At 52.8% G+C, this 273,131-nt stretch overlaps 18 protein-coding genes across 34 annotated transcripts; 5 read left to right on the top strand and 13 right to left on the bottom strand.

Moving 5' to 3' along the window:
- Positions 1 to 5,643: 5,643 nt before the first annotated feature.
- Positions 5,644 to 24,467, bottom strand: TFEB (transcription factor EB). Of its 3 annotated transcripts, none has more exons than XM_074564391.1 (9): positions 24,136 to 24,467; positions 11,074 to 11,318; positions 10,736 to 10,990; positions 10,566 to 10,646; positions 9,753 to 9,873; positions 9,520 to 9,576; positions 8,984 to 9,059; positions 8,664 to 8,811; positions 5,644 to 8,327 (listed from the first exon to the last, which is right to left on the bottom strand). In XM_074564391.1, the coding sequence occupies exons 2-9, from the start codon at positions 11,266 to 11,268 to the stop codon at positions 7,887 to 7,889; spliced, it is 1,374 nt and encodes a 457-aa protein (XP_074420492.1). In that variant the 5' UTR covers positions 11,269 to 11,318; positions 24,136 to 24,467; the 3' UTR covers positions 5,644 to 7,886. The 3 variants fall into 3 exon arrangements, with proteins under 3 accessions (XP_074420492.1, XP_074420493.1, XP_074420494.1); XM_074564392.1 differs by lacking the exon at positions 24,136 to 24,467 and adding an exon at positions 18,970 to 19,369; XM_074564393.1 differs by lacking the exon at positions 24,136 to 24,467 and adding an exon at positions 15,689 to 16,753.
- Positions 24,468 to 26,253: 1,786 nt separating this feature from the next.
- Positions 26,254 to 31,600, bottom strand: LOC141733700 (pepsin B-like). 5 transcript variants are annotated; one of them, XM_074564454.1, is made up of 10 exons: positions 31,531 to 31,600; positions 30,423 to 30,853; positions 29,379 to 29,529; positions 28,824 to 28,941; positions 28,433 to 28,551; positions 27,641 to 27,840; positions 27,354 to 27,476; positions 27,129 to 27,273; positions 26,800 to 26,898; positions 26,254 to 26,525 (listed from the first exon to the last, which is right to left on the bottom strand). In XM_074564454.1, the coding sequence occupies exons 3-10, from the start codon at positions 29,502 to 29,504 to the stop codon at positions 26,373 to 26,375; spliced, it is 1,083 nt and encodes a 360-aa protein (XP_074420555.1). In that variant the 5' UTR covers positions 29,505 to 29,529; positions 30,423 to 30,853; positions 31,531 to 31,600; the 3' UTR covers positions 26,254 to 26,372. The 5 variants fall into 5 exon arrangements, with proteins under 5 accessions (XP_074420555.1, XP_074420554.1, XP_074420552.1 ...); XM_074564453.1 differs by having other exon boundaries at positions 31,357 to 31,563; XM_074564451.1 differs by lacking the exon at positions 31,531 to 31,600 and adding an exon at positions 31,249 to 31,463.
- Positions 31,601 to 33,345: 1,745 nt separating this feature from the next.
- LOC141733608 (pepsin B-like) lies at positions 33,346 to 36,982 on the bottom strand. The gene is made up of 9 exons (XM_074564189.1): positions 36,915 to 36,982; positions 36,409 to 36,562; positions 35,873 to 35,990; positions 35,253 to 35,371; positions 34,685 to 34,884; positions 34,409 to 34,531; positions 34,037 to 34,181; positions 33,685 to 33,783; positions 33,346 to 33,498 (listed from the first exon to the last, which is right to left on the bottom strand). The coding sequence occupies exons 1-9, from the start codon at positions 36,968 to 36,970 to the stop codon at positions 33,346 to 33,348; spliced, it is 1,167 nt and encodes a 388-aa protein (XP_074420290.1). The 5' UTR covers positions 36,971 to 36,982.
- An 8,438-nt stretch (positions 36,983 to 45,420) lies between these two features.
- On the bottom strand, positions 45,421 to 55,826 carry FRS3 (fibroblast growth factor receptor substrate 3). Of its 2 annotated transcripts, XM_074564295.1 has the most exons (8): positions 55,687 to 55,826; positions 54,576 to 54,700; positions 53,024 to 53,158; positions 52,729 to 52,817; positions 51,999 to 52,185; positions 49,828 to 49,989; positions 49,102 to 49,259; positions 45,421 to 48,302 (listed from the first exon to the last, which is right to left on the bottom strand). In XM_074564295.1, the coding sequence occupies exons 4-8, from the start codon at positions 52,792 to 52,794 to the stop codon at positions 47,376 to 47,378; spliced, it is 1,500 nt and encodes a 499-aa protein (XP_074420396.1). In that variant the 5' UTR covers positions 52,795 to 52,817; positions 53,024 to 53,158; positions 54,576 to 54,700; positions 55,687 to 55,826; the 3' UTR covers positions 45,421 to 47,375. The 2 variants fall into 2 exon arrangements, with proteins under 2 accessions (XP_074420396.1, XP_074420397.1); XM_074564296.1 differs by lacking the exon at positions 54,576 to 54,700 and having other exon boundaries at positions 55,687 to 55,821.
- PRICKLE4 (prickle planar cell polarity protein 4) lies at positions 55,620 to 66,930 on the top strand. The gene is made up of 9 exons (XM_074564713.1): positions 55,620 to 55,909; positions 58,833 to 58,965; positions 63,256 to 63,408; positions 63,658 to 63,765; positions 63,846 to 63,983; positions 64,094 to 64,294; positions 64,928 to 65,114; positions 65,283 to 65,600; positions 65,848 to 66,930. Exons 1-9 carry the CDS (start codon positions 55,620 to 55,622, stop codon positions 66,333 to 66,335), a joined length of 2,016 nt encoding a protein of 671 aa, XP_074420814.1. The 3' UTR covers positions 66,336 to 66,930.
- A 195-nt stretch (positions 66,931 to 67,125) lies between these two features.
- LOC141733554 (uncharacterized) lies at positions 67,126 to 86,310 on the bottom strand. 6 transcript variants are annotated; one of them, XM_074564067.1, is made up of 14 exons: positions 86,228 to 86,310; positions 71,921 to 72,028; positions 71,543 to 71,656; positions 71,170 to 71,331; positions 70,920 to 71,081; positions 70,661 to 70,752; positions 70,334 to 70,467; positions 70,061 to 70,203; positions 69,814 to 69,945; positions 69,408 to 69,524; positions 69,065 to 69,280; positions 68,769 to 68,927; positions 68,039 to 68,146; positions 67,126 to 67,695 (listed from the first exon to the last, which is right to left on the bottom strand). In XM_074564067.1, the coding sequence occupies exons 2-14, from the start codon at positions 71,960 to 71,962 to the stop codon at positions 67,513 to 67,515; spliced, it is 1,764 nt and encodes a 587-aa protein (XP_074420168.1). In that variant the 5' UTR covers positions 71,963 to 72,028; positions 86,228 to 86,310; the 3' UTR covers positions 67,126 to 67,512. The 6 variants fall into 6 exon arrangements, with proteins under 6 accessions (XP_074420168.1, XP_074420166.1, XP_074420167.1 ...); XM_074564065.1 differs by having other exon boundaries at positions 70,058 to 70,203; XM_074564066.1 differs by lacking the exon at positions 86,228 to 86,310 and adding an exon at positions 75,120 to 75,681.
- On the top strand, positions 77,965 to 79,404 carry TOMM6 (translocase of outer mitochondrial membrane 6). The gene is made up of 3 exons (XM_074564070.1): positions 77,965 to 78,123; positions 78,218 to 78,319; positions 79,084 to 79,404. The coding sequence occupies exons 1-2, from the start codon at positions 78,011 to 78,013 to the stop codon at positions 78,312 to 78,314; spliced, it is 210 nt and encodes a 69-aa protein (XP_074420171.1). The 5' UTR covers positions 77,965 to 78,010; the 3' UTR covers positions 78,315 to 78,319; positions 79,084 to 79,404.
- On the bottom strand, positions 84,985 to 113,112 carry USP49 (ubiquitin specific peptidase 49). Of its 3 annotated transcripts, XR_012584334.1 has the most exons (8): positions 113,036 to 113,112; positions 95,764 to 95,908; positions 93,438 to 94,848; positions 91,464 to 91,668; positions 89,463 to 89,571; positions 88,812 to 89,017; positions 87,471 to 88,047; positions 85,579 to 86,862 (listed from the first exon to the last, which is right to left on the bottom strand). XR_012584334.1 is itself a non-coding variant. In XM_074564063.1 (7 exons), exons 3-7 carry the CDS (start codon positions 94,818 to 94,820, stop codon positions 87,857 to 87,859), a joined length of 2,094 nt encoding a protein of 697 aa, XP_074420164.1. In that variant the 5' UTR covers positions 94,821 to 94,848; positions 95,764 to 95,908; positions 113,036 to 113,088; the 3' UTR covers positions 84,985 to 87,856. The 3 variants fall into 3 exon arrangements, 2 of the variants coding, with proteins under 2 accessions (XP_074420164.1, XP_074420163.1); XM_074564063.1 differs by having other exon boundaries at positions 84,985 to 88,047; positions 113,036 to 113,088; XM_074564062.1 differs by lacking the exons at positions 85,579 to 86,862; positions 113,036 to 113,112 and having other exon boundaries at positions 87,866 to 88,047; positions 88,963 to 89,017; positions 95,764 to 95,892.
- Positions 113,113 to 117,765: 4,653 nt separating this feature from the next.
- On the bottom strand, positions 117,766 to 121,864 carry MED20 (mediator complex subunit 20). Its single transcript, XM_074564341.1, has 4 exons — positions 121,807 to 121,864; positions 121,568 to 121,722; positions 120,124 to 120,377; positions 117,766 to 118,422 (listed from the first exon to the last, which is right to left on the bottom strand). The coding sequence occupies exons 1-4, from the start codon at positions 121,818 to 121,820 to the stop codon at positions 118,207 to 118,209; spliced, it is 639 nt and encodes a 212-aa protein (XP_074420442.1). The 5' UTR covers positions 121,821 to 121,864; the 3' UTR covers positions 117,766 to 118,206.
- Positions 121,865 to 121,889: 25 nt separating this feature from the next.
- Positions 121,890 to 125,002, top strand: BYSL (bystin like). Its single transcript, XM_074564340.1, has 7 exons — positions 121,890 to 122,223; positions 122,310 to 122,490; positions 122,581 to 122,719; positions 123,071 to 123,204; positions 123,331 to 123,491; positions 124,013 to 124,115; positions 124,356 to 125,002. The coding sequence occupies exons 1-7, from the start codon at positions 121,962 to 121,964 to the stop codon at positions 124,780 to 124,782; spliced, it is 1,407 nt and encodes a 468-aa protein (XP_074420441.1). The 5' UTR covers positions 121,890 to 121,961; the 3' UTR covers positions 124,783 to 125,002.
- A 1,689-nt stretch (positions 125,003 to 126,691) lies between these two features.
- CCND3 (cyclin D3) lies at positions 126,692 to 174,212 on the bottom strand. 3 transcript variants are annotated; one of them, XM_074564196.1, is made up of 5 exons: positions 174,037 to 174,212; positions 140,381 to 140,596; positions 132,101 to 132,260; positions 131,361 to 131,503; positions 126,692 to 128,534 (listed from the first exon to the last, which is right to left on the bottom strand). In XM_074564196.1, exons 1-5 carry the CDS (start codon positions 174,043 to 174,045, stop codon positions 128,373 to 128,375), a joined length of 690 nt encoding a protein of 229 aa, XP_074420297.1. In that variant the 5' UTR covers positions 174,046 to 174,212; the 3' UTR covers positions 126,692 to 128,372. The 3 variants fall into 3 exon arrangements, with proteins under 3 accessions (XP_074420297.1, XP_074420298.1, XP_074420296.1); XM_074564197.1 differs by lacking the exon at positions 174,037 to 174,212 and adding an exon at positions 173,092 to 173,298; XM_074564195.1 differs by lacking the exon at positions 174,037 to 174,212 and adding an exon at positions 142,367 to 143,083.
- On the top strand, positions 174,044 to 180,448 carry TAF8 (TATA-box binding protein associated factor 8). The gene is made up of 8 exons (XM_074564194.1): positions 174,044 to 174,103; positions 174,491 to 174,647; positions 175,888 to 175,986; positions 176,288 to 176,350; positions 176,800 to 176,924; positions 177,241 to 177,388; positions 178,141 to 178,283; positions 178,764 to 180,448. Exons 1-8 carry the CDS (start codon positions 174,044 to 174,046, stop codon positions 178,905 to 178,907), a joined length of 939 nt encoding a protein of 312 aa, XP_074420295.1. The 3' UTR covers positions 178,908 to 180,448.
- Positions 180,449 to 182,158: 1,710 nt separating this feature from the next.
- CIMAP3 (ciliary microtubule associated protein 3) lies at positions 182,159 to 184,896 on the bottom strand. The gene is made up of 6 exons (XM_074564080.1): positions 184,851 to 184,896; positions 184,349 to 184,491; positions 183,915 to 184,013; positions 183,172 to 183,305; positions 182,771 to 182,897; positions 182,159 to 182,350 (listed from the first exon to the last, which is right to left on the bottom strand). The coding sequence occupies exons 1-6, from the start codon at positions 184,873 to 184,875 to the stop codon at positions 182,282 to 182,284; spliced, it is 597 nt and encodes a 198-aa protein (XP_074420181.1). The 5' UTR covers positions 184,876 to 184,896; the 3' UTR covers positions 182,159 to 182,281.
- A 434-nt stretch (positions 184,897 to 185,330) lies between these two features.
- Positions 185,331 to 190,007, bottom strand: LOC141733580 (acidic mammalian chitinase-like). The gene is made up of 11 exons (XM_074564130.1): positions 189,975 to 190,007; positions 189,320 to 189,349; positions 188,406 to 188,607; positions 187,997 to 188,053; positions 187,726 to 187,891; positions 187,476 to 187,600; positions 186,869 to 186,992; positions 186,558 to 186,743; positions 186,285 to 186,404; positions 186,044 to 186,185; positions 185,331 to 185,689 (listed from the first exon to the last, which is right to left on the bottom strand). The coding sequence occupies exons 1-11, from the start codon at positions 189,997 to 189,999 to the stop codon at positions 185,439 to 185,441; spliced, it is 1,428 nt and encodes a 475-aa protein (XP_074420231.1). The 5' UTR covers positions 190,000 to 190,007; the 3' UTR covers positions 185,331 to 185,438.
- A 3,200-nt stretch (positions 190,008 to 193,207) lies between these two features.
- On the bottom strand, positions 193,208 to 197,599 carry LOC141733589 (acidic mammalian chitinase-like). Its single transcript, XM_074564155.1, has 11 exons — positions 197,515 to 197,599; positions 196,860 to 196,889; positions 195,946 to 196,147; positions 195,591 to 195,647; positions 195,320 to 195,485; positions 195,070 to 195,194; positions 194,488 to 194,596; positions 194,211 to 194,396; positions 193,938 to 194,057; positions 193,697 to 193,838; positions 193,208 to 193,536 (listed from the first exon to the last, which is right to left on the bottom strand). Exons 1-11 carry the CDS (start codon positions 197,537 to 197,539, stop codon positions 193,520 to 193,522), a joined length of 1,179 nt encoding a protein of 392 aa, XP_074420256.1. The 5' UTR covers positions 197,540 to 197,599; the 3' UTR covers positions 193,208 to 193,519.
- A 3,232-nt stretch (positions 197,600 to 200,831) lies between these two features.
- LOC141733579 (acidic mammalian chitinase-like) lies at positions 200,832 to 205,083 on the bottom strand. The gene is made up of 11 exons (XM_074564129.1): positions 205,059 to 205,083; positions 204,400 to 204,429; positions 203,486 to 203,687; positions 203,131 to 203,187; positions 202,860 to 203,025; positions 202,610 to 202,734; positions 202,028 to 202,136; positions 201,751 to 201,936; positions 201,478 to 201,597; positions 201,237 to 201,378; positions 200,832 to 201,076 (listed from the first exon to the last, which is right to left on the bottom strand). Exons 1-11 carry the CDS (start codon positions 205,081 to 205,083, stop codon positions 201,060 to 201,062), a joined length of 1,179 nt encoding a protein of 392 aa, XP_074420230.1. The 3' UTR covers positions 200,832 to 201,059.
- Positions 205,084 to 230,006: 24,923 nt separating this feature from the next.
- On the top strand, positions 230,007 to 234,507 carry BTG2 (BTG anti-proliferation factor 2). The gene is made up of 2 exons (XM_074564349.1): positions 230,007 to 230,230; positions 231,275 to 234,507. Exons 1-2 carry the CDS (start codon positions 230,074 to 230,076, stop codon positions 231,613 to 231,615), a joined length of 498 nt encoding a protein of 165 aa, XP_074420450.1. The 5' UTR covers positions 230,007 to 230,073; the 3' UTR covers positions 231,616 to 234,507.
- A 10,809-nt stretch (positions 234,508 to 245,316) lies between these two features.
- FMOD (fibromodulin) lies at positions 245,317 to 252,379 on the bottom strand. The gene is made up of 3 exons (XM_074564547.1): positions 252,028 to 252,379; positions 248,714 to 249,724; positions 245,317 to 246,641 (listed from the first exon to the last, which is right to left on the bottom strand). The coding sequence occupies exons 2-3, from the start codon at positions 249,702 to 249,704 to the stop codon at positions 246,490 to 246,492; spliced, it is 1,143 nt and encodes a 380-aa protein (XP_074420648.1). The 5' UTR covers positions 249,705 to 249,724; positions 252,028 to 252,379; the 3' UTR covers positions 245,317 to 246,489.
- Positions 252,380 to 273,131: the final 20,752 nt, after the last annotated feature.

The raw sequence follows: 273,131 nt of genomic DNA on the forward strand, positions 1-273,131 counted from the left end.
CTCGCTCACTGACTTCCCCCAGCCTCTCCGAAGACAGATCGTTCCCTTAATCACTCTGGAAAAGAACCCCAAGCCGATATAATATTATAATTAATTAATTCACTAAAAAGGTATTAAATTTCTTTTCCCCCCTGTGGATATTATCTGAATTCATTGACCTTTAGAAAAATCACCCTCTAATTGTAACCAGGTTCAAGTGCATTTCCAGCCTGTCCCTTTTACATTAATAATATCTTCCAGGACTCCACTATGCTGCTTAAATATTGTATAAATTTCACTGCCCCCTCAAAAAAGGAGAGAGAGAAAGGCATGAAATGAAAACTATGAGCTGATTAAACCAGCTCTGGAGCGTGGGGGAAGAGGTAGAAGGACTCCGCGGTGGCCTGGGAGATGGACAAACCCACGGCGGGACCCTGAAGGGGCTCGGGATGAGGAATCCCACATCCCCGAGGTCCCTGCGGTCCCTGGCTCCTAGCTGGGAGGAAAGTCTTGGGATTCCAGGACCAGGATGCGGGGTTTCTCCCAGGCAGAGCATCCTTGGGAAAGCAGATGGCCGAGCACCCTGGGGCGCAGCGTGGTGGGAGACGGGGTCACTTTGGGGTGTCCGTGTGGCACAACAAGCACAAGAGGACTAGGTTTCCAGAGGAGTTTCTAAACTCCGAGAGAAACGGGGCACTGCTTTGTGCCTCCCTGGGGTCCCAGCACCTCCATGAGCCCCAGGACCGCTGCTCCCTGCGTTTCTGCTGCTGCAGCCGCTGCTCTTTTCATTCCCGGTGCCTGCGGTCCCCTTTTCTGGTTGCAGGGACAGAGCTCCGCCGCTCTGATCTCAGCACGACCACGCTCAAACAACAAGCCAGCCAGCAATTGCTCCAGCATCCGGCACTGTAAATTCAGCGTCAGGCATGGAAAAATCCAGCTGGGCGGCTGCTGTCAAGTCTACTGGGTATCCTGGGCCAAAGCTCCCTCTGGCACAAGTCCCAGCCCTGCCAGGGCCAGCGGAGCGGGGCCGTTTGGCTCCAGCGGAGACTTGGGGGTGCAAATTCCCAGAGGTGGGTAGAGACCCACCACTCAGGGGGGCAGAGCTCAGCCTCTCCCAGCACCCCGGTTTGTCTCAGCCACATCCGACACGCGGGGCCGTGCTCAGCCAGCCGGGAGCTGGGGGTTTGCTCCACGAGGCTCAAGTTTGGGAATTTCCATCCCACGGGGAAGGGGCTGCTCCGGCATCACTGCTCTGTGTGATCTGCCACCAGCACCTCAGGAGCTCAGCTGCAAGGACCAGGTCACCTCCCCGTGTCAGCCTTTGCATCCTCATCTGGGTGGTGGGGAAACTGGGATATGGACCTCCCCCATGTCCTTCTCCATGAGGTTTTCTACCTGCACCTTATTTTCCTCTTCTCAGGGCTTTTTTCCAGCACATCTCTACCCCTCTTCACAACCAGCAAGCCACCGTCCTCCAGCCCCAGCTCTCCTAGCCCTTTGGTTTATGGCACACACTCCTGCCGAGGCCCCAGGAATCCCAACAGCCATTAAACTGTCTGCAAAGGCCTCCAAGAGTCCAAAGGGCTCCCCAACCCCACGGCTTTAAAAAGCTGCTGACGGAAAAACAACAGGCCAAATGCATCCAGGGAGTAACCCTTCCGAGCCAGGGACTCACCCAGGGACCAACCTAGCCCCTTCTCTTTGGAAGCAATTTCTGGAGAGGCATCAGAGATTTTTCCAGTCTCCCCCTCTTTATTACATGCAAAGATTCACTTGCAAAGATCTGCTTCGGTCTCTCGAAGCCAAGGCGGCCGTGCTGCCTATTCCCCCACCTGAAAAAGCCATCCCTTCATCCTGACCTCATCCCAACCGTTGCCACAACAACCCCCCGGTGACGTCACTGGCGGAGGATTAGGGCTTCAGGTGGGGAAGGAGCAGCAGGAGTAGCCGAAGTGCTCAAACCACAGAAGGAGCCCGGCGAGAGCCAGAAAGGAAATGAAGGGAGATGGGGGGAGAAGGAAAACTCAGCAACAGTCCAGCACAGAGACAGGGGATGGCTTCCAGATTGCAGGTCGGGTCGGTCCCACACCGGGGATGCCACGGAGCCGTGCAGGGATTCCTTGGGCCCAGAGAGCCCAGGGTTTGGGGCGGAGCACGAGAAGCCCCTTGAGCCATCTCTTGCTGCCTCTGCATTGCTGCTTCTGCTCTGGCCCCCGGGGAAGGGCTGCCTTGCTCAGGTGAGCATCTCGCTCCAGAGGTGCTGAGGGCTGAGTTGGCTTCTGCTCGTTCCTTCTTGCGTCAGGATCAAGCCCATCTTCTCTTTTATTTAAGGTTTTTTACCTTCCCCAAGAAAACTTTTTGTAGAAAACTCTCTGGGACTTGAGAAACAACTTGCCAACAGCATTTGTGAGGGGCGTTGGAGACGTCTCTACAGCGGTAACTAAAGGACAGTGCTGGGGAAGTCACAGCTCTCTCTACACAGATCTCTGTTTTCAGGCAAGTCCAGTTTGACAATAAAACAAGAAAATCAAACCCAGCCCCAACACCTTTCTCACGGAGCAGTCCAGAGGGATACGGCTGCATCCTCCCGGAGACCGTGGTACCCACGGCCCAGCCTGCTGGCACTGCACATCAGAGGGTTTCCACCCTGTCCCAGCTGGGTGCCTGCCCCATGCTTGTCACCCCCAGCTCGCACAGCGCCTGCCTGCAGCCCCTCTGCTCTCCTCCGGCCCACTTCACCCCCAGCATCTTCCAGAGGGCCTCCCTTCCCCAGCTTTTACTGGCACTTTGTGCATAAGGAGATCAAAACCTGGCTTGTCGGAGGTGCTGAGTGCAGGGCCCGTGGATGCTCAGCACCTCTCCCTGCCACCCGGCTTGTTTTTCACCCTCCTGTGTTTGCCAAAGCCAACTGAAAGAGGGAGACGGGGCAGTGGCCCTGGCGAGGGGATGCTGCCAGCGGGCTGAGGGCACAAGCAGGAGATGCTCTTGCTCGCAGAGGGCATCAGCCCCAGTACAAGGCTCTGAGTTACAGTTGGACTCGATGATCTTAAAGGTCTTTTCCACCCTAAATGATTCCACGAGCTCTCAGGGACCGGCAAACCCCAGCGTCAGCTACTGGGGAGAGCTGCGCTTTGCACGGGGTGGTTCCTCCCTCCCGAAGCCGGAGCCCAAAGCGGCAGCGATGCCCTGGGCACCGCGACCGGGTCCCCTCCGCTCCCTGCCGGCCAGTCCCGGGCACCGGCAGCGGCACTACCGGGGGATGCGCATCCTCGGCCGGGCCACCGGCTCCCCCCGCCGCAGCCCCGGCTTCTCCGGCAACCGTCTGGCTCTCTCTTGTGGCTGCTCAGCCCCGCTGCAGCCTGGCTGCTCCCGCCCCGCAGCCCAAACCCGCCGGCAGCCCGCGGGGACAGGGGGGTGTCCCCCGGGTGTCCCCCCCGCGCAGGACACGCGTGGCTCACGCCTCCGCCCGACCCCCGGCTCTCACCCTCCCGCCTCCCACCCCGTCCCCCCCCCCCCCCAAAAAAAAAAAGCCACAACGTCGCGTGGGGCAGCGGGAAAAAGTGCCACAGGCTGCGCGAGACCAGCGGTGCCACCGAGGGATTATGTCATGGGTGGGGGGGACAGAGGGAAGGACCTCCCCCCCCCCCCCCGCCCGGGGTGCAGCACCTGAAATTCCCCCAGTGCGATGGCAAAGGGGCTGCGCCAGCAGCAGCGGTGACCTGCTGCCCGGTCCCCATCCTGCTGCACCATCCCTCCATCCCTGCCAGCAGAGCCCGGCCACAGCTCATCACACCCACCACGGCCACAGCCAACACTCCCTCCTTTTTATATCCCACTTGGAGCCTTGACACCGATTTTTTTTTTTTTTTTTCCGTGGGTGGCTCACAGACTGTAATTAAGAGCCCTTCTCTCCCGCCTGCCCCGGCTCCCGTCTCCAGCAGCTGCTGTTTAAGCGAAGGAAACCCCCTTTCGTCCTCGCTCTCCTTTATTTTTTTTTTTTTTTTTCCTCCCTTCTGAACATAAAGGGATGACAGTGCTCCAAGCCAGGGTCTTTTGCATTTCTGAGTTGGTTCTGTTAATTGGAAGGAGGGTTAAGAATCTGCAAGGTCGTTTCAATCTACATCTGACCTTCAGAGTAATCCTCTATGCCAACACCAGAGCATGTCATTAAAATGAGGCCCTCTACCATATCCCGGCATCCCTTTATTCTCTCCTTGTGCACATTAATTGCTCATAAGTTGATTTGATCTCCCTATTCTGCAAGAAGTAAATTGCCCTCTTATTTCGCCATTTTCATCCTGTTTTCTTAATTAGGCCCTTAAAAATCTCTAGGGCCTCAGCCGGGCCGCAGGCCTCATCCTGGGAATAAATTTTGATCTCAGCCTGATAAAGAGTGAGCAAACCCGGAGATTGAACAATGTCATTCTCCCCCCGCCCTCCCCTCCGTGCTATTCTCTTGACATGAAAAGGCTATCAGTTTTTCTCTGTGTTAATATAGGAAATAATTCACACTTCAGGCGTTGTTCTCTATTTAGTGTTCACACTCCCCAGATAAATCAAATCAGGAATTTTTTTTTTTTTTTAAAGTGTCTGAAACTACTTACTCTTTCTCTCCCCCCGGCCTCCTCGCTCTCTTTTTTCCCCTCCTTCTTCTTTTAATAAAGTTTCCAAGATTAGCCCCTGTGATTTTCCATCCTGGGAAGTCTATTTTAAGGTGGATTTTATCTTCCCCCCCCCCCCCCCCATGTGTCTGTTTAACACCATCACGGAGGGGAGCAAGGGGCAGCAGGAACCTGGCATGTGGCTCCACACAGTGGAAAGCACAGAGAGAGTCTGGAAACGTGGCATGCGATGAGTTTTGCCAGGCAGGGTCTCAGCCAGGAGACTTTGCAAGCCTATTTTTGCCCTTTCTTAAACTGGGCAGGAGGGTCCCCAGCCTGCAGCAGGTTCGCAATCAGGAGGTGGGAATACTCTGGGGTACAAGGGGTCTGGGCACCCAGAAAGGTTTTGCAGCACCCAGGGGTGATGCTAAGCCAGTCCCAGCAGCGAGGAGGGGACAGAAAAGCCCCCCCCAACAGCCCCACGCCCGTTCCAGGTGCCACCCAACAGGTAGGAAACACACCTGAGCTCCTGGGACGGCTCCACCATCGCTCTCACCCAGCACAGATCAGGACGGCCACCGCAAACCCACCCCACTCCTGCCACCGTGCTCAGCCCCAGGGACACAGCTCCTTCTAGCTCTGCTCTCCGGGGCCTTGCGACTATTATTAATTAAGGGGCCAAGCCTGGTTCCAATTAAGCAATCAGCAGATGGGTCAGCACCTCACAAGTCCCAGCTGTGCACAGCACCAGCAGCTGTGGACCTCCCCGAAGCACCTGGCTGTGGGGCTGGCACTCCTCCGGAGGGACCCCAAAAACCCCAAACCACCCTGGGACCGGCTGAATGGGGTGCTTCTCCCCTTCTACTGCACCAGGCTTTCCTGCAAAAAAAAAAAACCAAAAAACCCAGCTCCCCAAATCCAGGGCAGCCCCCCTGCAAGATGGGGATGCTGCCACATCCCAGCCTTCGAGCATCACTGGGGGAAAGCGGCTCTGGGTGCTTTCAGTGCCCTGACCCTCCCTCCTCCGGCATGAGAAGAAACAGCCCACGCTGCAACTCTCCGGCATGTTGTAAATAAATATATTTTAATGATTCTTCTTCCATTCCAGTTCATTCTTTTATACATTTATTTATAAAACAGTAGTAAAATTTTTTAATCAGAGCACAGTGCATTAAAAATAGAAAAGAAAAATAAAACAAACAAAAACCCCAAAAGATTAAAAAAATAATAATAATAATAATAATAATAATAATCCACAACTGGTTACTCGCGGCTGGGGGAGACGCCACGTCTCGCGCTGAGCAGCGGACGGTGCTCTGCCTGCTGGTGCCAGGAGCAGGGCAGAGGGTCGCGCACCCCAGCCAGCCCCGCGCGTGTCGTGTACCACCAGCGAGGGCCCAGCGCAACCACCATACGGTCACGATAATCCCAAGCGACCCAGGATTTCACATGCCCGCCCTGAAGCGCCCCCGGAGACCCTCCGGTGTCTGCAGCCCCACAGATCACCCACGTCTATAGGCACTCAGCACAGCGTATGGGGTGCTGCCGCCCTGCCGGGGGGGATTATTCTCTTTACAGGCACTAACGGCAGTGCATGAAGGATGCCAAGGCCTCCCGTGAACGCGCAGCCCCAAACCCACACAGCCCCGCGCCCCGATGCCCCCTCTGCTGCCCTCCCTGCACCCCTGTGGGGCAGTGGCCAGACCCTGCCCTGTCCCGATGCTCCAGGACATCCCGTGTCCTCCCTCCTCCTTTCCCCCGCTCTCCTCCCCACCTTCTGCACTTCCCCGCACCCTCACATCCCACAGGCACCTCTCCGGGGGGGGCACCGGGGCTGTCCCCCACCTCGCAACCCCCAATCCAGCCGCGATGGAGCATGTTTGTCCCTCCTTGGCTGGGCTTTCCCCTGGCGGTCCCAACCCTGTGACATCCCCCATCCTTGGTCCAGGATGGGGTCCACCCAGTGACACCCCCATCCCTGCGCAGGCTCCCAGCCACCTCGCCACAGCTTCCACGGCCCGGGGGAGAGCGATGCTGTGCTATAGCGCGGGATCGCAAAGGGGTCTCCTCTCCCCAGCCTTGCCTCCTCTCCCTGATAAAATCCGTACGGTATTTTCCCTGTGAACAGCGTCCCCCTCCCCTGCCCAGCTCCCTCCCCACCACCAGCCGGGCTGAGGAGGCAGGAGGCGGTGCAGAGCCCAAAGCAGCTCCCCATCACCGAGCCACCCCGGCTGGGGAACGAGCTGGTGACACCGGGAAGAGAAATAAACCCCGCGAGCCAAGGGCAGAGAGCGGCAGCTCAGGTTTGGCATCGGTACAAACCATCTCCTGGTCCCCAGCCTGGACCTCCACGCCCAGATGTGGGGCAAGACATCCGCTTTCAACGAGTATCCCCAAAAAAAAGCGTAAAGACCCTTTATCTTTCCACCTGAAGAGCTGAGGGTTGGCGTTACGGGGCAGAGGCACCTCTGCGGGGATGTCTCGAGGGAGGCTGAAGGTCACCCAGCACCATGAAGCCCTTGTCCAGAGGCCAGCGATGTTTTGGAGGTGCTGCCAAACCCCGAGGGGATGTCCCCCCGCAAGGGCAGGGTCACAGCAGGGGGTTGACTGAGCATCAAACACCCCGTCCTGGCCGTTTTGGAAGCCCTCAACCTTGACCCAAATTCGTAGCCTTGGACCCAGCTCCCTCAGACAACATCCCCCATGCCCCGTGAATTAACTCGCTCCAATTAACACCTCCTGCCCTGCGACACAGAGAGGCAGTGGGTGCTCCGAGGAAGGAGGAACCGTGAAGGAATTGGCACCGTGAAGCATCCGCAGGGCTGGGAGGCCACCGCTGGGGAAGACTCCTTGGGAACATGGAGTCCCGGAGCGGGGCAGCAAGGAGGCAGCAAGCCAGACAAAAAGCTCTGAGCATCGGCCCTCTCCTCCCAGGGACCTGAAGGCTCCCGCTCGCTCCGGCTCCGAGCCAGCACCCTGGGGATGGGCTTCGGTCCGGGAGGGTTTCGCTGAAAGGCAAAGCAACCGAGAACACGCTCCCGGGCTGGGGAACCTGCAGTCAGGCCAACGCCACAGCAAGCCAAGAAGTTCCGTTCCAGCTCCTGGCAAAAAAAAAAAGCTTGCGAAAGACACGGCGGTACCCGGCGAGCCTTGATCCGAGACCCCCCGTTGCATAGAGAAAAGGTACTCCTATGTAGATTCAAGTGCGCAGCAGGACGGGCTCCTCCCGTGAGAAGAGCGCCCTGTAACTTCACTAACCAAACTTGAAGGTCCAGTCCTTGACCCCAGCGTCGGAGCAGCTCCTCGTCACAGCATGTCTGCATCCTCCATGCTGAAGCTGCTCCGGCGACTGCTGGCCTTGGAGGCCTCCGGGGACATGGCCGAGAACAAGGGGTCAGAGGCCAGGGGCAGCATGGTGTCCTGCATCAGCATCAAGTCCAGCTCCTTCTTGGATAGGGATGGGAAGGAAGCACTGTGGCCGGGCTCCAGGCTGTCCGGGAAGCCCCGGGAGCCGTCATCGAAGCTCAGGCTGTGGGTAAAGTCCAGCTGGTGGTAGGGAGACTGGGGTGGTGGAGGCAGCGCCGCCTGCGGCTGCGATTCAGGGTCCGGAGGTGGCAGCAGTGGCTCCAGCGTCCCCTCGTCACTGCCGGCTTCTTGCTTGACCACCTGCTGAGCCAGCTCGGCTACGTTGACACCCGAGGGCGAGGAGGTGGGCAGCCCGTGGACACGCGCCTGCATCTCCAGCTCCTGCCAACAGAGCACAGGAGGTCTTTGGTGGGGACGTCGCGCATGGGGACACGGCACATGGGCATCCACGGAGGTGGCAGGGACAGAGGGACCAAGAAGCTCACAGCGAAGGAGCCCATGGAAGAGGCGAAGGATGGAAAACGGTGACCCAACAGGTCAACAACACTCGCTGTGGTGACCTGAACCTCAGATGTCCAGTTTGTCCGATGACTTTCCTGGTGACTCGACAGCCATGAGAGGGAGGAGAGCCCCTGCCCGTCCCCTCCACGGGACAGGAGCGAGCTGGTCGTGGGGCTGGAGTAGAGCGGAGGGAGGGAAGAGCACAGGGAAGCTCACCTGGATGCGGAGCAGCAGCTGCTTATTTGTCATCTCCAGACGCCGCGAGTGATTCTCCAGGTCTCGTGACCTCTGCAAGTCCTTCTGCATCCTCTTGATGTAGTCCACAGACGCCTTCAGGATTGTCCCTTTGTTCCAGCGCACGTCCCTGCGGTGCAGGATGGAAAAAGAGATTGCCACCTGCATGCCACCAACGTGTCCCCTCAGCCCTGCTCCACCAAAAAGCCCCTCTGCAAGCATCGCTGGCCCCATGGCCGAGCGTCGAGCAAACCCACAAGACCCACAGGTACCCCAGCCCCACGGAAACCACTGATACGTACAGGTCGTTGGCCTTGGGGATCAGCATCCCCAACTCCTTGATGCGGTCGTTGATGTTAAACCTTCGCCGTCTCTCGACTGCAGGGTGAGAAGAGAGGGAAGGAGGTGAGGAAGCAGCTGGAGCAGCTCCATGTCCCACAGCCCCCACCGGCCACGCTGCTGCTCCCGGCTCGTGGGGCTGGGAGCCACCGTCATGCCCCGGACAGATCCTCCGGAGTCGGGGAGCTCAGGATGAGAAACCTCTAGGGACAACGGTTTGGCACCTTGCTCTCATCCATCCCCCCGGCTGGTCTGACCTTCCCCCAGCGCTAACGAGAAGGACAACAGGGTCTCTCCTGCACCGCAGGCATTTTGCAGAGCTGGGAAAGTGGGAGCCATGGCAGGGGGCTGGGGGGGTATTTCCTGAGGATGAGGTGAGAGGGGAAGGGGGACCCGGCTTGGAAAGAGGGGGAACGAGGATGAAGAGTGATGGGGAAAGCGCTGCAGGGGTGGGAGAGGGAAAAGCATGCAACCCATGGGCAGCCATCACCAAACTCACTCAGGTTGTGATTGTCTTTCTTCTGGCGCTCTTTTGCCAGGGCTCGGCTCTCGGCATCTGCAACGGAGACCCACAACGTCACCCAGACGGGATGAGGCTTCATCTCGCCCCACGAGCATCCCAAGCTGGTGTCGGAGCACCCCAGCATCCCCCAGAGCCGCCCTCCCCACCCGCGGGGACAGGGCAGCCCCGGCCAGCTTTGGTACTCGCCGTCACCGGGGCCGGGGACATACCTGTCAGCTCTCTCTTCTGGGTGAGGTCGGCAGGGCAGGAGCTGCTGGTGACACCTACGAGAGAGGCCGTCACCTGGGGGTCCCCGCTATAGACATTCATGTGACTGCTGGACATCGGCAGCTGAAAACCAGAGGGACAGGCGGGTTAGCTCCATCCGGGGCCAGGGGACCGGGGCTCAAGCCCAGCTGCTTGGCCTCTGGGATGCGCGCGCGTAGCCCAGGCAGGTGTAATTGTCTTCCCGGGCCCTTAAACCAGCTATAATCAGAGCAGCAAAGAAAACAGGACTTCAAAGGGCGCAGCTGATCCCCTCCCACGGCCAGCATCTAAAATAGGGCAGATGAATCACATCCGAGAAGGGCTCGGCAGGATGAATCCCACTGGGAGGCACAAGCTGCCGTATGGATCCGACCCGGGCGACGGTGCCGCTCTGAGCAAGCTTCTGGCTGGGAAACCTCTCCCGGCATCAACGTCCCCCCACGTTGCAGCGGACCCTTGGTCCCTCCCCACACCCCTCTCTCGTCTCTCCGGCTTTTTATAAGGGCTCCCAACTGTCATTAAAGAGGAAAAGAAGCTGAAGAACTGGCTCTTGCAGTTGCAAATGGGAGATCTCGCTGCCTCCCTCTCCCAGCCCCAGGGACACCCGTCCCAGGGATGAGGCTGGGTTGGGCTGGCACCTGGGCATCGCTGCAGGGATGTGGCAGGACACGTCCCCTCTGTGCCACCTCTGTCCCTGCAAGCATGGGGCTGCGGGACCCCCAGGCCACCCTCCCTCCCAGGCTCTGACCTCTTCCAAACGCGCATCAGAGACTCACTGTGTTGGGCATGTGGACTTCGGGGTTCATATAGCCCAAAACGTCATCCAGGCGCATGATGTCATCAATGACCTCATCAAACTGAAAGGGAAAGGCGTAAGATGCCAGTGGGTTTCTTTGCCCTTTCCAGCACCTTTGCCACCCCCGGCAGCCCGGTGGCACCTCCTCACCTCCCGCTCGGGGTTGGAGCCGATGTTGAGCATGGCCATGGGGCTGTTGGGCGCACTGTTGCCCGCCGAGGAGGACATGACATGGCCGGGTCGGACACCGGGGGACGCGGCGGGTGGTGGCTTGGGAGAGTGGCTGACAGGGCTGACATGGGCAGCAAACTTGTTCCCGTAGGTTTCGGAGAGATAAGCCTGAACCTTCTTGTCCCGTGACTTCTGGAGGTGGTATGTGGTGGGGTTCTCCAGGTAGGACTGAACCTGCGAGGCGACAAACCATCAGGGATCTCCCATACCCCTCTGTCCCCGGGGAAGGGGGGGACACCACCCGCCCGGCACTGTACCTTGAGGACCTCTCCGGGCACGGGTGGTGGGGACTGGTAGTGGACGGGGGTGTTGATGGCCGGGGTGGAGGCCACCGGCATCCGCTGCTGCTGCATGTAGTTCATCATCATCTGCTGCTGCATGCGCTCCCTCTCCGCCTCCTGCTGCGCTTGCTGCTTCATCAGCTCCATCCGCAGGCCGATGCGGGACGCCATGGTGCACCAGTGGGGGGGGACACGGGCGCCCGCCGGGCACGGAGGTGACCCTGAGAAGAGGACACGGCACATCAGCAACAGGGAAACTGAGGCACAGGGAGGGAGCAGACATCCCAGAGCAGCTGTACCAGGACGATCGCCCTAACGCCAGATGGACGGGTCTGCCCTCCTGCCGCGACTCCCTGCCATGCCACTGCTCTCCCTGGGGACAGCCAGGACACCCCAGGGAGGGGACAGGGTGGGCAGGGAGTAGCCGGGACCCCCGTGCCCAGCGCGCTTGGACTCACGTACCGCTGGGTTCAGCTGGAGCGTGCTTTGAGCCACCAACTTCCGAAACACCGGAGCAAAGCCAGAAGGACCAGGAAAAAAAAACAGAGCCCCAGAGCGGAGCGAAAGGGAAAGAGAAAGCAAGGGAAGAGCAGGAAGAAAAGGCCGGCGGGTGCCAGGAGCCGGAGGCAGGGTTTAACCCTCAGCCCGGCTTCTCCGAAACCGGCGCAGGAAGAACAACACGGCTTCTGTGCGGGGCCGGCACGCGAGCGCGGAGGCGGGGGGAGGCGTGCGAGGCCCCCGCACCGCACAGACCGGCCCTTGTTCCCCCGTACAAAGGGGACGGCGGCCCGTGGAGGGGGGGAGAGGATGCCGGGGCGAGGGGAGATGCCCTACCCGGACTCTGCGGGGCCACGATGATGGTTTTCCATGGGGCTGGTTTCCCACGCGGGGCTGGGCTGGGGATGCGGGAGATGTTTACAGGATGGGGGTCTGGATCACAGCATCCTCAGGGCAGGAGGGAAAGCGGAGCACAGGAGCCAAAGCAAACGCTGCCAGGGGAACAGACAGGAGCCAAACACTGGGGGTTTGCTCTGCGGCGGCGTAACCAGACAAATCTGGAGGGTTTTGCTATTTAAATACAATGTGTAATTGCAGACAAAGGGGCCACGGTGGATACAACGCACCAGGGTTTCGGCGAGGCATGATACACAGTGCCACGCAATATCCTAAGGGGGAAATTAAATCAAGCCAGCATGGACAGAAATACGATTACATGGATCAAGAGCCAGCTATTGAACGGCAAGAGGAAGGTAATTAATTAGACATGGTGGCCCATCTAAAGGGGGATGGGAGAAGAGGAGCCTGGGACAGTTATCAATCGGAGCTTCGTTAAGACAGCTGTCACAAACGGCCTCAGAAGAGGGCACAGGGGGACAACACTTGAGAGAAGCAACAGCAGAGCCCCGGAAAGGGACTCAGTGACACCGGGGACAGCCTGCAGCAGATGAAACAGGGCCGAAGGGGGATAAACCGCAGCCGATGCACACGGGGGATGTAATAACCCCAAATCTTCAGGGCAGGGTGAGAGGGAAAGCCTCCAGAGCTGTGAGGAGATGGGATGGGGGTTGGATTAGATGATCTCCAGAAGTCCCTTCCGACCCTACCAATTCTGTGATTCTGTGATGAGCCGCCGCGGCGTGGAGGAACCGGCCGTGCTTGGCGAGCCCAGCTCATGCCACAGGGACAGGGTGAGGCACCAGGGCACCAGGAGACAGAGGTTTTTGAGGAGCTTCAAGCACCGGGGGAGAGCGGGAAAAGAGATCTCAAGCCGTGCACGGGAAACTCTGCGGTCAGCCCCCGTGTTTGCCAGGGGGATCCGGGCTCTTCTTAGGAAGGGCAGCCGGTACGTGGGGGATGGAGGGTGTCACGTGAAGCGTGCCGAGGCATAGTCACCCATGGCACGGCACCCGCTCACCCACGCCAACCCTGGTCCCACCGCCCTGCCTGGCTCCAGGACCCCCCCGGCTGCTCCCTTATAGAAAACAGGGGTGGGGGGAGCCGAAAGCGCTGCCCTCTCCCCCGGGAAACTCCAGAGAAGGGGAGCTGCCGAGGGCAAGGATGGGGAAGGGTGGCCAGAGCCGGGCCCGATATGGAGAGAGGGGAAATTAGGTCAGGTTTAAAATAACCCGCTTGGTTCTGCTTGGCTTCCCCCCCGCCCCCCGAAACGCCGGGCGGCTTCTGCTTTCGGTCTGAGTCAGCCCCAGCGGGTGGGAGGGAGGAAGCTGGAGGTGGGAAAGGATGGGGACCCAACCGGTATCACGGAGCAGGTACCCCATCCCAGGGGAACGCATTCCACCCCGCCACCCCTTGGCGCAGGGCGGGCAGAAATAAAGCACGCAGAACAGCAGCTCCATCCGGGATGCCTGTTATTCCTGGGAAGGTGAAAGGTGTTGGCATCCTGGGATGCTAACTGGGATGTTCGCGTGCCGGGTAAAGCACACCCAGGGGCTTTCCCGCTGAGCCGGAGCCGTTCCCATGCCAGGGGCAGCCCCAGCCTGGTCCCTGCCTGGAGGGGACCCTGGGGAGGGTCCATCCCGGTGCTCGGGCAGTGGTTTGCCCGGCTCGGAGCTGGCAGCGTGGCCGGCCAGGGCATACCCAGGCATTGGGTTTCCCATCGGATGCTGCCAGGGCACCTGCTGGGTCAACGTCCCCATCGGTCACGGAAAGGGAAGAGCAGGGGAGGGGAGGGGGGAAGGCAGTGGGAGGCCCCGGGTGGGCGATGGAGCCACGGGAAGGCGATGGGGAGGGAGAAGAGGGGCTGAAGGGCAGGAAGGCAGGAGGAAGCAGGGAAAGGGTGGACGGCCCCAGCAGCTCTCCACACCCTGACTCCACCTTTCCTGTCCGGAGAGTGGGGACTGGCAGCAGGGGGGACAACAGGGTGGCTTTTCCATGCCTGGAACAGCTCTCAACCCCCTGCCCATCGCCGACCATCGGCAGGAGAAGCCGTGGAGCCGGGCTGATCCTGACCCTGTCTGCAGCCCCCAGCTCCATGGCGGGGTCCAAAGCACAAGCCAGGAACACAGGGAAAAGGGATGGATTTCTCAAAGGAAACTCCGAAAACCCCGCACCCCTGCCTCCTTCGGGTGGGGGGAAAAAAGTTAATCCCACTTCATTGCAGGACCACATCCTAAAGCCAGAGCAGGTCCTGGAGTGAAAACCACCCCCCCGGGTGCTGGGGGGCTCCATCAGCGCCTGGGGCTCCACCACCACACACCAGACCCACCGCCGGGACAACGCGCGGGGCCGGAGCCAGGGAATTAATCTCCCTTCGAAATATCTCCGCTGCTATTTAGCGACGCGGTTATTTCTGGACCTTTCTTGCTTTTCCTCTGGGGGTGTTATTTTCAACAAGAGCCCAACGTGCCCTCCCCACAGCAGGGTGGCACTCGGGGGTGGAGGATCCCCGGTGGCACCCAGAGCTGCCCTGACACCAGCTCATCGTGTCCCCCCCCCCCCCGCAGGACTTTGCATGGCCCTGAGCTGTCCCCTGTCCCCGCGGGGCCCTGCGGCACTGCAGCCCAGGCTGCCGACGGAGTTTGGAAAGTGTATTTTCTGCAGCGACACCAGGTCCTGCTCCGCAACACACGGGGCTGGGCTGACACAGGACCCGCCACGGAGAGCCAGCGTTGGGCACCCAGTGCCACCCCGAAGGGACAAAACAGCCGGAGCCACACCGCCATCCCCGCACCCATGCGGCACCCCACCGCCGCCTCGCTGCGCCCAGGTGTGGGTTAGAAATAAAAGCTGCCCTGAAGCAGTTTCCAGAATTAGCCCCTGCGAAATACGGGATCGCGTTACCCTCCCTGCGCGGCCCACGGCGGGGAAGCGGCACCCCGCGCCACCCGTCCTGCCAGCAACCTACGGGCACACGCACACACATACAGAGCAAGTGCAACACAAATCCTGCTGCCCTGCGTTGAGGACCTGTCCACCTGCCCACCCCCTCGAAAGCTGGAGGGAAAAGAGGGGAGCGATGCCCCGCTCGGCCCCAGAAACGGAGCTGAGAACCCCCAAACTCATCGCACCAAGGAGCCGCCCGCCCTCTGTGTTTATTTCCCGGGCGATTGTGGCCGTTTATGAGCGGAAAAATCAATCAGCGGCTTGAGCCGGGAGCGGGGACCCCCCCAGGGAAGGAGGGTAGCCGGGGTGGGGGCCGTGCCACCCGCCGCTCCGGGCTGCTTCATTGATAACCAAGAGGGCAGCAAAAAGGAAAAAGAGAAGAAAGAAGTGAAAACAGCTCTGCTTCTTGCTACTGGCAGCAAGCACCCGCCGAGCCTTCCTTCCTTGTTTTTCATTTTCAAATACCACTGGGGGGGGGGGGGGAGGTGAGACGTGGGGGCGGCGAGCAAGGGACCCCCAAAATATCCCAGCCCGGGCAGGGCAAAGCACCCAAAGCCGTTTTGGGGCAAGCAATGGCCAGCTGGGTCCCGCAGCCGGGAGCCCAGCGGAGTTTGGCTCTCTGGACCGGACGGCACCGAGCTGCCAGCCCGCCAGGCACCCGCAAAGCCCCCCCATGGGTGCCCGCAGCCCGGGGACGGGCTCCGCTGCCACCCCGTTGTGCGGGGAAAGGGGACGACGGGACTGGGGTTACCTGGGCACGGGACGGTGGGGCCGGGGGGGCTTCTGGGTGCCAGAGCCTGTGGGTCGCAGCTCCTCCGTGCTCCTCGCTGAGGCCAGCCCGGCTCCTGCGCCGGCCCCGCGTTTCCTCATTTTCAGGACTTTGCTTTTAATGCAGCAGAGGCCGCGCAGGGTGCAGGCGGGGTGGTTGGGGGGGCGGAGGGGGGGGAAGTTGCAAAAAAAACCTCCAAACCTGCTTGTTTTTCTCACTGCAGCGCAAGAGTTAGCAATTGAGCTGAGAAAAAGAAATAGATGCTGCCGGCAGACTCTCCGGGCTGCCCGAGCCCCGGCTGGGTCTGCCCCATGGCGTCCCCCCGGGAGCTGCCGGCAGCGCTGCCTGCGGTGACATCCCTGCCTGCAAATACACAGAGGGACAAAAGCTGTCCCTCTGTCCCTCCGGGTAAGGTGGCACGCAGGGATCCCTCGCCCTCCCTACGGCTGGAGTGGGCGCACAACAAGCACCAACATTACACAGCTGGATCCGTCCCCGCACGCTGCCGGGCAGCACACGGGGTCCCTCCGGCACCCACAGCCGGTGCCCGCTGGGACGGCGATGCCAGTGCTGACCAGCACCAACCAGGATGGCGATGGCAAAGCCAGGGGATGACAAGGATGCCTGTGTGATGCCCCACGCCGCTGGCACAGTGCTGGGGACCCCCCTTACCCCCCTCATTGTGCAAACCCACTTTTTACCATCACCCCTTTGCACCCATGCTGGATGTGCCACTGTCCCAGCAGGTCACTCCCCCAGGCTGGGCCAGCGAGCCGCTGCTGTGCCACCCCACCAGCAATGCGGCTGGCACCCATCCGCTCCTGGCCAGCTGGGACTGGTCCCTCGGGGCACTCGCCCTGACTTGGCAAGGCCACTGCAGGGGTGATTTATGCCATGCCAGCGTACCCGTGGTGTCAGGGGTCTGGTAACGACACCGGCACCCAAGCGAGGAAGGACCCCTTCATCTTCATCAGCACGCTGAGGACCACGGTGCCCAGTTGGCAGCCCCAGAAAGGGGCAGTGGGACAGGGTCTGATCTGGGGTTGCAGGATGGGATTTCTCACCTTTAGGGTGGCCAAACGCTGGCAGCGGAGCAACCTCCATCCTTGGAGACCCTGATCTAAGCCCAACGTTGGCCATGCTTGTGCCAAACCACAGGTTCCAGAGGTCCCATCCAGCCTATGCCCCTCTGGGATGAGGATGGGGTGGTGGGAAAGGGGCAGGGGGGGACCCATTTCCAACCCCAGAGAGCAACAGTGCCCTCCCCATCACCCACCCGTGATGGGTCGGGCAGGAGACGGGTCGGGCAGGTGGATGGTCAGAGCCACCCCAGCCCCGTCCAGAGGCACCTTCCCCGCGCGGCGAGCACGCAGCCCTGAAAGGGAGAAGGAGAAGGCGGAGGGACTTGGCAAATAAAAGCCGGGGTCAGTTGACAACATCAGGCAGAGACTGAGTCACCGGGACTGTTTTTAGCCCCGGCATCCCAGAAACGTGGACCACGGCGTTGTTACCAGGCGCTTGGGTCAGAGGCCGAATGTTTTCCCTTCCATGCGTTAAATACCGCCCCTGGAAGTAGCCCAGGTATCCAGCACAGTAAAAACATTAACGTTTTCCTGTATGACGGCAGGACCCTGGCTAAAGTGGTCCCCAAACTGCCCAGGTAAGCTTGCCTCGCCAGGGAGGTGTCAGGGACCCGGCGGAGGGAAAAGCATCAGTCCCTGGGTACCAAGAGCCCGGGCTGAGTGTCCTTTGTCACAGTGTCACCCCCAGGGCAGAATAAATGGGGTGCCTAAAAAAGCACCCCTGGTTCTGGCGGTGCCAAGGGATATCCATAAGAGCCCACTTGTGCGTGGCAGCCTTCTGCAACGCCTCTCCCTCACCCCAACAAGCCACTTCCTCACCCCAAAAAGCCCCTTTGCCCAGCGTGGCACAGCTCGGAGACGGCACACACGCCATCACCTCAGCTGGGCACGGCCGGTGGAGGATGGCACCCACGGGCCAGATCCGGGTGCAGCCCCAGGAGAAGGGCTGGGGGAGGGGTGGGGGGACCATCGGGACCCCACCACGGTGGGGCTGAACCCAGCTCCACGATGGCTCCAAACCGGAGCAAAAGCCCTTCCCGCAGGGTGGTTGGCACGGATGCAGGAGCCCTGATTGAAACATCACTGTCCGACTGACCGCCCGGGGAATTCACAGCCCGCCAGCGCAAACAGCCCGAGCCGACAAGTTCCTGCCCTCCCCTCCCACCCCCCCACCCCCACCCCGCAATTAAAAATAAAAGTGTTAACAGGCAGAAGGACGTTCCTGGGGCGAGGACGAGCCAACGGCAGTGCGGGGAGCGGGGACGCGCGGCGGCCGCAGCCCGGCACCACACGGGGCTGAGTGATTAATCAGCCCCGTATCGCGCCCGCCTTTCAGCGGGGAGGCGAGGAGAGGCGCGGGGTGACCTTGGAGGGGCCTCGGCCGCGCCGGCGGGGAAGGGCGCGCGGCCGCACCGTGTCCCCCTCACCTCGGCAAAGGTCACGCTCCTAAGTGCACCGGAGAGAGCCAGGAGCGCACAACCCTGCGGCCAAAGAGCAAACCCCGTCCTGCTCCAACGCGAGACGACGCCAAACAACTCGTGTGTTGGAGTTTGGTTTGTTTTTTTTTTTTTTTTTTCAAATAACCGCATAAATGAGCACTAAGGGGAACGGGCAGGATGGCACCACCCCTTGCCCCCAGCTTGGCTGCAGCAGGACAGATGCAACGCACCACAGCACCGGGATTTAGAGGCATCGCATGACCCAAAATCCTAGAAATCAGCCCGGAAAGTGGGGACGGCTCAGCAAAACCAGCCCTTGAGGTCCATGTGCCCCAAGTTCACGGTGCCACTTGCCGCCTGCACAGCTCTTCGCTGCGGAAGGTGCGAGGTGACAGCCCCACGTCCCCCCCGGTGCCGCCCCCATCCCTCCTCCCTCCCTCCCTCCATGGCCCCGTGCTGCTGGAAGGAGGTAATATTTATAAATACGCCGTGTCCAGCCCCCAGCGCCCGGCCAGGAGGCTTCTCAGAGGTGGATTTCATGTAACCGTACCGCAGCCAGCAGCCCCAGCGCCGCAGACACCCCATCCATGGGAGCCGCAGCTGTTCCCCGTCCCCAGGAATAAACAAGTTGGGGACAGCCTGTGACTTGTCCTCCCAAACAGCCCCAGGACTCTCCCCACCAGCGTCCCGGCCCCAGCAGCACCTCTCACGCCCGAGGGAGCGCCCAGCCTTCACCGCTTACCCGCAGAGGAGAGGTTTCTCCTCTCCCCTCCTCTCCCCCCGGCTCAGCCCAGCGCTTTCCTGCTCCGTGAAGGTCAAACTTGGCTCTCGGGAGCCCCCGCTGCCAATCCAGCCCCTGTCCTGGCACCGTGCCGGTGCAACCGGGTCAGGTCCTCGCTACGGGTGCTGCCGCCTCCCTGGCACGGGTTATGCCGGTTTGACCATGAAGGAGCCCAGAGGCATCTTCCCACCAGGCTGGGTTTTCTCCAGGCATGATCTTCGCCTGTCCCGAGCCTGGAGCAGGTCCCTGAGGAGCGGGGACGGGGCTGAGCATGGCACCCACCCTGCTGCAGATAAGGCTGAGCCCGCTGGCACCCAACCTCCTCTCCTCCTGCGGGATTTGCAAGCCAGGAGTGGGGAAACACTCCCTGTGTGCCGGGATCCCGCTCCACCAGCCTGACCCGGCTGCAGCTCCCTCCTCATTTCCCCCTAAAAATTCCCCACCCCATGTGATTCCCTCAAAATCTCAAGGAAACAGCCAGACCTGCTGCCATTCCTTGTCCCTGAGGCTCCAAAAAGTCCCCTGCCCGTCCCCAAGCTCATTGCCAGCCATTGCCACCAAGATGTCCCAGCCTGGACTCTGCACCAGGGAGCACCCGCAGCCCCTCCGATGCGGCGCGGGGGGTTCTGAAGGTGCCCAGGTCGGGTCCCCCCTTGGCCCTGCTGATTTTGGCACCTGGGTGCTACGGCAGCAGCTGCGCAAACTGTGCCGGAGGTTCAGCCGCGCGCTGAAAGGAGAATTTACAGCCGAAGTGGAGTCCCTGGATAACGCTGAGCTGGGGCGCGGCGATGGGAAACCTTCGGCTTCGCAACTGTTTAGATGAGAAGTAAATCACTTTCACTAATAGCGTGCATGAATGGGAAGGAAAAAGAGGGATGTAACCGGCAGGGAAGGAATGTTGCCTGGGCGTTTCAGGTTTAGCTGGAAAGAAAGTTGCTCCGATTTAACTAAAGGAGGGGATTTAAGCAGAGGGCAGGGTGTGGGGAGTTGAATGCACTTGTAGGAAGGGTGACAAAACCCTGGGGGCAATTCTTAGAAGAGTCTTTAAAAATAAGATGGCACAGCCGCCTTGCAAAGCCTGGGTACCTGCAGTACCTGGGGGGCTGGGGTGGGATGGGAAAGACCTTGAACCCTCCCCAGGCGACCCCGTCCAGGCCAACACACCCACCATCGCTGCAGATCCCCTGGGCAACCGCAGCGTCCACCTCCACACTCCCGCTCCCAGCCCCAAAATGCACCTACCCCCCCAAAACCCCTCCCGAACCGCCCGCTGCGCCTCCAGAAATGAAGCATCCCCCGTTTCCCAGGGTGCTGCCAAGCTCTGCCTCCATCCTACGGACCTACAGCACAACACAAGCTCCCAGTGGCCAGGATTCGGCCCCATGCCATCCTCCTGGGACACATTTTACCACCCTACCCCCCCGCCACAACACACCAAGTGCTTCTGGCGAGGTCCTTGCAGGCAGCCCCGCTCACCCGTCGCTCGGGGCTCGGCCCTCGCATGCTCTTCCTCTGCCTGCAGGGAAATTTTGTGGTTTCTTTACTCTTTTTTTCTTTTTTTTTTTTTTTCTCCCAATTTAATATTTATAGCTTTGCTCCGCTGGCTGTTTGTTCAGCAGAGAGCAAGGGGGAAGACGGTTGGAGAAGGGACGGCTTCTTCAAAGGCAGCCGCCAGCATCGGCTGGACAGGACCAGAGCTGGCATCGGTGCCGGGATCGCGCCCGTCGCTCCCGGTTTTCTCAGCAATGTGCCACCCCCAGCCAACACCTGGGTCTACTGGGAAAGCGAGGAGCAGGAACTGAAGCTCATCCTAGGGCTCGACCTCCTGCATCCCTGGCCTGACCGCCCTACGTGCGTGCAAATCCGCCTGGAAAACCCAAGTGCCGACCCTGCGGCGGGGCAGGACCTTGCAACGCATACGGGGAACCATCGGGGCTCTTCTGGGCATACCAGTGGTGGGGGGGAAAAGATGAGCACGTATTTCCTGCCTGCGAGCTCACGAAGAGATCACCCTTTTCATCCCTCCAAGCGTTGTACCGCCAGTGCCATCCCCTGCTTCAGCTGCGAGGGTGACAATGATGGCAGCTCACCCCGGGAATTACGGGCTGGCGGGGGATGCTCCCCGGCCGCCTCCGCACCGGGACTGCACCATGGCTCGGCAAAGCCCGAGCTGCTGCCTCCCCCGGCCTTGCGGAGGTGATGCCACCGCAGAAAGGCCACCACGGGATGCCCTCCACCCCACACGTCACCCCTCCGAGCAGCCTCTGCTCTTTTACGGGGCTGCGAAGCCTCCAGCGCTGGCTCCCGCGGCTGCGAAACGCTCCGCAGATGTCCCACAGCAAACAGAGGGTCGGGGAAGGTGTCACAAAAAGGCTGCCACCAGCCAACGCCGGCTGCAGCCACGGGATGCCACGATGCTGTCGCGGGGATGTGCCAGCGGCACGGTGTCACTACCAGGCTGCAGGACCCACACTGGGGACACCACACCGGGGACACCGCTGTGCTGGGCTGACCCTGGAATGTTTCCCCCCGACTCCCAGCCCGGTTCCTGTTTGACCAGGGAACGGGATAACCCCACATAGGGCAGTTTGGAAACGGCTCCCTTTCAGCAGGCGCAGCTCAAAGTCCCCCCCCTGCAAAAAACCCCAAACCACAAAGTCCAGCTGTCCCCAGGGACGGAGCCCAGCGGTGACGGGGATGTGCCATGCCCAGCGCAGGGAGAGCTCCATCCCTCCCCACCATCCATCCGCACCCCCCCGGGAAAGGAAGGAGAAACATGGATGCCGGGCTGAGATCCCACGGTGCCATCGCAACATCCAGACCCCAGCACACCCCCCCCCCCCCAGCACCGGGAGAGACCCAGGGAGCCAGAAGGACATTTCTACCCTGGGAACATGTGCTTTTGGCAGGGGGGGCACCCCCGGTGTGGCCTCCCCAGCCCCATTTCCCTGCAGCGGCTGTTCCTCCCCCCACAGGGCTGCGCTGCTCGGGCTTCAGGGCCACCCCACCCTCAGCCCTGGAAATGTCCGTCGTCCCCCCCTCGCCGTGCTCCGATGATTCATCACTTTGTCGCTGCGCACACAGGGCTCTTCCCTTTCCCCGCACCGCCGAAAACCAGCGAACGGGGAAACCTCGTCACGGCAAAGGCGGTAGCGGGGACGGGGAGGGCCGGGGCGGGGAGGGGGGGGACACCAGGAACACACGTGCTGTAAACTCGGCGCTGCGGAGTGTGGAAAAAGAAATAAAGACCTGGCTGGAATCACGACCTCCATCCCAAACACCCGGATGCTGGAGTCGCCCTGTTGCAGCCAGCCCCACCCTGGAGCGGTTTCCTACTGATAAGGGTGGGAGGCAAAGCCAGCATCCCTCGGGGGGGGTAAAGCCAGCATCCTTCGGGGGGGTAAAGCCAGCATCCTTCGGGGGGGGTAAAGCCAGCATCCTTCAGGGGGACAAAGCCAGCATCCTTCGGGGGGACAAAGCCAGCATCCTTCGGGGGGACAAAGCCAGCATCCTTCGGGGGGAAGCAAAGCCAGCATCCTTCGGGGGGAAGCAAAGCCAGCATCCCTCTAGGAGGGAAAACCAGCATCCCCTGGGGGGGCAAAGCCAGCACTTCTTTGGGGGGTCAAAGCCAGCACCCCTCAGAAAACACACCAGCTCCCCTCCACTCAGCGCAGGGTCAGCACATGCCGCTCGCAGGCCCCCTCGGCACCCACCCCTGTAGCCGAAATCTGGTGGTTTCTCAACTCCAGCAGCCCAATTCGCAAACCCCCAGCGGCCCTGGCACGGTTTTCCCCGCCGGAGCCCCCTGCAGCAGGTAGCCACAGGCTGAGCTGCCACCGGCACCCGCAGCAGGGAGAAACCGGCCCCGCTCCCTCCTCCAGCCAGCGGAGCAGCCGTGCATGAAGCCGAGCAAACACTGTAGGGGAAACTAAAAGGGGGGCGAGGGGGGGGGGAAGAAAATAAATAAATCCCCCAAACTCCACACCTTCCCTGTCTGCTCAACTCTCTGCCGTTATATAAAAAAACCCCATAAATAAATCACAAACTCCCCCACGGGCCGGGAACGCGCAGAAGCGCTGCAATTCCTGGAAACAGGCCCTGCTTGTCCCCGGACTTGCATGGGCTTATTTATTTATATTAGAAGAGCACAACAATAACCACCATATTTTCTCTCTTTTTCTCTCTCTTTCTCTCTCTTTTTTTTTTTTTTTTTAAAGGAAATTTCCCCATCATCTGACTCACTCAAGCTTTAAGAGGACATGGGCATGAGGGCTGGTGTAATCCTTCCTGCTTTGCAATTAATTCATGAATATCATTAATCGGCGGCGGCAGGTTAAGTGCAGCCCCCTCCTCCGCCCCCGCCAAACTCCTGCTGCCCCAGAGGACCGAGTTGCGGGGGGCAGGGGGGGGATCCCCTAAAAGCTGCGTGGCGTGTGGTACCCCCACTCTTCCCCTGCCTTTTGCAGACCCCAAAAGCAGCGCGGGGGGGGCGGCCGGCTGGCCGAGGGGGGGACCCACACTCCTGCCCCCTAGGATTTGCACCCTGTCCCACGGGGAAGGCTGCACGGAAACCCCCGTGCAAACCCAGCGCTCGGGGGGGCGGCACCGACGGCTGGAGCATCCGTGCCTCAGTTTCCCCACGCGTGGCGTAAAGGGTGCGGGAGAAACGGGAGGGTTACGCCGGTAAAGGCGACCCGGGGAAGTCCCCTCTGCCTCCCGGAGGGCTCGCAGCCCCCGGAACCCCCGGCCTTTCGGCGGGGGCTCCCGGCCAAGCTGCCGGAAGACCCCCGGACCCCCCCAGCCGGCGGCTCAAGCCCGGCAGCACCGGGAGCAACCGCAGCCCCGGCCCGGCTGGAGCCTCCTGTAAGCGGGGGCCGCTCCCGGGGCCGGAGGGGGACACGCGGGGGGGGGAATCATTATTATTTACACCAAAGGAGGAAAAACAAAAATAAGAAACAGCCCCGCTGCTGCGACTTCAAAGCGCCCCGGGATGGAGCAGGACAACTCCCCCCCGGCCGAGCTACGTCCCGAGAGGGCCCCGCTGCCCGGCTGGCTGCGCCCCCCCACTCCCGGTACCCCCCCGGTACCCCCGTACCCCCCCGGCACCCCCCGCCCCGCTGCACTCACCCGGCGGGGGGAGACGGAACGCCAAAGGTAACGAAGTGGTTCAGCTCGGCTCTGTCCGGCCCGGTTCGGCTCCGCTCGGCCCGGTTCGGCTCCGCTCGGCTCTGTCCGGCCCGGTTCGGCCCCGCTCGGCACCCACTCGTGTCGGTTCGGCTCAGCTCGGCCCCCGCTCGGCTCGGTTCGGCTCCACTCGTCCCGATTCGGCCCCGCTCGGCCCCCGTTCGTCTCGGTTCGGCCCGGCCCGGCCCGGCCCGGCCCCGCCGCTCCCGCGCCGAGGGAGGGCAGCAGTGCCCGCCCGCCCGCCGGCCCGGCCCGGCTCGGCGCGGCACGGCACGGCCCGCTCCGCTCCGCAGCACGCCGGGAGCTGTAGTCCGGAGCGGGGCTGGGCTACCCGCGCCTGCCGGGACTTGTAGTCCTCCGCCTCGGCCGCAGCAGGAGTTTGGGTTAAGGGGTTTCCACCCCCGGAGCGGGTCAGGACGGGGGTGCCGGGGAAGGAGGGGTGAAGGGGGGGCTGTGCCCGGGTCCCGCAGCTCCTTGCACCGGGATCGTGCAGCCCCTTGCACCAGGGTTATGTGGCTTCTTGCACTGGTCGGTGTACGGGTCTTCACACCGGGGTTTTACAGCTCCCTGCACCAGGATCGTGCAGGTCCTTGCACCAGGGACATAAACCATCCACCGGCATCATGCAGCTCCTTGCACAGGGATCATATAGCCCTTTGACCTGGATCATGCAGCTCCTTGCATGGGGGTCATGTGGCTCCTTCCTTGCACCGGGACCGTGCAGGTCCTTGCACAAGGGTTGTGCAGCTCAGAAAGGTCATACACCTTTCACCAGGACCATGCAGCTCCTTGCACAGGGATCATATAGCCCCTTGCACCAGGGTCGCACATCTCCTTGCACCAGGATTGTGTAGATCCTTGCACCGGGATCCTACAGCTCCTTGCACCAGAGTTTTACCCCCCCTTGCACTGGTGCCAGAGGCTCACTGTGCCCATGGAGGGCTGGCGGTGACCTGGAGATGTGCTGGGTGGTGGAGAGCAGGGCGCTTGTCCCCCTCCAGACAGGACCCTCGGGGTCAGGCCGCTGCCAGGTGAGGCTGTGCGGGGATCGCGGAGCTTTTTGTGTGAGATGAACTCTGCAGGGACTGGGGGTGGCGGCGGGAGGCAGCGGTGGGGACCCTGCCCAGCCCGAGGCAGCAAGCCAACTGCACCCCGAGTCCCCAGGGCTCAGTGTCACCCTGCCACCCAGCTGCCCGTGGCACCAGGACGGCATTTCCCTCTCTGTGGCTGGGAGCTCCCCGCTCCGCAGGACCCGCCGTGGCAGATTTGGCTGGAAACAGCAGATTTAACGGGTGGTCACATGCCCCAGCGGGGTGACTGTCATCTGACCGGCAGACGGGTGTCAGACAACGGGCCATGGGCCCTTCAGTGCTGCATCTCCTGTGCATCGCCCCATGCTGCACCTCGATGAGCAGCATCCTGGGTCTGGTCCAGGCACCTGGCGCTGGACCAGTCTGTCTGACACTGCATCCAGCAGCTCCTCTTGGAGGGGAATCCAGACACCCCAAGTTTTGGTGACATCCGCGTCCCAGGCACGCCACCCCCTTCCTTCTCATCATCCATCCTTCGAGGCTGCAACAATGAAGAGATTTACCCCTCGAGAACAAAACCAGGGCGTTTTCTGCAGCCTGAGTGTCCTTGCGTGACACTTTTTAATCCCTAATTTATTTGCAAATACGCGTGGGCAATTCCCCCAAACCTAATGAACTGAGAGCCGTTCACACGTAGCTCCTCGTCTCTGCACATCCTGCTCCAAACTGGTTTCTGAAGCCTCCAGTGATGGCTCCAGCTCAGCCCTGGGGTCCCCGAGCCTTGGCTAGCACATGGTGCAGCCTGAATTTCTCCCAGTCATCCCAGTTTCCCAGCCAGCCCCAGCAGGAATCCGGGTCCCGCTCAAAAAGGAGACCCCAAATTTGTCATCGCTGCAAACTCAAAGTGCTCCGTGCACAGCTGAAAGCCCAGGCAGCACCTGGAAACCTCCAGCATGAGCTCAGACTTTGGTGTTTTATTAAGAAGAGCTGTGCCAGATCATGCTCAGCCGCAGCCAGACGAGACACGAGGCAGATTTGCAGCCCTTTATTCACCACAGGAGAGTTGGAGACTATTCCTCTCCGTACAGGGGTCTGAGGGAGGATAAGGTTTTGCGGGGACAAATTATCCACGGGCGATGCTCAGCATCCCTAGGCTGACAAGGCAAAGCCAACTCTGTTGTTGGCCACGTCGAAGATGGAGTAATACTGCCGGAGGAAGATGTTGCCGAGGATCCAGAGTGGCTGGCCGCTGGCAGAGCCCACGTACGTGCTCTCGACCCCAACGGTGCAGACGCCGTCGATCTGTCGGGGGGAAAGAAGCAAATTTCAGCGCCGGTGAGGAGCATGGGGGATTTGTACTGCCCCTGCCTTCATGGCTGCTTTGGCTGGGAGCAGGATTAGACCCTCCTTACAGTCGCATACAGGCACGTAAAAAACCCCGTGAAACTGGGGGCTGGGCAATATGGCACTAAGGCTGCTGGAAACCTCTGTTTGAAAAGAACCTCTCATTTTTCTCCTGGGCAAAACTGCCCTGTGACGGTGAAAGGCGTGTTGGGAATAATAAAATCACACCTACGTTTAAGACATAGACAGAGGGAGGCAGCGGTAACTGGGCTCCGCTGATGGCAAAGTACAGGGTGGGCATGCTCGGCACGTCGCTGCAGTCGACGACAAACTGCAAAAGAAGCAAAGAGGGGCAGAGGGGTCAGGTTTAGCATGTTTGGAAGAATTATTGTTGGTTTACACCACTGCCAGGGGAGATGCAGCACTGCAGTGTTGTTTCAGGTGGGATGTTTTGCTCCAGAGGTGCCGGGAGCCCTCCATCGCTCCGCATTACCCCCCCCAGGTGCGTCCTCATCCCACGGCACCAGGCCCTCATGTGTGCGGGGCATCCTTCCCACCTACCCCGTAGTCATTCTCCTCTGCACCCAGCGCCTGCAGGAAGGCTGACATGAATTGTCCTGGGATGGTCAGCAGGAACGTCCCGGTGTCCACAATCCCATGACAGCCTTGGCTGCACCAGCCGGTGGCCGACGGCCCGATGGAGAACCTGGAGAGAGCGGAAGAAACAGCATCGGAAAAGGCTCCCTCTGTCCAAGACCCCTCTCCAAGCCACGGTGCAGCACTTACTTCTCGATCCCGATCTTCCAGTACAATTCCTCAACCACAGGAGCCCATAAAACCTCTCCGGAATATAGCTGGGGGTCAACCCCTCCGAGGATGACTTCCCCACCGTAATTATAGGTTGGGTTGCTGGAAAGACATGAAATTCAACCCCAAATCAGGCTGGCTGCTCAGCAGAAAGCGGTGTAGCATAGAGGTGTGCGGGGAGAACGTATGGATGGGGAGGGGATGAAGAAAAGGACGGATCCAGGCTGTGTCTGTGCGAGAGAGAGATCCGGCATCACGGGTCTCACCGCGAGTAATAGAAGCTGAAGATGGGTTCAGCGAGCTGGTTCTGCTGCAGCATGTTCTGCATCAGCGTGTTGAAACCGCCGACGGCAACGCCCGGGTAAGCCATGCCCAAAATCCCATCGAATTCCAGGTAGTAAAAGGGGCTGCTGGGCTCATCCAGGCTCAGACCGAACTCCTGGTTCCTGATGACAATGTTCTGGATCTAGAGGGCGAGGAAAGACACTGGGAGATGTCGGCATTTGGGACATTCCCCTTTGACATCAACACCCCAAGCGTGGAGTTTTTAGGGAGACTCAGGGATGGCCAGGAAGGTCATGAAGATAAATCTGCACTGAGAGGTGTTGAGCTCTTCCCCATCACAGATGGGGGCAGCCTGGCTCTTATTCTTTGTCCCATCACCCTTATTATTTCATAGAAATACCCACAAAATGGGTTTGCCTCAGTTACATTAAAATAAAAGCACATTTTCACTGCGTGCAAGTCTCACAACAGAACATTTCGTAGGTCCTGTAACGACGAAGCTCAGCCGTCGGTGTAAAAAGCAAACATTTAATGCCAGAGCAGCGATGAACAGCCCAGGGGACTTGGCCTGGGTTTATTTGCACATCCCAGTCCCTGAGTGAATTTATGCTGACACGCCATAAACCCTACATGGGCGATCCAGGCACTAATATCCAAAATAAGAAGGTACTTTCAGCTACCCCCTAAATTTTTAACGGAATTGGACTGATCACAACCGCAGTCCCTTCTTACCCCGATGGCAGCAACGCACCAGCACATCATAAGGCACTTACTGTCACCGTGTCATACCCTAACAGCACCGACAGGTCACCGAACCCGTAGCTCAGGGTGTAGGTCACACCGATGTCCGAGAAGGTGGAGGACAGGCTGGGGTTGAACCTGGCATGATTCCCTGCACGGAGAGAAGGTCACAGCCCCCGGGTCACACCCTGCCCTGGGTTCAGCATCCCCGTCCCCACACGGGGAGAAATCCCCAGCAAGGGGCTTCCCAGGGAAGGGGCCATCCAAAACCAGCCCCACCGGTGTCACCGAGCCGAGAGCAAACACCAAACCCCCCGTCGGCTCTCACTGATTTCCCTGCTATAGCTGCGGCCCACAGCGTGCGAGGGATGCCGAGATGGGGGAGAAACCCCGGCCCCGTCGTGTCCCCCGGGGGATGCTCACCGCAGGCTGGCGTCTGGCAGTAGGTGGAGGGCACCCACAGGTTGGCAGAGCCGGTGTCGAAGAGCACCAGGAAATTTTGCGGGGGGGTCCCGATGCTGATCTCCCCGAAGTAGAAGGACTGTGAACAAGAGCGTGGGAGGATTTCTCTTTCTGCCTGTTTTTTTCTGAGCGAGAGTTTTCAGCTCTCTGCCCTCTGCTAGCTGAGAAACCCGAACTGCTACGAGCTTGTAGGAAGGGCTCGCAGTCCTCGAGAGCACCCAGGGCAGCTAAAGCACAGAAGGGGGCAATGATTTGCCTACGACATAACACAGCAAGGCCAGGAGTAGTAGATCTGCCCTGTAACCATCAAACCCTGCTTTTTCCGAGAAGGGAAATTAATTCTGGATAAGACGTGCTGCCTCCTGCCTTCGTCTCCCAACATCACCCGGCCCTCAGAGCCGGGCTATAAAACCAGCAGAACTGCCCATGCCCGCAGGCAGCCAGGAAAGGAGGAGGGCATCCCCAAAAACCGGAGCCAGGTGGCTCGGTTGAGGAAGAAAAAGTTTTAATACTTACATCCAGGTAGTTCGTTAGCGGTTCGTAAGCCACAGCGTTACCGAGCTGGTATTTCCTACCAGGGTCCCCTTTGAGGTCCTTCAGGAAACCCTCCGGCATTCCCTTCTCTCTCATCACCTCCCGCATGGACCTGCCTTTCCTCAGGGGGATCCTGCGCGGGATGGAGATGGCAGCGAGATGCTGAGTGGCCGGGTGGCCCCATCCGTCCCTCCATCCCCATTTGCTGAGAGCAATCCCCGCTCCACGGCCGGACCCTGCACCCTCACGCTCACCCTGGCCCTGGCACTCACCTCAGCATCCCCTCCCCGAGCCAGGGGCAGAGCAGGGCCAGCACCAGCCACCGCATGGCCCCGGGTGCTGGTGGCTCCATGGCAGCTCCGGCACCAGCTCGGGCAGGGCAGGGTGTATATAACCAGGAGCCGTGCCCAGCCCCTCGCTCCAGACACCCCTGGCCTCTATCTCTGCACCCACCCAACACCAACGCTTGCGGTGCGTTTATCACTGCAGCCGCCCGGATTTTCCCTCTTTACCCGGCTGTTCAGGCGCTCACAGATTGGCCCCGCACCTCTGATACCCAGACCAAATATGTGACATCTGATAAAATGCCAAATCCTGTTGTTATCAGGAGGTTAAAAGTGTTTTCTCTTGCCTTCAGCACCAGTTTGATCATTCCAGAAAACAAAGGCAAAACACACCCTTTATAGCAAACGGAAATTCATGATGCTGGCGTTCCTCTTTTGGCCCATCCAGGCAGCCAAGGAAGTGCCATGGGGCTGCAGTATTTCTTCCATCCCAGCCTACAGACTGTTACATCCAATTCCTTCAACACGGCTAGCACGAAACAGCGGCGGTGGTTTTCAGCCCTGCTCCAAACCTCCTGGGAACCAGCACATCCCCCCCAAAACCTCTGTCTTTCCAGGCATTTGTCCTTCTGTCACTCTGCCCTTCGCTGCCCTCCAGCTCTGCGAATACCCCCAGGGAAGCTGCGATGGGGGCTGGAAGCTGCTGGGTACAGCAGCCCTGAAAGGTGTAACAGGCCTTTACCTGCCTGGTCGCAGCCGCTCAACCGTCTCCAAAAGACACTTGGATTTGCTGGAGTTTATTATCCGTGTCAGTTAGGCTCAGGTCACACGTCTGGTGCTGTCTCCCATATGCTTTGGGTGATGCTCTCACAGCCAGGCAGGAAAAATCCAGGGGAGTGTGTATTTAGGCATTCATTTCCAGGGGATTTTTAGTCCCAGGAGACCCTTTCCTCCTCCTGGGAAGGTGCTACCAGTCCCTGCCGGGTCACTGGGGACCCATCCTGGCATCTGGTGGCCGGAGGATGCTGCTCAGCCTCGCGCTCCGAAGCCTGGGCACTCATGGCCTGCAGAAACTCTGCCACTTGCTGCCGGGGAGCGGTGACGGTCCCCACGTCCCCATCAGCCTGGCAGCCTCATCTGCGCCGGCCTGTGGGCTCATCTCCTGTGGAAAACCTGAGGAGAGAAACATGGGGTTGTTTTTCCATGCAAAGCTCTCGGCAGCATGCATGTTTTTCCATGCAAAGCCCCAGCTGGACCAAAAGCTCGCGGCTGCCCAGAGCCCTCTGCCTGGGGGACGCGGCGCTGGGCTTTAACCACGTCCTTTAACACCTATTGCTTCGAGCACCCGCCACACGCTGCCGTTCTGTTCCCATTTTGCAGGGACCAAGACCAAAAATCCTTGTCCGGATCTGAATGTCCCCACGGGTGTCACCAATACACGCAGCCCAGGGAGGAGGCAGAAGCGGGACAAGCGCCGCTCTCCCCGGGGTCGGGCAGGAGCGTCCCCGCTGTCCTTTGCTGTAGGGCACTTGCAGACACCCCACTCCCCGCTGGCACTGGGGACAGACCCCAGCAGAGCCTCGGTGCTCCCATCCGAGCTTTGAGCCAGTGGCAACTCAGGAAACATCCCCCCCCCGGCGCCCCTTTCCTCCTCCATCGCATTCCGATGGATCTGCCTTTGCTTGGCCGAATCCTGCAGGAAGCAAAGGGAAGAGCAAAGGGCAGCAGGGACACGGTCAGCCGTCACTTGTCCCTTCCTGCCACCGCTGCTGCCAGAGCAGCTTCGGCTCTGGGAAACCTCCCCATTTTATAGGGGAGGAGGAATGCCCTTCCCCGCGATCCGCGCCTGCCTCCTCTCCCTCTCGCTGCACTCAGCCTGTGTCAATATTTTGACACAAAGCACAGAGGAGTTTGTGTCCTTTCTCTGCTGAAATGACAGAGCTATTAATACATCTGATAATGAGCTCCAGTGATAAGGAGCTTCTAAGAAACAAGTCTGGATCCCGGGAAATAGCGGTGTTACCCGAGCCTCCCCCGGCAAAGGTGTTCCCCGTCCCCTTTGGCCACAGACCAGAATTCCCGATACTCCGGCTGTTGTTTCACCTGACTGAATAGCCCCACTTCGGGATTTAGGGGTCATTTGGATGTCATGGCTGACCTAATCTGGCCTCATATTCCCGCTTTAAGTATGGAATTCCCGTATTGCTCTGCGGGAATTGGAGGAATTCCCACTTCCTTTGTGGGAATCAGAGGGCTTTGTTACACCTTATCCAGCTGCAAGGAAGGTTAGTGGGTGGCTTCCCGCACGCACCTCTGACGAGGTTTCCCGGTGCCCAGCGAGAGGGACGGAGCTGGGGACCGACCGTCCCCGTGGCTTTACCCTTGGCCGGTCAGAGCAGCCCTGCAAGTACCAGCAGCAGCAGGAGACAGGACAGAGTGTCCCTGCGGTCACTCCAAGGTCACCGCAGACTGCAAGCAAAGCAATGTCCACCGCCACCAGCTAACTCTGTGTTTGCCTGGGTCGGTGCTGGTGACCATCTCCCCAGGGCGACTGGAGGAGGGTGAAGCTGTTCCGCCCCATTAGGGGCTCCACGGCATTTCCAGACACGCACCAGTGCCTGATGGCCCAGAGCAGAACTGGCTTTTTGGGGAATCCCTCGGGGAACTCCTGTCTCCGGGGCTGTGGTTGGTGTTTAAGACCAACCCCAGCCACCTTTTGGTGTCCAGACGCCTCGCACCGCAGCCTGGGGCATGGTACTTCTCCCCTGCAAAGCAAAGCCCTTGCAGGAATCAGGCTCAGGACACTCGTTCCGGGCTTGGCCCTCCTTGAGGACAAGGAAGACAGAGGCGGGGTGCAGCCAGAGCCAGGATTTGGGGGATGGCAGCTGCCTGCTTTCCAACACACAAGGTCTGCAACGCCCCGCTGAGTCCACAAGCCCCGCAGAGGGGATGGGGCTGGGCTGTGGGACATCCTTCTCTAGGTGACCCTGCTCTGGCAGGGGGGTTGGACTAGATGATCTCCAGAGGTCCCTTCCAACCCTACCATTCTGTGATCCTCATACCCAAGGGATGGGCTGAACCATCTGGAGGACCTACCCCGGGCACCAGCGTGGGGAAGGACCGGTGGCTCCCGTCCCTGCGCTCATCGGGCCGTGAGCTGAGCTGCAGCTCGTGCCTTCTGTGATTATCAGAGCCACCCCCAAGATCAATAATTCACTATAGATAAAGGCTGAGGCTCAGTCCCACAGCCCTTCGGAGCCGAGAGCATGTCACACCCCTTTGCAAGAAACATAAATACGTCAATTTTAGATTTGAAGCAGCCCAGGGGCAGCTTCCCCACCGCTTCCACTGTGCTGACTCTGTGGAAATCTGCCTGGCAGTTCATCACGGCGCTTACCTTGCTGGAGAAAGAGTATCTGAGACACACAACCCATCAGTCTGCGCTCAGTCATCGCTCGGCAAACTCAGAAGGTCAGAGACGGTGTGGGATGTTGGGGTTTATTGGTAACAGGAGACTGTGAAAACACACTTACACAGAAATCCCGGAGGGACAGGGAGCCATGCAGGCACGTAAAGGAACATAAAGGTCCATAGGAACCCCCCAGCAGCGCTGGTTTAAGGTGCGTTTGGCCAGGAGAGGGGCTGGATTCCGCTGCTCCGCTCCTCTACGCCGACGGGGCGAAGCCGACACGGTTGTTAGCCATGTCAAAGACGGTGTAATACTCCTTGAGGAAGACATCACCCAAGATCCAGAGCGGCTGCCCGTTCTGGGAAGGCAGGTAGGTGGCCTCAATCCCCAGAGTGCAGTAGCCGTTGTCCTGTAAGAGGGGAATAACCGGGAGTCAGAGCCTCAAACAAGCAGCAGGACCCTGCCGGCTGGGCTGCAGGGCGGTGGGATCTGCCCACACGGGTAGGAAGAGCGTGTTGGTACTTGTCAAGAAGCACCGGGTCCTTTCCTGGCCCTCAAGGACTCAGCAGGACTCAGCTGCTCAGCTAATACATACGTTCAAGACGTAGGCAGAGGGGTAGAGCGGGAGCTGAACTCCCTTGATGACGAAGGTGATGGTGGGCATGTTGTGGATCTCATTGCAGTCAACTGCATACTGCGGAGAGAGGGTGAAGAGGGGGTTATGGCTGGAACATCACCCACCGAGAGAGGAGAGATACCCCCGTATGCAGGGGTAACAGACACTTTATCCCCTGGCAGTCACCTCGTCCCTCCCTGATGTGCCTGCAGCTCCATGTTCTGCAGATGCCACGTGAGTTTTGTGGGACCTGGTCAAGCCTGTGGCTTCTGGCTCCCTTAGGAGCCTCCCCGCTGCTCCGTACCACCCCCAGAGCATCCCCTGCACTTACACCGTAGCTGGTCAGCTGGGCCCCCACGGCCTGAAGGAAGCTGTCTATGTACTCCTGGGGCATCGTCAGCAGGAACGTCCCCGTGTCCACGATGGCCTGGCAGCCCTGTTTGCACCAGCCCGTCACTGACTGCCCGATAGCAAACCTGGGTGGAAAACCAGGAGAAGGACGTTACTTTAAGCATCCACCGGCAACTAACCCTGTCTCGGCTGGATCGTTAAGTCTGGGATGCTCTGAAACGCAGTGTCTAACCCCCGCCTTGAGCCCGCGCCTTCTGCAGTAGCTGCAGCTTCATCTGGAGGCCGGCTCTACCACCCTGGTCCCAGGAGCTGCCCGGGTGGATGATGCCCGTCAGGTACAAACACAACTCACTCGTTAAGCGCCACCTGCCAGTAAAGCTCCTGGGTCACCGGTGCCCACACAATGTCCCCGTGGAAGAGCCGAGTGTCGATGCCTCCAAAAATGAGCTCTCCCCCGTAGTTGTAGGTGGGTTGGCTGCAAAAACACAGAATTTCAGCAGCAGAGGTTGGTAAATCAGTGCAATACGCATGGGCTAGCGAGGGACAAATTCACAGGGGACCAGCACGGGGACAGGCAGGGGGACACCGCTGCACGTGGGACGTGCAGAGGACCCCCGCAGATTTTTACCGAGAGAAGTAGAAGCTGAAGATGGGCTGGGTGAGCTGGTCCTGCTGCAGCATGCCCTGCAGTGCGGTGGGCGTCCCTCCCACCGCCAGCGAGGGGTAGGCCATTCCCAGGATCCCATCGAAGTCGGCATAGTAGAAAGGCTGGGTTGGCTCGTTCTTGCTGAGCCCGAACTCCTGTTTTCTGACCGTGATGGTCTGGATCTGGAGGGGGAAGGGACGCCAGGTCAGCCTGCACCCTTAGGCAAACCCAAGCAGCCATCGGATGGGATGACTGATGCTCTGAAAGCCCAACGAGCAACACTGCAAGGTCACAGCTGGTGAAAACATCTGCAGGCAGCTGGGAAAATCAGCAGGAATTGAGTTAAAACAAATAAAAACCCAGCTGGGTAACTGACGGTGGCAATAACCACTTTATATTGGTTCTGCCCATCCCAGGCCCTGGTTTTCCCAAGTCTTGTCTACATGAGTTCTGCCCTTAAGCTGTCCCCCAGGCTCCTTCCCTGGGGGCACCCAGCTGGTGTTGGGGACACAGCGCCCAGGAAGACAGGGAGGGCATGGGGCGCGCTCACCCTCAGCGTGTCGTAGCCCAGCACCACCGTGAGCGTGCCGCTGCCGTAGGAGATGTTGTAGGACCGGCCGTTGGAGATGAAGGTGGAGGACTCGCTGGGCTTGAACTTCGCGTGGTTGTCTGTGGGCGAGAGAAGAGGGCAAAGCTCCTGGGCACGCACTTGCCTGGCGACAGTGGGATTTCACCACCGGATGCTCTGCCGGGATAACGCCTGGGAAAGCGGCTTCCCCGGCAGGGAGCAACTTATGAAGAGTGGATCGGGCTGTTCCTCTGCCTCATGGTTATCTCTAAGGCAGGGTTTTGCATCCCAGTTTTGTCTGAAACCCTCTCAAGGGAACAGCCATTGCGATCACAACCACAGCAGCCCCCCAGCACGAGCAAAGCCGGCAGCAGTTAAATCCCCATCACTCTCCCATCGGCAGTGAGCTACATCGGATGAGCTGTGCCGGGGAGCGGGACATCAGCGCTGTGACTTGTAGTTTTGCTCTTCCCTCTGCCCAGCCACAAAAGGTCAGGCATAAGCATCGTGATTTCTGCGCTCTGGGGACACCCACGATGGCCGTAGCGGTTGGGCCATCTTCGTTAGCCAGGCTCCTAAGGGCATCTCCCAAGGCAACTCACAGCACGCCGGCGTCTGGCAGTAGGTGGAGGGCACCCACAGGTTGGAGGAACCGGTGTCGAAAAGCACCAAGAAGTTTTGCGGCGGGGACCCGATGCTGATCTCCCCGAAGTAGGAGGACTGCAGGTGAGAGATGGGGTGTCTCCGTTGGCCACAGGGTCAGGGACAGAGCAGGCTTTCGCCTCCCAGCCCCACGCCGGCGTCCCAGCGTTTTGCAGGGGGTCGGGAACGCCAGGCTCACGCTCGCGAATAACAAAGTAGGCAGGAGTGAACTCTCGCCCTGATTTTTCTCCCGAAAGATGTTATATTAAATATTTATTTTGTTATGCCTTTCATTACATATAGAAAAGCATCACTTTTCACGGCTGGAGGAAAACTTTTTCTAAAGTCTACAATAGAAGCTTAAAAAAGAGTGGGGAGAAAGCAATCTCTCACTCCTGGAGTCTCAGGGGTGAACAGATCCGGCAGCTGGGAAGGAGGAGGGACAGGGGAGCGTGGCGTATGGACAGGCAGCGGGAGGGGAAGCTGGGGAACTCACATCCAGGTGGTTGGTTATCGGCTCATACACCACATAGTCCTCACTGAACTGGTATTTCTTGGCAGGATCATATTTAACTTTCTTCAAGTAGTCGTCTAGCACTCCGGCCTCCCTCATTTTCTGCCGTATAGACTTGGCTTTCTTCAGTTTGATTCTGCACAGAGGAGGGAAAAAAAAAAAACCAAACCAACAAATACAGCAGAAATCAGGAGGAGATTTGGGCGTTTTCAAATTATTAGTTCTCTGGGGTCCTTTGAACCCAGCCACGATGGGAGCCCTCTGCTCAGCTGCCTCGCGTGTCCCCAGGGGCTGCCCTCCCAGCGAGGGATGCAGCCTGGGCTGGGACCACGACGGTCCGTGGAGATGCAGAAGGCTGGAGTCACACCTGGTTAGACTTGGTCGGCATCCTCGGGGACACAGGGCAGCCCGGGTTACAACTGCAGCCAGGCTCCGTTATCTACCCTCTCCCGACTCTTTCCGCCCAGCGGCTGCTGCAGGACACCCACCTCACCAGCCCCTCCGAGAGCTGGAGACACACCAGGGCCAGGATGAACCACTTCATGGTGCAGCAGTTGTCCACCGGTCCACACACACCTCCTCAGAGACCGCAGCAGACAGGCTGAGCTGCTTGGATTCCCCGTTTTTATACCGGGAAGCAGTGACTCCCCCTTATCTGCTAACCTCCGTTTTCCATTACCACCACGCGCACCCCCGGCTTCAAGGGTTTCTTTGTATTTTGGGCCACGAGGATTTTGAGGAGTTTGTGTCCTTAAGCGAGGCGCTCAGGTGAGAATCGAGCAGCACACGTCTTCGATAGCAAGATCAAAGTGTTACCATCCGATAAGGGGCCAGCTCTTATCACAGCAAAGAGAGGAGTGACCCAAACGTCACCGTGGTGGGGCGTTATCTGTGTTCGTCAAAACCTGTTCAAACCTTTTCCCAAAACAAAGGCGCTCGCGGCTCTTGGCGCAGGATGGAAACGCGTCGGACTTTTGTCGGCCGTTCTTCCGCCCGCCTGCAGGGACCTTCTGGCGTGGAGGAGGGATGGCTGCTGGCGTTGAGGCTTTTCCAGGGGACAGTGCAGAGAGCTGGAGCCGGTAGCTCTGCTCCCCCCGTCCCGGGGGCTCAGGGAGACCATGAGGTTTCTTCTGCTTTCTCGTAGGTGGTTTCCAGCACCGTTCTGCTTTCTGGTCTGTCCTTCTCCGCTTCTTCATCTGGTCTGTCCTTCTCCACCACTTCATCAGCCTCCCAGTCTTTCACCATCCTCTCCTCCAGGTACAGCTCGTTTCCACATGTCACACACCCCAGTCCTGCTTCTGCTTTCATACTCTTTTGGACAGAATCACAGAATGGTTCGGGTTCGAAGGGACCTCAAAGATCATCTAGTTCCAATCCCCCTGCCCTGGGCAGGGACACCTCCCACCAGCCCAGGTTGCTCCAAGCCCCGTCCAACCTGGCCTTGAACCCCTCCAGGGATGGGGCAGCCACAGCTTCTCTGGGCAACCTGGGCCAGGGGCTCACCGCCCTCACAGCAAAGAATTTCTTCCCCAGATCTCATCTAAATCTCCCCTCTTTCAGCGTAAAACCCTTCCCCATCATCCCATGGCTCCCCTCCCTGATCCTGAGTCCCTCCCCAGCTTTCCTGGAGCCCCTTTAGGGACTGGAAGGGGCTGGAAGGTCTCCCCGGAGCCTTCTCTTCTCCAGGCTGAACCCCCCCAGCTCCCTCAGCCTGTCCCCACAGCAGAGGGGCTCCAGCCCTCATCACATATTTTTCCTTTCTTTTTTTTTTTTTTTTTTTTGTAAATTTTGTGGAGCAAGTAATTCCCTTTCCATCCTGCATTAAAAGGCAGGTGCTGTGCCTCCCTGCATGGGGGAGGTTTAACCCACCCGTGGAGGAAGCTCTCGGGGTTTAACCCATCCACTGGGGAAATTTCTCATTCGCTTTTTTTTTTTTTTTTTTTTTGTGGAAAAAAAAAAAAAAAAAAAAGAGAACCACAAACACAGACCTCCCAAAACAGCCAACAAACACCCAAACATTTTCGGTACAACCAAAATATTTTCTAGCAAATGGACCAAAATGTTTTCGGTCATAACCTAAATATTTTCCAGCAAACAGATCAAAATATTTTTGGTTATAAGCTAAATATTTTCTAGCAAAGGGACCAAAATATTTTCAGTTATAACCTAAATATATTCTAGACCTCCTCTGGCCCTGTTTGAATCCTGGCTGGGCGCAGCCTGGCTCTTCACAGCGGGGGAATCGCTCTCTCCATCACCCGCCGATAGCCCGGCGTCGCTATCGCTGCGCTCATCCCGTGTCAATGCTCTGCACAGATTTTATTCCCTGGGGAGCACCGGGGAGTATGTGTCCTTTGCTGGATATTGAGACTATAATAAAGCAATTATCTTGTTTGCTAGCAGGATTGATAGAAAGATCAACTTATTAAGATTGGATAAAAAAGCAAATTCTGGCTGAAAGCAAAGAGCAGTTATCAAAACGTCAATATACCGAGTGTTATCTGCAGGTCCCCACGGGGACTCAGCCCTGCCAAAAGACAAAGGAATAAGGTGCCCTCTACAGCACACACAAACACATTCTACTTTTGCCACTTCTTGACCCAAAGTTAGGCAGCACTCGTTTGCCGAGGCGTTTAGTCTAAGAGAAATGGAGGATTTAGGGTTTCTAACGCCAGAGATGCCGTGTCCCTGCGCAGGGCCAGCAGCACGCACCCACGCCGCTCCAAGGCAGGAGCTTCTCGTTGGGCATTTCCCCTCCTTCGCTTGCAGTGTCTTTTCTGGGTTGGTGCAAACAGCTCCAGCCCGGGGAATCCCATCTCTTCCAGATGAATTCCGATCCCCTTTGCATCCCAGGGCCGACTCCGCCACCTCTCCCGGGACATCGCAGCGGTGCAAAGCCAGCGAAGGAGCTGAGCCATGAGCAGCAGACGTCCCGGCCGCCCAGAGGACTGCAACAATTTCAACATGAGCCAACAAACCCTGGTAAACCATCAGCCACTGCAGAGGTGGGCACCTTCTCCCAAAAGCCGGTAGCTCTCGACAGAGCATTTCGCAGAACTAGAAACGGGCTCTAAAGTGGGATCCAGCCTCCCCTGTGACCCAAAGACCTCTCCTGCCTGCAGACACCACTCCCAGGGCCACCAGGGGACAGGAACCTTTCCAAAGACGTCGCCATCACCCTGTATTTCCTATAGGCTGCCAGAGGCTCCGCTTTACCCACGGCAATGGAGGAGAAGTGACAGGTCCCCACTCCAGGACTATTTACAACCCGCTTGCCCAGACTATTGCCATTTACCTCAAGAAATGGTAGCCTAGAACTTAATAAACATAAATATGGGACTGCCACGAGCTTCCCTTGTTCATGAAAGCCTGTTGCTCTCGCAAGCACCGTGTCAGCTGAAACCCTTCCTGAAGGTGCTGAATCCCATCAGAGTTAATGCTCTGCCCCTTGGTCATTTAAACAGTCTCACTCCGTGTGATTAATTCAAAATAGCTCTAGATACTTCTCCTGGAGCACCATCGCTCTCCGCTTGGGTTCTACCACCAGGAAAAGCTGCTGGTGGAGGAAGACCACAGGATGGCATGTGCGTGTCCAGAGCAGCTGTGTTTATGAACCGCACACAAGCACACGCATCCTTTACTCGGTGCCGCACGAGCTGCTTTTAGTGTTTTATTTCCAAAACAGAGATTATAGCACACAGGTGAACAGCTTCCAGCCACATTAAAATAAATATTCCTCTTTTCCTACGCGACCATGAGAAGGGGTCCTGAAATAAACAGCTAGGCTCAAGGTCTGACATTTAAATTCCCAAACCGGGGCAAGGATCAGCCACTTCATGGTGATCTACTCTTGCGAGCTGTTTCCGAAGAGACCTCCAGACCCCAAGCTGATGCTGGAGCTCTACACCCCCTCCTCATCCACCCCAAAATGGTCCCCATCTCCCTGCATCAGTGTCCATTCAGGCACCTGGTGTTTAGAAATGTGCCCACGGCAAGAGATTTTCCCACCGTGATAAGGACTATCCGGAAAACGCCAAGTCAAAGACCAATGGCAAATGCCATGCTGTTTTCAAGCTATTTTCAGCTTCTTCTTGATAGGGCTATCAAAGTTTTCCTGGAAAGAGAAATGCAAATTGTTTCCTTGTGTTTTCCTGGGATAGGATGGAAAGAACAACATGGGGTTATCATCAGTCGTGTTATCTCCCGTTTCCCTTCCAGTTCTTACCTCCAGCATTTCAGAAAGGCATGGAATGACCCTGAAGGAAAGAAAGGGCGAAGGCACACTCAATTAGGAAGTCACAAATGGCCCTATTAGCTGTTCTGAAGTTGATTCCTACCGGGGAAGAGTTTTCAGGGGGAATTTTATAAGCCAAGGAATTAAACTGTGCGTGTCACCACACGATTAGCTCTCATTTGCTGTAGAGTTTGGAAAAACAAGCAAATCAACTCTTTTGCACAGAGCGATGTCAGAGAACCCATGGGAAGACCCCGTGCCTAGAGCAGATCAGCACGACCAGGAGGAGTGAAGCCACATCTTCTTCAACATTGCCCAAAGCACCTCATTCCCACCAGCCCCCAAATTCCACCACTCCAAACTATTATCTTACATTACCCATGGTGGAAAGAGCACATCTTAAAGGGCAGGTACTGTAGAGAGCACGAATACTCTTGCTATGTTCGACCTACATCCAGAGCACATCAGTTTTCCAAGGCAACTTCATGATTTCCTGATGCTCATCTCAATGGAAATCTGGTTTGCACCCTCATGGTCAACTGCCAGCGGTGGCTCTGCCCCAAAGAGAGTCACCAGGAAAGAGTTGGTGGCTCCAGGGCTCAGCTCCTGTATCGCACGGGCCAGAGAACCTCATCCAAACCTTTCTGGGAGTTCAGCTTCCAGCTCAAATAAACAGCATGTGGAATTGTCCTGCAACGATGTCCCCGTGGGTCACCAGCCAACACAGAATGAAAGATGTCTGTCTCTGCATGCGCATTTCTCTTTTTCATTTATATTTTTAAACCTACTGCAGTGAGACTAGCCAGGTGGAAGGCAGCAACCAGGTGGAACACATAAGGACATAGACATTATTCCTTCAGGGGAGGGAGACCCGGAAAACAAAGGTTGCAAGAAGCCCAGCTTGAACTGCACAAGGACAACTGGTGATTGCTGGCCTGGCTTTCAATTTTAAATAAAGTTCACTTTGAAACGTGACAGTTATCTCTCTGCACCACACACAAAAGACAGGACCACCGGATAATCGTCATATTCCATTTATTCTGTATACATTCGTAGTGCACATTAATGTAAGACATGAGCACTCCTCGGGTCACATAGCGCTGCTGCTGTTCTTCACCTGGAAGGTTACACCCGGATGAGATGTAAAGAGGGACTAAATGGATAATCCATAGAAATAACCTGAAGAAGCAATTACACAGCAAGATCAACCCCTCTGGTCAGAGCAACCGAATCCCCGGTGGCCAAAGCCCCGAAGCACCTTTGTTTTTCTGCCACGACAGAAATGTTCAGTACCAAAGACACCAGAACAAGGAACAACAAGGAGAATCGCGCAGGAGGAGAGCTTGAGATCTCACGGATGCATCTGGGCCTTTCCACTGTAAAGTCACAGTCACTTATGGAAGAAAACCAAATTAGATCCTTTCTTTACAATGAGCCCTTTCCCTACCCTGGCCTGTAATTGCCAACTTCAAAGCTCTCAGGATTTCCACTAATGTATTCGCCTTTGGTCCTGCTCGGTAACAGGAATCTAAACCTGTTCTGCTACCTGTGTGCGGCATTTCGAGATGAGCCAAGTTTGGGGGAAAGACAAACTTCCCAGAGAGATTGAGACAGCAGCCCTCCCAGAAGCTGAATTTAGGCAACGCGTTCATTAACGATGACTCGTTAATGCTACTTCACAGTGAAGACACCCCCCGAGAGGGCTGAGCAGCATCACGCGGAGGGACAGAGGAAAGACGTTGGGAGAGAATGGCTGAGAGAACAGACAGCCGTAACACCAAGGCCTGGTTTGGTTTTTCTCCCAGAAAACAGCACGGCTTAGGTAATAAAAATAACAATTCTTCAATAACAACTAACACATTTGAGTCTCTTTGCAGAGATATTGATCCTTTAATCCTCACAATCCAGGCTCTCCCTCTAAGGCAGGTACAACCCCCACATACTCAAACCTCCTTCCCCAGGGGGAAAAGCAGGCACATAAAATGGGTTAAAAGAAAAAAACAAATCCAAAAAGTCTCCCACGATAAAAGACAACTGAGCGCCGGGAGAAGCTATATTCCTACCAACAGGTTCTCAGGAAAGGGAAAGGGAAAAGATGTATTTATGCATTCACCAGGGAAGAAATATCAAGGGAAGAGGTCTGATTGATTAACTCAAACCTCAAACAAGAACCACTTAGAAAGGTTAAGACAGTCAAATTCTCTGCGCATAGCGCACGGCTGCTTACCAGCTCATCCCCTGAACTTCAGTCTCACGAGCAGAGGAAGAAAACCAGCGGAGATGCACCACAGTTCCCAGCTACACAAACCTGCTCCGCAGCGAAGTACCGAAACCCACAGCTCAGCTCATGCTGCCACGTCTTCACCATTACCCCGGCCAGCTTCACTGTGCTGCCCCAACCTTCTCTTCAGAACCAAAGAAATTAAATTCTCAGCAAACACAACCGCTGACTGAACACAGCTCCTTTTCCCAAGTTATCAATTCACTGACAACACATTGAGGGGAACCATCTGCCTCGGCAGAACCGCACTTGGGAGAGCAAGAGATGCCACGGCTTTCAACTCAGCTTCAGGGGCCAACTCCAGAGCAGGTTTCAGGCATAGACGTGCTCACTCCTTCCCTCCTGGTCACCTGCGTGGCAACAGTTGGACGCACAGAGCCCTGGATGAATCCTTCTTAACTCAAAACCACATTTATGGATGCAGTGACGAAGGGTGAGGTAATTCTCCAGGGATGTGATCTTCGCCGCGGGGAATATGAAGGGATAGGAGGAGCCATTGGGTGTCCCTAGGGTAGCTGCCCATCCAAGTAAGCATGCACATAGATATTACTATGCATCCATTGGGAATGTCCAGCAAACCTGCATGGAAGGCTCTCACAAAACTCTGTAAGATCCGTCTTTACAAGGTGCCATAAACATACAACATATTGCAAAAAGATAGTTTTCAACCAAAAGGAAACCGTAATAAGGAAAGACTCCAGAGAGTTTTCAGTAGGGATCCCTCCTGCCCATCAGCCAAACCAAAAAAACTGAAGGAATGAGAAAATGCAAACTCGGATATCCTCATCTTTCAACCCAATACTGGTTTCTCCTCCGAAACCATTTCAAGCACGGCCACTAGAGGAAGCTGCGACACTGGCGAGCACCGTTTGGGCTGTAACACGGGGAGAAATCCAAAATAGTGACGTTTCTGCTCCCGGTGCCCTAAAAACTACTGTCTCGGTGTTCAAACACGACTCCAGTCTTTCCTTGCACTTTCGCACCACCTGAAAAATTGAATATTAAGACGTTCTCAAAGGGTCCTGGCTACTTAAGGCAGACGTCGCTCTTGCAAAGTTTTCCAGAAAAGCAATAAAGCGAGAAAATCACTGGGACACGAACCCAATGCGCACCCTGAAAGCCATAAACTACAACTGGTTTCCTGGCTGCCTGCACGGCGTTTCCCATTTAACTGCTTCAACATCAAACAAACCCACTGCAAACAATGAGCTGTGACCAGCTTTTCATTCCCAAAGCTTTCCAGGGAGCTTGTGATACTGCCGGAGCCAAGACTGCTGAGCCAGCAGCACCGCTCCCCGGCCCACAGCCACTGGGGAGGACACAACGGGACGAAAAGCAGAGGACGGTGAAGCAAGGCGCCCGCCAGATCACTGTGCACCCAAAGCAGCAGATGCAGCCAGCATCAGCTGTATGTTTTCTCATCTTTAAGATCAAGGAAATCCTTTTTATCCTTTTTTCGAATAGGTGCGGCATCCTCCACTATAAATGGGTACGGGATGCTGTCGGGGAACAGCGATAACGTCTCTGCTATGTGCGCACACAGCGATCTCCTTGTCACTGCTGCTTTCAGTGTCCTTAGGAGGTTGCAGAGCATCAGATTCGCCGAAGTGGAAAGGGAGGCACAAATCGGACAACCCAGTTTGTCTGGAGCACACGAAAGTCAGCAGTTCAAAAGCTCAAAGCCAGCTTTCCCACAGCAAAGCTAATTTAGAGCCACATAAATGGGATCGCAGCCGGGGCTTGCTGGGATCCCAGCCTTTCCGAGGGACCACCAGCACCACTGTGCTTTCCCCGCTCCCTGGAGCTCACAACACCTACGGACCCTCGCACCAGCCTTGTCCCACCCGGCGGAGACACGCAGTCGGGCTGGTGGCCACAGGGAGCACCCAAGAAGCAGCCCCAGGTCTCACCTGCTCTCTCCCAAGACACAAGCTGCCACCTGACGGCACCTTCCCTGGCATTTAACCAACCTGCAAACCTTCCGTGCAGGTGGGAAAGGGCCCTGACATCCTCCTCCAGAGAAACAGGAAACATTTCATCCTTTTTCCCCTTTCTAGGGGGAAGAGGGGAATAAGTATTTTGCATTTCTCAGCTCAGGCAGTGGAACGGCAGGGTCATACAGAGGTTCCCTGCCCTGTGCTGCCACATGGGAGCTGCTAGGGCTGTCCCGGAGGGTGACACTTACAGCTTAGAAACTCTTTATTTAAATAGTTTATTTAAAGCTTAACGCAGTTAACTTTTATATATATATATATATAAACAATTTTTTCTCTCACTTCCCTAAATGAAAGCTAGATTTAGGGGGATACATTACTTGTCTATTTTTTTTTTTCCTTCAAATAAAGTCATTTGGTACACATATAAAAATATATTACTTGGGTTTCCTTCCAGTTATGCATCACACAAGGGTTGGGGTGGAGAAAAGAATGGAAGACAAGCACAAGGACTTCTTAAAAAAAGACAAAAAAGGAAAAACCAGTGAATTTAAGCATGTGGTGGACTTTGAATTTATAGTGCAACAGCAGGCAAAGAAATCCATGTTGTGCCGACACAAGCACGGCATTACTCATACATTTATCACTTTTTGTGAACTGCATGGCACATGTCCTTGCTCCCAAAAGGGTCACATTTCAATATGACATTACAGCACCAACAATAAAAAGGCTGAACTTCAAAAATCTGGAAATCAAGTTTCTGGACCTCAGAAGCCGGGTGTAGCTGGACAATCGGGTTCTCTCCTCTTTCACGCCGGAGGCTCGCCGACTTCGACATCGGAAACATTAGGGACAAGGAGAACACACCGGGGTTTGGCAACGTTTCTGCAGGCAGCAGGATACCTCGCAGAGCACTGGATCTCTCAACTCCTATCCCAGGGAGGAAGATGAAGAATAGAGAGCAAAAAGGTGGGATTCCGGAGTAACCCAGAGCACTTCTGTCTCACTGAAACAGCTTGTAATGGCAAAGAGTAATCCAGGGAGGGATAAAGCTGCAGCGTGTCACCATGCGGAGAGGGGCGGTGGAACATCCTGCAAGGGAAGAGGAGCAGAGACCCTACGCAGGACCTCACACAGAGGCCTGACAGCTCCGCTTAGACTCAACCCTGGTATCAAGAGAAAAATCCACATCAAAGGCCACGAATTTACCCGAGAGCCGAAGTTTAGCCCTTCCAAGTCCATAGTTGTAGGAAACAAACTGTACATTCACTCAAAACACTGATCAAATATTTCTCATGGATCCAGCCAGGCACGTGGGTGTAGGCAACGACTTTGATACGACTCCAAGCTCGGCTGCCTGGCAGCTCTGCTCCCACTCCCACGTCTCCCGTACCATTTCCCACCCACCCTCTGACAGTCCCAGTTAAAAAAATTTTTGATTCGCAGCTGCTCTTTTCCCCAGCTGCAGCTCAGCAAAGCCACCAACCTCTTCCGAGATCTGTCCCCCAGACCGGAGGAGTGAGCCACAGCCAGTACACGTTTCATATTGGCACCGGTTTTGGCAATTACCACTGGGATGCAAAAGAACATTTAATAAATAAATAAGTAAACAAATAAATAAATCAACAGCACTTCTGAACAGCCACCAAAAAGAACCCTTAAAAATCAAAACAGGATACGGTACAATTGAAGTTTTCTATATCAAACCTCACATCTCTCTCATAGTTGCGGTCTTCCCCTCCTCTTTTCAAGCGGGGTCTCTTCAGGAAATAAGGTTTATGTGATCACAGTGTCCGTGCCCATGGCTGTCCGTCCTCCTCTATTAATTTCTAGGGTTGCCCAATTTAAATCAAATCTGAGAAAGGGACAGAAGTATAAAAAGCTTCTACAAGCTTCAAGAAAATAGGAGAAAGGAACAGGTTGAGGGGGGAAAGACCGCAGCATGAGTTCCTGCGTCATCAGGGATCAGCGAAACCCCAAGGCAAAATCCAACTTTGGAGTGGCCTGGCTGCAGGGCTTGCCTGGAGTCACAAGGCATGAAATCCATGGGAATGGGCTTGATTTGCAGTGGAGCTCCTAAAGCAACTCACTTTTGGAAACATGCCTCCACCGTGCTACTGCCCTGCCTCTGCAGCCAGGCTCTTGGCACTGCTGGCGGAGCTGCCAGGCGACCAGGAGAGCTAACGCGATCTGAGGCTGTATCCACACAGTGCCGGTACTCTTGCTGGCACCTTCTGCCCATTTCACCAGAAATTTAACCTTCAAACAGTGTCATCAAATATCCGAAATGGCTTTAAAAATGAACTACACAGGAGAGACGGAGAGGGGAAGACAGACAGACAGACTAGCCTTAACATCAGCTGTAGGAGCCACCCCATGACACCAGGTAACGGGGCAAACAGGGAAGCAGAAGGCAATGGCAAATGGAAGTCACACCGGGCAACACACTGAAGGGCAGGTATCGAAGCCATGACACAGTGCTTGCACTTCGCGTTCCCCCTTACAGAGGCAGGTCAGTGCTGTTATGTCGAGTTTTCCGCGAAGTCCCATCATCTCTCGGCAGGGCCCTTTGCAAACTGGACATGGCCGCTGTCTTTTTTAGGTCAATGACCGCGTAGGAGTCCGTCCGGCGGGCTTCGTGGGTGGCAGGAGGTGGGACACGGGGGACCGGTGGGTTCTGATGTCCCTTGCACGGCTCAGCCTCCAGCTCCACCTGGATGTAGTTGAGCTGCCGTGGCTGCTCCGGACAGGGCCGAGGGAAGTCGAAGCTGAAGACGCTGGGCATGCAGGCACGACGAGCCCTTGGCAGGAAGCCACTGCGCCGCTGGCTGCTGCCCCCATGCAGTGCGGTGTTCTCCGAGTTCATGTAGTTCTGCAGGGGATCTTCTTCACCAGCCTCGGAGTAACCGTTGGGGGAAGGTGTCAGCACATCCCCGGCGCCCGTGTCCTCCTCGCCCCGCCGGAGCGGCTGGCACTCCCACACCGGGGGCAGTGACGGCAAGTTCTCATAGTGCAGCAACGCCGTTCTGCGATGGGAGCAGCCAGATAGGCCTGTGTCCTCCCGAGTGAGTTTCAAGCGCCCGCCTCTGCAGAGAGAGGAGGTGCTGGGGGGCAGCAAGCCGTTGACGTTCTCATAGACGCACTGGGGTGAAGGGCATTCCTCCTCACACTCGTTGTTGTTGTTGTTGGGGGGGCAGAAGTGTGTCCTGCACTCCCGGTGGTGCCGACAGACGCGTCTGTAGTTGGGCGCGGGACCTAACACGAACTTAACCTCCCCTGGCTGTAGAAAGACCTGGGGATTGCGGTCTTCGAGGGAGCAGCTGTGGTTCCTATGGGGGAAAGGAGGGTGGACTTCAGGCAAGGAGTGCATACAATGTCGGCCCCTCAGCTCCTGATCACCATTGGCCGTGTTGACGTAGGTGTGGGACTGCAAGGAGAGAAGCAGAGGGACAGTGAAAGGAGAAGAGACAAGAGCAAAGCAGCTGTCAGCAGCTGAGAAACCAACAGGAACGGAAAAATTTTCAGTGGCTGATCAAGCAGGAGGAGACGAAAGAATTTCCGAAGTTGAAAAGATTTTGGGAAGCAAAACACAAAAGCCATTTCTGATTTGTAGGCTGAAGGAGAGAGAAAAAGGAGTCCAACTGCAGAAGATACACATCATCTATTTCACACTCGATGCACATGGCACAGAACAAAAAGCAAAGCTACTTGCAAAGTAGTTCCTCAAGCAGCTTACACTGGCGATATTGCAGTACTGACACCTACCTGGGCTTCTCTGGTAATCGTTGAGAAGCTGAATTTAGTAGGGAAAAGTCTTAAATTCTAAAACTGAGAACAAGGAGCTGAACATCAAAAAAAAAAAATTGTTTGAACTTGTGTATGCCGCTGAACATCAGTTTAGGGGTGGCAGCAATAGCTGACAGATAAGGCAACGTGACTTGGGCTCACAAGCTAAGTGCTGCTGTTAAATAATTGCCACGCAAATACTCGTAGATCAAGGAAGCCAACTCAGACAACCTTAATAGAGCATCTGTTCTAGTGAAGTGGCAGAGAGCAGAAGTCTCCAAGAGTAAAATGAAGCAAAAGAGAAAAAAAGGATGACAAGGTATGAGGATGCCCTGAGCCGTGCTGGAGTAAGAGAAACCTAGAACAGCACAGGACTGCTCGCAAAACAAGCTGCTTGGTCATTGCTTCCGAACAGCGGAATTCAGGACTTCCAGGTTTACCTGCTCGTCAGGCCCAATAAGGGCATGAGTAGAGTCTTCGCCCACAGAGGAATGCCTCAGGCTGCTCACGGAGGGGTGGCGGGCTGTGGAGTATGATAGGGTTTCTCCAGGGAAGCTGTGAAATCCGTTGGGAAATCCTGGGACAGTGTACCCCAGACCTGGGAGAGAATCAGGACAGAGACGTATTAGAGCCTTGGTTTGGTACAAAATAGGGTTGACTTCGTTTTCACAGTACACTGACCTCTTAACTGCACCGTGTATGTCAGAATCAGCCCGTCTGGGAAAGATCCCTATGATGAAGTAAGGATAAATACAAGGGCTAGGTCCGCTTATTTATGTCACTCCTAAAGGAGGCAGGAATTGAGCAAACACGAATTCTTCCAGATACGGTTTCCTCTAGGAACCGCCTGATCCTTGTAGGTGCGACTTAAAAAAGGCCACTTGGCAGCAGTCCAGATGAAAACCCACTGAAGGGTGACAACTCCGTTGACTATTTGAAGGGCTTTTTGTTGCTGTTCCCTTGGAAACAAAACAGCACATCGCAGACAAGTGGGGCCTTAAAATAAACACGCTGCATGGGGCACATGTGGACATAAATAAACAAGTCAGCAGCGAGGCAGCGCATGGGGGAGATCCATGGGCTGGAAAGGGCGGTTTCACCTGAGCAATCACAGATATTGTCCACGTCTCTGTGTTCCCCTGTTTCTCCCCAAGAAGGAGCCTTACTGTTGGGTGCCTGGGGGGTCCGGGAGAGCTCCCGCTCCGTGGGGTGACTGTTCCTGGTGATGACAACAGGCTCTTCCACTATGTTGATACTGTTACACTGCATCAGGTCCTGGAGGAGGTTAAAGATCTCCTCTGCTCTGGAACACTTGAAGGCAAAAATCCCTGCACGGCAATGAAGAGGAGGGTCAGAAAAGCAGGAAAGTGACCCTGCTTTAATAAGAGTACATGTAATTCCCAGCTCTAAATGAACAGGCAATTCTGATTTCTTTTGCTCTGTTTAACACAATCGACCCACAGCCAAAGGACAACAACCAAGAACTCTATGGATTATTGCATCGATAGAAATGCAATGCCATGACTGCCATCTGACCAAATGGTGCATTATCACAAGAAAAACAGTGAGCACCCCAGTTATCTTAAGACGATCAATCCCACACGAGCAGAGATGTGAAAGGGACAGGCTAACCGGTCTCGTTTCATCTCTAATCTTCTCTTTTAACTCACTTGGCACCCAGTCCAGTTCTCATTACCAGGGGAAAGTCTATCCATTGACTGCTGGAAGCTGAACTGGGCCCTGTGGAGCGCGCACAAGAACGTCATATTTCAAGAATTGTACAGAATTAAACCGTGTCTCCCCAAATGAGCAGCCCAAAGCAGAGCCGGTGTGTGCAGAGCTAACCAATCCCAAGCTGGCACGCACACACACACGCACAAAAGCCATAGCAACGAAAACGGCATGGCAACAACAGCAGCTACCCCAAAGAATAACGTTTTAAAAATTCTGGCCAAAAAAATAGCTATATCTGCGTTATATAAGGTGTGGAGCAGCACCAGGAAGGACTCCTCCAAATAAAATTAACTAAGCCGAATAAATCCTACAAGGAAGGGAGAAAACTCATCAAAACACATCACCCCCACTTCTGTCTGCTTCAAGACTGATGAGTAAGTATGTGTCTGCCCAAAATTTTGTAATATATGAAGAGCAAACGGCTCCGCTTTATCACCACTACCTGGACCTAAACAAAACCAAAACACATGCAGGGCAGAATTTTGATCACTGATCGGCATCCCGCAAGAGGCAAAACAGAAACTGAAGACAAGCAAATCCCATCGCTGGCAACTGATAAGCACATGACTCCAGGAGAGGAAAACCCCACTTACATAAATATTAAAAAGGAGCATACGGCACTACAGATTTGCGCAGTGCTTTACACAGACACCCAACAGCCATGCGGAGTCCTTCTGGATACGGAGGAGTTTACAAACACATTAATAGAACGAGGAAACAAACTTTTCTTTCCCAGAGATGCAGATGCCAAGAAAACGTTCAGCTTTTTAAAAGCAAGAGAGACAGACTGGTAAAGGAACTAACAGGCACCATTGTAATATCGGAGTCTATTCCCAGCGTCACTGATGACTTGGCATGTGCTCCTGGGTGACTCACTTCCCTTCTCTATGCACAGCAACCCCATGCATAAAATCAGTAAAACGTAAGACTCCTTTCCCTCTATGTTACAAAGCGCTGCCAGAGACAAAATGCAAAGCATTAAGTAGAACTTAGCACTAACCAAGGCAGAGAGAACACACCGACGAAAACAAAATGTACTCAGACAACTATTGCTACTGACGTGCATTTGGCAGCCCTGTGGAATAAGCGAACCCTAAGAGGGACCTGCAGAAAGGTGCAGGTGATGCCCTTTTGCTTTATCCCCGGATTTAAAAGATGCTTAACAAAGCTTCAGTCTTGCAAAAAAGCACTTTCTAGCTCCTAAGGAAAGAAGCCCAGCAATGCCTCCTACCACAGCTGTGCATCGTTTGGTACCAAAGCACAGAGCTGACAGCGTAACTATCATCCTCTCTGACATTAAACACACCCCGTCCAGTGCTCAAGGCTGCTTCACCAACTACCCCAGGTGCACCGATGCAGTAGCAAAATGAGTGCTAGATTTATGCCCAGGTCCTGAGCCACAGTGTTGTTCTCATTAGTGTTTTAATCAGGAGTATTAACTATACGTGCATGTACACTCTGGTATTCTGGGGGAACAGAGGCTGCAAAAGAACCTGTTGATTCATTAGATGCAGGAATTTGGGAAGATACAAGCATCAGCTCACTCTGGCTGCCTGGGAACAGAAACCTCTGTGTTCCTCACTCCAGAAACCTCCACACTCACCCTGCCCCGTCTGGCAACGACGACCGCTCTCGAAGGAGAAGAGGTTGGAGTCATAGCCATAGCGGCGCAAGCAGAGGTAGGGCCACCTGACAGCATCTCGCTTGTGAGTGTGCAAGATGAGCTCCGTCTGTGTCAGCTCCATAATCCCAGATCCCAGCTCGTTACCTTCATCATCCACGTTCGTTACCTGCAGAGGCCACAGAGCTCACATCAGAAAACTCAGAGCATTGGTATCACAAAAAAAGCCCACCCACGAAGATACTGTAATTCCTGTGGATTCCCCCTTCATTTACTGAGATGCCTTTTTCTCTGCTGAGAGCATGAATTCATCGCTGGCAGAAGGCGCCAAGCCGGCAGCCCTGGAGACTGTGTGCTTGGCAGTTCAGCTGATGTGTCTCAGCACAGACGCTGGAACGCAGCCCTGAGCAATAAAAGGCTTCTCTCCAGTTCCCCATTTCCTTGCTCAGGCTAAATCTCAGTGCAGAGGCAATTTCTACTGCAAATACAAACATATTTGCAGCAGAGGTTGCTTAAGGAAAGCGGGGAAAAAAACTAAAAACAAAACCAAAGCAAACCAGTAACACAATTACAAATCTCATCAAGTGAAAGACTTCTCTGCAAGAGCAGAGGTTTTCTTTCCTTTTGTGCCTGGAGTCCAACCCATGTTGGGCTTTGCTAGTAGTCGGTGCTGTCACAGACTCTCTGATGGGGATGACAGTGCAATACTTACCTTAAATTTGGTGGGATGGTTGTCTGGGATGTTGTCTCTGCACAGACAACTGCAGCAGCTCCCCATGACGTCAGGATAAGAGGTAATCCCTGGGGACAGGACACAAAACAGGGGACAATCATATTTTCAAACCAATTACTCCTGTCCTCTCCAAACAATCAGCAATTACAGCCTGTATCCACTTTGATCCCATTGCACGTGGCCCAGTGGGTTTGGACCTCAAATTCTTCAATGTGTTCCTTGATTAATGGACACCGTACAATATAAGGCTAATGAAAAAAACCAGCTTTCTTACCATTAGGCAATTGTTGGATTTTTTTGGAGGAGTGAGAAGAAATTCCCACTACTGTCCCTCTACCTCCTTCGGGACTTCATGGTAACCAGGTGTCAGAGTCACCTAAAACACAAGGGAAACGGTCCCATCTTCCACCTGAAAAAGAGAATACAATTAAACAAAGTTAAAAACCAGAGAAGATTAAAAAGCAGGAGGAGGAAGGGGGGTGTGTGACTGAAGTTCCCTTCAAACATCACAAGGAACGCAGGCGCATTATTTTTTTTTAAATCAACTACCTGCATTTAAAGGAATATAGAAAATAATTCTGCACAGATCACTCCTGTAATTTCTGTAAAAATAGACAGTCTACAGCTAAAACAAAACTAAAAGTAAGAGACATTTTACTTCTTGGGCTTGGGATCCTACACAGAAGCAGAGTTTATCAGAGCTCCTGTAGTGCAAATAAAACACACCAGTAATACTGAATGGCTGAGGGCAGCGAGGATACGAGGAATCACAGGCATCTGCTGCTTAGGAACGCGAAGGTACCTTCATTCCATGGAAGGTCCTCAAGGGTCAGAGAACCAGCACCCTTTAAAGCAAGTGAACACAACAGCTGTTCTACTTTGGACTAGGAAAAGTAACAAATGCCAGAAAACACAAAAACTCCACTATCTGACAACAGCGAGCAAGCGCAAGCACCAAGCAGGCAGGAGTTGCACGTGCCTAGTAGTGAGAAATACTGCTATCTTTGATGCGAACCTAAAGGGCTCCAACATCCACTCTAGGGCAGGGGATTCAGCAGCAGACAACACGAGAGGGTGCCATGTTTTATTTGGCAAGAACAGCTAACAATCTCTCCATCTGAGGCGTGACAGAATAAAGCCATATGGATAACAAGCCTGGCACTAAAGCAGTAAATAAAATGAAAAGGCTATTGGAAACCTCTCACTCTGCCATGCCAGAATCTGCCTCACCAGTCGCTCCAAATTAAACAATGAATCACGGAGTTGCATCTCGGTGCAAAACCACGTTGCACAGATGCCCTCAGGCTCCTTCACGGTGCAGAGAGAGGAGGAAGAGCCAGCGGTGAGCTGACCAAGGGGTCCCATTTTATTTTTTACATCAAAACAGAACATAAATCACCTTCCACTGCAATCCCACGCCTTAGCTTTGGCCCCTGCAGAATTCCCTACCACGTCCTAACCCTGCAAAATTCTACTGAAAAGGAAGGCTTCCTTTTGAGCAAGCTGAAGGAGCTCGGGCGCAAATCAAGTCGGCTGCTGCCTGATCTCCTGCACATACCCCTCACCCCTAACGGTAATAACGCTACACACTCCCTGTTCAACACCGCATCCTGATCGAGCCATCCTATTTGTCTTTCTAGACTCAGTATGGATTTACTCCCTGCTGACCTTACAGGCTTTAATCAATAATTTAGCAACAGATCCCTCTTTGCTTCATCTAATCTGGTCACTAGGGGCCTTGTCCTCTAGTGTCTCTGCCCTCCCGCTCCCATCTCATCAATTCCCTCGGTTAAAAAAAAAAACAAAACTTGTAGAAAACATGTTACCTTTGTCCCCTCTTTCTTCTTTATTCCTTTCTCCCGCTGGTGCTCCCTCCACCCGCTTCTGTCTAACCTGCAGGGGGTTAGGTTGAAGTGCTGTCACCTATCCTGAACAGCTATTATGGTCAGAACTGAACAAACAAGAAAAAAACCATTGTGAGATCCCTGAAAACTCCCGCGGGTTTCCCGCCACTCCTTGCTGTTGAATATTTTAGTGGCATCACTTTCATGCAGACACTGAGACTCTCAAGACTTTGGTCTTTACTCAGCGCTTTCGACACGCACCTTTCCGACATCAGTTTGCTAGTTTAGAGCTCTAACTAGTTGAACCAAACGCTCCAATAGTCCATGCAAGAGCACGTGCCTCCTAAGACCAGCAGCCCCATCCTCCCCCCCCAGTCCCTCCACCTCCCAGGACCCAAACCTAAATCCTCCTCAAACCTTCGCAGCCCTTCTTGGTCCTGTCTCCAGGCCACAGCTCACCCTTCCTAGGTCGTTCGCTCTCCTCCCAAACCCTCTTGTTCCCACAGAGGCTCCATCCGTACCCCCCAACCTGCAGAACACGCTTCATGCCTCCACGCTCCAAGCGATCCTTCTAAACCCGGCACTGAACACGGGGGACCACCCAAAGGACCAGGGCACCCTGACACCGCCGGGATCCACCCTGATGGCCCCGCACATGGACACCTTGCGTGGAAATGCACGTGGCCCCACACGAACCCACTCGTGACAGACAGCAACGGACCCACCGGACACCCCCCCACCACCACCAGCATGGGAGAGAGGAGAGGGGGTGCAGGGGGGCACTGCCGGGGGCAAGAGGGGCTGCGGGCAAGGAGAAGGGGATGGAGGGAGGAGGAAGGGGCTGCTGGCAGGGAGGAAGGGCTGGAGGGAGGAGGAAGGGGCCTGCACAACCCTTGGGGACGGGGGGCATGGGGAATGGCGGGGGGTAACGGGGAAGGGGACGCGAGGGGACACCGGGTAGTGCGGAGGGGGTGCGAGAGGACACCGGAGAGAGGGGACAAGGGGTCGGAAAGGAGGCAGGGGCCAATGCGGGCGGCCCCGGGCCGAGGCGCGGTGCCGGTGCTGAGGGAAGGCCCGGGCCGCGGGTCTGTACCTGAGGCGCTGCCCGGCTCCGCCGTCCGGGAACCGAGGCCCGGGCCCCCGCTACCGGCCGGCCCCCGGCCCGGCCCGTCCCCCGCCCGGCCTGCCGGGTCCGGGCTCGGGCTGGGGCTCGGGGACCGGGTGCGGGACGGGCCCCGCCAGCGCCGCGTCCCCCCAGCCCGGCCCGGGCCCGCCGGGAGCAGCGAGTTCGCCGGCCGCCGCCTAGAGCGTCGCGGGCTGGGAGGACTCGGACGGGCGGCAGCGCGGCCGCCAGGGGGCGCGCCGGGCCCGCGGCGCCGCGGCCGCCGGGGGCGTGGCCGGGGAGGGGGCGTGGCCGGGGAGGGGGCGTGGTTGGGGCGGGGCCATGGCGGGAGCGTAGGGGGCCAGGGGATGCACTGGGAGCGTTTGGGGGGCAGCGGGGGGGCCGGGGGTCCTGGGGCAGTGGGGGCTGAGGGGCAGGAGGTTCTATCGGGGGGGGTCAGTGGAGGGGGTTTGGGGGTGTCTGGGGGTGGGGGATGCTCTAGGGGGGTCATTGGAAGGGTATTTGGGGTTCCGGGTCACAAGCGGAGGGGGACTGGGGGGGTCTTGGGCAAGGGCATGTTCTAAGGGGATCATTGGAAAGGGATTGGGGGGGGGTCGGGTTGGGAGATGCTGTAGGGGGTTCAGCGTAGGGGGATTTGGGGGGGTCTGGGGCTGGGGGATGCTCTAGGGGGATCATTGGAAGGGGATTTGGGGGGGTAGGGTTGGGGGATGCTGTAGGGGGGTCAGTGAAGGAGGACTGGGGGTGTCTGCGGCATCACTGGAAGGGGATTGGGGGAGTCTGGGGCAAGGGGATGCTCTAGGGGGGTCAGTGGAGGGGGACTGGGGGGGTCTGAGGCAGGAGTAGGTGCTGGGGGGAGTCAGAGGAGGGTGATAGGGGAGGGGTCTGGGGCAGGGGAGGGTGCTGAGGGGTCAGTGGAGGGGGACTCTGCACCCAGCTGCCCCCATTCACAGCATCCCCGTGTACCGCCCACCCCAGTTCCACCGGTATCGGAGCACTAAAACAGCACAGTCACGGCAGCTCGGTGATGGGGTCCCGCAGGCGGATGCAGCCCCGGACCACCTCGATGGGTGCCCGAATGCTTGCGATGGGGCTGCGCAGGGTCCTGACTCAGCCCTGACACCCCTGAGCATGTGATGTGCTAATTAATAACACCCATGGGACGAAGCACGGCTTCCTGGCCAGGGACACACCGGGGGGCTGGCCTGCCCTGCCCGCAGGACAACAGGGAGGCCAGGAGGAGAGGCAGGCTGGGCTGCGGATTTTCCAATAGTCATTTTTACACTCGCAATTTTTACAATTGCAATCGCTCCGCGATTATTATCCCACCCGCGCTGTTACGGCACAGAGCTGTTGGACATCAGCCAGGGCTTCGGAGAGGCGATGGGGGCTACCGGCTCCTCGGCCATGACATGTGAGCGCTCCCTGTCCGCTCCAGCGCCCAGTTGTGTGTCTGCAGCCCTGCCTTTTCCACCGGGACGCTGCCGGCCGTTCGCTGGTTGCTCCGCCGTGTTTTGGCAGGCGGGAAGCTGGCGGGCCAGCGTCCTGCCCGTCACACGTGCACGCTCACCCAGCGCCCGTGGGGGACCTCGTGGCGTTTCCAAGGCGGCAGCTTTGGTGGGGGCTGGTCCCACCTCGGAAAAGCCCGAGTGACCCATCTGTCGAGTCTGAGTCCCTGTGCCCGGCTGGGCTCCTAACGAGGACTTTGCCCATTAATTTTTCTGCCATTCAGAGGGACGGGGGAGCGCAGGCAGCAGCCGCTTCACAGTCTGGGCTGGGAGCTGGCAGCGGAGAGGAGGGGGGGCCCAGTACCACCCGGTGGTACAAAGTCCATAGCAGCAAACGCATCAAGACAAAGCTGCGGAGACCAACCTCCCACCAAAGCCAAACAGCGGATTTACTTCCCCGGTGCAGATCTGAGACCTTAAAGGGTCCCTGGGGAGTTGCAGCGCTGATTCAACAGCCCGGAGGGGACCCCTCTGCGGGGACACGGAGAGCGGCAGCCTGTGGAGATGCTCGCCTGCCTCTCCTCCTTTTCCTCCTGCTTTTTTCCCTGCCCAGGTGATTTTGCAGAGATATAAACCACCAGTGAGCAGGGCAATAACCTGTGCACCAACACCCCCCTGCATGGCGTCTCCCAGCAGTGCCACCAGCTCTCCATGGAGCCTGGCCACCTCCTCTGACAAATTACCATCAATTTACAGATCTAAACTGCAGTCCTGACGCTGGTCTCAGGGACCTACATAACGCAGAAGACACCTGCATCCCTTGGGGCTCCCAACGGAGCCCCAAAACAAGACGCAACTCCTGGGCAGCGAGATGCCCCCATCACGTGGGCAGCAGAGGTCTGGTCCGGTCCCTGTAGATGTGGCTTTTTGGGAGGATGCTGTGTCTGCGCCCATCCCCAAAGTCACAGCAGCAGGCAGGAAAACCTTCTGGCATGTGAGAAATACACAGAAATACAACAAAGAGGCTTTGCCTTGTGTCAGAGACTCTGATAAATTTTACCCCGACTCTTGCTCGAGTGCAATTGCTGCAGTCAAAGATGGTTTAAATGACTTTTAGGAGACTCGTCAGGTGTTCAGGGCTTAGGAAAACTAGGACATCCTGACTTGCCTCTGGCTAACTCCTTTGTGAGAGCCCAGCCAAAGTTTCTCCACCTCTAAATTGGGGTGTAATGACACTTCCCCTCTTTCATGAAGCTTCGACTCTTTCTGATCTAGGTAGGAAAATAAATCACCGTGTGGCTCATAAAAGCCATCAAAACGGCAACCTGGGGTGAACTGAGCCGCAGATGGAGGGAAGGGCGCGGACACTCGGAAAATGAGAGGTAGGGAGAAAAACAGATGTCATCTAGAGCTCATTCCCCTGTAGGGTTAATGTACACCCCCCCCCTCCGCCATCCTTTGCTCTTCCCCTCCCTGCCTGCCGCTGGGAGTCCCTGCCATTGGCTGTCTCTGTAGGTTTAGGCTAAAAAGCCTGTAATTAGGACCCCGGCTGACACAGATCCAGTTTCCTGGGCAGGCAGATTAAAAAAAAAAAAAAAAAATAGAAAGAGAGAGGAAAAAAAAAAATGTTTCCCTGACTGAGCTTGGATGTTTTCCTTTCGCTTTGCAAAGTTTTCCCTGCCGAGCTTCCATTCCCTCGCCTCCTCCGGCGCGGGGCGGGACGGCGGCGGCCGGAGCGGGGCTGGAGCGGGCGGCGGAGCCCGGAGCGGCGGAGCCCCGATACCGGAGCGCGGGGAACGGGCAGGTACGTGAGGCTGGAAACCTTTCCTGGGGTCGGTTCTCCCAGCAACGTGCTGAGCTGGGGGAAGGAGACGCTTCGGAGCGGAGGGGGGGGGGGGGGGGGGGGTGGAGGGAGGGGGCGCACCGGGGAGTCCCGTCCGGGAATTGTTGGAAGGGGAAGGGGGGGCGAAGGCGGGGAGAGGGAGGGTGGTTTTGGCTGTTGTTCTCTGGGAGAAATAAACAGGGGGAAGCAGAATGGTATCGCTGCCCCCGCGGTCTTTGTTTTCGGGAAAACCATCCCCTGGGAGCAGGAGACAGCGTCTGCTCCGTCGTGCCGGACTCTGCCATCCCGGGCTGTGCGGCCACCTCCCGAGCAGGCAGGTGCACGGGCATGGGGCTGGCAGGGCCGCCCCACTCCCTCCACCAACGAGGGTCTCCGGGAAGGGGTGCTGACTCCGCCATCCCTCCTCCACCCAGGATTTGGCGGGAACGGGGCGTTTTTGGGGTTGGTGATGGTGCTTTCCACTGGAGGCACTGGGCCCCATCACACCCTGACGTGCCGGGATGAAATCCGGTGGCTGCGGGGGAAAAGGAGGGGTGGCAGGTCACGGTTTGTACCCACGGATGTACAAATGGCTGAATTATGGCAGGTTAATGGGTTACTGCTCCCTGTCGAGCTAGGGCAGCCGGCCACACGTGTGCTCTCAGGATGGGGGAAAACACACTAAGAAAAGCCCTTCGCAACACGCACATCCACCTGCGAGCAAACAGGCCACGGCGTTGGCCACGCTCCCCTGTGGTGACATGGAAGACATTGTGCCACATGGCACAGCAGGATGCTAAGACCCTCCCCAGTCATCTCGGGGGCTGTGTTGCCCCTGTCCCTGCTAGCCCACGGCATGGCTGCACCCAGCCAGCGGCCACCTCATGCCATCACAGGTCCAAAAGCCACCGCAGGCTCCTTCGTGAGACAGGCTCCAGCTTGGGCAGCATTGCAGGACGAGCTGCTCCGGCTCGCCTTGCCAGACCTCATCTTATCTCGCCCCAGAAGAGATGCATCTTTATTGCTCTGCATCTTTATTTCCACGTACCTTCATTGCAGCTGTGTTGACAGGAGCTCAAGCAAAAACAGGTTATCCTGTGGGTGAGGTGGTGAACAACAGAGCTAAGCCCCTGGAAGCTGCCAGTGCTTTTTGGGCGCTTGAAAAAGGGATCTGGTCTCTTTGGTGATGGCGAGCTGTTGTGGTTCCTCAGGGTTGTGGAGCTGGGGAGTGTTCGGTGCTTCTGAAAAACAGGCTGGAGGGGTCTGAAAGCAGGTCTCCTGTCATGGAGAACTGACTTCATAAAACCAAAGGCTGTAGCAGAGACGCAGATCAGCCCCTGGCTGCGCTGGGAACAGGGAGGCTGCGCTGAATGCGAATGGGCCGGGGTGGCTGCACTGCAAGTTAATGCGTGACCTTGGCAGGAGAGGGCTGGGAGCCCACACACGCTCCCACAGCCAGCTGGGGACGGGGGCTGCTCCTGGGGAGCCAAATAAGATCAATATTTCCATGAATGTTAGCCCCTCATACCCAGGGAGCTGCGACCGCTTCGCAAAGTGTTGTAGCTACTGTGGGAAACGTGCTCAGAGCTGCAAGGGGGATCCTTTGGGGCTACCGAGGCAGGCAGTGCCAGCATCGGGACCAGAGCCTGGGTGGCTGTCTGCAGCCATACTAGCACCAAAAGGCTGCGAGCGGGCAGGGGAGCACGGAGAGAGTTGCCCATCTTTCGGAGAGCTCAAGGGAAATGAGCAATCACAGTCTGGAGGAGCTCCCACGGGCAGGACGGGAGGCTTTTAAAGCAAAGGCAAATGACAGCCAGTGGCATTCAGCCTGCCCGACTGGTCCCTCGCACGTCCCTTCTCTGGGGACGCACCAGCAGCGCTCGGGTCTGCGCTGGCGGGGAGGAACGGCTCCCCAGAGCGCCCTCCTGGCACCTGGTCCAGGCTCTCCTGTCGCCATTTTTGAGGGCAGGGGCATTGGAGCATCCCTGTATCCCTTTTGCAGGCCAGCAGGGAAAGGCAATAGCAGGACTGCCTGGAGACGGTGAGGGAGGGCAGGAAGGAAGAGGGGACAGGGATGGGGAGCAGAGGAGACGGACCTGTTGGGGCTGCCTGGCTCCTTAGCATGGGAGGCGCATAACACTGTCACCGTCTGGGGCTAATTACAGGGACTTGTCTACAGCCCAGACGGCTGCCAGCCGGCATAATCACATCAAACCGGGCTGGGCTGGGCTCTCCAGCACAGCCCCATGGATTCACGGCAGCCCGGAGCCCTGCCCTCTCCACTCTCCCCCAGCATCACCCCAGTGGGCTCCCTGCCGATGGTCCTGGGACAAGGTGCCCTGTGCACCCTGCCGCGGAGCCAGGGCCACGCAGGCACCACCAGCTCTGCTGAGTCCGCAGAGCATCGGAGGGGTCTAATTAGAGCAAAGCCCTAACAGATTAGGCAAACGCAGCTTGGAGGCTTTAATAAGCCAAGCACAGCCCAGGACTGCCCCCCGCCTCCCATGGAGAGGGAAAAGCAGAGACGTGTTACCCAGACAAGGCAGCAGCAGGGCTGGGACCCATCACTGAGCCCACGGAGGTTCCCATTCAGCATCCCCAGGGACACACACGATCCTCCTGCGCAGCTGGAGAGCTGAGGCTGGTTACTGGCCTGACACCAGAGGTAGTGGTAGAGTGGTCCTTCACCAAGTCAGCAAGGCCAGGACCCTTTTTGGGCTGCAGATACACAGAAACGGGTCAGATGAGTTCACCCCTATGCAGGTCCCAGAGCTGAGCACAGCTTTAGAAATCCCTCTACAACCAGCTCCTTGCATTCTTCCTGGACTAACCCCAGGGCTGGCAGATCCCAAGCCCCCAGGAAGGAGCAAGCAGCCCTTTTGCTTTATCCCACTGATTAGCCAATCTGCAGCGTTAATCATTGACCCAGGTGCATGGAAGGGAAATCTCAGCTGCCCAGGCTGATCCCACCCGCTCCCAGCTCCAGAGCTGGCTGTGTGTGGGTGCAACGTCCCGGCACCCCAGGATGCTGTGGTGGAAGGAGCGCACTGGGAGCAGAGGCAGGGCTGGTCTGGGGGTGTCGAAGCTCTTTAGTGGGAGCCATGGGGTTGCGGCTGCTGGTGCTGCCCAGGACGGCCCTGACACCAGGGGCAGGGGGGGATAAACCAGACATGCAGAAATACCACCCCAGTGCGGAGGAGTGAACTGGTCCTCACAGTGGCAGTGATGCAGGAGGACCTAGGTGCGTGGCCTGGGGGTTTTACCAGCCCTCAACCCTCAGCCTGAGCCCCTGCCAAGCCGCTTGCTCTATAAAACACTTTCCAGAGCAGTTGATCAATCCACAGCGGGCACTGGGGTGCATCCAGGGGTGTCCTGGGGCTGTTTGGTTGCAGCACTGGGACTTGCCCCCAGAGCAGTGGCTCAGCTCCATCCCACCCGCATCCCACCCTCGCTCCCCAGGCAGGGGCAGGAAGCACGGGCAGAGGGCGTCGGGCTCTGGGCTGGCATCCAGGGAGCCCCAGGAGCCACCACATCGCCATCTCGCCTTTGTTTTGGAAAGCCAAGCCAGGAAGGAAGCGAGCGGTGAAAAGCGCCGCATGGGGAGGAGGGGACGGGACCGGACGGGTTTCCACCGCGTAACCATTAGCCAGGCGAGGTGGTGGCGGCTGGGCGAGCCGGCTGCCCAGGCAGGAACAGCCGCTCAGGGCAGAACAATAGCAGCCCGAGGGGAATAAATTATTTTCCACTGAATTGGGCTAGACCTCGGTCTCCTCCCCCTGCCCCGCTTGGGGACAGACCACTAGAGCAGGGATTAGCAAAGGACTGGCGGCATCCAGGGAAAATCTCCCACTGTGGGTGAGCGAACGGCCGGTGCTGTTTCCCAAAACCCATTCCGGCTTGAACACGGATACCCAGGGTCTTCCCTGTCCGGGTTCACCCCATCCCCATCCCATCAGCGCCTCCTGCTCGGCAGATAAAACTCCAGCCCTGCCAAGAACCCGTGTCCTCAGTGTGGGTTTGCAGAGAAAGGAGCAGCCCCCAAAAGCCCTTGGATTTCAGTGGTTCAGCCAAAGCTCTCGAGGTCGTGGTGCTGCTGAGCACCGTCCCTGTGGGACCTGCTGCGGGGTCGCTCCCCGGGACGAGGGGCTGCTTGTCCTGCTGCCACGTGGAGACATGTCCGCACTGGGCAGGTGGGATGATACGTGTCCTGGGGATGGACCCCTGCTCCCCGCCTCGCCGAGGGTCTCACCAGCTCTGCTCCTCTCTTCCCAGCTCATGTCCCTGCCGAGCCCCGCATGGCCCCAGCGAGACGAGCCTCCCCCCTGCGGCACCGCCACCGGCCTCCCGCCGGCCTCCTCCGACAGCGACTCCGGCTGTGCCCTGGAAGAGTACCCGGAGCCCCCCGCGGACCCCACTCCCCCCGAGGTGGGCAGCACCCCGACTCTGCCAGGGCTCCCTTTGCTCCCTGCTCTCCCCCAGCCCTTGCGGGTGCCATCCACGGGTGGTACCCGCCGCCCTGGGATGAAACACATGTTTTGGTTGGACTGGATGATCTGAAGGGTCCCTTCCAGCCTAGGCGATCCTATGATTCTATGATTTTAGCAGCCTCAAGCAAAGCAGCTTCATCCCCCTAAAAATCTGCTTGTGTTTCTCTCTCCCGCGCGACATGCCAAGGTCCCGGTGTGCTTTGGCACCCGCTCGCCCCAGCCTGCTTCTGCCGCCGACAGGATCCGACTCCGCGCCAGAGCCCTCCTGCAGCAGCTGCCCCCTCAGGACTGCGATGTAAGACGCCTATTTGCTGGGTGCTGCCCACCCTGGGCTTCGCCCACCGTGCTCCCCCTCACCTCCGCCTCCCCATGCAGGAGCGGTACTGCCCCGACCTCGCGGAGGAGGAGAGGAGGCAGCTACGTGTGTTCAGCGCCCAACGGAGACGGGAGGCGCTGGGACAGGGGCTGGCATGTCCCGTGCCAGGTCCCTGCCATGGCTGTCCCTGCAAGAAGGTGAGGCATCGCCCTCCCCCCCGCCGGCACTGGGCAGGACCTGTTCCCCAGCAGGGACCCGTCCCCAAAAGCCAGCCTGGCCCCAAACCCCGCGTCCCTCTGCCTTGCAGTGCGGCAGGAGGCTGAACAAAGGGGACCCGGGGATTTCGGCATCCCGGCTTGGCGACCAGTTCTGGCACCCGTCCTGCTTCTCCTGCCACCTCTGCCACCAGCCCCTGGTGGACCTCATCTACTTCCAGCAGGACGGGAGGATCTACTGCGGTCGGCATCATGCCGAGCTCTTCCGACCGCGCTGTGCCTCCTGCGACCAGGTGGGTGCCGGGCAGAGGAGGGGCTTTTACCTCCCTTTTGCTGTTGTTAAATTGCCCAGGGGCTGCAAACGCAGCAAGAGCCGCTGGTGGACAGGAGGAAAGGTTTGAAAGGCCGAGGGACTTGGGTCTTTTTAGTCTGGAAAAAAGATGACTGAGGGGGGATCTTATCAATGCTTACAAATACTTAAAGGGGGGGTGTCAGGAGGATGGGGCCAGGCTCTTCTCAGTGGTGCCCAGGGACAGGACAGGTAACGGGCACAAACTTGACCATGGGAAGTTCCATCTCAACATGAGGAGGGACTTCTTCACCCTGAGGGTGGCAGAGCCCTGGCACAGGCTGCCCAGAGAGGTGGGGGAGTCTCCATCTCTGGAGACATCCCAGCCCCGCCTGGACGCGTTCCTGTGCCACCTGCTCTGGGTGACCCTGCTCTGGCAGGGGGTTGGAGGGGATGATCTCCAGAGGGCCCTTCCAGCCCCACCATTCTGTGATTCCTCCCTGAGCCTTGCAGAGCGCCCCATGCCTGTGTTAAGACACAGGGGCTCTTTCTCTCTCCTCGGCACAGCACAGCATCCTCTGGGCTACGAGTTTTCTAGCTGGGTGCTTAGAGGATGGGTTCCTTTTCCCTGCTCCAGCTGATCTTCATGGAGGAGTGCATCGAGGCGGAGGGCCGGCGCTGGCACCTGGAGCATTTCTGCTGCCTGGAGTGCGACGTGCCCCTGCGCGGGCAGCGCTACGTGATGAGGAGCGGCCGGCCCTGCTGCCGCAGCTGCTTCGAGACCCTCTTCGCCGAGCCGTGCCAGGCCTGCGGGGACCCCATCGGTACGGCCCCCGTCGTCCCACCCCCCGCCCCCAAGCCCGGGGCAGGGTGCAGGCGGGACGTGGGCTGGGAGGGCTGCGGAGCCAGAGCCCCGCGGCTCGGTGCGGAGGACGGGTTTTGGCACACGGCGGTGGGAAGAGCCTCCCCGTTCACCCGCGGTTGCCCCTCAGGTGCTGACAGCGAGGAGGCCACCCACCAAGGGCTCCACTGGCATGCCCGAGCCGCCTGCTTCTGCTGCAGCCTCTGCCGAAAGCCGCTGCGTGGGCAGCCCCTCACTTCCCGCCGCGGCCGGCTCTTCTGCTCCGAGACCTGCAGCCTGGGACGGGATGCATCCTCCACCGCCTCCGACTCCTCCGACTCGGCTTTTGCCTCGGCCCCGTCCCCTGACTCGACGCCCCTCGCCCGAGCCGGCCCCGCCGGCAGGACCGCGCCGGGGACGGGCTGCAGCTCAGTGGCCAGAGGGTGCAGGCAGAGGGTGGAAGGGGCCGGTAGGGATCCTGCTGCTCTGCTTGCAACGTGGCGGGAGGGGAGGGGGAGCAAAACCAGACTCTGCTCAGCCCCTGGGTACTTCATGGGGTACATTGCATGGATGCAGCCCAAGGAGCCCCCAGCAGCGCTGGCAGCTGGGGTTTGGTTGGTACAAGCCTCCATTGCCCCCCGGGGCAGCACAACGGGCTGTGGCAGGGCAGGCTCAGCCTTCCCCTTCCTCACCCACCCTTGCTTTCCTTCTTCCAGAGGCGTTTCTGGATCAGGCCCCTGTGCATCCAGCGTTCAGGAGCCCGGAGGACCACGGAGCAGCCACTAAGGAGCGGAGCAGGGATGCTGTGCATGCAGGGATGCTGGGAGCACCAGCCGGCCACCCCTCTGGCCTCCAGCCCAGCACAGAGGGTCCCAATGGGCCTGGAGCCTTGGGCCACCCAGTTTCGGGGGGCCCTGACCCCCGAACACCCACAGGCAATGGAAACCCACACTTCCGAGCAGGCACGTCCCCTGCCCAACACAGCCCACAGCCGGAGGACGTCGACCTGCAGGACATCACGGAGGAGGATGACTCCTGGTGTCCCACCTGCTCTTCATCTTCGGACTCGGAGGAAGAGGGCTTCTTCTTCGGGAAGCCCATCCCCAAGCCCGGGATGAGCTCCCTGGGCAGGGAACCCCTGGGGAGGGCTGGGGGCAGGACGGTGAAGCCACGGGGCAACAGCAAGCACTGCAGTGTGTCCTAGCAGCGGGGACAGGGGGTCTTCGACTGGCACTGCCACCCTGCCAGCCCCTGCCGGGTCCTGCCAGCCTCTGCCATGGTCTCAACACTTTCCAAGTGCATTTTGGACACAGCCCAAGCATGGTGGGGAGAAGCCGCTGGGATCCTTCCCCCCGGCGGTTGCTGGCAAAGCACAGCCTGCAATTCCTGCTGGCCTTTCCCGCAATTAGGAACAGGTAAATCAGGTAGGGAGCAGAGAGCCGGCAGCCCGCACCAGGGCATGCTCTCTGACTCCCACCTCAGGCAAGGCGGCAGCCCCGGAGAGCAGCCGCACGCAGGGGAGGGCAACCGGGCGCTTAGGATAAGGGCAGCTGCCTGCATCGCCCCGCTGGGGACCCACAGGGACAGGAGGGCTGCTGGCCACCAGGGTCGGATCCTTCCCTGGGACACCTCCTTGAAGGATGAGCACTGTTGCCAGATGCTCTCCATCCCTGGTGACACCGTGTCCCCCTGCCACGGCGGGGAGGGGATGGGAGGGGACCGGGGGGCAGCTCTGCTGCTGCTGCTGCTGCTGACGAAGCTCCAATAAAGCTCAGCTGACGCCTGAACACAGGAGAGCCAACACATCTGCCCTGTTCCTCCCCACACCGGGGTCATGGCCACCAGAGGGGGGTGATCCCTGGGGGCAGCTGCTGCTCTCCGCTGTAGCTGGGGGTCCCCCATAGTGGATGTGGGATGGGGATCCACTGTGGGACCCCTCCCTGTGCATGCTGGCCCCAGGAGAGTGAGACCAGAGCGATGGCAGAGCAGGGGCTGCAAAGATCACGACTGGTTTATTTTTTGATTTGAAACCGAGAACAATCTCCGAGGTTTTGGGGCACATCCGTGTGAACCAGGAACGGAGTGAGGAGCCAGGGCAGAGGGGAGCTCCCCACAGCCGCTCTCCCTCCCACCACCCTCCAGTAAAACCAGCTCCCCCTTTTGCTGCACATACAGGTTTGGGCAGGGGTAAAACTATGCACCCCACTCCTCCTACTCCATCTCCAAGAGAGATGGTGGGACTGTGCCAACATGTCCATATCACCTCGATCTGAGGGCTCAGCACCATCACGAGCACCCTGATGTACCAGCACAGCCCCCCATCACCTTCCCCAACCCTGGCTGGCAAGAGGGGGTGTCTCTCTGCTCACGCTGGCTCCCCCTCAGCGGCTGAGGGTGGCCGAGTCGTAGCTGTTGATGAAGTCCTCCAGCTCCCGGAGGTGATGGATCCGGCCCTGACGGAGGTTGGCCCTCAGTGCCAGCCCCAGGGACGCCTCCATGGAGGGCTCCTTCTGCAGCAGCATCGTGGCCACCACCGCGATGGTCAGGCTGAACTGCTGGTACGACTGCAGGTGAATAGCATGGGGTCAGCATGGGGCACCCCAAAACCTCCCCACCAGCAGTATGCAGCCCTACAGGGATATTTTTTCCCCCAGGGCTGGTCCATGAACCCTCCCTGACAGCATCTGTGCCCTGCCAGAGCCCTTCTCGCCCACAAGCACCTTCCCCTGCAACCACCAGCACCAGGAGAGGTTTCTCCCCAGTGACCCTATAATTGCCAAATTCACATCCCCCATCACCTGGCATCGCTCCTGCCCCGTGGTTAAAAGGGTCCTTGGGTGAGTCCCCCCCACCCTGTGGCTGGTCTCAGACCCCCAAGTGCCTCGGCTGGGGGCCACTGGGACTCACCAGCTCAATCTCCTCCTTCCTGGCGAGGACGGCGGCGGAGCGGAGGTCTGCACGGGCTGGGGAGGATGTCAGAAGCGCGGAGCAGAGCCGGTGCCGGCTGCCCGCAGCCTGAGCGGTGGAAAAGGCGAGGAAGGGTCAGATGCTTCAAAGGGGAGAGGGACTGGGCAAAGCTGGGGCCAAACTGGGGCTCCTGGCACCGACTGCCAGCCAGGAACTGGTCACCCTGCAGGGGGACCCGCTGGGACCTTGGCTCCCCGGGGTGCTAGTTTGCCACCCTGCCCTTGGGTGCAGGAGCTGTTCCTTGCCCCCCCTCCACCCCAGCAGCATCGCCACCGAACGCCCTGCTAGCAGATTTCTCTTCCCCATTAGGCAGTAATTAAGCTGCTCTGCAATGCTCTCGTTTGCTTCGTTAAAGCTCGAATCCCAGGGTCGTTCACGCTCCAGCACGCTCTCAAGCCTCTAGTTATTTTTTTGGCCTTTCTCCCAGCTGCCTCCCGTTTATCAGCATCTCCGGTGCAGCCGACAGCGGGGCTGACACGGGCTCTGCCTCCAGACAAAGCAGTGCTTTAACCCCAGCCCATAATCCTGCAAACAGGGAGGCCAGAGGGATCCCCCTCTGCTGCTCCGGGGCTATGGCAGTATCCCCCAGCCCAGGGCAAGTGCTCTACGTGGGGACATGGGGACACCTTGGGGTGAGCAGGGGGGGAACAGAGACACCCTGACTCCCTACCGGCTCCGTCTCATCGGACCCAGGAGGGTGCTGGGTCCCCGGTGAGGTCTCTGGTGGGGTGCAAACATCAGAGCCGGGTTGGCGGGGCCGTGTGTCGGGCTCCACGGTAGCACCCAGCAGGACCTGCGAGTTTTTGGATGGGTGAAAGGCACCAAGAAGCTGTGGGAGAGAAAGTGGCTGAGGAAGGAAGGCAGCGGCCACGCAGGAGCCGGGGGAGCCAGTGTTGCCAGCACACCCCTGCCCGCAGCAGCGGCCTCAGTGGGCTCTCCCCCAGGGGGGGACATGCTGACACCCACCCCATCGCCGGCATCTTCTGCCTCGGCTTCTCCAGTGCCACTCGGCAGACACTGCCGTCTCCAGGAGCACAGGCAGAGCTCAGCACCCACCTCTCCAGCGGAGCCACCTGCCGCTGTGCAGACCATCTCAGCAGGCTCTGGAGGAGCTGTCGGAGTGTGGGGACGCGACCCACCACCTGCACCAGCCTTAGGGACACTGGGGCTGCACGGCCCTACCTGTGCAAAGCATTACAGATGCATTGCAAGGGCTGGCAATGCTGTCCAGGCAAGAGGAAAAAAGGGGACTTCAAGCTCCCACCTCCCCCAGGCACTGCTTTTAGGTGGGAAGAGGAGATGCTCATACCTCAAGGTGCTCCTCTGTCCCGGCAGAGCTCTCCTCCGGCAAGGCTGGCTCCGTTTCCAAAGCAGAGGGACTCTGGCCGTGGCTACCCGCAGGTTTCTGCTTGGATTCCGGCTCAACCTGGGGACATGCAATGGCGTGAGGCTGGGACACACGTCTATCCCAGGGGGAGGAGCTGGGGGACAGGACGGATGGGGTGCTAAAACCCAAAAGAAACCACGGGGCTTTGCAGCCCCAGAGAAGAGACAGGAAAACGTCCGTGCCTGGCAAAGAAACAGCAAGGTGGAGAGCGAAAGGGCTGGATGAGAGAGAGAAGGAAGACGTTACACTGGCTGAAGAGACCCCGAGCTGGGCACCTCCAGGGGTGCGAGCATCCCTGCCTGCCCCCAGGAGACAGGTGCTCTCCTACCGGTGTCTCTCCTGACGCCTGCTCCGGCTCCGCAACCTCCATCACAGCCCCGGGATCAGTGTCCAGGCTCTTCTGAGGGGTGTCAGCTGGTCCAGGGGGCTCTGGAACCTTCCCTCTCTCCACTGGTGGGTCCTGGGGGAAAACACGCTGGTTAGGGGCATGGCAGCACTGCGCAGGGCTCAGACCGTGCAAACTCAGGTCACTGCTGGATGCTGGGATGGGGCGGTGGGGAGTAAAAACCCACGACCTGAGCCATCTGCTCGCTGCTCTGTGCACCATCTTTGCAGGAAATAAGTGGCCGGGGAGGATCAGGGGGCTGCGGCTCTTCTTTGACCCCCGGACAGCTTGTCCCAGAGAGGGATGGAGAGGACCTGGAGGACGGCTGATTCCCTGCAGAGCGAGAAACAGTGGGAGCGACTCCTCGCTCTGCCCGAGATGCTGGCAAGCACCGAGGAGATGCTGGCGAGCAGGCGTGGGTCCCCTCGCAGCCCCGGGCAGCCGGTACAGGGTCGGCACAAACCTCTGGAGGGTCTGGGACATGGGAGGCGCTGGACAAACGTCAACTCTCGGTGGCCATGGCGAAGACGTCGGCGTTTCCTACCCAGGCCACGATAGGGCCTGGACGGGAAGCCATCCTGGAAGCCGCCTTGCTCCCTGCAGGAGCAAAGGCAGCCCCGGGGCGGGGGGGGAAATTTAGGCTGGAAATGGTCTTGGGTGCAAACCCCCCACCCTGAGTCGGGGCAGTTTCAATGCTGCATCACCCCATGGCTGTGCACCGGAGCAGAGCCTGGCCCTGCTCGCCACCCCATGGCTGCAGGGTCCCCCCGTCCTCGGCATGGGCACCCACCCTGGCAGGCTGGCGGGGGGGCAGGGTGGGTGCTGCTCCTCCTCGGGGAATTCAGGCCAGGCAAAGCAGTCGGGATCCGGCAGCGGCGGCTCCTGCGGGGAAGGGGGTGGGTTTAGACATGGAGCAGGACAGGGGCTGCCGCTGCTCCTGGCGCCATGCGCTGCCATTGTCACCAGGGCAGTGAATGGCCCCTGCCCCGTTTCACCCGCTCCCTGCCCTCGGTGGCCACTGCCACCCTGCTGGCCCACCACCCCCTCACCGGGTGCCAGTCCTCTTCGAAGTAGTCCTCAGGTCCTTGGTTGTCTTCTCTGTCATACCAAGTGGGCGGTGGGGGACAGTCGTGGGGTGCCCATCTCCTGTCCTCCTCACTCCACGGGAAGTCATCAGGGCCAGGGCCAGGTCCGCAGTACCAGGGACCGGGCTGCAATGGCAATCACTGCCGGTGAGGATGGTGGCACGCTGCAGGTAGCCACACAGCTGCCACCCCCACCAGCCCATCTGACCCTCACCGGGTCCCAGTCCTCTTTGAAGAAGTCCTCAGGTCCTCGGTTGTCTTCTCTATCATCCCAAGGGGGTGGCGGGGGACAGTCGTGGGGTGCCCATCTCCTGTCCTCCTCATTCCCATGGAATTTGGCAGGGCCATGGAAGGGTCTGGGGGCCCAGGGACCGGGCTGCAAGAGCAAATCGCTGCTGGTGAGGATGGCAACTCACTGGTTGGGTTTTGGTTTTGCTGCAGTTCCCCCTTCCTGCCGCAGCCCTCAGCTCTTTCTGCTTCTCCCGCTCCCAGGGGGGCGCCCAGTTTTGGTCACCCCAGATTTGCCGGTGAACCCTGACAGTCCCCCCTCGCCGCACGGCTGCTCGCCCCGGCCCCTGCCCTCTTACCGGATGCCATCTGCCCCTGCCTCTCCTCTGCTGCTGCTCACAGGGCGGCTTGTGCCAGGCGATCTGGGGGCCACGAGCGCGGCGTGGTGGTGGTCCAGCCTGCCACGGACCGGTCTGCAGAGAGGGCAGAGGGAGATGAAAGCAGGATGAGACCCTCACCTTCGCCCTTGCACCAGCTGGATGCTGAGCAGACACAGGGAGCCAGGAGCCCATCCTCTGGCTCCTCTCCCAGCCAAGGTCCCAGACGATTCCTAATTCTTCCCCATCCCGCAGTGATGCTCTCCTGGCTCCTTGGCAGCCTGAGCGATGGTGCAGAAAGCTCCTCCACTCCTCGGCATCCCAACTGCGTGGCAGCAGGAGGGTTACAAACCAACCTACCTCCCTGGGGAAGCCCCTCCTGCAGCCCAGAGGTGAGAACATCTCGCCAAAAGCTCGTCCTGGCCCCGGTCACAGTGGGGAGAAGGCTCCTGGGAGGTTAGCACCGAGCTGCAAAGGGAGAGGTGTGGGTGAGCACGTCCCACAGGACGTCACTGCTGGCTTGGGGACGGCTGCCAGCCAGGTGCCATCTGCAGCAGTCCCAGCTCTGCTGAGCCCAGAGCGTTGGGTCCAGAGCTACACGGCGTCACCACCAGCGAGGACCCACAGGAGATGGGTGATCTGGGGGCCACACAGACCCGCTCCCTGATCCAGGAGGGGACACGGGTCCTGGCAATGCCGGGGATGCTCCCTCGGCACCGGGCACCCCGACACCCTGACGAAACTGCGCCCCTTGCCCTGCTCGCAGCCGCGTTTCAATCGCCCTGTGCAAACCCCACGGGTCACAGCACCCTGCGGCACCACCCCACTATTGTCCCACGGGATCCCGGCTGTAATAAACAGCCAGATCCCTTAAACAGAAATGGCACTTATTTTATTACAGGAACAAAGTCAATAAAGCAAAAGCACAGCGCTGGGTGCACGACTCAAGCCAGGGGCACCCCAGCTAACACTTCACCCACGTCTTATATACATTCAATATTGCATACGTATTCACTATTTTAGGCAGAGTAATTGTTTATGATGATTGATTATCATTAGTCCCTTTTCTCTTCTATTTGTGCGTTTCCTTCTGGCAATTGTTTCTGAGGATCGATGATCTTCAGTTCCCCTTTCCCACGCATCTGTTTCCTTCTGGTAGGATCAGCTCCCTTTTCCCATGCATCTGTTTCCTTCTGGTAGGATCGATTATCATCAGCTCCCTTCTCCTATGCATCTGTTTCCTTCTGTTAATCATTTGTGGGGTCTTTTGGAGAAGTTCTGTTTTGTTTCTCTCGGATGTTTTTCTTCATAGCTGCTGTTAGTTGTTATCTTTGAGGTTTCTCATGTTTCCTAATTTACTAAAGGTTAGTTATCCTTATAAGTCAAATATTTATAGCCTCGTTATTATGGCGAAAGCCAACAATACCTTCACTATTTTTCACACCGGCCAAGCTGTTCTCCCTCCCCAGCGCCGGAGCCGGGACACGCCGCCCGCCGGGTGCCCCCGGCCAAGTCTGGCACCGCAGCGGGGCACAGCCCTGTCGGAAGCAAAGCTCCATATGGCTGATAAAACACCTGGTGTCCGGAACAGACACGGAAACTGGGTGAAGATCGGGTGGTTTGTGCTTGCCATGGCACCAGGGAGGAAGGAGAAGCAGGGTGGAGGCCACGCAGCCCCGTACTTCTGCTTTTCACAAGAAATATTTTGTACAACTGCTCACAAGTAACGTTTTGTACAACAGCTCACGGTACAACCACAAGGAACAATGGCTTGACCACAGTCCCACCCACTCACTTTGCACAATAGGAGTATAAATATTACGCCCATTTCGTACCTAATTGAGGGACGAGAATTCAATGCCAAATGTAGGGACAGATCGGCGGGTCCGTCCTCCTCGCTCCCCCGAAAAAAGGACACCTTTTGGTAAGATTTGCGACCTCGGCCATGCCGAGTGCTTACCCGGGAAATCAAGCTTGTGATTGCAATCGTATCTTTAAAGCTATATAGCTGTTCTGCAGTTTAGTGCATTTATCACCAGCAACCTTAAAGAATCTGTACACGTTGCATAAAATTAAACTATACTATTCACGCACCTGACTGCTGCTTCTGGACGCACCAGACCTACAGCAGCCGGGCTGTTTGTGCATCCAGCGTCAGGCCTATAGTCACGGCAATAATTGGTCTCACTAAATGCAACAAATCCCCACTCCAGGCTGTGTCCCTGCCCCTGTGCTGCTCCCAGGGGCAGCCCGGCATGGGCACAGCTCGGGCTCTCCATAGCGGCGAGGGGCTCAGACCCTGCACACCCAAAGGGGCATTGCCCAGGCTCCCTAGGACAGCATTTATGGCTCCCCCATCGCCGGGTGGCGGCGGCTGCGGGGGTCAGAGATCAGGGTTTATCACAAGGGATGCAGTCCCAGCGAGCAGGGGATGCTCTGACCCGAAAGTGGCCGACCCCAGCCCGGCCAGGGCACGGGGCTCCCAGAGCCACCAGTTAACACTCGACCCGGGCTGGCAGGAGTTAATGGCAGCACAGGCACCACTCTTTGTCTCGAAGGTCAGCAGGGAGAGTAAAAGAAACTTGTCCCCAAATTGAGGACAGGTTTCCCTGGCTGATCAGTCCCTGGTGGCCCTGGAAAGCAGCAGCTCGCCCGCCCGGGGAGATGAAGCACCCAGGAGTGTTGGCCGAGGATTCCCTGCACCCCAGCCCAGCTCCCCGCAGCCCCTGGGGCTGCCGGATCTCCCCCCCACCCCGTGTTTGCTGAATGCAAACCAATAGCAAGTGATGGCTGATGGCAGCCAGGGGCTAACTCTCCCCCAGGGAGCTCCCTTGGAGCCCTCCCAAGGACTTGATTTCCCTTCCTGGAAAGCTGAGCTGCAACGCCCTCCAGGAGCTTTTACTGCTGTTTGCAGAGCGTCTCCTTACCCTGACTTCAGCCGCTGAGAACAAACGCTCTCTAACAGGGGATGGGGCTGACAGACACCCCCCCTGCCCCTTTCCCGAGGGCTGCACAGACCCCAGGCAGCACCTCTTCTCAAACTGGCCTCTGATAACCAGTGCAAATGCCTCTGGTTATCTAAGATCCCGCAGCAAACCTGGGTTGAAGCACAGTTTGATGCCAGACTTGGCAAACTCTGCACCACATCAGCCTCGGGGTGCAGCCCCCGTTCCTGCTCCGTCCCACCTCTGCCGCTTCACTGGGTCCCCCTTACCCTGTGCGTCCCCAGAGCACACAGCATCCCTGCAAGGGGGGCCCTGCACCCCCAGGACTCAAAGTATCCATGTAAGGGGGGACCCTGCACCCCCAGGGCACACAGCAAGCCCACACCCCCAGCACCTGCCTCCATCCAGCTCCAGCATCATCTGGATCGGCCACATGGACCCCAAGATGCTCCCAGCCTTGTGCCGGGGGATTTGGGGGAGCAGGGCCCCCCAGGGCTGTGACACAGCCTGCAGGGACAAGGAGAAGAAGGGTAAGGACAAGAGGAGGGTCCGGAGAGCACGGTGGCCCTGGCAGGACAGGGACCATCAGGAAGGGACGCTGCCATCGCACCCACCTTTGCCGATGCCGGGAGGCTGAGCAGCATGCCTAGTGCCCCGCTCCCCGGGTACGGATGGCTCTGGCACCAAGGAAGGGGGAGCAGGAGGCTCAGTGCCGGAGGGTTTGCCAAGAGCTGCTCGGGGCCGAGGTGCCGCTGAAGCCGCCGGTGTCCGCTCACCTCCTACCACCACAGCCGAGTCTGAGCCCTGCTCGCAGCATCGTCACCCACCCAGCAGCCCCAGGGTCAGAGCCCGCCGCGGCTCAGAGGGTTTCCTGATCCTGCTGCCGGTCTGACGCTTCGCCTCCTGGTGCAACCAGGCACCGGACACTTCTCCCGGGCACCTACAGCGTCTCCTCCTCCCTATTTCCCTGCATTCCTACAGACAACAGCACTCCCAGGAGTTCGTTAGCACCGGCCAGATGTGCTAGTACAAGGTAGAGACAACTCGCCCGGCCCCACGATGAGATGCATCACCTCCCAGATGCTTAACAAACATCTGCATCGTGTCAGGGTCTAACAGCAGCGGGAGGTTTGGCTGGGAGATCCTGATAACAAGCTGGTCTGAACTGGTCTGTCCGGCAAACTCTTGCAGCAACAGCGAGCGTGAAGACGAGTTCGTGACCTTGCAGGGAGGAGATAAGGGAGAACAGTGAGGCTCGGCGTGAGCTCGCTGATGCCAAATGTTAGCAAAGGAGGAGATAAAAGAGAAAGCTTAAAGTCTGAGGTGGAGTAAAATCCTTCAAAGGTGACAAACGAGCGGCGCCGTTGGCGGGGACGGGGGCAGCCCGTGGCCCATTGGGGCTGGCTGCTCTTCAACACTGCTCCCGCCGGGCAGATAACACACAGCTTTCCAGCTGGTCGGTTAATTATAGTCTCTAATAGCTATAAATGAATTTGCTAACTGGGTGGATCAACTAGCTCTTTGCGATTTGGGAAAGGAAAACAGCAGCAGGGACAAAGTGGCTGCAGCGGGGATGGCCAGTGTCACAGTGTCCCCGTCAAGAGCAAAGTGGCTCCGTAACCCCATGGCTCCTCGGCTGGTGCACATCTTCTTCCCAGAGCCTGGTGACCTGTGTGTCCCCAGAGAGGAGGATAATTAGCTCTCAGGGAGCAGGGAAATGGGAGTAATAGGAAAGCTATGCTAATTGCTAGAAATTCTGTGTAAGGATAAGCTACACCGATTGCTAAAATCTTTATATAAAGCTCTAATTAAAACTACAACCCTGTGGCCAGTTCTCATTCCACAAAGGAGCCTTAAAAGAACATGCCCGTCCCCATAGCATCAGGGTGACACACCGAAGATTCAAACTGCGTCGGGTTTGAGGCTCCGCAGTGAATGCCTCTGCTCGGGCCAGGTTATTTAGCAGGTCTCAGTCCCGTTGTAATAAATAAAATCATGTTTGTTAATCAAATCAGGCTTTCTTAAAGGCTGGTGAAAAATTACAATGTTTTGACCCTTCACATACTTAAATCACAGGCATCCGGTGTGCTGTCTGGGGCGCTTTGACACCTCAAGGCCTAAATCACAGGCATCTGGCGTGCTTTAACACTTCAAAGGGAAGAGCTAAGTTGTGCGATAAGCTGAAAAGAGTCACCCAAAGGACAGCGATAAAGATGAGGAGCCTTCAGCCTCACGACCACCAGGAGGTGGGACAAGACCGACCCCCTAGCAACACGTCGCTCAGACACAGAATATACCAGGATTGACACATATACGGGAACCAGAAGAGTATATAATCAGCTACTTTCGGGAAGTGGGTGCGCGCCGTTGGCGGAGCAAAGACTCCCCAGCCACCCAGCGCTGTTTTGCTTGCTGCCGCTTGCTTAATAAACTAATTTGATTAATTGGACTGGTTCCTGTCAATTATTGGGCCACAATCTATAACACCGTCATCTAGTTTTTCCAGGCACAAGAGCTCTGGCACATAAGAACACAAGAGCTGGGGCGCAGGGAGTCTCAGTGCACCGATCTGCTCCCAGCTTGCCCAGCGAACTCCCTGTCCCACCAGTAGTAACCAGGTGTCACAGCAACCCCGGCAGCTCTGTCCCAGATTGTTTGATGTGGAACCCCGTGGGCACGCTAATATATAATCTGCCATCAAAGAGCGTGGAAATCGAGGCAGGGATGGCCGCAATTACAGTGAGATTAATACCAGGGAGCAGAGAAAAGGCGATGGCTGCCCAGGTGAGCGCCAGTGCAGGGAGCCCCGGCGGCAGGTACGCGTGCAAGGCTTAATGGCGCTAATGAAGCCAATTTTCCTGCTGTGAATTCACCTGCTGATGGGAACAGGAACCTGTGCCTGGGGTGGCAAAAAGATTTTTTTTTTTCCCCAAAAGGTTGACAAGAAGGGCTGCGAGGAAAAGGGGAGCGGGTTAGGGAAAGGCCAGGCCCCACTGGGGGCTGAGGGCAGGGGCTCACGGAGCGTGAGAGCGGTTTGAGATCTGTGAACCGGAGCGAAAGAGCAGGACGGAGTCGAAGGGGAAGGGAGAATTTGGGAACAAAGAACGGGACGAAGGTTCAGGCACAGGCCAGGAGGGAGGAAGGAAACAGGAGAGACGTTTTCCAGGTGCCACCGCTGCAAGGCCGGAGCTCCCGCTGGTGGCTACTGCCGAGCACTGGCCTTTGGGGTGCAAGGCTCCGGGATCCGCCTGGAAAAGCGGGAGTCGGACGGGAGGAGAGGCCCGGCTCGGGGCCCAGGCCGCGCTTCAGCTATTCCCTCACTCCCCACGCATTTCCAGCCATTCCCTCGTCCCACACACATTCCTCCCGTCTCCCTCCGCCCCGCAGCCGCAGCCCCGCACAGCGGCCTCCGCTCTAGGCCTTGTCGCGCGGGAGCCCTGCGCTAGGCCGCGTCGCGCCGGAAGTGACGGCATCGCGCGGCGGCCGAGCAGGAGGAGGAAGCGGCATGGCGGCGGCGCCGGCGGCGGCGGCCGGAGGGCAGACGGGCGGGCCGGCGGGGCTGCGCGGGTGGCTGCGGAGCGCTTACCGCTTCGCCACCGATCGGAACGACTTCCGCAGGTCGGTGCGGCGGGCGGCGACCGGGAGCGGGAGCAGGCCGCGGGCGGGAGCGGGAGCAGGCCGCGGGAGCCGACGTTGCCGGTTTATCTTTCAGGAACCTGCTGGTCAACCTGGGGCTGTTCGCCGCTGGAGTTTGGGTCGCCCGAAACCTGACGGACATCGACCTGATGGCCCCGCAGCCCGTCCCGTAGCGGCGGTGAGTCGGCGGGGAGCGGGGCGGGGTCGGGCGGCCGCAGGGGCGAGGGGCCTCCAGGAGCTGCTGCTGCGCTTGGCTGTAAAACTTGTCCCCGGATATCGGTGACCTAGGCGTGGTGACCACACGTGTGGGCCCTCCTGCTGCCAGAACCCTCCAAAGCATGTCAGCCTCCCCCGGAAGGGGATGTCACCGTGTGAGGTGGCCAAATAAAAGATAATCACAGCATGGCTCGGGTTAGAAGGGACCTTAAAGACCATCCAGTGCCACCCCCTGCCCTGGGCAGGGACACCTCCCACCAGCCCAGGTTGCTCCAAGCCCCGTCCAACCTGGCTTTGAACCCCTCCAGGGATGGGGCAGCCACAGCTTCTCTGGGCAACCTGGGCCAGGGGCTCACCACCCTCACAGCAAACAATTTCTTCCTAATATCCAATCTAAATCTCCCCTCTTTCAGTGTAAAACCCTTCCCCCTCGTCCCATGGCTCCCCTCCCTGATCCCGAGTCCCTCCCCAGCTTTCCTGGAGCCCCTTTAGGCTCTGGAAGGTCTCCCTGGAGCCTGCTTTTCTCCAGGCTGAACCCCCCCAGCTCTCTCAGCCTGTCCTCATAGAAGAATGAATAACGAGGTACAAGGGGGACTAAACCCCAAGCACACCCTGGCACCAAGCCTAGAGCAATCAAATTTGTACAAAGAGTTGCAAAGCTGTGTTAAATTGTGCCAACTAGAACTAGAAACAACCACATCTAACTCTGCTTAATTACTGACCTAGGAAAGAAACAGCGCTGCAAAGGAAAAGAGCTCGCCCTCCCCGCACACAAGGACCAGAGATGTGTTTAGCTGATATGTTCATGGGAGTAGGTTCTGTTCTCCTTCTCTGCAGAGCTGCTACTCGCACATCAAAGCTGTCATGCCTGAAGCAATGACAAGGAGGGGAAAACCTCTTTAAGTGTGAGAGGGAGAATTTCTTTTCAGTTGATTCTGCAAGGCACAATGGGAATAGTTTTCTCAAGGATGTGAAGCCATTGTGTGTGGAATTTTCTTTTGTATCCCCATCTAGATGTTTATTAAAGTACATAGAATAATGACGTAACCCACTGGAATTTCATTTTTTTTAATAAGAAACTTCAGCTTACAAAAACAAGGTGTAAAAAGAGTAAAGATTTACAAAAAAATCATAAAAACATGATTTATATTTCACACCCGAAAGACAAAGGAACAAGTCCAGTCCTGGGTTGTAAGCAGGACCCATCAGCTACTTATTCAAAGGAAAAACAAAACTGTGACAAGCCCTAGGTAAACTCTAACCACCAGAAGGTTTCCTGGGTGATGTCCGGATGAGATAAAGCTGGGACACGTACTGTAAAGGAATGACGTCTGTGTGTGGGAAGAAGAAGCCATTTGGTGTTGCATAGCGTTTTAGCGCCCTGGACTGAGACTACAGCTTGCCCTTACCAACTTCAAAGTCCAGCTGTAGGTGGTGAAGCTGTTCGGGGAACAGCGAAAGCACCATGGGAGCTGCGGCGGTGATTGACTCGGGTGCGTTACACGACAGCACCTCGAAGCTGCTATTTATAGAGCAGAGGAACTTCCCAGCCCTGAGCATTATGGCAGTAGGACTGCAACATGGCTTCAGATTATTCTTTGGACGGTTACGCACGGGTTTTTAGTTTAAGACATTCTTCTGAAGTAGCACTGCCTGCACGTTTTGTGACCCAGAACTGCCCTCTCGCCTGCCCCAGGGAGAAACACATTCCACTACTGATACAGATCCTTAAAAATGCTGTTTTCAAAGCAGGTATTTTAACATCCTGTAAAGAAATTAAGTTCTTTTGAAGTACGGATAATCCAAGTTATGCAGAAACAGTTTCTGCAGGAAAAGGGGATTAATTAGAACATTAAGTCATTTTATAGTTAATCTTAGTTTTGATTTAGAACACACTAATCTCCTCCTGAGGCCTGGGTTCAGGCAGGGGGCAGTTCAGGCAGTTAAGCACATAAGGCTGCCATAGGTGACTTCCTGGATGTTGTCTTAACAAACCTTGACTAAAATAAAAGCTGCTGAACCCGCGATTAGGAATGGTGCGCTTGCACTGAGCTGCAAGACAGCTGGACAGATTGCCAGAAACATTCGGTAATTAATTGGATTCTCTTGTCACTTGCTGCTGCCTGGCAGTGTCCTTGGAGCAAAGGCAGCCTCATTCATGAGCACAGCATGGCATACATCAGCTTAAGTCATTAGTGACGCAAGTACCAGAAGCTCGAAGCAGAAACTAGAGGCTGTTCTGACTTAAAGTCCCCAAAGAAGTCACTGAAAAATGAGGAAACACACCCAAGCTCCAGCCTGGCTCCTCGCCCAAGATACCGGCGCAGCGTTAAACTCCTATTCCCACAAGAGCTGCCAGGGGATTTCATATTGAGGGGAAACTGCTCGTCTTCTGTCCAAACCTCTGCCAACAGCACCCTTCCAGCAACCTTAACTTACAGCAGAATAAACTTTTTTAAAGTGCTGAAGATTCGCTTTAATTCTGCCCTTACTCAAGTCAAGAGTGAAGCTTCCAGGGCATTAGCAGAAGCGGGGACTCCCCGGCAGCACCCTGCCCAAGCCCATCACACCTTCAGGGAGCTCGCCCGGGCAGCACTCCTCCTGGAGAAGCTCTTTTAAGTTTCTAAGTTGTATATAAGTTTCCTGTATGGAAAGGCAGACCTGTTAAAAAAAGTTTTACTGGAAACGAACTCATCCACTTGTTTCTTTCCTGTAAACTGCTCGTTAGATGTGGCTCAAAGAGTTTGTGACTGCTTAATCAAAGCTGAAGTTAAGCAGGGAAAAAAAACAGGACCCAGTTCTTTTACATGGGCGCTGCGTTGGCAGCGGTAAGTTACTGCAGTTTGCACATCTGATAAACCAGGTGAAAACTTGGTTTTCACATGGAAATGTGTGGTTCATCTTGTAGCAATAGGAAACAGCCTTAAGGGCCAGGCGTACTAATGTCATTTAATAAATATAAGGAGAGCGAAGATGAGACTTGCTATGGACATGCCATTCCTAAATCAGAGGTGTGGAGTTATGCAGCCCAAACACCACGCTAACTGTGCAAAAGAGAAGCAGCCCCACGGGTGGTTATCCTGATTTTTCAGCTACCGATTCTCTTCAGCGGTGCACTATGAGCAGTGGTGACATTATTCACGTGCCCAGCTCCAGCCTGCCCCTGCTATCATACGTTCTTTAACCTTCTCTGCCCACCAACGCGTCACGGATTCGTACTAACCCAGTTGTAGCAGTACGAATTATCCCCATGGTACAGATACGCTTTTCTAAGGAAATAAGGCCAGCCCGAGTACTTCACACTGAACCCTGCCCGCGTTGAGGGGATGTGGTGGTTCCTCTTCAGCAGGAGCAACATTGAGAAGCCCCATGCCCCCCGAAAGACATGCTCACACAGAAAATGGCAGGAACAAGAGGAGGCCTCTCCTACTCCATATTCCACCAAATCCTAGTTTGACAAGTCAGGGCACAGCATTTCAGCATGGAAAAAAAAATAAAAATCAAATTTCCTTCCACCTCTATTGGAAGTATGTCATCAAGACTAAAAATTACAGATCAAATTAGGTGAAGTCGTCGACTGTATCATCTCCTTTCTCGCTTCCAGTTATGGCAAAGCATTTACAGTGACGTTGTGGGTTTTAAGTAGGTAGCTCCTTTATAAAACTTGAGAATTTGGGGTACTGTTCCTTAGGAACTGTAATATCTAATGGAAAAGCACCATTCGTTTTGCCACTATAAGGCTACTGATCAGAGAAAGTTTTTGCCGCAAAAATCAGTAGAAGCTTACTGCGAACGAGACTGCGTCTGCATTTTGTCGATGTCTCTGCCTGGAAAACATGCAATCCTCTAACACGCAAGGTCCCCTTATCAGACGCTTCCTGTCTCTTCTAAACTTAGATCAGAGATCATTGCTGCAGTCGGCTTGGTTTTCTTTTTACTGGTCATTTCATTCATCCCAACTGCCTCCCAGCCGGCACAAAATCAGTAGTACGGCAGTTCAAGAAGGACCCCGAGGGTACAGCACTTCGCTGTGACTGCAGTGTATCCTGCATCCTGCCAAGCTTCTGAACAATAAATAGTTAACAGAGGTTAAAGTCAGTCTTCGGCCCATTGGGCTGGTCTTTTTTATTTTTCATTTTTTCTTCCCTTCCCCCCCTTTTGGAAATGTGCATTGCAAAGCTCCTTTTTAAGACTTAAGAACTTTTTTGAAAGTCTTTTGGCCCACCATGCTTTAAACGAGTGAAACACATGCACACACATGCAAAATAAAAACAGGTACAAAGAAGGAGCAGCCTAAAGGCACACCCCTAAAATCAACTAAGACAAATAATCACTAGTTGGTCCAGGTAACTAATGTATGTAGCTTTTGATCATTTAAACATGTGGTTTTACAAATTTAGAAGCCTGCTCGAATGCTTCACATTCCCATCTGCAATAAACCAGTATCGATATTAATGTAATAGACACCAAAAAACCCACTGAATTGAGGTTTTCTATTCCCACAGGCAATAAATTCTTAACCTAAGTCCATCCTATCCGATCTCAAACCCGCTGAAGGGATTAGAGGCACACAAAAAGGCAGTGTTCAGAGCTGGTGCTGGGATTTTACTATTTAATTTGAGGAAGGGACACTTGGCCACCTTACGCAACTGTATCTACTGCATATTAAATTTGCACAGGCATTACTATGGCATGCTTTTGCTCCCGCGTGGAAGTATTTGCTACGCTGCTAAAAGGAAACCTGCACAAACACTGCCATGGCAATGGGAACTGTATTTTTTCTTTCCTAAACCAGCAATCATCATTAGGGTTGTAACGGAAGGTGCTTCCCAAAGCTACATCTACTCTAAAAACCCCACTGGAGTTTTTAATCCTTGCTCTATGCTACGTGCTCTGACAGATGCCAACTTGCTGATCTGGCTGGAGGGGCCTGGATGACACGGGAAAATCTAAGAAGCCGAATCCAATACGCTTTTGAACGAGCTGTTATTCGAGTTATTACACATACAGAGATTTCAAACATATAACATTAAAATACTAGCTTCTGAGCTTGCTGGTAAACTTCATTCACGTACAGAAATGATGTGTAAAAATGTCAGCGATACTGAGTACTTGTAAAACCACACAAATCTGTCTGCTTCTGACAGGAGCGGGAGACCCATGACTTATTTCCCAACGTTTCTGTCCCATGCGAAATATTATTGGGTACAAGGCACCAAATCTAAGGAATCATACAAAATTATTTCAGAAAACGGTATTGGCAGGTAAAACTAATCTCCCTGTCTCTTGCTCACGTAGTTCTCATTCTGCAGCACATCGACTTCCACTGGAGCTCCTCCTGGGGGGATCTGGCAGCAGCCAGAAGTTCATTAGTCTTTCTCATTGGGATGCAATTAAGCGTTGGGGACGTTACAATCAATAAAAGAGTTTCTAAGTTACCACCAAGACAATATTTCTGCTAGAAGCCTTGCCTTCTAAAAGCAAAAAAACCCCCCTGACAGCGAGCCCAGAGGACACACTTAATGCTTTTACCATTTCCAGTTTTATTCTTATACTCAAAAAAACCCCCGTCTGGAAGTCCCTAAGTGGGGACCCAGCGAAGTCTGACGTCAAACATTTAATATGCATTATTCTATTTGCTGCCTCACATTAACAACTTCAAAGCCAGACCAGAGAATTGTTCTGGTCAGAACTAATGGGGAAATAATTTGGTTTTTCAGTGCTTTGCAAAGAAACTGTTTTTACGGTATGCATAGTTTAACTTGGGAACACAGACAGTAAAGGGATAACATAAAGGCAAATTTATGTAACTAATTTGCTAGTGGAATAAAGTTAGCTAAAATAAAGTGTTTGCCAACTGCTGCAGCAGATGCTGTATCATACCTGGCCATGAATACATTAAGATTCTTCATTCATAAAAACATAAAATTAAGGAATGCCAAGTTACTTGCAAGTGGAATGGAATAAGGATATGCTGGGAACCGTTCTGTCCCAAAGGCTGCCAGTCTGCCAGCGCACAGCGGCTTCCTGGGCCTTCAGACAGCAACCTGCAAGGTGCCAAGAGCCTCACGCTTGCTCTGAGCATCTCTCAAGGCAACTCACTCCTTGCTACACGACTGGGACCCCAGTACAGGAATCCCAGCACCAATTCTACTCCCAGTTTCACCAAAATAAAGGTTTTTATGTTGCAGACACTTAGCTCGCAACACACGACTGTGGCCACAGAACTTCACGCGTGAGTTAAGTCACATCATGAACCCATGCGTTTGCAGAAGCAGAGCCTTAAACCTGGAATTAGTCAAAATACGCACCAGTGTATTTAGGATTTGAAGCCGTACCATTAAAGAAGGGACAAAGTTTGTTTTACAGGCTACCCTTTGTCAGGCTTAAGTGGGCTTCATTGTGATTGCAAGTAGTATTTTCATCTTACTGATGTAGAGAGGTAACTTCCCATCAGAATTTCTGGCAAACAGGACACTATAAAACAGTGTCCACCATGGAGGGAGCGCTGGGCTCTGCTTACATAAAGAAGCCTGCAGCAGACAAATATAAACCAAACAGCATAAAAAATGCTATACGCTATCGCTTCCAAATAAAAGCTAAATATTACAGAAACCTCACAGTGTTGGAAAAAGCAAGTTTATTTACTTCGAAGTATAATTCATTCCTTCCCTATCAGGGCAATCATTTTTCTGACTGCAGTATCTCCACACCTCAGCACAACTAGGCTAACGTCACATGGAGAGGCCACTAGTGTCAAAAGACGTCACCAGCAAATGCTACAAAATCTGCTTGGGCCATCAGATGCAGCAAACGGCTACAGGAACGATCCCAGCTCCCCATTCCCCTCTGCAACCCACTCGATTCACATGACAAATGTATTACTACCTGAATTCAAATATTAATGCAAAACACTCAGTCAAAAGATGAGCATTCATAGCGAAGTCTCGGCTCACTGCAGGAACAACTCATGCTGTGTTACGGTTTGCCTTTCTATCAAATTTTTATATAAACAGGGCCAGCGTGGCTAAGGGATTCAGAGAGCGAACGCACCATTTGGTAGTCGCAGTAAACCATGACTGTCGTTTAGAAGAATATAATCCTCTTAAAGGGTGGACAGTCCTGGGAGGACTGATGCATGGGAAAAACACCAGTTTTCCCTTCCACCTCTTTGATTAAAAAGGCAATGTTAAGCACTATTTTCCCTTTAATTTTCTTTTTGAGACACACAGTCTTCACAGAGCATATGTTTTGCTCCAGAAAAGGATCCATCACGTATCTGATAATCACAAGTGCTTGATTTTGATTCCTTCAGGAATGTCAGCTTCTACCTGTGCTGAACCCAACTCCGCTTCCCCTGCAATCAGCAGTCACATTTACTTTTATCGGATCTCAGTTAGGCCTATTGCATTTTTATTAATGTTATTTACCGGTAGCACAGAAAAACCCCTACCTAGTAAATACATAGATATACAGACATTCATAAGAAATCCTTCCAGATCCTGCTACATTTAGAGAACCAAAACTAAAACTTTTTAATCCGTTCCCACAGGACTGTTTCAAACAGTCTCGTCTCCAAAAAAAATAAGGGCACAGGATCTCAAAATTATATTTAAATGTCAAAAAGACAGTTTTGTAGGTTCAAAAAGCAGCGTGTTGCTCAGACACACAAGAAATGGGAACCTTTAAGGACCAAGGAGACCTAGCGCGACACTGTGCTCTGACAAAATAGAAACTACTTGTTTGCTGCGCTTGTCTCTGCGTGGCTGCAGCGACTGACAGCAGCCAAAGGAAGAGAGACCAGTTTGCCCACAGGACAGGAGATTAAAAGTCACAGTGGAAAGAGAAGAATGGTATTTGGGAAACTTACCTCTTCACCCCCTCCAACAACAACGTAGGGTTGTCAGCGTGTGTCTGATGGGCAAACGCTGACAAGAAAAAAAGGAGAAGAGGGAGGAAGCGAAACACACTTCCGCAACTTCTCTGTCTGAAAATGAAACCAATTTTTTTTGAAGACCTCATGTTTTAGGTTACTTCACCTTTAACCACTTTAAAAAAAAACCCCATCAAGACTGAAAGACATCATGTCTCTCTGCAGTTACATATTCAGATTTGATTAAAACATGAAATGTGAACAGCCAAACCCCAAATTATAAAAACACCTGAGGTGCAACTGCAGGCTGAGAAGTGACTATAAAGTCAACTAAGGCCCTACGTTTCTCACAGGATTCTAAAAAGTAAGCTGATTACAGATACAGACATTTTTGTAACCTTTCAAACTCAACGTGGAATTTCAGATTTAACTACATTCCTTCCCTTTACGTCCCAGCAGAAATAAAGACTTCAGAGGCTGAATTCTGCGCCCGACACCTGTGCGACCCCACTGCCTTCGGTCAGTCTGGGCCTCCCCCGACAACTGCAATTAATGAATGTCTCCATTACAGAAGCGGTAACAGAAGCTCGCTGCGTCTCCCACCGTTGCGGTATCACCACCACCCTGTTTCCCTGAGGAAAACAAGCCACACTTACAAAAAAGTGCTAGTTTGCCAGTGTAAGATGCCTCCGCGCTACCCGCTTCTGCTGTCACAGCTGGGCAAGCCAGGGCTCAGACTCCTTTATAATCCCGATGACAAAGTTATGCCAGCAGAAGCCTGTAGTATAGGCTTTGTTTTTGCTGCCACTGTAAACAGGTATGACACACAGGTACATTCCTGTTTTATTACAGGGTTTCGTTTTCAAACACACTTTCTCCAGAGCAGAACTGTTTTAAAATCACATTGCTAGTGAATTTAGCTGCCAATTCAGTTCAGTCCAGAGAATAAACCTTCAAGTGTGCACACAGCCTCGGTAACACTGAGAAAAAGAGCTGCTGACTAAGCTTGCCAGCCACGGGTCTGCCTTCAACTGATGGCAAAGAAATTAGTATCACGGAGATAGCTGAGACCTGGGGGAATATCTTCTCTGGTAGAAGAACATTAAACATTTCTCCAGCAAGAACGGCTCTCAGGGCAGTCAACTCCATCTATCCAACAACCGTTCAAATAAATACCCGGGTGACTGTATGATTCAAGCCCTGGAAATCTGAATGGCAATTAGAGGGGAGGGTACTGTACCTGTTCCTTCTGGAGTTTTATCAGCATTACTAGGGACTGACGGTTTTTGAAGCCAGCTGGATGCCTCTATTTCCTGGCTGTGCTCATTTGTTACACACCTTACGCAACTCCTTTTTGATACGAGATGAATGATAAACAGCATCAAACTTTCTCATTTCATTTTGTGAGCATAACTTAACAACAAGATGCTTTAAAAACAAGATTCTGACTACGATCTTACGTGTCAGAATTGCACAGCTCGATACGCTTTTCCAGACCCTGGGCGGCAAACATCGTGATCTGATCCCCTTCCTGCAGCGAGCCTTTTTTCCTACAAAGAGGAAAGATGTGAGCGCCAATGGTTTTGAAAAAAACTGAGACTGTTGACTGAGTTACAGAGCTCCCCATCACGGGAATGTCAGTCTTCTGTCCTTATCACTATTTTTGGATGGCACCTGAGCTTGGAGTTGTTTTTCTGAGATTCTTGCTTTGTCCTGCACTGTTCTTTGAGTGTAAAAAAGAATGTAGGCCTGGGTTTTGCACACCTCCTCCACGCTACATACATTCAGTTTGGAGTCATTGCAGTGGACCCAAAAACCTAGGAATCAAAGTGAGAAAGAGCACATTAGTAAGGGAGGCATCATTCCGTCTGAATGAATTTTGGAACTGTTCATAGGAAACACCCACAGAGAAAAAGGGCGATGTAAGAGAAAAGGCACCTCTATCTTTTCGCCTACAGATGCTTTGGAAAGGAGTTTCTAGTCTGGAAAACATTTTGATCATTTCTGTGCTGTTAGCAGAGTTTATAAATACCAAATCATAATTTAACCAATTGTATATTATAGCCCAAAGGTTCAATTAGGAAAATAAAAATTCCCTGGAGACAGCCAATTTGTACCTCTTTCTCTACAAGTCAGAAGGCAGAGTCAATGCTAATTCAGCTGCAGAAAGAGACTGCTGGAAATTCACAAAAACCCTGCGGATGTTATTAATGAACAGTTCCTGTCCAGTTTCAAAACACTTTCTGTTTATCTCATCATCCCAAGGATACTGAGAAAAGACACCCAGCTGGAGCAGCTCCACGGAGTTACATTGCAAGAGAAAATGAAGCATTCATGCTGTTAACAGCAAGCAATAAAAGGCATCCCAAAGGACTGCAAAGCAAAGAGCAGCAATCTGTGGCTTTATGGAAAAAAAAAATAAAGAAAGCATGCTACTAGCAATACATTCTGGGAAACAAGTACGAATTTCAGGAAACTTGATTCTGAACAACTTTGATCATAAAGCTTTACAAAGCAGTACATCTATGGAATAAAACATGAGTTTCTTGAATTTGTTTCCCCCGTAATAAGGCACACGCACCTCCCTCTGTGTTGTAGCAATATGCTGTGTAGTGTCCTGAGCCAAACCCTTTCCCGTGATGCATCACCACAGCGGAGAGGTCATAGACAAAGGTCTCTTTGTCAAGAGAGGAGAGGGAGTCCCTGCAGCAGTAAGGTTCCATGTTTAATACCTGATCAAAGAGGACATGGACCCCAATCTTCTCACGGTGATTACGTTCAGACCACCTGCAAACACAAGGGCACGAATCAAAGACTCGGGATCCTGCTTCGACAGCGGTACAGGGCTGCAGGGAGATGCACACACAGGCAGCCACTGCTGAACAACTCTGAAGAGCTCCTCTTGCTAGGGTCAAGTACGCATCATATAATTTTTTCCTTCTGTTTTCGCTCTAACATCTTTTGAATACAACTGATTCTGTCACTGATGCCCACTTGTTATTTGTGTTGTGGTTTAGGCTGGGCTGGCCACTAAACGAAGGTCAAACCAGGACAATTTGTTAGGATATTGTTGAGATTTACAACAGCCAAACACAAAGAAAGTCGAACATCTACAGTGACAGTCAAAACAGCATTTAAAATACTCAGTTATATAAACACCACACACTTCAACTTTCCAAAAAGACAGCGGCAAATCACTTGCCTGACACCATGCAGTGTGTGTCTCACTCACCTGAATCGTTTAAGGTGCAGTCGGAGGACCTGAGGTAGTCTGTAGATCATTAACTGCTTTTTAGCTTCACTCAGAACAAGAGGTTTAGGAGAAGACTTCCGCCGTTTGCCTACCAAAAAAAAAAATTTAAAAAAAAAAATCAAGGCAAAGATTTTTAGGATAGAATTAATCTTCAGAAGGGGAAGAGCACATTCACATGCACTCAGGACGGACGCGCAAGTAAACATTTCTTCACAGAGCAGGAAATTCTCTAGGATTAAAACTTGCATGTTTAAAAATACTTAACCTTTTTCACTTTGGTGAGGCTCATAATCACACAATCAGTTATCGCCTTCAAGCTGCTCATGCTGATATTTTGCTCTCAGAAATACACCACGAATATCAAGACAGAGCTAGTGCCAAAGACATCTAGGGCTGTAGCACTTTCAACAGGTGAACTACCAGCATACAAATAATACTATTTGACATCGTATTCTGTTAAAATACTATTTGATCTGCTTATTATATCACTGAAGCTTGCAGTAGCAAGCTTCACTAGCTCAAGAATATTAATACAGGTCAGCAGAAAATGCTTCCAGCAAGGTTCCAGCTCTCGCAGGGGCTCTGCCTGCCCAAGAACGTAAAACAACTGCTGAACCGAAACCGGAGAAAAGGAAAAAAGGTTTCCCTTCCCAGGGATTACTCTTTCCAGGACGCTGAACATACGACTATACCAGGAGAAAGACAGGTGGCTTTTGGAGCTTCCAATAAGGAATGTACCTGTTAATTAGATTTCTGCACCTCACTGCACCAGTTCAGAACAGATGGGTTGCTCCTCCTCCATCACGTCTGACAAGCAGTGTCCCCAATAGTTTTTGGCACCTAGATGCAGGCTGCTTGCCTTTCCCTGACTTTTCTCAGCTGGTTAATGTTTCCTTAGCCATTTAACTCTGAAGTAACTGTTAAAATTTGAGCTTTCACAGAGAATCAAAGAAAACGGAGTTAAGACAAAGCTGTACTCATCCATATCGACGCTTTGTGAACATTATCTGTGAATCAGAATCTGTTCAAATTATATTTGGCTTTGTTTCAAGAACATCTAGTTAACGATTATTTCCTAACGCTTGGTGAAGATGTTTGGTAACAGACTTGCAAGTTGATATAGAACAGATCCCGACAAATATTTGCTATTTCAGCTGCTTAGTTGCAATGTAAGTCAAATTATTGGCATTTTCCTCCCAAGGGGATGAACATTTGCCATAAATACCTGCATGAAAAAAATTTCAAATCCAGCTTATCAGAGTAGCTGAACTGCATGATTATACACAAGGCTAAAATTATTTTCAGGCATATAATGACCTTACACTCAGACCTACTACAGGAAAGAAGAAGTCATCTTCTAGCTGAGCGCAGCAAAACATGTGCATTCATATAACAGGTAATACATTAAGCTGAGACTCCCAGAATAATATCAGTTCACTGCTCCTTGACAAAATGCCTACAGAGAGATGGAAACTCTAACCTGGCAGCAGACTTTGAGAACTCCGCATTTGTGATTTCTGGCTAAAGGATTCAATCAAGAACAAGCAGCATATAGATGACTTGTTATAAAAGCTTTCCTGCCCTGCAGAGATGAGCAAGCCATAGGGGATAACGTTCCTTTTTTTATCTCTAAATCCAACGCCTTTTTTCCCCCCAAAATTCTTGAAGTTGCCTTTTGCTCCAATGTGAGCTGTGAGAGCAGTTCTGAACAGGGTCATATTAAACCCTTAGCAAATTGTGCTGCTGAGTGGCAGAGATGAGAGAAAAATGACATATCAGATCCAAACCAGTGCCCAAAGGAGCAGAAGCCACCAACAGGAGGAAACAAAACAGCAGAAGCAGTGAGGAAGAACACACTTTTCCTATACATATAGGCCACAATACATGTTTTAAGACACACGAAACACGCATCAGAAACCCCTCACTCAGAAAAACAGACGGTGCCTCTAACTGCAAAGACAGCGGCAGGATCCGACTTACTGTTGCACTGGTCGCATGCATAAATCCTCCCTTCCAGAGCTTCCGTCTCGGTGAACTTGGCCAACATTTCCGTCAGCATGCACTCTGTCTGGTTAACAGGGACGATGCCTTTCTCGATAGAGTGATAGCGCTCGGGGAATTCCAGGGAAAGATCCCAAAAGGGCTCAACAGTGTTGGATTTGTAGTTGCATGTTATGCAGGTGACCTGGGAATGAAATGTGTATACACAAATGAAGTTATGTACGCCTGCAGACTGGCATTTACATTCACAGCTAAAGAGCAAGTTTATGCCCCAAAGGCAGTGCAGTTTCACAGACACAGAGATGACCTGTGAGTGAAGAGAAACACTGCTTATTTCCAGTCTGAAAGCTAAGTCTATCTTGAGCAAATAATTTAAACTATTTTCTCAATTGTCAAAAAAAGGAGACAATATTGACCTTTATGGGATTGACTTCCTCAGATAAACATCACTACAGGTATAATACAATTCACAGTTGGGTAACAAGTACTTTGGATCTGTTTTTTACTAGAAAAAGTACATGTTTGCATTTATCACGCAATCTTCCTTCCATAGTTTCTCTACTTTCCTTGCATATGTCGAAGTGTATAATTCCTTCAATGTTTCACCTGCTAACTACATAAAAATTATTCATGAACAGAGCATGAAAGCACACATTTCAGATGCACGTTTTCTTACATCGTCCCAGAGTATTATAAATAAGAACAGCAGAAAAGTTTTCAATTAAACTCGGAGGCAGAAAGTGAGAACACAAGGAGGTAACAAAACCAGAAAGCAGGTCTGGTCAGACTGTTACTGTGAGAATCATCCACCAAAACCGAGTTTCCAACCTTGCAGCTTCATCCACTGAAGGCACCAGTAACTTTAAGATGGATTCGTAGCCAGCAGATAGGGAAAGAAGACTTATGTGCGTAGAGGGGTTTGAAATTAAATACAGTACACGTACACAAGAGTTACATAAGTAGAATAAATAGCTCAGCAAGTTATTTATAGTGTATCATGGTAGCAGATAAATTAAACTCGTCTGTGAACATCTTCACACTGTTAACAGAGACCTGCCACTGAATCTAGAGCACACACCACCTTCCAGTGTCAAGAGACAACCGAACAAAGAGCTTTTAGTTAAGAAGTCCACAAGAAGTTCATGCACTGCAGAGTTGGTTCAAATGAACCATGACTTCAAGCATCCTTTCCTTGAAAAGCCAAAGCTTTAACTTGAAAAATACACCATTTAATCTTTAACGTGCACCTAAGTTCTTATGAGTGGTAAGCTTAGTAAGACTGGCACGGAGAAGGACGATATAAATAGTAATGAGAACACACACAGACCACTTCGTGGTCTGATCTTGCAAACCCTTGAGTGTCAAGTTATGCACGTTTCGTTTCTCCTGGAAAGCAAAGGTAGTTGAGGACTTTCAAAACACACTGGGCTCTCAGGGTCTGCCTTGTGGGGAATAATACGTTTCAGACAAGGGAACAGCACAGGAATAAGAGACCAAGCACCGTGACAGGCACTTTCAGCTCCTACAGAAACACATGTTAAGCATGCTCAGTATCTGTAGATGATTTTCAAATGCCTGCAAAAAAAAAAAAAAATTATGATCACAGACAGCTTATTCTTTGTAGCACCAGATGACTGCCCTCACTGTCCTTTACCATATTCTTTCTGGCCACAGAAACAAACCCAGGAAGGGACAAAATAAATTACAAAGACACTTTAAAAACACAGTAAAAACTTGTGCAGATTTCATTCTGAAGTGGCAACTGAATTTACAATACACGTGACAAGTATTAAAAATGCTGACAACCTGCACAGCAACCCAACAGATTTCTTTCTCAGGAGGCACTCCTAAGCAACTCCTCTTGTGTACCTGGTGGCTCCTCGAGAAACAAGAGCCTCTGCTCCTTGGTGTGAACGACTCCAACTGATTTCCGTGCCAAAAGCAGATGCGTACCTGACTAAGCAACTGCCCGTGAAAGATGGTGTTCACCACCTTCAGGACCTGCTTGGTGAGCTTCCTCTGGGAGAAAGGGATGAGGATCCTGCGCTTCGTTCCTTCCGACTCCAGCTCCTGCTGTACTTTATCCAACAACTCGCAGAGAAATTCCTGAGCGTCCTGCTGATCGTACCCTCGAAACGCCGGGATCAGACTCCACACAGAGTGCAGCATGGCGAAGGGGGACACCAGCGCCCACTTGCCAGACCACATCACTCTGAAGAGGGTGTGCAATTCGTGACAGAGGGAGATGTGCTTTGAACTCGGTTCCTTGGGCTGTATTAGTTCTAAACTCCTGCTTATTGAGGAGCCACCATTTAAGCCAGCTGGCAAGCTCTGCGTGCCATATGATCCCACTTTGTCAGTCTTCCCCGACTCATTAGCAGCAGACCCATTTGCCAATTTGCCAGGCATCCTAGACTTCCCATTCACAGTTTTGGCTAAGAGTTCTTCTGTTTCACAGAGATCAAGTGTCAAAAAACATTCTCTGAATTTCTGGAGGTGACTTAGCACTTGCAGAATAGAATTCATATAACATGTGTTTCCGAGGTTCCTTAGACCCGTTACCCCGGGAGTCATCAGAGGCTTACGCCGGATGGAATAAAACTGTCTGAATCTGCTGCTCTGCATCTGCCTTGAGGTAGGGGAAGCAGCCGCCACCTCCCTAAATTTCCTTGGAATCAAGTTCTCTCTGTGCACGTGAGACAACAGCCTTGCGCTCTTCCGTGGAGGAGTGTTTGCCAACTCCTCCAGGAGCTGTCTCTTCATCTCCTGCCGCCGCTGCCTAGCTGCCTCCTTCTTTTTCTCCAACTCCTCCATTTGTTTCTTTTGTTTTAATTTTAGCTGGCCTCTAGAGCTCTTATCAAACCAGGTCCGCAATGCCTTCGCAAGCAAGGACTGGCGCCTGTGCCAGAGAGCTGTAAGCATCTGAGATTGTCCCTGAGGGCTCCTTTGATGGCTGCACATGTCCTCTCCCAAAGCCATTGATCGCAATGTCCTGCCACTTCTTGTTGACGGATCATGTTTTTGACTTTTAATTGCTGACAGAGAACTTCTCAGCAATTTCAAATCACCCTCTGGGTTATCATTCAAGACATAATCTTCACAAAGGTAACAAAAGACATACAGATCATTAACTTCCATTGCCAATGGATGCCTGGTTTCTTCAAAGTGTTTAAGTGCATGCTCCTCGATGTACCTCCCACAGGCTACGTGGGAGCACTTCAGACAAGCCCAGATTGATTCAGTCGTCTGGCAGTCCACGCAGTGCCACTTCTGGGGGTTCAGGATAGAGTGGTCCTGGGCGAGTCGTAGCCGCCCAACATGTTTGCATCTATCCATGTCTTACAGAAATCTTCGCTGCTTTGACCTTGGAAGGCAAAAAATGAGAGGAAAGGATCTTAGAGCCACTATACATACTTAAAATGGTCTCTTTTGTACCTATAAAAACACAGATGTCGCGTCTTGTCAATCCCAACTGCCATTTTCCTTCAACCGACTACATTATTTCTGCGTGCAGTTTTTTTTTTAAAAGCAGTTTTTAGTACCAGCAAAAGATATTGGATTGACAAGGTCTACAGAATAAAACTGTCTATCTGTCTACTAAGGACAGCCCAGACAGCTGCCAGCATGCCTTACCCAACCTGAATGGCTCGCTTCCAAGAAGAAAAAGATTAATTCAGTCCACACACACACGTTTGATCTTTAGCTGCCCTCTTGAAATTGATACATACAAAATGAATTTGGAATTGGAATGCATGTCATCAGGAACTAGACTGAGGTTACCAACTTCTTGCAGAAGCCACAAAAATATCAGATAATTGTCATAACCAGAACATTTGCAAGTGTGCAGGCTTTACATTCTAGCCTCGAATTCTCTGATTTCCCACAGCCTCCCAAACATTACAATGTTTAAAAAAAATTAGTAGGGAAAACAAATGAAATGTGTAACACCACGTTATAGTACGCCTAAAGAACAGCTGCATGTGTATATGTTTGCATGAGCACACATAAACAGAAAAAGCAACTGATTTACTAAATTACTATGTTGTAAGTGAAGAGAAATCAAAGCAGGGATACTAGAACTAGGAGGCGCAAAAAGCTTTTGCTCTATGTCCTTCATCCACATGCTTTATAAAAGATACTCAGCCGTAGAAAGGGCACAACTAAAACACCGCGTGCCAGCACTGTGGTTTCTTTTGTACAGTCCCTCCAACGCTCCCATCCAAGTGAAAGAGATCGGGGCGCAGAAACAGCCCCCAGACCCGCTGCTCACGCTACTCACGGAGTCATGTTTACACATCCTTTCCTCCGCCACGCAGCATCCAGGGCGCGGAACATCCCCATTTCAGCCAAAGGAGTCTTGGCGGTTCTTCGAGAATTTAATTACTACTTAAGTCTTCATTGTAAGGCAGCACAGCTTCAAAGCCCTAGAGAGAGAATATTCTTGTGATGCACATAAACAAAGTAAGAACGCTGGCAGGGTTGCTTTTGAACACGATTAATCCTCTCAGTGCAAGAGCCACTGCAGAGAACACATTTATTACAAAGAACAGAATTATCTGGAAGTCAAAGCATGAACGCGCCTAGGAACCCAAATACTTCGATGTTAAGAAACGTCACATGGAGGAGGCACTCTGGAATTTCATTTTTCTGCTTTCATTTTCTGATAATCTATAAATCTGCTGATCACATGTAGCTTCTTCATCACAAGTCTTTTGTAGTGGATGACCCAACATATGGCAGAGAAAAAAAATCTGAGTAAAAAAACACGGAGCAAAAACGTGCACCTCCTGTGATCACTTCAATTTTGGCTGCTTTGGTAACTTGGTGAAAGAAGGGAGGAGGAGACTGGGAAAAAGAAAAAAAAAATCTATCCTGAATTAAATTTCATTTCTAGATGATTTTTCAAACAATAAAAACCAAGTAATGAATAGTTGTCAAGTGTGAACTGCAACAAAATAAGAATTACAGAGGAAAGAAAAACAGGAAAAACCTGCATTTTGCCAAAGGCAGAAAAGACTGTAAAAACATATCTGTTGCAATAATCGAAGAAAGACTAAATTAACTTGCTTACGCATCTACGACTACAGTACTTGCAATACAACACGAAGTAGTGATAGGTGGGACAGCTGTAATAGGCACAAAGTGGTTACAGATGTCACAGAGAGTGTCAGGTCTGGCATACGGAATATTTAGTTAAAAAAAAAATCATTTTACAAGGGGCAAAGTTTAACATAACGAAGGCCACGGCATACTTTCCCAAAGCTTTAGAACAGGTATTGAACAGTTGCCTCAATTGATATGCAGAAAACCTATCTGACCAGGCTAAGAAAACATATTTTTAGTGGCCCCCAAATTATGCAAATTTACTTTAATTACTATCTTTTCCCAGTGACATCGCTGCTAAAGACGGAATCTGTTAAAGAAAAATCAAAGCTCTTCTATTCTTTAACTCTTCTCGACTCCAGATTAAAGCACAAATGGCCACTTCAGAATTCATCTCCACGGAGTGATTCTGCATTTTCTAAATAACCGTTTTCATCATTTATTTAAAACGGTTCAAAAATCCGCTCCACCTCTCCTTTGGGCCGTGTTCCTTCACTCACAAATCCTAGGATCTGGAAAGACACTTTTGGAAATCCTGCATTAAACAAAGGACTGATTTGTTTTCCTCCTTCCGAGTTGGAAACATCCCTTCCCACCTTCCTCTCACCTTCCTCCCTGACCTTTTTTCCCCCCCTCTTTCTTCTCTCTTTTTCTGCTCAGGTCTTGATAGAAAATTGCGGAATAATCCCGTCTAGCCTTGGTAAGACCAAGTGGCATAGATTCCAGCTTGAAAGAGTATAGACACTATGGTAACATTGACAGCCTTCATTTACATAAAAGAATACTAATTATGTTGTATCATCAACATCTGTGATTCTGCTCACTGCCATATGCGACAGTGTTGGGAATTTAACCCTTGAGTCTCGCCAGCACAGCCGAGATTTGTACCATGTAACAAAAACCGGGCCTTATACATACAATTTTCAAGAGACCGATTAAACAGCTGCCAAGCGCCGTCGCTCACCAGCTCTGCAAGGACTCGGGACATAATATTTTCAAAGAGCACTGAAATTATCTTCAATTTCCAAGGAAAAAGAAACAATGCTGATGTGTTGCTAGTTTCAGCTGGGTAACAGGCTACAAGGAAATCAATCACACACCAGATACAGTGCATTAAAGAATCATGTTTAACAATGAAGTAGGCTGTCAGTATATAAATTACAAGCCTTTTGTCAACTGCTTTTGCTTTTCCTGTGTGGGCCAGCAAGATTTCCTGTTTGAAAAAGGAAAGAGAATTTAACAACGCTGGTCAGTTAACAAAGCAGCTCTGTTACACCTTAATTCAGTAATTCCCAGCACAAAAGCATCTTTGATGCCACATGCGATATTCCCCACCTGTTTCTCTTTAGGTATCTATGGATACTTCCTGTGCAAATCTGAGCCCTAATACCATATACGTTCGGCTGCTCTGCAAATTAGGAATAAACGGTGTTTATTTAACCCAAACTGCTCAAATAATATGACTTTTCAACTTCCTCAAATGAGATCTGCTTTTCCTCGGTGTGGTTTTGGTGTCCAAGCTGCCTGCACAGCATCTTCCCGGCTGTGCAGCCCCTGCCATGCACCACGCTTTGGGATTTCTCCAATTAAACACGCCTGTTACCGACTCACATTTTTGACCCCTTTCCACGAAAAAAAATAAAAATAAAAAAACCTGGCGCTCTCACATTGCACAACACACGTACTAAAGGCAGCTGGAGTGTCTGCAGGTTCAGCTCTGCCACCCCACACGCAAACAGACTATTAAATAAGTCACTGAAAGACACGCGCAGGACTAAGAACAAAATTTGTTCCTCTCTTGTCCACAGGTAAACAAATAGCTTGCCACAACCTACTACCAAGAACAAAAAGAACACGCTAACAGGAGAAATTACAAAGCTCTGATTAAAGGGAAACCCAAGGATGAGTCAGAGCCTGTAAAGAGTCGCACAAGGGGAAAAACAAACCTTGCAAAGATCACTGAGCTGGAGCTACTTAAGATACTGCAACAACTGAGCACAAATTTATGCGGTTGATGTGACAGCCTAGGACAAGCCACGAGCAACAAGAGAGTTTAATGATGGAGAATTAACACCTTACATTTTAAGGTCTTGGAAACAAACTGAACTCTTCTCTTAGCAATTACAGTATATCAGGTTTACTTGTTGGTTTTACAACTTTTTCCCATCAAGGCAGATCTCATTTTAAGAACTATCTATAAACTTGTCCTTTCTCATCTACTTAGATCTTTTCTTTTCCAGAGAAGGGGTGGGGGAAGGAAAGGAGGGGAGGAGGAACAATTTAATTGCTCTCCATGGAGAAGAGGTACCAGAAGAAGCATGGAGCTGCACTGCAATACAACTAAACGTGAGTTAAAACACAAATAAAATAACAGGAAATAAAAGGAAAACAGGGACGCTAGTTGAGCCAGTAATGTTTTAGGGACAATTTGAAAAGTTCTCTCCTTGCAAATCACTTACAGTATTTAAACACCGGGTCAAACCCTACTTTCTTTTCCTGTATGGCTCATAATCCTGGAAAAACTTACGGCAAGATGCTCTAGCAGCTTCAAGAACCAAATGCAGCAGAAACAATTTGGCTCTTGACCCTAAAAGAGTGTTAAAATAAAACATATGACTTTATTATGTTTCTTTGTGCCATTGTTAGACATTTGGAAACTGATTAAAGACATCTGTACAGATCTGTTGACACTCGCTACTTTCTTTTTCTAAATAAATGTGCACAAAGCAGAAAGAAAAGGGAAAAAAAAAAGGTCAGGAGAGATGCTAGATGTTTAGCCTTGGAAACTAGATGCATCCTTCATTTGTCTAAGAGTTGATGCCAGAACAAATAAGAGTCTTCAGAACTGCCACAAACTCCTTTAGCTGCAGTCTGGAAATCATCTTCAAGGACAGGTGTGAAGCTCAGACTTCATTCATTCATCCCTCTCCCGGGAGCCGCAAAAGTGAAACACAGCAGCATTTCACCAGTCCACCGGGAATTGGTACCGCATTAGATAAAGCACATTTGCCTTTTTTTTTCCCCCTTCTCATTTTGTTTTAAAACAGTGTAAGAAAAAAGCATCCTTTGATATTCTTGGTTTCCATCAAAACTATATATCCTACACGAATATATACTGCGTTTGACCAAATAGGTTTAAAAATCTTGGATGCAAAAACCCAAGCACCTTCCACTCTCCCCCCTAATTAACAATTTTTTACTTGTAATTCCAGAGTAGAATTTCTAGCCTGCTGCAAATACTCAAAAATGCAAGTAAGCAGGCAAGAGGCATAATACATATCTAAAAATTGCATACAACTACTCAAAAACTTTATTCTGCCAATTATTTTAACCTACCCATTTGTGAGGAACCAATTATTCAACCAGATGTCTAATGAAAACATGTAATCTGAGCTGCGCCGAAGATGGTGAAAAAAATTTCCTGCTCAAGACATTCGTGTTCCTCTGCTAGCAAGAGCCGCCCGTGTACATACTCATAGCAAAATCCTGTTTTTGCTTCTCAAAGCCACTAGCAGTGACACTTTTTCAAACAGGAAAAACTCATGTAATTGATATTCCAATAGAGAAAAGGAATTAGCGTCACCACCGTGTCACCTGAGCCAGTATCCTCTGTCCGTACAAAGTCGCTGCATGGTCCAGAACTGCTCACTCAGAAACGAGAGCAAGGAAAACACCCAGGAAAACACGCAAAAAGCTCTTTTTGCTTCTTTTTCTCCAAAGAGCCACCAGCTTGCCTGGACAGGAATGGGTTTCTCCCTTGACTCCTCTAGTTCGAACCCTGCTGGTTTTAGACTTTCAAATTGCATCTCCAAAGAGTAACAATAGCCCTAGAGATTTTTTCAATTATTCTGAAAGCATATTTTCTTGAAAACTGTCAGCGTTATATCTTACGATTGCTGGATTCCCTCTATCCAGGATGACACACAATCAACTTAGTTGCAGGCAAATTAACACAGCTGACAAAGAAAAAAAAAAAAGGAAAACATGGGAGGAAGAGTTACGGATGATTCAGGATTTGGTGTTTCTTTGAAAAGGCAAGCAAAGCAATGAATTAAATAGCTACTGTGAATACACAGATAAACAACAATTTGGAAGACAGACAGACAAATAGACTTGAGCTGTGACAGCAGAAGTGGTCACCGATCCCACCTCCCTCCTGGCCAGCCTCGAGCATCAACCTCCTCACTCAGCCAGAGCGCTGAAACACAGAAATCCCCCACCTGAACCTAAAGCTTACGGAATTCTGACACATCCCCCCATGGGTGCCTGGAAGGCGGCCGGTGTCCTACAGGAGTCATGACAAGCCGAAGGACTTTGGCTGGTTTCAGTCGTACAGGAGCTGGAGGACCCCACACCCCACCACCCTGTTCGATTCCGCAGCTATAATCACAAGAGAGCTTGACGGAAATGTGACTTTCCTGCCAACTTCCACAGCGAGTTCTATTTTATTAACTCCTTTAAGTTAATTATAACTATGTCAATGTTAAACTGTTTCTGTGAGCTCACGCTGTGCTGTAAAAGTTTGCTCTAGGCTCAAAGCGGGAATCTCGGGAATCAGTTTTCAAAGAAATATTCAGTCATTGAAAACAAAACAAAACAAACCCAACAAAAAACCCAAACCAACCCCAAAAGCCCAAAAACCCCAAAGCACTCAAAAGCATGAGGATTGAGAAAATCCTATTTCCTGCGCTGGCATCCTCGGTGGGAATAAATATGACTTCTGCAGGACTTCATTCTCTGAATCATCTTGGGAAGCTAAAGTTGGCGGATATTGGTCCATATCTGATTTTAGAGCACAACAAAGAGTACTGACACTATGATGTACTGAGTACAATTAGCTTCAAACATTTCATACTCCACAGCAAAAAGTACAAGGCTCCAGGGGGCCCCAATTTGTCCCTAACACCAACCCACCCACAAAAACTGATCATCCTCCCTATGAAGTTCAGTTCACGTAGTTGTAGGGGGAGAACTGAGAGAAGAGAAGCATTTGCTTCATGTTTTACATCAGCTGACAGACGTCAATGTCCCAAACCTTCCCAATCAGAGATGGTTTTTATATATTTATATTTACAGCTACTATCTGTTAACAATCTAACCAAGTCAACCATACAAACTGCTAAAGCTGAATTCAGTGCTCAGGAAATGAAGCTCCAGGGAAAGAGCAAGGCTGAAGAAAACCTCTTTTTCGTAAAACTCTGGAATTTTGAGTACTTTAGAAAAAAGTTTTAACATCTCTGACACTGTTTTAAATATGACTGACATACTTAAATCTAAGGCCTCACAAACTGAAATGTGCTGTTAACTTGTCTATACTGATCAAAACTGAAAAGAATGCGAAATGGTCCCCATTCCAGACTAGTCAATGCCTGGACCAGATAAAATACTTATTCTGCCTTTTTTTGTGGTTACAGCTTACTGTGCTTGGTGAACTGGTTTAGCTATACTACCCAAAACAACCTTTCTGCAGATATAGGCTCTCTTTACCAGAGAGGCTTGCTGGCACACTCTACAAAGTTAGAAAAGACACCAAAATCCTTTTGTTTGGTTAGAATAAATTTATGACTAAAACAAAAGACTTCACACTGCCTGCGTCCTCAAAGAGCAATAATTCATACTTTCTACAGGCCAACAAATAGTTGCAAATGTGCATGTGTCTTCTATCCACATTCCTTCCCAATAAAGATCCGCTTAAACTAGAGACAGTTCAGCATTCACTAGGAACGGATCTGGCAGTTCATGGTTTGAAAATAATCACGGAAAAGCAAAGAGAAGGTGAATTTCTTTGGTTCACAAAGTGTTTTAATACAGCCCTCCATAGAAACTACCTATTCTGTTATTTACGCTGCCATTCAAATTCTCCACCCGTACAAGTTTAAACTTGGAAGTTTTTAAAATTTAAAATATTTTAAAGATGAAATATGAATATTCTTATTAAACCAAACTCACGCTGTTTCTTGTGTAGGGCAAGACATGAATTAAAGTGACTAAAACCTCAGGCAATGCCCCCAGCTACCTGTATTTTCAATTTTCACCTTTTGAAATTAGCTTTAACAATAGCTTTTCAAGGTGTAATACAACCAATAATATTTATTCTTTAGGGTCACTGTAAGACAAACAAACAAAAAACGACACATGTCCTACAGTTCCCTGAAAACGTGGAAAGTTGCTATATAATGGCCCTGTATCTTAAAAAGCATTATTAAAATGCTATATACTTCTGGAAGTTAATGTTTCTTCATTTATTGCAACACATAAATTTCCCCCCTCCCCTTTCTTTTCATAGGCTCCTGAGGTTTTATTTTCGGTTTGGCTTTTTGAAGTGTTAATAAGCTGGGAAACACGATATGGATACGCTGTTTAAAAGAGGCACTCACTTTACATTAAAACAATTCACAGTATTTTCCTCTAGCCCTAGTGAACCAGTCCAAAAGGGAAAGAGTCAATGCTGTAATTCCACTGGTACTTACATCTGTAGAAGCCTGAAGCAATCATAGCAAATACATACAATTTGAATTATCAGAATCAAACATGAAAAAATGCTTTGCATTAGAACAATCTGAAAGTAGATGCTAACTGCCCAATATAAAGTAGTAACTTCACTTTATGAGTCAAGCAACCAGCTTTATCGAATTCATGAATTACCAACAAATTCTATTTCCATAGTTGCAACAACACCAGAGTGTGACGTAGTGTTTTAAAGTTTTCTACATATTTGACCCCGATCATCGCCTCTGAAAGCCTCCCTGCCAGAGCAGATGCTAACAGAGCTTTAAGGGGTGCAAAATCAGCAGCACCGACTCCAAGTCGAGAGAACTACATTGATTTTCACCATTTGGAAATTCAGTTTTTTACGCCCCGCCATCCCCAAACTGTCGAGATTCATACCAAAAACTGATGTCTTTTTGCTTCCTTTCACACTTACCACTGCCCAATTCAGCAAGTATTCAACTTTAGTGAGACTGCTCAAATGGATAGAGTACGTGCTTACGTATTCGGGGGTCAGGACCTGCGCACAAGTGAACAAGGCAGTTTAAGAATAATTAACAAGGTACAAGTTAAACAAAGCACGCCATGTTATATTTCAACGTGGCCTAATAAAGCAGGAATAGAGGAGATAAACAGCCATTCTCTTGTGTCCCCACTTTCCCTACCTTATTTTTCCTTTTAATCACGGGCTACTACAATGCAGCCAAAACCCTACATTTTTCAGAGTGCAGAAAGCATTATTTCTTTTGAGCATGATCATTAAGCATTATTTTCACATTCAGTGTTTATCACATTTATCCCCAATTGCCACATGAACAGTACATTCAGAGTGGAGGTTCACAGCAATAGTTCAGACATTATATATTAAAAACACTAAAAACCACACGCTCGACCTTTGATAGGGAAAAATTCCATGCACTTTCCACCCGCCTTCACAATAACATCAACAAAATTAAACAGAACTTTCCGCTGCTGGCAAAGCACTTCATTAGCAAGGTCAGAACCGGTTACGTTTTAACCTATAGTGCCTTGTTCCGTTCCCTCATCATTTGCAAAACTGGATTATTTTTGTATTAAAAGACAGGCAATTTTAATCAACCAAACCAAAGCCAAAGCCCTTCGTTGCACAGGTACGGGGTGAAGTTTTCCAGCTCCGGCACATCAGAGAATCCTCTGGGTGCTGCTCACGCACGCAAACCCGACGGCTGCAGCAGAGATCAATTGAACAGCCCCGGTATTCAGCAGCAGACTAACAGCCTCTTCGAGAATCTCTTTGTGATAGACACAAAGACGGATTATACCAGAGAGTGAATACTTGGTAAGTTATGGGTAGTCCTCTGCCGTTCTTCCTCCCCCATTTTAATTCATATTCATCTTGGCAAAATCTTAGACAGACTATTAACTAATCTAAAACAACATCACAGCTGATACAACATATAAAGCAATCAGTCAAATGAACATGTCAGTGCCATCTACTGAAGCAATAAAGAACAAGACAACCCCAGCAGGCTGTGGCTTATTATCTTCACAGCCATAATGAATAGGCAAATAGTATTAAATATAAGTACAGTATTCCACGGTCACATTTTGCTATGTTTTAAGCATGAAAGGTGCCTTCGATACCTTTGAGGAGCAGAGATTACAATAAGACGAAAATAACGAAGGGTTTCGACACACCTCTCCATCATTTTCTTTTCCTTCACTTGCCAATCAACTACTATTAGGTCTTTTAAAACCCCAAGCGAGTGAAACACAGCAGCAGCTAGAACATTTTCTACGGGTTTTAATAAATGCTGCTAACGGGTAAATGGAGGAAATCAGAGTGACCAATTTATCCAAATGAAGCAAGGACTTCCGATTTTTTATTTCTCTAAGCAACAAAGCACATAAAAGAGCCCAAGATGCAGTATTTATTTGTACGGCACCCATAAGCATATTCACGTCCCTGTACGGGAGGGTGCTGCAAACGATCCGACCCAGCCTTCACTCGGACTGCTGGGCTCGGCCAAGGTCTTCTCCGTTTTCTTGTCAACAAAGAATTAGACAGAAAGATTTACACGTCCTCTTGCTCTGCTCAACTGATGTGACTGTTTTGTGCTTGGAAAAAAAATCTATACCGCAAACCCTCCTCTCCCTGGGTGTGCAAAAGGGGACCGAAAGCAGCATTAAAAGCTAAGAAGTGTATTTTCCATCTCAGCCTTCCCTAAGCCCAGCTGACACACAAGGTTCAGGCCTCTGTTTTCTGGTACATAAGGAACAATTTCACTTGCTCAAATGCACCTTCTTTTTTCCCCTTTCCTGATGGAATTATTCCTAATTTGCATATTATGAATCCTGTTCTGGCTGAAATCCTTTTCTACAAATTACAGGCAATATCTGAGTAATGCCTTTGTCCTCACCACAACGCAGCGACGTAACAGAACGAGGTAGGAAATGGGAACCCGATTTGCAAAATATCAGGTTGTTAATCTTCTTTAAGAACTGAAGATCAACTTGGGCCTGATTCTGTAGCATCTGTTATTTTAATAAATTATCCTACTAAGAGGTTAGAGTTCATCACATCAATTTGTCTTGAGATGAAGTGACAAGACAAGGAAAGAAAAGAGGGAGAGGAGGATTTGGTTTTGACGCCACGACATGGTGCCTCAAAAAGCTGTTCCTAAAACCTTCCGATTTTATAAACAGAATATTATCTTCCTTCTTCACTGACTCACTCATTTCCACAGTGTCCAGAACAGGAGGTCGGGCAGCCACGCCACCAAACTATCCTGAAAAGTTCAGAAGAAGAGCAGTGCAAATTTCAAAGCAGAATTTTTCAGTCTACTTTTGAAAAACACTCGCTATTTTCATTCTCTAGCACGTATATTACATTTTCTCAAAATAAACTAACTCTTGTGAGAAGGATCTTCATCCTTGCTTTCATTCAGGTGAATTAACTATTCTTAGTTAAATAGATTTGCTTCTAGTCTTAGTCTGATGACAGATTAACTCATGACTGGTAGGATTATAGACTTACCTCTGGAACTAAATCACTTTTGAATCTGAGTTATAGCTATTAGTTCTTTAAAGCTTAGCTGAACAGCTTTTAGTACCTCCTTTGTATTTTTGAAAGAATGATTAAACATCATTAAATCCAAGCTAAGGGCTTTCTCACAACTCCAGTGAATAAACAGTTAGCTGAAGTAACTTTTTTTTTTTTCCAAAAAAAGCAGAACAGCAGAGCTCCAAATGTTTTTTTTTTTCAGAATAATTAATACTATTCTAAGCCTAGAATACTTGTCCTTAAAATTAAAGCATGTTTTTCACATCTATGTGGTTTTTAAGCACCTAAAAAAACCTTTGTTCTCCACAGAGAGAAAAAGCTATCCTGATCAACCTGCTCCTTTGAATGCAGTGTGGCACTTCTTAATCTCTCCAGCTGCAGAAGACACAACTAATCCTACAGAGACAGAAAGAGAAGCTCTCCCGTACAGCAACCAGCTCATGACTCCTCTCTACTGAGGACATCAAGCATACCTTTAAGTGTGCCTCATTTTTACATGAAATATGAAATATTCCAAACACGACACCAAAAAATTCCATGCCATCAGCAAGCAGAAGCAGCCACTAAGCAGGTATCTAAAGTCACCCTTTCAACGTCCTCCTCCTCCTCCTGACATTCCTCTTGCCAGCATTAGTAAGGAAAGCGAGGAGCAGTCTTTCCCCATACTTTTGTATCTTGGCAGAGGATGGAGATCCAAGGGAGCCAGCTTGGTTCAACGAGCTGCCTTAATTCATTGCTTTTGCCTTCTATGTTTCCATAAGGGGAAACGTGGATGGTACAGTGAGGAGTCAAAAAGTTTCCCCTTGGAAGCAAAACCAAAACTACCCTGTAACTACTGACGAAGGTCACTGGATGGAAGAGCTGGAGGCATCACTCCTCTAAGAGCGTGATGCTGGAATTAAGTGGTTTAGTCGCACCCTGACAGCTACAGGCAGCAGATCTCCCAGGGCTCCAAGGCCAAGCACCCAAGCAGCGATCTACATGCCCATCAGACGATGGGGGTTTTCTTTCTCAGTAGCACACAATCCACGTTTCGGTTAATTCACCATTAAGTATCCCTCTGGCTCATACTAAACCAGCTGCAATCTCCGAATTAGAACATATCACTTTTCACTCTTTGTTAATGATTGGAAAACACCTAAGCATCCAAAAGCGGATCGTGTTGTCCAGTTCTAGCAACACATCTATAGACAGACACAGGCACGCAAATATACAGACATACAGTCTGTTTAATTCAATCCTTAGATCCCTCCCACCACCCAGAAAACTGCTGTCAAGCATAAAAAACCCCACAGTGAACATAAATGCAAACTACAATCAGTCAAAAAAGATGTCAGCTCCTCATTTCACTAAGTGACACAAATCTGCAGGGGCGGCGTGGGGGGGGCATTCATGCCGAACTGTATTTGCTAAAGTTTAGTGTATGAAAAAAATTATTTGTTCTGATCGACTACAGGTCAATATTTATGCAGATAACGCTCAAGCTAGAAGTCAGCCACAAATCTCTATCATTTTCTTCATACACAAGGCACTTGTTATTCAGCTAGAACACATTTAATATGCAACATAATGTGAAATTCTAAACTGTCTAAAATTAGTGGGGAAAGTTTGCTTCAGCACCAGGCAAAAGACAAACCGGGTCCCATCACGCCAAAAGAAGGAAAGGATTTCATATAAAATCCAGTTTTGCTGTTTGAAGAAAAGGAAAGCACATTTGTCACAAACTTATTGGAACAGAGTCAGGCTTAGAGACACTGATTCCTTCCAGCCAAGCAGGGAACAAAGCTGTAGCAGCACGGAAATACAAGCCAGCACTGACTGCCCTTCCTAGGATACTCTTTTAGTATTTCTAGCTAAAAGCTACTTATCACTTCATCTGCGTCCCCACCTAGCCAGGCTGCAAAGACCCTCCTTCCGTACCGTTTCTTATTTAAAGTTCAAAAACCTCGAATTGTCTTCAGAGGCTTTTCATAGCATGAGAGAGGGGGACAGAATGTAATTATAGGACAGTATTTCTTAATCAAATCTAAGCCGCCCACTGAAAGTGAATGGGAAAATATGGTTGCAAGGCAATGCTTCTCAATCAAGTGGACGGATTTGCCTTTCAGAGTGAATAAGGGAATGGAGCTGTGGTCACCATTTCTTAATCAGCTCAGCTGATGTCCTATAGAAGGTCTCAATGGAAGAACACAGCTGTAGCCCATAACTCTTGACTTGATCTTCCATGGTTTGACTAAAAAGCCTGAAAAGAACATAAATGCACTAAAGCTTTTCTCCATTAAATTGGTTCTTTCAAAACCGCCACTGGCTTCACTCAGAGGGGGGAAAAAAAAAAAGAAGTTTCTTTTTCAGTACGCCTGGTTAGAGGTTGAGTGTAAAAGTTTTCGTGATATATACTACACACCGAAGTATACTATAATAGACCAAACTATTATTTTGTTTTAAAGACCAAGATGGACCGTGTTATTTAGTAATTCCAACCTCCTGTGGGGATTCCTGTGTCTGAGTATGTGGGTTTTGCTTTGGCTAAAGCACCCTTTTGCATTTCAGTTAGCAAAGTTACAAAACACCGAAAAAGCATCTCCTTAGTCAGGACTTTTTTTTGAAAGAGTACATTTGTCATGACTGACATGTTACACAAGATACATTTCAAATGCACTCATACTAACTTTGAGCTGTCAGATCTGCGTATCCCAGTTTTCTGTCTTCATTTGCAAATGCGGCTGAATTACGCAGCCAAGGCAGCGAGACAAGAAAGCGAGCGTGCGCTCCGTGGGGAGGAACAAGGAAAAAAGCTCCTGGTTTTCAGATAGCTGCCTGGATTTTTCTTCTACTTTCTCAGTAAAGTTCTTAAGAGGACAGACTTATCAGTGAATTACGTTATAATTACCTAATTAAAGGAACTTCTCTAGGGAGCCTTCTTCAAAAAAATCTCAAGGTATGCCCCAACAAGTTTGCCATTTTCTGAGAGATTTCATACTGGTCTTTGTAATGTATTGGAGGTGTAACAGTTAATGTGCGCTTGTTACCACCCAATAAGCAAAAAGCTAATTAACAACACTTAGCACAAAGCAGCCAAGTTTATTTTTTTCTACCTGTCTTATGTCCACTAAAGGTACTAGCTCCCATCTCAACACTGTTGCAAAAAGGGATTTTTTTTTTCCTTTCAAAACCAGCAGAACGCAGTGCAACAGAATGCGCATTTTAATTTGCATTTTCCTCAATACACTATGATATGAATTACTGCAAATGTACAAATAATTAGCTCTAGACCACTTAGAAATTATTTCCCTACGACAAGGGCAAAGGACAGGATCTCCACGTCCATTTTTACCTTCTCTCCCCTCACTCCCACTTTAATCTTTTTTGTTTCAGTGGCGTGTTATAGCTGCTCCATGGCTCTGCAGCCAGTTACGAGATGAAGCCTGCACGCTGGGGCTGTAATTCAATGGCTCGCAAGCCACATACGACTTAACAGCCGCGCATGAGCCATCTTTGATCTAAAGTCTAATAAAAACAAAAGTGAAGAGCGTTAGCGTCAGTATACATGGAGATATGAAAAAACAACCGAGACTATAAATCGGATTTTAAAATGGTAGCGGTTTCTGTTAAACAATTTGTTGAATTTGCTTAGTACACTCCAAAGCAATGATTCGTTAAGGGTTTCGCGCTAACGAGGATGGTCTTCCATTCACTGACGTTGAAGGGAGGGGGGGCTTTTTTCTATACAACCTACCCGCATCAACTCAACAGCCTGTTCATTGTGGTGAAGTGTTTAGGAAAGGTGAAGTGTTTATACACTGAGCAATTAACCACAGGCTGCTGAGACAAGAACATCTCCCAAGGTTTCATTCCCCAAAGGAAAAAAAACAAACAAACAAAACAACAACAAAACCAACCCTTGATGAAGTATTCAAGGTGAAACCCACAAAGGTTGCTAAACAAAGTGAGAAACTTCCAGTGTATCTCATCTGCTGGAGGGGGTTCCTGCAGAAAATAAAGGATCGGGGGGATCTTTCAGAGCACGTCCCACCGCGCAGCTCAGAGGGAGCTGTCGCCAGAGCCACCTCGTCTTCCTTTTCCCCCATTCCATCTGAATTGCTGCGCCCAGTTACAGGCAGTTTTCAAACCATCTATCTTAGTATCTCTCTATTCATTTCTAATGAACGGTTTTAAAACAAAAACCTTAGTTTTGTTTTGACTCAGAGCTGAGGTCAACTTCAGAAATGCTTTTACACTTCCCCAAAACAAAAACTACATGTGAAAGAATTCACACGTACCTTATAAGAGAGAAGCTGAATTTGGTAGTATTTCCACTTGTTAGCTAGTCTAAATCTATCCACTAACATCTTCTAAGGGCTGAGAAAACACTAAAATTTCACTTTATGAGTTCCAGCAGAAGTCCTAAGAAATTTCAGTATAAAAATAACTAATGAAAGAAAAAAAGAGGCCTATAAAAATAGAGTCTTAAAAGACGTATTCAGTAATTTATACCACCTTTGCCACTAGAGAAAGTGCTTCTTGTCACTTGTTCTCAGATACCGAGACAAAACAATAACTACTTTTAAAAAAACCCAATTAACAAGTGAGTGAGTTTTAACACTGAAGAAAACAACCTGCAACGTCAGATGTGGACACAGAGCTGCAAACAAGCAATCACCAAGCCAAGGATTACGATTAGTCGCAAGAAATCCACTGCAGCAAGAAACTGCACTCGAGGCTTTCACACCCAGAAGCAGAGAGGCAATATACCCAGCTAAACGTGCCCCCTTTTTTTCCCCCCGTCAGCAGCATTCCCATGATTAACAGTACAACACATGAAAAATAGATGCTTTGCTGTTTCCCTTCGAGTTTACCAATCCAAATACTAATCAGCCCAAGCGCTGTTTCATTTTGCAAGGCGCAGCACATGAGGCTTATTCACAATTTCTCCATTCTTACAGGCCTCCAGCACATCTTGTCAACCACAAGGCTTTGTACCATATGCAATCTGAAATCTACGCAAGAACTGTGGCGACAGATTCTTTACTAACGATCGTTGGACACAAAACAGCTAAATAAATCCCCAATTTTGACTTACTAGCTGTAACACTCCATAAACCGTTACATATGTGACCATTGTTAAGCCCTGCTCCTGAATAAGCAAAATTCTTTGTAATAAACAGAACTTGCACAAGACCAAGAACTATTCCAGACCTGAAAAGCTGCCAACTTCAAAACGCCCTTTTTACTTTAAATCAGCTTATATTAATAGGAAGAATGATTAGGGGAAAAATAAACAAGTGTTTACTGTTGCAGCCTCGTGTTTGAAAGCACGCCTAGCTCAGAGACATCAAATGCTGATCATGTTTGGCACATAATTTTCAAATATTTGCGCCTAGAATATTTTCGAAGCGATTAAAAACCACACCGAATGCTTTTGCTGCTCCCCTCCGCTTTTTTTTTTTTTTTTTTTTTAAACCATACCAACTCATTTGAGGATGGTAAAACAACAGCCACCCCCACGTGTAGCTGCCAAAGGCAGAGCAGCAGAAATTCGGCACAAACCTTCTCACGTCCCAGCCGTGCGTTGCCTTTTCTTGAGGAGCAGCTCAGATCTCCACCAACAGCCCCTTTCCTCCCCCTCCCCGACACCTTATTTTTGCTTCCGGCCCCATCTCCCTATCATCCCTTTTAACCTGCTCCGTATTTTTTCCCCTTGCCTTCGCACGAGAACAGCTGACGCTACTTCAGAAGCTCCCGCCGAAGTCAATCAGAGTTTTGCCCGGGCTGAGGAACCAGCAGCGCCCATCGCATCTTTCCCCGCGCGCTCCTCGGGTTCCAGCCAACATCTTCTCCGAAGCAGCAGGATATAAAAGGACCACCAAATCCTGCAACATTTCGCACCAGACAAGCTCAGCGACTTCCAGAGCTCTTTCCCTGATTAAAAGTGCATGTGTAGCTCTGAAAAGTAAAGACACTTTCCCCCCCTGCTATATATATTTCAAAATAACCGGGTGCTTTCACCACGTCTGTCGATATTCCCAGTATTCCCCCCCTGACTGTACCTGGCGATCGGGAGCCGTCCTGACACACAGCTCGCACCGCTTTTTCCTACGAACAATTGCACGTAACACGATTAGCGGGCGCGTTTCCTAAAATTAGCAGCTTTTCTAAAATTGACTCCTGTCTGCCGGGGCTCACGCGCGTAGGCAGCTATTTCTGAGCATTTGCGGGGGGGTGGGGGGACGGGGACACACCAACTGCCGCGACCCCCTCAGCTTCGAATTGTCTTTGAAACGGGATTTTAAAGCCCGCTGTGCTCCCTGAGGTGGGTGCTCGCCATTGAGACACCTCAACCCAAGACGCGCCCCCCCCCCCCCCCCCCCCGCGCCGTTAACTTTCCTGTTTACCACAAACCCCACAGCTTTTTGTTAAGGAAACACGAATCAGCACCGATTTTCCTCATTTTTACCCCTCTCCAAGCGCAGCACGGGGGTTGCCGGGGAGCGGGTTCGGGGCGCTCTCCCCTCCCTCAGGCCACGACCCCCCCGGCGGCGGGACGCGCTGTGCCCCCGCCCGGCCGGCAGGGGGCGGTAGAGCCCGGCCCCCTCTGAGGCGCCGCCGGGAGGGGCCGGTACCGGGGGGGTGATGGTGTCGGTACCGGGTTTGGGGGTGGTTTGAGGGGGGGGTGTCGCTCCCGCCCCCCCTCGCCTCAACAAAGGGAAAGTTGCGGGGCTCCCGCCCGCAGACAAAGACTCCCGCGCCCCACAACCGCACTGGGGGGGGAACACGGGACACCCTTTGGGGTGGGGGGGGCACCTTTCAGCACCCTCCTCACAGCAGGGTGTCTCCCCTCTCTCAGCCGCTCTCCTCCCTCGGGGGGGGGTATCGCGACCCCCCCCCCCCTTCCCTCCCCACCGGCCCCTTTATTTACCGCCATCATCAGCACGCGCGAGCTGTCACCCAGCGCGAGACGCCCCAACGGCCGCCGGCCACGCCCACTCCCCGCCCATTGGCCGCCCGCCGCGCCCCGCCCCGCCCCGCCGTTGGCTGGAGAGCACGCCACACAGGGCTCGCGCCTTCCTTCAGCCCCCCCAGCCCCGCTCCCCATTCAGCGCCGCTGCTTACGCCAATTCCGTAGAGGGGAGCCTGGCGCTAACGGCGCGGCCGGCGCAACCGATGGACGTCGTTTGCGCAGTCTATGCCGCAGCAGAAAGAGTTCTGGCGCAGCTTAAGAGCTCTGCGTAGCCGCTAGGGAGAGCTCTTCAATGGCTTACGGTCGCGTAGTGGGAGTGCAGCGCCGAGGGGCGGGGACTCCCCGGGCCCGGCCCCGCACGGTGACGTACCGGGCTTTGTGAATCCCAGGCTGAAGTTCGGTTGAGTCACAGGAGGGTAAATAAGGATGTTTCGGAGACAAAGAGACTCTTAAAGGGGCAGCGCGGGAGGTGGCGAGTTCCCGCTGGGCCCCTGAGGTGGCTGTCTGGGGTGGAAGATACCCCACGGGGCCCCTGAGGTGATGGGGGGACCCTGAAGTGATGGGCGGGCCCCCCCAACAACGCTTCTGAGGTGACAGGGTCCCTGAGGTGATGGGGAGGGGGCACCCCACAGGGCCCCTGAGGTGATGGGGACCTTGAGGTGACAGAGGTGGGCACCCCATGGGGCCCCTGAGGTGACAGGGGAGGCCCCCGGAGGTGACAGGGATGCTGAGGTGATGGAGGTGGGCACCCCACGGGGTCAGACAGCACTGACGGCACACAGACAAGGGCCCCCCAAGCTGTACTGGCCCTTGCCAGAGGTCCCTTGAAGGCCCCTAGGTCACACGCTCATCGCCACAGCGCAGGAGCCATGAGGGGACAGAAACGTGTTTTGTCAGAGACAAAGCGACATAAACATTGAGGCCAGGGGAGAATCCTGTCCCCAGCAAGGGACAGCCAGACTCAGGAGTCACCCGCACCCACTGGGATAACTCACGTTTTTGCAGCCTGCAGGAGGAACCATTGGGGACCTGCCCAGGAGCAGCGAGTCCTGCAGCACTGAGCCTGGGCAAAGCTGCAAGCAAGCAGTCACAGACCACGCCGCACTGATGCCGCAAAGCACAGGTCAGCAGTGTCACAAACACAATTCCTCTGCACAGGGACAAAGTGTTCCCCTCCATCCTTGTCCCAGTAAGTCTAGAGGCAAAGCACTGCAATTTACTGCGACAGGTGGGAGCCTGCTTGCTTCTGCCATGGCACAAGGACACTCCACAGCCTTGTGGCCTCCTTGTGAGCTCCTTCACCAGCCAGCCTTCCCACAAATTCCACTTCCTGCGAGCTTTATTGTCCTTTCTCAACACCTTCCCTTTTTGACCAGTGCCTGCTCTGTTTTGAACACATACCTGCACAGAAATCCAGTCACACACCTCTCAACTCTGTAACAACTCCCCACTGCAATGAGCCCTCAGTCTGTAATGTCTGCTAAGAATTAAAACTGAAGATTAACGAGGCACTTACGTCCTCACTCTCTTTGTAAAGCTTAGCAGGGTGCAGCTGCTATGTAAGTACTTCCTCATAAAAAATGCCACAGCACAAAACAGAACAAAAGCCCACAGTATCCCCAGGGCAGCAGCGAGACTTGGACTCTCTCTCTGCCACCAAAGCATTGGTGACCTTGGCAACATCACCCAGCCCCTACTTAGAGCTAGGAGGGGGAATGCTATACCGATGCAAGGGCGAGCCCCTCGTCCCCAAGATCCCCAGTCCCCTCTAGTTCAGACTTCAACTCACAGAAAGCAACACCACCGCCAGTGATCTCTGAGAAGTGCAGAAGCAGACAAAAGGATCCACAGCGGTACAGGACAACAGCTTGGCCACCTCTCCCTCTTGATCTTGCATTGTCTGAGAAAACACTGGGGAGCAACAGGAAAACAACCCTCCAGACCATGCTTTGACAGGCAAAATTAGGGTGGTTTTCAATTACACTGGCTCAATCCATTAACATAGCACAATTGAAAGCCCCCTGAAGACTTGTTAAGATGCAGATTGGCATGTTCAAAGCCACGTTAACCTGCCATATTGAAGACTGAAAAACAGTCATTTTGTTCATCAAGAAAGTAAAAAGCCACAGAGTAAAAGTAGCCCCTCATGAGGGGCAGCTGATCCCCTCGTTCACAGAATGCAGTTACAGCAAGACGTATTTTTGCTAAGACATAAAGGGCTAAATCCTACCCATCTATACACCCGCGGAAACCTACTGACATCAATGGCTGTAATGGTGTAACTGAAGGCAGAATGTAGCTCAAGGGGTCCCATTCTATTACTCTAGAAGTTCCCAGAGATTCCAGCATGCATTTTATGTTTTTAAGGCATGTGACCAAAGTTTTGACATCTCTGGTTACAGAATGCATCTTTCAGGAATTAATAAAGCATTAGCAACATTCAGCATGACTAATCTGGTCATTAAAAGGTATTTTTTTTAACCTTAAGGCTTAATTAAAATTGGAAACAGGACAGAAATAACTTTCCCTACAAAGACTACAGTTTGTTTTCATAAGTTTTCCCAGCCACACTTAACTATGTGGAACGACAGGAGGTCATATTCTCACTGGATTTTCATCACTGAAAATTAACAGTCCCACTGAAGTCAGTGCACGTCATGAACTTGAGCTAAGAATTGCAAAAATTCAGTATACTCAGCATGTTGGAATTTCTAACACATTTATGGTACATTATGTCATTTATTATGGCTCATTAACCAGATCTTTCTGGACCCAGTACTGATTAGATTTATTAAATGCCCACACTAGAAGCTCTAGGCAGTCTAACAGTTAATTAGGTTTACAGGTATAAATGATAATCACAAAGAAGAAATCTAAATAACTAGTTCTCCCACCAGTCATCAAATCAAGTAACAAAACTTCCTGCTTCGTAAGTGTCGTGGTTTTGGCCAGATTGGCCAATCAGAACGACAGATGGCCCCCACTCCCCCCCTCCTCAGAGAGGAGAGGAAGAGATAAGGAGATTTACAAGTTTAGAAAAAGAACTAAACTACTTTAATGAAAATAATAATAAATAAGGAAATAGTAAATAATAATAGAATAATAAAAATTAAAGAAAAAAGTATACAATATATACAAAACCGTATCCAGCTCCCAGGATGACGATCGCGTCACCAGCAGACACAGGGAAAGTTCCAGACTGGAGTCAGCGACGGACAGGAGATGAATTCCGGAACTAGAGTCAGGAATGCTCGGATCGGGATCAAAGGCAGACAAACAGACAGGGTCCTCCTCAGACGTCGGCCACTGAAGAAAGAGCGAGCCAGAGCAGCCTTGCCCCTTTGATCCCTCAGCTTTTACACTGAGCGTGATGCAGATGGGCTGGAATACCCTGTTGGGCAGTTTTGGGTCACCTGTCCCGTCTGCTCCTCCCTGCAGGTGGGACCCCTCTACGCTTCTCCGCTTCTGACCCTCTAATGGGGCAAACGGCAAAGTTAGCTGACCTTGGTTGTTATCGCAATAAGTATAAGCAAGAGCCTCTGTGCATACCATTCCTTGGTATAATCAGGTCTTATCACTCTGAGAGTGAACAGTTTCTGAACAATATGCTGTTAGTTACAGACTTTAGTCAGTTAGAAGAGGCCCAGCTAAAAAGTAAAATTACAAATCAGAAAATTGGTTCTGTTTTACCTCAAACCAGGACAATAAAGAAAGATCTAGTTAGGAGAAATCTATTTCTGTTTTACTTGCTCCTCAGACTCTTCAAGACGCACGTACTGGCAAAGAACCAACAATATTTTCTGCGAGCAAGACACACACTACTTCTTCACGAGGAACCCGCTGTCCTTGCAAATTTCCCTTCCTAAAGCCGTCCTTAGAGGTTCTCTACACCCACCCCTTCTGTCCGCAACAGGCTGCAGAGCTGGAACCCTGCTACACACAGCCTTCCTAGGAACCATGACGGAAGCTCAGCACAAAGGTTGGTGTCTGAATAAGTGTGTTTCTGCATATTCTAAGACCGAGCAGGAGGTGGAGCAGGGAGGAGAGTGGAGAAAATGACAGCTACAAGCCAGACGGGTACTGAACACGTAAAACCAAGGGGGACAGATAGCTCAAAAGGGATCCAGTTTCCCTGGGTTTCCTGCTGTAAAAATAAATCACCACTAAAAAAAAAAAATAATATTCAAGGGATATTGTATAGTTAAGTCTGATAGTAAGTTTTTGGCTCTTGTTCCCCAAATCCTTCCTTACTCCATTAAATCTCCTGAAGTCACCAGGATTTCTCAAACGAGAAATGGTGTGCAGAAATACCACATTTATTACCGACCTTTCAAAAGCTGAGATAAAGCGCTTGGTATTCTCTTTCAATGCATGAGAGGCCTCCTGCCAGGCTTCTTTATTTATTTATCGTGAGGCTTCATCAGTATCATCTGAGAGGTAGGAGATTTTAATACTCCCATCAGATATAAAAGATGAAGGCGAGCTAAGAACATACCCATAATAGGAATGCAAGAATTCCTGTAGATTTTGCCACAGGGAAATTAGTTTGCTTCAGGGGTATAAAGCTCTTGAACCAAATCAAAAATAAAACTCCGCTGAAGAATTGTCTCCATGCAACAGAAAGTTTCAAAAGCTGTAAATAAACAATAAAAACCAGCACAACACTTGCTGTGCAGAAAGACTCCATCTCCTCACAAAATATAGCTTTTTATTTTGACAAAAAATAACAAGACACTTTCACAAGGATATCTAAAAAAAAAAAAAAAGTAAAAAACCCCTCTCACGTAGCTTTTTGCAATCAAGGAAACTCTGCCTTTGCACGTATTTGGCTGGCATTTCTCCTTTTCTCGCCTTCTGCTGATGAACAGTAACCCCCTGCACGAAGCACTGTACAAAGGGCCATCAGAACCACGGGCCCAATCCCAGACACACTCAAATCCATGAAGGAGGACAACAAGAAATACGCATAGCATTCACGACCTTTGCTTTGAAACAGGGGAGAGCGACTGAGAAGGAAAAAAAAAAAACTTGGGCTGCCTCCAGTGATGCTTTTTGGAGGGACTCCCGATCCAGATGGGCAGGCAGAAAAGAGGATGTAGTCGCTCTAAACTGGGCTCCAGGGAGTCCTTTCATCTCATCCCCGCTACCGGCACCTGCTGCTGCTTGCGGATCTTGTTGAACAGCTCCATGTACTGAACCATGGTGTCCGCTGGGCTATAGACGCTGTCGTGCTTGTTGCCGAAGACGGACGGGATGCCGGGAGTGTGGTTCCCCATGAAGCTCTGCATGAACTCCATGAGCAGGTTCCAGCAGTCGTTGGCTATCACGCAGGGGCAGTACTCCACCTGGCAACAGAAACCACAGCCCTGAAGCTGGCGGCAGGAGCAATAACCACGCAGGAGGCAACTCGCTTTCCTCTCTCTGCCTCTCTAGAGAGAGAATGCTTGTCATAAAAACAGCTGAGAATATTTAGCATATAACAAGGATGGACAAATATAAATGAATAGGACGTGCTGGGAACCTGTAAGCAACCCCTTCAAAAGGGAAGGGGAAGTAAAACATACCCTGGGAGGGCACTGCTTTTATTAAATCCCCAGTAGTGGAGGTCTGGGGACATTGGCTCAAATTAACTTTACCCCATCTAAAACCAAATTTAACTCCCACACATTGGTAGGTTGATGACTCACACGGCTGTGACATCTTTCAGGACTGTACTGGAAAAAAAGCCTTGGGACTTAAGGACTTGAAGCATTTAATATGAATCTGGTCCCAAATCAGGCATAGGTCCTAATGCAAACCCTGAAAAAACTACTAAACTGAAACAGAAGCAGCCAGACGACCTGGCAAATCTGGTCCTCAACTCAGACTTAGGTTAAAAAAAGCTTCTGTTTAACCCCAGGTCAATAGCAATGCTGACGCTACAACATCTGTGTTTACTGCAGTGAAGAAATAAGCCATTTCTCAATCCTCCTCCCTGCTGGCTAGGAACACCTGCCTGAGTAGATGCAGAGTGATTATTAATTGTATATCGGATAATAGGATTTGTATGTTTAGGAAAGCATATGCTCTGATTTGGAAAGACTTCTAAGCATCTAATTCTCAGCTATCTTCAAGACTGTTAGGCACCAATATATCTAAATGTCTGGGATCTGCCCTGCTCTGCTTTGCCCCTCCCGTACCGGCACAGCCCAGATCTTTTTCTGAGACGCTTTTCAGCCCAGCTGAGGCTTGTCCGTGGCTTGTGAGCCTTCGATTCACGCTTGCACTCAGCCAAGCATCTTCCCAAAGGGCTTCCTAGATCCCCCCCATGCCCCTTCGTGTATGCTGACGGATCTCCCTTTAGAGTTTGCTTCAGCCCAGCCTCCCTCCTGTGAAATGCCCGCTGGCAGCCGGCAGCCGACGCTCTCGAGCCTCATCAGCAGTTGTGGCACCAAATGGGGAGCATGGAAGCGGTCTGATCGCAGGCTTCAAGCCCGCAGTGCACCCCACGGTGCAGCAATCCAGGTCATGCCATGGGGTACGGTACAACTGATGCCTGCCAAAAGCTCCCTGGTGAGGAGAAGACCATCATTGCACCATGTGAGCAGAACCTGCAGCAAGATGGCCCCGCTCTCCTGGGGTTGCGTCTGCTTGACACAGAGAGAGAAAGCAAAACCCAAATCAGCATCAAATTAGCAGCTGAAGAGGCTGTTTTGTCCTCCTCAGTATGCTGATTAACCTGAAGTGTGCTACTAGTGCTGTGCACCAGGACTTTAAGCAGCTTTTTAGTTTGATGGCATCCCTTCAGGGTTTTGCTTACCCACACTTCAATGACAGGCTTTTCTGTAGCTGCAGCTGAGCCCCAAAGTACCTGCCTGAATTGAACTGCGTTGTGAAAAAGAGATAAATACCCCGCCTGCCGCATACAGGAATCCATCTAGTACAAACTACCAGCAACGAGCAACACAATCGAGAGACAGAAGGGACAGGGGATTTCTTGTCTAGCCTCCAACATGGGATTTCCCTGTCTGCAGTTGCATTTCATACCCTTCAAAGACGATTCTCACCTCCACAGATATCCCACGGGCGCTGGGCCCCATTGTAACCGTGCCCACCTTCACCAAGAAGTCACAGTACTGGTAGCGGGTGCCCCGGCTCTCTATCTTGTTTGCCTTGGCGTTCTGGAAGAAGCCTTTCAACTTCACCATAAGGATATCAAAGTTGGCATCTGCTATGAGGCAGGGACCGTTTTCAAAGAGAGCGAAGCAGCTGAGAGGATACTCGGAGTTGTGCATCACGTACATCAGCTTGCCTGTCTGCCCTGAAATAACAGCAATGATATTTGGGCTGTAAAACCAACAGTCCTGCGCTTGCGTGGACTTTAAAGAAGCATCTGGTTTTTCCTTTGTCCTCTTTCTTGTTTTAACTCCAGCGTCCTTGTACCACTCATACATGCTTTACGTTATCCCGCTGTTCAGTGAATAAACTGTATTTTCTTCTTAAGATTTAAAGTTAAAGGAGAAAAAAAGTCTTCTGCAGCCCAAGGACAACACCACGACTCAGAGACCAGAGCGTGAGCTGGATGCGAGATCCCCAGTAGACTGACAGGGTCAGCAAAAAGCACCCACCTCCCAACCCTGAATGTGGGGCTGGGCACCCACCACGGTCACTGAAGAAGCCTAGGCTTTCCTTCTCTTCACACCCACCCACCAGCCCTGCCGAGGGAGGATGTGCTGGGACACGCTCTGGGAAACAGGGTGTCTGAAGAGGACACGCCTGGTTTGTACCACGCTTTAAAATCCACAGAATGGTTTGGGTTAGAAAGGACCTCAAAGATCATCTAGTTCCAACCCCCCTGCCCTGGGCAGGGACACCTCCCACCAGCCCAGGTTGCTCCAAGCCTCATCCAGCCTGGCCTTGAACCCCTCCAGGGATGGGGCAGCCACAGCTTCTCTGGGCAACCTGGGCCAGGGGCTCACCACCCTCACAGCAAAGAATTTCTTCCCCAGATCTCATCTAAATCTCCCCTCTTTCAGTGTAAAACCCTTCCCGCTCGTCCCATGGCTCCCCTCCCTGCTCCAGAGTCCCTCCCCAGCTTTCCTGGAGCCCCTTTAGGGACTGGCAGGGGCTGGAAGGTCTCCCTGGAGCCTTCTCTTCTCCAGGCTGAACCCCCCCAGCTCTCTCAGCCTGTCCCCACAGCAGAGGGGCTCCAGCACTCCCAGCATCTCCGGGGCCTCCTCTGGCCCTGCTCCAACAGCTCCGTGTCCTTCTTGTGTTGAGGGCCCCAATATAAGAGCTGGAAATAATTCACATTCATCCAAAACCCTTCCCACAGGTGCGGCCGTGCAACTTCCAGCTGCAGAAAAGGGGAGATTTGGGGCCCTCCCAGCACTTCCCCTGGACTCCGCTGGGTCCCCTCGTCCCCCCGAGCCGTCCCCCACCGCCCGGCGGGCCGCAGAAGGGACGGCCCCGGCCCGGCTGAGCGCGCCCCCCCCCGCCCCCGGTACCGACCTTGGCTGCCGATGGTGGAGGCGGCAGTGTGGTAGGTCTCGCAGTCCACGCAGAACGTCCCCTGCTTTTCAGCCCCCAGCACCTCCAGCTTCCGCGTCAGGATCTCCACCGTCTGCTGCACGCTCTTCCCCTCCGCCACCGGCACCTGCGACACGCTGACAACCGCAGACGGACTCAGCGACCCACCAGCGGCCCACCAGGCCCCGTCCCGGGCCGCCCCCCCCTCCCGCCGCCATTACCAGGTCACCCCCATCGCTGGACCGGAAGCGCCCCTCCGGAAGGGGCGGGGGCGACGTGACGCCGGAAGCGGCGTGACTGACGTGCCGTCGCCGGAAGAGGCGGAGTCTGGGTGCACGCGCGGCCGGTGGTGGCGGTGGTGCCTCTCCGTTCCGCCATGCCCAAGGCCCGGCGGCCGCGGGGCTCCGGCCCCGGCCCCGCCTTACCGCTGGCCGAGCAGATCCTGCAGGAGGCGGCCCCGCGGCCCACGGCGCGGGAGAAGCGGCGTGGCGGCGGGGAGGAGGAGGAAGAGGAGGGTTATGTGGACGCCCGGTTGTCCCGGCGCATCCTGCAGCAGGCCCGGCGGCAGCAGGAGGAGCTGGAGGCCGAGCACGGCCCCGGCGCGCCCGCCGCCCCCAAGCAGCGCAGCACGGCGCTGGGTGAGCCCCCGGTTCGTCCCCCCCTCGCCCTCGCCGGGGTCGCGGGGTGCCAGGCCCCGGGCTCAGCCAGCGCCGCTCCCCCGCAGGCCCGGCGCGGCGCGGCCCCGGCTCCGACTCGGAGGAGGATGAGGGTGAGGAGTGGCCCTCGCTAGAAAAGGCGGTGGCGGCAGCAGCAGGCGAGAGAGGGGAGTACTGCGGAGAGGTGGTGGTGGACCCCGAGGACGAGGCGGCCATCGAGATGTTCATGAACAAGAACCCGCCGCTGAGGTGAGGACCGAGGGGCTGGGACGGGGCGGTGGGTGCTGCCCCCTGCCCCTGCCATGAAACAGACCCTGACCCGCCACCCGTGGGCCCCAGGCGCACGCTGGCCGACATCATCATGGAGAAGATCACGGAGAAGCAGACGGAGGTGGCGACGGCGCTGTCGGAGATGTCGGGCTGCCCCATGCCCCAGCTGGATCCCCGCGTCCTGGAGGTCTACAAGGGTGTCAGAGAGGTGAGGCCAAAGCCGTTCTGCCCTGGGGTCCCACGCTGAGCCCCGCAGCCACCGCCTCTGCCCCGGCTGTCCCTCAGAGTCCCCGTCCTCACACAGCGCAGGCCAGTCTGTGTGTTACACACAGTTTGTTTCGTATTGGTCACTGAAGGGTCTGGAGAGTTTCTGGGTGACAATTTCCTGAGCACGGTGCTGGGGCTGATCCTGGGATGGTCCTTTCTTAGGACCTGGGTGGTTCTTTCTTGCCAGAGATGCTGAGGGAGGGGATAACTTTCTCATGGTAATGAGACAAGTCCCGCAGCTCTGCTGTCAGTGCCCGTATGTCACAGCCGGACCTCATCCATGTTTTTTAAGGTGCTGTCCAAATACAGGAGCGGGAAACTCCCCAAGGCATTTAAAATCATTCCTGCCTTGTCCAACTGGGAGCAGATCCTCTACATCACAGAGCCAGAGACATGGACGGCAGCTGCCATGTATCAAGCTACCAGGTGAGATCATCTCTGGGAGATGCTGATATGGGATTTTTTTTCTTTTTCTTTCCATAACCAGATTTACAAAATACCTGCCCGTGTTCTCCTTTGTCCACACCTCGCTTTGTGCTTTGCTTTTCCCAGGATATTTTCATCCAACCTGAAAGAGAGGATGGCCCAGCGGTTCTACAACCTGGTGCTGCTGCCGCGGGTCAGGGATGACATCGCCGAGTATAAGCGCCTCAATTTTCACCTCTACATGGCTTTGAAGAAGGCTCTGTTCAAGCCGGCGGCCTGGTTCAAAGGTAGGGACTCCCTGCAGGGCCGCCGTTCCTGCCTGGGAGCCTCTTGCCATCTGGAAGCTCAGCAGGAGCACCACTGCCTGGTGTGACAGGACACTGTCCCCTGCGTGGCATGGCCCTGGGGGCTCAGTGGGGAGGAAGAGATGTGAAGGAGATGGAGGGAGTCCCCCTCGGTGGACAAGGCAGCTTCCAAACTCGCGCGGGCCTGTTTGCAGTGTTCGGGGCGGAAGGGTGATGACTGCTGTAGGCTTACACAGGTGCTGCCGGTGAGAGCTGGCAGAGATTTGGGTTCTTTTGGAGGTTGATGGCACGTTGTGAACTGTCGCGGGTCTGACCTCAGTCTTGACTGGTAACCTGAGGTGGTTCAGGGCATTCAGGGCTAGTTGCATGGCAGGGAGATGCTGGAGGAGCTGTTATTTCCTGGGGTCGGATGTGTCCTGGGATAGAAGAGGCTGAGCCCCACGTCCTGCAGCTCTGCCTGCTGCGGTTAAGACAGGCAGTGCCTGACTTTTCCTCCTCCGCAGGAATCCTCATCCCCCTGTGCGAGTCAGGGACCTGCACGCTGCGGGAGGCCATCATCATCGGCAGCATCCTCACCAAGTGCTCCATCCCCGTCCTCCACTCCAGGTAACGCCCTGGGAGCTGTGGGGGGCAGAGGTTCTCGTCTAGGGACACCGGTGCAATGCCTTGGATCTCTCCCTCAGCCTCCCCGGCATCTTGGAGGTGGAGGGGTTCACTCTGGGGTTGAGATTCAAGGCTCAGTGCTGGGTTTGTCATCTTTGTGTCTCGGTGCCTGGTGCCCTGTGGCTCTTGCCTGGCCAAACCATGACACCTGCCCTCACCTTGGTGTTCCCTCTGTCCCCGCAGCGCGGCCATGCTGAAGATCGCCGAAATGCAGTACAGCGGCGCCAACAGCATCTTCCTCCGGCTGCTCATTGATAAGAAGTACGCCCTGCCTTTCCGCGTGGTGGATGCTCTCGTCTTCCACTTCCTGGCCTTTCGCACAGACCAGCGGGTCCTGCCTGTGCTGTGGCACCAGAGCTTCCTGGCCTTCGCCCAGCGCTACAAGGAGGACCTTTCCTCAGAGCAGAAGGAGGCTTTGCTCGAGCTGCTCAAGTTCCACAGCCATCCACAGATCTCACCGGAGATCCGGAGGGAGCTGGTGAACTCCAAGACACGGGATGTGGAGGGGCAGCAGCCCGTGGCCATGGAATGTCAGGGAGAGGCAGGGAAAAGCTGCAGCCTGACTTGCTCCCAGGACACTGCTGAGCACAGTTGGGAGCCTGGTGCATGAGCGAAGCCATGGGGAGGCGTGTGGAGCATCCATCCCGGGATCCTGCTGCTCCGAGTGGGCGCTGGGGCAGGCTGTGCCCGTAGAGCCGGACTGTGCTCCCTGCGCTGCTTGTCACGGGGCAGGACAGCCCCTGTCCCAGCCGGGAACCTGGTGCCACCAGCACCTGGGAGGGTTTGGCCTGTTCCTGTGTTGGAAAATAAAAGCCGAGCCGAGCCTGTCAGTCAGGGGTGGTTCTGCGACCTCTCCGCAGTCGCATCCTTGTGCGGTCTTGCCCTGTCCCTGCCCCACCTTGTCCTGTCCCCAGCAGGTGGCAGAGCAAAGCCACCAGCCCTGGGCTTCTCACAGAGCTGCAGATCGAGTCTGCGCTGTCAGTGCTGTCCCCAAATTGCAAAGGAAGACAGGGACCCCTGGGCACCCCCTCTTCCCTCCCAGTGCCCCACTGGGGGCTACTCCCTGCCCTGAGCAGCCCTTGGGCAGTCAGGCAAAGAGAGGGTGGTGGGTGGGTGCACCAGGCTGGGACCCCCAGACTGCTCCCACAGGCCAAAACCAGTCTTGAGGGGGGAAAAACTCCACTTCTGGTGGTGCTTGAGGGTTTCATGAGGGCTTGGTTGTCACCAGGCAGGAGGGGGCTGTGGTGCAGGACATCAGCGGGAGCGTGTGCGTGTCTGTGGGCAGAGGCAAGGGCAAGAGCAGCCCAGCAGCGCTGGGGGCAGAGGGGAAAGCCCTGGGGGGCAGCATGGGAGGAGTCCTGCAGGGAGCCCCTCTCCTTGCAGGGCTGGCAGCTTTCGGCTCCCCCATCCCTCTACCTGCGCATCCTGTGGCCTGGGCCCTCCTTCCTGCCCAGCACCATCGCCAGCCTCCACACCACCACCCTGCCTCCAAACTGCCTGCCATCCCCCTTCCCCAGGGATTTTCCTGAAACGCTCACTTCCCCGGCTGCCTCTCTGGGTCTACCTCTGCTCAGCAAGGCTGGTGAAGCCCCAGGACCACTGTCCTCAGCTGGCCATCGAGGCCATGTGCCTGGCCTCCTCATGGCAACCTGCCCTCACACACGTGCCACCCCTGCTGGAAAAACCAGCGGGGGCCTTTCCTCCCGTGTCCCATGAGGTGCTGCACTTACCCTGGGGAACTGCTGAGGGTGACGCTGTGATGCTGCAGGGTTTGCGCCTTGCCAGTACCCAGCCTTGCTCCTGAAACCAGCACCAAGTCCTGCTGCTGCAGCCCGGGGAGACAAGCCCCTGCAGCTTCCTACGGCGACTGGGGGCAGCTGCCCCCAGTCTTGGCTTCTCTCAAGAGCTGGCACCTTCTCCTGCGACAGCAGCGGGAGCAGAAGCCATGTGAAGCGGAGCAGCACGCAAAGCCCGGCTGGTTGCACACCGCAGCGCTTTTTCCTTGGCTTCCTGATTTTATCTTCTTTCTTTAAAGAAACCAGAAGCCGATGATGGCGAGAGATAGCCCGGGCTTGCACAGCTCACCCAGCGCGCTCTCGCCAGCCTGCAGCACCGCCGATCGGCCCGAGGGAGGCTTCAAAGCTGCCGGGGGCGTGAAGTCGCTGCCGTCTCTCCAGGCACCTTGCCCGCAGGAAGGTGTTCGGTTCCACCTTCACCCACCACCATCCGTGAGCTGCCACAGGGCTCCGGTGAGCGCAACGCGTCCCTCAGCCGCTGCAGCATCTCCCCTCCACCTCTGAGCTGGGTCAGAGCTGGCTGCCGAGGGCTCCCCGTTTCATCCCACTCTTGTGGCCCCGGGAAACGCAGGGCCGGAGCCTCTGGGAGCCGCCCGAGGGGATCCCCCAGCTGGTGGGTCCCACCCCAGAGTGATTCGGGGCAGAGGCTGGAGCTCCGCGAGGGAAGGGGAGGCCAAGGTCTGCTCTGGAGCAGATCACAAAGGGAAACTTTCGAGGCGTTCATACTTGTTTAAAATACTTTATTGCAACATCATACGGTCCTCTGATTCTCCCAGCAGCGGGACTCTTGCATGGGAACACCAAACCAGTTTTCTCTTAAATTAAAACTCACTTATATATAAAAAAACTTTTTGTACAGACAGGCTCTGTGCATCCCCAGCTAGCAGGAGTCAGCAGCAGGTTGCTCTTCTTGCCAAATCAAGCTGGTGGAAAAACAGCAGCCCCATCTTTTTCCACCTGATAAGACTTTTGTTTCTAGTGGCATCCAAAAAAGGGAGATTTCTGCCTCCTTTTCCACGTCCCCCACGGGAGGACAACAGCCACAGATCCACGTGTTCAGAGGTCACCAAGCAGCAAAGTCTGCCTCTGGCTTCTCTCGGTTAATACAATCCTACTATTTAATGGTTTTCTCTTAGAAAAGCAGCATTATTTTTTTTTTAAACGCCTTTTTATAAAAACTAACAGACAGGATCAACAACAACAATACAAAAATGCAATAATTGCTTTTCAACTCAAGTGTGCAGCAAGTTTTCCACCCGATGAGGATACAACTCGGACCCACGTGGATATTTATGCAACGCAGCCCCCTCCCGAACGCGATCCGAGATCCCTGCCTTGGAGGAGTGAAGATGCATTTCAGACTATAGCAGCACATTCAAATGTATTTCTTAAAACCTAGGTCTGATGTCTAAGCTACCTAAAAAAAACAACCAGCTTCCAAGTGAGAGTCTCCCGTTGCCCAGGGAGCCAGGGAAGGGGACGAAGGGTGAAGGCACTCTTTCGGAAGGAGAGGAAACCAGCGTCCAGGCCCCACACCAAGGAACTGCAAAGTCTTCCTCCCTCCCTGTTTCCCAGCAGTTAACAATAAATTAAGCAGCCTCAGTGGGGCAGCGGGAAGCCAAGGGGATCGAGCCCAAGCCTCACCCAGGAGGGTGCTCCCCGAGGCCAGGACTCCTCTTCTGCTGTCCACGCAGACGGGGAGCACGTCCCCCAAGCAAGCCGAAAACCCACAAATCCCAAATCTAACAGCAACAAGAAACAAGCCCCACGTTTTCCCCTCCAAGCAGAAGCAGTCACGCCACCCCCCAGGAGCCACAGCGATCTGGCATGAAGCAATTGGGACCAAGGGGCCAACAAGCACCTGCTCCCTCCTCGCGGACACACGGTTCTCTCTCGTGAGCCACGCGGGCCCATCGCACCCCAGACCAGGGAGGGAGACTGGGGGGGTTACAAGGGTTTTGGTCACGTAGGCAAGGGTGAGAGACTCGCTATCCATGATTGATGGCGCTCGCAGGGTTGGAAGTCGTCACGGTAAACACCCCCGAGGAGAAAGCAAAGAGCGGCCAGCCGGGCTACGAGTAACACGAACTGAGAAACGTTTTACAACTTCATTTTAGGTCCTGCTCTCCCTCCCCAGCAATTCTTGTGCCCTGCCACCATGAAAATGGTCGCTTCACCCCAGCCACCTGCAGCAGCAGCAGCAGCGAACTCCGCCAGCCCGGCTGCCCGCTCCAACGGACGAGCATGGATCCTGCTCCGCACTCCCAGCGAGCGGAACACATCCTCAGCCGGCGTCGGATGGAGGGGGCTAACGGATGGGGAGGGGGGACGCAGCAACGTTCTGGTGTCCAGGGCGAGGTCCTGCTGCGGCGGGGCCAGGCGGCTCTCGGGAAGGGGACGCTGGTCACAGGTTGATGTCCGTGACGTCTGTGGGCGTGCTGGTGGGCTGGCTGGCCGGGTACGCAGCAGTCTTGGCAGTGCTGTATTCCTGTTGGGTTTGGGACGCCTGTTTCAGGCTCTCGGCTAAAGCTGCCTCAATCTGCTCCTGACAGGCTTTCAGGCAGTCCTGCGGGAGAGGGAGCGAGACAAGAGGCCTCAGTTCTCTGTCACTGAGAGGTGGGAGCCTTATAAATAGCTCTGAGCAGCTGCTGGGCTACGTCTCCGGCCCTCGGAGTGTCTAAACACACAAGACAAAGAAGCCATTCGCCAACAAGGGGCATCTCCACCTTGTCTGTGCCTTAGGCCCCCTCCCCACGCTCTGGTTGTCTTCTCCCCACCTCCCTGCTTGACCACGTTCTCAAGGTACAGATGTTGTGCCCACCAAAGCTTCCCAAAGCAGCCGGGCTCGTGCCTGGATGCAGCGTGTGATTTCAGCATCACGGCAGTCAGCTGCCACTGGTGGCCAAGAGGGCAGAGCAGAACAGCTCTGCGTGGGCTGGTATCAGCTTTTATAACCAAGACCTCCCAGATCCACGAGCGGTGCAGCAGCGCGGGTGCACGCTTTGGAGCCCCACCTGCCTCCCCCAGGCCCTGCATCCCAGGTCCCCCGGGATCCTGCAGAGACGCTGGGCGCAGCTCTGCCTCCTCCCGTCCCTGCCCACGTCCCAGCCAGGACACGGGGAATCCCCGCTGGGTGTCCTGCCTGACGCACTCTCCATCACTTTGGGGATCTCAAAAGCAGCTGGACCCTCCCCTCCCACACCCAAGAGCCACCGCAGCCACGTGCTCCCTACAACACTACGCGCCATCGACACTGGGTCGTTATGAGAACGATGCTGTGGCCACGCAGCTTCTCGTAAGGGTTTTACCCTCCTGCTCTGCCCCCGGGGAGCCCCGCATGACTCACCCGCACCTCCCCGGGGCCCAGGGAACCCAGCGCTGGGGACACACAAACAGGAAGGTGCAGGGGACTGCAAGCAGCAGCATATCACTTATAATAAAAGCAAACCCCGCTCCGTTTTCTCCCCACATAAGCTGTAACCAGAGGAGGAAACTCTTTGACACCAGAGCACCATGACGCACCAAGAGCTGCGGGAGGCATCGCCAACAGGCGCAGCCCGGCCTGGCTCCTCCAACGCATCTCGGCTCTCACCGAGGGGCAAGAGGTGGCATTTCGCACCTTGCGGCCGGAGCCGAGCTGGACGCTATGGGGCCGCGAGCGCTCGCTGGCTATTGTCACACACTGAAATCTCTTACCAGGAATCCACCGCCAGTTCTTAGAAACTGACAGAGGATGTGGCGAGCGAAAATAGCAACGCCCACCTCCCCTTCCCCGTGCCGCTTCCCGTCAGCGCAGCCTCCAGCCCGCCTGCCCGCAGCCCCAGGGCGAGCTCGCTGCAGGGCCTCACGCCACAGCCAGCCCATCCCCGGGCTCCCCGCAACCGGGCTCCCTGTCGGCAATTTTGGCAGAAATGCTAAAAGCCAGCTTGGGCACAGGCAGCAGGCTCCTTCGCTGACTGGCAAGGCCTCAGGGACTACCCGGGAGTCAGCCTGGCTTGCCCCAGCCTGCGTGCTCCCTGCTCTGAAGGGCAGTCATGCCATGGGGCTGTGGCTCAGATACCCAGTGGGGCTGGTTCTGCTCCATGTGGGATCAGGACTGGTCCAGAGCAGCTCCAAGTCACACCCGAAGCACTGGCACGGCCAGGAATGAGCCAGCCTCAGCGCGGCAGTGCAGCTCCCGCTGGCCATGGAGCCAGCACAGCCCTGCACCATCGTCCCCCTCCATCCCCACAGGCTCCCCGCACCCCCAGCACCTCGGCAGCTGTGGGAAGGGGATCGCTCCTCCTGCCTGGGCAGGGGCTATTTGTGCAGCACCTTGCACCCAGGCAGGCTGCGGGGCAGAACTGATGCCCTCTCTGGGCTGAGGAGGGAGGGGACAGGCCGGAGGGGAGCAGAGGTGTGCTGGGCTCCATTTCGGCTCCCCTCCCGCGGCGGTGCCCTCCCTGCTTCCCACCTGTTCCTCCACCAGCCCTGCCCCAGAGCAGGTTTCAGCCCCTGCCCCATTCACCGCAGCAGCTTGAGAGCAGCTGGCTGCACTGATTCTCTCTTTAAAAAGGCTCCAGCAAACAACAAGAAGAAAAAAAAAAAAAAAAAAGCAAAGCCACACAAAACAGATCAGGACACCCTCCTGCCCTGTCCCCTCCCTGCCTGGACAAAGCCTGGTTGCAGCCTCCCACCCGTTGTGGCATCGGCACCTCTTCCAATTCCCGGCGCTGCTGTCAGGGGACTGTAACTAACCCCACGCTCGGCTGCCGGCATTAGCACTCGGGCAGAAGAAAAGATCAAAAGGGGCCCCTGGCAGAAGAAAGGCTCCCGATTACCTTGCCACCGCAGGAGCGTCCTGGAAACAGGCAGCCCAACAGGGCCCCCCTTCCCCTTTCAAAGGGCAGTGGAGGGGCGGGCAGGCAGACAGCCCCCACCATCCCCATGTCCCCAGCAAAGCCACTAATGCCAGTATCCCGAAACGCTTTGTGCCCTCGGCCCCCTTTCCACTGAGTCTGGGCACCTGCAACCAGACACCGGTGCAGGTTAGCAGATGCTGAGCCCGGCTTCTCCCTCTGCCCCATCCCACCTTGTCAACCCGATCCCCCCAACACCTGCCCGCGCGGGGAACAGACGCTCCCCTTTGTGCTGCTTTTCAAAGGCTCCCGAGCTCACCCCGCTCGGCGCCGGCGGCGCTCGGTGGCCAGGAGCCGACTGCAGCCGTAGGACTGACCAAAGGTGCTGCGTTTAGAGATGCTCACTCATCGCTAGCACTCCTCAAACCAAGGTCAGCATCATTATGAACAGCCTAATTTCCTCTCCCTCTAAGAAGAATGAGCAGCAGAAAGAGGAAGGGTTTCCACCAGATACAGCAGCAAAACCGCTTTGCTGTTGCCCTGTGAACACTCACCACCTCCGTGCCAGTGATGCTGGCCAGCAGCTCGGTGATCGCCTCGCCGGTGAAATTGTTCACGGAGATCGTCAGGCCGTGGATCGCTGCTCCGATACTGCCTGTCGCAATCATGGAGGGGGGGTACATGGCAAAAGTGTAGTCTACAGCCAGCACGGGGACACAAGGGGCAAAAAGAAGAAGCCGTTAACAAGGATGTACATGATAAGTTCTTGGGACTGCAATTTCCCTGGAAAACTAGAGAGGGTCAGACAGAGGGGTCTCTCCAGCTTAGCAGAGAAAAACGGGGATGAAGTAACAAGAAACAAGCTGAGCATCAGAGCAGCAAGCTTCATTAAGTTATTTCTCTGGGTCTGTCTCACCAAAAGAAGTCCTGAAGATGAGGTTGCTCTAGTGACTTCGAGCGAGACAGACAAAAGCTCAGGTACAACCCTGCCTTCACCCTGGACACCCTCCCACAGTCACAGCCTGCGCAGCAAGAGCGGGTGGCACGGCAGCTTCGCTCTTTCCTGGAAACTTCCAGGCACCCACTAAGAGACCCCAGGACCATTATCCCACTTTGTCAGGGATAGAAAACATATCATTTAGTGGCTCCAGTTTGACCAGAAACCCTGGCATTCAGCTCCCCAGAAAGCCAGGGCGTTGGAGACCAGCCCCAGATTACCGAGCAAGCCTGACTTAAGGCCAGCCCACCCTCCCCAGCATCCCGGCGGGTGGCTCCAACAGGAGCAGGCACCCACCTGTGGCACACAGGGCGATAAAGGTCTGTGCATGTTTCTTCACCAGCTCCATCTTGTCCTTAGGCAGCGGGAGGTGATGGAGGATGTGAGCCAAGAAATCATTTGCTATCACTGAGACCAGGTCCCACTTTAGTTTCTCCAGGACTAGAACTTCCCAATCCTGCAGAGTCAGACAGACAGACAGCACGTTATTCAGCGGGGCTTGGCCAGGCAGAAACACTCACCAGATTCAAGGTCAGATAAAGCCAACGCTTGGGGAAGGGACAGTAGGACAGTACCAGCCATGAGACAGGGAAGAAAAGTGGGAACATCCCTGCCCCGCGACTACGGCACAAATCCAGCCTTGAGCTGTTGCAAAGCCGGGAGTAAAGATCAGAAGAGGAAGCGATAAATCTGGTTTCTTCTTTCCAAGGTGCAGTCGGATTAGCCTTTGACGCTCCTCTGCTTTACAAGGTTGCTGCAACAGCCCACAGAGGAAAGAAAACAGAGCAAGGAGCAGTAGGGACACCATTCCCATATTCTTTCTCCACTCCCAAAAGGAGAGGCTGATGTCCAGGCTCCCGGGAACAATCCAGCTTGGGGCTAGCACCATTATGGCAAAGGGAACAGAGAAGCTCATCTCCCTGTGTGCCCCTCGGAGCCGGCCACTGCACTGACTCCCTCCTACAGCAGCTCTTTGGCCAGTGAACCACAGGAGGCAACAGCCGCTCTGCAGCCAGCCCCTCTGCACAACACGTTGAAGCAAGGGAAGGTGGGGGAAACACGGCTGAGCTTTCAGGGCTGCACCCAGACAGCCCAAGCTCCTGCATGAGACCTTCAAACCCTGCAGAGCTCAGGGGCTCTGACTAGGTGCTGAGGTCTCCAGCCCAACAAACACTGGGCACGTGGACCCACGGGAGGTGGTCCCAGGCTGGGCACTAACATTTTAGCAGAACCTCCCCTACTCATCACACCTCTTCTCTGCCAAGAGGGCCTCTCTCATGCTCAGCAGAGCATCCCCAGCAGCCTCACAGGGGGAAGAGGCACTAAACAGCCACAATATCACCCACTTCTCCCACTGACTTAGAAGCAACAGCTCCCTGGTGCTTCCCAGTTAAATGCTGGTGGCTGCCAACGTCTCCGTCATTCCACGTTGTGGTGCTCTCTCTAAGCATCTGACAGAGATTTCTGTAATATCTTCCATGAGCCAGTCTCTGCACAATCTGCATGCTGGGGAACAGATGGTGGGAAGGCCGGGTGCCCCCCACAGATTTCAGCTGCAGCCTGGGCTGCTCCTCTCATCTGCTCAGCCTCTCGCAGGCTCTTCCAACTCTGGGCATTAGTCCTAACACCAACAGGGAAACCAAAGCACAGAGCGGCCATGGGCAAGCGCTTGGCAGAGTCACCACCCAGCAAGACCTAGTGTTACCAGGTGGTACCACCATGGTGGTACCAAAGCACACATCCAGCAAGGCATAAGCAAGGGGAGCCCCACAATTAGAGTCTTAGCACAGAATTTGGGACCCCTGCATTCAGCTCCCCACTTTGCCATCAATGTCAAGGTCTACGGCCCTTAGCCAGAGTAGCAGCTGAATCAAACTCAGAGACCACATTGCGTACTGGTCTCACTGGGCTGGACGGTTTTGATGTTACGCCTGGGTATGACCACGGCACAGACAGAGCAGTCTCAGGAGAGGTGAGAGCGGTGTCTTCCCAGGATTATTTCCCCTCCCATCCCAGCAGGAATGTCAGACAGCCCACACCCAGCCGTCCGAGCCTCCCTGCCGGTCTCAATTCTCCCACGTCCCAAGCCACAATGAAGATCTCTGGCCCCCAGTTTGTCTCATCCTCCGGATCAGCAACAAATCTGGTTTCAGCAACAGGGTCCAGGTATGCCAGAAAGGCCAAAGAAGATGTCCCCGTGTCCCTCCTCCCCGCTAGCAGAGGGTGACAGTGGCCCTGCAGGCGTGCTGGAAAAGGAAAACACTGTTGGAGCTGAAGCTCCAGGTCTGGAAGGACAGAGCTGAATTGGGATCGGTATCGGGTATCTCCATTTCAGGGCCTGGTCCTACCCAGCAGAATATCTATTCTTTTTCCAAGCAGTCTAGGATTACAAGGTCAATGCTGCCCACAGACGTGCCAAAGGGCTGCCAGAACAGATGGATTTGAAGAAGTGAGATTTTTCATAAGGGCAGATCTTCATTTTCTCTCCCTTCTTTTTTTTTTTTTTAAACCCACTCTTGCCCCTTACACAACAATACCAGTTTTAAGTTGCTTAAATGAGCAGCGTTGCTCAACCTGCTCCAAACCCCCCATGAGGCCAAATGCACCATTTGCTATTTCACAGCCTGCACTTTTCCAACCAGAAAGCCACGCTTCGCTAGCGCACGCTCGCTAGCCTCCCATATGGATGCCCAGCCTGCCAGTCTTTCTACATTTTTAAGCCAAATTCACAGGATAAAAGCAAGAAGAAACCTAGCAATAAGCTCCAGAGCCTGAGGATCGCAGCACAGATCACCATGGGTGCCTGGTTCAGCAGGGGGATTGGAACAGAGGTGAGAGATCAATCTTGGGTAAAAGAAGTAAAGACGGGTAGTGCTGGCCACTACTGCTACTCGTTGAACTGCAGCAACCCAGCAAGGTGACACGGGGAAAGAGCCGCTGGAAACAGAGAGCTCTGTGCGTCATCCCTACCTGTCACTCGTCTGCATCCCAGCAAGGGCGCAGGCTGTGAAAGGCGGCTGCTTGCTCGTGCATGAGCCCACTTTCTTGAGAAGGGGCACAGGACACTGCTGACACCTTCAGCGGTCACTGCCCCGAGGGTGAGAGGCCGAGGCAGCTCCAGCCTGACTTCTCCACATGAGCAGGGAGCATAGCCCTTCTGGAGACCCGGGGAGAAGGTCAAAAGGATGACCTGGAGATTGGTGCTCACAAAACAAACCCAAAAGGGATCACTACACCCAAGAGTGTATACTCCTGAGCACAGAGGGGACACCATCCCAGCATCATGTGGGCTCTTGCTCCTTGCCTTTCTTCCCAGAGCTGCAAGTCAGCTACTGGGAGTCACCAGAGGCAGATGATGTCCACACTGGTGTGGCAGAGAGCCTGTCCCTGCTGCCTGTCCCATTTTGTCCTGAGAAGATCCAGGGTGCACGTCAGCTCAGCTGTGAGACCTCACCTGGGAGAAGCTGGCTCCTGCCGCACCAGGACTGATCCAGGACAGCAGCCTGTTCGTTTGCAATGCACAAAAGCAGCTCTTTTCCAGCTAGTACACAGGTTCATCGTCTTCTTAAAAACCTTGTTCTTACAAAAGGCCTGATCCCGAGACGCAGCCGGCACTCGAAATGCCAGCTGAAGGCGACAGGCGCCAAGGACTGTCACCAGCTCACAGGATTTAGCTCAGGGAAGCCTCTCTCCTGCCAAACCACCCTGCTCCTCACTTCGCTCCTGCTAACCCTGGGGACTTCCCGCTCTCAGAGCCAGCATGTCAGAATCTCTGAATCACTTTATCTGTGGAAGAAGCAGAACAAAAGGCTGCGAGAGATAGGCAAGCAGGTTCGCAACAGCAGCACCACTCAGTATAGCAAACATCCTTTTCCTGGCATTTTGTTTTGCACCTAATTGAATCAGTCTCTGCCTGGCTAATGAAAGAGAGGAAGAAAGTGGAAAATGTTCCTTTGTTTCTCCAGCTTGCGGAGCCCACCCTCCTCGTGGAAGGGCTGCAAGCTGCCAGCGCTGCCCACCGAACACCCCATACCCAGGAACGCATCAGGTCCCCCTTCTGCAAGATCCCCCCCAGGCCAGAGCTCCCCACGCTTGGCCAGCATCTATAGGGGTGGAAATTGCACAGCAGCTGAGCTTCCCCTCTGCAAGCTTGCTCCCTTGATCTCTCCCGGCTGCATCCCACAAAAAAAGAAAAAAAAATAAGGAAGGAAAGCGGCAACCATTTCCCATTGCCTCCCCTGCTCTGACAAGATGATCTCAGAGCACAGTCCATTCACAGTGAAACAGCCTCAAGCCCCTGGTTGCTGCCTCCGCACCCTCTCACTGAGACAGACCCGAGTCACAAGCGGAGACTGTTTTACTCAATTTACAGCTCTGCAAACACAGACTGGGATGTGACAGTCACACCGGCTTCTCTCCTTTTCATGTAGTGACAGTCACTGTACATCAAGCTCTACCCTCAGCAACACCCACACACCCGCTATGCCTACAACCTCGCTGGCAAGGCTGCACAGGGAGCAGAGAGCCCCGCTCCTCCCTGCAGCAGCCCCGTCTGCAGGAGAAAAGGAAGTTGCGCTCAGTGTTGTCACTCAAGTTGATAAGGTGCCATTTGACATTATCACAGACTTGATGAGACACCAGCAAAGCGGGAGCGGGCTGCACTCTGTTGTGCTCATGAGCTGACTCAAAAGGAGGATGGAAAGAGCTGCTGATGTTGCTGCTGGCCACCCACCCTACCCAGCAGCTGAGACACAGCTACAGAAATGAGCAGCCATGAAAGTCCATTTGCAAATAGGAAATCTGGGGCAAACGTTTGTTTCCGTCCCCTGACCAGAGCTCAAGGCTGGATGTCAAGGGTAAAGGTGCCAACTTCAGATGCAGAAACGGTCACATCTATCCGACCCATGCAACAAGCAGAAGGTAAAACAGTAAAACACAAGCATGTCGTCTGCAAAGGCAATGCTGTATCACAAATGAACATCCCTTTCTACTCAGCTGTTATCTCTTTCTCTTATTCTCACTCCTCATGGCCTGCTGTCACTGCTGCTCCCTTCAGTATCTCCCTAGTGGCTTGATCCTGCTTAAGATCTTTGCTGGGAAATACCTGGCAGTTTGCAAAACTGACTTTAGATCAAAGACATCAGAGGCAAGACAGTGTATTAGGGGCAAACCAGGCAGATGAGGGTGACCTACAGCCGCTCTCCCCAACCTTCACGCAGCTGAACACCCTCTTGCACAGGCCAGAAAAGCCTTCATTAAAAAAGAAAAAAAAAAAGAAAAAAAAGAAAAGAAAGGTAGGTTAGATAACGCCCTTGACGGAAATCCAACTTCCTCCAAATGGACAAGTCCCTCGTTGCATCATTTCCTTCTCCCTAGAATAACTTCATCAAGATTTTATTTCAAGTGTGTCCTCTCTAAACCACTGAGCTGGTGCCAAGCATCCCTGCAAGAGAAGGAAGCAAACCTACCGGGAAAGTGAGCCAGCTTCCTCCGCAAGGCCAGGGAGGACATGCTGGAAGCTGAAATGGCACCGATCCATGAGAAGAGGCCAGGATGCACCATTGTCCAAACCTTGATGAAGAAGCTCCCCTTCCCCTCCCCACCCTCTTCCACTGCAAGATTGTGAAAGAGAAGTAACATTACCACAATTAGCACAGAGGAGGAAAACAGCAGCTTGCCCTGGTTTTGTAATCAGGGTATTAACTCTTGTCAGGTCCCAAAGCGAAGACAAATCCTTCACATATCTTCAGATGTCACCTCCACTCCCTCTTTACAGTGGGGAGCAATGGGAGACTGGAGTAGGATCTACCCCAAATAGGGTTAAACATCTACCAAAAGAAGCCTTGTGGCGGGCAGGAAAAGACGATCACCAGATCAGGGCTACAGAGCATCTCCTGCACAGACATCGGCAAACGCCTCAGCACCTCTCCTTAAGGGCTGTGGCTGGTTTGTTTGTGATGCTTCTGCTCAGCCCTTTGGCTAGCACTGATTACCAGGAATAAACCCCTCCACTGCCCAGTGGTCATGGCCATCCCCTTGGGAAAGAGAAAGGGGATTCGATTTGCCTGAGAAAAGCTATCTTTGGCTATCCCAAGAAAGGACTTTTGGCCCCCAAAATGAAGCCATTCTTGTCCACCTCAACTGCATATTGATTACGGAGTACAACGATGAAAGTGCTCCGTGCCAACTGTCCAGCCATGCCTTATGTTGTGAGCGTCCCAGGATCCTGGAGGGGACAAAAGTACAGGAACAGAGAATTCCAGCACTGAGACCTGCACAATCACAAGTGAGCAAGGGGCAGCAGACAGCACTTTCCTTCTCCATCTCCACCTCAAATCTGCCAGGAGGAGGGAGAAGGGAAGATGAATATTGTGGCACTGCTTAGCCACAGCTTCCTGCTGACAAACCTCTGGGGGGAACAAAAAAAGACTCCGAGCGAGGAGGCATTAGCATTTCAGAGCAAGAGTGGAGGAAAGCCTCCAGGGATGGTGCACACGCTCTGCCCACCTGCACATCTCCCAACTGTTCTCCTTTGGAGGGAGCTTGCTACAAACAAAGTTCAACTGAAAAAAAGCAAACCCTCACCAAGAATTAATCAATGAATAAATCAGACTGAAATACAGCTGGGAGACACAGGAGACGTGCAATGCACCCACCAAGTCCAGTGCCTTCTAGCCCAAGGTCCACGCTGCAGAAATCACTAGGATTTGCTGCGATGATCTCCCCTAGTCTGCAGGGAGGATGACAGCAGGACGGCCTTTAAAGTCTGGATTGGAGAGGGAGATGGATGTGATGTGTCTCAGTAAGTTCACCTTCCTGCAACCCCTATTGCTGTTGGACAGAGAGCTCATCCATCACCCTGAAGGGACAGAAATCTGACACTGGCCCACAAAATGCATTTTGATCAGCTTCACACTCCACGAGAACACGGAGAGCACCGTCCGTGCTTTGAAATGCAGCCCACTTGCCTACAAGACTGTTAGGCACCTTCTACTCAGCTCCTTGCCTCTGCAACGGAGGCAACTTTTGTTGGCCCAGCAGAAAAGTGAATGCAAACCAACTCCCATTCCCCCCTGCCTTTTTTTCCAGCTAAATATTAACCCCCTCGTTATCACAGGGCCAACTGGAACCCTTCCGTTAGAGGCTGGGATTTGCTTCACAAGATGGATCCCAGCCCTGGAAGATACCCACGCTGGATGAGAAGGTGCTGTCAAGGATGAAGCTTTACTGACAAAGCAGGACAAAGCCTTTCCACACACAGGTTTTATGGCAGCCCCCCGCAGCAGGATGCCGTGGAATAACCACAGGTCAGCATGCAGAAAAACAACGAGCAGTTATGCTTCCTCTGTGCATTCCCATCCCTCACCACTATTCACGGTAACGATCCACGTACTTTTTTTTCTGTGAGTGCTACTTAAGGCAACAACCACCCACAAACGACTACAGGGAGAGAGGTATGGAGGTGAGGGGATTTTCCCCAGCCTTCACTGGCACTTGGAAAAACCATGTTCATATTAGAGTTCCCCAGTTACAAGAACTTCCGATTCACACCTGAAAGTTTTGTGGGTTCACTCCCCACCCTGGGGACAAATCACACTCAGATCACCTCACCCATCCCAGCCCAAAAAAACAGATATTTAATAAGGCGATGACTAACCCTGAGAAATTCTCGTAGACAAACCGTCTCCAGGGATGTTTGTTACTCGAAGCGAGGTGGCCGTTTCCTCCCAAGGGCTCTGATCTACCAGCACGGAAGGCCCCCCAAGAAAAGGGGTTCTCCAATTTCCTCCCCCATTGGCAAAGTTGAACTCATGAGGTTTGGACCTTTGCTTTGAACTGTTATCAGCCAAGAAAACGCTCCATCTTTCAAAGCCTACACAGCTTCTGCCTGAGTGTACAATGGGAGAGGCAAAGTAGCCCTGCTTTAACTCAAGGGCACGGAACAGGACCTGGGCGACAACAAGGTCCCACTTATTTCCATCACCTTGGCAGCACTGTCAGTCTCCATGGTACAACCCAGCCAGCTGGGCCCTGGGTCAGAAAAGCTCCCACCCACTTTGCTGGTTAACTCTCCACTTAAAGCTTTATTTTTCCTACTGGTGTGAAAATACATCTCCCACGTCATGCCCCTTTGCAGCTGGGGCAAGTCAGAGCCGCACGCCCCAACAGCAGCCCCCGCCTCACGCCCCGCCGGCTGCACAGACAGGAGCCTTTGTTCTCCAGAGCTGTCACTCGAGAGCGAACCAGCGCCTGGGAGTGAGCTCAGTGTGGCAGCTCCATGCTGGCAACGAGCACTTAAGGCACAAGGAACTTTCTCTGTAACCTGGAGGTGACAAAGCTGATTCCCACAGCTTGGAGTGAGTGTCTGCCCAGGACGGAAAGGTCTCCACCAGTAGACATCACACCCACCAGGGCAAGGAGGTGAGAAGGTTGGTTGGGGAACGCAGAGAAAGGTGAAGAAATGGGAGACAGAGAACAGGAGGAGACACAGAGGCAGATTTGCTGCCAAGTAGCAGGATGCAGGAGATAAGAGAGCTGGGGAGGGGGTGGAGGGCTCTGTGAGATAGGGGTGGTTACCAGGAGCTGCTGAGGCGTGATGGAGTTGTCTGTGTAAATGCAGAGTTTCTCCACGGTCAGGGGCATGGTTTCTCGCAGCTTGGAAGCCAGGAGCATGCAAACCGCTCCCAGAAGCTGCAAGTGATTTTTCCGCACCGGAACTGACGACAGGTAGCGATCCACGTAATTCATGGCCAAGGGGAAGACCTCTTCTTCGCATTTCTGCTCCTCGCACACCTGACAAAACCCAATTACAAAAATAAAAAATAAAAGGAAGCTTTAATTAGCATAGGACTCCCCAGATCCTGCCTGCAGAGCAGCTTCAAAGCTTCTGGTCATGGTGGTGTTTCACACTTATCTTCAGGGCTTTGAAGGCACCTTGGTGTTGGGGAGTAAATTAGCTACAGGTGTTAAGCCTATGACTTGAGAGTGATTACACCAGCAACAAGTTTGACCAATGCCTTAGGACCTTCACCTTCCTGTGGAACACTGCAGAACTCATATGTAGACACAAAGAGTCCACAAATAAGTTGCGACCAAAATTGTGTTATTTTGTCTCCTTTTTTAACGTCCCCTGTTGGGGATGTCTCCAGCTAGCTCTGCAGCAAAGCTCCCATTTTCTGCTCTGTGGGCCTCTGCAAAAAATGAGCAATTCCAGCGTATCTCCAGCTAGAGACCTAATAGGGCAGGATCCACTTGTAGCAATTCCACCTTAAGTGGTCCAAAGACATGAGAAGAATCAATGGCAGAGCCCAAATCAATGGTTGAGTCCTAAAGTCCTCCCTCAGCCACACTTGTACCACAGCCATGAACAGAATCCAGGAGCGCTGAATTTTAGTCATCTGCTCTTATCTCTTAACCAGTATCAAAACGCTGGTCATATTTAACTTCCTTCTTTCAATGCAACCATAAAAATATTGAGGTTTCTCCTCATACAGCAGCAAACACCGCCATTCTCCTTCCAGCAGCGACTGCCTCCCCCTGCACAGGCTGCCACAGCGCCGGGGACACTGACACGCACAGTCATGACAGCTGCCAAGTGTCATCCCCTTTTTGACTGCCTTTAGGGCTGCACAGGAACAGGCTCCGAAGCAGCATTTATCTAACTACCCTTCACAGAAAGGGAACTGCAGAAACAGAACAATAATAGCGGGGGGGGAACCCTTTAAAAAGCAAGATGTTCATTATTTCTTTTGACAGAAGCAGGCAGTTTCTTGCAACAGCAGCCAGGGTGGAAAGCAGGCAGGCTCGATCCCAAGTCATTTGTCCTTTGCAGAATCTGTTCTTTCTTTCTCTATTGAGACTGTTCACTCTGACCATCTCATGAAGAGGCCCAAGAGATTTCCCCCACTGAACTGTATCCCGCAGAGAGCCGCATTCATTTTTAATTTAGGGAACTAAACAGTAGTGATGTTATTTTCCCCGCTTTAACAGGGCATTTTCAGCCCCATTCAGAAAACACAAGTCTCTAGCCTGCCGGGTGCACAGCTGAGTTCTCTGCCCAAAAGTTTTGGGGAGCAGGAGGCGAACAGGGGGTCCCATGGCAGCATGCCTGCACACCACCATGGTGGGGTGCGTGGGTTCGGGGTGTCGGGGGGTGGCTGCTTCTCCCGCAATGGGCAACCACACCTTCCAGCATAGCCAGCGCTCTCACAGATACTGCCCCGCTGCAGACTGCCTTCCTCACCCGCCTCCCGACCCTCCATGTGCCTCCCCGCCGGCATAATCCCCCCCATACTGGAGACCTGACCTCCGGCGCACACCAAGCTCTGGGACTTCAGGGCTCTCCTATCCCCAACATTGTTCCTTGCACCCCTGCTTTGCAGCCCTCCCCAGCGAACAGGGGTCGGGTGCTCCTGCCCCGTGCTTCCCCCCGGCGCCAGCTCTCTCCCGCCGGAGCAGGAGTGCGCACGCTTGCAAGCGCGGACGGCAGGCATGGAAAAGCACCGGTGGCCGGGCAGGGAGCCGGAGCTGCGGCGGGAGAGGAGGCAGTAGGGCGTCCCGTACCTCCAGCATCCAGAAGGCCAGCATCTTCCGCATGTAGGGCTTGATCTCCCGCTGCACGCAGTGGAAGTAGGAGACGCGGGGGCTGTAGCGCTCCTCCTGGCTCAGCAGGTTCTGCAGCACCCGCCGGTCCCCCAGGAGCTGCGGGTCGCGCCCGGCGCGGGGAACGCGGGGAACGGCTTCCACGCACAGCAGCTCCATGAGAGCGGGCAGAGAAGGCAGGGCAGAGCGGGCAGGGCAGGCAGCCACCCCGCCGGCTCGGCTGCAGCCGCCGCGGGACGCCGGGAACTGGCCGCGCTCCCGGGGGGGCGGAGCCGCCGCCCACCGCGGGGCGACCCGCCGAGCCCGGCCGGCCCAGGCGCGCCGGGAGGGGGGGGCGCGGCCAGCGCCGCCTCCCCGCCAATCCGCGGGCCGAGCGGCGGCGACGCGCCGAAACCGGGATCTGACCACGCCCCCGGGGGCGGGGCCAGAGGCGCGCCGGCGGGCTGGCAGCACGTGGGGCGGCCGCGGGGCGCTGCTGCCATGTTGGGGGGGGACGGGGAATGGGACCGGCCCCTCGGGGCTCTGCCCGGCCTCCCGCTGCAGCACCGGCCATTCCACGCTTCCCCCGGCACCCCCGTCCTCTCCAGGGGCCGCTCCCCGATGCCCAGCTCCCTGCAGGCCAGCCGGGCTGCAGAGGGGCAGACCCGGAGGTTGCAGGGAGGCTTCTGTCAACCCAGTCCTTACCAATTTTTAAGAGAATTTTTTTCAGTATTTAGTCCTATACCTTTTTTTTTTAAATATGTGTGTGTCTGAACGAAGTCCTTCAAGGCTATGAAAATAATCAGCTGTGTACATACTTGGAGCTGGTCCGTACAGAGCCAGCTGTCTTCCAAAAGTTACCCTCATGTTATTACTGGCGCAGCTGGGTGGGAGATAGCAACCTCGGTGTCGGCTGAGATAAGGGTTTGTCAGGCTTGGCTGGTTCTTCAGAATAATTGACAATTGTTTGGAAATACCTTTGCAAATTGCACACTGAATGGCTACTTACTCCAGGAATTTTAAAGTCTTTCGAATAAGTTTGCACTGCAACTTCCACAGCACAAGATTTGCTCTGGTACCTGTGTCTGCTTCTAGTTGACCCCGCAGTAATTGCTTTCTGTAATGGGAAGTTGAAGACAACGGGCTGTAATTCTGGCCACGTTGCACTCTGATGTTTGTCACTGGCTACAGAAACTGCAATGACTCGACTTTGCTAGTGCCAGTGGGAAGGGTCAGAAAAGTGTCTAAAATGTACAACAGATTCTCTAATGGGAAGGGAGAATGGGTTGCCTTCAAGGTTACAGATTAAAAGCTCCTTACCAAGGTGAGAGAATTAGCTCAGGAGGTCCACTTTTAATGAAAGTTCCCAACATAGTTTGCGAAGGCATCGTGCCTGAATGGGCTGACCTGCCTGTATAAGCCTCTTCGCCACTGGGGTGGTGCCGCAATGTGGCATTTGCGGCAGTGGTTGGAACCAAATGATTATAATCACCAATGTGAGAGGTGGGAAATACATTCCAGACCACCAACATCTCTCGCTCTGCTACGTTGCATCATTCCCTGCCAATTCTGACTGCTCTGCCCTCTGAAATGAAGCACCTCGGCAGTCCGCACTCCTGTAACACTTCATTGCACAGGGCTTTATGTTCCATTTTATAGCACGGCATTGCTGGGCTGAGAGCACGATACAGGGAATCGGACGGAGACAAGCCCAAATTCAACTCACAGCAATAATCCATACCTGCAACCCCGGGGAGAAAGCTGCTCCTGTTCAGAAGGGATCAGAGCAATGGAACTCATAAAAATTGAGGACTTTATGGATGTGGTATCGTACAAAGAGGATTCAGCAGGAACACCTCTGACCAATTCTGCTGGAGTGTTCCTCAGTATACACACTTGTATGTATTTTTAGGCCAAAGAACAAAGAACCAAAGGAGTGGAGTGACTTGCCACAATAGCTACTCCCTCCACACAAGTCACTTCTATGTGTGCCATTTTGACACATTTAGTACTTTTTTTTTGTATTTTCAGTCATCTAAAGAGTCTTTTAATGAAGAACAAACATACGAAGTTAATAAGCATAAGTAAAACAAGACTGAAGCCTTTGTTCTCCCAGCTCAGGATTTTTTCTGTGTTGAAAATGAAAAACATCTTTTTTGATCAGAGGTTTAGAGGTTCAAAATACTACTCATGACAGTGAACACAAAGGTCGCACACACAACACACATTTCACACGCTGGAATCCCATTCCTACACTTGTACAGATGGCTTTCATTTTCTGCAAGGTATACGATACATTGCAAATTTTTAATGATGCCATCGGCGTTGATTTGTTGTGCTGAATGCCCTGAGAACACCATACAGCACGGTGACGCGGAACTGGAGAAAAGAAAGGGTGGAAGAGAATTAGATCAATCCCATCCCTGCCTTAAAATGAAAAAGAGGAAGTTTTGTAGGTGAGATGAGATTCCCAAATCCCTTTCCCAACTAACTTACTTTCACCTTACAAATAAATCTTCCAGTGGTGTGGGCAAGAAATATTTGAAGAATCTATGGGAGAGATTTCTGTGGACCAGTCAGCTGGTTTTAATCCGGGATGACCCCCCCCCCGCTCCGCTCCCCCACTCGTTCATTGTGAGCAGCATCCCCCATTTGTGCAGGGGAAGAGAAGGGCCCCATGTCCCACATTTTTAGTAAAAATAGACAGCAGCTATTTTCTTTAGTCAGGCAAAGGGAAACCACAGCACTGGGTTCTTGGTCCTTCTGGTTTCTGGGCTGTGCCTTTTGAAATTGAAAGTTTCAGGCCCTTTCATGGTCTTTCTCCTGTTTCCCAGTGTCTGCACGGCGGTTCTGACACAGCCCATTCAGCTGGAGCTGGGCTCGGTGGCAACCCTGGGCCATCGGACACGGAGGGGAAAAATGAAGCCCATTGCATAAGAAAGTGTTCCTTCCAGATGATGACTTGGCAAAACTGATGCCTCTGCAAGCCACATTATCAGGCTAGAAAGGCAAATTACAGGCTTCAGGCGTCCTAAAAAGCCTATTGTGTGGGTGTGCGGAGGGAAAAGAGAAAATTCCAGGAAAACCAAATTTTGGTCACTGCTGTCCATAGATAGTCAGCTTCCTGGCTTTGGCAAGAGAGAGCACAGCAATATTAAAAAAGGAAATTCCTTCACAGTAAAAATTAAAAAACCTGATGGCCTCCAGACTTCCAGGATCCCGAACCAGCAATGTTATTCTTTGCTGAATCATAAAAGGGACTCATTTTTTTGGTATGTTGATGAGAAATTAAAAAGAGTGACCAGCAGCTGGAGGTTTTAAAGGGGCAATGCAGACGCAGGTCTGATTCCGATGGGCAGCTGGTGTCACGCAGGGGCTTTGATCGAGGCTATTGCCATTTATCGGGATGGCCGTTCAGTAGGGGCATGTCCTTACGCTCTTCTCTGCAGAAAGTTTTCATCCACGTCACTTTGCATCAGCCGTGGGCCTGGCCCTGAAGGCTGTCAACAAATGTGATCAGCACCTTTTCTACACTGGTTTCTATGTCTTACATTTTATATCTACTTTCTGTCCAATTTTGATCTACCAAGAGCTAAGCCATCCTCTTCCTTGGTCATACTGCAACTACGGTGTCATCAGTGACATCAAAATGAAACTGCTTAACATACATGAAGGACTTGACAACCAAATCCAATGAGCAAATAACTATATAATTTGCTGTAGGAAATCCCCAAAATAAAATGAAAAACGGGTACCATTTTGTGCATGTGTGAGAAAGAGCGAGGACAGCATTTCACACTTTCTGGTTTGAGGATTTCAAAACACTTCAAACATCTTAATCTGTTGTATTTCACATCCAGTTTTCCCTAAAGCAGAGAGATATTGCAAGCATTCCCAGCAGGAAAGAGCAAGGGCTGTGGCACACGAGGGCTAGCAAAACATGTCGCGGCAGTTTGGTGCCACAGTCTGTGTTTGCCAGAAGTCTCTGCTGCTTTAGAAGGAGATGGCACAGGTTACAGTCCATCATACGCACTTAAACTGCTGACAAAGGTGGACCAGTAACCGGCAGGTCAGGCTGGGGGGGTGCAGCAGCTGAGGAGGGCACAGCTTCATCTGCTGAGACGGCGGCAGCAGGGCAGATCGCTGCAGGGATGCAGCACGTCAGCCGGCCCATGGCAGATGTTTGCTCTAGTGCACATGAATCGGAGCCCGCAGGCACAGGGAGCTGAGGCATCTTCTCCGCTCATTCAGCTGGTCCAGTGGGCAGAGAGCTGAGGATTTCCTGGTCTCGGTCCCATGCTTAAACACAAGACTGCCGTCTCCCCCCGTAGCTGGCTCTCTCTCCTTTCTCATATCTTATTCATTCTTAACTTTAAAAAAATGCTTTCATTGAATTGAAGGGAAGTTTGGTCGAGTACAAGCTTAACATTTGACCCAGGGGATGTGTTTCCTAATATCTTTCCCATTACTGGCAACCACTGCATTCCCTTTCCTCTGACTTGGTCAGACTGTTGAGTACAACTAATTAGTTTGGTGTGATGTCATCTGAATACTGAATCTCAGCAATGCTTAGATATATCCAGTAATGACGTACATGAGAAATCTGCAGAAGAAAGTTTGCTGCTTCAAAGGACAAAATACAGCTTTTTCATTGATTTAAATCCCCTTATTAGAGCAGCTTTTGGTACAGTTTGGACTAATTGTCTATTTAAACAAAAATAAAAGTGTGACTGTTGATACTACTTGAGTTTACGCTACATCCAGCACTTTTGTATGCCTGTTCCTGGGATATGCATCAATTTAACAATGAGTTCCTTAACCAGGATTATTAAGGGAGAGAAACAGGGGGACGAAGGGAAGCCTTTCGCTTAGGTGTCTTCCTAGCAGAACAAAGAAGTGATTGGAAAGCAGAATAAATGGATGAAAAGAGACACATTTGTAAACACGCATTTAGCAAGCAATTCACTGCGTCTTTTGGCAAATCATTTAGGAGAAAAATTCCAAAGCGGGTATAGCTTTGGAATGTCTCCATTTCGGAGTAGCCAGGCCAGATTTGAGTCCAGTGGAGCCAGCCCAGTCTGCCCCAGCTAACAATTTAGGCCAGCAGAGATTTAAATGTAGTTTCACCTGACTCTTATGAAAAGCATCAGAACAAGTTTGTCTCCACCTGTCATTTTAGCAGCTGTTTTCTGCCTTGGTTCCCTTTTCCTAATGAAATCTAAAATTAAGTCACATTTTCATTGACTCAAGCTCATACCATAGTGAGCCATCCCCAGGTGAATGTTCAGTTTTGTTCCCAAATCAGGCATTTTAGAAACCAGCCAAATTCAGCTGGTAAAGATAGAAAGACAGACCATAGAAAAAATGCAAAGCTGAAACCAATCAATTTCAGAAAGAAACTGGGGTTGGAAAGCCCCCAGTTATGATATATTTAGTTCATTTCAGGGGATTATCTGTGGTCGCCAATTATGCAAATTGTTAAAAAACACTGCCCCAAAATTTTACATCTTTTTTTACAACACCCTTCCCTTCTCCATCCTTCCAGCCCTTTCCTGCCCTGCCCTGAATTGATCTTGTTGCCTACATCTTGCGCAACCTATTCGGTAGATTAGACGCGTTTGGGTTTTTCTAAGAATTTTTGGTTGCATGATATTTTTCATTTGATGTGGCAAGCCCGGTGCCTAGCGCCCGTTTGCCAACACAAACTGCCAGTCAGCGAGTCAGAGCCAGCTCAAGGCTTCTCGGCAGTGCAGGCAGAAAGGGAATTTGCAGTGGCTGTACTGGAGAAAGTATGAGTCCTCCCTGGTGAAGTGACAAGGAAGGAGAGACTGACCGAGCTGGAACAGAAGGGAAAATACTTGAAAGCTGCGAGAAAATACTTCTTTCGCTGCAAGAAGTTGGGTCTGCTACGGGATGAGGCTGTTTGCAGCACCTCAAGCCTGCGTCCCAGCCGTTCACTGCACTGTAGCACCCAGGCACGTTTCCCAGGACCCCACAAAGTAAAGCAGGCAGCAGAATCATGGCAGTAGGGCTGGAGCCAGCCAGCGCTCCTGAGGAAATGGGGTGGGATAGACTAAGCACTGGACTGGCAGGTGGGATGGCTGGATTTTAATCATGGCTTGGCCAGGCTGTAAATGGGGATGGAGGTCTCTGCCTAAGCCTGGACTAGGAGGATTTTTCCCTTTACAGGGCCGGAAGGGATCATGTCAGGACAGGATGGAGGGTGGCTCTCGGAGAGGGTGCATACCCTGCTGCCGGCATTGCAGTGGAAATACTGTGGGACTGAGCTCTAGGGTGCCAGCGATGGGCAGGCAAGAATCTCATCAGATCAGTCAAATTGGTGGTAGATTTTGTTCCTTGTAGGGAGGGAGGACTACACTGTGTGCATGTGCGTGTTTTTGGGGGTAGAAAGAAAATGATTGATACCCCACTGACTTCCCCCACTTGTGGTGCACCTGGCTTGCTGTTACCTTCCAGCACAGGCTGAGTATACTCTACATGGGCTTTGAACTAGAGGCAGACCTTGCAGGCGAGAAGCCTTTACCATGAGCTTGTTGGCTGCACTCAGTTCACCCTTGGTGTAACTGAAAGGAAACATCTTGTACCAACCCCACATCAGCCAGAGTATGCCTACGCAGCCAGCGGGCGCCGAGTTGAGCCGCTCTCTCTCCAGCACAGCAGCTGTGTCTGTGTGTGACAGACCCTCCACTCTGACACCCCAGGGACCACCCCAAAGCCCACCGTCTTTGCTGCCAGCCTGGCTTTACCACCTTAAGCCAACGCATGCATAGCGTGTGTCCTCCCCCACATCGGCAGTGAAGAAGTACACTCATCCCTCCAGTTCAAACTGCAAAGCCAAAGAAAGAAAATTTTAAGGACCTACAAACCACAGTGATTAAGTACAGGCAAAGAGGAATGTCACACCCCTGTGTTAATAAATGGAAATAAAATACGATCCACACGGCAGCACAGCTATTGTTCAGATAACCTGCAGCACTGAAGACAAGTCTCCTCTAAGTAAGTTCCCAGAACACCTTTCCCTGAAGGCACAAGTGTCACTGTATTTCTTGTGATTGTCACAGCCAGGTACCTCTGTATATCCCAACAGATGTATAGAGATCAAATTCACTGAGATGCTAATATCCGTAATAATATACGGATGCATTTCTCCCAGCTGTTCTGGTAGCTCTATATTATCTACGTGTGCTTCTGCATTCATGTCATCAATAATTACTGACATTAACAACATGCTAATGAGATACGCTCTGTGAATGCATACACATCACTGGGCAAGCAGTATTCCCACTGTATTTAGGCAGATCTTTGGTGGAGTGATTCCAGCAGTTGCCTGATATGTTAACCATTTCTTCCAACACTAACCTACTGCTTTGCATTTGCTCTGAGCCTTACAGCATCGGAGTTGCTGCTCCTGCTTGTCCATCCTTCCCTCTCCTAGCATCACAGCAGTGAAGATGTCTCCTGAAACATCAGAAACTGAAGTTAGTAGTGGTTTATGTGACTAAGTTAGAAAAAATGGTATTGTATCCCATTCAACTATTCCTATTAGAGCGCCAGGCTTCAGCCACTCCAACTAGACCTGCCACCGAAAGTAAGTCCATACTTTATGCTCCTGCTCTGTACGTGTGAGCAGAAATACTGTCCTTCACACCTGACTACAAAAGCCTGAGCAGAAGGGAATCAAATCTACTGCAGTGCAACACCAGAGTCAGTCTCCTACCAGGATATTGTCCATAGCAATTAAAATATGAACTTCCTTCCTACTGCAAACTGACAAACAAAGAGGTTCCTGCGATCAGGCATGAGTGCTTCTGAGATTATTTTTGTAGCTCTTTAGCATTATTTATAAGGTGAGCTTGGTAGACCATGTCCCCAAAACAAGTGTTTTGTCATCTGGACAGTGAACAGCCTGCTGCAGGTCTTAGGGGCTGGGCCAGACCGATTTGAGGGATGGAGGACCTGAAATCCAGTTGTATATGCTCTGGGTGGCTACTGCCACAGGGATGAATTCCATGGTGTCTGGTCCACAGTGAAGAACCCTCTGTTGCTACCAGTATTTTGAAACCGCACAACAACATCAGCAGCTGGGGAAGGAGAAAAGATGAGGCGATGGCAGTGCTTAGTAGACCTGCAAAGGAATGCAGGAGCATCCCCACTTACCGATGAGGAAACTGGGGCACGGGGCGCTGAGATGACTCGCTCATCACTCCCCAGCAGATGAGTGCCAGGCCCAGACAAGGAGCCTGCAAATTCCGAGTCCCAGCATGGTGCTCTGTCTGCCTCAGCCCCACCGCAATCGAAGACGTCGCGTGCCCAACATCAGCCCCACATCCCGCTCAGGCATGCTCTGGTGTGCTTGGTGTTGGTGACACAGCTCTCTCCCGCAGGCACTGATCCGTATGGCACTCACTTGCACATACTTTCCACTGCTCTGCGATGCAGGGCTGTAAAGACGCTGAGCAGTTACTTCTCCCTGGGTGATTTTCCATCTCCCAGCAAACAAGGGGATCTTGCAACTGTCGTTGGCTTTTCTTCACCTCTTTCGTGGGGGAGACTCCCTGCTACACGGCCACCTTGCCAGTCCCCGTCCAGGCTCAGGGCAATGATAAGTGCAGAACTGCTGAACAGCCCCATCTTCGGAGACGCTGATTAACTGCCTGACCCAAGCTGTGCAGAAAGGCGCGCAGGGCTTGCCAGGCCTACTAGGAACTGTCATTACCATAAAAACATCCCCTCCTTCCTAATATAGTTGAGCCAAAGCCCATTGCAAGAAGCTGAAGGATGCTGGCCCATCGGCTTTAGAAGCAGCTGGAGATGCTGGAACTAGAGATGCTGTTTTGGACCTGAAAGGTGTTACACAGCCAGATAGATGGTGGTCACGGGAGCATGGCAGGGATTATCGAGCAGTGCCAGGGGATGTGACCTCTCTGGGAAGCCATGGTCCTTGCCTGCTGAAAGCCTATGAGGGAGTCAGGAGCATGTGACAGATGAACACACAAGGAACGTGGGGACAAGGACACACAGGTCATTACGGCCCGGTGGGTGCAGCGGTGTTAGCTTTGCTGTTCCTTGACCTGGAATACCCCTGCCTTTGTTCCGCAAGCGTGACTTTGGAACGGAGATCTCTGGAGTCTCTCCTTTGTCTTTTCCTTCTGTGTTTTGGACCAGCCTGGTCCCCTGGCCAAGCTGAACTTGTTAGTGTGACCCTAGGGAGAAGAATCTCTACCACCCAGTGCGCCAGGGCAAGCAGGGAGAACTCAATGGGTGGAGAGCTGCAAACAGCAAGTGGAAGAAGCATGCAGAGAACTAGGGAAAGTGAGGAAGATGAACCGCATTGCTCTGCTCATCCTGTGACAAATGTGTGAGGCTTAGCTGGCAAGGTGACAGGAGGAGATGGCTGGTCAGATTCAGCCAAGGAACTTTCATTTCCCAGGCTGAGCTCTGAGCGGTGCACATGATGGAAAGTACTGACTTGTTTCTCCTCCCACCTGAGCTCCAGGGGCTTCTTGCATTCAGAAAAGGCAAATGTCAAATTGGCATGAGATTTTGACTTCTCAGCCCAGGCAGAGACAGAAACTGGGAAGACGCACGCATGCTTAGAGAGCCAGAAAGAGAAAGAAAAGGGAGGACAAGGAGAGAAAAATAAAAGCTAGATCAAGGACTGAATTTTCAAAGGCACTCAGCAGCCAGCAAATCTTTTTGTTCTCAAGGCCGTGGTGGAAGAAGAAGGGTCTGGATTATTCTCAGCAAAAGCTGAGCTTTTTTAGAACTCTGCCCCCTCCCCTTCCATGCCTATGATGAAGATTTCACAGAGGCGAGATCTGTTTGATTTAAAGGTATAATCCTGTGGTCATGGATCTAATGCACGGATCTGGGTGTCTGAACAGAAGCTGCAAGATACTTACTGCTCTCCTTAAAGCAGCCACCTGGGAACGCGTGCCAAACCCAGTGTGCTCTGAAGCGACTTGGCCATCATCTTCTAGAGGACCTGACCTCTCACCTACAGCCTGCGCTATATGAGCACCAATGTCTTGCCCTGTTTGGCAGCTGACAGACCTTGTAGTGCAAAACATGAGTGTAAAGACACGGGGAGTGGCTGAGCCAGCTTTTTCATAAGTGGGCTGAAAACTGAGAAGAGAGTCAAAGCACACAGCACAGCAGCTAATTCCTGGGAAAGGTTGACTGATGAGTTCTTGACCTCATCGAGGCTGGGGAGTACAGTCAGTTTGCAGCTGCCTCTGAGAGTTACCAAAAGACTCCAGGTCAGCTGGAATCTTGCCTTTTCCTTGCCAGAAAAGAAGAAACTCTTAATAGCTACAGAAGAGGAAAGAACAGGAAGCCCTAGAGGGATGTAAACAAGCTGGAGGTGATGGGACATGACAGTTAGACCTCACTGCTACTTAAATCTCTTGTATGCCCTGTAATTCAAGGGCCTAAGCCAAGGAAACTGGAGTTACCCCCAGTCCTGTGAGTCCCTCTGAGGAAACAGCTACTGAAAGAGGATTTTCCTCCCTGCCTGATGTAGGGAACAGCCTGTTGGGAGATGCTGGGGTCGCACCCTGAGGCATGAGAGGAGAAGGCAAGATCCTCCTTCAGTGCCCACTTGGGAAGAATGTTTCCTTCCCACTGGCTGTGCCCAGCAAACACACAAGCAATAAGGAGACCCTGGGAGTCGCACCCAGCCCCTGCCACCACCACCCCTCCGAGGCCTAAGGTCCCCCCATGAAATCCGTTGGAGCTGCTGAAGGGCATCGCTTGCTATTTCGGACAGAGCCCCTTTCCTGTGGTCACGCTCCAGGGCAGAAGAGTTGTACGCACATTTGCAGTTACCACTTGGCTGCCTGGTTCAGCTGTTTGGTCACTCGGGGGAATCAGCCAGTCCCCTCCCATGCGTGCAGGGTTCACCGGAGCTCCCTCATACCCAGGCAAGGATCAGGCGATGTATTACTGCATAAAGCACAGCTGAATACGGAAGGGCTTAATTTTTAAACAAAAGCTGTGACCAGCTTCAGTGGAGCCAGGCGCAGATTCTACTTGAAAAAAAAAAAAAAAATACCCTTTCTGCTGGCAACCATAGTGAAAGGAATGAGATCTGGGTCTTCTTAGCAAACTGCTGGGCCTGGGAGTGCTTGAAAGGTTTCCTAGAGACAACAGTGCAGTGCAGGGAAATGTTTTCCATTTGCAACAGCACTCCTACCTCGTTCTTCTCAGTGCACCAACCTAAGCATGACCTTTTGGGGTCTGACAGCTAACAACCAGTCCTGGCTCCTGCCACTTCCTTTTGAGCCTACAATGCCAACTTCTGTGATTCCTAAGCAAGATTACAAGCCAGAAAGAGCTTGGATATTCTCTAGATATCAAGGCTATCTTGTGTTCTAAAATGCATGAGAGGAGATGCTAAACCACATGCTTCAGAGTCAACACCAATAACGGTTCTTGCAAATTATCCCTAGTCTACTTGTGCAAGGTTCTTCTGCCTTCCTCTGAGTCAGCTAATACTGGCCTTTCAGATAGAGAAGAGACTGTTAAATGAGCCTTAGGTTTCATCCGCACAGCAATTTCTATTTTTTAGCATCTTAAGTTTCCCAGAAAGAATGAGGAGCATTATTCCCTTCACCCAAATAATACCCAATTAAAAAAAAAAGTAATAGATGTTCACAGTGAAAAGAAAAAGCACTTATTGGAAAGAGCCAGGAAGTGCCAGGGCTTGGGGATTAATTTCCTAGCTCTTTTCTGCCTTGCTTGGTAGCCTGGGCAGACCGCTTAGTTGTTACATGCCTCAGTTTCCCTCCAGCCAGCTGAGATAATGGAAGTACATAAGTCTCCATTGAATTCAGTAGAACTGCTGCCAGATATTCCAGAGCACACATGTGCAAATGGAACTCCGGCAAATGCATTTATACTACACTTAGCTGGCACTAAGCCCACTCCATTCATATTTATGCAATTAATCATTAATGATGTTCGTTTATTAATGGTGTTAAAGGCCTTCAAAATGGTAGAAAATTCCCAGGTGAAAGATGCTACAAGATTATGTCTTTAACTCTACAAACATGTAAGCAAAGGATTTAATTCTCCCTGAAAATGACATCCTGCAATGGAACGACTGGATCAGACCCTTGGAAAGGGACCTAGTAATTAACTTGGTGTAAATTCATCAGCTTCAGTCAGGATCTGGAGACTTTAATAGTCGAGTGCTAGTTTTTGTAGCGACAACTCCCAGAACATACTGTGAAGCGGCCTGCCTGCTTGAAGTGGTACAAGCTTCAGGACTCGGCAGCTCTTATTTGCCTTAAAATGGGTATAAAAGCACACCCCCCCGCTAAGATCTGGGCCTTTTGGGCCCTGACGCACACAAGAGGAGGCTGAGGAGGTGCCAACCTCGCTAGATAAGGCGGACAAAGGAGCTGCATGAGAAACCAACTGCACAGGGGGAGAAAGGACAATCTGGGATCTGGTTTCCTGGGTGAAACCATGGAAGCCCGGGCTGCTGCCAAAGGGGCTGTCCTGCTCGCCGCCGTGCCCGATGCCAGTCCTCCTCCCTTCCTTGCACGGAGGCTGCTCTTTGTGCTGGCTGCCCTGTTCTGACTGGGTTAACTTCTGCCAGATGCGGGACAAGACCTGGCTGGCTGCAAAGCTGCGTTACCGAATGGGCAAGTGCAGACAGGAAAGCTGTGCCGGGAGAGATTTAGGTCAGCTTTGTCTCAGAATCAGGTGGGTTTCTCCATTTGCTCCATCCATATAAAAGCTTTACTCTTTTCACCACGCAAAAGGATATTGTGGTGGTGAAACCATTTAACTGTCTTTAAATTAGTATATATGTAAAATAAACCATATTCATGTAAGGTATGACCATATTTGTATAAGAGCATCTACTGTTTTAACTATGCTGGCAAATAAACCTCCCACAGCTCAGCAGCTATTTACATCGATGAAGCACGGACTAGACCACATCTTCTGAGGCCCAGTTGTTACCAGGGCAGGCAGCCATTCTGGGGAGCACATAGATACGCTGCATAAGCAATAGCCGTAATAAAGGAAATGCTCATTACTACATGAAACACAGAAACTGAGACTATTGCAATTAATTAAAAAAGGAAATCAGAGCTGGGTCACTAGAGCCTAATTATAGAAGGGGGGTGGGGGGAAACAATCTGGGGAAAAAAAATAAATATTCTCAAGGCCCCTTAAAGATAACTATCACAGGCTACACCCTGGCTGACCCCACGTCACCCTGGTACATGGCTACTGAAAGTGCAGCTCCTCAGCTGGCAGGGTGGGGCTGCCAGCATCTGCACGGGGATCCGTCCCTCCGCCCGCCACCGCGGCGGCTGGAAACGGCTCGAGAGAAAAGAGAAGCCTCAGCAAAACAAGAAACTTGAGAGGATGTTTTTCTCCAGAGAGGATGGGAAAGTGATTTTTCTACCTGAAAATAAACATATATATATATGTTATATTCTGCCCAGTTAATATCTTTCTTCTTGTTTACCTCAAGGACATGCTGTACTGCCTGTCCTTTGTGGAGTGGAAGAAGCAGGATTTGGCTGTGATACCATAAAGGGGAATTTTTACTGAGGCTGCTGGACATAAACACACCCTGTGGTCCCCTCTGTCTGTCCAGGCCCCATCGCTGCAGCCCAGGCTTACCGCAATGGGTCTCCCTACGCTGCGACATGGCTGGAGCTGGGCAGGAAACATTTTTCCCATCCCACAAAAATCTTCCTGTTCTGCATCAGGATGAACCCAAGACCTTTCAGCGCTTCTAGCCTTGTTTTCTAAAGAAACAAGCCATATGCAATCCTGCTGCGTGTGTCTGTCCTCCCTTTCCCATAAATTCTTAATCCTTTGGCCAATTTCAACCAAGTCTGACTGGCTTGATCAGGTAAAGGTACCAACGTTGTTGCACTCCCACAAGTCTTGTGCAAGCAGGCAGCTCAGGAGAAGAGAGACCCAAATCACACTTCCACTAAGGAATAGATTCAGTCTTTCACAGACACCAGATAACACACAGAAGAGCTTCAGTTTTGCTGGAAACCAGCTGTGCCTGGCCTTGCTGCTTACAGTAATAGCGTCTGGAAAGCTCTTGCACACCGTGGCACGACCTGGGACGTGGGAGGACAAAACTCAAGTGCAAGCCTTGCTTCGTCCTGGCCATGATTCTCAGGCTGTACCCAAAGGGGTGGCTACAGCCAGGGACATGGGGTTACCCTTTCTCTCATCCTAATATAATTCCAAACACATAAAGAAAAACCAACATTTTCTTCCAGATATTTGCACTGGGGAGTTTCAGCCACCTGCGGTACAGGTACAGGGAGCAGAGGGGTGGGCTGCTCACCACTGCCCGCAGAGTGGGTTTCGCAGAGCAGGGCATTGGTTGGGGGCCCAATTTCTCCAGCGTCCACCTCCTTACACCCTCCACCAGCAAGGAACTTGCCAAGGCCACAAACCTTCCCTTGACCCTTTGACAAAGCTTCTCCTGCTCCCCGGACAGGGGCACTGCCCCACCACGTCACACATCCCTCCACCCCAGTTTTTCATCACGCTTTGCAGAGGAGGCTTCCCTTATTTATTTTTTCTCTCTTTGCTGCCACCTCACAGGTCTTTACCAGATCTTTGCAGATGGCAGCTCAATGCCTCAATGCCTAATCGTGCATCCCAGCTTTTGCATTATCTGGGTCCTGGAGGCCACCCTGCAACATGTGTCCAGGCCAGAAAGGTCAGAGATAAGCAAAAGGTCCTTTTGTGCTCCCGTCTCCCTGCCTGCAGCTCCCTGCCTGGGTTTCTGAGAACCTAGCTACCCTCAAAAAGAGAAAGTCAAACAAACAACTGCATGAGCACGGTGACTGATAGTGCTTCAGTAAGCCCCTGACACCATCTTTTAACGCCTAAGCGAAAGGGAGAGGTCGCCCTAAGGTATTGGCAGGCTCATATCCCTCCACACAGAGAGGGTTAAGAGCAGAAAGGCGGGGGAAAGAGCTGGTTGCACTTCAGCAGTAGCTGTACAATCAAACTAGCAGGGCAAGTAGGCAATCAGCTTGCATAGGAAGATATACACAGACACAAGAGAATCCACTCATGGCCTGTAAGAGGTAGAGATGCATCGCACTAGTTCACTTCAACTGCTGCAAACTCCAGGCTGGCAGGAAAGTCTATGAACAAAAGGAGCATTTAAAGAGGGTGAGATTCAGCTGGTGCTGAGAGGTAGCACAAAGCCTCAGACTTACCTCCACACCCCAAGCTGAGGTTGGTGATGGGTAAAAGGGATGGGACACTGAACTACCATCTAGGCTAAGGCACAGAGAAGTATCCATTGCTGATGGGAGCTGGGAAAGGGCAGCTATCAGGGAGACAGCACTGGAGGGGTCTGTGAACTGATTGCTGAACTGGGTGAAAATAACCTCCTGCTTTTAATCCGTGATAAGTTAGAAGGTATTTTGATGAAGGTGGATGGAGAAGTAAGGTCATACGTACTGAATCACATCTCCCTAGGCCTATGTATTTTAAAGTGTGCTTAACTTTGTTTCCACCACAGCTGCTGTGAGTTTTGCTCCCAGCTTAGGTCAGTAATGACAGCTTTGGAAAATCCCATTGCTGCAGTTTAACAATGATGAATTAGTTAATACCTGCAAAGTGCTTTGATGATGTAGATTTCTCAAGCAGGCAGTGCAAATACTGCTGCTGCCTCTGCATGAAGAAGACACATGGGATGCATGTTTAGCTTAACTGTAACAAAACATAGATGTCCCTGCCAGTCGTACTGCCTGAGCCCTTCCCCTCTCACTAAGAGTGGAGGTGAGAACAAACGTCTGAGAACAGCTCTGTCGGTTTTTGTTCACCGCCATAGGGCTGAGGTTCTACATGACCCTCAGCAAATTGGACGCCATGCACCGTGCCTCAGTCTCCCCTTCTGTAGTACTTCAGGGCTGATGGAAGGAGACATTCACAGAACTCAGCATTTTTTATAATTCGTGCATTTTGTGGCTTTTTTTTTTTTTAAATTCTTGACTGGGCATAAAAATACCAGCCGCCCAAAGCTATAGTGCAGAACGTCAAAGGCGTATGTCTTTGATTTATGAGGCCTCCATTCAGTTCAGTTTGCCTCCCCCCGTAGTTCCCATGGGAAAAGTAGCTCTTCACTTCCTATCCAAAAATCTCTTGTATGGTATGGCTGGGAGCTGTTAGACAACCACCCCTTTCTGCCCTTGCTACAATTTTCTCAGAAAAGTGAGCTGAACACGCTGCTTCTCCCGTCTGCTGTGCTAAATTTATTGAAGAAATAAAGGTACCAGATTAACAGGAAACGCAGACGCTATGGTTTTGCTTAGTAATGTGCTGACCAGGTTAAAAATCTTGGTTATCCAACCTAATGCACAATGCAGAAGAAGAAATCAGGAAATCAGTGGAAACACTGATGGAAAACACCTTACCTGCAAAGAGCACCCACCACTGTATACAACTGCAATACCACAACCTACAGAAACACTGCAATATCCAGTCCCTTTCTGCTCCCAGGAAAAAGGCTGGTGCCAAAGCCAAAGGCTGGGATAGGGCTCAAGAGAGCTCATTCAAGCCCAAAAACATGTGTGACAAGTCTCTGCCCCCAATCTTTTGTCTTTAAAATGACACAATACCTGTTGCTTTGGCCTCCTACACTCCCTGAGTAAATCCATCCTGCCCTATTGTCGGGATGCGCAGTGCTTTGGAGAGCCATGCTGCTGGGGTCTGGGGCTATTACAGCAAGTGATTTTCAATAACCTCCAATACTAATATTTGCATGTTTTTGTCTCCACAGGGAAAAGCTTTTTTTTTTTTGTAGAGACTCCTCAGTCTCCTGCCAGGGCAGCTCCCTTCTCCTACCGCCGTGCTCTCCTCTGTATCACTGTCTCCTGCCACTGGGTTGTTATGAAGTGATGCCAAGCGTCTGCATGAATTGTTTCAGGACAGAGATTATGATCTATCTAAAAGAGTGGGGAGACACATTCATCTAAGTGTCAGCTATTACTGTGAACGCATCAACCAGAGACACCAGAAACTAACAACGAGCCCTGGAAATTCCTACTTGGGTCAGTAGACTTACTCAGCTCTGTATACCAATTTGATGTCCATGGAAACAGTAGATCTTTCTTTTTTGGGCATACAGTTTTCAGGCATACAGTTACAGGCATACAGGATTACAGTTGATCCTAATTAGTAATAAACTGTAAACCAGAGACTGTGCATTTGCACTTCTGAACATGACAGAGCTCTCCTACTAGATGGGGTTAGGAGATGCTGCAAGACAAAAAACAGACTTCTGTCTTTTTCAGTTATAACCCTCAAAATCCCAGATAATTCCTGCCCTGATGCGCGCATGAGAGCGGTCAGCCCCCACACACCCACGAGCAGGAAGGTTAGCCTATGAGTAATGATGGCAGGGCTGCAGGCTACCATTCCCGTGTGCCAGCAGCTGAGACAGCGAGACACAAAAGGCTTAAAGAAGGGCTGATGTTTGCCATCAGTTATACCCCTGAGACCCCATTGATTTCAATGGGCTCCCATGTGCAACATGAAGCAGATCTCAGCCCATTCAGCCCCACATTATGCAAACTTATTTTTACCACCATTACCTGACAAATATGTTAAAAGTATGCATAAGTGTTTATTTACTTCCTGCACAGTAAAAGTTAAGAAGGAGAAAATAGATGCTCAGCAACGATCTCTGCTCACCTGCAGAGATTGATGGTTGGATGCACAGCTGAAAACTACAATGGTGCCCTAAAGACAGACCAGTTTCCACTCCCCATCTCTTGTCACTTCTTGCACCTGCAGATCTGGCTCAGCTAAACCCTTGCAGGCACAGCTAAGTGCCTAAGGAAGACGCATCTGGTTGCACATGTGGATGATGCTTTGAGCAAAACCTGTAAACCACTGCTTTGGAGCTGAGATAGCATTGTGAGAGCAGAGATTATGCTGGCGGTCCTCAGCCACCAAAGAGGTCTGCTGTATACAGGCCCACTCTGCGTCCTGTGTTTAACCCTTCGGCTTTGCAAGCTGACAGTTTGAAAGAGTTTTAACAGTTGCATCAGAGTTGAAAAACAACTGCAAGTGAGGCAGAAAACAAGCGTGGCACAAGACCTTTGAAGAGAGACTGTAGCATGGACATTACACAGAGTATCTCAGCAGTAGTTTCCCTGCACACCCCGCCACAGCTACAAGCAGGGCAGATTTTTCCAGTTCTGGTGCTGTCACTGCTGCTCTCATGCTCCATCAGGTGTTTGCATATCGGCACCACCACGATGCTGGGCAGAGCTGGGCTCCCCTCTGCTGAACTCTCTCCTTGCTCTGATGGTGTTTGTGATTTGGGGCATCACAAGCAATATTGGGATTGCATCCTTCCCTGCGACACAGGGCAAGTGACCTATATACCTGTACCCTGCCAGGCCAGGGCTAGAGAGCCACCGCAGGCTCTCTCCTGTGCAAGATAAGAGAAAAATGCTGACATAGCTTCTGGGTAAAGATGAGAAGTGTCATCTCACCATATGAAGAATTTGGGGAAATCTCTGCAAAATCTGAGACTTGCTGGGGTATTTCCAATAGAGAGGCTGGCCCGGGCTCTGATTGTCAATGAAATTAAATACATCAGACAAATAAGAAGGCCAGACCTCCCATCTTTATTTATTTATTTTTCTGGCTTAGGCTAGAAATCTAAACAGGGCTGGTTTGAAAGGTACTTTCCATAAGCCTCGAGTCCATCTGTGCTTGCCCAGGCCCAGCTCCTCTATAAAACATGATAGAGAAACCCGAGCTGTCCTGAAGAGCACAAGTCCCTGAATACTTGAGTTTAGGACAGACCGATTTCAAGTGAAAAGCCCATGCAAGACCAAGCCCCAGCCACATGTGTAAAGGAATAACACAAATTGTGCAAACAAATCCTGGGTTAGAACAAGCGGATTCACGTACACCTGCATGAAGCAGGGGACCTGCTCCATTCTGCCTGCCTTGTGCTACCAAAAAGCCTCCCGGAGACAACGCTGTTGTGGCTGTAAGTACAAGAGCAGGATGGAGCCATCTGCACAGGGATGTGCTGCTCCTCACCTCTCATGATGGTGGTATAGGTGGTGTTACTCTACAAGCCCCCAACAGAACTGATTTGGGCCTCACCTGGTTTGGAGTTCAGACACCAGTGCAGGTCTCGGCACCTGGGCATTACAGGCAGAGGCACAAACAGTTATTTTGCTGTTTTGCACAAGGAGTTTGACACAGGCCACTAGCCATGGACAGCTGAACTCTGCACACAGGCGAGAGGAGGCCAGTGACACTGCGGCGAGCAACCAGGAGCAGGCTGCATGCAGTATGGCTGGCCTGTGGTATCATGCAAAGACTAAAACTGGACCCTTTATTTCACTGAACTCTGGGGCTATTTCCTACCCTTAACATCTCATTTGCCCAAGCCGTGGTTCTTGCGTTGCCAGCGCACTAAAACGCAAGGGCACAAGGACACCAGCCAGCACTCCTGCACCAGCCTTCCTGCACCGGCTGCGACTTCTGCTCTCAAATAGGAAGTTGATAAAAACCTCACTTGGTTGCAAAAAGAAAATCAGATTTCAAAACCACTGTCAAAAGGGCTCCAAAGTCTAGCAGCAGTCCTGGCATTAACCCTTTCCAGAAGGCACGCCTCGTCCCAGCTGTACCTGGGGCCAAGGAGTGGCTGGGGCTGACACCAGATATCCTGATCGTGCCTTGTTTGACTCTTTGGGGGCTTTTTTTCTCCCCCCTGAGCTCTTGCTTACATTCTCTTGTAACGTTGCTTTTATCTTGGGACCTATCACATGTCAAATCTGCTTTCATCGATAACCAGGTTGGGGGTGGAGGGGAGGGAGGAAAAGGGGGTTCGGAAAAATTGCTGTCTCAGTTAACGTGCTGCAAAAAGATGAGCAGAGGGAGGAAAAAGAAACCTAGTGCTAGGTTGGATGGCAAAACCCATTTCCCGCTCAGCAAAACACTTGGCTCCTCGTGGGAAGACCAGCGCGTTGGTGATTGCATGGCCTTTCCCAGTTCTGGGTTCCAGCCCCAAAATCCTGATTCCGAAGAAGCCCTCACAGAAGAGCCAAGTCTCACCTCTTTTTTGGGCCTTGTGTATTTTCCACCCAGCTGGGACATTTCTGCTTGCCAGCCTAACTGAGAATCACTTCTGCACCTGGGAACAGATCCACAGTGACATATATATCTGTACCCTACCAGTCTAGGGAGGCGCAGTTCAGCAGGGGAACTCTGATCCATACTCAAGAAACCACTTAACACACAGGACATCCCAGAGAACTGACACCTCATGTTTGCTCAGAGGATCAACACTGCCATGGCTCTTTGTAGACTGTATGAAAAAGATTTGGCCTGGGGGCTTCCATTTGGGAAGTCACGATTTTAGCATCCTTCCCACTAGGTATGGGAAATGCCACTAGAAGACAGCAGTTTTCAGCTTCTTTTTGCCCATTCCCTTTGCTGCCCTGGCCTAGAAAGATGGTGCTCGCTCTGACACTGGGGGTAGAGCAAAGAGGACTGCAACAGCCAGAAACACGAGGACCACCAGCCCAGCTGGCTATTCTCCGCACACGAGCCACTCCTGCTGCTTAAGCAGGCAATCCTTAACGCACAGTTAGGGAGCAACCTGAGATTTCCCATTTTCTGGGAGGCAGATGAGGCATCGGATTTGTCTCATCTCTCAACACACGCATCGCGCTGCTGCAAATGCCCCTTCAGAAGCGTCCTGCCGTGCAATGCCCTCCCTGCCAGCCCTGCAATGTCCCTGTCGTGCTTCCACTCTACCCAGATGTGTGTTGCAGAAAACTTTTGCAAAAGGTCCCAACCATCTGACTTTCCACCCAGGCAGGATCTGGGCAACACGCTTCCCCCTGCACCCCGACTACCGGCTGTGGATTTCCTGGCCCTCCCGCATGCGCAGCCTGACCCAGAACGGGGCACGCTGGCTGGGGGTAAGCAGGTGCTCTGTGTTTCTCACCCCTTTCCCCTCCTTTCTCTCTGAGTCTTATATCAGTCTGTGATTAAATCGAACCTGTTTAACCGCCAGAGACAGATGCAGGGACCCCCTTCATTTGTTATAGAAAAAAAAAGAAGACAAAAAAAAAGAAGAAAAGAAACAAAATTACATGCGGTGACAGTTGTCTGCACGTGAAACATGGCTTGTAGCCCTCCGTATACCCTGAAGCCACAGGATCTTTGCTTGGGCCGTGGGAACTCAGTTTATCAGACCTTCAGAGACCCAGTCTTAAATATTTACCCAAAAATACACCCTGCTGTTGGTGAGGCTGAAGAAACACATGCTTTACCAGACTCCACATGCTCCCCCTACAACCCTCCCTGTGAAGCCAATGCAGATCTTAGTCCTCCTTGCCCAAGGGGCCTTCCCCAGCACAGCCCTGCTCTTCCGCAACTCCACGGACCAATATAAGCCTTGCTGCCCACAGTATGAGATCTCCTTTCCTCCAGTCAAACTAGATAGTTTCACAGCCACAGAAAACTTGTTCTGCATCTGCCCTTGGAGCAGCTTCCCTTGCTCCCAGCCCAAGTGACTTCTCTGCCACACAAGCGTGTCACCCTGAGCTCCAGCAAATACTCTCTCTGTTGTGCTTCAGTAAGTGGCTATTGCCACCACACCTGGGACGATCAGCTCTTGGGGTGACACCAGCATCCTCTTAGCTTGATGAAGGTCCTCACAGACAAACCCAAGTGACACACAGTCATGCTCTGAGGCAAACTTTGTTCATGGAGCATGGTCCAGGGTCAACAGCGTCTAGCCACAAACATTTTCTTCACTCTATTTTTTTGCCTCTTCAAAATTGCATTTCCAGCACAGAGAATACTCTGGGATTTCCCAGCCCACCATCGCTAGGTGGGACCCTTAAGGGGACCAAGGCTACAAGTCCTTAGGGAGTTACACAACAGAGGGTCAGCGAGCAGAGCCAAACCAGAAACTCTGCCAGGGCAAGTTAACAGAGGTTATGGAGAAAACTTCAGACTTCGAGAGGAAGAGACGGAGACATGCGGGAGGAGGAAGGAAGGGAGATGATATCCGTCCCCATGCCCAGAGTGGGGAGGTGAACAGACAGAACAAGCAGCAAAGGCTATCGTTGCCTCCCAGCTGGTGTGGATCCCCAGAGACAGGCCGCGGGTCACAGCCCGTTGAGGATAGGGCTGTCATCTATGTGAAGCTTTATCGGTGGCTGTTTCTTCTTTCTTTCTGTCTTGCTCCAAACTCTCGATTTCCAAAAAGGGTGGGAGATGCCACAGAATCAGCAACACATCCTGAACAGCTGCTGCCACCCACTATCTCTGCCTCACCCCTTGTGTGTCTGTCTCACTGCTGCTTCTGAAACCCCCAGAGAAACAAACTGCTCTGCCCGGCTAATATGAAGGGCCTGAGGAGTGACATTATACCATGAGTCCGGAGGACTGTGGATGTCTGGTGGGGTTCAGTTTCAGGTTTCCATTAGGTCTGATCAATTCAAAAGTTCCACAGACTAACAGCTTTTGGTTCAGGTACCTGTGGAAAGAGCTGTTGGGAGAACACAGAAGTTTTCCCACCTCAGGCTTATTCCAGACAAGATCTGGAGCTTCTCTTTCCTCTTAAGAAGGGGAGAACAGGCTGGAGAGGGTAGAAAGTTTTTTCAACACCCAAGGCTTGTCATGGAGCAAGTAGTATGAAGAAAACCTGGCCGTACCTCTCACCTGGGCAATGGGATTCTTCCACAGCCAAAGGACGGTGTACAGACATGGCTGGCTGGGACTCTCCACCCATTTGCCCAAAGATACTTAAGCATCTAATTCTGGTTTGAATATGCCTCTGTGCTAGCAAAGGCACTTTTTGAAGGGTGTATGATTTTTAGAGACACTAAGCAATGCAGCTCCTAAAAATCAAGAAAGGCTATAATGAAATAACCAAACAGCTGCTTTTTTTCTTTCTTTTTTTGGGGGTGGGGGGAAGGAGTCCTTGAAAGAAAAGCAATGCTATTCAAGTGATTTAACAAACCTCCCTCTCCTTGCCCTCCCCACTGCCTATTTCAGGATTTCTTCCCAAGAAGCCTTCCTTATCCCTTAAGATCCTTTTGCGAACACAGATGAATACACTTCAGGCTTTGTTCTCAGGAAGAAACTTTTATCAGCTTCTTGCCCTGATAGTGACAATTTTCATTTCATCTGAAAACGGGGACAGAGAGCTGGATTTGATCAAACAAGAATCAGTCCAAACACAAGCTCTAAACTCAGCTTGAACCTGTTGAGAAGGTCCAATAAATTCACAGAAGTTCCTACATTTCATCCATTGCTACTGCTTCTGTATTTCCAGGATCCCACTGGGATGAAAAAAAGTGACTTTCATCAGACTGAGCTCAAATTTACAATTATAGGCATTTCCTCAAAGTCCTTTGCTAAGAAATGCCATTATTCTTAAAATGACAGATTCAATGGACAAGTAAAGGTGACAGCAACTCCTCTCAACCTCACTATTGTCACACACTCTTGTAACAGTAAGCAGCTGCCTAACTTGGCAACTCTTCCAGTCAATTCACTGATGGTTCTTAAGCCATTCCCCCCTCCCTGCATTTTAAAGATGGGGAAAAAAAACAAGCATGAAAAGGGAAGTGTCTTGATATATACAAAAGCCAAGAGCAGAGACAGAACCAGGCCCTCTAAGCCTGATGTTCTAATCCAGTAGCAGACAAAAGGAGACTCCACCATATCACCCCATCACCGTGGGAAGCATCTCCAAAAGACAGTAAAACCCTCAGTCCGACCTGGGAGAATTTTAGCAAGCCACGTCCATGCATGAGTCCCAGCTGAGGCATGTGGGTTCTTCAGAATCCATCTAAACAGCTTCCTCATCCTTCGGAAATAGGAAGAGCTCAAAAAAAGTACCTCAAGCCCAGCTGGGATAGGCAACATCGCACAACCACAGCTCAGTAGAATTTTCCAAACTTTCGTGTTCTTCTACTCTGAAGCAGAGCCAGGTCAGCCCACTCACGGCGCAGCCCATGATCTGCGGGAATTACTCATGCTGGCCCTGGATGTCCCCTGCCAGGGAAAGTGTGGGCAGCTTCATCCTGCTCTGATTGAGGAGCTACCCAAAGCCCGTCCTGGAGAGCAGAGGTATCCCACCACCCCCAGCCCTATCCCTGGGCCTGTGCATGGAGGAGCAGGATTCCTTCCCCACCCCTACCCTGAAAAGACAACACCCACCGTGTGGTTTCCTGAAACGATAGTGATATTTGTCAAAGACAGCAGTAAGAAACCCAAATGTGGTAAGTGGCCTCTTCTGAGTTGAGAGCGGCTGGTGCTCATGCTCGGGGGTAAGGCTGTCACCCTTTGGGGCCAGCAGCAACACCTTACCCTTTGCAAAATATCAAAGGCATGCGAAACAGCTCTGGCTTGGAGCAGAGATGGCTTCAGCTGGCAAGCTGTTAGCCACAGGCGGGAAGTGTGCAAAAAACGTGCAGGAGACAGACATTGTCCTGGCCTAGCTTTAATGCTGACATCTGCTTTACAAGACAGACAGTGCCCACCTTGCTAGGCAGTAGTTCTTCTGACAGCCTGAAGGTCTGAAGACGACATTTAAAAGTCAGGCAGATACTTGAGGTGGGGAATGGGTTCACGGCCTAAGGCAAAATACGCCAAATGTGGATACAGGGGTCAGCAAACGGGGATAATTCTAGTTTTGCTGCAATTACACGTTGCATTTGCCACTTCTTGGTCAGGGATGAACAACATGATTTGAGAGACTTTAGGGTCAGACATATGGCTCTGACTGATCAATCCATACTAGGGACAAGGCCTGGGCAATGTGCCTCTTCTCCCAGAGTCCCTCTAGCTGGTTTTAAGGGTCCCCAGTATCCAGATCATCATTATCCCTTGACAAGGCAGAAGAGAGGCTCGGCCAGACAAGTACTGGCTCTCTGTTGAATCTGCCATTGGCTCTCCCTGACACCGCTGGGGATATTTTGATTTACAGCATCCCTGATACCAACGGACTGCATCAGTGGCTGTTACATCCAGCATTTGGCATGTCCAAAGCAGCTGCAAACAGTTTGCCCAAAGCAAGGATGGGAAGTCAGAATGACAGCTTGCAGATAAGATTGGGCAGAGAACTCATCATCCTCTCCAGTGCAGAAGGGAAGGCAAGGACCACTTGCATTGTCTGTAAGAATCTGCACTGGAGAGCATCCTCTAAACCTGGCAGTGTTCCTCTGCCTGTCTTCTCCGCAAACTAACATCTGCTGTTCCTCAGAAAATAAAGTTCACATCTAATTGGTTGCACAAAAGCAGACTTTATCCACCGCGTCACCCCCTTTGGACCCTGAAGCGTCAGGCAAACAGAGGGACAGAATGGAGAAGAACTTCCACTGAGTCAGTGGTGAGGCAGGACAAGCTGACCAGAGATCTGCAATAGTTCTTGGCAGCGGAAACTCTGGACAGCCTGGAGGTGTGGGTTTACATGCTTGGTGGATTAGACATGGCACTGACTCAGAAACATAGCTATGAGCTGGTGGAATGGGAAGGAACAATTTTTACATCAGCTGAATAGTGTTGAAATAAAAGGCCTAGCAAACATCAATCACCCCAGATTTGCTTTAAGCAGTAAAGGTACCCTGACATTCCAGTTTGGCCAAACGGAGCTCCTGCGATCTCATTGCTGTTGTAGGCTCATCCCTACAGCGCACAACTCGCAGAAGGAGACACTGGACGCATCTCCACGGTGCCATCAGTAAGGGTGGGGGACCCTGCCCGAGTGGCAGGGGAGGAGAGCCAGGGACCCTTTGGGGTCTAACTCCAGCACAAACACTGCCATACAGTATAACCTCAGAAGGGATGCTAGCACCCAGCTCCGACTGCCTGCTTAGGAAACAGCTATAAACACCTCATTTCTGTGTCTAGCTCAGCAGCCTGCAGTTGAACTACAGCATTATCTTCTGGAACAACAGTCAGGGCTCCAAATGAAGACTGACGCATTTGGGAGCGTACTGCACCCTCGAGGAGCCCAGTTACATTCCCCTATGAAGAGATGCATCTTATTTCCTGTTTTAACCGTGCTGATCTGCACTTCCAGCACCTGGATCTTGTTATGACTCTGTTAGATCAAAGAGCCCTCTACCACCAGACACCTTCTCCCCTTGTGGTTATTTATAGGTTTGACTAAACGGCTTCAAGCTTTACTCTGAGAACCTCCATGGCTGGAACGCCAAACTCACACACTGAGATGCATTTTGCATTCTGGAAACTCTTCTCCACCCGCTGTGCATGTTACATCTTTTTGAAAGGTGGATGTAAATTCCAGATGTGACCCCTCAGCACTATCCCGAGAGCTCATCCGCATCCCCACACCTCACTCTGAGCCCAGGCAGGACAGTCCTTTCTGCCAAAGATCAGCCTCCTCCACTAAATAACAAAACCAACAAGAAATCTGCAAAGCTTTTACTTCAAGAGTCTTTAATTAACACACATGTATATTGCCAACAATAACACCACTACTGTTTTACAGGAGGATAAAACACTAACCAACAAATAATATTTCTCAAAATAATAAATAAAATAATAAAAAAACAATAGCAGCAACATGACTATGAGTGCTCTGCATTTGAGCTTTCTTTTCTGCAAGGCATAAGCTAATGTCACTGGGGGAAAAAAAAAAACACCAACAAAAGATTCACAGATGTGCAGTTTATTCCCTCCTTGCCCAGCAGCAGCTTCCTCTGCATATCGAGTGGTTGTCACTGTCAAACTTCATGACAAAACTCCTCAGATCTGGTTAGTCAAGGAATTCGGGGGGCTCATTGGAGCTTTGCAACAACAAATGGGTGCAGGGAGGATTATAGTGGCATCCTCACAGCTAAGGGGTATAAGAATCTAAATTAATTCACTACTGGCAATTTTGGTTTCTGAATTAAGTTGCTCAAGAATAACATATTGGTCACAACATGCCCTCTGGTGGCAACGGTGCTGGGGTGGCTTTGGGCAGACCCAGACCAGGCAGGTGGCAGCTGCCTCCTTTCGGGGCTGGGTGTTGCAAGGAAACCAACCTGCAGCAGCTCCATCCTTTGCTCTGGGCCTGTCCAAGGCACATCTCTCTGCGAGCCAGAGGCACAACAAAATTTAAGAGCGCAAAGGGACATTAGATCACTTGGCCTGGCTTCCTGTCTAACACACACTGCAAAATTTCACCTCTACATTGAGCTCAGTAATTTCCATCTGACTAACCACCTCTCTCAAAGCTGTGATTTTAAAAAATCAAGGTGACACAGCCAGCCTTGTGCAGGCTCTTCTGCTATGCTGAGCACCTCCCAGGCTCAAAAAATTACAAAGCCTTGGGCTTTCCCTATCCAAAGAGTCCACAGTCGTCAGTTCCCATTATTCTTTTCAAACCTGAATTTCAACAAGCTTTACAGTTTCCCCTCCGGGATTGTACATGTCAGAATAACTATTCAGCTGTATCTCAACAAGGTTAACGTTCTTCTTGTCTGGGGTCACACAACTGTTTAGTGTCAACGCATCTGGGAATCCTAACTCCTACCTCTTCTTTTAAATAATCTGCATGTGATTCAGAGTAAAACATGAACTTTTTTCCTTTCTCAGTTTGACACCAATGTGAAAGTGTTTTTTGTTGTTGCTAAAAACGGGAAACAAGAGGAAACGTTCCAATCTTTGGGAAAACACAACATGCCCAGGAAGGCACACAGACTATCGCCATCCTGCAGTTTTTCATTTTGCTGCCAGATGACCGATTTCACAGCACCCCAGAGGAAACTGGCACATTAAATTGGCAAATTCTTCCAGCAACAGTGTCTTTTTCCACTTCACATGGGCTCTGAAATAACGATGCTGCCCTCCACCTACGGACACAAACTGCCAGCAGGGTTCTGTTTCCAAATTCCATCCCTTTCAAATTGGATCCCTGGCAACATCTTTCAGTATGGCACTGAAGTGCTTCATTTTTACTACTCCCTGCTTGTCTCGGCTGGCTAGTCTCCTCTAGTGGCTGCTAGCCGCTACTTCAGAGCAGTCGGTACTTGAGAGACATGCAAGAATCTCTTAAATCACTGAGTAACTGGACCTTTATGGAAATTTTCTATTCCCACCCCACAAGTCAGAAGAGAGCTATGCAGAAGGGAAGAATTATGTGCCCACACCATAAAGAGGGATGTTGTACCCATAATTTTAGGACTGTCTGCAAATCTGTGGACTAGTGGATTTCAGCCAGGCGCTGGATCCTCTGCTTGTGATAAGTCCAACATGGACTGCGCTGCTCTGGGAAGAGCTTTCCAAGGGTACTGTACCACCAACAAGAATATTTTAATGTCAAATGCTGCTTTTTATCAGCTCTGAAAGCATCTCACAAGGAACTCCAGTACTTACAGATGGGAACATTCAATGCAGAGGAGCAAAGAGACTTGCCTATGGTTACTCAGCAGACTGGCTGCAGAGCCAGGACCAGAGCCCAGAATAATACAATGCATTGCCCCACTGACCACAGCACCCAGCCTCCCCTAGCATCCCTCACTGCGGGACTTCTCTCACCACCCCCTTCCCCAACCAAAGCCCCTGGAGTGCAAAGAACTAGAGACTTAAACAGCTTTGTTTTCTGAAATTTGTGAAGTTTTGGGAAGGAGGAAAAAAGAATATTCCGAAGAGACTAAAAGGAAAAAAGCAGGCAGTGCAGGACTGAAGTACTCTTATTAACACAATAGCTCCCACACATGAATAAATCAGGTAATGCAATACCCACAAGGAAAAAAAAATCAGCAAAAGGCATCACATGCAGAGGGACATGCATAAGCCAGGACAAACAGCTCAGCCAGAGCAGGAAATATATGCTTGCCTCTGTCCTGGCAGGCAGATTCCTCAGCTGCAGATGGAGCTTGCATGATGCAAGTGGGCACAGGAAGGTTTACATTTGGTAGCCTCATCTGAGCCTGCTTCTAGCAGGTGACTGGACTAGAGACCTCCTGAGGTCCCTCCCAGCCTGAACTGTCCTGTGGGGTATCTGGTTCCTGATGGGAACACAGGCTAGGTTAGGCAAGGCTCCCTCAGCACTGCCTGAGTAGGAGCCGGGCATTTCAGAGACTTAAAATAACTAGCTGGGGCTTCTGAAGTCTTGCCTCTGCAAGGCTCCTTTCCTGCAAAAGCTGAAGGATGAAAGACTGTGCCCATGTTCTCAGTAACTGCTCAGCCTCTCTACTTTCCAGCTCCCAGAAGGATGCCCCAGGTGGGCTCAGGAAGACATTGGATGCCCTCCATCCACATGGGTGGAAACAATCATGGCACAGAAAAAAGTCTGAGAGTCAGCTGGGGCAGAGGGGAGCTGAGTGGCTCCACAGATCAGCGGTTAATTCTCCAGAGTAGAAGGGTGCTGTATTCTTCAGGATTGTGTCTGTGTTTTACATGAAGCAGTTAAATGCATAAACACTCCAGAAGGCAGGGACTGAAAGCCAGGTTTGTTTCACTCTAGACAAGTTGCTATAAATAACAGGCTGAAAAGCGACATTACAGAGTATCAGAGACAAGCGATCAAGAAGAGACTGTCCTCATGGAATAAAACAATCAGGAGGTATGGATCAATTATGTGCTGTATTTATATTGCACCCCTCACAATCTCAGTGAAATAACTCAGCTAAATAATATCCCCATGCTCCTCACTGCACAGATAGGGGAGTGAAAGAGAGACTTAGGCAAGTCAGTAGCAGAGACAGGAGCGGACTGAAGTCCTGACCTGCACGCGTCTCAAACACATGCTACTCCCTCACTTTGCACTGGGTTCCTACCCAACCTCCCTTCTGCCTGAAACATTTCAGGATCTAGCTCCACACCACTAAATCACAATTTATTTTTCTTTTCCGCTGCTGAGTGTGATGGCTGTCATATTATATTATGAGGAGAAAATGCTGCCTTACTCCGTATTCCGATGCACACAACGTTCGTCAGCAAAAGCACCTGTGCACACTCACTTCCTCATTTACTCAGCCCCTGGATTTCATAAAAGATCAACTTGTAAGTTGGTTTTATTAACTTGATGGCAAGTTGAGATTGGGCACAGTGCTTCTCATGGTGATATGCACAGTACCAACCAGTCTGAAACTCCTCCAGTGCTCCTACAGACATTTCTGATTCAGCCCAAGCCTACCTTTGCAGCAGCACTGCATACATGTTTTCAGTTGACATGCCAGCGTTCACTCCCCTTCCCACCCAAACAACTGAGGTCAGAGACTGCTCAAGAGTTACCCAGGACATGGCAACCTACCAAAATTAAGCACTCCTATTTCCCTTCTTTTAGCTTCATCTACAATGTCACCTTACTCACTAGCGTGCAGACCTCCAGGAGTTCCTCAACTGGAAGCCACAAGGGCTTGGCATCCCTATGTCTCTTTTCTTAACATGCCAGGGAGCTGAGAGCCCTGGCAGAGACAGACATCCCTGCCTCACGGTTTGGCAGAACGCTGACACCCTGGGAATTCACAAAGGCAAAACGCTGCAAGATCCCCAGTCAGCACCGACCCTCTCTCACACAGCCATTTCAAGGTACTTTTCATATCTTCAGCACAATTAGACTCCACCAGCCCTCCGCCAACAGTTGTGCATGTCCCAGAGCACATCAGGCAAAAGGGATTGCCCTCTGACACATTTTCAGTCTCTGAAACTATGTTGCCTCCTACCTTTGATGATCAAGAAATTTGCTTCTGCGGGCACGTTTGATTTGAACAATCCAGCTTCCACCATCCTCTGCCTCTTCGCTTTCCCTATCTGTTAAGGGATTTTGCTGCTATTGTTGAAAAGCCAGCAGCGTGTGGAAGCTGTGTTGCCATCCAAACCAAATGCGATCAGGACCTTTAATTTCCAGCGTGGCAGCTGTTGTTTACATCACTTTCTTCCCCCCCCCCCCCCCCCCACTGCCTCACATGCGGTAATTTGTTCTTACAATGTTCTTGTTCTCCCACACATGTACCTAAACAGGAAGCAAGGGGTGGGAGTTGTAGCTTGGGGGTTTCCTGTTCTGTCTTTCTGAAACACTTAACTGACACCAAAGCTTTGATCAAAAGATCTAAGCACATAAGCTGGTACACCGAGGTTCAACTAAGAGTACATATCGCTTACAACAGGAAAACCCCAAAGGCTCCCATGGTTACAGGATTCCTGGCACACTGCTGGTACTTTTCAAGGGTTTTTTTAGTAAATAATTTCCTAATGGGAACGTGAGCTATTCTAAGGCAAGTGCAATGCCACTACGCAAGGTTTTGCTTTTGTAGAGGCAGGGTGCGGGCTCTCCCCGCAGGGTGCCCCGCCAAGAAGTGGAAAACCACAAACTTCAACGCAGGCGATGAACGAGGCGCTCGGAACAAGGCGGGCTGAACTCTAGACCCTTGCCCCGCCGCCTCCCGCCACCTCCCGGGCTGCAGACGGCGCTCATCACCCGCCTCCCGCGGGCGCTGCGGGAACGCAGGTGTGCGGGGGAGCGCCCAGGGGACCCTCACCTTGCGGTGGGCGCACCGGGACCGCGCGGTGCGGGGCAGCGGTGCGAGCCCCCTCCCTCCATTCCTCAATCCCACACTACAAATCCCACAATGCCCCGCGCCTCAACGTACACCTCCCACCCGCCGTACCTGGCGCATGCGCACAGCTCTATATGGCTCCAAGATGGCCGACACAGCGTCCGGTAGCTCCGGCACGGTAACGGCGGCTCCTCACCGCGGCGGCGGGGCTGTGGCGGAGGGCGTCTCCCGCGGTGGTGGTGGGGGAACCGGGCGGAACGGCAACGGTCGGTGCCTCCCATGGCACTGAAGCGGCTGCGGCCTGCCTGCGGGGCTTCGAGGCGCAGGCTGAAGGGAGGGAGGCGCTGATTGGCTGAGTGGCCGGAGGCAGGCGGGGCTCGGCAGCGGGGTTTGATTGGCGCATCTTCTTCCGCTCGGATTGGCCAGAGAAGGGGGCGGGGCGGCTTTTTTAAAGGGGCCGCGCCCCAAAGGGTGGAGGGTGCCGACTCCAGGCCTGGTGGTTCCCTCGGGATCCGGGGGTAGCTTCGGTTCCCTGAGCTCTGGTCTTGGGGGTCTGTGTCCGCAGAGGTCGGGCAGCAAACATGCGAGCACGCCTGCGGATAACTACTACCTGGCTCGGAGGAGGACTCTGCAGGTAGTGGTCAGCTCCCTGCTCACCGAGGCCGGCTTCGAGAGCGCAGAGAAGGCGGCGGTGGAGACGCTGACGGAGATGTTACAGAGCTGTGAGTGTCCAGCAAAGTCACACTGGTCCCCTGAAGTTCACAGAATCACAGAACGGTTTGGGTTGGAAGGGACCTTAAAGGCCACCCCGTGCCACCCCCTGCCCTGGGCAGGGACACCTCCCACCAGCCCAGGTTGCTCCACGCCCCGTCCAACCTGGCCTTGAACCCCTCCAGGGATGGGGCAGCCACAGCTTCTCTGGGCAACCTGGGCCAGGGTCCCACCACCCTCACAGCAAAGAGTTTCTTCCTCGGATCTCATCTAAATCTCCCCTCTTTCAATGTAAACCCGTCCCCCCTTGTCGCATGGCTCCCCTCCCTGACCCAGAGTCCCTCCCCAGCTTTCCTGGAGCCCCTTTAGGGACTGGCAGGGGCTGGAAGGTCTCCCCGGAGCCTCCTCTTCTCCAGGCTGAACCCCCCCAGCTCTCTCAGCCTGTCCCCACAGCAGAGGGGCTCCAGCCCTCCCAGCACCTCTGGGGCCTCCTCTGGCCCCACTCCAACAGCTCCGTGTCCTTCTGCTGTTGGTGCCCCAGCGCTGGAGGCAGCACTGCAGGGGGGTCTCCCCAGAGTGGAGCAGAGGGGCAGAATCCCCTCACTCGCCCTGCTGCCCACGCTGCTGGGGATGCAGCCCAAGGTGCGGGGGGCTTTGTGGGCTGCCAGCGCACCTTGCTGGGTCGTGTTGAGCTTCTCATCCACCAGCACCCCCAAATCCTTCTCCTCAGGGCTGCTCTCCAGCCATTCTCCGCCCAGCCTGGATTTGTGCTTGGGATTGCCCCGACCCACGTGCAGGACCTTGCTCTTGGCCTTGTTGAACTTCATGAGCTTTGCAGGGGGCCACCTCTGAGCCTGCTCAGGTCCCTCTGGATGGCATCCCTTCCCTGGTTTGTTAGTTAAGGCTGCAGAAGTTCCTGTGCTTGGCAGCTCTGCTCCTGCTCTTCTGGGTGATTTGCCTAGGATCTCGGGTTATTTTTCTGAAATCAAGAGATGATGAAGTTTTGTATTTTTCTGTGCTTGTGATGCTGATTTGCATTTTGCATTTGTGAAAAACAACTGATCTTTAGTGTCTCCACATGCTTTAATTTTTAATAGGCAGGCTGTAAGTTGCTGGATTCCGGGATCTATTTTTCATTCCTTGCCGAATTTGCTAAAAAGTCATGTCTCTGAATCTAGGGCTGGGCTGATAGAAATCTGTGGTTACTGTCTGAATCAAATATGTGGTGGTGTTTTATTTTTTTTCCGCCAGATATTTCTGAGATTGGAAGGAGTGCAAAGTCCTACTGTGAACATACAGCGAGAACGCAGCCTACGCTCTCTGATATCGTGGTTACTCTTGTGGAAATGGGTGAGTAGTTGACTGGTCCCACCAATCCCAGCCTCCTGCGTTGCAGAAGGTTTGGGTGTGCTGTGTTGGTAGGAAAATCTGTCCCTGTGTTTCTGGTGTTTGTGTGATGCCCACTCTTCTGGGCTTCATGCAGGCGCTCAAATCTCACTGCTGCGGATGCAGTATGAATATATACAGAATGCATGATTTTCTTTTTCATGTAACTTGAAGCCCTTGGAAAAATTCTGGAGAAGCCTAAGGGAAGGGATTTTGAACAGGATAAACTCCTTGTGTGATTTCTGTTTCCTCTTTTTTATTTCAGGGTTCAATGTTGAAACGCTTCCTGCATATGCCAAGCGCTCCCAGAGGATGGTCATCACTGCCCGTATGTAGGAAACCCTTTCTCTTTTTATGCAGGGAATTGGAAATAATTTGACATTCCTCTCTGCTGGCATACAGAGCTCCTGCTTTTCTGATGGATGATGCAGTCCAGTGCTCCTGGACGTGCAGTTTGTGTTAAGCACTCCTGTAATGACTGTGTGGTAGCTGAAGGAAGGTACCCTCTGCTGGCTCAGTTGCCTTTGCTTCAGCATCCTCACTGCACATGAGAATCCTCAAGACGGTTTTGGTCTTCGTGTGTAGGAGAGAGGGGTCAAGCAGTCCCCTTTCGGGATGCTAAACGCACCCTGAAACTACTGCTCGCGTGATGTGTCCTGTCCCTTTTATAGCACCTGGAGACATGGGTCACAGCTCAGTAAAAGCTAGCACCTTATGCCTAACTCTTGGCAGAATGAAGCTGGCTGATTTGTGTGTGTGCATGTTTTTTAACTGTAGCTCCTGTGACAAACCAGCCCGTGACTCCCAAAGCCCTGACAGCTGGCCAGAACAAGCCACATCCATCCCACATTCCTGGCCATTTCCCTGAGTTTCCAGATCCTCACACTTACATCAAGACACCAGTGAGTGAAAAAAGCCTTCTATGCCATTTGGGGTCTGTCTGAAGTCAATGACACTAGGAGCGATGTATTTTTACTGCAGTGCTGGTACTGTTTATCCAAAACATTGCTTCTCCTGGCTTAATATATTGCTTGTCGTTTGCGAGTTGCCCTTGCTGTAGATTTTTGACTGATTGGCATCTGTAGCTCTCTGAAAATCTGTGCATGTTGAAGGTCAATGCTTGCCTGTAGCGTCTGCATCCTAGTAGTGTTTTGAACTTCAGCTGTCTGCATTGCATCCACTAATGGTGGTGGGCTTTTTTCCCTCCCTGCTCCACAGACATACCGGGAGCCAGTATCTGATTATCAAGTCCTTCGGGAAAAGGCAGCATCTCAACGGCGTGATGTAGAAAGAGCTCTCACACGTTTCATGGCTAAGACGGGAGAAACACAGAGTCTCTTCAAAGATGATGTTAGCACATTCCCATGTGAGTAATCTAGGATGCTTTGTGCTGTAAATGGCAGCTGAGTATACACTCCGTTAGAATTCTTGCTACTGCAGGAGGTGAGCACTGAATGGTCACATTGTGTTTGCTCTTCTGAGGCACTGGAAGGCTGGGAAATGAGGAATTTTTATTTAAAATGGGGATGAAAAACAGAATTAAAGCCAAATGGTACACCCTCAGCAAAAGCTCACTTTCTTCTGCTGAGGAAGAAGGCCTTAGCTGACGGGTGCTAAATTCAAAGCTCAACCCAGTCCTGTCTCCGACTCTCTGTAACTTTTAGACAAGTAACTTCTCCCTTACGTTTTTGTGGTAGGCAGTGGAGGTTTTCCTGTTTCTGTCTGCAAAGCAGTGATGAGAATTCCCATCTTCCCAAGGCTCACTGACAGCACGGATGTCAGTGTTATCTTAAGGGGGACTAAGTGATGCTTCGGCCTGTGAGATAATTGACCTTTTATGGAGGTCAGGAAGGAGTTTTTGTGTCAGTGTAATGTTGTGTCCTTGGCTGGAAACATAAAGGGGCCTCAGAAAATAGGAAATTAGAGACTGACATCTTTTAGGGACAGCATATTTCATTCCTGATCCCTGGGAGAAGCAGGAAAAGAGTGTGTGTGTTTAAAACCAGAACCAGTGAAAGTATTTGGTCTCTAAGTAACAGGTTGGCTTTGTGCTTCATAATCTCTGACTCGAGGAGTCTTCTCCCAGCTTCCTGACTCTGTCCTTTTCCTTAACCCTAGTGATTGCTGCCAGGCCTTTCACTGTACCCTACCTGACAGCTCTTCTCCCCTCTGAGCTGGAAATGCAGCAAATGGAAGAAACGGATTCATCTGAGCAAGACGACCAGACAGACACCGAGAATCTCCCCCTGCACATGAGCACGGTACGCCCAGCCTGAGAGATCGAGGTCTCTTGGGCCCGACTTTCTCAAACGTATGAAACTTGGTTCTTTGCCTGTCTTCCTTGCAGCTGGGCAGAGTGGGTGGGAAATGGCAGTGGGTTGCATTTTACCAGGTGTAAATGACCAAACATTGTCATGGTTCTTTAACTTTCTGCAGGGTGCAATGCAAAATGAGGTTGGATCATGAGCTTTCAGTACAACCTTCATTTCAGTGTTAGGGGAGAGAGGATTGTCCTAGAATCCCACTGTTCCCAAAGGGGATATTCTTGCGTTAGAAATCAGGAGTCCTCACCTTTAATGCAGCTCCTTGTGTGTTGCTGTTTATCTTGGCTGTTGATTGTCTGTCTTGCCCATAGGTTATGTGGTTTGAACTTCTAAGCCTTGTTTAGCCTAATATAAACTCTGTTTATGCTTATGGGGTTTTTTAATGTTATGGTTTTGGTTTTTTTTTTAACGTGGCAGGATGATTCAGGACCTGAAAAGGAGAATGCTTCAGTGTTACAGCAGAACACCTCCCTGTCAGGCAGTCGGAATGGGGAGGAAAATGTGATAGACAATCCCTACCTCCGGCCAGTGAAGAAGCCCAAGATCCGCAGAAAGAAGTGAGGTGTAGCCAGCTGGCTGCTCAGAGGAAGAGAAACCCGAGGGTTCACCTCCGCTGCTGTGGATGAGAGGCATGGAGCAAGACAGGAGAGGCACTCCGGCTGAGCGGCAGAAGCAGAAAAATTATCTCTCTCTGCATAGTGAACTACACTCTCACCCTGGTTTGCAATGCTCCCTCTTTCCCCTCTTCTCTCCTGCTGACTTGGAAAGGTCAATGGTCAATTGCCTTAAAAGCCTTGAAGGCCACTGGGTTACAGATGGGAATTGTCTCGTTTACTTTAGTTTGTTCTCGGTGTCGGCAGGATTTACTCTCTGAAGAGACGGGGGACACAAAGGTTCTTGCTGCTCAGTGCTTCCCAGCAGGCTCTGCAGAATACAAAGGCATAAGTCGTTTGTGGCTGTCTGGCAGGCTAGAAAAGAAACTTCTGCAATCAACCCTGCCTGGCCTTATAATCTAAGGAGCATGTATTAACAGAGACAGAAAAATACCAGAGAGGTTTCTTTGTTTGGATTCTTGGCAGGTGAAAGCAAACAGACTCTTGTTTTATAAACTCAAGGCATCTGATGTGTCGCTAAGAGAGTGAAGTGTAAATACAGAGCTAAGATGGCATTTTATTCTCACTTTTCTGACTGCAGATGCACTTCTAACTTAAAAGCGCTAAGTGTGGTGTTTACCCTGTTCTGCTTTGAGATTATTTTGTAGCAGTATGAATGGCAAGATTTAACAGCTGCTTCAGGCTATTTTTCAGTTCTATTGTTAGTTTCAACACAGCGCAACTCCTTTGAGAGTTCACGCCTTCACCAGCTGTTTTGAAAGATGCTGTGCTGAAAAACTTGGAATATGGAATAAAGCTGTATTGATTGCAGTCTGTAAGGCCATGCTATTGATCCCACTTTTTTATTTTGCCCATTCTCAAATATGGGCTTTTATTGACAGAAGTTGCTCTGTTTTCCACCTTTATTTCCCCAGAGCAGAAGACTTTTATTTCAGCAGTGAAAATGACTGGTGGTGGGCGTATTGTAATTGTTAGCTGGTTCTGGAGGGTTTTGCTTTAATTGTCATTTCCTTAGGCAAAATATGGGTTAAATTTCTTTGACAAAAGACTCCTGTAGTTTGGTCTGGTCTCCCAAGCATCTCTTTTGGATGAAAATGTGGTGCTGAGAGAGGCAGCAAAGACTTGCCTGCTACAGACTGCCGGGCAGCTCGTGGTTTCCTAGAGTAGTGGCTGAATGCAAGAAGTCTGTTGCAGTCACCAGGCAGATCAGAATTATGTGTGTACGTGTTCACCTCTGTTCAGTTAAGGCATCCTCCCAGGCCTCTCTCTTCCCCTGCCACCCAGGGAGGAGGAAGATAAAAAGGAGTCATTGTTTCAGTGAGAATGGAGGTGTCCCTGCCAAACAATCTGAAATTAGATCTCTAGCAAAAATGTTCTGCATGTGCCATTGTCACTTCTGCTGGTGACTTGGTTGTACAGAATAACAAATGTACAGAGACATCATGTATGTATGTATATATTAAAAATTTATATCTTTTTTTACTTGGATTAAGCATTTTTCATGAGAAAATCCCTCGCTGGGTAGGGGAAGAATGTAGAATGAAAATAGTAATTTTTATGTTCATAATAAAAGAAATTGTATCTTCTACAAGCAAAACTGGCTGAGTCCTTAGAAGTTTCAGGAGTGGGAAAGCACCTAAATAAAGCCCGAGTGTGTTTTCAGTGTGGTCTACAAGCAGTAGGAAGTCTTGTCCTTCCCTCTGCATTTCTTCCTGTGTCCACCTGATAGCTAAGAAGGTTGAGAATTTTCCAACAAAAACTGTGGTTCATTAGAAATATGTTCAGTGAGGACAAAGTGCCTTTTGAAATACCATCAGTTTTGCAAAAGCTTTAGTGAAAGGTTTCTCTAGTCACGGGTGGAACATGTGGTTGAGGACTGCAGAATCATAGGTACTGCTTACTTTCTTTTACATCTTCTCTTACACACGTGTTTTTCTACTGATTAGAAAACCAAGACAGATGGAGGTGAAGTACACCGTATCGGCCATGAATACAGAGGTGAAGCCTTAAAAAGCCATAAACCCCAGGTCTTAGGACAGTGTAATTTCTCTCCTTCAGAAGATTGCACCAAAAGGGGCAACTGCGAATCACCAAGTACATCCCTTTCTGACAGCTGCAACTACAAAGCAGCCTCTTGTGGTTGGGAGGGAAGGAGCCAACGTGCCTAGAAAAGACAGCTCGTAAGCAGCTGCTGTCGTGGGTACGTGAGAGCACTCGAAGACCGAAAGTGGGAAATTGGAAGAACGCGTTTTGGTTTTATAGCTGAAATCGGGCAACAGGTGAAATTTGCTGACAGAAACAGCTAAACAGACCCAGAAAATTTGAAAGCCTGCATTGTGACCGGTAGTTATACTGAGAATGAATGCTGCCTGCTCTTAGTTTCCCCCCGAGACTGACTCAAGCTTGTGATCTGAGAGATTAAGTCTGTGTGTGAAGGTTTGTAAACATTTATAGACGTCCCTAGGGTCTAAACTGTACATTACAGAAACAACTGATGGTGAATACCAGTACCTTTCTGTTTCAGGCTAAATTTATTTTCATGGCCAGATTCTTAATTAGCAGCATGCTGTTTGCTCCTTACTTGAAAATACATTTCTCATGTCAGTAGGGAAAAAGCTAGTAATGCAACTGTACATCTTGCAGGCCGTCTGCTCTAACCTGTCCCAGCACAGCCTTTTTCCCTAGGATGTTTGCTGTGTGCTATTTTTAATATAGTTGCTGGCTGTGCACAGAGCCATTATATTCTCTCTGAACGTACCTGAGGGCAGCGCAGGACCGGTGGCTATGCCCCATAACACCTCCGTGTTTCTCAGCTCTCCTCAAGCTGTGGATGAACCCTTGTGCCCAGCGTCTGAGGAGATGGTGCTGAGGAGGCCAGGGAAGGCAGGTGGCGGCTGAGAAGAAGACGGTGGCGTTCACTCTCAGTGTCGAGGAGACAGGACAGCAGCCGAGCCACCCTCTAGCTGCGTTAATTTGGCTCCTCTCTGGTGCCAAGGAGGACTGGATTCTGGGGGGAAAAGCCCCCTGTGGTGAGGGAAGCCATGTTGGGGAGGGCAGTGAGGTGAGGCGACACAGAGAAAATGGCCGCCAGCCTCACCTGGGCTATGGGCCCTGGCGGCACCCAGGGACCCACAGAGGCAGCTGACACCTGGCATGATACCCAGTAAGCACAACTAGTGGCAAGAAATCTCTTTTTTAAAAATGTTTTTATTTGGAGAGGCTGGGTGGTGCAGATGAATGTCTCCATGAGTGGGTGGGAGGCGGAGGCGAGGCCTGAGCTGACCCACTAGAAGGGGAGAACATGGCGGCAGCTCGGGCTCCTCAGCTGTAGTACAAACTCAGGTAGGCCACTCGGTCCCGGTGTTTCCTGAATTCTCTGTCTATGGTCAGCTAAAAGACAACCGCTATCTGTTAGACATTAGCAATGACAATTGCTTCAGAAAAGCGCAGGAAGATATGTGATGGTGTCAAGAACCTTAACCTATGTCTTAAATGAGAAAGGCTTTCTTTTCAGCAGAGCTACATGGGGAAGTCTGTGCTCTGGTTCTCTCACTTTGTAGATGGAAACTTCCAGAGCAAAACCTTTCTTAATAGGAGGGTTTTTTTCAAGGACTGTACCTGTTTGTGCAAACCAGCATTTTGTGAGAGGAAATTACTTTGTATCTTGTGTCCCAGGCTAGTAGTCAGGTACGCAGCAGGCCAGTGAGGAAAGGTTGACAAAACATGGTGCAAATGCGTTGAAGTAATCATACAATTTCATTTGTCAGAAGCATTGAGCTGGGAATAACATCCCCTTATCCATGTCCTTACCTTCTGTACCTCCATATTTAGCATCTTCTTTGCTGGCGTTGGCACTAAAGACCAGTCTGGAGACCCAAACTTCATTGGCCAAGTGATTTTTTTGTGTAATCGCTTATCCGCTTCATAAGTTCCTGGTCTAAAGAAAGCAGGCACAAAATATCTCATTTCTGGAGCTGGTGTATGATGTTTGTAATACCAGAATTTACCAGCCCTTCCTCGATCCATGGGAGAAATGCATGTTGTGGTATTCTAGTGATCAAGCTAAGTTAAAGACTAAAGCAGGGGAGCTTTTTGAAGATAAAAAAGCATTACTGGGAACTCAGTTACCTATCTCCCATTTGTGTCTTAGTATTTCTCTCTGCTAGTACTTTTGCTTATTATTAAAAGTGTAAGAAAATGAGTTACATTACCCAGGGAAAAATTCTTTATCTGAAGGCTTATCTGGAAATCGTGGTGTCTTCATGGAAAATGGAGCATAGGCAGGCTGGCATTTTCTTTCTTTCTTACCGAATGACTGGTACGTTGCTGGGCCAGGAGTCACAGCCTGATAGAGATAGAGATTTATCATCTAGATTTATCACATACATTGAGATAAAATTTCTATATGGAAGATTTTGTTCTGCAAACCATCCCCACATGCTCTGGTCATCAGCCAGCTGGGCATTACAGATCTGCTGTTCAATGCATGCTTTGGCTATTCTGATAGTATAAAAAAAATCAGAACAAGTCAATTATGCACTCCCTACTCCTTACCCAGTGTGTCCTGTGAGGTCTCTCCTAATGTGTTGTTATTCTAGAGGAGTTGGCCCAGAAAACATAGAGTGTTTTATCAGGTAGTATAGCTGAGCTCCCTCCCTGATTTTGCCTCAATATGTACATTTACATGCGTGTGTATGTGATACGAAGGAATGTGTATATACAAAAATGCACGTGTCAATGTTGCCAGAGCTCATATGATCAGTCATTGGTTTCTAGGCTCAACACCGCCCACTAGACTATCTGTAAGGAGATCACTAGACTATGTGTGAGTTGTAGGCAGCCCCAGCAAATGTGATCGAAACACGTTGTTGTGTTGATTGAACACTATGTTGGGAACAGCCTACAAATTCTTGCAAAGCTGCAGCTCTGTTGCTTTGAAGTGTGCTTTTCTTACCTGTGGGTCTGGTATGAAACGCTGGGCTGTTCTTGCTCCTATCACATAGCCTTTCTTGCTCAGTGGTTTGTTTTCCAAAGAGTATCTGAAGCTGCTTCTCTGTGATTCAAAAGCAGAAGTGTTTTACTGACATTTTTAAGGCAGGGTTTGCATCAGGGGAAGGGCAGAAATACATGAGCAGCAGATGTTATTTCCATGAATTCCTCTTATTCTTAACTAATGATGTAGAGCACTAGGGCAGCTGGAGCTTTGAGGACTGGTATGTTTGGAAGGGGAGGGGGAATTTCTTTTTCTAGGTGTATGTGGAGACCTTGTACAACTGGTTTGCAGGGCACGTGTGGGGGCTCTGTGTCCGGCTGGTCATGGTCCTATTATTCCTGTAGTGTGTGTCTTCTGCGAAGGAAAACTCTGAGCATGAAAACTGAGCAACTTACCTCTTGACTCAGGTAACAGCCTGGCCCAAGGGAAGGGTCTCCCCTGATGGATACCAGCTGGACTCCCAGCCTGTCTGGGGCATGGTGGAGAGGAAACATTTTCCGCTCTTGACATGACCCAAATGAGATCCGCTTCTGCACATCTGTGAGACCAGGAGAGGGAGATGCCACCAGTATGATAAAACCACGAGGAGTTTATCACCACTTCCTCCTTTTTTACCTTTGTAAGTGTCTGCTGCTCTCTGCCTGAGGCCAACCACCCCCTTATCTCGCAGATGGGAATTTCCCCTGACCTTGATATTTGTGAGGGTTCTCCCCTTTGGATGCCTGTTCCCTCCTGCCTCAAAGGCTTCTTTTTCCCCAGCCTGAGCACAGAGTAGCATAACAGCCTGGTTGTGGGGAAGGTTGCTGGGGAAGCCTGATGTTATGCAGCTCCCCGGGGGCAAGGAAAGCCCTGGTGCCCACAGACCCCCCCTGGGTGCACGCAAATCGCAGGGCTCACCTCTTGGCTCCCACACCACTGCCATGCTGCCCTGCAAGACTTCAGGATGTGTGTGTACTCCAGTTGCTATAGACACGGAGCAGGGGGTGCGGGAGGGAATGCTGGTGATGGCAGCTCCTGAAGGGTGCAGGGGAAAGAGGAGGATAATAAAATCCCTGTGGATTGTGCTGTGCGGGCTCCCGCTCCCAGGAGCTGCTGTTTTGACACTGTAAGTCGGTAGGGGACAGGTCTTTGGGGAAGCAGTCTACAGGCTGGGCTGTCAGGACCCTTCTCTGTGATCTCTCTTGTGACACAGCCCAGTCTGCCCATTGCCTGCTCTCTGTCTTTTTCCCTGTGCCTGGCAGTCAAGGTAGGGCAGCCAGAAATCCCTGGAAAATGCCATACTGGATTAAGTCCAGCTTGTGCAATCAGGCCCTTCCCTGACCACAAGTGTGAGGATCATGAGAAAGTCAGAGAACATCAAGATATTAAGAGCAAGATGAGTTGAAACAGTGAGGATTGTTGCTTTTGCAGAATGCTTTATTTAATCTTTCTTAGTTTGTGCAATTGGATCAGAGGGGTCTGTTTGCAGTAACAGGATTGGCATCTTCATGGCCAGTTGCAGCAGGAGCAGCTGGTATCAAAGACGAGACCGTTCTGGCAGCTCTGCATGAAAGTTTCACCATTAATGCAGTTGTAGAAGTTGCTCTTGTTGGTTGGATCTGCGTAGATGCCGTTGGCCTTGCCAGCACAGAAACCGCTGCCACCAGAGCCACCACCTGAGCCCCCGCTCCCACTTCCACCTCCTTGGTTAGGAGCTTCAGTGACTGGAGGATTGGGCTGAGCTGGAGGCACACAGTCTGAAATAAAAGCAGGAAAGGGCTTATTTTTGTGTTGACAGTCTCTCAGCCCTCCCCTTCCTCTCTAGGCCCTTTAGTGGTGGGGTCAGCTATTAAAGCGTGCTCCCCCAAAGTCTGGCCTAGGTTGAACCAGGCCTTTGCACTGCCTGGACCCGGGTCCAAGTTACAATCTCCCTCTTTTATCCTGGGGGACGGGATGTAGAGGAAAGGGATCTTTCCAGGGCAAGCTCTAGATGTGCCTTCCACAGAAATTCTTTGTCTGCCAAGGCTCCAGAGATGAAGGTTCATGGGTCTCTGGAGCCCTGCATGAGCAGCGAAGTAGGGAGTCCCCTTGGAGAAGCACATGCTACTCACCGCTGTTTTGCAGACCAAGACCGTTCTTCAGGGTGGTGATCAGGGGATATTTGCCTTCCTTGCAGAAAGTGCCAGTGAAGTCATCCATATCAAGGGCCCACACCATAGCACCTCCAAAATTGTTCTTCTTCAGCCAGTCAACCTGTTCAGTGCCAGGGGAGAGATCCCAATTAGTCAGGGGACCTGCTACTGCAGAAGGCCTCCTGCCTTATTATTAGCGCGGCCACACATCCCACCATACCTTGATGTTGAAGCTCTTGATGTTGTCATAGCCAACCCATTCGCTGCCTTTGTAAGCGTAGGGCACGTCCTGGGGGGCATCCCAAGCCTGGGTGGCTCCAGAGTCCAGGAATGTGCAGATCTAGGAAAAAGGGGAAAGAGGGAGAAGTTAGCAAGCGTCCTACAGAAAAGGCAGTTGGCATGTTCCATGGCTGCCTGGGTTAAATATTCCTTGCTGGGTACTTTGAAGGGTGTTTGTGTTCTTGGCAGCCTAGGTGTGTAGGAGCACACATACCTCGTAGTAAGCCAGGAATCCAGACTGTCTTGTGTAAGGTCCAGCTGGCCCTGGTCCTGAAGCTGGTGCCCCAACAGCAGTGTTAGATGGGTTCTGGAGGATATAGTTATGTCCATAGGTTGGGAATCCAACAAGGAGCTTCTCCGCTGGAGCACCATTGTTCTTCCAATAGTTCATAGCATAATCCTACAAAAGAACCACCACGGGTAAAGTCAGTACCAGGATCTAAAGGCGGGAGGATGCCTCCTAAAACTGCTGATCACTGGTGTCATGATAATCATCTGTGACACCATCTTGGAAAATATACATACAACATTGAAGTAGACGAGATCCCCAGTGTCAGCTGGGCCTTTGTACAGAGGGCTGTTCTCCCCAGTGAATCCATCCCAGGAGCCGTGGAAGTCATAAGTCATCACATGGATGTAGTCCAAGTACCTGTGGAGAACATTCCTTGCGTCTGTCTCCTGGCCTGCTCAATCACCCAGACCCGATTGTTCCTGTAGTGCTGGCCGATTACCCCACCGCATCCCTGGCCATATCCCCACTTTCTGCAAATCTGGGTTCTTCAAGACCTTGCTTGAGCTGGCCTTGGAAGTGCTGGAGCCAATTCTCTCCTCCGGTGGAGGGAGGCAGAGGTCAAGGCAGAGCGGGAATTGCGCTGGTATTCTGGGAACTGAGAGATGTTCCCCGATGGCACCGAGTGGCTGGAGCCAGCCTGTTGCTCCACTTCCCTGACTGAGGTGTCCCCTTTCCCACCAAACCAGCACCACTCTCATAGCGTTCTTGCCTTACGCAAAAGAGCAGGGACCCCACCTGCAGTGAGGTTGGTTTCTGTCAGACAGCGTCAGAGTTTCCCTTCACCGCTTGAAGGAAGACCTCTTAACTCACGGAAATGATACCTGGGGGTTTGCTACTCACTTTCCAAGCTCAGGAATCTCATAGCCAGCCTGAATGGTGGAAAGACCTCCAGCAACAGCAGCGGTGACCATGAGACGGGGCTTGTTGACCTGTTTGGCTTCCTGCTCAAAGGCTGCCACCATTTCCTGAGGGATGCCAAGAAACAGGTCTCACCGTGGACTCTCTGGCCTGAGGCTTGGCATCCGCCCAGGGCTCTGGCCAGAGCTGTGCAGAGCAGAGGGCTTGACCAAACGCTTTTGTTTGAACCTACCTTAACGAGGACGGTAAAGAGAGTCTTGTCCTGAGGTGGGCTGCCCCTGGACCCAGGGTATTCCCAGTCAAGGTCCAGCCCATCGAATTGATACTGGCGCAGGAATTTGATGACGGACTTGATGAAGGTCTGGCGGTTCTGAGGTGTTGAAACCATTGTGGAGAACCTATGGAAGCAGAGCAGGAGTGAGTTGAAGTTTGGTTGGTGCCTCTTCGAGCCCCTCCCTCCCTTTCCAGTGTGCCATGATGGGAAGGAGATGGTTTCAACTTACTTGGCTGTCCCGAAATTCCATCCTCCAATTGCCAGGAGGGTCTTGAGTTTTCCATTCCTGCAAAGGGAGGGACAGGAACATATTTCACTACAAGGAATGGTCTAGTCATACCAGTTTCACAACAGAGCAACAAAAAGCACAGGGCTCTTGTGTTTCTTGAAAGTGTCTGGTGCAAGCTTGTGATGTCTGTATGTGAAATCCGAAGACCAAGTCCACAGGGCACTGAGTCACTGTCACCATCCTCAAAGGATGGGTGCTGGCAGCCTGCCCTGCCCTGCCGTCCGCATCACTCTCTGCCCCTTCTCCTCGGCATCCCTCAACCGTGGGTGGTGCTGCCACTGAGCAGAGAACAGCTGCTGGCAGGACCTGAGAGGGAGAACCAGTGAAGCCCTTTGCTCTCGGTACGTACTGGTTCTTCAAGCCATTGAAGGATTTGTAAAGGGTCTCGTCGTTCCATTCGTAAGTGGTGATCTCATTGTTGTTCATCCCAGCAAAGGCATAGATCAGATGGTCGCACAGGCACGGGTCGATGTTGTCGGGCATGAATTTTCCCAGGCCGGGCCTGTACTGGGCCCAGTTGGTGAAGTAACATGACAGCACATAGGCAGTGCCTGCAGAGAAACAGAGGACGTGGGGTACATTTGGACTGCATTGAAGAGATGTTAGTAACTTGAGGCAGAGTATCCTAACCAGATCTGCTCAGCAACCATCGGGCAGTGTTTCCCTGCAGGCTAAGGAGTTCAGAGAAAGTGAAGCAGGGTTGGCTGTCCCTCTGTCTCTCCTAGGATCGTATGGGATTTCTTTCCTTCCTCCTTTGTTTCAGTAGATGAGTGGGTCTAGGAGCCTCCCGCCCCCTTAAACTCTTGAATCAGGGTGGTTCTCAGTGCTGGGTCTCTTCCCCAAAGGGAATCTTTCTCCTTTGCTGCCACATAAGGAAGAACAGAGGCAGAAGGGATCTCTGGTGAGGTGCCTGAAAGGTGGAAGGCTCTTTGCGTGTTTGCTGTGCTGCCTGTTTGACCTGCCTTTGAAAGATTCTGCAAAGACCGAGCTAGTGGCTGAACTTATGCTTCATTCAGGCTGTGCAGGAAGGGGCCTCTAAGAGGAAGTTTGCGTGAAAGAGGGCAAGATATTTGCACTTTATGTTGAGCGTGCCATGCCTCGTCACGCTTTTGTCTTCAGAGACACCGTCGCTGTGTGCCTGCCTGTCTCTCCTTCCTCGCCCATGGCTCGTACAAGAATGAGCTAGGAAATCTGTTGTAGTTGTCTGCAGGGGCCATAACTGAGAAGGATTTGGTAGAGTTGTGTAGGGCAGAAAGCACATACCTATTTGGGCGTTCAGCAGGAGGACCAGACCTTGAAAGAAAAAAGCATGGGATTAGTCTTAGAACTGAGAAAATGCCTGAACTAGCAGAAACTCTCTGGTATGTATCCTGTAATACCGACAATACAATTGCTTCTATCAATGGGCCTATTTGTGCCCCTCTTCCTGAGCATCTGTCTGAACTCAGCATAGGCTGTCTCCCAGGTCACAATTCATTCTGAGTGAAGGGGGAAACACAGTGGAGCTCATGGTCGTAACGGCTCAATGTTCTGCTGCTACTTTCAGCCAGGGTGAGGCAATGAGTGAGCTCCATGCAGGCTGAAAGACCAGAAGCCTTTTGGAATATACTCTGCTATGGAGAGAGTAATAGCCTTTCCATCAGAATGACCCGTTTTCTTCCTCAGCGTGTCATTCTCTTGGCCCAAGATAATTTTTCAATTTCATAAAGCAATTCAATCAGGAATTTGCATATCCAAAGAAAAAGAATCAACTCCAAAAGTAGTGCAACGTATAATCATCCCAAAAGGAACAGCTATTTTCCTTTGACAGTAGAGAGCGTGCTGCATTTTTAATCCCCAAAAATCTACTGTATAACAGTGAAAGAGCCCCAAATACTTGTCATAAAGGTAGAGAACTAAGTTTTGAAGCAGGACTTACCGGTAAGCAAAGTGAGCTTGGCCATCTTTGACCAGAACTGATCTGGTGCAGACCGTCTCCCACTTTTATACGCTCCTCTCAGTTCCTGCCAGTCTTGCGTCAACAAAGATGGACAAACATTACAAAAGCTGGTAAAGATCAGTATCGCACAAAAGTGATCCCAGTACAATGGGCCTTAACACTCCAGCTGGAGACACCACCATTATCAGGCTGTGCCATGTCATGGTGCTGCAAGAACAGTGGAAGAACAAATTTAGATGGCTGTTCTTCTTAAACATTTAGTTTACAGCGGTAGGCTTTGTGTCCACACTGGCGATTGCGCAGTGATAGGTGGCTGAAGTGTTCACCTTGCGCTGTCATTGTGTCTGGCTGCGGGTGGCAGGCAGCGCCAGACCCAAGGTGGTTTACAAGGCTCTTGTCTCCTTGGCTGGGGCAGTCAGCGCAGCAGGGCTGAGGAGGGCTTAGGCTCACAGCAATGGGCTTTTTGGGGGACACAGGGACGGGGCTCTCTTGCTGGAGCCACAGTGTCTGTTGGGATGGAGGGGCTTTGTGACCCGAGCTATCTCTTGCCCACACCATCTGAGGTGGTGTCACTTCAGGGAAGCAGAGAGGCTTTCCTGGTGTGCCATCAGTAAAGGAAGCCAAGTCAGCTTCTGCCTTGTCCTTCTTCCACTTGCCAAGGTAATTTTCTTCAGGCAGAAGCATTCTTTCTTGGAGGCCCTCCAAGCCCTACAAGAGAGAGCCCGGGGACAGAGCATCATGCAGGTGTCATTTCTTTCACACTTCTTCCCTGCTCTCCTCGCTCAGCTTTCTCCCAAAGTGAGAGGCCTCTGTGTTGCCAAGCATCCCTGTCTTGCCTTAGTTTTCTGTGAAGCTCCATGGAGTGGAATTACCTGAGTCTCTTTTATTCTATATGAGCTTGTCTTATCTTTTTGTTTTCAGGATGCAGTGTCTTTCTTCTATGTATATTTGAATGGAATTTTTTCAAAGGTGTTTGAGGTGCTGAAAATGATGTTTTTAATCAGAAGATTCTGTCTGCACACTAGGCACTGACAGCACTACTGCAAATAGTGGAGTAAGACACAGCGTGCAGATGACTAGCTGCTCCACGCTGAGTTGTTCTTTAATTCACATTAAGATGATGTGAAGGTGAATTTCCAGTCGGTCACCCAGACTTGGTTGAATGGGAGCCTGGAAAACAGCCTCAAAGTTGCCCCTATCAGGTGCTGGCACTGAAGTCACTGACCTGCTGCTAAATTTCATTAGACTTCTAGATTTTGTGTATGGAGTGGATTAAATATGGTGAATGATGAAAGAGATTTGTCATAGTGAGGCATGATGCTTGCACAGCCTTGCACCCATCCCATGTGAGAGGTGTCTGACAACTGACTCTCAGCAAACTCTCTAAAAACTGCTGTTTTCCGCAAAGACCTTAGTCATCCTGACCTTGCTACCCTCAGTGTACGCGAGCCATTGCTTTTGGGAGGCTGTTTTGTTCTCCCTGTCCTTGCTATGGAGATTAGGCAGGTCAGTGCGGAAGGCTGAACTGGGCAGAAAATTGAAGGTCAATGCAAAGGAGGTGTGTGTTTTGGAGAACCCTCTGCTAACCCTTATCTGGATGCAGAGGTATGGGTATCGGTCTCCTGGTACAGGGAGACTGGAGCTGACAGCCGATATGGGCATTTGTGCTGGTGGCAGCGTCACAACAGCCAAGGTTCATGTTAGCCATGCAGAGACATCTGCTAGGTAGATGGGCCCTTGGCTAGGTAGATGTATGTGAAAGCTGTGGCGTTGGGTTTCCAAGTGAAGGGAGGCTGCTTTCTATCACATTGGCAGTGCAAAGATGCTGTTGAGCTCACATAAATACATTCTGGGTTTGGGTGCGAGAAGCTGCGTGATTTTGTCAAAAAAACCCGAAACAAAACCACCTGGAGAGAGCTACGTGTGTTTTGGGCTGCTGCTCTGATGTTCCTCGCTGCAGGCAGGTACAATGTCCTACCTCCACAGAGACAGTCTGTTGCCAGTATGTTTTTTCTTAGTGTGGAGTGGTGTTCTTGGAAATTCCTTGGGAATTTTCCTGGGGGGATTTACACCAGATACGTTTGCATATAAGTCTATATGTAGGGCCTATGTTGCCAGAGCTCCTATGATCAGTCCTGAGGCCCAAGGTTTAGCCCAAGGATTCACCTGCTGGTAGGCTATGTGTATGGAGATCTGTGACTCCCCAACACTCTGAGATGGGTCTGTGTTTGCCTGTGTAGTACAGCCACGAGCACCTAAAAGCTTACTGGTTTTCCAGCACTCTTTCTGCTTCTCAGACAGAGTCTGTTTCTGAAAAGTTGATTCATGACCAATGAAAGTGAGGAAAAAATCTCTCTACAAATTCTTGCAAAGCTGTGGCTCTGCTTCTTTGAAACTGGCTTTTCTTACCTGTGGGTCTGGTAAGAAACACTGGCCTGCTGTTGCTGCTATCACAAAGCCTTTCTTGCGCTGTGGCTTCTTTTCCAGGGAGTATCCGAGTCTGCTCCCCTGTTGTTTAAAAGCAGAAGCCTCTTCCTGACTTTTTTGCATCAGAGGAAGGGCAGAAGTGCCTGAGCAGCAGCAGAGTTCACTCCCACTCATTTCTCTTCTCTAAGCAGATGCTTTTTAAATGAATTTTTGTTGGGAGAAGAGGAAGAACAGTTTTGGGATTACGCTTATAGGCTGCTGCAATGGGGCATGAGTGTCCCTTGCTGCTGAGACCATGGAGGGGACTTCTGGGGCTCTAGGAGACATCAGGAGTCTGCCTGTGACTTGGTACGTGCCCAGCTGAACCATTCCTGCATGAGGGAGTAATTGATGCCTCATGGCCAGAGCGCCAGGGCTGTGGGCGCTTTGAAGACTGGTCCTTTTGGAAGGTAACTTTTCCAGGAGGAGAATGCTTTTTCCTGGATGAACGCAGAGGCCACGCACAAGGGCTCTGTGGGGAGCGAGTGTCCTGGTTGTGCCAGCATTACCCTTCTCTGTCAGGCATGGCCTGATATGCTCTGTCTCTTCCTTCTGCTTTTTTTCCCTTTCTGACTGCCCTGCTGGCACAGGAAGAAAGCCCTGGAAATGCCAGTTTATGGCTGTTTAAAATGCAGCTTGTAGATTCAGGCTCTTCGCTGAGCATAAGTGTAAGCATCATGAGAGAATCACGGAGGATCAAAATATTAAGAGCAAGATGAATTGAAACAAGAAGGACTTTTGCTTTTGCAGAACACTTTATTTAATCATTATTATTCCATGCAATAAGATCAGAGGGATCTGTTTGCTGTAATAGGATTGGTATCTTCATGGCCAGTTGTAGCAAGAGCAGCTGGTATTGTAGACAAGATTATCATGGCAATTCTGAAACGAGTTTTGATGTTCAAACATTGGTAAAAGCTGCTTTGGTTGGTTGAGCGTGGATGGCTTTACCAGCACAGAAATCCCTCCTGCCACAATGACTTGAATTGTTACTCCAGCTAGTGCTCACACTCCCAACTTCCGTGTTTAGGAGCTACAGGGACTTGTGGAGCGGAACATTAATAGCTCCTGCAGCCTGAAATGAAAGTAGGGAGAAGTTTTCCTTAGGGAAGGGATTATATTTATAATGGACTCTTGTCCCTACCCTCCTTCCATGGTTACACGGCGTTATGAACACATCAGCTTTTTGTAACTGATGTTGTAAGCACAAACCCCATATTACTCAAGTTACTCACCGCTGTTTTGCAGACCAAGACCGTTCTTCAGGGTGGTGATCAGGGGATATTTGCCTTCCTTGCAGAAAGTGCCAGTGAAGTCATCCAGATCAATGGTCCAAACCATAGCGCCTCCAAAATTGTTCTTCTTCAGCCAGTCAACCTGTTCAGTGCCAGGGGAGAGATCCCAATTAGTCCGGGGACCTGCTACTGCAGAAGGCCTCCTGCCTTATTATGAGGACGGCCACACATCCCACCATACCTTGATGTTGAAGCTCTTGATGTTGTCATAGCCAACCCATTCGCTGCCTTTGTAAGCGTAGGGCACGTCCTGGGGGGCATCCCAAGCCTGGGTGGCTCCAGAGTCCAGGAATGTGCAGATCTAGGAAAAAGAGGGGAGAGGTAGAAGTGAGCAAGTGCCCTAAAAAAAGGGCAGTTGGCATGTTCCATGGCTGCCTGGGTTAAATATTCCTTGCTGGGTACTTTGAAGGGTGTTTGTGTTCTTGGCGGCCTAGGTGTGTAGGAGCACACATACCTCATAGTAAGCCAGGAATCCAGCCTCCTTTGTATAAGGTCCAGCTGGCCCTGGTCCTGATGTTGGTGCCCCAACAGCAGTGTTGGATGGGTTCTGGAGGTTGAAGCTATGTCCATAGGTTGGGAATCCAACAAGGAGCTTCTCCGCTGGAGCACCATTGTTCTTCCAATAGTTCATAGCATATTCCTATAAAAAAAAAAGTCAAAGTTCAAGTCTATGCCAGGATTTGTAGGCAGGAATATGACCTCTGTGGCAGAGGCTTCCAAAATACACTTACAACACTGAGTTGGCTGTTACTGCCGCCGTGCAGAGGGCTGTTCTCCCCAGTGCGTCCATCCCAAGAGCTGTAGAAGTCGTAAGTCATCACGTGGATGTAGTCCAAGTACCTGTGGAGAACATTGCACACATCTGTCTACTGGCCTGCTCAGTCACCCAGACCCGATTGTTCCTGTAGTGCTGGCCGATTACCCCACCGCATCCCTGGCCATGTCCCCACTTTCTGCAAATCTGGGTTCTTCAAGACCTTGCTTGAGCTGGCCTTGGAAGTGCTGGAGCCTATTCTCTCCTCCGGTGGAGGGAGGCAGAGGTCAAGGCAGAGCAGGAATTGCGCTGGTATTCTGGGAACTGAGAGATGTTCCCCGATGGCACCGAGTGGCTGGAGCCAGCCTGTTGTTCCCCTTCCCTGACTGAGGTGTCCCCTTTCCCACCAAACCAGCACCACTCTCGTAGCGTTCTTGCCTTACGCAAAAGAGCAGGGACCCCACCTGCAGTGAGGTTGGTTTCTGTCAGACAGTGTCAGAGTTTCCCTTCACCGCTTGAAGGAAGTCACCGAAATGATACCTGGGGGTTTGCTACTCACTTTCCAAGCTCAGGAATCTCGTAGCCAGCCTGAATGGTGGAAACTCCTGCAGCAACAGCAGCGGTGACCATGAGACGGGGCTTGTTGACCTGTTTGGCTTCCTGCTCAAAGGCTGCCACCATTTCCTGAGGGATGCCAAGAAACAGGTCTCACCGTGGACTCTCTGGCCTGAGGCTTGGCATCCACCCAGGGCTCTGGCCAGAGCTGTGCAGAGCAGAGGGCTTGACCAAACGCTTTTGTTTGAACCTACCTTAACGAGGACGGTAAAGAGAGTCTTGTCCTGAGGTGGGCTGCCCCTGGACCCAGGGTATTCCCAGTCAAGGTCCAGCCCATCAAATTGATGCTGGCGCAGGAATTTGATGACGGACTTGATGAAGGTCTGGCGGTTCTGAGGTGTTGAAACCATTGTGGAGAACCTATGGAAGCAGAGCAGGAGAGAGTTGAGGTTTGGCTGGTGCCTCTTCGAGCCCCTCCCTCCCTTTCCAGTGTGCCATGATGGGAAGGAGATGGTTTCAACTTACTTGGCTGTCCCGAAACTCCATCCTCCAATTGCCAGGAGGGTCTTCAGATTTCTGTTCCTGGAAAGAGAGGGACAGGAACATGTTTTATGGCAAGTAACTGAGCGGTGTAGCTGGCTTTGTAGGCTGTGATCTCTTGGTGTGACACCCAAATACCAAGTCCACAGGGCACTGAGTCACTGTCACCATCCTCAAAGGATGGGTGCTGGCAGCCTGCCCTGCCCTGCCGTCCGCATCACTCTCTGCCCCTTCTCCTCGGCATCCCTCAACCGTGGGTGGTGCTGCCACTGAGCAGAGAACAGCTGCTGGCAGGACCTGAGAGGGAGAACCAGTGAAGCCCTTTGCTCTCGGTACGTACTGGTTCTTCAAGCCATTGAAGGATTTGTAAAGGGTCTCGTCGTTCCATTCGTAAGTGGTGATCTCATTGTTGTTCATCCCAGCAAAGGCATAGATCAGATGGTCGCACAGGCACGGGTCGATGTTGTCGGGCATGAATTTTCCCAGGCCGGGCCTGTACTGGGCCCAGTTGGTGAAGTAACATGACAGCACATAGGCAGTGCCTGCAGAGAAACAGAGGACGTGGGGTACATTTGGACTGCATTGAAGAGATGTTAGTAACTTGAGGCAGAGTATCCTAACCAGATCTGCTCAGCAACCATCGGGCAGTGTTTCCCTGCAGGCTAAGGAGTTCAGAGAAAGTGAAGTAGGGTTGGCTGTCCCTCTGTCTCTCCTAGGATCGTATGGGATTTCTTTCCTTCCTCCTTTGTTTCAGTAGATGAGTGGGTCTAGGAGCCTCCCGCCCCCTTAAACTCTTGAATCAGGGTGGTTCTCAGTGCTGGGTCTCTTCCCCAAAGGGAATCTTTCTCCTTTGCTGCCACATAAGGAAGAACAGAGGCAGAAGGGATCTCTGGTGAGGTGCCTGAAAGGTGGAAGGCTCTTTGCGTGTTTGCTGTGCTGCCTGTTTGACCTGCCTTTGAAAGATTCTGCAAAGACCGAGCTAGTGGCTGAACTTATGCTTCATTCAGGCTGTGCAGGAAGGGGCCTCTAAGAGGAAGTTTGCGTGAAAGAGGGCAAGATATTTGCACTTTATGTTGAGCGTGCCATGCCTCGTCACGCTTTTGTCTTCAGAGACACCGTCGCTGTGTGCCTGCCTGTCTCTCCTTCCTCGCCCATGGCTCGTACAAGAATGAGCTAGGAAATCTGTTGTAGTTGTCTGCAGGGGCCATAACTGAGAAGGATTTGGTAGAGTTGTGTAGGGCAGAAAGCACATACCTATTTGGGCGTTCAGCAGGAGGACCAGACCTTGAAAGAAAAAAGCATGGGATTAGTCTTAGAACTGAGAAAATGCCTGAACTAGCAGAAACTCTCTGGTATGTATCCTGTAATACCGACAATACAATTGCTTCTATCAATGGGCCTATTTGTGCCCCTCTTCCTGAGCATCTGTCTGAACTCAGCATAGGCTGTCTCCCAGGTCACAATTCATTCTGAGTGAAGGGGGAAACACAGTGGAGCTCATGGTCGTAACGGCTCAATGTTCTGCTGCTACTTTCAGCCAGGGTGAGGCAATGAGTGAGCTCCATGCAGGCTGAAAGACCAGAAGCCTTTTGGAATATACTCTGCTATGGAGAGAGTAATAGCCTTTCCATCAGAATGACCCGTTTTCTTCCTCAGCGTGTCATTCTCTTGGCCCAAGATAATTTTTCAATTTCATAAAGCAATTCAATCAGGAATTTGCATATCCAAAGAAAAAGAATCAACTCCAAAAGTAGTGCAACGTATAATCATCCCAAAAGGAACAGCTATTTTCCTTTGACAGTAGAGAGCGTGCTGCATTTTTAATCCCCAAAAATCTACTGTATAACAGTGAAAGAGCCCCAAATACTTGTCATAAAGGTAGAGAACTAAGTTTTGAAGCAGGACTTACCGGTAAGCAAAGTGAGCTTGGCCATCTTTGACCAGAACTGATCTGGTGCAGACCGTCTCCCACTTTTATACGCTCCTCTCAGTTCCTGCCAGTCTTGCGTCAACAAAGATGGACAAACATTACAAAAGCTGGTAAAGATCAGTATCGCACAAAAGTGATCCCAGTACAATGGGCCTTAACACTCCAGCTGGAGACACCACCATTATCAGGCTGTGCCATGTCATGGTGCTGCAAGAACAGTGGAAGAACAAATTTAGATGGCTGTTCTTCTTAAACATTTAGTTTACAGCGGTAGGCTTTGTGTCCACACTGGCGATTGCGCAGTGATAGGTGGCTGAAGTGTTCACCTTGCGCTGTCATTGTGTCTGGCTGCGGGTGGCAGGCAGCGCCAGACCCAAGGTGGTTTACAAGGCTCTTGTCTCCTTGGCTGGGGCAGTCAGCGCAGCAGGGCTGAGGAGGGCTTAGGCTCACAGCAATGGGCTTTTTGGGGGACACAGGGACGGGGCTCTCTTGCTGGAGCCACAGTGTCTGTTGGGATGGAGGGGCTTTGTGACCCGAGCTATCTCTTGCCCACACCATCTGAGGTGGTGTCACTTCAGGGAAGCAGAGAGGCTTTCCTGGTGTGCCATCAGTAAAGGAAGCCAAGTCAGCTTCTGCCTTGTCCTTCTTCCACTTGCCAAGGTAATTTTCTTCAGGCAGAAGCATTCTTTCTTGGAGGCCCTCCAAGCCCTACAAGAGAGAGCCCGGGGACAGAGCATCATGCAGGTGTCATTTCTTTCACACTTCTTCCCTGCTCTCCTCGCTCAGCTTTCTCCCAAAGTGAGAGGCCTCTGTGTTGCCAAGCATCCCTGTCTTGCCTTAGTTTTCTGTGAAGCTCCATGGAGTGGAATTACCTGAGTCTCTTTTATTCTATATGAGCTTGTCTTATCTTTTTGTTTTCAGGATGCAGTGTCTTTCTTCTATGTATATTTGAATGGAATTTTTTCAAAGGTGTTTGAGGTGCTGAAAATGATGTTTTTAATCAGAAGATTCTGTCTGCACACTAGGCACTGACAGCACTACTGCAAATAGTGGAGTAAGACACAGCGTGCAGATGACTAGCTGCTCCACGCTGAGTTGTTCTTTAATTCACATTAAGATGATGTGAAGGTGAATTTCCAGTCGGTCACCCAGACTTGGTTGAATGGGAGCCTGGAAAACAGCCTCAAAGTTGCCCCTATCAGGTGCTGGCACTGAAGTCACTGACCTGCTGCTAAATTTCATTAGACTTCTAGATTTTGTGTATGGAGTGGATTAAATATGGTGAATGATGAAAGAGATTTGTCATAGTGAGGCATGATGCTTGCACAGCCTTGCACCCATCCCATGTGAGAGGTGTCTGACAACTGACTCTCAGCAAACTCTCTAAAAACTGCTGTTTTCCGCAAAGACCTTAGTCATCCTGACCTTGCTACCCTCAGTGTACGCGAGCCATTGCTTTTGGGAGGCTGTTTTGTTCTCCCTGTCCTTGCTATGGAGATTAGGCAGGTCAGTGCGGAAGGCTGAACTGGGCAGAAAATTGAAGGTCAATGCAAAGGAGGTGTGTGTTTTGGAGAACCCTCTGCTAACCCTTATCTGGATGCAGAGGTATGGGTATCGGTCTCCTGGTACAGGGAGACTGGAGCTGACAGCCGATATGGGCATTTGTGCTGGTGGCAGCGTCACAACAGCCAAGGTTCATGTTAGCCATGCAGAGACATCTGCTAGGTAGATGGGCCCTTGGCTAGGTAGATGTATGTGAAAGCTGTGGCGTTGGGTTTCCAAGTGAAGGGAGGCTGCTTTCTATCACATTGGCAGTGCAAAGATGCTGTTGAGCTCACATAAATACATTCTGGGTTTGGGTGCGAGAAGCTGCGTGATTTTGTCAAAAAAACCCGAAACAAAACCACCTGGAGAGAGCTACGTGTGTTTTGGGCTGCTGCTCTGATGTTCCTCGCTGCAGGCAGGTACAATGTCCTACCTCCACAGAGACAGTCTGTTGCCAGTATGTTTTTTCTTAGTGTGGAGTGGTGTTCTTGGAAATTCCTTGGGAATTTTCCTGGGGGGATTTACACCAGATACGTTTGCATATAAGTCTATATGTAGGGCCTATGTTGCCAGAGCTCCTATGATCAGTCCTGAGGCCCAAGGTTTAGCCCAAGGATTCACCTGCTGGTAGGCTATGTGTATGGAGATCTGTGACTCCCCAACACTCTGAGATGGGTCTGTGTTTGCCTGTGTAGTACAGCCACGAGCACCTAAAAGCTTACTGGTTTTCCAGCACTCTTTCTGCTTCTCAGACAGAGTCTGTTTCTGAAAAGTTGATTCATGACCAATGAAAGTGAGGAAAAAATCTCTCTACAAATTCTTGCAAAGCTGTGGCTCTGCTTCTTTGAAACTGGCTTTTCTTACCTGTGGGTCTGGTAAGAAACACTGGCCTGCTGTTGCTGCTATCACAAAGCCTTTCTTGCGCTGTGGCTTCTTTTCCAGGGAGTATCCGAGTCTGCTCCCCTGTTGTTTAAAAGCAGAAGCCTCTTCCTGACTTTTTTGCATCAGAGGAAGGGCAGAAGTGCCTGAGCAGCAGCAGAGTTCACTCCCACTCATTTCTCTTCTCTAAGCAGATGCTTTTTAAATGAATTTTTGTTGGGAGAAGAGGAAGAACAGTTTTGGGATTACGCTTATAGGCTGCTGCAATGGGGCATGAGTGTCCCTTGCTGCTGAGACCATGGAGGGGACTTCTGGGGCTCTAGGAGACATCAGGAGTCTGCCTGTGACTTGGTACGTGCCCAGCTGAACCATTCCTGCATGAGGGAGTAATTGATGCCTCATGGCCAGAGCGCCAGGGCTGTGGGCGCTTTGAAGACTGGTCCTTTTGGAAGGTAACTTTTCCAGGAGGAGAATGCTTTTTCCTGGATGAACGCAGAGGCCACGCACAAGGGCTCTGTGGGGAGCGAGTGTCCTGGTTGTGCCAGCATTACCCTTCTCTGTCAGGCATGGCCTGATATGCTCTGTCTCTTCCTTCTGCTTTTTTTCCCTTTCTGACTGCCCTGCTGGCACAGGAAGAAAGCCCTGGAAATGCCAGTTTATGGCTGTTTAAAATGCAGCTTGTAGATTCAGGCTCTTCGCTGAGCATAAGTGTAAGCATCATGAGAGAATCACGGAGGATCAAAATATTAAGAGCAAGATGAATTGAAACAAGAAGGACTTTTGCTTTTGCAGAACACTTTATTTAATCATTATTATTCCATGCAATAAGATCAGAGGGATCTGTTTGCTGTAATAGGATTGGTATCTTCATGGCCAGTTGTAGCAAGAGCAGCTGGTATTGTAGACAAGATTATCATGGCAATTCTGAAACGAGTTTTGATGTTCAAACATTGGTAAAAGCTGCTTTGGTTGGTTGAGCGTGGATGGCTTTACCAGCACAGAAATCCCTCCTGCCACAATGACTTGAATTGTTACTCCAGCTAGTGCTCACACTCCCAACTTCCGTGTTTAGGAGCTACAGGGACTTGTGGAGCGGAACATTAATAGCTCCTGCAGCCTGAAATGAAAGTAGGGAGAAGTTTTCCTTAGGGAAGGGATTATATTTATAATGGACTCTTGTCCCTACCCTCCTTCCATGGTTACACGGCGTTATGAACACATCAGCTTTTTGTAACTGATGTTGTAAGCACAAACCCCATATTACTCAAGTTACTCACCGCTGTTTTGCAGACCAAGACCGTTCTTCAGGGTGGTGATCAGGGGATATTTGCCTTCCTTGCAGAAAGTGCCAGTGAAGTCATCCAGATCAATGGTCCAAACCATAGCGCCTCCAAAATTGTTCTTCTTCAGCCAGTCAACCTGTTCAGTGCCAGGGGAGAGATCCCAATTAGTCCGGGGACCTGCTACTGCAGAAGGCCTCCTGCCTTATTATGAGGACGGCCACACATCCCACCATACCTTGATGTTGAAGCTCTTGATGTTGTCATAGCCAACCCATTCGCTGCCTTTGTAAGCGTAGGGCACGTCCTGGGGGGCATCCCAAGCCTGGGTGGCTCCAGAGTCCAGGAATGTGCAGATCTAGGAAAAAGAGGGGAGAGGTAGAAGTGAGCAAGTGCCCTAAAAAAAGGGCAGTTGGCATGTTCCATGGCTGCCTGGGTTAAATATTCCTTGCTGGGTACTTTGAAGGGTGTTTGTGTTCTTGGCGGCCTAGGTGTGTAGGAGCACACATACCTCATAGTAAGCCAGGAATCCAGCCTCCTTTGTATAAGGTCCAGCTGGCCCTGGTCCTGATGTTGGTGCCCCAACAGCAGTGTTGGATGGGTTCTGGAGGTTGAAGCTATGTCCATAGGTTGGGAATCCAACAAGGAGCTTCTCCGCTGGAGCACCATTGTTCTTCCAATAGTTCATAGCATATTCCTATAAAAAAAAAAGTCAAAGTTCAAGTCTATGCCAGGATTTGTAGGCAGGAATATGACCTCTGTGGCAGAGGCTTCCAAAATACACTTACAACACTGAGTTGGCTGTTACTGCCGCCGTGCAGAGGGCTGTTCTCCCCAGTGCGTCCATCCCAAGAGCTGTAGAAGTCGTAAGTCATCACGTGGATGTAGTCCAAGTACCTGTGGAGAACATTGCACACATCTGTCTACTGGCCTGCTCAGTCACCCAGACCCGAATGTTCCTGTAGTGCTGGCCGATTACCCCACCGCATCCCTGGCCATGTCCCCACTTTCTGCAAATCTGGGTTCTTCAAGACCTTGCTTGAGCTGGCCTTGGAAGTGCTGGAGCCAATTCTCTCCTCCGGTGGAGGGAGGCAGAGGTCAAGGCAGAGCGGGAATTGCGCTGGTATTCTGGGAACTGAGAGATGTTCCCCGATGGCACCGAGTGGCTGGAGCCAGCCTGTTGCTCCACTTCCCTGACTGAGGTGTCCCCTTTCCCACCAAACCAGCACCACTCTCGTAGCGTTCTTGCCTTACGCAAAAGAGCAGGGACCCCACCTGCAGTGAGGTTGGTTTCTGTCAGACAGTGTCAGAGTTTCCCTTCACCGCTTGAAGGAAGTCACCGAAATGATACCTGGGGGTTTGCTACTCACTTTCCAAGCTCAGGAATCTCGTAGCCAGCCTGAATGGTGGAAACTCCTGCAGCAACAGCAGCGGTGACCATGAGACGGGGCTTGTTGACCTGTTTGGCTTCCTGCTCAAAGGCTGCCACCATTTCCTGAGGGATGCCAAGAAACAGGTCTCACCGTGGACTCTCTGGCCTGAGGCTTGGCATCCGCCCAGGGCTCTGGCCAGAGCTGTGCAGAGCAGAGGGCTTGACCAAACGCTTTTGTTTGAACCTACCTTAACGAGGACGGTAAAGAGAGTCTTGTCCTGAGGTGGGCTGCCCCTGGACCCAGGGTATTCCCAGTCAAGGTCCAGCCCATCAAATTGATGCTGGCGCAGGAATTTGATGACGGACTTGATGAAGGTCTGGCGGTTCTGAGGCGTTGAAACCATTGTGGAGAACCTATGGAAGCAGAGCAGGAGAGAGTTGAAGTTTGGCTGGTGCCTCTTCGAGCCCCTCCCTCCCTTTCCAGTGTGCTGTGATGGGAAGGAGATGGTTTCAACTTACTTGGCTGTCCCGAAACTCCATCCTCCAATTGCCAGGAGGGTCTTCAGATTTCTGTTCCTGGAAAGAGAGGGACAGGAACATGTTTTATGGCAAGTAACTGAGCGGTGTAGCTGGCTTTGTAGGCTGTGATCTCTTGGTGTGACACCCAAATACCAAGTCCACAGGGCACTGAGTCACTGTCACCATCCTCAAAGGACGGGTGCTGGCAGCCTGCCCTGCCCTGCCATCCCCGTCAGTCTCTGCCCCTTCTCCTCGGCATCCCTCAACCGTGGGTGGTGCTGCCACTGAGCAGAGAACAGCTGCTGGCAGGACCTGAGAGGGAGAACCAGTGAAGCCCTTTGCTCTCGGTACGTACTGGTTCTTCAAGCCATTGAAGGATTTGTAAAGGGTCTCGTCGTTCCATTCGTAAGTGGTGATCTCATTGTTGTTCATCCCAGCAAAGGCATAGATCAGATGGTCGCACAGGCACGGGTCGATGTTGTCGGGCATGAATTTTCCCAGGCCGGGCCTGTACTGGGCCCAGTTGGTGAAGTAACATGACAGCACATAGGCAGTGCCTGCAGAGAAACAGAGGACGTGGGGTACATTTGGACTGCATTGAAGAGATGTTAGTAACTTGAGGCAGAGTATCCTAACCAGATCTGCTCAGCAACCATCGGGCAGTGTTTCCCTGCAGGCTAAGGAGTTCAGAGAAAGTGAAGTAGGGTTGGCTGTCCCTCTGTCTCTCCTAGGATCATATGGGATTTCTTTCCTTCCTCCTTTGTTTCAGTAGATGAGTGGGTCTAGGAGCCTCCCGCCCCCTTAAACTCTTGAATCAGGGTGGTTCTCAGTGCTGGGTCTCTTCCCCAAAGGGAATCTTTCTCCTTTGCTGCCACATAAGGAAGAACAGAGGCAGAAGGGATCTCTGGTGAGGTGCCTGAAAGGTGGAAGGCTCTTTGCGTGTTTGCTGTGCTGCCTGTTTGACCTGCCTTTGAAAGATTCTGCAAAGACCGAGCTAGTGGCTGAACTTATGCTTCATTCAGGCTGTGCAGGAAGGGGCCTCTAAGAGGAAGTTTGCGTGAAAGAGGGCAAGATATTTGCACTTTATGTTGAGCGTGCCATGCCTCGTCACGCTTTTGTCTTCAGAGACACCGTCGCTGTGTGCCTGCCTGTCTCTCCTTCCTCGCCCATGGCTCGTACAAGAATGAGCTAGGAAATCTGTTGTAGTTGTCTGCAGGGGCCATAACTGAGAAGGATTTGGTAGAGTTGTGTAGGGCAGAAAGCACATACCTATTTGGGCGTTCAGCAGGAGGACCAGACCTTGAAAGAAAAAAGCATGGGATTAGTCTTAGAACTGAGAAAATGCCTGAACTAGCAGAAACTCTCTGGTATGTATCCTGTAATACCGACAATACAATTGCTTCTATCAATGGGCCTATTTGTGCCCCTCTTCCTGAGCATCTGTCTGAACTCAGCATAGGCTGTCTCCCAGGTCACAATTCATTCTGAGTGAAGGGGGAAACACAGTGGAGCTCATGGTCGTAACGGCTCAATGTTCTGCTGCTGCTTTCAGCCAGGGTGAGGCAATGAGTGAGCTCCATGCAGGCTGAAAGACCAGAAGCCTTTTGGAATATACTCTGCTATGGAGAGAGTAATAGCCTTTCCATCAGAATGACCCGTTTTCTTCCTCAGCGTGTCATTCTCTTGGCCCAAGATAATTTTTCAATTTCATAAAGCAATTCAATCAGGAATTTGCATATCCAAAGAAAAAGAATCAACTCCAAAAGTAGTGCAACGTATAATCATCCCAAAAGGAACAGCTATCTATTTTCCTTTGACAGTAGAGAGCGTGCTGCATTTTTAATCCCCAAAAATCTACTGTATAACAGTGAAAGAGCCCCAAATACTTGTCATAAAGGTAGAGAACTAAGTTTTGAAGCAGGACTTACCGGTAAGCAAAGTGAGCTTGGCCATCTTTGACCAGAACTGATCTGGTGCAGACCGTCTCCCACTTTTATACGCTCCTCTCAGTTCCTGCCAGTCTTGCGTCAACAAAGATGGACAAACATTACAAAAGCTGGTAAAGATCAGTATCACACAAAAGTGATCCCAGTACAATGGGCCTTAACACTCCAGCTGGAGACACCACCATTATCAGGCTGTGCCATGTCACGGTGCTGCAAGAACAGTGGAAGAACAAATTTAGATGGCTGTTCTTCTTAAACATTTAGTTTACAGCGGTAGGCTTTGTGTCCACACTGGCGATTGCGCAGTGATAGGTGGCTGAAGTGTTCACCTTGCGCTGTCATTGTGTCTGGCCACAGGTGGCAGGCAGCGCCAGACCCAAGGTGGTTTACAAGGCTCTTGTCTCCTTGGCTGGGGCAGTCAGCGCGGCAGGGCTGAGGAGGGCTTAGGCTCACAGCAATGGGCTTTTTGGGGGACACAGGGACGGGGCTCTCTTGCTGGAGCCACAGTGTCTGTTGGGATGGAGGGGCTTTGTGACCCGAGCTATCTCTTGCCCACACCATCTGAGGTGGTGTCACTTCAGGGAAGCAGAGAGGCTTTCCTGGTGTGCCATCAGTAAAGGAAGCCAAGTCAGCTTCTGCCTTGTCCTTCTTCCACTTGCCAAGGTAATTTTCTTCAGGCAGAAGCATTCTTTCTTGGAGGCCCTCCAAGCCCTACAAGAGAGAGCCCGGGGACAGAGCATCATGCAGGTGTCATTTCTTTCACACTTCTTCCCTGCTCTCCTCGCTCAGCTTTCTCCCAAAGTGAGAGGCCTCTGTGTTGCCAAGCATCCCTGTCTTGCCTTAGTTTTCTGTGAAGCTCCATGGAGTGGAATTACCTGAGTCTCTTTTATTCTATATGAGCTTGTCTTATCTTTTTGTTTTCAGGATGCAGTGTCTTTCTTCTATGTATATTTGAATGGAATTTTTTCAAAGGTGTTTGAGGTGCTGAAAATGATGTTTTTAATCAGAAGATTCTGTCTGCACACTAGGCACTGACAGCACTACTGCAAATAGTGGAGTAAGACACAGCGTGCAGATGACTAGCTGCTCCACGCTGAGTTGTTCTTTAATTCACATTAAGATGATGTGAAGGTGAATTTCCAGTCGGTCACCCAGACTTGGTTGAATGGGAGCCTGGAAAACAGCCTCAAAGTTGCCCCTATCAGGTGCTGGCACTGAAGTCACTGACCTGCTGCTAAATTTCATTAGACTTCTAGATTTTGTGTATGGAGTGGATTAAATATGGTGAATGATGAAAGAGATTTGTCATAGTGAGGCATGATGCTTGCACAGCCTTGCACCCATCCCATGTGAGAGGTGTCTGACAACTGACTCTCAGCAAACTCTCTAAAAACTGCTGTTTTCCGCAAAGACCTTAGTCATCCTGACCTTGCTACCCTCGGTGTACGCGAGCCATTGCTTTTGGGAGGCTGTTTTGTTCTCCCTGTCCTTGCTATGGAGATTAGGCAGGTCAGTGCGGAAGGCTGAACTGGGCAGAAAATTGAAGGTCAATGCAAAGGAGGTGTGTGTTTTGGAGAACCCTCTGCTAACCCTTATCTGGATGCAGAGGTACGGGTATCGGTCTCCTGGTACAGGGAGACTGGAGCTGACAGCCGATATGGGCATTTGTGCTGGTGGCAGCGTCACAACAGCCAAGGTTCATGTTAGCCATGCAGAGACATCTGCTAGGTAGATGGGCCCTTGGCTAGGTAGATGTATGTGAAAGCTGTGGCGTTGGGTTTCCAAGTGAAGGGAGGCTGCTTTCTATCACATTGGCAGTGCAAAGATGCTGTTGAGCTCACATAAATACATTCTGGGTTTGGGTGCGAGAAGCTGCGTGATTTTGTCAAAAAAACCCGAAACAAAACCACCTGGAGAGAGCTACGTGTGTTTTGGGCTGCTGCTCTGATGTTCCTCGCTGCAGGCAGGTACAATGTCCTACCTCCACAGAGACAGTCTGTTGCCAGTATGTTTTTTCTTAGTGTGGAGTGGTGTTCTTGGAAATTCCTTGGGAATTTTCCTGGGGGGATTTACGCCAGATATGTCTGCATATACGTCTATATGTAGAGCCTATGTGTGGAATAGCAGGGAGAAACAATATTTTTTGGAGTAATATAGATTACCATAGAAGCAAGTATGATCATTGCTATCTTCTATGTTGTCAGACTTTTTTCTCTTTAATGATGGTTACTTTTCTAGCTCTGGAGCCTTTTTCTGTCATCTGTATTCACAAATTGTTAATATGAAGAATAGGAACGTATTCAGATTTCCAGAAAGTCTGTTGAAGCTAGTTTGCTGAAAGTTTCTGAGGAGGAATCAGGTAATGTCTGGGGGGAAGACATAGAGGTAAGCTCTTTCTGCCAGCTTGATGAATTTTTCCTTCATCTCTTTAGAGAGTCATGTCATCCTATGCTTAAATTTTCTTTAATGGACTGGAAAAAAGCCGCTGTGCATGATGGAAATCACGATGATCAACTTTTTAGTGTGAAACACTTTAAGGTGTTAAGTATGATCTGGCACTACAGTAAAATGTGTCAAACTCTTTCTTTCAAAGCTATGCACTTGGCTGGGTAGCACTTTCTGCTATGCTCCAAGAGATCTGTATGGGAACCTCATTTCCTTATGAGCTAGAAGGGTTGAATCTCCGGGGAAATCAGCATGTTCTCTCTCACTTAGCATATAGTACAGCCTTGTCTGATACTAGCAGCATTAGTTGTCAGCTTTTTCATTTTTAACAGCTAGCGTCATAAAAAATTCTCTCTCACAAGGAATAATCTAATTCCATGAATTAAACAAAGGAAGAAATTAAGTTGAAGGAAGAAGTTCCCCTGCACATGCAGCTTCTCGATTTGCAATTAAGTGCACCTTGAAAGCACTGCAGGAGGCAAAAGAAAAGCAAAATAAAAGTATTAGCATACAGTTTTAACTAAGAAAAGCATCTTCCTTCTGCTTTGCAGGAATGTCGTAGTCAGTGGCTGGGTACTATCAGCAATTAAAATATCCAACAGTAGGTGTCAATGTTGCTTGCTCTTCCCAACCGTGTAGATGGAGTGTTTTTCTAGCAGTCTTCTGATAACATTTCAGGAAGAAATGTACATGCAGGCCTTAAAGATTAGTTGCTTCTCCTCTTTGTTTATTCACAAATAGAGATCTGAGATTAACAGGGCATTTTTTGCATTTCAAATAGAAATTGAATGCTTCATTCTTGCTATAGAAAAATAACCAGGATATGGCTAAACTTTGTTCATTTAGTTCCCCCAGAGCTGTATAACCTACATAAGATATGACTATCTTAGAGTGAAAGAGGAGCTGTTAACGACATCCATCCAAAAACTAGCCTAACCTTGCAACATTTCAGGATGCCTCTTAAGACATTATTCATTTTGTTGATATGCCCAGGAATCGCATGCCCTATAGAAGAGCATCCCAGTGCCTTGGCAGGGTACTGATAAATCTATGCCTTTTGGCTATCTCAAATGTTTAAGTCACCTGCTTATATGTCTAACAATTAATTTAGGCTCACTTTCTTTCTCTTACACCTTTCCTTACCAGCAAAGTATTTATTGCAGGGGAAAAATGGGCTTGAGTAGTCAGTTTAAAGACAGAAACTTTATTTCCCCGGGCCCATGTTATGTGTGTGCAGTCTCTGCAATACGCCTAGTTTTATTCGAAGGGCTTTGGGCGAAGCAGGCCTAAATTTTGTGTATCCTTGGCATATATCTCTTCTTAATCTGATAGGAAAAGGAGATTTTGAACCATCTCTGATGTGTTTATGGTTTCCAAACCTTTCCGTTCTACTGGGCACTTTTTTGCTGTAGAGCAAACCCTGGTTTTCACACTAGCAAGACATGAGACAAAGCAGTCACTCCAGGTTATTCACTCCAGTGATAAGTGTTACATCCTGACAGCAGTTCAGCAGGTTCTCCTAACAACTGCCTGGGTTTGCTGAAATCTCAATATACTTGATAAGCATTTTATCATGAAGATCAGAGCAGTCTTATCTCCTCCTTCCTGGCAAACTACATCTAAATGCAGCCAGCTCCATCTTGGACATGGTAAACAGCTTCAGACTCCTACCCAATGTTTGATCCTTTTGGAGTTCAGGTCATGCTCCAGGGCCTATAAAAGAGAATGTACTTCTGATGCCAGTACACGTCAATGGCCTATACCACAGCCCTGCCCAAACTGGGCTGTGTCAAATACCAAACCTTTGGGAGCAGCGAAAAGAGAGCGGAACAAAATCAACAACCCCTTTGTATGTAAATGCCTGCAGCAAGAAGTAACCCTTTATTTTCCCCTTGCTAAAAATGAGCGAGCTTTTGTGCCATGATCAGGACAACATGATTCAATGGTGGTTTTCTTACGAGGTATGAGCTTTTATCTTGCCATCTTGGCAAAAGCTTACCTGCTTGACTTGGCTTAAAATTTAAAGAAGGAATATCAATGAATCACCGACTGCTACTTTCAGTTGTGTTGCTTCCAATGCCCCGTCTGGGAGGTGTTAGGAGATAACCTGTTCTCCTCCTCTTCCTTTGGTTTCTGCTTTAGACAGACAAATGGTGGAGTTTCTTCCTTTCAAAAGCCGTGTGAAAGGTATCAGGAGTCTGGTCATCCTGGAGCTACGGGAATGACTGGGAACACCTTTACCTTCAGCTTTAATGTTCTTCATATCGTGAGGTTGGAGTTGACCCAGAGGCAGGGGAAGGAATAGACTCTGCAAGCTGAAACTCAATTAGAAATGCATGAAGCATGTTTAAGGAGACCTGTCTGGGTCTTCTACCAAGAGCTTTGGTGATGTTACTGTTCTCTCAATGGCTTAACAGCTTTTGATAGCTGAGCTCTATTTGGCGGGCTGCTGACCTTCTTGGGAAACTGTCCCACTCTCTTCAGGAGTCTGACAGAGAATTATGAAAATATGGCCACAGTGTCAGTGGCCAAACATGTGAAAATCTGGCTTCACATCCAGTTTGGTATGTATACACTTGCTTAAGTTACTGCCACTATAACCTGATGCCTGTAAATGGAGTCCTGAAAAAGGATCTCTCCTACCTTCAAGTCATGTAACCCATGGACGTGTCCTTCACTGTGCAGCACACAGAGCTGATGGTGGCTGCTGTAATAGTATCTGCGCAAGGAGGAGATAGCTGGAACGCCTATGGGTCTGGCATCTGCTCAGCTGCCTGACTGAGAGCTTTGAGAGTAATTTGGGAGCTTTCCTGTTACAAATCTCCTTCTGTTCTTCTAAACAGATCATTTGGTATAGCTGAAAGACTCATGTTGCTGCTGCCATGAGAACTATCCCATGGGAAGCCCAGGCAGAAGAGCCAGCACCGCTACCTGCAGTGTAACATGGGCTATCCAGGAGCGCATGATGCGCAGGAAATGCCTGGCATCTCTTCTTATTCACATTCACGGCAAGAAGTTAGGAGCTTTAAAGCTTCTCAGATTCCCTCCTCCAAAAGATAATCACACCATGTAGGTCTTGGGCGGGGACTTTGCACAGACAGGCGTTCAGGGCACTTTGCCTATATAGGACAGCCAGGAGAGACTTGTATCTCTGATTCTTACGACACCCGGTTCATTTGTTTAAAGGTCTCTACCTTGAAGCCTGCTTTCCCCAGTACTAACTCCTTGTTACAAGGGCTGGATCTGTTCTGCTTCACGCCACAGTCCTCTGGCATTTGATTTCCCTTCTCTCCACAGCTCATTGAGTGGAACTAAAGAACTGATGATTTTCAGATACCAACCATTCCCTGCCTCCCGGGGGAAATTCTTGCCTTCTGCATGTACATTCCCAGAAATATCATCTCTGACTCACTCTGATTACGAAATGCTGCAGCCATTTCCCCAGCTACTTCTACAGAGTGTCACCGTTTATTCACCTTTTGTCCCCAGGTACATTTTATAAGGACTTAGAAGAGTTCTTTTCATGAGAAATTTGATGCAGTACTACAATTGCCCATTGCATATTCTTTCCTTACAGCACATCTTTCATCTTTCCTTATTCTCTGCTGGCACTAAACTGCTATAATTAGGCGCTGTAAACAGATCTCAAGCTTCTCTGATGTTGTGAAACACTCAAACTTGATTTCTGACCAGCCTGTTCCTCAAATAAACCTTGACTCTGCACTGCAGGCATCCCATTAACATTCCCTGGTGATCAGGATTGAGGCAATGTGTTCACCAGCTCTCTGTGGTGGTGGTGAACCCCAGTGAACAGGGTGCTCACCGTGCCGAGGAACGGGCTGCAGATCCTTCCACCTATCCTCGTATCCAAGCATCAGTTCCAAGAATTATTTCCTGGTCTGTCAGCAAGTGAGAACAGGCCTTCCAAAGGGGGCACGTGTGCATAGGATACAGATTCACAAATTGCTTGCTTGCACATAAATATCTGTGCCCAAATGCAGGTGTGTGCAGGTGGGCAAAACATACTGCAAAAAGGTTATATATACATGAATGAACACGCACATGGGTGTTATTTTAGTGAAGGAAATATCACATGAAGAGTGCTTTGTTTCAGCTGCTCTGGATTTTTTCTTTCCTTTCTCTATTTTTATGCACCTTCTGTCATATGCAAATTTTTTATAGTCTGATCTTTTAAAAATTGGATTTATTAAAGCATATAATCTTCAAAAATCCACTTAAGATTGATAACGCATATTAGAGCCTAAACTATTATAACCTATTCTTTAGAAAAATATCAGCACCAAGCATGCAGATCTTGAACCTCTCAAAGTCAGGATTCAAAGTGGCAGGTTCAATCAGGCTGCTCCATGAAAAATGGCCTGTTTTCCCCATCCATCTCACCCGAACAATCCCCATTATCTGCAAGGAAAGAACCAGATGCCCTGGATTGTGAGCTGAGACTAGCTCAGAGTATTGGGTGCTAATCCATCACTGAACACTGCGGCCATCACAAACAGTGAAGGTGCTAGGAAGGAAAAAACCATGGCTCGTTCTCATGCTCTCTGGGAACCACTTTTCTTGCCCCACAAGCTGTGGGGTGCTGGGCTTTCCTAGCCCCGTCAGCCTCCAACCCACCTCCTCCACTCGATGCAGCAATGGCACAAGAATCACAAATGTCCGGGGATTGCTCCCGCGGCGAAGGCGCCAGGAGGGAAAACCATGGCTTGTTCTCACGCTCTCTGGGAACCACTTTCCTTGCCCCACAAGCCGTGGGGCACTGGGCTTTCCTAGCCCTGTCAGCCTCCAACCCACTTCCTCCACTCGCCGCGGCGCTGGGCGCAAGAATTGCAAATGTTCAGGGATTGACACTAATGTGTGGCCGTGGTCTTGCATTTGCATTCATCATTCATGAGGTCTCCTCGTTACCAGTAACTTACCGCGGGGCTACAGAAACTTCCTTTTGGGCTTGTCCTTTTTCCTCTGAACCCTTCAGAGGAGGCTTTACCCCCATAACAGCATCCCAGCTCATCTAATTACTTACTAAGCTCTTTTTCTGGTTAGCCGACATCTGCCCATTTCCAATTAATCCTTGTTCACAAGCTCAATAACCCGAGCCATCTGTATAGGTAAGAGAGATAAGCTTCCCATTAAACATTTACAGGACATAACAAGAGAGTATTGAAGCAACTGTTGCTGAGACAACCCAGGCGGGTGTCTGCGTGCGGGGGAGTAGCTGACCCCGTGTCTCAACTGCCACCCTGCAATCAAACGAGAAAAATACATGGGTGTAAAAATGTATGTATGTGGCCCATCACACACCCCCAAAAGGCTACGTGCTCCTCTCGCTTACGTCCATGAACATTCTTGCTACGTTAGGATGATAAAAGCTTTTAAAATAATTAAACGGCATTTTGGGCCCAAGAAATTCTAGCAACCAAATAGCCTGTAAATAAAACATTCACTGCTTAAGCAGCAGCTCTAGATGCCCTTTAACCTCAAATGCTTAAAATAGCTCAGAAATCAGTCTGACCCCCCGTTCAGCTTTCCTGAACAGGGTGAAATGTGTCCTTAATTCTAGATGAGACATTATCTTTGTCTCCACGCTTCATCAGTTACTGTCCTTGTTTTGAAAGAACAGTTCTGTTTCAAAATCTTGCTCGGATGAGGTTTTATCTCACAGAACGTCTCCGTCCTTTTTCCTGCTCAAGGTTTCCATCTCTGGGGCAGCCCAGAGAACAAGATCCCATATCCCATTCCCTCAACAGTGATTAGTGCCAACAGAGGGGCAGTCTTGCCTAAAATCTTAGTGAAAACAAAGGGTTTTCAGCAATGAAGCCAGAGCATTGACAACTTTTCAAGCGTATCTCAAGATGCGGGGTGAGGGTTGGAAGATAATCACTTTTTAAGGGCGTAAAGAGTATAAGAGGCCACAAAAGCGGTGATGGTGACTCCGCTGCTCCCTCAGCGCCGAGGCGAAGCACAAGGCACCGGGGCAGGAAGCTTCTGGGCTGTGAATGAACTCCTCCAAGGCTCGGGGGACCGGCGGGCCTCGGGGGACCAAAGGGACCTCGGTGGGACAAGCACAATGCTGGCCCCTTCCCGGTAATTCCCGCACTGAGCCACGGGGGGGCGCCACCTGCCCCGCCACCGGCCCCGCCGGCCCCGGTACCCCCTGCCGTGCGGCCCCGCAATCGGATCCGCGCTCTGCGAACTGATCCGTGCCGCCAGCTGGTCCGGCGCAAAATCCAGGGCAGGCGACATCCAGGGATTGCGCATCCAGGGCACGAACATCCAGGGCACGAACATCGAGGGTGCATAAATCCAGGACACGAGGGTGTACGCATCGAGGACGTGAACATCAAGGGTGCACACAGACCGAGGGTGCACACAGATCGAGGGTGCACACACGTTGAGGTCACACGCATTGTGGTCTTAAGCCCGGGCCCGCACCGGCAGCACGGGTACCTCTGTGCTGGCTGGCAAATTGCTGCCTGTATAGTTAGTTTGAATCTAACTTGGGAGAGAGAGATGATCGGCTCTCCACCTCCATGTGGGGTCCGAGAGGCTGGTGTAGTAAACACACAGGCCTATGCCAGCACCCTTGAAAGGGCACTTAATTCTGTGAGCTAATGGCTACAGGAGGCTCCTGTCCCTAGTGCAGACCAGTCAAGATCTCTCCAATCGTACGTTTGCATTAGTAACTTTTTTCGTCTGATGGTGTATGCTGTCAGTCTGGTTATCTGCTCAGAGCCTGAGCTTCAGTTCCAAAGGAATCTGGCTGACCCTTGCTGTGCAAAGCTGCCTGCTTTGTGCGGGTGCTCTGCTGTTTGGAGTGTGGTGCTGAGCAGCCGAGGTCTGGCATTGCTGTCAGCAGGTCATGGGAGAATCTCTGTGTCCTGGGGACAGGAGACTAGGTGCTTCATCAGGGTACGTTGCTTCCAGCTTGGTACACGCTTGGTTTTTGCTTACAACGTAGAGTTGTGCTTCAGTCCAGGAACTGAAACACCTAGTGCAGCCTGCTCTCTGCCCGCTCATATCTAAAGACAGGCTGAATTTCACAAGCCCCAGTCTGTGCCAGCTGGTGTCACTCGGAGCAGATTCAGCAAATAATTCTGAATATTGCAGACATGAGAGAAACCCCAGGTAGGCTAAGGACTGTGGCTAACTTGAAAGCAGCAAAAGTGAAATTCATCAAAGCAGCTACCAATTACTTGCTTCACTCAGGGACATGCTGCAGGGAAGGAAGGTTAGGTTTCTAGCGTGTGAATGCATTTCGGCTCAGCGCCTGCATGCTGGCTAGCCTGTTCAGTGGAGCGTGGGAGTGGGGAAGTTGGAGTAAGGGCATTGTCCCGAGTTTAATCTCGTATTCCTATCTTTCAGTATGGGGACTCTCCTGGGGCTGATCTAGGGCAGAGGGAGCCTTGAAAGGCTGCCAGGTTTGTTTGGGGGGTGGAGGAGGAAGTGGAAGTAGAACCATCTGTATAATAGCCTCTTGGAATAGCAATCATTTCTCCTCATTGATCAGACACGGCAAGGGGGGAGTGTGAAGGGGCTTCCCTTCCATTTGCTGACTCTTTATTTTACCCGCAGGGCAGCGAACACACCCTTGTCCCATCTGTAGCTGTGACAGAGCCACCTCTCTGCGCAGAGCCGAGATGCTCTCTGTGCCTCTCTTCCTTTCCTTCCTCGCTCACAGGCTGGATGCAGTCATCCTTTCAAGCATCCAGGCACCCTCAACACACTTCTCACCGGGAGCCTTTTGTTGCCATGCCAATCTCTATAAAAACTTTAAAATCTGCCGGTGCCCACCACAATACTCCAACCGCTGGCACTCCTGGCAGTGACACAGCAGGCTCCGGAGGCTGTTACTGTGCTTTTGTTAGCAGGGGAAACAACGTGCAGGCTTTCCTTCTTTGGAAGCGTGGCTCTGCTCCACATCCCCACTGGGCTCCGTACAGAGGGTTTAACCGTGCTGTGTGGCTGTCTCCTACGTCACATGTTTTTAAGAAGCTCTTGCCAGCTTCCTGCTGAGGAGCTGATCCTGCTGACGTCTGCAGAGCAGGCCACGTCAGGCACGGCCGGGAAGGGAAATACAGTCCTTTTTTGGGTGCAGACTAGAGCAAAGTCTATTGGCCCCAGCACAGAGGAGGGCTGAGATTCAGGAACAGCTGGGCTCTGTCAGTAATTTAGCACTAAGAGCTTAAACAATACCCAGGATAAACACACTCCAGGACTGGCAGACCTCCCTCTTTTTCTCAGCTCAGCACAATATTTTCCTTTCTCTTTTAAAAATTTCACTGCTGATAATTAATTTGAGTGGAATGCTTTTCCAGAGTTATATTTAGATTTTCTTCTCCAACAGCACTCCCCCATTCCGGCTTCTCTAATGCAGCTGTATCGCTCTGCTTTTTGAAATGGAAACCATCATTTGCCTTCCACGAAACTTAGATGTTTCATATCCCAAGGCAGCACCTGAACTGGGGCACTTTTTGGGGGTTCAAAAAGGCTGTGTTTGTGAAGAAAGAGAACTAGAGGAGCAAAGCAGAACCCCTCCATACCTCCAGCTTCAGTCTGGAGGCTTTCAAGTGCCTGGAAAAGGGGGGATTAAACAGCCCTGGATCACAGCACGCTTAAAGTGGCTTGTTGTTCAGAGTAGGTTATATATATGCGCACGTATTTGGAAATTTGGGCAGTTTACAACAGGTCTTTAAGATAGGCTTAAGTCAAATCCCCACCTGACTGCTTCTCAGCTTCTGGGAAAACCCCAAGCTAGACGCAAAATCCATAGCAAGGCACCTTTCCCCAGCACACACGTCCTACCTGCCTGGCAAGGCTTTGCTTTCTTTGCTTTCTCTACCTTCCCTGCAGCTCTGACATGGCTCTATGCTGCAAAGTTCCTCCTTTCATGTGGGTGGTTGTGAGATAAGATAGCTCTGTTCTGCGCCTACGTGGCGTAGTTTAAAAAAAAAAAAAAATAAAAATCAGGCTACCAGGGTTACAGAGCTGTGAGGAGGAGCTCGTTAATCTGAGAACAGCTTTCTACCCTTGCATAAACAGCCCCAAATGAAGGACAATTACAGTGCTGCCATTGTGGGATACGCTGCTCATCTGGAAAGTCCCCGTACCCCCCCACAGCCCAGCCTGACCCCGGGGCCTCCCAGCGCTCTGGTTTAAGGAGTGTGTTGGCCATAAGTGAGGGTCACACCCAGGGCTCTAATCTTATCGAACAGCGGCGGAAACCTGTTCAGCAGGGTCATAGAGCAAGATGCAAAATGGGTCCATTGGGAATGCTGCTGGTTTTCTCATGTTGGTCAAGACGTGGTCAGAATCTTTTCTATCCCATGTGTGATGCCTTTCTTTGCATAGTTAAAGCTGCATAAAGTGTAATTAGGCAGCCCCATATAATTAAGACAATTATGTAAGGTAAGCACCCCACAGAGTAATTGTGGCCAATTTTTAGCATACCCAGGGGCACTTACAGGGCCCAAAGTGGCCCTTCAAATGATTTACCTGCTCACATGTCTCTAAAGCACTCATCTTAGGTGTGTCTTAGGTGACATCTTTGAAGTGGACATTATTGTTCTGCTTCTGCTTGAGAAACAGCTGGCTGGAGAAGATGTACTCTTTTTTTTTTTTCCTTCCCTCTTGCAAAAAACGGAGTTTCGTATCTTGTTTCTGTTCTGAAGCAGCCTGAAACCGAGACACTGGATGTGAGTGACCCAGATTAAGATGTGACTCGCCAGAAGAAGTGCTTGACTTCGAGAGCTATCACTCCGCAGGGGGAGCGTGGGTTGCTCTAGGCAGAGGCTCACTTGCTCGCTGTCTTCCTCTTTTGCTTTTTGATGAGAAATTCCAGCATGGTTCTGAGAATTCTTCCCAACAAAATGGTGCTGATGAGAAAAAATTTCCTTGAAGTGTTTTGTTTGTAGTGGAAGGATATGTTAGTTCTCCTGCAAATACCATGAGATTCCTCCTTTAGATCCTGTTCTTTTCGGACAAAAGGCAGCTCTCTGCTTTCTTCTACCCTTTTACCGGGTTCTTGAAAGCCATCTTGTCCCTTCCCTGCCTGAAGATTGACCTCTGCTTAAGCAGCAAAATGCCTGAGGCAAGCCATGTCCTAATCTGCATCTCAGCTCTAAATCTGGAGTCACTCCATCCTCTTCCAGAGAAATATGAGCCAGCATCTGGCTATGATAACTGAACGTCAGCACCAATCCTGATACAGAAGGCAGCTGAGCACTAGGAAGGACTGTGGTAAGATCCAGAGGCTGTAGGAAGTGGTAAATTGGAAAAAAATGCGTCATTGCCTACCCCCACTAGCCAGGAAGAGCCCTTCTTGCTGTGTGCTGTCTGTGCTTGGAGGAGGGGGCATCATGAACACAAAGGATCTTTTCTTGGAGTCAGCAGAGCTGCCCACAGGGCACAAGTTTGCTGGTTGAGTGGACCAGATCCTCCTCTAGCTTGCCAGCAGCACATATGTTTACATCTGGGATGTTTTCTAATGCGTATGTTCCAGTCTGCACAGAGCTCAGGCCTTCCCATTTCTGAAAATAAAGCTGAGAGAGCTCTGTGAACGGCCCTGGGATACAGCAGGGTGTGAGGAAAGGCTGAGTGTCAACCTGTGGTGCGACAACACCCCCCTGCCTCTGGCTCACCAGGCTGCAGGCTCTGCTGTGCTGGTGTCCTTCCAAGGGAGCTCTGGGAAAGTCAGCGAATGTAGTGATTTTGATAGCTTCTAAGATGTTTAAAATCACAGTGGGTCTTCTACCTTCCCCCCACCCCAAAACACAATCAACATTCAAAGCTGAAATTTGATTTTATTCTTTTTCTTTGCTTCTTTTAGCTGACTTGTGTTTCAGACTCACAGATCTGCAGAGCTGGTTCATGTTTTCAATTTTCTTCTTAGCAATAACCTTTTTTTAAATTAAAAGCTCACCCCTTACAGGAGGGAAAGAAAAGCTTCAAACATGAGAGGACTTGTGATGAGATCTCGAGTGTTGGCAACTTTGAGCTGGAATTTCTAATGGTGGAACAGAACAGTTTGAGCACAATGTGGCCTTGCTAGAAAGAGGGAAAACAGCCATTTATGGCAGACAAATGTGTACAATTGCCACGCAAGGGCCCTCCTGGGCTCTGGAGCAGGCAGGGTGAAGGGCGCATGAGTTATTATTAGCTGCTTTGTATGGTAAAGAGGCCCATCGGTTGCCTGGTCTCTGCAAAAACTGCTTCACTCAGGAGTACTCTTGAGGATGAGGGAGTGGAAGGCAGGAATTTGAGACCCTTTTAAGGTCTGTTTACTCTTCCAGCCTCCACAGATTTCAAGGGCATGTATATGAGGCAAATCTGAAATGGTTATCATGGTGAGAGCTGCAGGCACAGGAGGGAGCGGAGATCCCTGGAGCCCTGTCAGCCAGGAGTGATGGCTCACATGGGGATGTTTCCTTGCTCCACTGGGCCATTTCCATAGCAAGTGTCCGTGATCCAGGTTGAGAATGGCCCCTCCGCAGGGACCATAAGGAAACAGTCCTGGCCCTTGTGTTTTTGGATGGCTTGTTGCTACAGGGAAACTGGAAGGCGATTTTCCCCTTCCTTCCCCTCTTGTGCAGTGTTTTCTGTGGGTAGACCTTCATGGTATTCATCCTCTTTCTAGCAGGGGGTTCCTACGTTCCAAGCTCCTTCCACTCCTCAGAAATGCATCTTTTCAGGTTCATAAGTCTCCAGGTGCTTTTATAAAGGGAAGTGAGCCTCCATGCTCATAAGGAAACTGAGGCACATACTGAGAAAAAGTGAGTTGCTTTTGCAAATACAGAGCGGGCAGGTGCGAGCAGCAGGATCAACCCCTCGTGCTTGTTCAGCTGCTTTTCAGGCCAGCTGGGAGGAACGCAATCCTAAGCACACACGGCTGAGCTGGACAGTAAGGGATTCCAACCTGGCTTCACACCTTGAGATGGGAAGCAGGGATATAGTTAGCTTTTGGACTCTGTGAGCCTCCAACAGGCTGCATCAGAGGGGAAAACCTTGACAGATGCCCACAGAGTCCCATACTGGAGGTCGCAGAAGCATGTGAGCTGCAACTCTTGTTTTACACTGCCATAACAATGCTGAGATCCAGATTTCCCAAATGCTGGTGATCTCAGACATTGTTCTGGGCAGTTCTTTAACCATGAATATTAACTTTCAAATCTTGGGTTACCCAACAAGATTTCACATCTGGTCTGAGTCTGGTCAGGGTGAGCAGACAGCTAGAATTAGACTCTGCGCAGCTCTGACACAGCAGACGGGGCTCGTCTGGTACCAGAGCTGCTGGGGATGCTGCGAACAAAAGATGTATGACCTGGTGCTTAGGAATCTGAGTTTTGGGGGGACATCTCAGTTCAGTTCCTGGCTTCATCACAAACCTGCCCCAGGCATGCCATTCTGCTTTCCCGTGACTCAGTTTACCTTCTGGGAAATAGGGGAGAAGCACCTGACTTTGTGGGCTAATTTTAGGGATAGCTATATTAAAGACACTTCAGTCTTTCAGCCCTTGGGATATCCCGTGCAGGTGGGGGTGAGTTGCTGAGGGGCGCGGGGTCCCCAGGCAGGATGGTGCTGGCTGTGCAGTGAAGAAGCAGGATGCATCCTGCTCTAACAGAGGGGTTTCAATCCCTGCCTGACACCTCTGTCCCCTTCCCTGGCCTGTGCTGATGTCTCAGCTGCTGACAGATTGGATTGCGCTTTCCCAGCTGTGAGGAAGGCTTCCTGACGGAATTCCCGTGTATAATTCACTCAGCATGGCCCCAGCCAAGGCTCAGTACGGGAAGGGGAAAGTGGGTTATTGTTGTTATTATTTTTCCAAACCTCCTTTTGTTTTCTAAGGAATGTGGCTGCAAAGCCCTGCTGCCAAAGGCTCTCTTGAGAGTCCTGCTCGGAGGGTAGGTCTTCCTTGGGGCTTCTTTGCCCCACGGGGGAATTACGCCAGCAAGTGAGCTGCATGTTGTTTCTTTTACAAACAAGTAGCTATTCCCCTTGTGACACATCTCACCCCACTCTCCATCCTCCCACGCGCTGTGGCTATCGCTGATCTTCAGTGTTTCCTTTTCCTCTGTCACCTCGTGGGGAACAGTGTCCGTACGCTGGATTTCATCGTTGTTCTTGGTATGTCTTAGCCACTGTCTTTGTTTTTTGGTGCCTGCTCAAATTCCAGAGGTGCTGAGAGATCTCAGACAGCTTTGCTGACCTCCTCGTGGGAGACAGGGACATAGCTGTCTGGGGTGGGAGTGGGACCATCCCTGCCATTACTGGTGGGTGGGGTGGGGCAGGGCTGGGGTATAACTGGGCTCCCAAAAGCATTAATTATACTGTGAGATGATGATGAGGAGGGGAACTCTGGTCAGCAGGGGTGGACTGAAGCAGCCTGGGCCAGGATGGCTGGTCTCTCAGGATGACCTATGCTCTAGCAGAGTCCTTGGGGCCAGGTCTTTGACCATCACATCCCTAGCATACCTCAGGAGACCCATTTTCAGGATACTGAAGTTATGTTTAGCTTAAGCAGGTTTAAATGTGCCTGTTTCATTCCCAACCTAGCTTCTACATGAAGCTCCTGGGTTTTTGTAAAGCGAGACCAAAGTCCTGAGCAGAAATTGAGCAATAGATCAAGGCCTTGGACAGGCACCAAAGTCTGACCTGAAAATGGCTCGGGAATCCAGCCCCCACCTCCTCTCTTCAAATGTACACAGATAAAATCATGACTCTCTTAATTCCTCTAAATATGAGTGGAAAAATGCCCCCAGAGACTCTGCTAAAGCCTTGGTTGTTGCTGAAATGCAGAAATATGAACAGAGATTATGTGCTGCTTCTGTGAGTAATAGATGTGGCTCTAACCTGAAATTTGGGATCCAAGCCCAGATGAACCCTGTGTGCAATCCAAAGCCATGCCCAAACCCAGATTTTTGAGTAAATGACCCCTACTTTAATAACTAACCAAGCCTCTCCCTCCCTCCCTGGTTGCACACACCCTGGCAGCACAGGGTGAGTTCCAGCTCTGAAGCCAGATATTTCTTCGGCTCCGGCCTCCCTGGCTTTCTTGAACAACAGAACTTTCTGTGGGACTTCTGCAACAGGCAGAGTGAAGAAAACCACATCTGCTTCCTCTGCTGGAGTCTGCAAGCCAGCAAGCAAACGCGTGAATGCTGATACCGAGCCTGTCTTTGCTCTTATGCTCAACTGGCCTTTGGCGTCAGCTTCAAAGGAGCTGTGTTCTGGTTAGGGAGAGCGTGCTGGTCGCATGTGAAATTGCGGGTAGTGTGGGGGTTTGCAAAGCTCTGGAGAATGGATGAGTGTGGTACACCCTGCGCCTGCCTCCCCCTACCCAGGTGCAGCACCCTACCAAAAACCAATTAGCCGGCTTTGCCAGGGAGGGCGAGGAATCCTTGGGAACAGCCTAGAGCAGTCCTGCAGAGTCCACCTGCTACCCAGGAGGTATCTCTCCAAGCAGGGATCAGCCTGCCTCTTGGGAAAGGGCACCACCCAGATCTAAGCTCTTGTAGGGTGTTGCCCTGCTTTATCTGGCCCGTCTTTGTGCACTAATTGATGTTTGCAGGGGTTGGGAGGTTTGCTGGGCTCTGGGAAGCAATGGCTCCTTTCATATTTGTGGGTGTAGCCTGAGAAGAACCCCAAGGACCTTCTCCCAGTGTCCCTTCTCTCCCACGCTGGAGCTTGGACCATCCACATGCTGCAGCTCTCGCTGGCTCTAAAACTGAAGTCCCGCCGTGGATTTGCAATCTGGGCATACAGAGGGCACAGGGGGGAGGGATGGATTGGGCAGAGCTTTGTCCATAGAGCAACTACAGATTATGCCTGACATAATCCGTGCTGGGGAGTTGAGCTGGGGACCAAGAGGAGGGCTGGTGGGGAGGGAGAGAAGGGGAAGCCGGATCCATATGGCCAGATCCGTAGCCTATGATGGTAATGAGATTCTGGAGTTAACCTTAACCAGGTCAGTTTGCCATAAACTAGACTGACTGTGGTGTAACCGTGCTGGAGTAGGCCAAAATCTGGAAGTCCTAGAGCTACTTGTCTTCTCTTTTGGTAAGCAGCCACCTACTACACTAAGGCTTTGAAGTCTGTGTGGCACTGGCTTGATCTCTTCAGCCTTGTGGGAAAACAGAATTTCCCAGAAAGATCCAATTTTCTGTTTGACACTGTATGTCCTATAAAACACTCGAGCAAAGGATGCTGCGGTGGTAGCTCAGGTCTCTGGTGCTATAGTAGAAAATTGCTTTAATCTTTAACCGTCTCCTGCTCTTCTCCTCTAAAGTGTGGTTAAATCAACTGCTCTTCACAGGCTCTCAAAGAACACATTTGAGCCCAGGAGAGATCCCCACTCAGTGCTGAGATATCAAGCGGCTCTGAACAGGGTGAGGAAATTCACTTACCAGCTGCTACAGCAGCAGTGCCTTTGGTGCTCTTGCCCTTATTTTTTTGCCGATGATTGGGGTTGCCATGGCGCTACAACACACGTTACCCTGCATTAATGCTTTATAAGCAATAAACTCAGATTTCGGCAATGTGCTGCTTTGGCAACTCGTCACAGCGTTGCTCCCTGGCTGAGCTAGAGTTTGGCAGACGAGTCACATTCTCACCACCTAAAAAATCCTGTCTTGTGATTTCAGCCAGAGGGTGGGTTTTTTTTAACTTCTCATTTCTAAGAAAAGAAAAATCCCTTTTTCGTAGCATGGCTGCATGTCAGTGAAGTGTGAAATCCCTATATATAACCCTCCAGCCTTAGAAGGAAAGGTGTGAGATAGACCCAAAGAGGGAGGTTTGCCTGAAAAGAGCTGTCTGGGGGGGAGAAATACTGGCCCCTTACCCTGCCAGGCTGCAGCACCAGCGCAGCTCATGGGAAGGGTCCTGTGTCTTGCCTCTGCTTTGTGGCTTGGAACAAGACACAGCACCTCTTAGGCTCAGTTTTCTGCTGTGCTGGTTGTCTGTGTCTCCCACGTTAGACCATAACTCCTCAGCTCATGTGGTTGTTCATGTGTGTCTTTGCGGTGCTGAGGAAGATTTGGCTCCCAGTGTCCTGTGTTGTTGGTGTGTTGGCCACCAGGGTTAGTGGTGGGTTTGCCTGTTCCCAGTTGCGGGGAGGGAAATCGTGTTTTGACTGGAGCCAGTATTTATTTAGGGACTTTCTAGAGGGGAAAAGAGCAGAGCTTGGGTAGGCAGACACACCCCAGGGTGCTGCGATAAGGGAGAATTGCCAAAGGGCAATTTGCCTCTGCGCCCATCTGTGTCTCACACGTACTGTTGACCTGTGCTGGAGGCGAGGACTGGGAGAAGTTGTCATCTCCAAGGGCTGGTGAAGGGCAGAGGGGTGGAGCAGGACAAGGGGCTGTTCAGAGGCACATCTTACTGCAACACCTTACTCCTGGAGTCCTACTGCTCCTTGCTCCGCTTCTGAGATAGAGACAGGGCTCTGTACTCTTTTTATCTCATAAACTAATAAGCCTGTTCCAGGCTTTACAGCTGACAACTTTCTCCGGACCTGACTGTGCAAACACCTCCATCCCCACACTGCTCTGGGTCTGCTGCCTTGGTGAGCGCTCCTCTGGACCTTTTCTATTGTCTTTTTTCTACTCTCTCAAGCTTTATTTGACAGGAACAGAGATAGGCATCCGGCAGAGAGGATGTGGAAAAAAACAATAACCAAATGCAAAGAACAGGAAACCATCTCTGAAATCAGTGTGAGGTCATCTACACACCTTCCCCAACGAGGCAGCTTCATGAGGAACTGTAGTCTGAGGCTTCGTCTCTGGCCGATAATATTGAGCTTTGAACAAATGCCTTCTTACACAAGACGCTGTCAACATGGGTTCAGCAAGAAGCTAGTAAGGCCAAGGAGAAAACCCCAGAGTGCACTGAAGGCAGCTGGAGCCAGCAAGTGCTCATCACCATTGGAAAACTAGGTCCAAAGTCCTAAGGAGTTTGAAGAAAAAGCAATTCTTTCTGCTTGCTGCTCCCTTGAGTACAGCAATGTTTGCTTCCTAAAATACTTCTGAACAGATGTGACATTCGCAGTGGGTCAGGTAGGTTGTTTTCCATGAGGAAACATAGCATGCAGTAAGGAAAGTGGAGCAGAGGGAGGTTGTTCTGCGAAAGACAGCTCCTAGGAACTATGTGATCGCTCGCTGAAGCCCTGGGCTTGGGCTGCAAAAGCCACCATGTTCAAATGCCATGGGGAAAAGCATCCAGCTCTCAGTCCATGTACAAATCCATTCAGAAGCAGAGGGGAATATTTAAAGGTTCCTGATAGTCTACAAATGAAACTGCCCAGACATGCCCAAAATGTGTCCTGACATGTCCCGTCCACAAATCCCAAGGCACTCGGAGCTGCCGTGGGGATTCAGGTTACTGGTCACACAGACGGAACAAAGGACCAAGCTGACAAAAGAGAGTCAGGCACCAAAATAGGTGGTGAAGTGCTTAGCAAAGCCCAGTGCCATGGAGTCATGCAGGATGATAAGCTTCTAGGAGCTCGGCCTGCCTGGAAGATGCTACGTGCTTGTCCGTACTGTGGTCTAGACTGCCGGGAATGGATACGTGCCGTAAAACATGGTCTGATCTAGCAGCTAACAGGTTAAAAAGGCTTTGTTTTCTGTCCATGGCCTCCCTCTCTCCCCCCAGTTGCATTTCACACGGTTCAGTCACAGTCTTATTTCACAACTGTGTGTTTTGAAAGGACTTATTAGCTCTAAGTGTAGGCTGGGCTTAAGGCTCTTGCTTTATTGTTTACCCTGCCTGCTAGGCCTGTTTCTGGGGTCAGACCCAGGTTACCAATTACAGCTGTGATTAAACATACTAGCCCAGCTTACCCCTGGGCTTTTTTCCCCTTAAATTCCCAGTGATTGTGCTTAACTGGTGTTAGCAACCAGGTGGCTGCTGGCACTGCCTGTCACAATTGTCTGTGTCTTCTCCAGCAGAGACAGACAATGAGATTTGAACCGGGCCAATACATCTATTATTTTTACAGTTCAGAACTGTTCCCAGAAACTTTTTTTTTTTAAATTTTGATTTTTCTTAATGTAACAAAGGGCAGCCCTTGGCTTCCCAATCCACAGATAACTTTAAAATCCTTCTCAAATGCTAGGGTAATTGGGAGGGACCCACCTGGGAGAAGTGACGGCTAATTTAGCAATCTGTGGGACACGTCTAATCGGGAGGATTTGAATGTTAATTCTGTGTAACTATTTTACTGCTGATAACAGGGGGTGCCGATTCACACGGTGGCTGTTTGACTGGCAGCTGACTCTAATGGTATTCGAGGACAGCCTGAAATTGTTTTTTTTGTGTCTCACGCCTTATGAACTTCAGCCCAGCAGACTAAAAAAGGTGTCGTCACCCCCCCAAAAAAGGTAACAAGTCAAAGCGTAGCGTGGGAACAGTTGCCTTTTAGGTGTACATAAAACACCCCGAGTTGCTGACTCTTGAAAAGCGAACTCTGTGTGAGCGGCCTGGTCTGTCCATGCTGAGTTTTAACCCTTGATTGAAAGCCGAATGTTCCCCTTTCATTGTAAAACTTCCAGCTCAACTGGTTTTGAACCTCATCTGGATAAACAGGGACAGAGTGTTTGAAAGCCTATCTGAACTTCTAATTCCTGTTAAACCAGTTACAAACCTAGTCTGGCCAATTGCTATGGAGAGGTTTATTGTTTTTTGTTTTTTGTTTTTTTTTTTTTTTTAATTGAAATCTAAATGCTCTTAGCCATTTCCAGCTAAACACAGGGCGGAAACTAATCTAGCCAGAACAGCATTAAAAACAGTTCTAACTTCTCTTTTTAAAATGAATTTTATTTTCTAATTGTTTGTTTACTCTGTAACTCCTCAAAGCAATTTGAAAGCATGTATTAAGTCTTATGCCTTGTCTTTAAGACTGCAGTCTTCCTGTAACAGGGACAGAAATTATGGGCACATAACCCGCTTAGAGGTCCTTGAGCTCCACAGGAAATCTCTTATTGGAAGGGCTTAATGAAGACAATCTGATTTCGGAGCCCAGGGCCTGTGTCAGACCATATGAACAACCCTAAGCTGGGTGAAGGGAGCCTTTAGAATCGCGATGATTAAGAATAAATGGAGGATCTGAATTTGGAGAATGGTGCCACCACTTACTTCATCCACTTGCAGAGCAGGGGGGACGAGGGGAACCTGCTTGCCAAGGTTAGATCATCAGCAGCACTTAAGGAACACTGTTAGCCCTAATGGCAAATAAGCCCGAGCTTGCTATTAGTGCTATTCTTGGCAGGCTGGAGGACAGAGAACCTCTTGCTACAATTATTGTCCAGTGACTCAGGACTGGATGATACCATCCAAGTACTTTTTAATGTCATCCTTCTGTTGGATGGGGGAAACAAGCCCTTTTCCCTGCTCTCAGTTTGTCTGGTTAGATTGCAAACTCTGCTCGGGCCTCCTGGGCTTTACTACAGCAGAAAAGTCGAGGGTTTATTTTTGCTTTGGCTTTTACTGGTATATTTGTCTAAAGGGATCTTCTACCAGGATGCTTCCTCATTTTCTGCTGATTATGACTGTACCCACGCGCGGTGAGCGTGTCTGCGGGCTGACAGTACAGGTGTGTTTAAAGCAATAGAGCTGTGCGTGGACAGGCTCGCGCCGGGTGTTTATGCAGCCTCTTCCAGGGGCCTCTGGCTGCTGCTACAGTATAAGTAACCTCCCCCCGCATTCTGCTGTGCCCGGGGTTTCACATGCACCCATGTGCTCTTTCATGTGTGTTGCTGACTTAAAAAAAAAAAAAAAGTCCTTAGACTTTAATCCTTGGGTTTATTTCAAAGCTTACAAAGGCAAATCTGGTTTATAGCAAGAGATTTGCTTGATTCCTTGTGCTCTGCAGATGAATGGAGGAGCAGATGGAGCGGGGAGGGGAGGACTCGGGGACCCCTTGGCTCTGTCTTCTTGCTAGCTTGACCCTACTTCGGTGCCTGCTGCCCAAAGTGCTTTCTTTTAAGCTGTGCAGAACACGAAATGGGGTCAGTACAGACCTCTGCTTGGGCAATGTCTGTTATATCCACCTCTTCTGTGATTTCTGAAGCTATTTTCTTACTCTTTGCTCTGGATTGTTGGTTACACGTTGCTACACAGCCATTGTCTCGTGCTTCAGAAGGTGTGAAATCCCCTGCACAACGTGCACATAGGAATGACAGAAGCGTGAATAAAATGAGCTGCAGACTCTGGAAGCAAAAGGCCTCAAAAAATCCTACTTCGCCCTTGAGTCATGGGAAATAATCGGAGTTTTGAGCCCTGCTGTAATAAAGGGGTGCTGGAAAGCCTCCCCCCAACCTCCCGCACGAAATCCCCTCTGTTGAGGGGGACAGGCAGGGTGATGCTCTCGCTCTCCCTTGCCAAGAGCAGTCCCCAAGTGGGACAGGACCCTGAGCAGTTCGATAAGAGCCATGATAAGGTGGAGCAGCACTGTCAGGCTGCGTGCTGGCAGACGCACGCTCCTCCTTATCGGGGAGCGCCGCGGTGAAAGCGCTGTGCCAGCAACGGGAGCGGCACTGTGGGAACCGGCAATGGCTCAGCCTCTGCGGGGCTGCTCCTCAGGCAGAGGCAAACCCAGATGATCTAATTCCCTGCCTCGGTTTTCTCCAGCTGCACCCACTGCTTGCGGAGATGCCAAATGAGGCCCCGGCCATAAGAGGAGAACGCGTTTTCGCTGGGGATCACATCAGAGCTGTGGCTTCAGATCCTCCCCCGGTGCACGCCAAGGGAGGCATCTGGGGCTGCGAGACAATGGCTTGAAACAATCCCGGTTCTCTGCCAGGGAATATTCATTCAGCAATCCCATCCTGTTTTGATACTAACTCTCTCATGGTTGATCAAAGCAAAGGCAAGAAAAGAGCTTGGCCTCCTACTGTTGCTTTAGCTTCGGGCCAGTTTCAGCAGAAGCTGGGCGAGTGCCTTTATCCTGGGCAGTGTGGCTGGCAGCTGGGCCAGCTGGTGCAGCTCCCCGTTTTGTAGTGGCTTTAAGGTGCTGCCTGCATCTCACTAAGCATCAGGGCTGTGCACTGCTTGCTCCGGTTCTCCTCTCCCCTCCTGCTGGGCTGGACAGAGGCAACCGAGGACGCTTGGTTCTGCTCCATGCTTGCCTTGGCTTGCTCTCCCTGCGCCGTGATCGGACACGTCCCCTGCGCTGCAGCCATCTCCTCCTGGATCCTGCTTTTTCTCCAACCTGGCTTTTGGCTGGAGGGAGGCACCAGGTCCTGGGGTGTCTGCCCTGGCTCCTCGCCTAAGACCCTCCTCAGGCAGAGAGATGAAAGTGGTTATTGTCATGTCCCCCCTCATCTCCCTCACTTGTCTGTGACAGTACAGGTGATGGCAAGATCTCCCTCCATGCTTCAGGGACCTCTGGAAAGGATTTGGCCTTCTCTAGGATCTGTGATGTTTCTTGGGGAAGGATATTTGGTGATGGAAACCTGCTGGGGAGAGGAAACCGCGTCTGCAGGGGCCAGACCCCATCTTGTACTGGAGCCAGGAGGGTAGGAAGGGCCAGACGCTGGGGATGGGTCACTGTTGCAGTCAGCACTGGGTGACTGGTCCGTGTCATTCCAGGTCAGCAGAAATGCTGCTCCACCGATGCCGATCCCGCACCCGGTGCCCATGCTGGGCCGATGGCCTGGCAGAAGCTCACAGGACACCAAGGCACCCTTCCCCTCACACCAGCTCCCATCGGTGGCACTGCCCCTTCACTCCCTTGTGTTTCAGTAAGTGACTTGCCAGTGGCTTGGTGGGGACGAGCCTTGGCTCTACCCTTCTGAGGCATCATGTTCGTTAGTGGAAGTGCCCCATGGACTCACCCGCTAGCTGGGAGGGTTGGGAACCTGACCCTGGCGGTACCTGTGCTCTGGGGTTCCCTGTGGCGGGCCAGGGAGGCTGGGCTGGGGGGGACTGCGGGACAGGGCCACCTTCCCGCACGCTACCAGCACCCCAGAAACCAGCTGCAGGGACCTGAGAACAGCTGTGAGGCTCCGGCACCGGCTTCCCCAGGCCGGCAAAGGGCACCTGGGCCGATCCGGGATATGGGAGGGGGGTTTCCATCGGTCAGGACGGCCCGCGGAGCCCTTGCCCTGCCCTCCCGCCCCCCAACCGCCATCTCCCGTGGGTCACCTCGAGCTGCCAGGGACTCCCGACCCCTCCCGGCACCCGGAGCCCACGGGCACCCCGGCCGCGGGGGGCTCTGCCCTTGAGCAGGGGGGTGCGGAACGCGGGGGTGGGCCGACCCCGGCCTCCGCCTCCGCCTCCTCCTCCCGGGTCAGCCCCAAAAATAGCCCTCCGGTAACTCCCCCCCCCCCGCTCCGCCATTGTCATCACGGCGCCGACGTCACTCCTTCCACTGCGCTGAGGTCAGGCGCTATTAGCATACGGCGCCCCCTCGGCCAATGGGAGTCGCCGCGCCGATGACGCCTCCCCGGGCTGCCCTATTTAACCGCAGCGCGGAGCCGGCGGCGCAGACCCTGCCGTTGCCACAGCCTAGCGCGGATCCTTCGCTGCCGCCCGGGAGCCCAGCATGAGCCAGAGCCAGCGCCGCGGCGGCCCGCGGGCCGACATGGTGCCCGAGATCGCCGCCGCCGTGGGCTTCGTCTCCAGCTTGTTGCGGACGCGGGGCTGCGTCAGCGAGCAGCAGCTACAGGTCTTCAGCGGGGCGCTGCGGGAGGCGCTCGCAGGTGAGGCGCGGACCTCCGGGCCGGGGAAGAGATCGGCTTTGTGGGGAGGAAGGTCCGTGCTCTTCTGCTCCCCTTTAGGGCCAGGCGGCCAGTGGTGTCCCTCCCTGGTGCCCGCCGGTCTTGCTTCCAGGACCTGGGGTCCCTTCTTGGGTGGGCACCCATCTGTGTCCTTCCCTGCACCCAGCTGTGTCCTCCTTGATGCCAGATACCTGTTTGTGCCTTTGCCTGGGTGCCCACCCGTGTCCCTCTGGGGACTGGCAGGCATCTGTGTGCCTCCCTGGGCACCCATCTGTGTCCCTGTGGGGTCCTGGACAAACAGTAGCCTTAGCCCTGAAGACGAGCAGGTTCCCTGCCCAGTCTGCTGAGGGTTTTTTACAGCTCCTCCCCTGCCCTCTCCCAACACCAGCCCATCTGCTTGAAGCCCTCCTTGCTGGGGCTTGATATGAAGAATCCAAAGCTGCTCTGTGTGCCCTGTGCCCTGGTGAGAAGGGCTCAGCCCTGTGTCAGTGGGGTTTGGTACTCCTCTCCCCACAAGCGTGTCTGGGGCTTGGCACTAACTGGGTGGTTCAAGGGTTTCCTCCCAGCTTAACACAGTCCTGTGTTATCAGCACTAAGAAGGGATGGTTTGTTTGCAGCTGTGCTGAGATAAGGGGTAGTGACATGCCCCTGAACTTAGAGAATGACCTGGATGTTTCTCCCTGATGGTGGTGTTTTGTTGTTGGCGATACGGTATCTACCCTGGCCACCCCAGTGGTTGGGGTGAGAAAGTGTTGGGGTCCCATCATTGCAGCCCCTGTGGTGCTGTCCTGCCTGGGGCTTGTAGGACCTGAAGAGCTGTGCTCCTGTGCCTTGGAGCAAGCAGCAGCTGAATAGTTGAACCGCTTGGCTCTGGAGCCTCCGTCTGATGGAGGCAGCCTAAGGAGAACTCGGTTTCCTCCGCCTGCAGCGAGATGTGGGACCCCCTTGGGACTGCAGCAGGACTCAGACCTCCTCACAGCTGCTGCACGCCTGCTCACCGCTCTTCTCTTCTCGCTTCTCTTGCAGAGCACTACAAACATCACTGGTTTCCCGAGAAACCATTCAAAGGCTCTGGGTATCGCTGCATCCGGATCAATCACAAAATGGACCCCATTATCAGCAAGGCAGCTAGCCAGATCGGACTCAGCATACCGCAGCTCTACCAGCTCCTGCCCAGTGAGCTCACGCTCTGGGTGGACCCCTACGAGGTCTCATACCGCATCGGTGAGGATGGCTCCATCTGTGTCTTATATGAAGCGACTGCAACGAAACCTGTGAGCTCCTATGGGATGCTTACCTGTAAGAACCAGATGATGTTAGGTCGCACCAGTCCTTCCAAAAACTACATCATGACTGTCTCCAGCTAAATACTCCTCTTGTCCTTACACTGCCAAGACACAGGCTACTGTATACCTCACCTGAGGATCTATTTTTAAGATGAAGAGCTATTTATATTTTTTAAAAAAATCCAAGAAAATCCAAAATTAAAATATTGAGCACTGCTCTGAACAGAAGCAGTGTTCTAGGTGCCTTTTTTAAAGCTGTTGCAAGCTTATGAGTTTTTATTATGAAGCCGATATCTACCTAATTAGTGTTGGATGGCAATTTTGGGCTGGCTTGTTCCCTTGGGCAGCTTGGAATGGAGGAAGGGGGAGGGGAAAAGCCAGGCTGGGAAGTGTGGCTTGGTGGTGGGAGATGTCTGTGTCACCTTCTCACCATGCGGGTGCCCAACAGTATTGCTGTATGGCAGTACTGTTGGAGAAGGGAGTTGCTGTCTTTACTGCACTAACTTCTTCACTCCCCAGCTGGTCTGATCTCTCTGGGGCCTGGATATAGTGTCTGGGGGATCCTTGCTTCAGGGCTGGGTGATGCTAGGGACCCTGAGATCCCTCTCTTTTGCTTTTGCACATCTCCTCTGGACCCACTTACTCTGAGTGTTGCAGCTCTGCTCTGCCCCACTCCCAGCACAAGGCAAGGGGGAGCATGGCCTGTCTCCAGCCCCTCCCATCTTTCCTAGCTGATAAAGGGCCACATGGGTATTGGTGTCCTGTGAAGCGGAGCAAGGCAGAGCTGCCCTGGGGGTCAGGCTGTGCAGAGGAGGTCCCCAAGATGAATATTGCAGCTACTGTGGTGGCACTGGAGTACTGTTTGTTCCTGGTGCTCCCCAGTACCTGGCTGTCGCCCGCTGCTTCCTGCACATGGAGAAGGGTACTCCAAACCCTGAAACCAGCACTGAACAGCTGTGAATTACAAAGCCTTTCTGCTATGTGTGACTTAGACATCAGCCCACGACCTGTTCACGTGTGGCCTCTTTGTGCTCCAAGAGTGGAGTCTGGCCACTTGCTTGTAAAAGTTGCCTAATTCAATGCTGATGACTTGCTGTGTCACTTCTCCAGAAGAGCTGAAGCAACTCGCCTTACACTCTAGAGGTTGGTGTGTGAGAACTCCCCTTTGCCCTGTCTCCCAATCAGAAGTATTGGGGGTCTCTTCCCCCCCTGTGTGTGGAATGCTCAGATGTTTTGGTGTCCTAACACTGCTTTTAAAGTCACGGCACTTCTTCCATTTCTTTCTCTGGGTGATCAGCACGTGGCTGTCCCTGGGAGCAGTCTCCACAGATACCTTGGTAAAGGGCACCGTTTGGTTCTGATCTCTTGGTACATAACTGTTTTGCACAATTAATGCCTGGTCCTGTGCTTTGTCTGTTCAAGCAAAACTCCTCTTGGAGTCCCCGTGGTACTTGTATTCAGGGAGACTTTGCCCGAGTGTTGTTCAAGATTTGGCCCTTAAACTGCTCTGGCTAATTACAAATGGGGTGGGAGCTTAGGGTGCTGCCCCAAGAACTTTATCTACCTGTTGGGAATGAGCCTTTATCAGGATGTTGTATGTCCGTTGCCTTTTTACTAACCAGCTGGTGCTCCTCCAGTGATTCTGGGAGAAGTGATTGAAAAAGCAGGTCATTGAGAGTTGTTTGTAATGAAACTTTCACAGATTTGTCTCTCAGCACATTATTTTTTTAACCTTCCTGTTTTCTGACCTGGCAGCTGACTGGTGTAACCAGAGTTGTTCTTGCCCAGCCTTTGATGAATCAAGTTCTCAGACATTTGTGCAATATATTTCCAAATCTTGGGCGCTCTGGGAGAGGAAGGAAGCCTCCCATCTGCCACAGTTCTTAGCTTGTTTTTTCAATACATTAAAAAATAATGCAGCTCCCCAGTTTTGACTTCTAATGCAGAAAAGTAAATTCAGATTTTTGTAAGGTTCAAATCATGAATTCCAGAACTGGAAAAACAGCCGCAATTCTCAGATCCCTTTAAAATGTCAAGTGGTGAGTTATTTGTCCTTGAACAGTAATAGACTGTGGCTCTGAAGTTGCATCACTTCCCTCTGCATCACTTGAATTTCTCATGTCAGCAAAGCAGAAGCTGAAACAAAGCACTGGGGCTTTTCCCTTGGTGAACTTGTGCAATAGGTGACCTCACCAAGAGGGGAGTGCTTGGGAACTTCCAAAAAGCAAATTCCCTTTTCAAGGAAAAGGGATCTCGGTGCGTTTTGGAGTCCTCACTTAACCTGCTTATGTGGAAAGCCCATGATGAGAACTGCATCCAGCAAAGCAAACACTGCTCGTCCTGGGCTCCTTGGCTGGACGTGGAGTTTCCTGAAGGCTGGTACTTCCTTGGGTTGTAATTTGTCATGATCAAAGCAGTCTTAAGATTTAACCCCCTCCTTTTACTCTGTTCCCTCCCTTTTACCAGAAAAGTGTTTCAGGAACAACAGCCCACACCAAAGGAATACACTATAATTGCTCTTAACGTGCCCCCACTTCCAGAACTAAAATAGCCAAGTCTCATTCTTTTTGTCCCTGGTGTGGAGGAGTCTGATGTTAAAGGTGTCTGTTTTTAAGCTTCAAAACCAACCGAGCTGGGGTATAATCCATTTCTCTCTTGTAGCTGGTTACATGTAAAAGCTGTGAATTAGTGTGATCTGTTGCCTTCTGCCTACAAGCCTGATACTCGACTGCAGAGCTGAATGGTGTGTATTTGAGGGATTTCTTGTCACTTTTGTTTTTTTAACAAGCTGGACTGTTGAACGGGACCTGCTTTTTGTATTTGGTGAAAATGGTAGAAAGTTTGTAAGCTACACTTGGAGGAGGGAGTGGATGGTTACTAATTGTATAGTAGTGTTTTTATATACAAAATGTACAGATCCTTTGACAGACGTATGCTTTTGTTACTTTAATAAAAATGTAGCAGTATAAATGAGCCTTGTTTTCTTGCTGGGAACTTTTGTGTGCTTGCAAAGAGGGTGGGGGTTGGGATTGCAGCTGAAATCCCACACTGTGAATGCTGTGGGCTTGGTTAAAGTGTGGGTGAGTGTTAATATCCAGCTGTGTCAAGGAGGAGGTTTAGAAAAAAGCTGCTTAGTCAACATGCTGACTCCAAACCTGCCCCTCTAAACCTGAGGAATTAAGGCTGGGAATTGGTCTGATGACAGATGCGGGGCTGTGAGTGTTCCTGCCCTCTCCTTCCCCGTGCTGGCTACTGGGTTCTGGCTTGGGCAGTGGGGGACTTACTCAGCGCAGAATTGTAGAAACCCTGTGTCCTGCCAGGGCATGAAGGTGTTACGTAGCTGACTGCTGGATCTCTTATCCAGCCCTAGGAACGGCATAAATGAAGTCTTGGAAAGGAGCGAGCAGTGATCCGAGCCAGGCACGGGGGCAGTTCCTGGCCTCCGCTGTCCTCCCAGGGGTGCCTGAGCCAGCGGAGGGGGAAGGGTGAGAGATCATGGGATTGAAACGTTCAGGCATGTGGAGGATGCTCTGGGCCTGTCATGATAAAGGCAGCCGGGGCTGATTCACTGGAGATCCTGTTTTGGCTGCCGAGAGGCTGGTGACTGCAGCAGGGAGCTGTAACCTCGCTCCCTGGGATGGGGGTGTCCAGCTTATGGGTTTCACCCCCACCTGCACTCATCCTCAAGCTGTCCTGATTTAAGGACCTACACTAAATCAGCTTGTGCTGTTTCAGTCCAGAACGCTTTTTTGATGGAGTACAGGAGGGCTTGAGTTGCAGCCTGCTGGGGTCCTTATGACCCACCCCAACCTGTGCCAGTGCCCTCTTGGAGCGGTGATGCTGAGGGGGGGACACAGACCTGGTCCCAGGGACAAAGCTGCTTCCTCCCCTCCCGCTTTTATCATAACACACCACCTCGGAGAGGAAGACAATTTGCGGGGCCGATTTTGGTCCTCTGTCAAAGCTGCTCCCTTTTGAACTCATCCCTTCATTAGTTTCCATAAACACACCCAAATTGCTGCTGCTTGTGAAACAGGGCTGTCGGGGAGGAATGGGTGTCCCATGCAGTCGCTGATTAGCTCTGGAGTCATCCAGGTTCAAAGGCTTGGTGAAGTCAGACGATGGCGGCCTTCCTCCCTCTGGCTTGTCTGGACCAGTGTGGTCTGCCTCGACCTGCACGCCCTGCTCTGTGGCCCATTTTCAGGCTGGCATAGTCCATGCCACGGCCAGCCTGGCACAGTCCTGCGTGCTGTGGCCTGTGACTGGCATTTGGGCCGGCAGGCAGAGCCAAAATCATCTAAAATATGCCCAGAGAAGCTGTGGCTGCCCCATCCCTGGAGGGGTTCAAGGCCAGGTTGGACGGGGCTTGGAGCAACCTGGGCTGGTGGGAGGTGTCCCTGCCCAGGGCAGGGGGTGGCACGGGGTGGGCTTTAAGGTCCCTCCCAACCCAAACCGTTCTGTGATTCTAAAATCTGAGCTGCTCGCAGCCGAGATAAAAATACGACTCTTATGCCATGGAGTGTTTAGTGAGGAGTCAACGCTACCCGCACTGCAACCAGATCCCCCGCCAGCCATTTAACAGGTGACTCACGTTCTATTTTTATTTTGCTTGTCATTTGTCTTCTGGTAGGATCGCGATACCTGCTGTACAAGCTGGGTTAGAGCTGGAGGTGCATCTTTTTCTGCCCTCCCCAAAAGCCCTTCCTAGGCCTTTCAAAGCCGAGCCTCAGCTCTCCGCACATTTTCTCATCGTACGCTTGGAGCAGCTCTGAAAAAGACCGAAAGTAACTAAACCCGCACTCACCTGCCGCTGCCCAATTCCTGCCTCTTGACATGGGGACTCATTTCAAACCCAGCCTTTTGCTGGGTTTCTGTTGGGATTTTTTATTTGGGTGTTTCTGGGAGGGCAGGGAAGCGTCCGATTCAAGGAGCCCGGGTGAAACGCCGTCCCCTGTAATCAGAGATCAGTGTGTTGCATAAACACGTATTTGCCTTTGACGTGTCCTCGGCCCTTTTCCCAGCAGACCCGCCTGCTTCCCAGCACACCGCAGGAGAGATGAGCTCCACCGGCACAGGGGTCCGGGACAAACCCAGAGAGTGTCCCTACCTGCGTGATACCCACCTAGAAATTAATGACCCCCTGCAAAACCCCTGCTGCAGGGAGGAAGGGCAGCACGGGGGATGCTGGCTCTCAGGGGAGAATGCTCTCCTCCTGTCCCGGCAGTCTGGAAGTTTAGCGTCCCAGCAGTTTAACGCCTATTTAGAATAAAAATGTGGATTTTAATGCCCTGTCCCCCCCACTGCCCTGTGCGTGTGGTATCAGGGCTGTCAGTCCTTCCTCGCAGGAGCTGGGGCAGTTTTGGGGGACTGGTCTGTTGGGGAAACGCAGATTGTGCAAAGCCTGAATCAGCCGCGAGGAACATCCTGACCCCGCGGCAACGACCACCGCAGGACAGGGTCCCATGGGTCCATTTTGATTCATGGCAAATTGTTTGTTTGATTTATTTCTTTTTTTGCGTGTGTGTTTGTGTGCTCCACTTTCCCGCGGTCCCTGTAGCAGAAATTGGGCGTTTTCTAAGTTATCAGAAAAGCAACATCAGCATTTAGGATGCGAAACTGCTGGTTGGGGTTATTTCTGCCCTTCCCACAGAAGCCAGATCTCATCCCTTCTAATCCCGGTATTCCCGTCCCTGCCTCGAAGCGCTTTTACCCGTTGCCCACCCTGAAGCTGGGGAGAGAGCTGGGCCCCTTCGAAAGGCGGCCAAAAGGACGGGTTGCTCAGAAGGGAAGATGAGTGGGGATGGGGACGGCACCGTCGCGGCAGCCGCGGCTCTGGGCTCTCCCTTCTTTGCAGCTGGAGGAGGGACAGAAGCGAAACTGGGTGCCGCGGAGCCTCCTCCCTGCACCAGCACGTTTGCGCAGGGCTCGGCCTCCGCCAGGTGCTTCCTGCCCTCTTTTTATTTGCCGATGGGGTGATGGGAAGCGACCGGCTATTTCGGCTCAGCCGAGGCCAATCAGGCACCCGCCCGGGTGCAGCCGCGCTCGCCTGTATCTGGGGAGACGCAGCCGGCAGCGCCCAGCCCCAGCCCTGGGAAAAGGGGGAGGCGCGGGCCCCGGGGCGCTGCGTCGCCTGCGGTGCTCTGGAATCCGGGATGAGCTTTCCCAGGATCTGCCGGAGCTGTAGAAGTTCTGCCATCACCTGGCCCGGCAACGGGAAGATGGTTTGCGGGGTTCGGAGGGGTTGGTGCTGTGCCAAGCCCATGGCGCTCCGGGCTGCAGCTCTCCGGCAGACTGCGGCATCGCTGCTGCTCGCACCGGCAATCCCTGGCATCGCCCCTGTTTGCACCGGCAAACTCCGGCATGGCCAGTGTTTGCTGCCGTAGTGGAATCATAGAATTGTCCAGGTTGGAAGGGACCTTTCAGATCACCCAGTCCACCCATCAACCTAACACCGACAAAAACCATCACCAATCCATATCGCTAAGCACAATGTCTATCCGTCTTTTAAACACCTCCAGGGATGGCGATTCCACCCTGGGAAGCCTGTGGAGCCCCCCCACAAGCTCTGCCCCCTGCCCTGCACCCCGCAGGGCTGAGCCCAGCCCTTCCCTGACCCCCCCGTGGCGTGGGCAGGCGTCGGGTCCATGGTCTGGGTTGGCACAGGGGACCACGCGCCCTGCCTACCCTTCCTCCTGACAGACCTTCCTCTCCCTCCTCTTCCCTCATCCAGCGCTCTGGTCTCCCTTCGCATCTGCACAGCGGCCACAGACGGACCTTGAGCCCCCCATGGCCAAACCTTGAGCTCTCCCCAACCATGACCCATCTTGGCTCATCCCCGAGCACCCCAACAGCCTCATGCAGCCCCCCAGCCGGCGTGAGGGGGAGGCGGGGGGGGGGGGGGAGAAGGCACCGCTCTGCCTTTCCAATCCTTGCTAAAAACTGAACCACCCGGTGGAAAAAAAAAAAACAACAAAAAAACACAAAAAAACCCCCAAAAAACAACAAACCAAACCCTTCCTTCCTCCAAAAAGGTCATGGGCAGATGCGAGCGCGTGTGCCGCAGCCGCCGCACGCCCACTCGCCACCCCCCGGTGCGGCGCAGTAACCGTCTCGGCTTGCTGGGCTTGGAGGGATTCCAGCAGCAGATGGGGCAGGCTGCGGCGCTGCTTAATGCTAACTTGAAAATGGAAAAAAAAAAAATTCCAACCCTCCCCCCCCCCCAACCAAACAACCACAAAACCTGCCGGCAGGCTCAGCCCCAGCCCCGGCTCCGCTCCCTGCCGGCTCGTGTCCGGCCGTGCCAGCTTTGGGGCAGGAGCGCACACGGAGCGGGTCCTGCGCAAACATCTGGTTTATTCAAAATTCCAGGGGAATTAGAAATTACAGGGAATTAGAGGGGAAGGGGGGCCCCAAAAGGGAGCGGGGGTCTCCTCCCAGTGCGCCAAAAGGGGGCACATCCCACAGCCGTGGGGTGGGTTACTCCCCATCGAGGTGAGTGGGGACAAACGTGGGGTCTGTAGAGGGACGGCCCACCCTGGTGCTGCGGTGGGTCCCCAAGTCTCCCCGCTCCTGGGGTGTCACCGAGGGGGGCTCGGGGGTCCCGGGGGGCCGACTCACCCCAGCTGCTCCCCTGCTGCAAGCGCCTGGGCGAGGGGCTGGGACAGGTGGGCTGGGGGACAGGAGCCGCTTTCAGCCGCTTTTTTGTTTTCCACCGAGCATCCCATGGGGAGACCCATCCCCATCCCTGTTCCCGACCCCATCCTGGCCCCCTCCGCAGCGGCTGCTCCCCAGCGCGGGGGCCTGCTCCAACGCTCTCATTTACGACCTGTTGGGGGATAAAAGGGGCTTGTTGGCAGCAGCGAGCAACTGGTGTGCGGGGGGACAACTGTTGCCATCTGTCTGGTGGGGCGGTGGGGGGGCCGCGGCGGGGCCAGGGCCAAGCCGGGGCCGGGGTTTTGTTTCTCCTTTCATGCACCACTAAACTTTGCACCTTTTGTTTCCCAGAGAAGGGCTGAGAGCCGGGGAGAAAAGAGGCCTCTGCGCCGCACGGGTCAGGGCAGAGCCCGCTCAGCTCGCCGGGAGAGTTTGCGTACGATTCTTATTAAACATTATAATAGTAATTATTGTTATTTGAGGAGTGTGTTGGGCAACCCGGTGCTGAACCCCCGCCGTCCTCCCCCCGCCGTGCCGCCCCCGCGCCGCACCCTGCGAGCTCGTCGGGCAGAGCGAGGTGCCCCGACATGTCCCGTGCTGCAGCACCGGGGAGTCGCGGCTGCTGATGCGAGTGGGGTGCGTCCCTGGGGGACCCGAGGCTGTGTGGGGCCCTGCCACCCCCGAGGGATGCTGTGCCCCTGTCCCCAAGGGACACTGTGTCTCTGCCACTAAGGGATGCTGTGCCCCTGTCCCCAAGGGATGCTGTGTGCCCGGCCCCAAGGGACACTGTGTCTCTGCCACTAAGGGATGCCGTGCTCCCATCTCCAAGAGATGCTGTGCCCCCGTCCCCAAGGGATGCCGTGCTCCCATCCCCAAGGGACACCATGCCCCTTGTCCCCAGGTGATGCTGTGCCCACGTCCCTGACAGATGCCATGCCTTGGCAGAGGCAGCGAGGAGAGGGCAGGGCACAGGCAGCCGGGATGGTGGGAGCAGCCAGAGGCTGCGTTCGCTGCCCCGGGGCCGTTTGTGCTTCCTCGTGGAGCGGTGTCTGTGTCTGGGACGGGAGCGCAGAGCCCCAGGCGGGCTCCAGCCGGGTGTGTGAGTCTCACCAGCTGCCTGAGTTTGGTTCAGGGCTTTGAGCCACTCGCTTTGCTCGTCATCTGCGTCCCACCGAGCCACGTCTCCGGGCCCAGCCTGGAGCTGGGAGCTGGGACGAGCCCTGTGTGTCAGGGGAAGCGCGTTTCCCAGCTCTGGGGAGCACCAGAGGAGGGCTTGTGTGGTTCCCCCCTCTGCCACGTCTCCACACCGGTGGCACTGACCCAGGAGTGTCTTGTGGACCACATCTGAGCTTTGCCCGTGGCTTCTACTGTTAGAAAGCAGCCCTGGCCAGCCTCATGTCCCAGCCCGCGGAAAAAAGGCAGGAGGAGAAGGATTTAAGGGTGATGCCGAGGTCTGCGCCCCAGCTCCTGTGGGAATGTGTTAGGGCATCCCTCGGGGGGCTGGCACCTGCCCCAGCCCCTCTGCAAGGGCCACTCGTCCCAGTGCCGGCCCCGCGGGGAAGGGGCAGCTCCCGGTGTCGCTGCTGCGGGGTGCAACACCCGTGTGAGCACAACACCCGTGTGAGCACACCACCACCTGTGTGAGCACAACGCCCGTGTGAGCACAACACCCCCCGTGTGAGCGCAACACCCATGTGAGCACAACACCTGTGTGTGCACAACACCCGTGTGAGCGCAACAACGCCCGTGTGAGCACAACACCCTCTGGGAACCGGCTGGAGGCAACAATATCCCTAAGCCCTGTGCGTCCCTGGCGTTCCCAGCTGCCAGACGAAGGGCGAGGCCCATTTTCCCTCTGACAATGCCCTTTTACCGGGGAGTTTATTTCTATTATAGCACCGGATAAAACAGAAAAGGGGAAGGACGGGGCTGGAGCAGAGCAGCTGCCCTTGCTGGCTGGTTGGCTGCTTTGTTGGGAGTTAAAAGGCTGGATCGGGGCTGAGACACCCACCGTGGTGCTCCCTTAAAGCGCAAGGGCTCATTGCCCCCCTCCCGGCCCCCGCGGGGAGACCCCGCAGAGCCACCGCCTGGGATCTGCCCCGACAAATCCCCCTGGGGGTGCTCAGCGAAGACCGTGGCACTGTTTTGGGGTGCAGCCCTGCTTAGCCCAGGGACGCAGAGCCGGGGGGTGGGATTGTCTCTCCCAACCTCTGCCAGTGCGCGGGGGGGCTGAGCTTTCCTTTTTCCTCCTTCTCCCATTTGCAGGGACTTTGGCGCTGGGGTTCAGCTCCAGCCCCAGGGCCGTGCTCCTGGATCCTGGTTGCGGTGTCAGAGCAACGCACCCCCTCACAGCGCTGACCCCAAAACCTGCCAGTGTGGAAGAAGGGAGAACAGTGATGCTGAGCCTATCTCCCCCCAAACCCAGACCCCCCCCACACTGACCCAGCCGGCCCAGAAAGCCCCCCGTGGCCGTGCCAGCCCCCAGCAGCCTTAGGGCTGGCGGCAGCGGCTGCTGGGGAGGGCTGGGGGCCGCGGCGGGGCCAGGGCGCAGGGGCCACGCCGCCTTTTGAAGCAGAGACAAAGCCCGTCTTGATATTTACGGCACGTGCAGCGGGAGCGCGGGGCGTGCGGGGCTGCGGGACAGATGGCGAGTGAAACAAAAGGGGAGGCAAGAATGGGAGCTGAACAGATTGGGAATTCCTGGCCGCCCCTCTCCCCCCCGTGCCCAAACGCTGCTGGGGAGCCTTTCCCCAGTGGCCCCCCCAAAGTGGTCGGTCCCTTGGTGGGGGGGGCGAGGGCCAGCAGAGACCCGCCAGCTGCTCTAGCTCCTGGGCTACACATCCCGAAATCCTGAGCCCCAAAATCCCAAGCCCCAAAATCCCAGCTCCATTTTACTCCTGATGTTGACCTCCGGGAGCCGGACATTCCCCTCCCCATTCCTCCAAGCCTCAGTCTACTCCTCTGTGAAATGGGACCACGGCTCGTCCCTGATCGATGCCGGGGAGGCGAGGGGTCCTGGCGACCTCCACCGATGACGTGCCATGCCCCCTCCCTGGCATCTTTTCCTGCTGCCTCCGCAGTTTTCTTATCTCTTCCCAGCAACGTCGCAGCTGCCGCGGGCCGGATCCAAGCAGCTTATTAATAATCAACTTTTATTGCTCCTCACATTGCAGGCACGTCTGCAGATGGCCAGGCGTGGTGGTGGCAGCCGTGACTCGGCCACCGATCCTTTTGTCCTCGCAACTCCTCCACTCAATAAAGGTTTTAGGTTAAGTCCGAGAAGAATTGAGCAAAGGGAAGCGCCGAAGGACGTGACGACGGGTTACACTTCCCCGGGCCGTGACTCACGCCGGCTCTGCAAACGCTCACACGTTGAATTTGAAGCACAGGGACGGTGCCGTGCCCAGAGATCACGTCCTTCGACTTGGGGGGGAGGTGGCTCTGCCCACCCCGGGCTCCTCCAGCCACGTTTGGGTCAAACCCACCGCCCGCTGCCTCGCCGCTTTCTGGTGTACTTCTCCAAAGGAAAACATTTTGAGGGGTTGTTTTTAAACACAAATCCTGCACTTCCTGAGGAGATGCCCTCCAAAAGGGTTGTTTGCAAACAGCCCAGGAAGCGTTTGAGCTGATGGATGATGCAAAGGGGGAAAAAAAGCGTGGGGGGGAAGAGGCTGGAAAGAAGCAGAGATGGAATTTGGGGGTTTGCAGGGGAGCTCTGGAGAAATCCTGCCCGTCCCCATGGCCTACCCCATGGGAGCTGCTGGTTTGTAGGGTCTCGTGCAGGGACAGCCCCAAGGCGGGTGCCCAGCGCTGGTGGCCGAAGCCCCTCTGCGGACATGGGGGGATGGCGGGGGGCAGTGGGACTGGCAGGAGCAGCAGGGTGTCTTTGGCATCCCACCCAAGGAGAGTCCTTGGGAGGAGCCCACAATCCAAATGTCACTTTTTTCGGGGGTGTGTGTGTGTGCTGCAGCTGCTGGTACCTCCTGCAGCAGCCCCACAAAGCCTCCCTGCTCCGGGCACATCTCCAAGGGGGCTGGGGAGCTATTTTTTGGATGGTTTGGGGTTTACCCCCTCCTTTACGCTTCTCTGTGGATCTGGACAAAGCACTGCACTCACCCCTCCTCCTCCTCCCCAGTGGGATCCAGGCTGCTGGGGCCCCCCGGACCCGCATCTCCTCCCAGCAACAGGAGAAGGAGGAGGAAGGGGAGGAGGAGGGGGGCCAAGTCCCCATCCCTTCTCTCCCCACCACAACAACAAGGCGGTGATTGGGTGCCCCTGGGCTTTCCCAGGACCAATGGAGTCTCCCCCCCCTTTTTTTTTTTTTTTGGGCGGGGGGGGGGAGGTGGAAACAGCAGGGCAGGGGGTTGCACTGACCCTCCACCCCCTCACCTCCACCCCCGTGGGATACAGGGCCGGTGCCCCAGCTGGTGTAAATCAGCAATCCCAATCGCCCTGCCTGGATAAAGCAGCTGCTGGAAGCAGGATGGGGTGGCTGTTTCTCTTGGGGTTTGCTCTGCTGCCACCCGACCCTGCTGCCACGTTCCCCCCCCACCGAGGCTGGGGGAGGGGGGGGGTTGCAGGGAGACCCCGGCCCCTTCGGCTCCTGCAGGCTGGTGTTGATTTGGGAAGGGGTGTGGATGCTCTGGGGCAAAAACCCCCCACCCGGGAACAAGGAGCAGCGTGTGCTGGTGCCAGGGCAGCTCCCGAGCACCGGGAGGAGGGTGGTGCTTGGCTGGTTTGTAGATGGATCCTGCCAACATCCTCCCCTCGCCGCTTTTGAAGAGCGCGGAGACATGGCATGGGCTTGGGTGCTCGCAGTTCTGTCCCTGTCCCCCTCCCGCCTGGTCTGCTGGGTGCTGCCACAGGGCAGTGGGAGGACACTGGGCTGTGGCGCGTGTCCTGGGGGCTGGTGGCAAAGAGCTGGGAGCTGGTTCTAGATGCCAACAGGCGCCTGCGTTGGACCCGACTGGCCGCACATCTTGGGGAGGCGGGGGGGGGTGTCTGGAGCATCTTTCCTCTCTGCAGAGCCCACTCCCACCATGCTCCCTCCCTGCCAGCCTTGGAGGGAGCCTGGCACAAGCGCCGCTCGCCTCTCGCTATCTCGGGAGCAGGATCAGGTTTGCCTCCCTCTGAGCCCTTTTTTCCCTGCATGGAGCTGGGTTTCAACCCATGGCTCAGCCCAGCCTTGCCCAAGCGAGTCCCGGCTGTGGTGGGCACCCCTGGGTGCAGGGCAGCTCTTGGACCTGGGTGCTGCTCTCTGGGGAAATGAATTTGGGGAAGGAAAGCCAGGGCCAGCCTGGAAAGGGACACAAGTGGCAGGCAACGCCGACATCTAGTGACAGCCCTGGGGTCCTCGGCCAGCTGGGTTGGGATCCGTGTTCCAGGGGGATTTGTGTCTCTGCAGGGAGTGGGGTTTGGCTGTGGGAGGTCGCGATGAGGATGCGCGTGTCCCTTTGCTGCCCTGGGGTGTAGGAGAGGACGAGGAAGGGGATGGAGCAGGGCTGTCTTGCCTCTCCTCCAGCCTGGCTTCTGCAGGAGCCTTGGCTGGATCTGGGGGGGCTGCCCCTGGCCAGGATCAGGGCTGTTTGGGGACGGGCAATGGGGAAACCCACCTCCTGCCTCCCCGGCTGGCACCAACCCCAACCCAGTGAGCCCCCGGTATGCAGCGGAGAGGCCGCAGGCTGGGAAATGGCACTTTCTGTGCAACTCCAGATCTGTAAAAATCCTGCCCATGTGAATTTTTTTTCCCCAAGCATCCTCCAGCTTAGCTGTTAAAAATAAACAGGGCTGAAGACTGGAGAAGATGAAAGCATCTGGAAGATAACGACCAGAAGAACTGTGCCAGTAGCACCGCCATCCCTTCCCTCTTAACTGACGTTTTTCCATGTGTATTTTTTCCTTCTATAAACGTCCTCGCATGGGCCCCATCTGGGATGTGCTGGAGCAGCAGCTCCTCGCTGCGGGGAAGGCGGTGTACGCACATGCCGTGTCTGGTACAACCGCTAGACGGCAAATCCAGCCCGGATTATGTCTGGGAGAAAGATCTGGTCTGCAAGAGGGGAGGTTACGGTGCTCGGAGCAGCCCAGACGCTCAGACCCTGCGGTTGGGATTCCTCGGACACGTTTCGTGCAGTTACAGAAAGGGCTTTATTCGTCGGTATGATATCTACAGTTCATGCGTCAGTGATAGTACAGGTTTTTTTGGGTTTTTGTTTCTATAGTGTTAGCATGCAGTTTAAATGCGGAGGGTCCGGATGACCTCTTCAGCTTTGCAGGTCATCTCCAAAGCTCAGCTGCCCCATTGGTTCTCAAACTAAACCGTCCAAGGAACCAAGTCGGGTCTTTTTGGCTTTTGGCAAATTCAAATGTGCTGCAGATGCATGTGTCACTGCGATTTATTATTATTATTGTTGTTTTTTTTTTTTAATTGGGAGACCCCGGTTGCTGGGCAGGGAGGGAGCTCGGAGCCAAGCCGGTGGGTGGGATGGAGCTGGGTGTGGGGGCTCCCCGGGGAGCCGGGGGTGAGAGCACCGGGAATTACTCCATGGCTCACCCCTGGTCCTGCCCTCAACCATTGGTCTGGGAGGAAGATGTGAGTCTCCCCCCAGGGTATGGCCACAACCAGGCTGTTTCTCAGGGTGTTTCTCTCCAACCTCAGGAGCCGACAGCCCCTCGGCAGCAGCAGGAAAGGTTTCTCTCCTTTATCTCTGGAGCAAGAGGCTGATGGAAGGGGGGAAAAAACAGAGGGGGAAGAGTGGATTTGCTCTTCCCCATCCTACACTGAGGGATGTTGGCAGCCAAGAAATCTTTAACCCTTTACTCGTGCAGCTCCCAACCTCCCGGATGCTCCTCCCTGTGACTGATGGCACCTGGCCCAGGGTGAGTCACTTTAAATCTGCTGGTTGTGCAGGACCCTCACCTGAACCGCTCCTCTCTGGGGTCGGATGCTCAGTGCCACGTCTGGGAGGTGGGATGAGCTCTCTCCCATCCCTGCTGCATCCCACCTGGACCAGGGGAGAAGGTCAATGGGGGTGCAGCGCTTTGGGGGGTGGCTGCGGTGGGGTCAGAGGGGGAACGGTGCTGGGACCTGTCCCACCCTGCGTGGCCGGAGAGCCGGCAAGTGGGAGCGTTTGGGGACAAATGGCTCTTTCCCACCCGCGTGGGCTGGTGTTGGAGTACCCTTATTGCACTATTGCGAAGCCAAGTCAAACTGTCAAGCTGCATTAAAATGGGAATGAGTGTCTCCCCAGGAACAGGGGAGCCAAGTCCTGAGGATGGGGAAGGGGCCGGGGGGAGGCCGGGCTAGATCTCGATGATGGTGGCACGTCGCAGGCACAGCGGGGCGTCGGGGGGCACCGCGTTTCGCTTGATCTCGTTCCCATCGAGTCGCAGGACCTGGAGCCTGGAGTAGTTCATGACATCCACCACGGTGCAGAAGCTGCTGATGGAGAACTCTGCGGGGGGAGAGGAGACAGAGCTGAGCATTGGCTTCAACCCCGGCTCTATCTCACCTTCATGACGTGACTGGGGAACGATGTGAGAAACGTCAAGGAGGGGCCGCCCTGGAGATGGGTCTGAGAGTGCTGACCTCTGAGAGCCGGATTATGTTATGACCCCCAAATCGCCAATTATTCCTGCAAATTTGGACTTGACACCCTCAGCTCTTAAGCTAAAAGGGCAACTGGTGCTCCCGGCTGCACTCAGAAGGAGCCTGTGAGTTTGTGCCTGTTCCAGGGTTTGGAAGCGGTGGCAGTGCCTGCCCTTGGCTGCCTTTGTCCAGCCTGGCTGGAGCACCCGTAGGGAAAAAGCCGGGTGGAGTCAGATGGAAAACACTGCTTTTTATCAGGAATTGCCTTTGCAACCACTTTTGTGAGGCTTCACAGGCTGCAGCCTCCAGCCCTTGGCTCCCCCTGGCCACCCGCCGTGGGATCACCCAGGCAGCGTGTCCGGGAGAGGGGGCATCCCTGTCACTGTCCCCATCCCATGCCTACAGACGTCCCCTCTCTGTTCATCCACCACCCGCCGCTGCCAGCACCAGGCAGGGAAACTCCGGCCCTGCCCGGGCTGGGTTTGGAGGGAGAAGATGGAGCAAACTCCAAAAAAAATTCTGTGCGGGATTTGGGAGAGAAGCGACCGACTAGGTGGCAGCAAAGCTCCAGGCCGGGATGCTGCTGGGGAAGGCAGCGGCGTGCTGAGGGACCCCTGTGCCCCCAGGCTGGGGGGCCTGGGGGGCTGCGAGCCCCACGGTGTGCGGGGTGGCAAGCGGGGAACTCCCGGGGCGACCGGAGGGGCACGATCCCGGCCCTGATGCCCTGTGGGGTGGGATGTGCCCGCCCCCCTCCCCAAAGAGGTGGGTTCTGCACGCCTGGCCCCACAGCCCCCCGCAGCCCCCCGCTCCTGGGGATGCTTTAAAGGTCAGCGGCAAAACCTGCAGCTGGAGGAGAAACTGCAGTAAAGCCTGAACGGCTCCGCCGTGGTTTCATGGCATTTGTGGGCAGACGTTAACAGCTACAAAATTTTGAAAGCAAACATTTGCGAATCTGTTCTTGTTTTTGTGTTTCTGTCGGTTCCTCGGTGCGGGGTTGTGTGTTTCCTCTGCAACAGCCGATGGCTGCACTGACACGTCCCCGTCCCCATCCCAGGCTTGCTCAGAGGCTCCGGCACCGCTCCAAGAGGGTCCTGCCCTCGGGGGCTGGCAGGTGAGAGGAGCAAGCCTGGATTTTTCCAGGAGATTGCTTGGTTGGTTGTTTCTTTTTTCTAGCTTATTTTTATAAATAGCAGCCCCAGAACAAGCTGCTCCTTTTATTTATTTGTGTGTTTAGTGGAGTGAATTTTAGTCCTGGCAGAAGACGCTGCGTTGATGGCTCTCATCTAAGAGCTCCCGTCTGTCCCAGCCCCAGCAAGGATGTGCCCCTCAGCTGCAGACCATGACCCCTGGGGGGCTTTGGGGCCGTGGGCTGTGCTGGTGCCCTGAGAGGTGGGGAGGGAGGTGGGCAGAAGGGGCTGGAGAAAGGGGCTGTGCTGGCACCATTGGGCGCCATGGGACATCCCTGCCCCCTGCATTAACTCTGACCAGGGTGATGTGTGCTCCCACACATGACCATGGCAGCGGGGACCCCCCGCTTCTATCCACTCTGTCGGTGGCCCTTCAGCCTGCGTGCAACGCTAGACTAAAGCCATAGTCCCCTCCCCAGGTTGTGCATCAGCTTCTACGTGCAGCCGGTTTCTGGCATCTCTAACCAGAGGATGCTGAGGCTTCTGCTAAATGCTCAGTGAAACCAGTGCCATGGCTTTGTGGATCACACAGGAGTGTTCAGAGCTGGGAGCCTCTTGGCTCCAGGTGTGTTGGGACACAACAGGCCCCATGCCTGCCTTGCTGAGGGCCACCTAGAAGTCTCCCAAATTCCAGCTTCCTGCTCAAACCATTACCCCAGGCAGTCTCCCACAGGGAGGCACGGGTTCTGCATCCCCATCTCCCCATCCCTCTATTGCACCACCGTGCTTTTGTTGACATGTTTCTGCTCACCGTTGATTTGGTTCCCTTGAAGGTAGAGGTTCTCAAGGTTGGTGCTGACCCGGGGGATCTTCTGGAGCCTGTTGTAAGAGAGGTCCAGCTCGAGGATGCTGCTGCTGTTGAAAGTGTTGGTAGAGAGGCCTTGATTTGTCAGGCTGTTGTGGGACATCCGTACATAGAGCAGCTTGGGAGAGACCTTGAAATAGTCATCAGGGATGGTGTTGATGTAGTTGTACTCTAGGTAGAGTTGTTCCAAAGCCATTGGGAGTCCATCAGGGACTTTCCTGAGGTGGTTGTAGCTCAGATCAGCAAGGATCAAGGACTTGAGCCCTTTGAGGGATGCTCCCATCTCAAAAATGTAGTTGTGGCTGAGGTACAGGGCTGTGAGGTTCTCGAGACCCTCCAGAGCATTGGAGGGGACCTTGGAGATCTGATTGTAAGACAAATGGAGCTCTCTCAGGGACCGGGGCAAGGGGCTGGGCATCTTGGTTAGGTTGTTGTTGTTCATGTACAACCTCTCCAGGCTGTTGAGCTTGGCAAAGACCCTCTTGCCCATCTTCTCACTGGTGATCTGGTTGTTGTGCAGTGCGAGCCACTCCAGCTCTGTGGCGTTGTCAAAAGCCCCTTCTTGGATGGCGGTGATCTGGTTGTTCTGGAAGTAGACATATTTCATCCGGGAAGGCACGAAGGGCAGGTACCTCAGGTTGCGGGTGTCACAGTACATGGCTGATGAGAAGTTAGGGGGGCAATCACACTCTTGGGGACATTGCCAGGAAGGGGCTTGCTGAGGTTCAGGGCCGGGCTCTGCCTCCGTGTCCGGAGCTGGGAGGTAAGAGTACACGTAAGGGGTGTTCTCGTCCTCGTAGTAGGGCATGTAGTTATAGGAGGACATACGGGACTGTCGCATGTAGTACTGTAACCAAGCCATGTCTTCTTCTTCATTGTACTGGCCCAGGGAGGCTCCGCAGAGCCCAGCGATGATCAGGATGGTGGCCCAATGCATGGTGCTGATGCTGGAGGGACCTGGGTGGGGGAGAAATGGTGGGGGAGGGAAAACCATCAGCAAAGTCAAGTCTGATGTGAGGGCTGGAGGCAGGCGAGCTGCACCCTGTGGCCTGGGGATCTAGTGGGGCTGGATATGGTCACAGCCCTGGTGGCACCTGGCAGCTGGAGAACCAGGGGGCCTGAGTGAATCCTACCCCAAAAAATGTGGCCGCAGCCATGTCCCCTGTTTGAAGCTACCTGATCTCCTCCCTTTCACCTCATGTGCGCTGGAAACCTCCATCCCGGTGGATATTTGCTTGCAAAATCTTTACTTATGGGTGTTTCTGTTATAACTGAGTAGAGGATGGAGATAGGGACACGTGGTCCAAATTTGCGTAAGGTGCTGCAGCTTTGCCCCGAGGTGCTGGGACTGGCCTGTGCTGGTCCTGCATGGCGGGGGGGGAGGAGAAAGGACCCGGCCACTCTCCAGCCAAGCAGAGGAGAGCGGTAGCTGCGGGAACAGGTTGATGGAGCTCAAGGCATGTTTCGATGGAGCTATATTTATGCTACGCTCGCTGGCGACATGATTTTGCTGTGGGTTTCATCCAGCTCTCCCTTCCCCCACAAACGCGCAGGATGCTCAGGCTGCTGGGGACTGATGTAAATCCTGGTAAACAAGTTCTGGCTTATTTTCGAAACGAAACCGCTTTCAAGCTTAGATTTCTCGAGCTCAGCCCCGACGTGAAAAGGGGCAGCATCCGCCGGCCCCTCCAGGCCGGCGTGACCAGGGAGAGAGGGAGCTGCCACCAGACATGGTGCTTGGACCCTGAAATTCAGCCTGCCGAGGGCTGATGTCCACAAGAGAGCGGGGCTGAGGGCTCGGAGCATGACAAACCTGTCCCCGAGCTGCTTGGCTTGGCGTGGGCTTCGCAGCCGCCCTGTGCCATGCCCAGGGCGGTGTGTGGTGCACCTCGGCGCTGGCGGCAAGAGGACTCCAGCCACGGCCGTTCATCCCGACTCCTCGTCTCGCTGCTAAAGGCAGAGCGGCCTGGAGCGAAGCGGCTTGAAATGCCTCCAGGAAACACTCGGGGCCGCGCAGCTTGGAGGGGGAGAGGAGCCGCTCCTGCCTGCTGGCTCCTATAGACGTGGCTGGGAGCGCGGAGCTGTCGGTGCGTGGCTGCCAGCGCCGCTCCGGCAGCCGCCGTGTGGGCAAAGTGCGAGCACGGGCCAGTTTCCCCCCTCGCCGTGCCAGGGGGGTGGCTGGAGGGTCTCCCGACGAAACCTCGCTGCGTCCCCACCCTGCAGCGAGGAGGGGACATCTTGCCCGGCACACAAAGAGGGCACAGTTTGCTGCGCGGCAGCGGCTGCCCTGCCACCGAGGCGCCCTGGCAGGCTGCTCGGGCTGGAAGAAAAGAGGGATTGAGAGGGCGGCGGGCAGGCATGGCTCCCTCGCTTTCTCCTTCTCTCCCTGCTGCCCCCTCCGCGTGCTCCTGCAGCCGAGGGGCAGATGAGACGTGGTCCTCCGGGATGCTGCATGCAACGGGGGAGCTTGGCAGTGGCAGAGGAGTTTCTTCTCCTCCTCCCTCCTGCTCCAGGGCACTCTGCCTGCTGAAATACCACAGCCCTGCTCCACGCAGGGGCTTCTCCACCCATGCAGAGCTGCTTGGCACCCCATTCCCAGGGGGCCCCTCTGCAGAGCAGGACCCATCCATGGGGTCCCTCCAGCTTTCCTAGTGCCCCCCTTCAGCACACTGGTAACCCCACAGCCTGTCCTCAGCAGGCACCGCTGCTCCCCCACCTCATTTGAAGGTTGCTTCTCCCCTCCCCGGTGGGCTTCAGCCCTGGTTTTGGGGTGGGATCTGAGCTGAGTGTGCCGGTGTCATCTCCTGGTCCCCACACTCCCGTGCCAGAGGGTTCTGGGCTGATGGGGTCAGCTCCTCACCCTGAGAGGGAGCAGGTTTGGGAGCAAGGGGCTTCACGCTCTGTGGCCATCCATGGAGTTGGCCCATGGACTGCGCCGGGCATGAAACCAGCTCCCCCTTCCCCTGCACCCCGGCAGAGGGGACGGGCAGAGCTGTGCTGGGCAGGGGGGCAGCGAGCGGGCACTGCCCGCACCTGGGTGTCGATGGCTGTAGGTGCCCAGCTCCCGGCCAAGTGGGCAAGGAGGTGCCAGAGGGGCAAGAGACGTGGCTCGGGAGCGCTGGCATTCAAGCCGTGCCACCCGTGTCGCTGGCATGTGCTTCGCGTGGCAGCAGCCGCCCGCCCGCCCGCCGAAGCAAAGGTATGGAAATCAGGCTTCAAAAAAAAAAAAAAAATCATAATAAATATAGAGAAGGACTTACCAAGCTAAGAGCCTCCTTTCCAAAGCCTCGCTGCTCTTCGCCGGGAGCTCCCGTGTGTCAAGCAGCATGTGAGTGTGTCTCCGATTTGCAAAGGCTGGTGCCCGCCCTAGATCCCAGATCAAATATTGTGCTTGCAGGTCACGGGCTCGGCAGGTTTTTTTTTGGGGAGTGACCTCCCAGCAGCAGCCAGTTTGCAGGAGAGACTGAAGAGACCCTAATGCTGCCTGGCGTTATAAATAACCTGCTTTTTCTTTCCTCTCTCTCCCTCTCTCTCTCTCTCTCTCTCTCTCTCTCTCTCTCTCTCCCGTCTTTTCTCATAGGAGTGTTGGCACTTTTCAGGCTCTCTCTGTTTAACGAGTTAGTGGAATCGGGGATGTTGTTTTTAAAAGGGCTGTTGTTAGGTCTCCTGTGTTTCTCATCAGGAAGCGATGAGGAGGCCTCTGGCCAGATTAAAAAATATCTGATTTTGAGGGGCTGAGGATGTGATTCTTAGGGAGAAGGGAGAAAGTATCTATAACTTTTGCAGTAGGAGGGGAAGAGCCGTTAGTGCCTGCTCGGGCTGCAGCCTGGGCTTCTTCCCCAGGAAGCCTCGGTTTATGCAGTCCTGGTATTAAATATTTAGGATAAACATTTCCATGAACGATAAGGCTGCAGCATCCAAGGTAAATAAGTTGCCTACCAAAGGGCCACTGTGACAGCAGGAATTTGTCTTCAGCCTGGCAGGAGGGAGATGCCAAGCTGGCATTTCTGCAGGCTGTGCCCATCCACCTGGGAGGGGGGTGTCCATCCCCCCTCAATGGGGGTGCGGGGGGGACGGGGCAGGGGACCATGTGCTGAGGGTGACCCACGGTTGGGCAGAGCCGGGAGAGCTCGCAGCCCTCCCTGCCACAAGGCTCATCACCTCCCAGTGCCAGCCTTGCCCTGGGAGGGGGGGTCCTGCAAAGCCGGGGAGCGGCAGGTGCTGTCACAGCCCCCCCAGTCCCCATCCTGGCTCTCCGTGCGCGTCAGCTTTGGAGTCAGCTCTTCCAGCGCTGTCGAAGCATTTCCTCCGCAAGGAAAGGAAAGGAGGAGCCCCGACCGCCCATCGCCATCCCCTGCCTGGCTCCAGCAGCACGCCCAGGTCCGCCCGGGAGCCTGGAATTACTTAGTGAAGCTCAGCAGGTGCCAGACTCCCTCCGGGCTTGCTTTCTCCTTGCTTTCCATCGAAATTTCCCAGCCAAAACATCCTCTTCCCCCTGGGGAGCCTTGCAAAGATCTTTATCGCTCCGAGGTCCCTGTTGTAAGGAGGAGGAATGCACAGGGCGGTTGGCGGCCGGGGCTGCGAGGGACACGCTGTACAGTGGGGACTTTGCCAGAAAGCCGGTCTATTTGGGAAGGAAGAGTGTGCCTGGAAAGCACAGCTCGCTGCATCGCAGCGCGGGGCCGGGATCTGCAAGGAGAGAGGATTCAGAGGAAGCCTTGCCTTCGAGTGGGAAAGGCAGACGGGGGGGGTTGTGCTGTCTAAAGGGAGGTAAAGCTCCAGTAAATCGGGGTGGGGGCTTTCATTCAGCTGGTAGCATCTCTTCTTCCCCGTTGAGCATTGCCATGGCAGCTTGCAGTGGCGCGGGGCAGCTGGAGAAGGGCTCTCACCCTGGGCAGGGGGGCGGTTCAAGGCTTCGGGCTGATGCAGAGAATGACCCCGCTTGGAGGGATTTGTTCCCGCTGCCAGGGAGCTCTGTTCCAGGGAAGATGGTGGGGAGGGTGGTGGCAGCCAGTAACATCTGCTGCTCGGCGCTTGGATGGTGTCAACCAACGTCACATCTCTGGCAGCTCGAGGTGTCCTGGTGGCCAACAGCTCGGAGGCTTTTGCAGGGCTTGGATGTTTTTCTGGAAAAGCAAATTGTCCCCAGCTAGGTTAGATAAGGAGCGTGGTCTCTCCGCCTTCTGGAAGTTAAAAATATTCATGACCCAGGATGGGCATCCTTTGGGGGAGGCCGTTCTGCAGTCCCTGCTGGGGTCGGGCACCCACTGTGGGTGCCTGGGGCTGGTGGTCCCCCAGGGAATGCTGAGGAGCCCTCTCTGCATGAGCTACCTCTGCATGGTGCCATCATCCCCCTTTCCCAGCCTAAACCAGAAAATAATGACATGTTTAAGCTCAGTTTGTATGTTCCCCACAGTCACCAGGACTTTCTGTTGAATCTCCTCCTGACTGGTTTTAGGACTATCTCAGGCAAGTGAAAATTTACCATCTAAAGAGTCATGTATGTCCTTTTTTCTCCACCCAACCTTGAAATCTCATGCTCCAGCTGTCCAGCATCTCCCGAGCTGCCAGCAGGGCTCTCCTGCTTGGTCCGTTTGCCTGGCGTGAAGTGGGTGTTGATAAAGCCTCGGTGCTACTGCTCATTTGGGGCCAGAGCAAAACAGCTCCTCTGGGTTCCCAAGTGACTTCCACGAAACTTTTTCAACCTCTCCTCCTGTAAACCCCTCTTCCCTCCTGCTGACAGTTCAAAGACAGCCCTGAACTGGTGACAGGAGCTGGGAACATGCTGTCCTGCTTGGTCGAAGCCAAGGGTCCCTATCGCTGCATAATCTCATCCAGAGCAGTTACTCCAGCGATCGCGGTCTGCATCTCATCAGGGTCAGACAGATGCCTGTATTGGTTTGCTTTGGTTTTCTGAACCAAACTGATGTGAACAGCGTCTATTTTGGTTGGGTTTGCTCCAGTTGTTTTGATCAAATGCTCTTGAGCTTTTGTATTTGCAACCACCGAATCTGGCCCGGAGTTTGCTTTTAATTTGCAAATCCCGCGCTCGGGGCCGGGAGCGCTGTCTCCTCCGCGGGTGGACGTGGGTTTCTCAGGAGGCTTTTGGCACGGGGACCGCATGCTTCGCGCCATAACAGAGAAACAAAACTCTCTGATGCTCCTGCTAAGGCTAAAGCTCGTTCTGCCTGGAGGAAGGGAGAACGATGAAACCTACCGCGGGCATCCAAAACCAAGGACTGTCAGAAGCACGGCTACTTCAGAGCGGCTTCCCTTTTTACTCATGGAAATGTTATTTCTGCCTCTTCCACGTTTCCAAGAAGTTTCAGCTCTGCTGGAGCTGTTGGCTGCTCCGTCCTCCCACTCATGCTATTTTCTTTAATTTCCATGGCCCTCCCCGTCCTGGGAGGGGGTTACGAGTCCCGCCGGGCTCAGGGTGCTTGCAGACAGGGCCGCTTGTGTTACGATCTCACCATGCCCTGCCCCGGCTGCGGGGCAGGTCCTGCAGGTCCTTTCCTAGACCTTGGCTTTAAAGACAGATCCCTGAAGGATGAAGGTCCCAGCTGCCCTTTTAAGGGACTCCAGTGACAAGAGTCCTATCAGGAGCCAAGGAGACCTTGTCCTTCTGGATCCCCAGCCTTGCTCAGGCGGGGCGGGTGGAAAGGCGTGGGGCATCGCCTGCAGAGCCTGCGTGGTGGAGGGGCCCACGAAGCCCCTTCTTTGCGTCAGGCCTCCTGACAAGGCTCGTGCTGCAAGCACCTGAGCAGGAGGGCTCTGGAGCCAGTGCCCAGAGGTCCATGGCTCCCAGGTTTGCATGGATGTTTGCACCCTAAACCTCCTTTTCTTCACTAGTCACAGCCCTTTCTAAAGCACAGAGAGACTTCTTGTGCGGACACCGGCAGCGGGTGCCCTTCTCCAGGCACCTCTGCATCCCTCCATCCCGCCGTGCCGGGCAGGGAAACCTCTCCTTCCCCTCGCCCTGGAGCCAGAGCTGGTGTCTGCGGGGCAGCTTGGGCTCCCCTGTGCCTGGGGGAGCAGCCCCGTGGCTTTCAGAGCGGTTATCATTTCTGATGGCCCCCCCAGGGCTGTGCTACTCCTTTTCAAAGTTTCCTGCTGGAAACAAACTCACCTGGAAGCCCCCACTGGATTTCTGAGGACGGCGGCAATATGAGCAGGCAGGGAAACGGAGCCCTTAGGGGGTGCAGGCAGCGGGTGGGGGGGAGCAGGGCTCATCGGGTCCCTTTGGGCTCAATCTTGGCTGAGCTGGGTGGAAGGAACACGCTCGACATCTGGCAAATGTCTGCAGCAGGCGGCTGCAGCCTCCTCTCCCAAAATGCAAAGGGCAGCGCGGAAGGGCAGGGCGAACCCTCCCTCGACCTCCCTTCTCACCCCGGCCTCCCTTTTCCCTTTTTTCTTTTTTAGCGATACATTCTTCAGCCCAAACAACATTCTTGAATCGAGATTTGAGGCAATCTGAAGGGAGTCGGTCACTTGGAGACGGCGCGACTGCGGAGCGAGCCCCGGGCTCTGCTGGAAACTCTGACTCGGGCGCAGGCCGTCGGGGCGATGCTCTCGCCGCGGCTCCCGTGTGTCAGCACGGACCGATGCTCCCGGGGCTCCCGAGGTCATCCCATTTCCATGGAAAGTGCTTCAAAGCTTCTCTTGTGTGCACAAAGGGCTCAGGCCAGGCTTTCCCTGGCTTGAAATGGGATGAGAGGCAGCCCTCGGCTGGGAATCCTCACCCGCCGTCTGCTCCCCTCCCGCGGGACACCCGGGGTTGGGAAATCGGTGGCCGCAGCCCCGCTCGCTCCCTCGCATCCCGCGCCCCAGCCCCAGCTGCTCCGTGCCGTGGGGCTCCAAAAAGGAGCCTGCACCGGTGATGTGCCTTGGCACCAAAGATAAGGGGGTTGCCAGCTCCTGACCCCCACCCGTGTCCCCTTGCTGCTGTCCCCCCTGGACATGCCATGGGGACCTGGTGCCAGGTGACACCACCTTTGCACTGTGCAGAGCGGCCCCACAGCTGCTGCCCTCCCCTCGACCATTCCATCACGGTCCAGCAGTGAGCAGGGCTGGGCTGTGCAGTAGCCACAGGCAGCTCCTAATTTGCCTCCACATCTCTTGGAGGGGAGAGTTCCCCCCTAAAAAACCCCAAATTGCCCCTTCCCCTCCCCAGCCGCTGGCTTGGCACGGCTGCCAGCGCTGGGAAATGCTGGTTTGGCCGGGGAAGCCTTTGCCCCGTCCCACCGTAATTACAGGCTGCCTTTGGGGCTCTGGAGCCTCATGTAATAACTCCCTGGTCTCTCGGGGGCTGCGGGTTATTATGGGGTGGACTCAACCCTCCCAGCACCCAGACCCAGGAATGTCCCCACAGCCTGTCCCACAGCTCCCAGTCCCACGGACGTGGCTCTGGAGACCCAGGAATGTCCCTGCAGCCCGTCCCACAGCTCCCAGTCCCACGGACGTGGCTCTGGAAACCCAGGAATGTCCCCGCAGCCCGTCCCACAGCTCCCAGTCCCACGGACGTGGCTCTGGAAACCCAGGAATGTCCCCGCAGCCCGTCCCACAGCTCCCAGCCTCACAGACGTGGCTCTGGATACCCAATGGTCTCAGCGTGTGTGCTCTCATCCCCCTCCCTGCAAGCCCAAGATGCTGGATTTCTTAAATCTCCGTCTACGGGCTCCGGTGCCTCTCCCCTCGCAGCGTGGCGGGTGCCCTGGGCTGTGCTGGGAGAGGATGCCTCAGCACAAAGAGGGTCAGAGCTTATTACAACTGCTGTAAAACGTGTTTGAAAAGGTTAAGTGCTTAATTTGGAACAGAGCTGGAAACTATGAAGCGTTTCCTCATCCAGTCACTCCCTCGCCTGTCCCTGGACGTATGCTTTACACTGCGAACATCTCCATGGCTGACGGAGGCTGGTTACGAGCACGCAGTGAAATACCTTTGAGAGTCTCTGGGTTTTGCAGAGGAGCCAGGGGAGCGGTTTGCGCAGGATTAGCCAAGTGCAAATCCCCGCTCGGAAGGACAGCTGCGGAGATCACAAAGTCCCATCAGGTGTCACGGGCTCTGCTGCCACCGTGACTTATCGCCCGTGCCCGGGCTTGTGATGCAGGTGTTTGCCCACAGCTGGGTGGGTATTGCTCGGTTCTGCTTGTGTGTATCCTGAGGCGTTAGGACCGGACCTGGCAGGATGCTGGCATCCTCCTGACTCCGTTTGCGGGACCACCGTGCCCTGATCTGCTGCAGCCTGGCCCAGGACCTGACCCTGCTCCCCAGGGTGGTGGGTGTCCAAACCCAGAGCCCCCGCGCTCAGCCATGGCAGGGCAGAGCAGCTCCGCTGGAGGGTGGCAGCAGCTCCCTGCCCCTTGCCGGACCTCAGAGGGGGACAGGGGCACGGGAAGCCCCAGGACGTTTGCCGGCGGTGATTGCTCTGTGCTTTGAGGCTGAGCAAGGTGTCCCAGCAGGACCCGGCTGCCTCCCCCCTCCTCTCCCCATCACCAGGGTAGCTCTGAAGGCTGCCAGGCGCTGGCTACAGCTGTCCAAGGAGCAGAAGGAAAAAACGCAGCGTTTCCTTGCTCAGAGCCTTCGATTCATGTTTTCAAAGGCCCTTTGAACGCTTGGCTCCTCTCTGAAGCCTCGCAGCTCTCCTGAACAAACAGCAGGAGGGAACAGGTTCATTCCAGCCCATTGACAGAGGCTCCTGGATGGGGAAGATCTCACGTCATGTTTCCTACAAGCAGGGAGCCTCGGAGCCCTCTTTGCAAAGCGCTGAGCCCATGAGACACGTCTCTGCCTGTCCCCAAACCTGTCCCCAAACCCAGCTCTCTCCTCTCCAGCTTTGCGGGCTCGGTGCAGACCTCCTCCTCTGCCAAGGTGAGCTTGGTACCCAAACCGCTCTGCAAACAGGGTTGCAGCCACACTGGGAGCCAAATATAAACCCGTGTAAAGATTAATAAATTATAACCAGCAGTTAAAAGGCAGCAAACAGGGAGAAGGTCCTGGGGCACAGAGCCGCGCTGCTGGGGGTCCCTCCCAGCTCAGCAGGGACAGTCGGGGAGGAGCAGGGCTAACATCCCCCATGCCGGGATGCCTTTAAAAACACACATCTATCATTGCTGTTGAACGATGCTAAGGCTCTTAAAACGGACAGCTTCCCAGATCCACTCCCCTGTTCATGAAATACAGCCAGCTCTGGGGTGGGGGTGGCAGAGCTGGGGGGTTAAGGGGGAAAAGCAGGGCCCGATCCTGTCTCGCAGCAGCTGGGTGTATCCCCGCAGCCCCGGGATGGGCACCCGAGCTCTGCTGTCCCGTGGCGTGCTCAGCCCTTCCCCAGCGCCTTGTGGTTCCCCCTCCGGTTTCCCAGATGCCCCCGGCCTGGGGAAGGTCACGGCACTGAATTCCCCTCCCGAATGGTGCGCGGGCTGTTTTTCTCTCTAAAGCATCTGAAATATGAAAAAAAAAAAAAAAGAGAGAGAAGCGAAACATCAGCTGCCTGGGAAACCCATTAGCGTTCCTGCCTGCTCCTGCCACCTGGCTTCCCGCGCGAGCAAACAAATCAAAACCTCCCTCTGCCCGGAGCCTCTTCGCCCTGGCATGGTTTTACCCAGAGCAGAGCTAAGCCCTGCCTGGGCCCAGTGCAGAGAACCTCTGCCCTCTTCTGTCCTGGCTCCTGTCGCCGCGCGCGGGCCTTCTTCCGAGCCGCAAGCACTCCTCCAGATTAAAGGCAGGCATGGTTCTCTTTTTCTTTTTTTTTTTGAAGAAAGAAAAAAAAAAAGCTTTGGAGATAAACAGGAGCAAGAAGCAGGGTGTGGGCGTTCGCTGCTTTCGCTGCTGTTCAACTGAATTGAGCTGTTTGGGGGAAAACTTGTGGTCCTGGCAGCGCCTTCGCAATTTAGGGAGATAAAAAGAGCATTTAGAAGGAGGCGGCGTTGGAGGGACAGGACCATCCCCTGGGTTTTGGGGTGGTGATGCTCCTCTCTGCCGTGACCTGGGCACCGGGGCACATCCCTTGTGCCCTGTCTACCTTTTTCCCGCGGAGGGTGGGCGCTGGGATGGGGATAATCCCCTGGGCAGGGTGCTGCAGCCCCGGGGAGCGGGGACAGGCAAGGGGCTGCCCGGAGTCCGTGGGCAGATGCAGCGGAGCTGGGGGTGGGCTGGGTGCTGCAGAGCTCACGCGGGTGCCGTCAGCCCGTGAGCAATAATTAGCGATGATCAAAGCAGCTTCTTCCCGACAGCCCTGAATATGGATGCCTGGAAATCTCGGCGAGCGTTGGGGCTGCTGGCAGGGAGAAAACAACACCCGCTCCTGCCTGCGGGCAAGTCCCTTCTGCGGGCAGATGTCTGCTGGGGCTGCTGCCAGGACCCCCAGCACTAGTGGGGTGATTCTGGGGGGGCTGGGGGTGAGTGTCGCCATGGGCTGGTGTGCAGGGCATGAGGGGGGCTCCGCTCCCAGCCTGGCAGACCTGGCTCCGCTGCATCTCTGCAAGTCAAGAAGAGGGAGTGAAGGCGAATAAGGAGGAGAGTCTGGCAGCTCCTCGGGGACTGGAGCAGGCTGAGAAGAGCAATGGTGCAGCTGCCGAGCCACCCCACCCCGCGATTTGGCCCCGAGGGGCTGTCCCCACAGCCCAGACACCCGTGTCTCTGCCGCAGGCTCACTCCCAGGTTGTCCCAGTGTGTCACTGCCCGTGTCACTAACCCCCTGTGCTGCGGTCAGAGGCTGGCAGACCTCTGCTCCCGCGCCCCTGCCTGCATTTCCCCCCTCGGCGGCGCCCACCCTGCGGGAGGGCTGGATGAGACGTGCCCCGGCCACGCTACATGGGGTTTGATAAATTCTTGCTTTGTTTTCCTTTGATTTCCGCTGGCCCTCTCTGAGGACAGTGTGTGCGGGCTGATGGGAGCGGGGACGGCTGCCAGCTGCCTCCCCTCCACCATCCCCAGCAGAGGCACCAGTGGCAGCTCCTCCTGCCCTCGGGGTGCCCGTTCGCGCTGGGAAAAGCCGTTTCCAGGACCAGCTCCTCTCCCCCGCTGGCTGCAGTGGGGTGTGCGAGATGCCCCCACGCTCCGCTCCCCAGAAACAAGCAGGAATCTGTGGCAAACCCCTGCCCAGCGCTCCTGGCTTCCTCCCAGCCTCAGCCCGCTGAGCAGGGGCATCCAGAAAAGCCCAATTCTCCCCCAAAACCAGTCCCAGCAATTTCCCCGCCTCACCCCAACCCTCTCCGCTTGCTCAGGGCTTGCACCTCGGCTGCACCCACACCTGCGTGGCCCCCTGAGCCCCTTGGGTGTTTTTCTCCCCCTTTTCCCTTCTCCGTCCCTTCTCCCCCCTTCTCCTCTCTGTCCTTTCCCCTTCGCGATTGCACAACGCAGCACATTGTGGCTGGAGCCCCAGGACCTCTCCCTGCCTCCCGGGCTCAGATTTGTCTCTGCCTTCAAAGAGAGAAGGGAACCGCTGCCGAGCGGAGCCTGACGGCCAGGACTGTGCAGCGGGAGCAGGGAAAAGGGACTGCTGGTGCCTCGGCATGGAGGGGAAGGGCTGAACCCGAGCCCCGGGGCCGGTTTTGGGGGTGCTCCCTGCTCTCCCCACCATGTGCCCCATTTGCTCTCTGCAGGCAACTGTCCTCTCGGCCGCCACATGCAAGCAGCCTGCGGGAGCATCGCGCCCTCTCAGGGACACAGGGCAGCCCCGGGGGCGTGAAAACGCTGGGAATGTTCCCGTATTTCCCTGGGAAGAGCCAGGCTGCTCGCGGCTCGGCCCCAAGCGCGGCGTTCGCTGCCCTCCTCGAGGGAGGCGAGGAGAAGAAAGGGGGTGCCCGAAGCGGGGCCAAGCTAAATCCGCGGCTGAGAGGCAGGTGGGCTATTAGTCCCCAGGACGAACCTCAGGGAAAACAGCTCCTGCTGTAAGGATTTCCTCTCTTTATTATTAGTATTTTTTTGGGGGGGGAGATTGCTCCAACTCCTGCTCTCCCTGCCGACAGCCAGCTCTCTCCCGGCCGGCACGGCGCTGGAGGGAGGGGTTGGCTTTCTGCGGCTTTCTCCCTTTTCCCTGCAAGACCGAGATGCTGATGTGTAAGCGCTGGGTCTCTTTGGCTCCCCAGGTCCTCCATGGCTGAAGCAGCGGCTGCCGGGAGGAGGCAGCCAGGAAGCCGCCCCTATAGACGCCGCTATACTCCTCCAGGCTCCTGCATATATATATTTCCGCTGCTGTCTGCCTGTGCCGGAGCAGGAACGTGCGTCCCCAAAGCAGCACGGGGATTAACGGGCTGTGAGGAACAGGGCAGCTCTCACCATGCCGTCCCTGTCCCGGCCGGCAGCGGGTGCAACCCCGGCAATGCCGAGCCCCCGAGCCGGCTCCGCTCCAGCAGCTCCTCCGAAACATCCCGGCTCAAAAGCAATTTTCCAACAAGCCTTCACTTCCAGGGAGTCTGACCTTTTCATTAATAAATCAGCTGTGTTATTGAACGCATGAATAATACATGATCACACCCAGCCCTGCGCTAAACTCTGTGTGTAAAATTTAATTAATCCTCTCACGTAACGCCCCCGAGGGCTGGTGATGAATGGTTACGCACAGCTTGGGCTGCCAGCGGTACCCGGCGATGGCTCCGGAGCATCCCGGCCCCAGCAGCCGCATCCCGCTCACCCCAGGGGGTTTCCCTCCAGCAATTTCTATGGATGTTTCTTTCTCAGAGTGTTTTAAAAGGGAAAATTCTCCTTTGCTCTGGAGCTGCTGGAGGAAACCCCTGCAGCATCCTCTCATGGAGCATTTCCTCTGGGAAATAACAGCGGCTCTTTCTTTCCCCGACCTTTTCCTGCTGTGGCTGTTAATAATGTGAAATCCTAAGTAAATGTCTCCATTCAGGTGTGTTTAACAGGAAACCATGAGCAAACACCCATCACCGCTGGTGCAATCTCCAGGAGACCCCCAGGTATTTAAACGGGAATCAGCCCCAAAGATGGCCTTGCTCCCAGCGGGGTCCTTCTCTCCGGCTGCCACACGGGAGGGGTGGGAACGTGTTTGCTTGTTTTTAAACTCAACAAAAGCTTTGACCCCGGGGATGGTGCCAGGGAGAGCGTTAGTTTGACGCCGGGGGGGGGGGCCGTGCTGTTTCCTCCCAGGCTTCGCTCCTCTCACTCCCCCGTTTAACCTCGCAAGCGCTGGGGATGCTGGTGGGGGGGCTTCTGCAGCGGCCGCCTTGGCTCTGCTCCCCGAGTCAACGGGCCGGGGGTCTTGCAGGGGAAACCGCAGCAGCCCGGGATTAATTAGTGAGAAGCAAAATGAGGTCTGGTAGTGATTACACTCACCCTTGGCCAGGAAGCAGCTGCGGACTCATGTGGCCGGTGCATAGTGAGGGGGAGGACGAGCCCCTCCTGCCCCCTGGCAGACCCCTGGCTCAGCACCCTACCCAGCACCCCGCAGCCCGAGGGGGAAAGCACCCACTGCCCCACGCCATGGGGCTGCCTGGGGCCACGGGTGCGAGTCGGGGGGTTTGGTGGGCGACGTATGCGTGGCTGGAGCTGGGGGGGGGGGGGGCGTGTGTGTGGGGACCCCAGCTTTTGGGGGCTGCAGGGGGACCCATCCCCGGCTGTGCCCCGCGGCTCTGCCGGCCATGCCAGGGTGCTGCGCGGTGCCGGGGATGGAAACCAGCTGCCACGTTCTCCCTCTAGCGGACACGGCCCGTGGGTGAGCGGGAGGGGGGTGGGGGCCCCACTCGGGTCCCCACTCCTGGTGCTCCCTGGGAGGTGATGTGCCCTGGGCTTTTCGGCACGTCAGCACAGGCGCTGGGGACGCTCCCACCATCCCTCCTCCCACCTGACTCCGGTGCGGCTGCGAAAGGATGGAGCGTTTCGCGCACAGCCGTCGCCGCTGGGAGAAGGGATGTGGGTGTCACGGGGAAGGGGACGGGATCACGCAGGGGCTCCGGGGTGGGTTTCGGAGCTGGTGTGAGCTGGCACCGGTCCCACCGACATGGTGAAAGCTCTGCCTGCTCTCACCAGCAGAGGAGCCGGCCTCTGTTTGCTATACCTCTCCCCATCCCATAACGCAGCGTTTCAGCGAATGTGCTGAAAAATAAACACGTTTCCTTATAGCTCCACATGCACAAATGTTACCCTTGGCTGCACGCGAGGGGCCGGCCGCCCTGGGACTGAAGAGGGCTTTTGTTGGGCGAACGGCTGCACGAATAATTTGAAAACTTCTGGGTTTATCTTCCTGCCTCCTTCTCCCAACTTTTCCCCAGCCGGCAAAAATGACCCTGTGGGATTTAGAGCTCTGCCCCATGGCTGCAGACTGCACGGCTTGGGGAGCATCCCCCTTTGCTGGGGAACCCCTGGAGCCCAAGCGCCTCCACTCCCAACTCCTTCCCAGCTTTTCTCCCCGCTCCCTGCCGGCTGCACGCCCCGGGCTTCCTCCCCTCTCCCTCCCAGCCCTCCCAATTAAATGTTTCCGAGCGAGGTTGTCTTGAAGTGTCCGCAGCTTCAGAAAGCCCCGGCGGGTTGCCTCTGAGGAGCGGTTTCAAAGGCTTTCATCGCTCTCTGATACCGGCTCCGCGCCGCTGCCGGGAGCTGCTGTAGCTCTGGGGTGGTTGCACGCCGCCAGCAGGACCTGGGCATGGGGATGGCACGGCCCGAGGCACCGCCGTCCCCAGGCTTTGAAGAAATGCTGGTCAGGGTCACCAAACCTCCCAGCCCTTCGTGCAAGGGTCAAGCCCTGGGTGCGTCTCTCTGCAGACAACCAGGAGAGGGCTGGAGCCAGCCCGGTATGGAAACATCGCTTGTTTGCATCCGTAGCTACGGCTGTTTTCTTCAATAGCCAACAGCTCCGTAAGGAGGAGTTTGGGAGTTTGATTTCATACGTCAGGACAGTGGCTGATGGAAAGAAACCGGGCGGCAGCTGGGTGGGTGTGCGAGGAATGCCGGCATGATGGGGAACGCTCAGCCTTGAATTCGGAAGCTGGGACTTGGCATGTGAGGCTCATGGTGTGGCCGGGCCACCGGCTGCCTGCTCAGAGAGGAGATGAGAGAGATGCCGGCTGTAAAGCTGCTGCTCAGGATGGTCCCTCCTGGGCCCTGGGGACAATTTCCAGCTGCCGAGCAGAGGATGGTGCCAGCCCCAGCCACGGCTTGGCAGATGGTCCAAGGAGCCACCGGGCTGGGATGTCCTGCTGCCCATCCTGGCCATGGTTGCAGGGTCCAAGGGACGTGGGGCTGCGCGGTGCCGTTGGGACGAGGCCGCAGGCTCCTGGACACGGGGGGACAAACACTGCCCAGCGCAGCCTCCAGATGTGCATTTCATTCTGATTTAATCAGATATTTACTGTGAGACCATAAAGCCGTGAACTGCTCTTGGGCGCGTTTCCAGGGCTATTCCCCAGCCTCTTCCCCTACAGCCACCATCTCCCGCCACCAAGCCCTTCCCATGCTGTTTAATTGCCTCACTTAATCAATGCAAATGAGTTATGAGCCATGAATGGTCTCTGATCCCGGTGCAAATCCCTGTAAAACGTGCAGCTGGAAAAACTCTTCCCCAGCCTTTGGCTGGTTTTCCTTGCGTGTTTGCTGAAGCAGAGCTGCTCCCCTTCCAGAGACCGGCTGTACCTGCTGGGGGGGGTGTCTGTTTGTCCATAGGGTGCCGGCAATCCCACCCACAATGTGCCCTGCGCCAGGGTGCCTGGCACAGCTCCCCTGGGGACATCAGAGGGCACGACTCAGGGCACTGGGTGCCCCCGTCAGCTGGAAAATCATCAGGGCTTTTCCTTCTGTGCTGTTTTCATGTGCTCTCATCTGCCTCCCCACTGATGTCCTGGACTTCCACGCCTGCCCTGAGCTGCATGGTCCGTTCCCTGCACTCCTTGCTGGGCATATTTTTAATAACCCCATTTCTGTGTGATGCCTCTGTCCTGCAAGCAGCCCCCACTCAGGTTTGGCAGGTTGGCCAGGCTCGGACATGCTGAGCTATATCAATGTTAGTTTCCAGTCCTGCATGAAACCTACTGAACCCTGGTGGCACATTTGCAAGAGTCAACCCTTCGGGGGCTTACTGAAATGTTCCTTGTTGCAAATGTCAGGGAGGTTGGTTGTGAAACGTCAACGATTTCCTTGGAGGACAACAGTTGGATCTACTGATGTTGTCATCCATTGATCCGTTGATACAATCACTCATCCATCCACCAGCCCATCTATCCATCCATCCACCCACCCACCCACCAACCCATCCATCCATCCATCCATCCATCCATCCATCCATCCATCCATCCATCCATCCATCCATCCACCAACCCATCTATCCATCCATCCATCCATCCATCCATCCATCCATCCATCCATCCATCCGTCCATCCATCCATCCACCAGCCCATCTACCCATCCATCCATCCATCCATCCATCCATCCATCCATCCATCCACGAGCCCATCTGTTCATCCACCCACCCACCCACCCATCCATCCGTCAACCCCCCAAGCAACCCTTGCTACCCGGTGTTCGCAGAAGGAGGGTGGGAGGGCAGGGAGGGAGGTCGTCCCCAAGTAGATGATGGAGATCTGTGGGATGCTGGGGATGGGCGAGGGGGGCGAGGGGAGCAAGGGGTCGGGGGGACGAGCGCAGGGTGGCCATGGCCATGCAGCCGCCGGGGTTGCTGGCAGGGGCTGGGCTGCTGGCGAGACGCAGCTGGATGGCTCCGCTTTTTTCCAGGCCTGTGTCTCAGTTTCTCTTTATTTTATGTGTTTTTATTTCCTATTAAAAGCGCGCTGTCTCATTTCCTCCATGAAAAACAAGGCTCTTTCAGCGAGATGAATTCCTCCAGCTCCAGCAAAGCCCCAGTCTGCGCTGAAAAATAAACAGGCTGTGCGGGATGCAGCCACCTTCTCCCCACGGCCCTCGCTGCCCCACGGCCCCTGCTGCCCCACGGGCCCCACTGCCGCTGCTGGGGTCGGCTTGGGGCAAAGGTGTTGAATCCCCGCCCCGGGGGCAGGGGGACAGTGTCTGCTGCAGACACCCATCGGGCCAGCGCCGTTTGCTGCCCTGTGCCTCCCCTTCCCTCCCGGGAACCTGCCTTGTTTCAGGCAGGGTTTGGTGGTGGCTAAAGGAGGAGGAACCAGTGACACTTTTCCAGGCTGCTGTGTCCCCTTGTCACGTTGGGAAGATGCTGGGGACCGCAGCAAAGGGCCTGGAGCCCTCTCGGACCTCGGCGTCTGCAACCCTCCACCCACAGGAGAGACAGATCCTCGGAGGCTACGGCAGCAGCTACCAGAGCATCTGCCTCAGCTGGAAGCAGCGGCTCAGATGCCTTCGAGATGAAAACACTTCCTCTGCCGCTCCACCTCCACCTGACATTTGGGAAAGCAGAGCCGCAGCTCCCTGGAGCTTTCCGGAACTTTTAATTGGAGCCATTACACACGCTGCTCATCCCGCTGAAAGGCATGAAGCAGCGGCGTGGGGCAGCGCTGGCTCCGGGAGGGAGCTTGGAGAGGAGCCGTCCCGAGCTGTTGTCCGGGGAACAGGGCGTTTATCCCGGCCGGCAGCACCCGACCAGACCTGGGTGGGTTGTTTGCAGCCTGGGATGTGGCTGGCCTGCTCGGGGATGGGCTCCACGGGTGCGCTGAGTTGGTGAGTCCTCAGCACTTGTTTCCGATGGCTCTGATGGTGCCCACGGTCTGTGTCACCCGTGGGAGAGGTCTCTGGGCGAGGGGTGAGTGCTTCGAACAGCTGATCTGTTGCAATAAGCCGGCCCTTGCAAGGGCAGAGCTGAGCTGTCTGGCACTGGATCCCAGCCCAGCCGCCTTCCCCGAACCTGAAGACACCAGGCCGGTGCCTCCATGGGGGCAGCCCTGCTGGTCCCTGCATCGGCTGCAGCTCAGCTCCACCAGAGACCCCCAGGGCTGCAGATTTTTCACCAGTTTGGGGTTAATGTTTTTTTGGTCGTGCTGCAATTTAGCATCTACCCTGGCGAGCAGAAGGCAGCCTTTCCGGATGGTGCTGCCGCAGCAGGAAGATGTTGGGGGGGGTGATGCCCCCCAGGTTGGCTGCTCTGCCCTCCAGAGCTGCCTGTGCTTTGCTCCGGCTCAGCTCCAGCCTGTCCCTCCATGGCAAACGCGGTGGTGGGCACAGCCGGAGGACGGTCACTTCTGGGAAGGCTCCTGACAGCTGATTTTACAGTGTTGGCAGCTTGGCTCAGCCTTCCGTTCGCTTCTGCTTCAATCAAAATAAATGTGCAATATTGAAGTATCCGAGCCGAACTCCCCGGGCAGAGAGAAACAGAAAGATGTTTATTTTCCAGCCCTGAGCTATGTATTTATTATGGAATAGTGGTGCTTGTCGGTGGTGGAAGGCCTGGCAGGGCTCTGCAACCACAGCTCGCCAGCCACAGTGCCCGTGGCCGGCTCCTCGGGGAGAGGGGGCAGGCTGCGATGGCCACAGCAGGGACTGTCCCTTAAGAAGAAAGGCAAAAAAGAAGGGGAAGAAATGAGATGAGGCTGGGGTGTGTTGCTTTGACAACTTCCCAAGGTTTTCTTTGGAGGCTGAGGGCCACGGGAACAAACTCTCCCTGGGGATGGGGCTTCCCCATGGCCAGGCGTGATGCTGGGAGAGGGGAAGGGGGCCAGGGAGGGTAGCAGGGGCTGGAAAAAGCGATGTGAGCTGCCAGCACGTCTGGCTGAGGTCTGACACATCAAAGGAAAGGCACAGAGATACCCAGAGCTGGTATTGCCTGCAAACACCCCACCTCTGAGCGACGTCTCGGGTCCTCCCAGGTGTGGGGTGAGAAGCAGCTGTAGTTACTGAGTGCAAGTGATTGCGTTGGCCGGGGAGTTATCAAATGCCCCGAGCTGCTGGCAGCAGCTTGCTTACTTCTGGATGGAGGAATGAAAGTTTGCGCCTTCAGCCAGTAATTCCAGCCAGTTTTCAAGCCTGGGGGAGCTGCGGAGGCATCGGGGGATGAGCCAGCGAAGGTCACGCTTCCCACGCCAGGCTGGTGGATGCTCGGGCCCATGGTGAACCGCATCAGGTGGGGTTTGGTGTCTTGCACAGAGGTTTTTAGCCGTGGCCGGCAGATGTTCGGGGTTCATGGGCTTGAGTTTGCTGTGGAAATGCTTGTGTCCTCATCTGAGGATTTTCAGGACTCCGCAAGTCAGAGAAGATTGAAAGTGCAGGTCTGGTGGTGGTCTGCGGGGACCGGCTGTGTTTACTGGGCTTCGGGAGGGAGGAAATAACACATGCACAAAATCCTCCAAGGATGCAGAACTGGGAGGATTTGCAAATACCAGAGAGGACAGAGAGGTTAGAAAAATCTGCAGGAAACGCAAAGGCCCAGTTCGGAAAATGCAAAGCAAATCCATCTGGAGGGGAGCAGGGAATGGCAGCAGCGTGTTGCGGATGCTGTGAGCTCCTTGGGGCAGCGGGGCTGGGAAAGGCGTTCAGGAGGTGCCTGCTCCAGTGCATCTCAGAGGTCAGAGGGGCTCCATCAGCTTCAATCCCTGCTAGCCACATTGTGCAAACTGCTCGGCTCCCAACTGAGCAAGCAGCCAGGGTCTTGGCTCCGTAAGACCCAGGAGCGGGGGCTGGCAGGAGCCCGTCGAGCTGACCCGGGTCTCTGGCCGCAGCCTCGAGCTCTCGCAGCTGCTTTATCCTACGGGCGCCAGCTGGGATTGCAATCCCCGGGCCGAGAATACTCCCTTCGGCTGCGGGGTGCCGTCCTGGGGCTCCTGTCCCAGCCCCGGGGCCACGAAGGCGCCTCAGGGGTGCAGCGATTGCTGCCCATCCATCACTGTCCCTCTGCTAAATTGCCGTAACTGTCCCGAAGTGTGAAGGCAGTACGAGGGGGCAGGGAGTACCAATAATAATCAGGCAGTGAAATGCTACAGGGAAATAATTTCAGCGCTTGGCAGTGGGGATGAGCTGGGGGGGGACCTGCTCTGGTGCTGGCACCCCTGGGCAAAAGCCCAATTAGCTTTGGGTGTGCGGGATGAGGCACCGCACGGCTCCCCTCCTGCGGTTTCTGATGCGTGACCCGTTCCACTGCCCTACAAACCCCGCGGGGCTCAGTGCTTCTCCTCCCCGATCCCTCGTGTGTTGCAGAGCCCCCGGTTCACAAGCAGAAACTCCTGTCCCTGCTGCTGGTCCGCGAGAGCCGGGCAACGCCGGTGGTGGGGATGGCTAAAGGATGTGCCTGGACCATCCCCCTCCCTTTCGGCAGCTCCCGGGGAAGCATCCCCTCCCCTGGGGTGTCCCGACCCTCACCCCGGGCAGCGGGAGCGGGGGCGCTTTATGCGGCGTGGAGGCTGCGGGAGGATTAAAGGCAGATTGATTGGGCCTTAATAGCTCCGCCGTAAATTCCTCCTCCAAATGCCGTTTGAGAGCGGTGAAACCCCGGTGTTCCCAGAGCTCCCTTGCTTATTAAACAACCTAATGAAGTGATTTGATTAAATGCAGGGAAGTCTTTCTGGCTGCCCCGGTGCTTTGTAGCGACCTGGGATTATTGAAACTGTTACTTGGGAGATGCCGTTCTTGAAGATGTGCCTTGTTAACTACAGCTCGTTTCTGACTTTGCAGTGGTTAATTGCCGGGGTTGTTGTTTGTCGCTTGGTTTGTGGGAGCGCAGCAGAGCCCCAGGCGTGTGCCCCGGTGCCCAGCCAAGGCAACGGGCTCGAAACTAGAGCTGCGAAGGGCTGTGCTTCTGTCTTGTGAGGCTTGTAGCTCAGGGGTTAAGTGACTTTGTGAAAAATAAGATCCGGAGTCCCGATGGCAGGATTTCTCCTATAGAAATGCTGCTGTTCGGGCCTGAGCTGCAACCGCAGAGCAGAGAGCGATGGGTGTCCCATCCCGGGAGGAGCCAGGGAGATGAAAGGATGAAAGGAGAAGGGCAAGCACCAACTGCGAAGGCTCCTGCACCGACTGCTGCTCTGCCTGCGATGGGGACCAGCTCCCAGTGGGGTGGGCAGCTGCTGCCGGGGGCTCCTCTAATACCGGCAATTAACAGCAATGGTAGTCAAAAGAGCTGGTGAGTTTAAGAAGAGAGTCCAGGCTGCGGAGGGAGAGTGGGAAGGAGCAGCATGAGTAACAGACATAAAAAGAGAGGAGGCAATGTGACCTCTGCAGAGACACAAATTACTCAGCTCCTTCTGGCTGCATCAAAGATTTTCTGACTCACCAGCCTGGGGATTTAACCCCTGGATCTCGGGCGGTGCTGGCAGACGACTGGCGGGATGCAGAGGCTGCTCCTGTTTCTTGTCCATGCGGGAGTGTGGCAGGATTCCCGTGTCCTCTTTGGGATGAGGAAGGCTCCAGCTGCCCCCCGGGGCTTTGGGGGCCACGGTGGGTTTGCATGGGGACCCCAGGACTGAAGAGGTGGAGGGATAAGGATGGAGATGGAGGGAGGAGGTCCATCCCTTCCAGCTGCTCCCAGACTCTGCAACTGCACCTTGTTTTTCCCCCTCTTCTCCCTCCCCAGAGCCTTGGGAGCTACCTGGAGCTGGCTGTGTCCTGGGCGTGACCGAGCAACCATGGGGAGATCTGCCTTCCCAGATTCTCCATGCAAAACTCTGGAAACCCCCTGTTTTAGCCCAGCTTCACCTTCCGCATCCCTGGCCCCACTGGAGATGGAGGGCTCGGATGCAGCCTCCAGCCCCATCCTCCCCTGCTCGAAGGGGTTAAACCCTCCCAGGCTCGGGGTCGTTGTTCCCTTGCACTCGTCTGGGGGAATAATTGGAAGCAGGCTGCTGCGCAGCGGAGCTACTTGGTTGGAGAGTGTCTGAACTGCTTCATCCCTCATTGAACCCGGCCTGAAAAGACGGGGAAGAGCCCAGGATGCTGATGGGCATCGGAGCCTGTCGCCCCTATTCTGAGAGCAGGAAGGGCAGGTCTGGAGGAACACCAGCGTCGGAAACTTTCTGCTCCCTCTCACCCCAGATCACCTGGAAAAACAGGAAAGGAAAGAGGAGAAAGATATTCCAGCTGCAGGAGGCAACATAAAGGCTATGCCCATGGAGCTGCGCCAGGGAATGGCTGGAAACAGGCCGGGAGCAAGCAGGGAGAGACAGGGAGATAAGGGATGGAGCTCAGCTAGGTGGAAAATACGGGAGGAGCTTGATTTATTTGCTGTTTCCCTTCATCTCCTTTTCTTCCAGTTTTCATCGTGGTTTGTGAAGAGTTTATCTGGAAGCTTGTGCAATGACTGGACGGGCTCCATGCAGAAAGAGACCCGGAGCAAAACAAACCTGGAGCCTGACCTGGGCTGTGATGGATAATCTTGACTATCGGGGCCTCTGGAGTTTGTTTAAACCAAGCTGAGATTTTCACCAAGACAACTTTCATTAGGAGATTTCCTGTGCTGCCAGGAGAGGCAGAAACCTCGTCACAGCAGCCTCTCCCGGTGCGTTGCCTTTTCCATTTCTGGTCCTTGGTTGATCTCAGTTTAAAAGAAGAGAGAGCGGCGGCTGCAGCTGGACAGGAGTGGGGGTTTCAGTTTCACTGGAAATGCCCCATATTCTGCTTTTTTTTCCACTCCAAAATAATACAAAAACAAAAATAAGAAGTTTCCCGTAATACAGGACTGTTGGAAAAGTCTCCCTTGGAGTTGAAGGAAACATATTTTTTTTTTATTCTTTTTTTAATACAATGAAAATATTTCACTCCTATTTTTACCTTCAGTAAAGCCCTTAATGGGACATTGAGATGCCATGGGATGTTTTTAGGGATGCGATTTCACCTGCTTTTAATAGTTTTTGCAGCATTTGGCTCCTGCGGCCGTTTCCCTCCCCTGGGGCGATGTGAACCGGGGGCTGCGGGGTCTCAGGGTGCTCGGCCAAACTCTGTCCCCCCTGAAGCAGCTGCCCCATTTCGAGACAAAGGCTGGGGCTGGAGGAAGGGAGCAGAGGGATGTTTCCTATGGGAAATCGGAGCCGTGAGCCCCAGACCCAAAGGCAACACTCCTGGTGCTGCTCCTTCCACACAGGGGATGCTGAACCCCCCCATCCGGGATGGAATTCGGTGCCCACCTCCCCTTGCGAGCGGCTGAACAGACTTCTGCTCCATCCCTTTGCACAATGAGCTCTTTGCACAACCGACTCTCAAATATTTGGGTGATGAGTGGCCAGACGAAGCCAGGGGAAGGGCTGGGTGATGAGTCCATGTTCTGGATGATTCGCAGCTTTACCAAGCTTGGGGATGATCCCGGGTTAATTACAGCCCTGCTCTTCCCCAGGGTGGAAGGAAAGCGTTTATGGGGAGAGGGGTGTGAGGATACAGCCCTTGGAGGACCGCTCCTGGAATGGTTTTGGAAATCTGATGCTGCCTCCGATGCTTCCCTGCTCTAGAGCTGACCCATGTGCAGCGCCTGCGAGGAAGAGTTAACTCTTCCCTGCAAGCACTGAGCATCCTG

This window comes from Larus michahellis, chromosome 21 (assembly GCF_964199755.1).
Source record: "Larus michahellis chromosome 21, bLarMic1.1, whole genome shotgun sequence".
Lineage (NCBI taxonomy): Eukaryota > Metazoa > Chordata > Aves > Charadriiformes > Laridae > Larus > Larus michahellis.

Bases quoted from the DNA above. Each gene is read 5' to 3' on its own strand.
- TFEB (XM_074564391.1), bottom strand. From the start codon at position 11,268: ATGGCGTCCCGCATCGGCCTGCGGATGGAGCTGATGAAGCAGCAAGCG. The intron at 8,812-8,983 runs GTACGTATCAGT...CCTGCACCGCAG, and splicing joins ATCCCCAAGGCCAACGACCT to GGACGTGCGCTGGAACAAAG. The intron at 8,328-8,663 runs GTGAGCTTCCCT...CTCTGTTGGCAG, and splicing joins AGCTGCTGCTCCGCATCCAG to GAGCTGGAGATGCAGGCGCG.
- LOC141733700 (XM_074564450.1), bottom strand. From the start codon at position 29,748: ATGGAGCCACCAGCACCCGGGGCCATGCGGTGGCTGGTGCTGGCCCTG. The intron at 27,274-27,353 runs GTAAGTGCTGCA...CGCTCTCTCCAG, and splicing joins TGGAAGATCGGGATCGAGAA to GTTCTCCATCGGGCCGTCGG. The intron at 26,899-27,128 runs GTAGGTGGGAAG...CTTCTTTTGCAG, and splicing joins CAGAGGAGAATGACTACGGG to TTTGTCGTCGACTGCAGCGA.
- LOC141733608 (XM_074564189.1), bottom strand. From the start codon at position 36,970: ATGAAGTGGTTCATCCTGGCCCTGGTGTGTCTCCAGCTCTCGGAGGGG. The intron at 35,991-36,408 runs GTGAGTTCCCCA...TCTCACCTGCAG, and splicing joins CGATAACCAACCACCTGGAT to TCCTCCTACTTCGGGGAGAT. The intron at 33,499-33,684 runs GTATGTATTAGC...CCCCTCTTACAG, and splicing joins CCTCTGCCTACGTCTTGAAC to GACAACGGCTACTGCACTCT.
- FRS3 (XM_074564295.1), bottom strand. From the start codon at position 52,794: ATGGGGAGCTGCTGCAGTTGTCTGTGCAGAGACAACATCCCAGACAAC. The intron at 49,990-51,998 runs GTGAGTGTGGAG...ATTGCCGTGCAG, and splicing joins TCGTTGCCAGACGGGGCAGG to GGATTTTTGCCTTCAAGTGT. The intron at 48,303-49,101 runs GTAAACCTGGAA...CTCTCCTTGCAG, and splicing joins TTATTGGGCCTGACGAGCAG to TCCCACACCTACGTCAACAC.
- PRICKLE4 (XM_074564713.1), top strand. From the start codon at position 55,620: ATGCGGGCGGCCCCGGGCCGAGGCGCGGTGCCGGTGCTGAGGGAAGGC. The intron at 58,966-63,255 runs GTACGTGAGGCT...CTCTCTTCCCAG, and splicing joins GGAGCGCGGGGAACGGGCAG to CTCATGTCCCTGCCGAGCCC. The intron at 63,409-63,657 runs GTGGGCAGCACC...CGACATGCCAAG, and splicing joins CGGACCCCACTCCCCCCGAG to GTCCCGGTGTGCTTTGGCAC.
- LOC141733554 (XM_074564065.1), bottom strand. From the start codon at position 71,962: ATGTTCTCACCTCTGGGCTGCAGGAGGGGCTTCCCCAGGGAG. The intron at 71,082-71,169 runs GTGAGGGTCAGA...TTGCCATTGCAG, and splicing joins TCAAAGAGGACTGGGACCCG to CCCGGTCCCTGGTACTGCGG. The intron at 68,147-68,768 runs GTAGGGAGTCAG...TCCACCGCTCAG, and splicing joins GGTCCGATGAGACGGAGCCG to GCTGCGGGCAGCCGGCACCG.
- TOMM6 (XM_074564070.1), top strand. From the start codon at position 78,011: ATGGCGGCGGCGCCGGCGGCGGCGGCCGGAGGGCAGACGGGCGGGCCG. The intron at 78,124-78,217 runs GTCGGTGCGGCG...TTTATCTTTCAG, and splicing joins GATCGGAACGACTTCCGCAG to GAACCTGCTGGTCAACCTGG.
- USP49 (XM_074564063.1), bottom strand. From the start codon at position 94,820: ATGGATAGATGCAAACATGTTGGGCGGCTACGACTCGCCCAGGACCAC. The intron at 89,572-91,463 runs GTAAGTCGGATC...TTTTTTTGGTAG, and splicing joins TGCATGCGACCAGTGCAACA to GCAAACGGCGGAAGTCTTCT. The intron at 88,048-88,811 runs GTGCGTGTGCCT...TTTGATTCCTAG, and splicing joins TTGCTACAACACAGAGGGAG to GTTTTTGGGTCCACTGCAAT.
- MED20 (XM_074564341.1), bottom strand. The intron at 120,378-121,567 runs GTCGGTACCGGG...CTGTTATTTCAG, and splicing joins CTCCACCATCGGCAGCCAAG to GGCAGACAGGCAAGCTGATG. The intron at 118,423-120,123 runs GTGAGAATCGTC...TTCTGTTGCCAG, and splicing joins CCCGTGGGATATCTGTGGAG to GTGGAGTACTGCCCCTGCGT.
- BYSL (XM_074564340.1), top strand. From the start codon at position 121,962: ATGCCCAAGGCCCGGCGGCCGCGGGGCTCCGGCCCCGGCCCCGCCTTA. The intron at 122,224-122,309 runs GTGAGCCCCCGG...GCTCCCCCGCAG, and splicing joins GCAGCGCAGCACGGCGCTGG to GCCCGGCGCGGCGCGGCCCC. The intron at 123,492-124,012 runs GTAGGGACTCCC...CCTCCTCCGCAG, and splicing joins GCCGGCGGCCTGGTTCAAAG to GAATCCTCATCCCCCTGTGC.
- CCND3 (XM_074564195.1), bottom strand. From the start codon at position 142,564: ATGGAGCTGCTGTGCGTGGAAGCCGTTCCCCGCGTTCCCCGCGCCGGG. The intron at 140,597-142,366 runs GTACGGGACGCC...GGGTTTTGTCAG, and splicing joins TGGCCTTCTGGATGCTGGAG to GTGTGCGAGGAGCAGAAATG. The intron at 128,535-131,360 runs GTGAGTGTTCAC...CCTCTCCCGCAG, and splicing joins GCATCACTGGCACGGAGGTG to GACTGCCTGAAAGCCTGTCA.
- TAF8 (XM_074564194.1), top strand. From the start codon at position 174,044: ATGCGCACAGCTCTATATGGCTCCAAGATGGCCGACACAGCGTCCGGT. The intron at 175,987-176,287 runs GTGAGTAGTTGA...TTTTTATTTCAG, and splicing joins GGTTACTCTTGTGGAAATGG to GGTTCAATGTTGAAACGCTT. The intron at 177,389-178,140 runs GTGAGTAATCTA...CCTTAACCCTAG, and splicing joins TGATGTTAGCACATTCCCAT to TGATTGCTGCCAGGCCTTTC.
- CIMAP3 (XM_074564080.1), bottom strand. From the start codon at position 184,875: ATGGCAGTGGTGTGGGAGCCAAGAG. The intron at 184,492-184,850 runs GTGAGCCCTGCG...CTGGTCTCACAG, and splicing joins AGTGGTGTGGGAGCCAAGAG to ATGTGCAGAAGCGGATCTCA. The intron at 182,898-183,171 runs GTAATGTAACTC...TGCTTTCTTTAG, and splicing joins GATAAAGAATTTTTCCCTGG to ACCAGGAACTTATGAAGCGG.
- LOC141733580 (XM_074564130.1), bottom strand. From the start codon at position 189,999: ATGGCCAAGCTCACTTTGCTTACCG. The intron at 187,892-187,996 runs GTAAGTTGAAAC...CTGCTTCCATAG, and splicing joins TGGAATTTCGGGACAGCCAA to GTTCTCCACAATGGTTTCAA. The intron at 185,690-186,043 runs GTGAGTAGCATG...CTTTTATTTCAG, and splicing joins TCTTGGTCTGCAAAACAGCG to ACTGTGTGCCTCCAGCTCAG.
- LOC141733589 (XM_074564155.1), bottom strand. From the start codon at position 197,539: ATGGCCAAGCTCACTTTGCTTACCG. The intron at 195,195-195,319 runs GTAGGTTCAAAC...GGCATCCCTCAG, and splicing joins TCTTTACCGTCCTCGTTAAG to GAAATGGTGGCAGCCTTTGA. The intron at 194,397-194,487 runs GTAAGTGTATTT...TTTTTTTTATAG, and splicing joins GTAACAGCCAACTCAGTGTT to GAATATGCTATGAACTATTG.
- LOC141733579 (XM_074564129.1), bottom strand. From the start codon at position 205,083: ATGGCCAAGCTCACTTTGCTTACCG. The intron at 203,026-203,130 runs GTAAGTTGAAAC...CTGCTTCCATAG, and splicing joins TGGAGTTTCGGGACAGCCAA to GTTCTCCACAATGGTTTCAA. The intron at 202,735-202,859 runs GTAGGTTCAAAC...GGCATCCCTCAG, and splicing joins TCTTTACCGTCCTCGTTAAG to GAAATGGTGGCAGCCTTTGA.
- BTG2 (XM_074564349.1), top strand. From the start codon at position 230,074: ATGAGCCAGAGCCAGCGCCGCGGCGGCCCGCGGGCCGACATGGTGCCC. The intron at 230,231-231,274 runs GTGAGGCGCGGA...CTTCTCTTGCAG, and splicing joins GCTGCGGGAGGCGCTCGCAG to AGCACTACAAACATCACTGG.
- FMOD (XM_074564547.1), bottom strand. From the start codon at position 249,704: ATGCATTGGGCCACCATCCTGATCATCGCTGGGCTCTGCGGAGCCTCC. The intron at 246,642-248,713 runs GTGAGCAGAAAC...CTCCCCCCGCAG, and splicing joins TCAAGGGAACCAAATCAACG to AGTTCTCCATCAGCAGCTTC.